Below are 288,358 nucleotides of genomic sequence, written 5' to 3' on the forward strand. Positions count from 1 at the left end.
GTCTCTCCAAGGTTTTAGTAGATTCACATGATATACCTGTTCGGGCTTCCGCCTCCCTGGCTGGTATATCCTGTAATCAACTGGGCCCACCTTCTCCTTAACTTCATAGGGTCCTTGCCACCGGGCCAAGAATTTACTCTCGACAAGAGTACAAGAACTCGGTCCCCCGGGTGAAATGTCCTTACCCGGGCGGTTCGGTTATATACCCGACTCTGGGCCAGTTGTGCCGCTTCCATGTGCTCACGGACGATCGGCAACACGACCCCTATTCGGTCCTGCATTTTTCCTATGTGCTCTATCACACTTTTATGAGGCGTAGGTTGTTGCTCCCATGCTTCCTTAGCGATATCCAGTAGCCCACGGGGATGTCGCCCATATAACAACTCAAAGGGCGAGAACCCCGTGGACGCCTGGGGCACCTCCCGTACCGCAAACAAAACATAGGGCAACAGTAAGTCCCAATCCCTCCCGTCCTTAGCCACGACTCTTTTTAGCATGGACTTCAGGGTCTTATTAAACCGTTCTAATAACCCATCGGTTTGGGGATGGTAGACGGACGTGTGCAGGTGTTTAATATTTAATAGCTTACACAATTCCTTTGTTATTTTGGACATAAAGGTTGTCCCCTGGTCCGTCAGAATCTCCTTTGGTATCCCCACCCGGGCAAACATACTCATGAGCTCTTTAGCTATTACCTTGGCCGACGTATGGCGCAATGCGACCGCCTCCGGATAGCGAGTGGCATAGTCTAACACTACCAGGATGTGTTGGTGACCTCGGGCTGACTTAATAATGGGGCCTACCAGATCCATGGCGATCCTTTCGAAGGGCACCTCTATAATGGGCATAGGTACCAGTGGACTGCGATAGTGAGGTTGGGGGCTAGTCAGCTGACACACTGGACAGGACTGACAGAACCTCCGGACTTCCTCATATATCCCAGGCCAATAGAACCGTTGTAGAATTCGCTCCAGCGTTTTCTTAACCCCCAGATGACCACCCAACACATGCGCATGCGCTAAATCCAAGACCATTCGCCGGTAAGGCTGGGGCACCACCAGTTGTTCCACCACCTCCTGCCTCACCTTGTCTACCCTATATAACAGGTCCTGGTTATAGGCCAGGTGAGGAAATACGGTATCGGCGCCGGGACGCTGGGCAACACCATTAACCACCGACACACCTTCTCTAGCCCGCAATAACGTCGAATCCTGGAGCTGTGCGGTCCCGAAGGTTTCTCGGGGTACCTCCAGATCCAGGATGGACGAACTTTCTACTGTCTCACCCGCCAATACTTCTAGGGGAAACCGGTCAGGGTTACACTCTACCTCCTCTACGGTGACCCCTACAGCTGGGGTCCCTGCCTCGGGGTCCTCGGGCTCGGGACCTGGACATTTTCCTTCCCCATAGGTAGGCAACCCGTTTCTCCACAAAGTCCAGAACAGGGGAAAGTCCCTCCCCAATATTGCGGCATAAGGGAGCCGTCTCCCCACCCCGACGACATGTGGTACCTCCTTTCCACACACTGCCAGGGTAACCTTAGTGGTGGGATACTCCCTGCGATCCCCATGTATACAGACAATGGTAAGGGTTCGCCTTTCTGGGAGTTTTTCCGTTACCAGCGACTCATGGACCAGAGTTACCAGGCTCCCAGAGTCCAGCAGGGCCTGCACGGAGTGTCCATTAACAACGACATCACACACCGGAGGGTTGTCCGCCGCCAGCAGGGGGTCAGCTATATACACCGGTTGGGCATAAAAAGAGGACCGGCGAGCGAACCCGCAGTCCATGGGTTCGGATGCCCTAGGGCAGTTGGATGCCACATGTCCCCAGTCCTGACAATGCCAACATCTGATCCTCGCAGCCTCCCTCCTCCCCAGGGTATTCCTCCCACGGACTGGAGATCCACTCCCCTCCTTATGTGGTGGGATCCCTTTTTCAGGATCCCAGGTCGGCAGCGGGGGCTGACGTGACTTCGGTAGTACCACTGAGTCCCGCCCCAAATCCTGAGTGGCCATATACCTCTCCACCAGGCTAACCAGTTGTTCCAGGTTGCCTGGATCGCCTTGTCCCACCCAGCGCTGTATGGCTCTCGGGAGGGTACGCACGAACCTGTCGACCACGACCCTTTCAACCATCTGAGAAGGGCTCAATATCTCAGGCTGAAGCCATTTTTTTACTAGGTGAAGTAAGTCATAGGCTTGTGACCGGGCGGGTCGGGACTCGGCAAACACCCACTGATACACCCTGTGCGCTCGCACATAGGTGTTTACCCCCAACCTGGCCAACACCTCAGCTTTTAGCCTCTCATAGTCCTTGGCCTCATCGCAGCTGAGGTCAAAATAGGCCTTTTGTGCGTCCCCCACCAGAAAAGGCGCCACCACCTCGGCCCACTGCTCCAACGGCAGCCTCTCTTGCTCCGCGGTTCTTTCGAATACCATCAGGAATGCCTCTATATCATCTCCCGGACCCATTTTCCTCAGGGGAGATCGGACTTTGTCCCTGGCGGTAGACACAGTCGGGGTTGTCGCAGTTAAAACTCCTTGCAGGGATGTTCGCACCGACTCTTGCATGGCTACCAGCTGCTGCATTAGGAGATTGTTCGTCTGCTGCTGTGCACACATAGCCTCCTCATGTCTTTTTTGCTGTAGCTCATTACTTTCCCTCTGAGCCTGCAATGCCTGTTGCTGCTGTACATTACTCTGAATCAGGTGCTTAATGGCCTCCTCCATCTTGTCAGGAACCATAAAACTTGCAGGCCTGATATATGACATGCAGTCCAACACAACTTTTGCCTCAGGCCTGCCTCACTGCAGGAATGCCCGCATCCTCCACCAATTGTGGGGATGTGCTCGTGGTAGGCTACTGTAGCGGCGGCAGTATTGAGGCAATCATAGACAGTCTTTGTGATACACTGTGACTTTATTCACACCAACGGCATAACAGGCAATGTGCAGACCACACAGGTGCATATCCACATAGTGCATAGAACAAAAGTCCTTCCATAGAAAATAAACAGCAGGTTTGAGTCACCTTGTTTTGGACAGACCACAGCAGTTCTGCAGGCTTCTAGGCTACCTGCCTTTGTCTCCCTCAGGCCAGAGCCCCTTTGGCTTGTAGCACCACAGGTCCCAGGGCTATCCTTCAATGTGTGCTGCGCCCAGACTCTCCATCATCAGCACTCACTCTGTGGAAATCTCCAGCACAGCAAGACACACCCCACCCCCATCATCAGCAGGCTGGGTTCTTAAAGGCCCAGCTCCACCAAAAACCTGGGCTGGCCGTGGGGAACAGGCACCCCCCCACTCTTTACCTGTTCCCAGTAAGAACCGGCCCGGACACGCTGCGCCAGCAGCATTCGCCGCTGTAACCGCAATGATCCGGTTCTTACTCCACCGAGGCCAGGACCTCTGGTGGCACGTATTGTCCGTCCATTATTATTCCGGGGACTCTCCTACAATATATACATGCTCCCTGTCACTCCTTTCAGGCTCCTTAGCTCCCGAGTCCCGAGCTGCCTTCATTGAATGTCTGGGTTCCCTTCTGTAAACTTCTGCATGGACGAGACATGTTCGCTGCTGCAACCAATGATGCTCTTAGTGGCAACATCTCAACAAGTGGCCGAGAGCCACAGAGCCGGAACTGAGCAATGGGAAGCAGGTAAGTATAGATATCTTCACAGTTACCGTATTTTTCGCCCTATAAGACGCACCGGCCCATAAGACGCACCTAGGTTTTTGGGGAGGAAAATAAGAAAAAAATTATTTTTAGCTTTTGGTGGGTTTGGAACTAATGGTGGTCTGTGGGTGGCACTATTACTGGGGATCTGTGAAGGACACCGTTATGGGGGGATCTGTGGATGACGGACACTGTTATGGGGGGATCTGTGGATGACGGACACTGTTATGGGGGGATCTGTGGATGACGGACACTGTTATGGGGGGATCTGTGGATGACGGACACTGTTATGGGGGGATCTGTGGATGACGGACACTGTTATGGGGGGATCTGTGGAGAACGGACACTGTTATGGGGGGGGATCTGTGGATGACGGACACTGTTATGGGGGGGATCTGTTGATGACTGACACTGTTATGGGGGGGGGATCTGTGGATGACTGACACACTGTTACAGGGGGGGATCTGTGGATGGCACTGTTATAGGGGGGGATCTGTGGATGGCACTGTTACAGGGGGGGGGATCTGTGGATGGCACTGTTACAGGGGGGGGGGATCTGTGGATGGCACTGTTACAGGGGGTGGAGGATCTGTGGATGGCACTGTTACAGGGGGGGGGGATCTGTGGATGGCACTGTTACAGGGGGGATCTGTGGATGGCACTGTTATATATGTGCCATCCACAGCCCCCCAGCCCAAAACAGTGGCATCCACAGCCCCCCAGCCCATAACAGTGGCATCCACAGACACCCCCCCCCTTAACTGTGCCATCTACAGATCAGCTCACCCACCCGCCGCCCCCGCCTCTGCCGCCCCCAGTGCTAATATTACATGTCTTATTCGATTAAAATGTATTAGATATGCCCCCTCACTCCTATATTGCTAATTGTACCTTACATCCTATTCCTAGCTCCTGTAATGCAGGCCGGGCGGCCGGCGCGTCACTCGCTGACGTCACTTGCCTGCGCCGCCTGCTTCATTCATAAAGTAGGCGGCGCAGGCACGTGACATCAGGGAGTCACGCTGCCGCCCGCCCGTCCTGCATTACAGAAGCTAGGAATAGGATTTAAGGTACAATTAGCAATATAGGAGTGAGGGGGCATATCTAATACATTTTAATCGAATAAGACATTTAATATTAGTATATCGGAGCGGCGGGGCGGGGCTATAGTACATTGATTGCACCGCCCCGCCGCTATTCCCGGCCCCCAGCTCCTCCTCCAGTCCCTCCCCCGGCCCCAGCGTACGCTACATCGCATCCAGCGATGTTAAATTGTCCGCATTCGCCCCATAAGACGCAGGGGCATTTCCCCCCGATTTTTGGGGGGGAAAAAGTGCGTCTTATGGGGCGAAAAATACGGTATCTGTGATGGAACTGACAGTATATAAGTAAAGCTGGGTTCACACTTCTGTTATTTGATCAGTTATTTCCATCAGTTATTGTAAGCCAAAAACCCTAGTGAAGCCTACTCAGAGATAAAGTATAAAGTATAAGATCTGAACCTGTTCTGTGTTTTTGACCTGTACCTAGTTTTGGCTCACAATCACTGATGGAAATAACTGACCAAATAAGCTTAACCTGTCCAGCAAACGGTGCACCCATTGCACTTGTCCTGCAGCAACCCTATTAACTACAGTGGAGCTGCCTACAGTGAACTAGATGCTCCAAAAAATCCGAGACTACCCCTTTAAATTATGTTAGTTTATAGACTTTGATCATTCTTATGACATATTGATGCCTGTAAATAATCAAGATCAGGTAGGTTCTGTTCACACTGGTCACTCTTAACAGGGTTTCAGACATTTTGTAGAGCAAGAAAAGCACACTTGTCAGAAACCTGACATACCATACTCTGGGTAAATGGAGTGTTTCAGGATTTGTCAGTATCTGTTTGTATATGGCTTAGCTGTCATGGCCCTGTTATAAACAGAGTTTGGTAAATTTCAGATACCTTTACCTGTATAACGTCACCTTCATCCAGAACAAAGGACAGTTTTGGATCTTTCTCCACCAGACTTCCATCCTCCAAAATTCCCATAAGGTAGACAGTAACTTGTTGGCCAGGGAGCGGTCTTGAGTCCTCACCACGGCCCCGCCTCAGAATTTTCTTTCTCAACAGTTTGTCTTCTAAAAGACAGAAAAGCATGATAATCTGTGATATATTTTAGAGTAGTTTTGTGCTTATTGTCTTTTATTGTAACTATATCAACACCCAGCTATTTTATAGCTCCTCCCATCAGCTAGTTACATAGACACTCCCCTATCACTTCCCCTAATGCCCACCTAGTTTATAGCTTCTCCCACCCCACTAGTTACATAGACACTCCCCTATCACTACCTCAAACAACCCCAGCTACTTTATAGCTCCTCCCACCAGCTAGTTACATAGACACTCCCCTATCACTACCTCAAACAACCCCAGCTACTTTATAGCTCCTCCCACCAGCTAGTTACATAGACACTCCCCTATCACAACCCCTAACAACTCCCAGCTAGTTCATAGCTCCTCCCACCCCATGGTACTGTATATGATGATGCAAACTGAAAAACTCCAGTAAACCTATTCCCAGTCATTCATACACTATATACTCTTTATACTTACTAACAGGGCCAGAATTTCCATTTGGAACATAAGTCCTTAACTTACTGGTGGCTCTGTGGAAAATGATGGTGTTTCCTTAGGCTCAGAATATTGACTATCTCCTTGGTGCTGAAGTTTTGCCATATTGCAGAGTGTAGGTGTAGGTCATGACTTGATATGAGCTATCCTGGTTTTAAGTTTGGAATGACTGTATGTTGGTCTTCTGATTTATAGTGTGTGTTACATAGCACTTATGGTCATATAGTCCATCATAGGGACCATTTTATAATAACACTATGTATTTGGAAGCGGATTGATAATAAAAACAGTATTACTAATCAGTCCTGTTTTTCATTAAAAAAGTGGAAATCTACGACGTACCTAAAATTTCATAAAGGCTCTATCACGTACCTAAGATTTCATAAAGGCTTATGTTACTTTGTTGACATAGGGACATTTTGTTACAACCTCAGAGATGTTGCAGACTGACAGCCCCTTAGCCAAAATCTCAGAACCCCTGCTCAGTTACTGCAGAATGTCCCCATATCAACACAGGATATTCTGCCTGAAATTGCAGCTATACCTGTGGTTTAGGATTTCATTTATAAAATGCATAATTATATTAGGATTCCACAGACAATCATCAGTCCAGAAGGTGCTTCTCTTCTGAACAGAGAAGAAATTGCTGACTTCTTAGTGGAAAGTGATACTGAGCACAAGTCAATCTTCACAGCTGCAACCATAAGGAGGTAAGACTCCATACTTCTGATTTGTGCGTCATGTTCTGCTGGAACTTCTTGCTGTGAGTGAGAGAGAAGGAGCTGCTCCACTTAAAGGGGTTGTTCACAATTTACTTTTTTGAAACAAATATTCCTCTCCATCCAATAAGACGTGATGGAAATTGAAAACTAAACTTACCTGCTCACCACTGCTCAGTTCTGGCTCTGTGGGTCCTGGTCTGTATTCACTGAGCTTCCAATCTTCACATGCATTGGGTACTGGAAGTGCAGTGACGACAGCCTAAGAGACACGTAGCCAGAACCGAGCGGCATGGAGCAGGTAATTATAGCCCCCATCACAGGTCCCAGTGACAAAACTACTGACAAAATGACGAAACTACTAGAAATGTTATGTTGTGTTTGTTAAATAAAAAAAAGAAGAAAAAACTCAATAAAACAATAGTTAAACCCATATAGACATTCTTCATCAGATTATGTGTTTTACTATATAATTATTGGACAATAGCCCCATGCATACATTATCTGTCTAGTCTGTATGGCAGCCACACATGCTTTGGGAGCATCCATGTGCTTTCTTCATTCGTATTTCCACAAAATGCAGACCATAGACCCATTGAAAAAAATGGGTCCACAAATAAAATGCGGACGACATAGGGACCACAATCGCATTTTGCAGATCCACGATTTGGATACGATTGTGTGCATAAGGCCTAAATGTGAGATCCAAGAAAGTTTAATGGAAATAAAAATGTTGAAAATTGATTCAATTGAAGATACTAAAATACATTATAATGTATCTGGTACATCTTTGGCCAACACCCTTGAAGGGCATGCACACCTTTAGGGGCAAACTTTTTTTTATTATTGCATTGTACTCATTTTGAGTTAAAATATATTTTTTTTTATTGGTCTTTATTAAAAAATATAAAGTCCTTTTTTCTGCACATTGCTGCGATGCTCTAGTAGCAGGCTTTGGATTTTCCGTCAGACCAGGAGCAGACGGACTCCTTATCTCTGATCCCTGACATTATAAACACTCATTATAGATCAGTTCTTATCTTACTGATAAGGATGTGGCCTAAATAAGCGTTTATGACCTCTCCATAATTTAGAGATAAGGTTTATTAGATGACCACATATAGTGAAAGTACCAGTCTCACAGCTTGAAAAACAGTTAACCATTTGTGACAGAACAGCTCAATATCTTTAATAAAGGCCAATTGAAAAAATGATTTTTAGCCAAAAATTAGTAACATGCCAATCATAATTAAATTGCCTCCGAAGGATATACATAGCCTTTGAATGACTTTTTGCACCCATGCAAATGGGTATGGGCCATGTGTACTTTCTTCACGGGTGGCACAGATTTGCCGTGCTAATCCATACAAGGCCAGTAAGTGATCATTATTGGATACCAACATTCTTAGATAAACTGAAATATGTTGATATGGTGATAGGTGCTCTTAAAAAGAGGACCTGTCACCCCTTCTGACATGTCTGTTTCAGTAGGTGACAGAGAGGTGACAGGTTGACACTGCTTTTTACTTTATCTGCAACTGCTATTTTTTGCTTCTTTGTATTTGTTGTTACCCCTCTATTGCACCACAGAACATGATAGTGCTCCTAATTACCATGATGCATAGGGTGTTAGTATTGCAGAAAGCTTATTTCATTAGCCTTGCAAGTCCTACAGTAATACAAGCCATTAGCAAACTGCAGCCTTTCAAGAGGCTCTTGTTTTAGTCAGGCCTACAACAAACATATTAGTGCACCAACAGCAGTTACTAAGTATTGGTGTTGGGACACACATGGTGTGTACACTGTGAATTTTCCGCATCAGAGTTGTTCATTCCTTTTTTATATTTAACCCCTTTCAGCAAAAACTAGTTTCAACCAAATGCCAAACCCCATTTTTCAAATCTGACGTGTCACTTTATCTGGTAATAACTTTCAAACACTTTTACTTATCCAAGCGCTTCTAAGACTGTTTTCTCATGACATATCGTACTTTATGTTAGTGTTGAATTTGAGTTGATATGTTTTACCTTTATGTATAAAAATATCTAAAATTTACTGAAAATTTTGAAAAATGAGCAATTTTCGAGATTTTAATTTCTCTGCTTTTAAGACAAATGGTGATTACTCGCAAAATATTAATTAACATTCCCCATATGTCTACTTCATGTTGGCATCATTTTGTAAATGTCATTTTATTTTTTTAGGATATTAGAAGATTTTGAGTTTTCGGAAGCAATTTTAGAAAAATTTAAAAAATGTTTTTTTAAGGACTGATTCAGTTCTGAAGTGACTTTAAGGGTTTTACATAATAGAAACCACCCAAAAATTATCCCATTTTATAAACTACTCCCCTCAATTTATTCAATCTGATTTTACAAATTTTGTTAACGCTTTAAGTGTTCCACAGTAATTAAAGCAAAATGGAGTTCAAATTGAAAAATTTAGTTTTTTGTGCAGATTTTCAATTTTAATCAAATTTTCCTGTAACACAGAAAGTGTTAAAGGGAGTCTGTTGCCTGTTTTTCACCAATATAACTAAGAGCACTGCCCCACAGACGATTGCATACACATCCCAAAGAGACCTGTGTGCACTTTGTGCCTTTATTCCAGGTCCAGGGGGCGGCTTCAGTTGAGAGGAAGCTGTCTGTGCGGTGCCGCTGCCTGCCACTCCTCTCATGGCGCCCCGCCCCCTAATGACATAATCTCCTTCACTACGAGATCATTTAGAATGTCTTTTAGAAAAGTTTGTCCTGGGATTCGAACTCACGACCTCTACACATCAGAGGAAGGCATTTACCCTCACAGCCATGAAAGCCGTCTAGGCAGTTGTTTTAAAAAAAAAAAAAAAAAATAAGACTTCTAATTATACCTAGTGTACTGATATCTAGTGTACAACCATACACATGACAGCTGCCCACTGTGTATGGATGTAGCAGAGCTGGGTGTGTTGGGGCAGCTGTCATGTGTATGGTTGTACACTAGGTATCAGTACACTAGGTATAAGTAGAAGTCTTATATTTTTTTTTTTAAACAGCTACCTTGACAGCTTTTATGGCTATGAGGGTAAATGCCTTGCCTCTGATGTGTAGAGGTCATGAGTTCGAATCCCAGGACAAACTTTTCTAAAAGTGTTTTTTTTTTTTTTATAAGACTTTTACTGATACCTAGTTTACTGATACCAAGTGTACAACCATACACATGACAGCTGCCCACTGTGTATGGATGTAGCAGAGCTGGGTGTGTTGGGGCAGCTGTCATGTGTATGGTTGTACACTAGGTATCAGTACACTAGGTATAAGTAGAAGTCTTATATTTTTTTTTTTAAACAGCTACCTTGACAGCTTTTATGGCTATGAGGGTAAATGCCTTGCCTCTGATGTGTAGAGGTCATGAGTTCGAATCCCAGGACAAACTTTTCTAAAAGTGTTTTTTTTTTTTATAAGACTTCTACTGATACCTAGTTTACTGATACCAAGTGTACAACCATACACATGACAGCTGCCCACTGTGTATGGATGTAGCAGAGCTGGGTGTGTTGGGGCAGCTGTCATGTGTATGGTTGTACACTAGGTATCAGTACACTAGGTATAAGTAGAAGTCTTAGTTTTTTTTTTTTAAGCAACTACCTCAACAGCTTTTATGGCTGTGAGGGTAAATGCCTTGCCTGTAATGTGTAGAGGTCATGAGTTCGAATCCCAGGACAAACTTTTCTAAAAGTGTTTTTTTTTCTTTTTCTGATACTTCTACTGATACCTTGTGTACTGATACCTAGTGTACAACCATACACATGACAGCTGCCCCAACACACCCAGCTCTGCTACATCCATACACAGTGGGCAAAGTTACCTACAGTAGAAGTCTTATATATTTTTTTTTTTAAGTAGCAAGCTAGACAGCTTTCATAGCTGTGAGGGCATATGCCTTGCTTCTGCTGTGTAGAGGTCATGAGATCGAATCCCAGGACAAACTTTTGTAAAAGTGCTATTTTTTTAATTTATTTTTTAGTCCGCAGCGACACAAATTACAGCATGCTAGATTTTCTGTGCTTTTTTATTTTTTGGAGGGGGGGGGGGGTTGCAGTGGATCTTGGGTGAGTTCCCACACTTTTTTTCCCAGGACTTGACCCCTGAATAAAGGCACAAAATGCATACAGGTAAGCTTGGGATGTGTATGAAATCTTCTATGCGGCAGTGCTCTTAGTTATATTGGTGAAAATTAGGTGACATACTCCCTTTAACAACAAAACAAACCTCAATATTGATTTCCTTGATTCTGCAGTTTACAGAAACACCCCATATGTGGTTGATAATATCTTCATGGGCACATGGCAGGGCTCAATAGGAAAGAAGCGCAATATTGTTTTCTGTACACCAATTGCAGTAAATGACATGCTATCTGGATGTACAGTTACATCCATATGTGGGAAAGGGGTTAATTCAGCGTTAGTAAAAGATGGCGGTTGATTCATCCATTAGGGTGCTTCCACACTTAATTTTTATTATCTCTTTTTATTGGCCCTAAAAACTGTTGTGCAGTTTTTTTTGTACCATTTTTTAGGCATTTTTGCCCATATATTGTGGGAGTTATACTAAGACTGGCATTACAAATGGCGGTCTTATTATAAAGTCCATCAGGGCAGAATGTACCAAATTTATTAAGCGGCACAGGCCTCAATAAATTTGGCATATTCCATGGAGTCTGTGTGCCAGACTTTCAATTCTATGCCAGCTATGAGCTGGCATAGGTTTAAACTATTATTTACGACACCATAAATATCTTGTGGTACTCCACAATTTCTAATGGGTGCTTAGAATAGGGATCCCACCTCAGAAAATAAATCTGAAAATTGCAACAATGCAACATATATACAGAGTTATGTGTTACATTGTACATTAGCTTTCTGAGGCTTCCTGCACACGAACGTGTGCGCCCCATGGCCGTGCTGCGGCCCGAAAATTGCAGGCCGCAATGCACGAACATCGACCATGGGGCAGCCGTAGCGGATCGCGGACCCATTCACTTTAATAGGTCTGCGATCCGCCCGTTCCGCAAAAAGATAGGACATGTTCTATCTTTTTGCGGAACGGAAGAATGGGACAAAACCCACGGAAGCACTTCGTAGTGCTTCCGTTTGGTTCTGTTCTGTGCTTCCGCTACGCATCTCCGGATTTGCTGACCCATTGAAGTGAATGGGTCCGCATCCGTGATGAGGAATGCACGCGGAACGGTGCCCGTGTATTGAGGATCCGCAAATGCGGTTCTCAATATGGCAATGGGACACCTACGGTCGTGTGTAGGAGGCCTTATTCTGTATACTTATGTATATATGTTGTGAAGGTCCTTCTGGACCGAAACATCACGTGTGCAGCCGCATTTAAATACAGTGTTGATTTGCCTTTGAGCTTTTGGAGTGCTACAATTTTCTGATTTAATATTTTGAACATTTTCTGGAGTGAATGATAGTAAATCTGGCGGTCCACAGAAGGCGACACCCCTCCCACTAACCTTCACTCACTTGTCTTGCCACTTTTAAATAGTCACAAATTGTTGTGCAATTATAGCATGCACCATAATTTGTCCCTTGTTGTGTTTTAACAATTACCATTTTTTAATAGTGTTTTTAGTATGCGTTGTGGGTTTTTCTTTGTTTTTGTTTTTTGTAGGAAAGTATTTCCCCCCTGTAATAGCATTTCCCCGGTACAGAAGTATGGGGAAAATACATTGGTATATAAAAAAAAACTCCATGCAAAAACACCATTGAAAAATTCAGCCTACACTGGGACTTGGATGGACTTGGACAATGGATGTCTATGGGACAAAAATGCTGGATAATGCACCTCCGGCCAAAAAATACCACTGCAAAAAATGCTTGTGTGTGCTGTGTTCCCATAGACTTCATGGACCTGGTGTGTTTGACTAAATGGCCTTACAGTGCCCAGACAAAGATAGGCCTTAATGGAATATTAAAATACTTCACAAAGAGGACAAGGACATTTCTCTGTGGAATTGTTTTGAATTATTATAGCTGCATAATCCTTCCTAACTTCTAATTTATGATCAGTATCATAGTGAAAACAAAGTAAAATGTTGCGATACCTGTGATATCTATCCACTGGTGTGAGTAGAAAATATCTTTGAAGCTGTAACCTCTACCTCCCAGGACATCTTCCACTGCTTGAAAGAACTGCATCTCCTCCTCTTGGGGTACATTGTCCTCAATAGTTATGGGAGGCAAAAGAAATTTGACTGTCTTTCCAAAACTAGGTGTCCTTTGCAGAAGCCTTTCATTTTCACTGCATTCATCCGTCTGTGGATCTATCTCTTGCACAAATACTGTGGGTATCTTAACTGTTTTCATTGTCCTGTAGTTCAAGTGATGTGTCCCACATGGTTCCATGTTCTACAGGATCTGGGATCTTCCCAGGCTGGAGGATATCTTGTGACATTACCTATTTCAAATAGTGGTGATGTGATGGTTCAGATGCCCCTACCTCTGCTGTCATAAGCTGTCACATCATCCTTTGCTCTTGACTTGATTTAGATTCCAATTTATGTTTCAATATATATATTTAAAAGAGAAGGAAACACAAGCTCGGAAGCCTGTCCGTCTTCAAACTGAACGCTGAGTCTTCTAAATGTCTGTAATTCTATTAGTGCTATTAACTGAATGATTACCATAAGCCTCTCTACCCTCTCGCTCAGTCTATTTACATTCATGTAAGGACCTTAAGTCTGTTGACTGAGGGCACGCATGAAGCCTTCATGACATTTGTACAGAGAATTAGTTCTGTAGAAGTCCACATCACTGAGCAAACTGACAAATGTATTCTTCATTTGACAACTTTCATAAAACAATCAGATGTGTTGCGTTTGTTTTAAATAATACCCATGCTTTTGCTCCGGCTTACATCTAGGTGGGTAAGGGAAGGGTATTTCTTTATTTTGCTATTAAAAAAAAAATGATGTTTTAACAAGCTAATGTACAAATCACATAGTAAGGTACTTTAATTAGCATCAAGAACGACAACAATCACAGCTATTCAGTAACTAGTTCTGTCGGAAATGTCTTTTTGTAGGCTTACATTTTCTTTCCCCATACTTGATGCATGGGTAGACCTTTTCGGTATGGTCCAAGATTTGTACTATGTGCGTTTTAGATACTGCCTACTACTCCTTCCCATCTCATAGGATGCAGTGACAGAAAGAAACAGCAGCTGCATCCCCTCCTCCTTGTCTGTTTCACTAGAGAAACTCTGAACCTCCTCAGCTTGCAGGATGGGAAAGGGTGCTACAGGCGGGTGAAGGGTAATTAGATATGTTCTTATGTACTTCTGATTTGTAAAACAAAGAGTATGTTTTAATATGCATTTTGGTTTTGGTTTAGAATAAATAGGTATTTGATTTCAACTCCAGGAAAGATGGACGAGTGCCTAAGGCTACACTCACATCTGCACAAGTCATTTCTGACAATAAAAGTTACAGAAGTTCCGAATGTGGCATATGACTGAACCAAATGGAGCTGAACAGACCACTTTGACTGTAATGGGGTCCATTTGGTTTGCGCTCGGTTGTCTGTCTCTTCAGTTGAATAAAAGTCATGCATGCAAGACTTTTTGTCCACTCTTATTGGTTGAATCTGTAATGGAGCCCTTAAACAAGTATTCTCTTCTCCAAAATGGGTAATTGTAAAAGGACATTTTGAGTGTTTGATAGAGGTTTAGTAAACAATTATTTGTTAAAATATGGTTCTTCAGAATCATGAAGAAAGATCATTGTCTATAAAAGAGTCATGGCTAAAACAAATGGTTGTGTTTTACATCAACCTTTTTTTGAGCAACAGTGTATGGTTGGGGGAAGGGGAGATTAATCTGACCTGTCCATCCTGAATACAGGATTTGGGATTAGGCATTTGAACGTTAGAAACCTCCTAATCAGTCAGGTCTAGACAAGTTCTAAACACGGCGAGTGTGCGAGAAGAGAAGCAGAAAATTCCATGTATTATAAAAGCATCAGTAAGATAAAAATCTTCTTGATATTAGCAGAGAACAATTAAAGTTTATTTATTAGCACACATAAAAATGCATCACTGTATCATGGAATCCATATCTACGTTTGAGCAATTTTTTATAAGTAAACAAAGAGAATCAGAAGAAATTACTTCAGAACAGAAAATGAAAAAGTAATTGGACGATAGTAGAGATATGACCCAACGGACAAATTATAAGGAAGCACATAGTATAACATTTCCATGTAAACCTGTAAATGAAAATGTAATTGTAGCGTGAAAGCACGGTTTAAATCAGGAAACTGAAATAAACTGGAATAGAGCAGATTCCATATAAATTGTGAGCAGTAATGTATCATGGGGGAAGGGGTTAATGGGGAACAGAAAGGAAAAATGTGGAAGCATAAGAAAGGAAGAGAGAGAGAAAGACATAGAAACAAAGGGGTGGCTAAAGTTAGGCTAATATAAAAATCTTGCATTGAAAACCTTGTCTTGATTCATCCAGATGGGCCTGCAATGAGATTGAGGGTATTTCCAAATATGAGCTTTAGGCTGTTTGGCTGAGAGTTGTATACAATTAAATGAGTTCTTCAGAAATTCATAAGATTACTGAAAATACTTAAAAATTACTTAAATATATTCCCAAATACCTTTCATTAGTTATAATGGCTCGTTTTGACTGGGGAGCAATAATTAGGGAAAATAAAATGTCCGCTGACCTATTAGTACACACAGAACCAGTTCTAATCACACAGCAGGACAAGTTACTTCACAACACTGAGCTAAAGAGCTGCCTCATCCTCCTCTCCTACTTGTCAGGGATTATGATCCTGAATACAGTTTAATATGATCTTCAGATGAATCTCTGTGGGAATGGAGTTCATGAGAAGACATGAAGTAACATAGTAACATAGTTTATAAGGCCGAAAAAAGACATTTGTCCATCCAGTTCGGCCTGTTATCCTGCAAGTTGATCCAGAGGAAGGCAAAAAAAAAACTGTGAGGTAGAAGCCAATTTTCGCCACTTAAGGGGAAAAAAATCCCTTCCCGACTCCAATCAGGCAATTAGAATTACTCTCTGGATCAACAACCCCTCTCTAGTAACTATAACCTGTAATATTATTACACTACAGAAATACATTCAGGCCCCTCCTGAACTCTTTTAGTGAACTCACCATCACCACCTCCTCAGGCAGAGAGTTCCAAAGTCTCACTGCTCTTACCATAAAGAATCCTCTTCTATGTTTGTGTACAAACCTTCTTTTCTGCAAACACAGAGGATGTCCCCTCGTCACAGTCACAGTCCTGGGGATAAATAGATGATGGAAGAGATCTCTGTACTGTAGAATGTATACAAGCATTGGAAATATTAAAACAAGATAAACAAATTGGTGAAATGATGACAGCTCACCCGAAATTCATATTTAAGAAGGCCCCTAACCTCTCTAACATGGTGGCACCCTCCGCTACAACAAAGACAACACACATAAATAAATGCAGCTTAAAGAAGGGCTTCTTTCCATGTAAACTATGTACAAACTGCAAACTGATGAATAAATTTATAAAAGGACCAACACTAGAAATAAAGGCAAAAGACTCTACCTTCAAACTTAATCACTATATGACCTGCAACACGGCAGGAGTAATATATTATATAAGATGCCCCTGTCAGAAAATTTATGTGGGAAGGACAAAAAGACAACTCAAAATAAGAATTAGAGAACATGTGAGAAACATACATAAAAAATTTGAGGGACATCCACTATCCCGTCACCAGAGGCGTACATAGGAATCACTGGGCCCCATAGCAAAAATCTGAATTGGGCCCCTTAACCCCGCCCACTACCCACCATGGCCCCTCCCACTTCCTGACTTTGCTCCTCCCATGCCACACCCCCATTAAATAAATTTATACATGACCTACAGAAACTGTTAGGGGTTTCCTGGGGGTGACCTGTCACATGGGATATCTGCTGCAGCCTGCAGATCTCCTTATTTGGGGTGCCATGTTAGGCTACTTTCACACTTGCGTTCGGGTCTCCGCTTGTGAGTTCCGTTTGAAGGTTCTCACAAGCGGCACCGAACGGATCCGTCCAGCCCTAATGCATTCTGAGTGGATGCGGATCCGCTCAGAATGCATCAGTATGGCTCCATCTGTCCTCCGCTCCACTCAGCAGGCGGACACCTGAACGCTGCTTGCAGCCTGGCCGTGCGGAGGCAAACGGATCCGTCCAGAGTTACAATGTAAGTCAATGGGGACGGATCCGTTTGAAGTTGACACACTATGGCTCAATTTTCAAACGGAGCCGTCCCCCATTGACTTTCAATGTAAAGTCAAAACGGATCCGTTTGCACTATCATGAACAAAAAAAAAATATGTTTTTTTTTTTTGTTCATGTTAATGCAAACGGATCCGTTCTGAACGGATCTAAGCGTTTGCATTATAGGTGCGGATCCGTCTGTGCAGACACCAGACGGATCCGCTCTGAACGCAAGTGTGAAAGTAGCCTTAAAGGGAATCTGTCACTAGCAATTTACCCCCAATTTTTTTTTCGTGAATCCATGTTTAACAGAGTACCTGTTTTCCATCTGTCTTGTTCTTTTGATTGCGAGTCTTGTAATTTCTTCAAAAAATCGATTCTTATGATATGTAAATGACGCTGTAAGGAGCCCAGAGGGGCGTTATTCTTTCTCCACGGTGCCCAGGAACGCCCCTCTGAAGTGCCGTGCCCGGCTAAGTTTGAAAACTAATAACGCCTCCAAGTTCATCTAAATCGCCTCCCAGAGGCACGGCTAAGTGCCGCTCTGCGGCAAACACCCCGATCCTCCTCTCGCCGGCATCCCAAATCCCGCGCAGGCGTAGTGCCGTCAGTCATCTTATCATAGCGCAGGCAATCGCCGGCACTGCGACTGCGCGGGATTTGGGATGCCAGCGAGAGGAGGATCGGATTTGGGAGGCGATTTAGATGAACTTGGAGGCGTTATTAGTTTTCAAATTTAGCCGGGCACGGCACTTCAGAGGGGCGTTCCTGGGCACCGTGGAGAAAGAATAACGCCCCTCTGGGCTCCTTACAGCGTCATTTACATATCATAAGAATCGATTTTTTGAAGAAATGACAAGACACAGAATAAAAAGAACAAGACAGATGGAAAAAAGGTACTCATGGATCCATGTTTAATAAAGTACCTTTTTTCCATCTGTGTTCTTCTTTTCCATGTCAGTCTTGTCCTTTCTTCTAAAAATCGATTCTTAGGATAAGCAAATGACGCTGTAAGGACTGGAGCCCAGAGGGGCGGTTTTCTTTCTCCACGGTGCCCCTCTGAAGTGCCGTGCCCGCCTAAATATGAAAACTCTAACGCCTCCATGTTTAGCTGAATCGCCTCCCAGAGGCGCGGCTAAGTCCTCAACACCCGCCCCCCCTCCTCAGCGCCGCGGTCTGCAAACACCCGATCCTCCTCTCGTCGGCGTCCCAAATCCCGCGCAGGCGCAGTGCCGGCGATTGCCTGCGCCTGCGCTCTGATAATACGGCTGAGGGCAACAGCTTCAACATCGTCACTGGGCTCGGCGCATGCCCAGTGACGATGTTGAAGCTGTTGCCCTCAGCCGTATTATCAGAGCGCAGGCAATCGCCGGCACTGCGCCTGCGCGGGATTTGGGACGCCGACGAGAGGAGGATCGGGTGTTTGCAGACCACGGCGCTGAGGAGGGGGGCGGGTGTCTAGGGCCTTAGCCGCGCCTCTGGGAGGCGATTCAGCTAAACATGGGGGGGGCCCTGGGGAGAAAAGCAGCCGCATAGCCGGCTACAGGTCATGAGTGGGCGGGGCCTTATCTGCGCTACGGGCCCCCCAGTGCCGCGGGCCCCATAGCAGTGGCGTGGTCTGCCTCTATGGGCGGTACGCCACTGCCCGTCACTACGCACAACACCATGCGAGTAAATTCATGGGATCCACTTTTGGAGGGATTGAAAAGGTACCCATCAACAAGAGAGGTGGCAACTACATAAAGGATATGTCAAGAAAAGAAAGCAAATGGATTTTTAAATTAAACAGTTTGGCCCCATATGGCCTCAACCAAGAAATCGAACTGTTTGCATTTGATTAAAATAGGTGACTGTACAGACGGGGTTAAGTATTCCTGACCTAAATAAACCAGTAGTTGTCATGGGAACAGTAGCCTATTTATTTTCAGGACAGACAAACTCTACCATCCCTGACGAAGGAGCCAGACGGGCTCAGAAACGCGTCGGATTGATTTTGTCCCCTGAAGGCTTCCATACACAGTGCAGTGACGTCACACGCCGAAGTTCCCGGACTTCAACTGGGGTTCCCTCGCGTGAGGTTGAGCCTGAAGTAACCTGGATACCAACTCCCCCGATCTAACAAGGAGAATATTCCTGGACACATCGCCGCTCAAAGAAGGTAATTACTTGGAGCATTACTTCTAATATCGCCTCCCTCATATATGCATCAACCACCTCAAACCCCTAAATGTATCTAAATCTGCGCAGGTCCCTATTCTGATTTATTATTAAATCAGACCTTGATGAGATCTCTGTACTGACCCCTGATATATTTATACACAGTTATTAGATCTCCCCTCAGTCGTTTTTTTTCTAAAGAGAATAACCCTAATTTTGATAATCTTTCAGGGTACTGTAGTCCCCCATTCCAGTTATTACTTTAGCTGCCCCTCTGAACCCTCTGCAGCTCTGCTATGTCTGCCTTGTTCACAGGAGCCCAGAACTGTACACAATACTCCATGTGTGGTCTGACTAGTGATTTGTAAAGTGGTAGGACTATGTTCTCATCACAGGCACTTATACCCCTTTTGATGCAACCCATTATCTTATTGGCCTTGGCAGCAGCTGCCCGATACTGGTTTCTACAGCTTAGTTTGCTGTTCATTAAAATTCCTAGGTCCTTTTCCATATCTGTGTTACCCAGTGTTTTACTATTTAATATGTACAGGTGACTTGCATTATTCCTTCCCATGTGCATGTCACGGAAGGTGTACAGGAAACAAGACAACACAAAATGAATATACAACTCACTGGATCCAAAACTAAGGAACAAAAAGGGAGACCCCTGCATTAGACCTGGCACTCTCCCTGACTGCTCAGCCTATGCGAAAATCCCAATGGTAGATGATCGCATATCCTCGTACCTCGACTGTATAACACCTGAACACCCTATAATAGTGAGGGGACACGACCACCGGCTCCCTACACTAGATACGGAGGGAGTCAGGGTCACCTGGGATCCAGCAAACAGAAAAACACAAATGAATGCACAACACTTATTTTGTAGAAGACTGGGAAGTAGGATCAGCATGCACACACACTCCAGGGAGTAATATAAACTGCAAACTGATGCACTATGGGGAGGAATTTAAAGGGATGCAATCAGTACAACTACATGACAGCTGAGAGATGCTAACGAGACGAGGAACTGAAAGCAAAACAAAGGAAGCTCAAGGAGGAGGTTCTGAAAGGCATCTGTCAGAGCTTCTCAGATGTCTGGTGGTGACAGTACCCCTCCCTCTACGAGTGGACTCCAGACACTCAGAGCCCACCTTCTCAGGATGGGACCTATGGAAAGCCCTGATGAGACGAGTGGCCTTAATGTTCATCACTGGGACCCACATCCTCTCCTCAGGACCATAACCCTTCCAATGAACGAGGTACTGGAGAGAACCGCGGACAACACGAGAATCCACAATCCTAGAGACCTGAAATTCAAGATTACCATCAACCATAATCGGAGGAGGAGGCAATGACGAGGGTACAATGGGTTGGACATAAGGTTTTAATAAGGACTTATGAAAAACATTATGGATCTTCCAAGTCTGAGGAAGATCAAGACGGTAGGCAACAGGATTGATGACAGACAAGATTTTGTAAGGCCCAATAAACTTAGGACCCAACTTCCAGGAGGGAACCTTCAATTTGATATTCTTGGTAGACAACCACACCAGATCACCAACATTCAGGTCCAGACCAGGCACACGTCTCTTATCTGCCACACGCTTAAATCTCTCACTCATGCTCTTTAGATTATCCTGAATATTTTGCCAAATAGATGACAAAGACGAGGAGAATCTGTCCTCATCAGGTAAACCAGAAGACCCCTCTCCCGAGAATGTCCCAAACTGCGGATGAAACCCATATGCACCAAAAAATGGTGACTTATCAGAGGACTCCTGACGACGGTTATTTAAAGCAAACTCAGCAAGGGACAAAAAAGAACACCAATCCTCCTGATTCTCCGCCACAAAACAGCGCAGATATGTCTCCAGATTCTGATTGACGCGCTCTGTCTGGCCATTCGACTGCGGGTGGAAAGCAGAAGAGAATGACAACCGAACCCCCAAGCGAGAACAGAAAGCCTTCCAGAATCTGGAAACAAACTGCGTGCCCCTATCAGAGACTATGTCTGAAGGAATACGATGCAATTTGACAATGTAATTTCATGATTTTCCTATTACATGACGTAAAGTCATGATTTTATTAAAGACACGGAGGCGAGTATTGCATATAACTCTCTTTACTGTTACCATAGCAGCAAAGAAGAACATGTCAATCAAAAGAAAAAACCATAACAACTGACTCCTCCCCTCCATCCCAGTATATATTGTCTCTCCCCTCTGGGATCATCCTCTTTCTTTGAACAGCAAAAAACCGCAGACATCGACGGAAACTTGGACCATCCGTAACCCGATTGATATTCCTGACCCCGAAACGACCAGGAACTCGGAACCACCGAAAAACCTAAACAGCAACAGCGCCAACCGAACTGGAACCATGGATGAAGAAATCAATCAACCTGCAGGATAAAATAAATACGAGGTAAAATCACATGAACATGGCACGAAACCAAGAAAGATGTAGTGCACACATGAACACATCAAAATGGGCAGTAGTATGAACAATAGGACAAGTACAACAATACAGTTGAACATAACCAAAAAACTGGGCGGGAGGGTGGGCAATACTCGCCTCCGTGTCTTTAATAAAATCATGACTTTACGTCATGTAATAGGAAAATCATGAAATTTTATCACAAGACACGGAGGCTCCTATTGCAAGTTTAAAGCTGAGACACGACAGAATGAAAGGCATGTGACTCGGGACGAAAGTAAAATTCCCTAAAGGTGGAGACCCTGGACCAATCCGCCACGCGCAAAACGTCCTCCAGCCGGGCTCCTGAGACCGACATGGACGTAGCGGAAGCACTGCGAACCGAATGCGCCGTGAAGATAGAGGTGTCAATACCCGCCAGACCCAGAATCTCCTTAACCCAACGAGAGAGGGTGACACTAGAAACGGGGGCATAAGGCCTCCGAAAGGAAATAAACAAATTAGGGAAAGAAGGATCCCGCAGGGAAACCGTCCTAGACTCATACTCCTGAAGGCATGCCACCGGGCACAAAAGTGGGGACTGCCGGAACGCTGGGTAAGACACAGAGCGGATGTTCGTTTTGGTGCGCCTAGAAATGTTAAACAAGACCCCATCCGGAGTGAAGGATCGAGCATCGTAATCCAGAGCCCGGACATCCGACACCCGCTTACAAGAAATGAGGCACAAAAGTGTAACCAACTTGGCAGACAAATGTCGCAGAGACAGCTGGTCATTGGGGGACCACGAAAGGAGAAAGGACAAAACCAACCCCACATCCCAAGTGGTAGAAAAGCGAGGTCTGGGAGGACGAGACAAACGAGAACCCTTCAATAAATGGCAGACTAGAGGATGCTGTCCAGCAGGACAACCCTCAAAACCCTCGTGTCGTGACGAGATGGCCGACCTGTACAGATTAATAGTACGGTAGGCTTTGCCCGCATCGAATAAAGGGGATAAGAAAGACAGGACCGACACTACAGGTGCTCGAAAGGGATCCAGATCCCGTTCTCCGCACCAGCGAGCCCAAGAGTCCCAGGCGGCTCGGTAAGCACGTCTGGTCCCTGGAGCCCATGCGTTTTCCAGAAGGAAAACAGTCGTGTTCGAAACTCCCGACAACATGTCGGAGCACCCGAGATCCTGCAAGCGAGAAGACGAAGAAGGCGTGACTGAATGAGGGGGTGGGAGTCCCCCGAGGGGGCCCGCAAAAGATGCGGAAGGTCTGGAAGGAGGAGCGGAGAGTCCACCAGCATATCCAGTACCACTGGGAACCAGGGCTGAGACCGCCACAGAGGTATGATCAAGATCAATTCCGCTCGTTGGCGCTGAACCTGAAGGAGGACCCGAGAAATCAGGGCAAAGGGGGGGAATGCGTACATCAGTGAACCCCCCCACGGTTGGAGGAAGGCGTCTACTGCCTCCGCCAACGGGTCCGGCCGCCAGCTGAAGAACCGGGAGGTCTGGGCGTTCAAGCGGCTCGCGAATAAATCCACCGATGGAGGACCCCAGCGAGACGACAAAGCTAGGAACACCTCCTCGTCTAGCTTCCAGTCGCTGGAATCCGAAAAGTAACGTGAATTCCAATCCGCCACTACGCAATGAAGGTGTTCCGCAACCACCACGATACCCCTGGCGAGGCAGAACTCCCAAAAGTCCTGTGCCAGGTACGTCAGAACTGACGAGCGCGTTCCGCCCATCCCGTTGACATATCTGACTGCGGATACATTGTCCATCCGCAGTCTGATACAAGTCGTGACAGTGCCATTCGCAAAACTGCGAATCGCCAGCGACCCTGCCAGCAACTCTAGGCCATTGATATGAAGACGAGACTCCTCCGGGGACCAAGGACCCCCGGTGGAAATCCCGTTGCAGTGAGCTCCCCAGCCGTGTAAGCTGGTGTCGGACTCGATGATCAGGTCCGGCGAAGGACCCAGCAAAGCCTTGCCATTCCAAACCGATAGATTCTGGATCCACCACCTCAACTCGTCCCTCGTCTCCGTGTCCAACGTGACCAGGTCCGAGTATGTGGATCCCGCCCGAAGATGGTCAATTTTGAGCCTCTGGAGAGCCCGATAGTGCAAGGGTGCAGGGAAAATGGCCTGGATAGAGGATGCCAACAGGCCAATAAGACGCGCCAGGTGTCGCAACGACAACCGCGGTCGAAGAAGAGCGTGGCGCAGCTCTTTGCGAATGGACCGGACCTTGGACAGAGGGAGATGAAGAGACAGGGACACGGAATCCACTCTGAATCCCAGGAACTCCATGGACGTAGCCGGAGTGAGGCAAGACTTCTCGTGGTTTATGATAAAACCCAAGCGGGAAAGGAGGTCGGTGGTCAAGGTGAGGTGAGATCGGAGAAGGGATGGACTGTGCGCCATGATAAGGATATCGTCGAGATAAATTATCATGCGCACCCCTCTGCTGCGGAGCCAAGATACCACCGGTTTCATCACCTTGGTGAAACACCACGGGGCGGACGAAAGACCGAACGGCAGGCAAGTGAACCGCCAAATCTGGTCTCCCCAGAGGAAGCAAAGCAGGTCTCTGGAAGACGGGGCTACCGGTACCGTAAGGTATGCATCTTTGAGGTCCAGTTTGACCATCCAATCGCCGGGTAGTAGCATATCCCTTAAAAGATGGATGCCTTCCATCTTGAAATGCCGGTACTGAACCAGTGAGTTGAGGGCCTTCAGGTTGATAACTGGGCGCATTTGACCGCCCTTTTTCTGAACCAAAAACATGCCACTGACCACCCTGTCGGGGTGAGGTGAGGTGCGCTCTATCGCCCTCTTGTGGACCAACCCCACCAGCTCCCTGTGTAAATGACGCAGAAGGGAACCGGTTAAGTGGATGGAGCGAGGAGTGGGTAGTTGGCTCGGTGAAGCCACCAAGTCTATCGTGAATCCCCTGATGGTCTGGAGTACCCACTGGTCTGAGGTGATCTCGGACCAGGCATTGAAACAGAAACGGAGTCTGCCCCCGACACAACCTGTTGAAGAAAGCACAGGAATCACTGGCTGGGGACTCACCAACTGGACGGCGATAGGACGGGGTCCCGCGGTAATTCCTGGACCGACCCGAAGAGCCCCTGGATGGGAAAAAGGACGGCTGGTGCCTTGGGTCCTGGAGGGAGGATCGATAACTGAAGGAGCCACGTCCCGTTCCGCGGGAGTGGAAATCCGACCGGCCGGACAGACGGCCCCTAGAACTGCCGGCCCTGCTGGAAAAACGGTTGTTGAAAACGAGTTTCATTGACGTTTGGGCCTTGTCTAACGCCGTAAAGGCCCCGACGTATCTGCCCAGTTCCTTAATGAATGAGTCTCCAAATAAGAGACCCTGGGCATTCTTGCCTGCCTCAGACAAGGCTAAATTGGACAGCTTCGGTTCCACCTTCATCAGAATGGCTTTTCGCCGTTCGATGGCCAGAGAGGTGTTCACGTTGCCCGTGATGCAGATGGCCCGTTGGACCCATCCGCCCAATTCAACCGGGTCGACCGGCCTGCCCTCCGACTTAGCGGACTCCGCCATCTCAAAGATCTTGGCGAGGGGCCCCGTGATGTCAAGGAGCTTGTCCTGCACGGCCCGCAAAGCGGAATCCAACCCCTTTTTCGGGTTGAATTTCGTTTTGGTGAGGAATTGGACCATCTTCGGGTCCACCGTAGGCGTCTCACACACTTTATTCAAAATTAGAGGCCGAGGGCATTCTGCCCGTAATTTGTTCCGGGACTCCTTACTCAGAGGAGTACGGATTTTTGCCTCTAAATATTGAGCCACCGGAGTGGTGGGGAGCCATTCCGCAGAGCGGGGATGATGGAGTTCGTCCGGGTTAAACAAAGGAGTACCCAGGGAGTCAACCATGAGGTCGTCTGGGAGAGGCTGGTTTCCCTGTACGGAAACCGCTGGTATGGACGGCCCGGGGGTAGGCGATATATCCAGGGGATCAACCTCAACATCCTGAATTTCATCTAAAGAGTCGTATAGAGACTCATTACGCGCCTCCTCGTTCGATTCTTTCTCAGAATCAGACAGTGGCTCAGGCATAGTCCTGGCCGATTTCCATGCACGAGAGCGTTCTGCCTGTCGTGCGCAGGCTCTTTTCCGCGGGACAACCGCGTGGTCACGTGATGGATTACCATCGGTTCTCAGAGTTCTGGAGGCAGATGGTCTGGCGATATCCACAGCCTGGTCCTGTATGGAGCCAGCGGGTTGTGCACTTAGGGCCTGAGAAATCGACTGAGACAGTGCTGAGGACATAGAGCCCATCGCCGCCATGATTGCGTCAGAAATAGACTGCTGCAGCGCAGTATGTTCTAACCCCTGCGGATCTGCATTGCGGGTGGGGGCATTGGTGGGAACAGGGGGCGTGCTAGGGGCATCCTGCCTGGAAGAGGAACTACGGCGAGACATGATAAGTGGTAGGAGTTAGTCACCCCAGACCACCAGAAGGACAGACCTGTAAAAGAAGGAAAAAACGCTAATGAGGGCCTGCACTCAAGGAAGACAAACTAAAGCGCCGATAAGGGGGCCCAAGCTTACCGAAAATGTAGCAGGTAGATGTCACAGGGACCGGAGTGAGACTGCTGTCGCAATATGAAGAGCGCTGTGAAAAAGCGCGCGTCGCAACCGGAAGGAAGAGGGCGAGAGGCGGGTACTAGGCCCGCGATGTAGGAAACCCTAGAGCCGTGGAAGTCCGAAATCCCGCCTATCTCGGGCGAGCGCTGGGGAAAACTAAGATGGCGGCCGAAATCTCGCGAATCGCGAGACTTCGGCCGCAACGGAGAGCACAGAGGTAAATAGCAGGCACTGGAGACCGGAGACAGGAACGGAGGGAAGGAAATGGGTAAGACCGAGGATAAATAACCGAGTATCGGCAAGTAAGGGGAAAAACAAATGACCCGGCGATACACAAAAGGAGGGGCAATAAATATATATACATAAAATTCAGTAAATTCCCGCAGAACCCAGGTCCCTGGGGAATAAGGTGACCAGGGGATACCTGGGCAAGTAAGCAAAGAGGAGAAAACCCTAAAAGGAAAACTCCAACACACAGAATGATATAGAGCAAAAGGAAACTACTTATCTGCCATGGCAGCAGCAAAGAAAGAGGATGATCCCAGAGGGGAGAGACAATATATACTGGGATGGAGGGGAGGAGTCAGTTGTTATGGTTTTTTCTTTTGATTGACATGTTCTTCTTTGCTGCTATGGTAACAGTAAAGAGAGTTATATGCAATACTCGCCTCCGTGTCTTGTGATAAAATCAATAAATGCCTGCGCCAGCGTCTTAGCATTGGGCAAGCCAGGAAAAGGGATGAAATGCACCATTTTGCTAAAACGGTCCACCACCACCAGAATCACAGTCTTCCCCGAGGAACGAGGCAGGTCCGTAATGAAGTCCATGGACAGATGGGTCCAAGGACGGGAAGGAATGTGTAAGGGAAGGAGAGGACCTGATGGCCGTGAATGAGGGACTTTGGCACGAGCGCAGGTCTCGCAGGCTGCCACAAAACCCTCAACCGACTTACGAAGCGCCGGCCACCAGAATCTCCGAGCGATGAGATCCACTGTGGCTCTTGCCCCCGGGTGCCCAGCAAGGACCGTGGTGTTCCTTAAAAATCTTGTGTCTTAAAGCGAGAGGCACAAACAACCTCCCAGGAGGACAAAGATCAGGAGCCTCTGACTGGGCTGCCTGCACCTCTGCCTCCAATTCAGGAAAAAGAGCAGAGACCACCACACCTTCAGCCAAAATGGGACCCGGGTATTCAAAATTCCCACCTCCCGGAAAACAACGTGACAGGGCATCTGCCTTCACATTCTTAACCCCAGGGGCGGAACGTGACAACAAAATTAAACCTTGAAAAAAGCAAAGACCATCTGGCCTGTCTCGGGTTCAGACGCTTGGCTAACTCCAAGTAGGCTAGATTTTTATGGTCAGTAAACACGGTAATAGGGTGTCTGGCTCCCTCTAGCCAATGGCGCCATTCCTCAAAAGCCAATTTGATGGCCAACAACTCCCTATCTCCCACATCGTAATTTCTCTCTGCGGAGGAGAGTTTCTTCGAGAAAAAGGCACACGGTCGCCATTTGGCAGGAGAGGAACCTTGAGACAAGACCGCACCCACACCCACCTCAGAAGCATCAACCTCAACTATGAAGGGTAGAGAAATATCAGGTTGTACCAAGATGGGAGCGGAAGCAAAACTCTCCTTGATATCAGAAAAGGCCTTACGCGCCTCTACCGACCAGGAAGAAAAATCTACCCCCTTTCTAGTCATATCAGTGAGTGGTTTAACAACAGAGGAATAATTCAAAATAAACTTCCTGTAATAATTGGCAAAGCCCAAAAAACGCATCAGCGCCTTCTGATTCTCAGGAAGTTCCCACTCAAGCACAGCGCGGACCTTCTCGTGGTCCATGTGAAAACCAGAAGCGGAGAGAAGAAACCCCAGAAATTGAATTTCTGGGACCGCAAACACACATTTTTCCAGTTTTGCGTACAATTTATTCTCCCGCAGGATGAGCAAGACCTGACGTAAGTGTTCCTTATGAGTTTTGAAATCAGGAGAAAAAATCAAAATGTCATCCAAATACACTAATACAAATTTCCCCATTAAATGATAAAAAATGCTGTTCACAAAATGCTGAAAAACGGCTGGAGCATTCATCAAACCAAAAGGCATAACCAAATTCTCAAAATGGCCCTCAGGGGTATTGAAGGCCGTCTTCCATTCGTCTCCTTCTCTGACCCTGACCAGGTTGCATGCCCCTCTTAGATCTAATTTGGAAAAAACTTTAGCCCCAACAATCTGGTTAAACAGGTCCGGGATCAGAGGAAGCGGATAAGGGTCACGAATTGTGATACTGTTCAGCTCCCTGAAATCCAGACAAGGTCTTAAAGAACCATCTTTTTTTTTAACAAAGAAAAAAACAGCGGCAATAGGTGACTTCGAGGGTCGTATGTGTCCTTTTCTCAGACTCTCAGAGATATAAGCACGCATAGCGACCCTTTCAGGTTGGGAGAGATTGCATAAACGAGATTTAGGCAGCTTGGCGCCTGGGATGAGATTAATAGGGCAATCGTACTCCCTGTGCGGGGGCGAATCCTGAACTCCGCTCTCAGAGAAGACATCCGAAAATTCTGAGAGAAAAGATGGTACAGTCTTAGTAGAAACCTCAGAAACAGATGTCGTGAGGCAATTCTCTCAGCAAAAGTCACTCCAACCATTTATTTGCCCCGCTTGCCAATCAATGGTGGGGTTATGTTTAGTGAGCCAGGGTAGCCCCAACACTAGAGGAGTAGGCAATCCACTAAGGACGAAACATGAGCATCACTCACAATTAAACGGATATTGTGAACTATGCCCTTTAATGATTTCTGAGAAAGTGGAGCGGAATCAATAGCAAAAACAGGAATATCCTTTCCCAAAGTGCATACCTGGAAACCATGAGTTATCGCAAATTGATTATCAATGAGATTGACAGCTGCTCCACTATCTACAAAAATCTCACAAAAAATGTTCTTGCTCTCTAGCGCCACCCTGGCAGGCAGGACAAAACGGGAACTACAAGCAAACGGAAAACCTTCAATTTCCGCCTCAACCCTGCCAATGTTAACAGATGGAACATTTTTAAAGGATTTTTTCGTTTTTGTTTCTTTATTATTCTCAAAAGACTGTCTGAATCTCCTAGAGGGACAAACATTTGCCAAATGATTTATACCTCCACAACAAAAACAAACCTTCCCATGTGGGCTGAATCTTCTATTGTCAGAGGCAATCAAGCCCAGCTGCATGGGCTCCTGCTCAGAAGGGGTTGACAGCGACTGAGACCCCTGCGCACTGAATGAGACCTCTGCACTGTCCTGGGATTGAGTATGACAGGAAGGAGTGATCTCTCCTCTCTCTCTAAGACGCCTGTCAATACGAACGGCCCGAGACATGGCAGAGTCCAAGGAGGTAGGTCTCTCATGAAAGGCAAATGCATCTTTCAATCCCTCTGAAAGACCATGGCAAAATTGACTTCGGAGTGCAGCATCATTCCAACCAGTATCAGCTGCCCATCTCCAAAATTCTGAGCAGTATATCTCTGCGGATTGTTTACCCTGGCATAACAGACGTAGTCTAGACTCAGCCAAAGCAATACGATCCGGATCATCATATATCTGACCCAGGGCTAAAAAGAATTCATCCACTGAACGGAGGGGCTGTGCCCCCATCGGCAGCGAAAAGGCCCACGACTGAGCGTTACCCCTGAGCAGCGATATAATGATCCCCACCCTCCGTTCCTCATCACCAGAGGAATGGGGAAGAAGGCGAAAATGGAGTTTGCAAGCCTCTCTAAAACGCACAAAATTCTCACTACCCCCGGAGAACGTATCCGGGAGCGAGATCTTAGGCTCAGAACAAACTCCATGAACGCAAGCTGAACCGGTCACTTGAAACTGAGAAAGAGTCTTACGGAGATCTGCTACCTCCAATGAAAGACCCTGGAAGCGTTCAGTCAAAAGTGAAACCGGATCCATGCTTGAGACGGTTTGGGCGGTTTATAACGTCACAGAAGGTGTACAGGAAACAAGACAACACAAAATGAATATACAACTCACTGGATCCAAAACTAAGGAACAAAAAGGGAGACCCCTGCATCAAACCTGGCACTCTCCCTGACTGCTCAGCCTATGCGAAAATCCCAATGGTAGATGATCGCATATCCTCGTACCTCGACTGTATAACACCTGAACACCCTATAATAGTGAGGGGACACGACCACCGGCTCCCTACACTAGATACGGAGGGAGTCAGGGTCACCTGGGATCCAGCAAACAGAAAAACACAAATGAATGCACAACACTTATCTTGTAGAAGACTGGGAAGTAGGATCAGCATGCACACACATTCCAGGAAGTAATATAAACTGCAAACTGATGCACTATGGGGAGGAATTTAAAGGGATGCAATCAGTACAACTACATGACAGCTGAGAGAGGCTAACGAGATGAGGAACTGAAAGCAAAACAAAGGAAGCTCAAGGAGGAGGTTCTGAAAGGCATCTGTCAGAGCTTCTCAGATATCTGGTGGTGACAGTGCATAACCTTACATTTGTCAGTGTTAACCCTCATCTTCCACTTCTCTGCCCAAGCCTCCAATCTATCCAGATCCCTCTGTAGCAGTATACTGTCCTCTTCCGTGTTAATTACCTTACACAGTTTAGTCATCTGCAATAATGGATATTTTACTGTGCAAGCCTTCTACAAGATCATTAATAAATATATTAAAGAGAATAGAGCCCAATACTGACCCCTGAGGTACTCCACTAGTGAAAGTGACCCAATCTGAGTGTGTACCATTAATAACCACCTTCTGTTTTCTATTACTGAGCCAGTTACTTACCCACATACAGACATGTTCCCCCAGTCCAAGCATTCTCATTTTATATACTAACCTTTCATGCAGTACAGTGTCAAATGCTTTGGAGAAGTCCAGATATATGACATCCATTGATTCGCCGCTGTCAAGTCTAGAAGTTACCTCCTCATAGAAACTGATTAAATTAGTTTGACATGACCGATCCCTCATGAAGCCATGCTGATATGGCGTTATTTGCTTATTTTCATTGAGGTACTACAAGATAGCATCACTTAGAAAACCTTGAAACAGTTTACCCAAGAAAGATGTTAAACTTACCAGCCTATAGTTTCCGGTCTACTGTTTTTGGACCCTTTTTGAATATTGGCACCACATTTGCTATGCGCCAATCCTGTGGAACACTCCCTGTCAGTATAGAGTCCTTAAATATCAGAAATAAGGGTCTGGCTATGACATTTCTCAATTCTCTTAAAATACGGGGGTGTATGCCATCTGGACCTGGCCATTTGTCTATTTTAATCTTTTTAAGATGCTGCTGTACGTCTTCCTGGGTCAGACAGGGCACTTTTAACGGGGAATTTACTTTTACATTCTGAATTTCATCTGACAGTTTATTTTCCTCAGTGAATACAGTGGAGAAAAAAATATTTAATAGCTTTGCAACTCCCCCCTCATTACTCTGTAGAATGGCCGACACCTTCAGATTTATAGTGTGCCCTCCATTAATTTCCCTGCTCCGTTCTCGTTGTAGGTGTGGGTCCTAGACGTGGGACCCGCACATATCAGACTGTTGAGGAAGGGTTGAAATATATGCATATACACTCACCTAAACAATTATTAGGAACACCATACTAATACGGTGTTGGACCCCCTTTTGCCTTCAGAACTGCCTAAGGCTACTTTCACACTTGCGCTTGATCGGATCCGTTCTGAACGGATCCGTTCTGAACGGATCCGATCATATTAATGCAGACGGAGGCTCCGTTCAGTACGGATCCGTCTGCATTAATAACTTAGAAAAAATTCTAAGTGTGAAAGCAGCCTGAGCGGATCCGTTCAGACTTTCAATGTAAAGTCAATGGGGGACGGATCCGCTTGAAGATTGAGCCATAGGGTGACATCTTCAAGCGGATCCGTTCCCATTGACTTACATTGTAAGTCTGAACGGATCCGCTCGCCTCCGCACGGCCAGGCGGACAGCTGAACGCTGCAAGCAGCGTTCAGCTGTCCGCCTGTCCGTGCGGAGGCGAGCGGAGCGGAGGCTGAACGCCGCCAGACTGATGCAGTCTGAGCGGATTCGCTCCATTCAGACTGCATCAGGGCTGGACGGAGGCGTTTGGGTCCGCTCGTGAGCTCCTTCAAACGGAGCTCACGAACGGACCCATGAACGCTAGTGTGAAAGTAGCCTTAATTCTACGTGGCATTGATTCAACAAGGTGCTGATAGCATTCTTTAGAAATGTTGGCCCATATTGGTAGGATAGCATCTTGCAGTTGATGGAGATTTGAGGGATGCACATCCAGGGCACAAAGCTCCCTTCCACCACATCCCAAAGATGCTCTATTGGGTTGAGATCTGGTGACTGTGGGGGCCATTTTAGTACAGTGAACTCATTGTCATGTTCAAGAAACCATTTTTCCAGTCTTCAACAGTTCAATTTTGGTGAGCTCGTGCAAATTGTAGCATCTTTTTCCTATTTGTAGTGGAGATGAGTGGTACCCGGTGGGGTCTTCTGCTGTTGTAGCCCATCCGCCTTAAGGTTGTGCGTGTTGTGGCTTCACAAATGCTTTGCTGCATACCTCGGTTGTAACGAGTGGTTATTTCAGTAAACGTTGCTCTTCTATCCGCTTGAATCAGTCGGCCCATTCTCCTCTGACCTCTAGCATCAACAAGGCATTTTCGCCCACAGGACTGCCACATACTGGATGTTTTTCCCTTTTCACACCATTCTTTGTAAACTCTAGAAATGGTTGTGCGTGAAAATCCCAGTAACTGAGCAGATTGTGAAATACTCAGACCGGCCCATCTGGCACCAACAACCATGCCACGCTCAAAACTGCTTAAATCACCTTTCTTTCCCATTCTGAGATTCAGTTTGGAGTTCAGGAGATTGTCTTGACCAGGACCACAACCCTACATGCATTGAAGCAACTGCCATGTGATTGGTTGACTAGATAATCGCATTAATGAGAAATAGAACAGGTGTTCTTAATAATTGTTTAGGTGAGTGTGTATATATATATACAGCACAGACCAAAAGTTTGGACACACCTTCTCATTCAAAGAGTTTTCTTTATTTTCATGACTATGAAAATTGTAGATTCACACTGAAGGCCTCAAAACTATGAATTAACACATGTGGAATTATATACATAACAAAAAAGTGTGGAAAAACTGAAAATATGTCATATTCTAGGTTCTTCAAAGTAGCCACCTTTTGCTTTGATTACTGCTTTGCACTCTCTTGGCATTCTCTTGATGAGTTTTCACTTCACAGGTGTGCCCTGTCAGGTTTAATAAGTGGGATTTCTTGCCTTATAAATGGGGTTGGGACCATCAGTTGCGTTGTGGAGAAGTCAGGTGGATACACAGCTGATAGTCCTACTGAAAAGACTGTTAGAATTTGTATTATGGCAAGAAAAAAGCAGCTAAGTAAAGAAAAAGGAGTGGCCATGATTACTTTAAGAAATGGAGGTCAGTCAGTCCGAAAAATTGGGAAAACTTTGAAAGTGTCCCCAAGTGCAGTCACAAAAACCATCAAGCGCTACAAAGAAACTGGCTCACATGCGGACCGCCCCAGAAAAGAAAGACCAAGAGTCACCTCTGCGGAGGAGGATAAGTTCATCCGAGTCACCAGCCTCAGAAATCGCAGGTTAACAGCAGCTCAGATTAGAGACCAGGTCAATGCCACACAGAGTTCTAGCAGCAGACACATCTCTAGAACAACTGTTAAGAGGAGACTGTGTGAATCAGGCCTTCATGGTAGAATATCTGCTAGGAAACCACTGCTAAGGACAGGCAACAAGCAGAAGAGACTTGTTTGGGCTAAAGAACACAAGGAATGGACATTAGACCAGTGGAAATCTGTGCTTTGGTCTGATGAGTCCAAATTTGAGATCTTTGGTTCCAACCACCGTGTCTTTTTGCGACGCAGGAAAGGTGAACGGATGGACTCTACATGCCTGGTTCCCACCGTGAAGCATGGAGGAGGAGGTGTGATGGTGTGGGGGTGCTTTGCTGGTGACACTGTTGGGGATTTATTCAAAATTGAAGGCATACTGAACCAGCATGGCTACCACAGCATCTTGCAGCGGCATGCTATTCCATCCGGTTTGCGTTTAGTTGGACCATCATTTATTTTTCAACAGGACAATGACCCCAAACACACCTCCAGGCTGTGTAAGGGCTATTTGACCATGAGGGAGAGTGATGGGGTGCTGCGCCAGATGACCTGGCCTCCACAGTCACCGGACCTGAACCCAATCAAGATGGTTTGGGGTGAGCTGAACCACAGAGTGAAGGCAAAAGGGCCAACAAGTGCTAAGCATCTCTGGGAACTCCTTCAAGACTGTTGGAAGACCATTTCAAGTGACTACCTCTTGAAGCTCATCAAAAGAATGTCAAGAGTGTGCAAAGCAGTAATCAAAGCAAGAGGTGGCTACTTTGAAGAACCTAGAATATGACATATTTTGAGTTGTTTCACACTTTTTTGTTATGTATATAATCCCACATGTGTTAATTCATAGTTTTGATGCCTTCAGTGTGAATCTACAATTTTTATAGTCATGAAAATAAAGAAAACTCTTTGAATGAGAAGGTGTGTCCAAACTTTTGGTCTGTACTGTATATATATATATGCAAACCTGTGCATGCATGTATAATATATATGCATGCATTAATAGGCACATTATAGGATGATCTGCGCACATCTGCCCTTGGCATTCCACAGGGGCTCATTGTGGCCCCTGTGGGGAATATGTGCCCCCTAACATATGTGTATATATATATATATATATATATATATATATATATATACCCCTATGTGTCCCCTCATAGCCCAAAATCCTGTCCATATGGTGTATACATGTGTATGGATGTGCCCCAAGCATCCATATACATATATATTATATATGATGTCCCCTTATCCCCTTATAGGAAAAATGTCACCTAAAATCAGAGGTATCAGTGTGAATGTGCCGCAAGCATTCACACTGATGCCATCTGGTTAATTGCATCAGAATGACCGGACAAGAGTATGCTTCAAAGAACTCCGATTCAATAGAATCGGAGTCCTTTGTATCAATTATCTCCAGCGCTGCCGGATAAAATAAATATCTGGCAGCCCCTGCACTGAGAGTGAAGAGCCGAGCCGCCCACCGAAGAAGACCCCTGGACCCTGGAGGGCTGAGTACCTACCCTATCCCACCAACGTAACCCCTACTTGCCCATATCCCCTATCCTACCAACGATTTGCCCGTATCCCCTACACAACCACTACTTGCCCATATCCGCATATTCCCTATCCCACCAACGAACCCCTACTACCCCTACTCCCATATTCCCTATACCGTCCCTGCAGGAGCATCCCTGCTCCCTATTAACCCTTGCTGTACCCCCTGCTGTACAATCCCTGCTGTACAATATATACCCCTATCCCTGCTGTCCTACAATCCCACTGCTCCCCTACTGTGATATTTAACCCTTCATTCATAGGGATAGTGTTAGAGCCAGGTAGGGTGGGCTGCTAATGTGGATGTGTGTGTATTAGTTAGAGTTTGTGGGTGGAATTCGGGGTTGTGTAGTGTAGTTTAGTACTGTATTTTGAGTACTGTATTGTTAGTGCTTTGCGTGCGTTGTGTGCTGTAGGTGTTAATAAATATTGTATGTTATTTGTACCTACTGTGTAACGTGTGGTTATTAGTAGTTCAGTAAGGCGCCTGCAGCTAGTTTAGTGATTAGCGTAAGGCAAAGTGAAAGTGTTATCTTTAATAAAGGTATAAATAGGCGGAGTCATCAGTGGACGGCTCCTCCTATTTATAAATATTAATTATTGATATTTGCATAAATGGCAAAACCCTTTTAAAATGCAGAGAAGCAGAGATATCGGGTCTGTAGTAAATCATGAAGAATAAGAGAAAAAAAGCTCTTTCCATGACATTTTTACAGCCATTTTAGTGCTCAAAAGTTCGGGTCCCCATTGACTTCAATGGGGTTCGGGTTCGGGGTCAAGTTCGTGTCCCGAACCCCAATTTTTTTTTCAAGTTCGGCCAAATCTGCCGAACCCGAACATCCAGGTGTCCTCTAAACTCTACTTGTAACTTCTGAAATGTCTGTTTTAGCAACTACAATACTTGCATTCCCCTTGTAATAACATTTTTGGACCATCTATTCTTTTGTTATGCCATCTCTTTATTATTTCTGCTGGAACTTATAAGGCCCCTTTCACACGGATGAGTATTACACGCAGATGCGATGCGTGAGTTGAACGCATTGCACCCGCACTGAATCCAGACCCATTCATTACTATGGGGCTGTGCACATGAGCGGTGATTTTCTTGCATTACTTGTGCGTTGCGTGAAAATCACAGCATGCTCTATATTGTGTGTTTTCCACGCAATGCAGGCCCCATAGAAGTGAATGGGGCTGCGTGAAAATCGCAAGCATCCGCAAGCAAGTGCGGATGCGGGATGGAGACCCAAACATTATTATTTTCCCTTATAACATGGTTATAAGGGAAAATAATAGCATTCTGAATACAGAATGCATAGTACAATAGCGCTGGAGGGGTTAAAAAAATAAAATAAATTTAACTCACCTTAATCCACTTGAAGCCCGGCTTCTCTTCTGTCTGTCTTCTGTGCTGTGTGCAGGAAAAGGACCTGTGGTGACATCACTCCGGTCATCACATGATCCATCACCATGGTAAAAGATCGTGTGATGGACCATGTGATGCCCGGAGTGATGTCACCACAGGTCCTTTTCCTGCACACAGCACAGAAGACAGACAGAAGAGAAGCCGGGCTTCAAGTGGATTAAGGTGAGTTAAATTTATTTTATTTTTTTAACCCCTCCAGCGCTATTGTACTATGCATTCTGTATTCAGAATGCTATTATTTTCCCTTATAACCATGTTATAAGGGAAAATAATACAATCTACAGAACACCGATCCCAAGCCCTAACTTCTGTGAAGAAGTTCGGGTTTGGGTACCAAACATGCCGATTTTTCTCACGTGCGTGCAAAACGCATTACAATGTTTTGCACTCGCGGGGAAAACGTGCATGTTCCCGCAACGCACCCGCACCTTTTCCCGCAACGCCCGTCTGAAAGAGGCCTAAATGAATTATAAGCAGCTTACAATGAAGGTCCAGATGGGTATAACCAGTTGGAGGTATGTTCCTGCCCGGTTTGACACTGCAATTGTCAGACTGTGCATGGACATTCCCCCTTGGTAATGCAGCCTTCTGCTCCTGTATCGCAGAAGTGCTGGGTCACAACAACTGGGACCTTGCCTTGCGCCTCAAACTCTGCAACCAAGGGCACCTCAATTGTCATCAGACAGGAAGACCCCAGAACTGGAGTGTGCCCCAAAGTGAGGAACAGGTGTGCCCTTCCCATCACTGCACACCAGCCCAGGAAGCTTCAGAACCGTGAGTACAACTACTACTACACCCATTTGGTCACCCACACGCACCTGTGGCCCAGTCGTTACATTAACACCCACTTGGACCTTCATTGCAAACTGTTAGCAATTCATTCATAACTTCTAGCAGGAATAATAAAGGAATGGCGCAACATAGAGTCATAAGAGTAGATGCTCCAGAATAATAATGCAAGCAGTTACTGAAACAGACATGTCAGGAGAGGTGACAGGTCCTCTTTAAGCATTCTACTGTATACAAAACTTCGATTACCTAGCCTTGATTATAATTTTGGTGGTAAGTTCTCATGCTCCTTCTAGTGAGTGCTGCAGACAGACAGAATGTTACAGTATGATTTATATCTTTGTTCACACAGTGGGTTTGGAGGTCTGTATCACAAATATTGAGCTTTGACTGCGATAAAAACATATTAATAAGGCTACTTTTACACTAGCGGCACGGACCTCCGGCAGGCTATTCCGTTGCGTGAACAGCCTGTCGGATCCATCCTGCCGCTAGTGAACGTGTGCCCCTGGACTGCCGCTCCGTCCCTATTGACTATAGGTCAATGCCGGTGGAGGCACGGCAGCGCACGGCAAGAGGCTGCCGGAATAAAACTACGACATGTCCGACATTTATTCCGGTAGCCTCTCACCGTGCGCTGCCGTGCCTCCGCCGGAACTCTGCCCCGCCCCCATTATAATCAGCCGGAGCGGCAGTCCAGGGGCACACGTTCACTAGTGGCAGGACAGATCCGACAGGCTGTTCACCCAACGGAACAGCCTGCCGGAGGTCTGTGCCGCTAGTGTTAAAGTAGCCTAATTTAATCAGGATGGTATTTTGCACCTAAAACTAATGGTGTTAAAAGGTGGTTTCCTAAGCCCAACATTTCCCTATATGATACTATAGCTTCTCTGCCCAGAATATCGCTTTACCTGATGAAGAATGGGTTAACAGGACTAGAAAACTGTAGTCATTAAGAAAAATGCTAGTCATGAGCTGTGTGCTGATTATATTCATCATGGTAAGCCCTGACTGCCGGTCTGCTCACAGTCCTTCCTTGCCTCTGTCTACTGAGTCACTAATATTCAAAGTGACACCTGTTCTAGAAAACCGTCAGGAATGGCTTACGTCTGTGTACACAGCAATGCTCGGTGGTATCCTCCGGGCTGTATGGATTATGTGTAGTTTGACTGCCGGACATACAGACCTTCATTCTGGTTGTGCCAACCTTAGAGAGGTTTTCATCCATTGTAGGTACATAGATAGGTCCAAAGGCATCATTGCTACTTAAAGGGAACCTGTCACCTTCAAAAGTGATATAAAACTGCCAGCATTACCTTATAGCAGCCCCCATCTGTTATTGAACATGTGTGTGAGCCAGAAATTCGATAATCCATACTTGATAAAAACGCTTTTTTAATCTCCATGAGCGCTCTGTTTCCTGTGAGCTTCAAGTGAAGGGGGCAGCGGCCACCTTGCTTCAAATCAAGCAAAGCCCACCTCTTACCCGTCCCCTCTGGACTGTGATTTACATAATTTCTATTCCTTGGGATCGCTCAAGTCTGGCGCCTGCGCTGTGCGCCCCTTGTGACTGCATGATCCTGTCTTTTGGAGGGGACAGGTTCCCTTTAACCATTTGGAAATTTTCTTGTAAAATCCCAAATAAAATCAGTAGCAATTTGTATGATGTTCCAAGTGCTACATTGTAGAAGAATTGCACCCCTGTTTCTTGGTTCTTTAAATTGAAGGGGGTCCCTGAGGTCAGGCTCTCACTGATCATAATACTATGGCCTTTTCTTTCTAGTAATAACATTATTATAAAATCTGAGACACTTAGCCAATATATTTTGATCAAAACTCATCTGTGCCCGCCTACCAAGCACCAAGGTGGTCTCGGGTCAGGCGGGTCCTACGCTAAACCTACCTAAGCTGAGCTTCTATGTTCAGGAGGGCAGACCCCGCACATATGGTGTGCTGCTTCTAGTCACCTCCATGTGCATCAAGCAACCAATGGGAGGAGGAGCAAGCACACCTATATGTAACACCTAATCAAGGCGGTCTATAAAATAGGAAGGGCAAAAGTGCAAAGGAATGCTACTCCCAAGATAAAGTAGGAGCGCATTCACACTTGAAGGTGCCACTCCCTCAAGCATATACTACATAAACAACAAAAAATCACAGAAAAAAACTAAGATAAAAACATCCTGCACGGTATGATATATAAATGTGCGATGTCCCTGGCCATATTATTGAAGAAAATCACAGAAATAAGGTAATAATGCACTTAGTAAAGTAGATGCAAGCATTACATACGGACAAAGTCCTCACTCTGATATGATAATATCTGAGACACATAGCCAATATATTTTGAACAAAACACATCTGTGCCCGCCTACTAAGTGCCAAGGTGGTCTCGGGTCATGCGGGTCCTACGCTAAACCTACCTAAGCCGTTGGGCAATAACATTATTAGTAATAGTACTCCTGCTGTTTAGTTATCTCCTACCTATTAGCAGGGCTGGCCTTAGGTTAGATCAGGGGTTTCAGACCGCACATAGAAAAGAAAATTCCAGTTGATGGGCCATATGCATTTTAAATACGATACAATACACATGAGTCACACTCACCACTCCTGGGAATGACATCAAGAGCTCCCCTAGTGGTGAGAACAGTGAGATGAGAGAGGTCTCACTACTTTTTTTATGGCATTCTAATCAGTTTTCAAATATAAATGTCACATGGCTGGACAACTTCTTAATGCAGACCCCCCGACAAGATATTAAAATGAATACAAACCCCCAAATTCATACACACCACAGATCAGCCCCAAATTCATACTAAACTAGGCCTGTTGCACACAAAGTTTTTTTTTTCCTGTTTATGTTCCGTTTTTTGTGTTCTGAAACCATTCATTTTAATGGATCCGCAAAAAACCAAAACAAAGGTACTCCGTATGCCTTCCGTTTCCGTATTTCCGTTCCATTCAAAGATAGAACATGGTCTATTATTGTCCCCATAAGTATTTTATCCGTATTTCGCGGATCCTTACTGTAGAAATGCTATGCCCAGCCTGTATTGCTCATGTGTTTGGTAATTAATAAGTTACTGTTTCCTTTTCCGATCCGCAAAAAACTGATCAAATACAGAAACCATACGGATATGTTTTGTGCAGTAACGGAACGGAAGAGGACTTAAATCAGAGGAAAAAAAACTCTGATGCGGAACAACGGATCCTTTAAAAATGGACCACAAAACAACAACGGTCGTGTGCATGAGCCCTAAATCCCAAATTTATACAAACCCCAGATCAGCCCAGAAGCTTATATAAACCTCTGATCGGTCCCCAAATTTATACAGACCCCAGATTACACCCCAAATCAGCCCCAAATTCATACAAACCCCAGCTCAGACCCCACATTTATAGAGACCCCAGATTACACCCCAAATCAGCCCCCAGATTAATACAGACCCAAGATCAGACCCAAGATCTGTCCCCTTAAAGGGGTTGTCTCATCATAGACAATGGGGGCATATCGCTAGGATATGCCCCCATTGTCTTATAGGTGCGGGTCCCATCGCTGGGACCCACGCCTATATTAAGAACGGAGCCCTTCAAGGTGGTGGCTGGAGGTGGCATGCGCGGCCCCCGCTCCCATTCATTCCTATGGGGCCGACGGAAATAGCAGATCCAGCGCATGCGCAGTGTACCCTTCTTCACTTGCGGGGGCTCTGTTCTCGATATAGGTGGGGGTCCCGCACATATAAGACAATGGGGGCATATCCTACCGATATGCCCCCATTTTCCATGATGAGACAGCCCATTTAATGTACACCTCATAGCACACAAAAAAAACCACTCACCTCTCCTCTCCTCCCCCAGGCTCCTCCACCACTCTGGCTCTTCAGCACAGCACTGTGTCCTGGCGCCAGCACTGCACTTCATCCTGACGTGGCTCTGTGTCAGGTCGTAGTGAGCGCCTACAAAAACTACATTCTAAAGCTCTACACTTTCAGGACATAGGGCAGCGCTGGCGCCCAGAGACGAGGACTAGGCAGCGATGAGTAATTCTGGTGCAGCACTAGCGGTGCCATAATCACCTCCCGCTGGGCATCCTGTTTTGGAATAATAAGCACTTCCACAATTAAAGCACTCATTAGGTAATAGCCCCCCATCCTTGAGGTATCACAGGATGCAGAAAACTGGTGCGGGGCTGCGCATGCAGGCCATTTGTTAGAAACCCCTGGGTTAGATGGTGACCTGTGTGAAATTTTCTATGATGTCCTTTTTTTCCTCCCATATATTAATAAAGAGGGGGTTGGAAAGTATATTAGGCTCTGTTCTCACCAGAGGTAAACTTTTTTCCCACCAGACATATACAGGGAGTGCAGAATTATTAGGCAAATGAGTGTTTTGACCACATCATCCTCTTTATGCATGTTGTCTTACTCCAAGCTGTATAGGCTCGAAAGCCTACTATCAATTAAGCATATTAGGTGATGTGCATCTCTGTAATGAGAAGGGGTGTGGTCTAATGACATCAACACCCTATATCAGGTGTGCATAATTATTAGGCAACTTCCTTTCCTTTGGCAAAATGGGTCAAAAGAAGGACTTGACAGGCTCAGAAAAGTAAAAAATAGTGAGATATCTTGCAGAGGGATGCAGCACTCTTAAAATTGCAAAGCTTCTGAAACGTGATCATCGAACAATCAAGCGTTTCATTCAAAATAGTCAACAGGGTCGCAAGAAGCGTGTGGAAAAACCAAGGAGCAAAATAACTGCCCATGAACTGAGAAAAGTCAAGCGTGCAGCTGCCAAGATGTCACTTGCCACCAGTTTGGCCATATTTCAGAGCTGCAACATCACTGGAGTGCCCAAAAGCACAAGGTGTGCAATACTCAGAGACACGGCCAAGGTAAGAAAGGCTGAAAGACGACCACCACTGAAAAAGACACACAAGCTGAAACGTCAAGACTGGGCCAAGAAATATCTCAAGACTGATTTTTCTAACGTTTTATGGACTGATGAAATGAGAGTGAGTCTTGATGGGCCAGATGGATGGGCCCGTGGATGGATTGGTAAAGGGCAGAGAGCTCCAGTCCGACTCAGACGCCAAAGATGAGCTTGTGGGGCCTTTTCGGGTTGAGGATGGAGTGAAGCTCAACTCCCAGTCCTACTGCCAGTTTCTGGAAGACACCTTCTTCAAGCAGTGGTACAGGAAGAAGTCTGCATCCTTCAAGAAAAACATGATTTTCATGCAGGACAATGCTCCATCACACGCGTCCAAGTACTCCACAGCGTGGCTGGCAACAAAGGGTATAAAAGAAGAAAATCTAATGACATGGCCTCCTTGTTCACCTGATCTGAACCCCATTGAGAACCTGTGGTCCATCATCAAATGTGAGATTTACAAGGAGGGAAAACAGTACACCTCTCTGAACAGTGTCTGGGAGGCTGTGGTTGCTGCTGCACGCAATGTTGATGGAGAACAGATCAAAACACTGACAGAATCCATGGATGGCAGGCTTTTGAGTGTCCTTGCAAAGAAAGGTGGCTATATTGGTCACTGATTTGTTTTTGTTTTGTTTTTGAATGTCAGAAATGTATATTTGTGAATGTTGAGATGTTATATTGGTTTCACTGGTAAAAATAAATAATTGAAATGGGTATATATTTGTTTTTTGTTAAGTTGCCTAATAATTATGCACAGTAATAGTCACCTGCACACACAGATATCCCCCTAAAATAGCTAAAACTAAAAACAAACTAAAAACTACTTCCAAAAATATTCAGCTTTGATATTAATGAGTTTTTTGGGTTCATTGAGAACATGGTTGTTGTTCAATAATAAAATTAATCCTCAAAAATACAACTCGCCTAATAATTATGCACTCCCTGTAAAGTTAATGTAAATTAACATATTCAACTACATTTCATATAGTTACACAAATCAGTGCATTGACTTTTGTTCTACAGCTGTATTCAGATGGAAACCTGTCTCCCATTTGTCAAATGGACGCCTGTGGCAAGCAATAGTCCTATAGAAACATATGGCTGGACTAAAATGGATTGTCTTGTCTGGCAAGCAAACACATAAATCTGATATAAAACAGTTATATTTATACTTCAAGTAGGCCATGAGGCATTTTTATTTTTTAAATAGGGCACAGGAAATGAAAGCAGACCTGTCACCTGAATATGCTGTCCTATGTAAGGGCAGCATAGTATGCGCACAGTCCCACTGTACTAGAACGGTAAGGTCAGGTTTCCAGATATAGTTTCCAAAGCCAAAATCAGGAGTGGATCCTAAAAGGAGAGAAAGTATAAAGGACGGATACAACGTCTCCTCTTTTTTTAATTCACTCCTGGTTTTGGCTTCCTGAACGTGTGGCTGTACCTTTAGCGAAAACAACACAAACATATTGTGTCATTTGGCTAAGGGCTCGTTCACACGAACGTGTGAAGCCTGTGCCCGTGCGGTCCGCAATGCACGGGCACCGTCCGTAGGGCAGGCGCATGGGGATTGCAGACCCATTCACTTGAATGGGTCCACGAACCTTCCGTTCCGCAAAAAGATAGAGCATGTTCTATCTTTTTGCGGTGCGGAAGCACGGAACGGAACCCCAGAAAGCACTCCGTAGTGCTTCCGTAGTGTTCCGTTCTGTTCTTCCCTTCCGCATCTCCGGATTTGTGGACCCATTGAAATGGCCACGGAACGGTGCCCGTGTATTGCGGATCCGCAAATGCGGTCCGCAATACGGAAACGGGCAGCACACGTTCGTGTGAACGAGCCCTAAGGGTATGTGCACACGTGTAGGATGTGCTGCAGATTTGTGGGTGGAAAATAATCAACATATAACCATACCCAGGGCCGGTGCTATAATAAGGCAGACCAAGCAGCTGCCTTAGGGCGCAGAGACGGGGGGGGGCGGAATACCTTGTATTTTTCGCCCCTGGGTCTAATGGGGCGAATTCTAATGAAGTGCTGTCACGGCCATGGTTATGACCGTGACTCTCTAACCGCATGCGGTTGCCTGCGGTTTCGTGTTGGTTAAAACCACAGGTGAGGGCCGCTGGCGTGTGGCCTAACTTGTGGTTGCCGCGGGCAACTGTTTGTCTCATGTGTATGTGCAGCAGCAGTCTGAGCATGGCTAGGCAGCTTGCTGCAGTTGCATGCGGTCTCACCTGACTCCCTTTTTGTTAGGTGTGTGTGTGGTGTGCACGGTGTATTATGTTTTGTGTGCACTTCCCCTTATATGTGTGTTTTCCCTTCTGTGTGCTGGAAAGGTTAACTTCCTTCCCAGTGTGTGTGATGTCACTGGGTGTGGTTGACCGGTGGGTGTGGCTTTTTGGCCTATATAGCCTGAGTCTCTTGCAGGCTTCAGTAGGTTGCTTCAGCCCTGCTAGCTGGAGCAGCCTCCTGTGTATTTGATCTGCCTGTGAGAGCCACCACTGTGGTCATAAGTTTATGTTCAGTTTGTCTTTGTCTGTGTGATGTTCGGTTTATGCTTTCTTGTATATTTCTGTGCTGCCATGTATCTGGGTTCCGGTGTGTGGATGTATTTGTGGACTTCAGATTTCCTGCACACTGGTCCAGTCAGCAGGGCTGTGACAGGTGGCTGGAACTAGTGCAGCACCTGCCATATACATTGGTTTGCATTTGTGTTCCCCTTTTCCCTACAGCTTGGCCATTGGGACTCCTGATCTTCCCTGTCTTGGAGGAGTGGGTTGTCCTACTCTGTCACCTAGGTCAGGGCCGACTTGAGGGCTTGTAGGGACTTTAGGTTCCGGCGTATGAGCCCTCCTACCATCAAGGTCGGCTCATACTGACAGGAGACAGGGTCAGCGTTAGGGATGCAATAGGAGCTGACCTGCTCCCTAATGCTGTGGTCCTGGCCAAGCAGCGACCGGACATCCTCCAACAACACACGGCTGAGGATTTCCCCCATCCTCAGCCGTGACAAGTGCTTCCATTTTGGAAGCGCTTCATTAGTACTGGAGGACCGTGAAGCGGTGAAGGATCTGTACTCACCGCTTCCTGGTCCTCCGCTCGGCTGTCTGCTGTGCAGGGCTGCGCACCATATGACCTCACTGTGCGCAGCCTTCACAGCTGACAGCCGAGAACCAGGAAGAAGAGAGAGAGCGCTGGTGGTGAGGAGCGGCGGCATCCAGGAGCAGGAGAGGTAAGTTATTTTTTATTTTTTTTATTTGCGCTGATGGCTGACATGGGGGGACATGATTGATGGCTGACATGGGGGCATGATGGCTGACATGGGGGCATGATGGCTGACATGGGGGCATGATGGCTGACATGGGGGGGCTGATCTGAGGCATTGGGGGGCTGATCTGAGGTCTGATTAACATTGGGGGTCTGATTGCTGGTCTGACCTGAGGTACAATGGAAAATCTTTTTTTCTTATTATCCTCCTCTAAAACTTAGGGGCATCTTAAAGGGCGAAAAATACGGTCCTCAAACCAGCGATTAGAGAGAAGATACCAGGACCACACAGAGGAGAAGCCAGCTGCTGCAGACGGGACCAGGGCCAGGTGTAGCTTTGCTTGTGTTGGCAAAAATCCTTGCATCGGCCCCGACCATACCAGTCTAGTAGATGAGATTTTCTCAAATCTCATTCACACACTGCCGGAAAAAATCTAACCAGAAATTGACCTGTGGTGAGGACTGTAAATATGGAAGGAGACCCACACCATAACCTGGTGTTGGTCCTGTGTGTCTCCACACTATGCATGATGGCAGTAGGCGCTCTCCATTCCTCCTGAAAACTTGAATGCATCCATCATTAGTACCAAGGCAGAACCTGCTTTCATGACTGAACACTATTGTTTGCCATCGATGGCCACATCAAAGTATGCGGGAGGGCTGGAGAGCATCTACTGCCATCATGCATGGTGTGAGACGCCATTAGCTACCATGGAGGTTCCCATCTGGTATTCGTGGAGGGAACATTGACAAACCTTCAGTATACCCAGGAGCCCACCCTCTCAGCACAGCCATAGAAAGAAAATAAATAGAGATGAGCAAATTGATTGTACAGAAGTCAAATTAGTTATGAATTTCCCAAAAGACTGTACTATCAGCAAATCCCAATACTTTGTGATTTGTCCAGCAGGAATCTCTGAAAATAGCATTAGCAGCCACCATTTTACAGATAATAGTATTTTAAGATACAATTCATAGGAAATCCAGACAATAATTGTAAAGTATAAAAATAAAACACGAGGTTCATACTGCAAAGTGAATGAATGGCAGAGCTTGGCGTCCCGATGTCTTCAATGCGCACGCGCTAACTAAAGTGCCGACACAAGCGCGGGGACGGACTGCAAGGCTCAGCGATCCCGAAGCAATAGAAGGAGTCCAAACAGTCTGCATGGATAAAGCCACATATGTATCAATCCATCTATTGGTCGACTGTAGAATAAGACGGGTACACCGGGATACTGGTTAGAAACGCAAAGCTCAACATACCCCGTTTAACCATATATGAATCACGCTCCATATTGTCATCAATAGGAAAGTGCAGTATGCAACTATATTGAGACTGAACTTTATATATTAGCTCGAAGTAATAATAGAGATATGCTACATATGAATATACAATATAGAGGCGTATATAACTTTATATACCGCCAACATATAAACTTGGTTCCAAAACTCCGCAATTAGAACTAAAAGAGGGACTGTGACTACAATTAATATATCACTATATATATATATATATATATATATTTTAACATTTTTTATCCTTGTCATATATGAAATGTAATATTTTATTTTTATACGAATTGTATCTTAAAAAAAAAGTTATATTAATTACTTAGAGCCGGCCATTGGTTGAATGATATATTACTGCGGCTAGGTGGTTATAGCAGGCCGCGCTCTATTCTGGTGAGCTCTTCATATAGAGTGTATATATTTTACAGAGTAGGCCATGTTCACATCTCTATTAGAAGCCTTCATCACAAAATGCCAGGCAGGACTTTTTTCTCTGCTAAAAAAAAATGTTCTCCCAAACCGAAACCAAACGGATCCCAATGTGGTCTGTTAGTTTCCATTCATAAGTCAGAGACAGGGGAAGAAAAAAAGAGGGTTAGACACTGGGCCTTCAGGAGTGATGGTCCAGGGGTAACTTCGCAGGGCGCCAAAGGTAGGGCAGACTAGGTATAGTACGATTGTGTATTATATATTTAAAAAATATATCTTAGGAATATATATATTGATCAAAAGATTATGGTACAGAGATAATGGTAAAACAGAAAGGGGCAGGCTGCCGGTGGTCTCAACCCACCCTGATCTCTCAAGGTGGGTGATTGGAAAGGAAACAGTGGGGTTGCGTGAAAGCGCAATAAAAAGGACCACAGGGGGGCGCCAGTACCCTAAAATCTATGGTTATGAATGTGTAAAGCACAACGATAGAGGCTTATTCTTTTGTGTACACTCACCGGATAATGTAGTTGATTGGTATACAATGGGTAAAAAATAGGTTGTTAGTAGTTAGGAAATAAGATAACAGTATTGATAAAATATATAAAATCAACTTATAAGATCCCAATAATGGGTTGTAAAATCAAATCAAAATTTTATCAAAATTTTAGTGACTCACTTCACCCAGGAGGGTAATGTGGGATAAAGCTCAAGACACCCACATCACACCTCCTGCGCCTGGATCGCCAGTAGAATCTCAGAAACGAACAGTGATCACTCTGGAGTCCTATGTTCTTTCTTTCAATCTTTTATTTCAAAGCCAGGGTGGGGGAGTGAGGAGCTCGACGCGTTTCGGGGCCTCTTAATGGGTCCCCTTCATCAGGAGCAAAGATAATAGCAACATGGTAAACATAGGGTTTAAATAGTAATGAGGGAACAAGAAAAGACCGCCAAAAACGGTTTGTAGATTGGTCACTTCCGGTATCTCAGTTTCCATTCATGTCAGTTATTTGCCTAAGGCCTCATGCACACGACCGTTGTGTGCATCCGTGGCCGTTGTGCCGTTTTCCGTTTTTTTTCGCGGACTTATTGACTTTCAATAGGTCCGTGGAAAAATCGGAAAATGCACCGTTTTGCAGCCGCATCCGTGATCCGTGTATCCTGTCCGTCAAAAAAATATGACCTGTCCTATTTTTTTGACGGACAATGGTTCACGGACCCATTCAAGTCAATGGGTCCGTGAAAAAACACGGATGCACACAAGATTGTCCGAAGATCCGTCTGCATAAAAGCTTTTTCAGATCTAAGTTTTCACTTCGTGAAAACTCATATCCGACAGTATATTCTAACACAGAGGCGTTCCCATGGTGATGGGGACGCTTCTAGTTAGAATACACTACAAACTGTGTACAAGACTGCCCCCTGCTGCCTGGCAGCACCCGATCTCTTACAGGGGGCCGTGATCAGCACAATTAACCCCTCAGGTGCTGTACCTGAAGGGGTTAATTGTGCGTATCATAGCCCCCTCTCTCCCCAGTTTAAATTTCATTGGTGGCCAGTGCCGCCCCCCTTCCTCCCTCTATTGGAATAATTAGTTGGTGGCACAGTGTGCACCCCCCCCGGCCCCCCTTCCTCCCTCTATTGTAATAATTTGTTGGTGGCACAGTGTGCGGCCCCCATCGGCCCCCCCTTCCTCCCTCTATTGTAATAATTCGTTGGTGGCACAGTGTGCGCCCCCCATCGGCCCCCCCTTCCTCCCTCTATTGTAATAATTTGTCGGTGGCACAGTGTGCGCCCCCCCCCCTTCCTCCCTCTATTGTAATAATTCGTTGGTGGCACAATGTGCGGCCCCCATCGGCCCCCCCTTCCTCCCTCTATTGTAATAATTTGTTGGTGGCACAGTGTGCGCCCCCCATCGGGCCCCCCCTTCCTCCCTCTATTGTAATAATTCGTTGGTGGCACAGTGTGCGCCCCCCATCTGCTCCCCCTCCCTCTATAGCATTAACAACATTGGTGGCCAGTGTGCGGCCTCCCATCTCCCCCCCCCCCTGATCATTGGTGGCAATGGAGTTCCGATCGGAGTCCCAGTTTAATCGCTGGGGCTCCGATCGGTAACCATGGCAACCAGTCCTGGTTGCCATGGTTACTTAGCAATAGTACAATAGTAGAAGCATCATACTTACCTGCTGGCTGCTGCGATTTCTGTGTCCGGCCGGGAGCTCCACCTACTGGTAAGTGACAGGTCTGTGCGGCGCATTGCTAAATGAACTGTCACTTACCAGTAGGAGGAGCTCCCGGCCGGACACAGACATCGCAGCAGCCAGCAGGTAAGTATGATACTTCTACTATTGTACTATTGCTAAGTAACCATGGCAACCAGGGCTGCAGTAGCGTCCTGGTTGCCATGGTTACCGATCGGAGCCCCAGCGATTAAACTGGGACTCCGATCGGAACTCCGCTGCCACCAATGATCGGGGGGGGGGGGGGGAATGAGAGGCCCCACACTGGCCACCAATGTTGTTAATGCTATAGAGGGAGGGGGGGGCGATTGGGGGCGCACACGGTTCCACCAACAAATTATTACAATAGAGGGAGGAAGGGGGGGCCGATGGGGGGCGCACACTGTGCCACCAACAAATTATTACAATAGAGGGAGGAAGGGGGGGCGATGGGGGGCGCACACTGTGCCACCAACGAATTATTACAATAGAGGGAGGAAGGGGGGGGGCGCACACTGTGCCACCAACCTATTATTACAATAGAGGGAGGGAGGGGTGGGCCGCACTGGCCACCAATGATATTCAAACTGGGGAGGCGGGGGGTCTGCCCCCTGCTGCCTGGCAACCCTGATCTCTTACAGGGGGATATGATAGTACAATTAACCCCTTCAGGTGCGGCACCTGAGGGGTTAATTGTGCTGATCACGGCCCCCTGTAAGAGATCGGGTGCTGCCAGGCAGCAGGGGGCAGTCATGTACACAGTTTGTAGTATATTCTAACTAGAAGCGTCCCCATAACCATGGGAACGCCTCTGTGTTAGAATATACTGTCGGATATGAGTTTTCACGATCTAACTCATATCCGACAGTATATTCTAACATAGAGGCGTTCCCATGGTGATGGGGACGCTTCAAGTTAAAAAATACCATCGGATTGGAGAAAACTCTGATCCGATGGTATAAAAGGGACTCCTGACTTTACATTGAAAGTCAATGGGGACGGATCCGTTTGAAATTGCACCATATTGTGTCTACCTCAAACGGATCCGTCTCCATTGACTTGCATTGTAATTCAGGACAGATCCGTTTGGCTCCGCACGGCCAGGCGGACACCAAAACGACTTTTTTTTCATGTCCGTGGATCCTCCAAAAATCAAGGAAGACCCACGGACGAAAAAACGGTCACGGACCTACGGACCCCGTTTTTGCGGACCGTGAAAAAATACTGTTGTGTGCATGAGGCCTAATCCGGCACTTCTGTTATTTCTGTTTTCTGCTCCTATAACAGTGAATGAAGCCTTAGAAGACAAAGTGGAAGGCGTCTGCCAAAAAAGTCATACATTTTGGACAGTTTTTTTATTTTAAAAAATCTGACAGTGCAGTGTGTTTTTAAGCAGACTAGTTGTTACCACCAGCTGTTTGCCCATAGTCATATACTGTGTGTCACTTTGACATGACTAAGGCTCCATTCACACGTCCGCAATTGCAGACCCATTCATTTTTATGGGGCCACACGATGTGCTGCCCGGATCCGGAAATGCGGATCCACACTTCCGGGTCCGCATTTCAGTTCCCGAAAAAAATAGAACATGTCCTATTCTTGTCTGCAATTGCGGACAAGATTAGGCATATTCTATTATAGTGCCGGCAATGTGCGGTCCTCAAAAGGCGGAACGTACATTGCCGGTGTCCGTGTTTTGCGGATCCGCAAAACACATACAGATGTGTTAATGGACCCTAATGCTGTTTTAGTGTTAATGAGGTTAAATGAGTTGGATCCAGTCCTAGGAGAGGAACTTTTTGGGGCAATTGGTGCACTTTAGTTTCAGAATGAATCTATTCGCTCATCTCTAAAAATAAGACAAGAAGAAAAGAATATGCACAATATATCTGGTGACACTGCATCTAATATCCATCTACAGCTGTATGAGGAGTAATTGGGATGTTTTCTGTAGTGAGGGCTACTCTTTAAAGGGGTTTTCCAAGATTTTAATACTGATGACCTATCCTCTGCATAGGTCATCAGTGTCTGATAGGTGGGGGTTTGGTACCCGGGACTTCCGCCGATAAGCTGTTCAAGAAGGTAGTGGCGCTCGAAGTAGCGCCACAGCCTTCTCACAGCTTTTCCTAGGCTAGTGACGACATGTAGGACACTGTGCTTGTTGAGCACGGAGAAGGCCGTGGCACTCACAGGAGCCTTCTCAAACGGCTGATTGGCGGGGGTCCCAGGTGTCAGACCCCCACCAATCAGATACAGATGACCTTTCCAGAGGATAGGTTCAGTATTTAAAATGTCTGAAAACCATTTTAAGATCAGGTTTAGTGAGAAATGTTTTTATTTTATCATTTGCAATTATACTTAGGTGTATATTAAACACCTAAAGTCACCCCAAACCTTGATTTTCTTGCATTGGGTGGAGATAGTTTTACAGACATGACAAGACAGGCTGGAATGCTGAACTGACAGTATAAGCAGGGTAGGGGTGTGCCTAAAGCTAAGCAGGATGAGGCATCTCACTCATGCAGCAAGGTGGGGGCAGGGCAATTACACATATTAACCACTTCAACCCCGCTAGCTGAAACCCCCTTAATGACCAGGCCACTTTTTACACTTCTGCACTACACTACTTTTACCGTTTATTGCTCGGTCATGCAACTTACCACCCAAATGAATTTTACCTCCTTTTCTTCTCACTAATAGAGCTTTTATTTGGTGGTATTTCATTGCTGCTGACATTTTTACTTTTTTTGTTATTAATCAAAATTTAACGATTTTTTTTGCAAAAAAATGACATTTTTCACTTTCAGTTGTAAAATTTTGCAAAAAAAACCAACATCTATATATACATTTTTCACTAAATTTATTGTTCTACATGTCTTTGATAAAAAAAAAATGTTTGGGTAAAAAAAAAAAAAATGGTTTGGGTAAAAGTTATAGCATTTACAAACTATGGTACAAAAATGTGAATTTCCGCTTCTTGAAGCAGCTCTGACTTTCTGAGCACCTGTCATGTTTCCTGAGGTTCTACAATGCCCAGACAGTACAAACACCCCACAAATGACCCCATTTCGGAAATTAGACACCCTAAGGTATTCGCTGATGGGCATAGTGAGTTCATAGAACTTTTTATTTTTTGTCACAAGTTAGCGGTGATTTTTGATTTTTTGTGGATTTTTTTTTTTCTTACAAAGTCTCATATTCCACTAAGGCCTCCTGCACATGACAGTATTTTTTAACGTCCCGCAAAACGTGGTTCCGTTGTACCGTGATCCGTGTCCGTTTTTTCTTCCGTGGGTCTTCCGTGATTTTTGGAGGATCCACGGACATGAAAAATGAAAAAAAAATCTAAGTCAAGTTTGCCATTGAAATGATAGGAAAAAACGGACACGGATCATGGACATGGATCACGGACACGGATGACAATCTTGTGTGCATCCGTGATTTTCACGGACCCATTGACTTGAATGGGTCCGTGAACCGTTGGCCGTGAAAAAAATAGGACAGGTCATATTTTTTTCACGGCCAGGAAACACGGATCACGGATGCGGCTGCCAAACGGTGCAGTTTCCGATTTTTCCACTGACCCATTGAAAGTCAATGGGACCGCAGAAAAACACGTTAAACGGGACAACGGCCACGGGTGCACACAACGGTCGTGTGCAGGAGGCCTAACTTGTGACAAAAAATAAAAACTTCCATGAACTCACTATGCCCATCACAAAATACCTTGGGATGTCTTCTTTCCAAAATGGGGTCACTTGTGAAGTAGTTATACTGCCCTGGCATTCTAGGGGCCCAGATGTGTGAGAAGAAGTTTGCAATCAAAATCTGTAAAAAATGACCAGTGAAATCCGAAAGGTGCACTTTGGAATGTGTGCCCCTTTGCCCACCTAGGCTGCAAAAAAGTGTCACACATCTGGTATCGCCGTACTCAGGAGAAGTTGGGGAATGTGTTTTGGGGTGTCATTTTACATATACCCATGCTGGGTGAGATTTTTACGGATCCACGGATACATGGATCGGATCCGTAAAACACATACGGACGTCTGAATGGAGCCTTACAGGGGGATGATCAATGACAGGGGGGTGATCAGGGAATCTATATGGGTGATCACCTCCCTGTCATTGATCACCCCCCTGTAAGGCTCCATTAAGACGTCCGTATGTGTTTTGCGGATCCGATCCATGTATCCGTGGATCCGTAAAAATCATACGGACGTCTGAATGGAGCCTTACAGGGGGGTGATCAATGACAGGGGGGTGATCAATGACAGGGGGGTGATCAGGGTGTCTATATGGGTGATCACCCCCCTGTAAGGCTCCATTCAGACGTCCGTATGCGTTTTGCGGATCCGATCCATGTATCCGTGGATCCGTAAAAATCATACGGACGTCTGAATGGAGCCTTACAGGGGGGTGATCAATGACTGGGGTGATCAGGGAGTCTATATGGGTGATCACCCCTCTGTCATTGATCACCCCCCTGTAAGGCTCCATTCAGACGTCCGTATGTGTTTTGCGGATCCGATCCATGTATCCGTGGATCCGTAAAAATCATACGGACGTCTGAATGGAGCCTTACAGGGGGTTGATCAATGACAGGGAAGTGATCAGGAAGTCTATATGCGTGATCACCCCCTTCTCATTGATCACCCCCCTGTAAGGCTCCATTCAGACGTCCGTACGTGTTTTGCGGATCCGATCCATGTATCCGTGGATCCGTAAAAATCATACGGACGTCTGAATGGAGCCTTACAGGGGGGTGATCAATGACAGGGGGGTGATCAATGACAGGGAAGTGATCAGGAAGTCTATATGCGTGATCACCCCCTTGTCATTGATCACCCCCCTGTAAGGCTCCATTCAGACGTCCGTATGTGTTTTGCGGATCCGATCCATGGATGTGTGGATCCGTAAAAATCATACGGACGTCTGAATTGAGCCTTACAGGGGGGTGATCAATGACAGGGGAGTGATCAATGACGGGGGGGGGTGATCAGGGAGTGTATATGAAGTGATCAGGAGTTCATAAGGGGTTAATAAGTGACAGGGGGGAGTGTAGTGTAGTGTAGTTGTGTTTGGTGCTACTTTGCACAGCTACCTGAGTCCTCTGGTGGTCGATCCAAACAAAAGGGACCACCAGAGGACCAGGTAGCAGGTATATTAGACATCTCCAGCCTGCCAGCGAGCGATCGCCGCTGGCAGGCTGGAGATCCACTCGCTTACCTTCAGTTCCTGTGAGCGCGCGCGCCTGTGTGCGCACGTTCACAGGAAATCTCGCGTCTCGCGAGATGACGCGTATATGCGTCGCTGAGCGCAGGGCTGCCACCTCCGGACCGCAGATCTGCGTTAGGCGGTCCGGAGGTGGTTAAAGAGGACCTTTCACCACTCCTGACATGTCTGTTTTAATAGCTTCATGCATTCCCCATGTAATAACAGTTCTGGACTATCTATTGTTATGGCTGTATGTTGTACCATTCTTTTATTATTTCTACTAGAAGTTATGAATGAATTGCTAGCAGTCTGCAGTAAGGGTACAGAGGGGTGTTACCAGTTGGGGGGGTGTACCTGCACAGTCTGAAATGGCAGCACTGATTGGACAGAGTGAGTCTGTGCAGTTACACACCCAACTGGTTACCTCCCCTCTGTACCCTTACTGCAGACTGCTAGCAATTCATTCATAAGTTCGAGTAGAAACAATAGAGAAATTCCACAACATAGAGCCATAAGAATAGATGTTCCAGAATTGGTATTACATGGGGAATGAATGAAGCTATTAGAACAGGCATGTCACAGGGATTGTTCCATAAATATTCAGCAGTTTTAAAACTAGCACCTGAATCTGAATGCATTTGTAATTGCATAAATTTTTTTGCTATTTAATAAAATGTATCTGTATAGCACCACACATTTGTTCTTTTTCTTGTCTGTCCACCTTAATGAAGTGGACGCACATGTTCCATTCTATCCTTCAACTCCTCCTGAGCTGTGATAGGGAGAGAGCTGCAGCAGAAAGGACATGCCCCCCTGAGCTGCCAACTTGATATAAATTTAGCAGAGCAATTGGACCAGTGTGTACATGTGTGGTACAGGGCTGTTTCTAGCTTTGTTAGAAAAAGATTGTCATCAGTGGCATACCTCCAATAGAGGCTCACCGTGCAGCTGCTATGGGGCCGTCAGAAAAAGAGACTTACAGTAAACAAATGCCCCACCCCTTATTACTGTCCAGCTCCAGTATAGTATGCCTATCATCAGTGGACAAAGCTAAAGGACCTGAGATGATGTCATCAAAGGTCCTGTACATCTATTAAAGGAACTGCACAAAGAATGGTGTAGTTACCAGGTTTAATAGTAGTATCTACCAGGACCTGTGATGACATCATCTTCAGCATCACAGGTCCTGTACATCTAGTAAGGGAACTGCACAGAGCATGGTGTAGTTCCCAGGTTAGATAGGAGCATCTGCCAGGACCTGTCATGACATCATCATCATCACAGGTCCTGTACATCTATAAAGGAACTGCACAGAGCAACATCACAGGTCCTGTACATCTATAAAGGAACTGCACAGAGCATCATCACAGGTCCTGTACATCTATAAAGGAACTGCACAGAGCATCATCACAGGTCCTTCGACCTCCAACAGCATGGAGAAGAACTGTAGGATGAGCTCTCCAGTAGAGACTAGAATGGAGTGGTAAGAGGAGATCCTCCTCCTTTCTCTTCATGTGCACCCCATTCCTTATTTTTACTCATATCTCGCCCATACTGTATATATAGTACTGCAAACAATTATAACCAATATTCCCACATGTACAGTACCTCCCACAATACACACAATAACCATAATATATAACTGACCACATAGATCTGTAAACACTGCATCTATTATACCTGCTCTATACTCTATATAAATATATTTATATACACACACATCATGAAAGAAAATAAACCCCAGCACCTCCAAAATATATATAACAAAGGAGCACAGGTGCATACTACCTTGGCTGCAATACAATGTGTAGAACCAGAAGTAGCGGCACGCTGCTTAATGCACAAAGACACAGGTGAACAGTGAATACACATAAGTAGTGTAAATTGCATTACTGCTATACTTACTATATGAAAAGCAGAAGCTCTCTGTGTATATTTTTGGTTAAAATTATGTTGTGCCAACGAAACTAATAGATAGCTTCTAATAGATAGGACCTACTCTAACATATATATATATATATATATATATATATATACAGTACAGACCAAAAGTTTGGACACACCTTCTCATTCAAAGAGTTTTCTTTATTTTCATGACTATGAAAATTGTAGATTCATACTGAAGGCATCAAAACTATGAATTAACACATGTGGAATTATATACATAACAAAAAAGTGTGAAACAACTGAAAATATGTCATATTCTAGGTTCTTCAAAGTAGCCACCTTTTGCTTCGATTACTGCTTTGCACACTCTTGGCATTCTCTTGATGAGCTTCAAGAGGTAGTCACTTGAAATGGTCTTCCAACAGTCTTGAAGGAGTTCCCAGAGATGCTTAGCACTTGTTTGCCCTTTTGCCTTCACTCTGCGGTCCAGCTCACCCCAAACCATCTCGATTGGGTTCAGGTCCGGTGACTGTGGAGGCCAGGTCATCTGGCGCAGCACCCCATCACTCTCCTTCATGGTCAAATAGCCCTTACACAGCCTGGAGGTGTGTTTGGGGTCATTGTCCTGTTGAAAAATAAAATATGGTCCAACTAAACGCAAACCGGATGGAATAGCATGCCGCTGCAAGATGCTGTGGTAGCCATGCTGGTTCAGTATGCCTTCAATTTTGAATAAATCCCCAACAGTGTCACCAGCAAAGCACCCCCACACCATCACACCTCCTCCTCCATGCTTCACGGTGGGAACCAGGCATGTAGAGTCCATCCGTTCACCTTTTCTGCGTCGCACAAAGACATGGTGGTTGGAACCAAAGATCTCAAATTTGGACTCATCAGACCAAAACACAGATTTCCACTGGTCTAATGTCCATTCCTTGTGTTCTTTAGCCCAAACAAGTCTCTTCTGCTTGTTGCCTGTCCTTAGCAGTGGTTTCCTAGCAGATATTCTACCATGAAGGCCTGATTCACACAGTCTCCTCTTAACAGTTGTTCTAGACATGTGTCTGCTGCTAGAACTCTGTGTGGCATTGACCTGGTCTCTAATCTGAGCTGCTGTTAACCTGCGATTTCTGAGGCTGGTGACTCGGATGAACTTATCCTCCACAGCAGAGGTGGCTCTTGGTCTTCCTTTCCTGGGGCGGTCCGCATGTGAGCCAGTTTCTTTGTAGCGCTTGATGGTTTTTGTGACTGCACTTGGGGACACTTTCAAAGTTTTCCCAGTTTTTCGGACTGACTGACCTTCATTTCTTAAAGTAATGATGGCCACTCGTTTTTCTTTACTTAGCAGCTTTTTTCTTGCCATAATACAAATTCTAACAGTCTATTCAGTAGGACTATCAGCTGTGTATCCACCTGACTTCTCCACAACGCAACTGATGGTCCCAACCCCATTTATAAGGCAAGAAATCCCACTTATTAAACCTGACAGGGCACACCTGTGAAGTGAAAACCATTTCAGGCAACTACCTCTCGATGCTCATCAAGAGAATGCCAAGAGTGTGCAAAGCAGTAATCAAAGCAAAAGGTGGCTACTTTGAAGAATCTAGAATATGACATATTTTCAGTTGTTTCACACTTTTTTGTTATGTATATAATTCCACATGTGTTAATTCATAGTTTTGATGCCTTCAGTGTGAATCTACAATTTTCATAGTCATGAAAATAAAGAAAACTCTTTGAATGAGAAGGTGTGTCCAAACTTTTGGTCTGTACTGTATATATATACACCGCATCTATTATACAGCCGTGTACTGAGGTACAAGGTATAATAGATGCAGGGTGTTAAGATATGTCATATATACAGCAGTGTACTGGCAGGTGAGGTACGAGATATAATAGATGCAGTGTGTATAGATATATATTATATATAGCAGTGCACTGATACACGAGGTACGAGGTATAATAGATGCAGGGTGTTAAGATATGTCATATATACAGCAGTGTACTGATATGTGAGGTATGAGCTTTAATTCATACTTCACATATCAGTACATTGCTGTATATACTGGCCAGGAACGGGTAGTAGGAGGGTCTATCAATGGGGGCCCAATTTAGATTTCCTGCACATTTTGTTGAGCTGTTAGTGTCCTCTTATCACTACTAGGAATGACTGCAATGCTTCCCCAGATCATCACATGAGCAGTCGGGGCAGTGTGTGGCTCCACATTAAAGGCAGGATTGAAGCACTTACCACAAGGGATACATACAAAAACCCTGAAGGTTGTGGGATCTCAAACAGAACCTGGATTTGTCACTAAAGATGATATAGTTCCAGTCCACAGAAGTCCACATTTCTTGCTCACAACACCACAGCAAATGAAGGCGACATTGGTTGGCTGCCAATGGCAGGACACTTAAAGGGCACCTTGACATTTGCTTCTAGTAAGAATCTGGAAAAGGTCCAGACTGTGACAGAGTTGCGCAGGGGGCTGACTGGGAAATTAGAGTGGCCTCATGTTGTAGGCGGGTCCAAATTGATAGAAGCGGGACAACAGAAGTAGGCGGGGCCAGCAATGCCTTAGTGCAGGACAAAATACCACCCCAGCAGAACCAAATACCACAGTGCAGCTCAAAATTCTTTTGCCTGTGCCACAATATAAAGCTGTATCATTGTTCTGAGGATGACAGTATCATTGAACTCGGGAGGGCACCTGCGGCCACTGGTCAGGTGCATAGGTGCCTGATGCTCCTACATTAATTATTACTGAGAGCCTCATGTTTTATGTACCTTGCTGACGGTCAAAAGGAGGATTAAGTGGCCTCCCTTGGCAGCGGCCCACCAGGAAATTTCCCTGTAGGGTCTATGGCCAATCCGCCCATGGGGTTGTGTAATGGAGGTGCCACCTGTGTCTAGATGGTAGACATCAAAACTGTAGGAGCTGCTCATGCTCAAAAGATCCTGTCTACAGGTGTCTGTCCATCCGGAACCTCTTCACATTATGTGTGTGTCCTCACATAGTCACTGCTCCCAACACCTCCTAACAGCTCGGTCCGAAGGGCCTAGATGGCAGGCAATTTGTTGAAATGAACTGCTTCTCTCAGTCCAATGATGTGCCCCTCTCAAAAGTATGTTAACTGGGCACAATGTCTTCTAGTGCATCATAGAGGAATGTCTTTCAGTCAATGATCTCTCACCAAGAGGTACAATACCCAAAAGTAGCACCTGAGAGCTTTTTTTTTTATAGATAGGGCAGCAAGGAAAACACTTTTATGCCATCTTGTGGCAAGACACAGCATCTAATAGGACCACACCTGTAATCATTTACATATCTGTCTCAGATATAACGGCATGGCGAGTTTTACAGCAATCCAACATTTCTCCCTGGGTGCGTTTATTTTATTTTTTTGTCAGTGAGTATATAATACACCTAGAAATATCACTGGTGTATGTCTCCTACTTTGCCAGCAGGTGTCTCTGTTTCACATTAATTCTACCTTATTCTATGACAGAGACAATGGAGGAGACCATGTAACTAACTAATTGCTTTATTTCTGTAAAAAAAAACTGCACAGTTATTAGCTATCAGCTATTAGCTTACGCCCCATTCGCATGACTATATATTTAAGTCCGCATTGCGGAACAGTTGTGGGCCCATTCATTTGAAAGGGGCTGTGAAAGATGCGGACTGCACACCATGATGTCAGCATCCGTAATTCTATTCCGTGGCCCCACAAAAAAGATAGAAAAATTCCTATTCTTGTCCGCAATTACAAAATGCAAATGCCCAGTATCTTTGTTTTGCGGTCATCTAAATGAGCCTTTATATACACAGTCAGTGTTCGGTCAGTGATTTCCATCAGTGATTTTGAGCCGTAACCAGGTGCAAGACATAAAACAGAACAGGAGCAGATCTTCCACTTATACCGTATGTCTGTGGAGGCTCCACTCCTGGTTTTGGCTGACAATCACTGATGGAAATCACTGATGAAACACTTGCAGCTACCGTGCCGCAGGGGCAACAAGTGAGCTACGGTGGGCCGATGGGGGTAGTAGTTGTTTTACTCACGGTTAGCAGCGCTCCCTGGGCCGGCATGCAGTGAAGGGAAGGACAGCACCAGTTCCTTCGGAGCACTCTCTGTTTGTTCAGGGAATCCTACCAAATGGTGTTTGAGGTGCCCTTGGTGGAATGGGTTTTTAGGTGCCTTGGAGGCAGGGTCCCTGGTGTTCGTGACGCAAAGGAAGGTGGTAGAAAGCAATGGAACTTTTACTTGATCAGTTATCTCAGGGCAGTCAGTACAGTTCATTTATATAGCACAAGTAATAATCCAAATATTGGCTCAGCCGTAATCTTTGTAACAGGCTTGGCAAATGCAGCTTGCAGAGTTTCCTCTCTACCAGGTGGGAGAGGTTCCTTCTTATATCTGTCTACACTATGTCCACACTCTAGATACCAGCTACTGGATATAATAACTTCTTACTTGTAATTAGCAATCCACAGGGCGGTCTCCCAAACGACAGGCAAAATCCTCTGCTCCATAGTTTGTACAGGTTTCTTTCCTAAACCATGTTCCACAATATCCATAGAGGCATGTGGTAATAGACAACCACGCGGATAGTCGTCCGGTTGTGTCCAGGCGCTTTTAGACTTCTCCTGGTCACTGATGCTTGTGGAGCCCATGAGCTAATGCAGCTTCTATCTCCACTAGACTCTCTATATATCCGTAAGAAACTCTGGTCTGTGCTAGGTAGCTGTAATACTCTTCTCCATTCTCCATCAGCCTGGCCACAGCCAAGGGACTAAAATGGCAGCTACATCCTGGACAAGTGCTGCTTCACACCTCCTTACACATAAACTTACTTCCTGTTCTCTCTAGTCTTGGAAAACCCTCTGATATATATATATATATATATATATATATATATATATATATATAGGAAACGAAAAAAGGACAGCACTCCAAGTAAAAGTGATGATGATTTAATCACCCATGTGCAGGCAACGTTTCAGCTCATACAAGAGCCTTTCTCAACGTTGCCTGCACATGGGTGATTAAATCATCATCACTTTTACTTGGAGTGCTGTCCTTTTTTCGTTTCCTATTGATGGGGTAAGCTGCTACATCCCTGGACATAGCACCCTTTTTTTATTCCGGTGCCGCCATTGCTTTCCTTTTTATATATATATATATATATATATATATATATATGTATAGTGCCAGCACCACCTAGGGGTGAGTAGATGTAATGACACACTCATCTAAAACAGCCTGTTATAAGCGATTTACAGTTTACACAGCGATACATTGATATGACATATACAGAAGTTTGAAGTGCCCATGACCATCACTGAGTGGGACACTGCACACTGACGTGTGAATATGAGTTAAAAGGAGTTGTCTCACTTCAGCAAATAGCATTTATCATGTAGACAAAGTTATTGCAAGGCACTAAATAATGTATTGTGATTGTCCATATTGCCTCCTTTGCTGGCTGGATTCATTTTTCCATCACATTATACACTGCTGGTTTCCATGGTTATGACCACCCTGTAATCCAGCATCAATGGCCGTGCTTGCACACTATTGAAAAGGGTGCTGGACAATGCGCACTCCCACCATCTGTCACCAGAAAGGCCAGTGCTTGTTCATCTACTGTTCAACAACAGCCACCGCTGATGGATTACAGGGTGGTCGTAACCATGGAAACTAGCAGTGTATAATGTGAAGGAAAAATGAATCTAACCAGCAAAGGAGACAATATGGACAATCACAATACATTAGTAAGTGCCTTGTATTAACTGCATCTACATGATAAATGCCATTTGCTGAAGTGAGACAACCCCTTTAAGGCTGTGTTCACATCTCAGCCAGAGGCTCTTTTAGGGGCCCCGCCGTCATGGATTCCATCAATAGTATAGGGCAAAATAGTCCAGCATGCAGGATTATTTTGTCTGATAAAATAGGGGATATGTTGGATAAAGGAGAAGTTGTCTTAATAAGACAACACCTTTAACCAAACTACTTGAAAGACAATCTGTAACTAGCAGTGACGTAGCTATATAAGAGGTGCAGTAGTTATGTCACTGCTGCAAGTTTTTTTCTTCCATAAATCTGCCCTAAATTCATTTTGGTTGCTTTGAAAGGGTTGTCCAGCCTTGAAGCCGGACTTTAACCTGTGGTCCTTAAAGGGATTCTCCAGGAATTAAAAAAATGAAAATACTTATTTTATAATAAATATATTCACAAATACCTTTCATTACTTAGAATGGCTTGTTTTGTCTAGGGAGCAATCATTAGTAGAAATAAAATGGCCGCCGTCCTATCAGTACACACAGAACCTGTCCTAATCACACAGGAGGACAAGTTACTTCACCACAATTAGCCATAGTGCTGCCTCATCCTCCTCTCTGCTTCTGCCCTGAATACAGGTGAATCTCTGTGGGAATGGAGATGATGAGGAGACATGAGAGGAGGGTGAGGTACAGCTAATGAGCAGCAGCACTTGTTTACAGTCTCCATTACCACAGTCTGTCCTGTCCGTCCTCTCTGTACCTCATGTCTTCTCATGAACTAAATTCCCCAGAGATTCAGCTAAAGTTCTTTTCAGCTGTATTCAGGATCCTAATCCCTGACAAGTAGAGATGAGGCAGCTCTTTACCTCAGTGTTGCAACTTGTCCTCATGTGTGATCAGGACAGGTTTTGTGTGAACTAAAGGGACAGCGGCCATTTTGTTTCTCCTAATCATTGCTCCAAAGACAAAACAAGCCATTATAACTAACGAAAGGTATTTGAGAATATATTTATAGTTAAGAAAATGAAAATACTTAAATATTACTTTATTACCGGAGAACCCCTTTAACATAAAACTACCCACTCTCCTGTTAATGGTCCCACAGCTGCTCCATTCCTGGCCACTTCCAGTCCCCTTGGGCCCCAGATGTTTTGACCTAGTGACGCTCTTGGGGACCAGACAGATTGGAACCAATCCACCCTATCCAACAGTATAAGGACAGTATCATTTCTTGTCAATCATATATCAAGACATGGAGCCCTCTCCATTATGTTAGCATGGCCCAGCAGTCTGGACTGTGTATGTCAGTGCAGCTTTAACCCTTGACAGCAGGAGGGTATAGGGGACAGTCAGAAAGTAAAACATAGCATTCTGGACTCCTTATGTGTAGTGCTACTCATGTGTTACTGCAGATAATACCCCAAGATAGTGGCGACAGATTCCCTTTAAGCAAATTGTGACCAGTAAGAGTTAAAATTAAAAAACAAAACACAGGCACCAAAAGTCTATGCACTGTCCACCATATATGGACCATATTGCCTAGGACCTGGCAACCTTGAAAGCAATTCAGAGACTGCCCTGAGATAGATTTGGCTATTAGTTTCTAATATGAGGTTCTTCAACAGGCCACTAGTACTAGAGGACCCCCCTCCCTCCCCAGTTGCGGTCCGCAAAAAAAAATTTGTATGACGTCCGTGTGCATTCCGTATTTTGCAGAACGGAACAGCTGGCCCCTAATAGAACAATACTATCCTTGTCTGTAATGCGGACAATAATAGGACATTTTCTGCTTTTTTGCAGAACGAAAAACACAGACATAAGGAAACGGAATGCACGCGGAGTAACTTCCGTTTTTTTTGTGGACCCATTGAAATTAATGGTTCTGCATACGGTCTGCAGAAAAATGGAACAGACACGGAAAGAGAATACATCTGTGCGCATGATTCCTAAAGCTTCTGTCCTATATATCTTGTTAATGTGTGTGTGAAAATGACCAAATCAGCATTCATAAATTCACTTAATAAATTTTGTATTGAGCGAATCAAAGTCCACGAAGTCGACTTCAATCTGAATTTCAGGGAAAATTTGATTTGTTGCAAAGCCGAATTTCCTTTTTCCCGAAATGGCAGTTGGAGCTTCAACCAATTTGGCGGCGGCCAGCTCTTCGCTCTTAACTGGATGAGGTAAGTATGATTTTATTTTACACTGTAATATTGTCAGATGCTATGAATGTGGCATCTGACGGGTACAAAGATGGGGAGCGGCACCATCGCCACAGCCTCTTCAAACAGCTGATCGGTGGGGGTGCAGGATATCGGTCTCCCGCTGATCAGATGTTGATGACCTATTCTGAGGATAGCTCATCAATATAGAAGACCTGGAAAAGCCCCATGGTAAAGGATAAACATGGAAATCTTATATTATATGTCACACCAACCCAGATCTAAACTCATTATACATATAGTCCAAGAGATTTATAATTAATACAAGAAGGAGTATGTAAGTTGGGCAACCTCTGTGGACTATTATGAAATATGACCTATTAAGCCTGGATTACACATGAACAGTCTATTGTATACAGAAAAGGAATACAGCCCATATCCTTCAGGCCATTGTGAACAGGCGGAACTACCTGAAATTAAAAAAAAATCTGACTGATTGCAAACCAGGTCTCGAGGGTATTCTGTCCACCTGTAAAGCAAGATGAATTTCCCCACCAATAACAGTCCACTTCTTACTAAAATAATCAAACGTGGAAAGTCCATCTCCTCCCATGAGATAATACACTCATTTTCAGAATCTAGAGTGAAAGCACCCTGGATCTGAATACAATGAAATACCCACACCTGTTCAAGAAGCCATAAAACAGTATAGTTTCCAAAATCTAAATAGAAGAAGAGGAAGCCTGTAAATATGTCTAAGTATGCAGGCTGCCATTCCATGAGGACAACCCTCCCTGGTAGACCCATGATGGCTGTTCTTACAATATTCTCAACTTTTGCCCTTGGAATGCTTTCTACAGGTTTGTTGCAAATCATGAATATTTTAATAATATTCCTAAATGCCAATAAGTTGGTTGTCATGCCTCTGACAATATGATCTTCTACATGCCCAGGGTCTTCTCATATATGACAAAGAAAATAGCCTCAATAAGATCATTGGTTGATCAAGCGAAAGAGTGCAAACATTATTTACAGCACAGTGGGTATGTTTGGACCCCCAACGATCAGGAGAACTGGGGTCCCGTTTCACCCTGCCTCTCCATTCATTACCTATAGGACTGCCAGAAATACCGTAACCGAGCTGTACTCTGCTATCTCCAATAATCCCATAGAGAATAAATGGAGCGGCCAGAGAACATCTGCAGCCCGCTGCTCCATCAGGACAGGGTCCCAGTAGTCAAATCCCTAGCGATCAGTTAGTGATCCCCTATCTTGTGGACAGGAGATAACTTTAAAACATGGCACAAATAAAGCTGCACATGGAGACTTAGTGGCAATGCTCTATAGTAAAATAAAATACAAAGAGGTGTCTCCTTGTGAAAGAGAACAAGCTCTATAGCGCCACCTATTGCAAGGGGCTCCATGTGAGTCAATATTTTACTTTTTAAGATGCATTGAAACATGCAAGGGAAAACAGCCAAGCCAGTAGGTGGCACTAGTGAGATGGTTCTCTTTCTTTAGTAGACACCTCTTTGCATATTATTTTTCCATGGAGCATTGCCCCTAAGTCTCTATACACAGCTGATTGTCTATAGGAGAGCCAGTTCTTACCTTACACACAGTGTCCAAGGTATCTCACACGGTCAGCAAGTTTCCTATTTCATACTGATGAGGGGCAAACACCCCAGAACAGTTGCTTATATGGCTTGACTATTTGCCCTTGTCATGTTATCAAGGTTTGTTAAAAAGTCAAACATTGACTCATAGATAGTCCTTTTTCCAATAGGTGGCACTAGTGAGATGGTTCTATTTCTCTGGAAGATCTTTTTTCAGTGAGAAGATACAAAAATAAATTCAGAGTAGCTTATTACAATTAGTATGTAGTGGCAAAACCATATATTGTGAGGGGTGAAAATGATATGGTTTCTTGCCCACCTATTTTGGTTGTCCCCAATCATGAAAGATAGAGAAAATGCAGGACTGGCACTATCCTTCCACTACAAGAAAAGGATAGCACCAGACCTGAATTTTTCTCTGCCTACAGGACTCACAGCGGTGTTTCCTCCGTCAGTGACTTCAGACCACAGTTGCACAGTTGGTGCTGTTTCATTCTTGCACTTCATCAGGTACCCTGGGTCCCAAACAGATTGCTATCCTAGTAATTTATCATTGGAATTGGCCCTTACATACATTAAGGACCCTTCCACACGACCGTATGCCCTCCGAGACATACGGTCCGAGAGCGGGCCATATGTCCCGGAGAGGCATTGATCGTGCGCAGGGGCGTAACTAGAAGTGACTGGGCCCCACAGCAAATATTTGTAAGGGCCCCCCCCAGCGCGCTTCGCATCTCCCTCCTCCTGTGTAAACCCCACTCCTTTGGCACAGTGTAGCGGTATACTGTATATTGTGGGGCACAGTGTAGCGGTATACTGTATATTGTGGGGCACAGTGTAGAGGTGTATATTGTGGGGCACAGTGTAGAGGCATACTGTATATTGTGGGGCACAGTGTAGAGGTATACTGTATATTGTGGGGCACAGTGTAGAGGTGTATATTGTGGGGCACAGTGTAGAGGCATACTGTATATTGTGGGGCACAGTGTAGAGGCATACTGTATATTGTGGGGCACAGTGTAGAGGTATACTGTATATTGTGGGGCACAGTGTAGCGGTATACTGTACATTGTGGGGCACAGTGTAGGCTATATGTGTATAACATAAACATATTACATATGAACACTTACAGTTACTTGGCTTTGCCCTTGGGGATCTCGGACGCCACTTCCACACTTTGGCCGAGGGGCTCGGCGGAGCTGATGTTGTGTTTTATCCTAATGAGAAAGATTTTATAATAAGGATTTGGAGAAGGGGCAGAGGGATAGCAGAGCAAGGAGAGGCTGGTGCTGCTACTAGGGGGCTCATACCATGGGGGAGTAATAAAGCCCACCATAATACCCCCCCAGTAGTAATAATTCTCCTTATAATGTGACAGTGCAAAAATACCCCCTTGTAATGCCCCCAGTTGAGCTAATGTCCCCATAGTGCCCCCATAATGTGCCAGTATAAAATACCCCTATATAGTGCCCCCAGTAAATTCCCCCATAGTGCTCCTCTCCCCCCTTCCTGCTAGTGCCCCCCATAATCTACCAGTATAAAATGCCCCATATATAGTGCCCCGGTAGATGCCCCTCAGTGTCCGGCCTCTGATAGGCTGCCGGCCTAGTGTCCCCCATAATGCCCCCCAATAATGTGCCAGTAAGTGTCCCCATAGATGCCCCCCCATCATGTGCCAGTATCAAGTGCCTCTCCCCCCCCCCACATGTCCCAGTATCATAGTGCCATCTCCCCACATGTGCCAGTATCAAGTGCCTCCCCCCCCCCCCACATGTCCCAGTATCATAGTGCCATCTCCCCACATGTGCCAGTATCAAGTGCCTCTCTCCTTCCCACCCCCATGTGCCAGTATCATAGTGCCAAACCCCCCCATGTGCCAGTATCAAGTGCCTCTCTCTTCCCCCCCATGTCCCATTATCATAGTGCCATCTCCCCCCAAAAAAGTGCCAGTATTAAGTGCCTCCCCCCCATGTGCCAGTATCATAGTGCCAACCCCCCCCCCCACACATGCCAGTATCAAGTGCCTCTCTCCTCCCCCCCATGTCCCAGTATCATAGTGCCAACTGCCATCTCCCCCCCCCCCCCAAAAAAAAAGTGCCAATATCAAGTGCCTCTCTCCCGCCCCCTCCCTATGTGCCAGTATCAGGTGCCTCTCCCCCCCCCATGTCCCAGTATCATAGTGCCATCTCCCCCCCCCCACAAAGAAAGTGCCAGTATCAAGTGCCTCTCTCCCTCCCCACCCCACCCCATATGCCAGTATCAGGTGCCAACCCCTCTCCCCCCCATGTGCCAGTATGAGGTGCCTCTTCCCCCCCCCATGTGCCAGTATCAGGTGCCAACCCCCCCCCCAGGTGCCAGTATCAGGTGCCACTCTCCCCCCCTCCCATATGCCAGTATCAGGTGCCACTCTCCCTCCCCCCCCTTATGCCAGTATCAGGTGCCACTCCCCCCCCCCCTATGCCAGTATCAGGTGCCACTCTCCCTCCCCCCCATGCCAGTATCAGGTGCCACTCTCCCTCCCCCCCCATGCCAGTATCAGGTGCCAACCCCTCTCCCCCCCATGTGCCAGTATCAGGTGCCTCTTCCCATGTGCCAGTATCAGGTGCCAACCCCCCTCCCTCCCCAGGTGCCAGTATCAAGTGCCAACCCCCCTCCCCCCATGTGCCAGTATCAGGTGCCACTGCCAGTATCAGGTGCCACTCCCCCCCCCCCCATGCCAGTATCAGGTGCCAACCCCTCTCCCCCCCATGTGCCAGTATCAGGTGCCTCTTCCCCCCCATGTGCCAGTATCAGGTGCCAACCCCCCTCCCCCCCAGGTGCCAGTATCAGGTGCCAACCCCCCTCCCCCCATGTGCCAGTATCAGGTGCCACTGCCAGTATCAGGTGCCTCCCGCTCCCCCATGGCAGTAACAGTCGGGTATTAAAAAAATAATAATAAACACTTCTACTTACCTCCATGTCAGCGATGCGATGCAGCCTCTTCCTGTGTCCCGCCCTGTATGTCCTTATATGGAGTCAGTGCTTGTATTTCAGAAAAAGCTTCCGCTGGGATTCGAACCCACGACCTTCTGCTTCAGAGGCAAAGCAGCTAACCACTAGACCAGACCAGCTGCCTTGCTCCTCACTGAAAAAAATATGAGACTTCTACTGTTATAGCTGGCTCACATCTATACACATGACAGCTGCTCATATATAGAGATATAGCAGAGCTGAATGTGCTGAGACAGCTGTCATATACAGATATAGCAGTATCTCAGATATATCTCTATATGACAGCTGTTCCAACACACTCAGCACTGCTATATGTCTATATGATAGCTGCTCCAGCAAACCCAGCTCTGCTACATCTATGCATATGACAGCTGCTCAAACACACCCAGCACTGCTATATCTCTATATGACAGCTGTCCCAGCACACTCAGCTCTGCTATATCTCTATATATGACAGCTGCTCCAGCACACCCAGCTCTGCTACATCTATATATCTCTAAGTATTGCTATATAGTAGATAGATATATAGAGATATAGCAGAGCTGAGTGTGCTGGGGCAGCTGTCATGTGTATAGATGTAGCAGAGCTGGCTGTGTTTCGGCAGCTGTCATGTGTATAGATGTAGTAGAGCTGGGTTTGCTGGGACAGTTGTCATCTATAGAGATATAGTAGAGCTGAGTGTGCTGGTGCAGCTGTCATGTGTATAGATGTAGCAGAGCTGGGTGTGTTTTGGCAGCTGTCATGTGTATAGATGTAGTAGAGCTGGGTTTGCTGGGGCAGCTGTCATATATAGAGATATAGCAGAGCTGATTGTGCTGGGACAGCTGTCATATAGAGATATAGCAGTGCTGGGTTTGCTGGGGCAGCTGTCATATAAAGAGATATAGTAGAGCTGAGTGTGTTGGGGGCAGCTGTCATGTGTATAGATGTAGCAGAGCTGGCTGTGTTTCGGCAGCTGTCATGTGTATAGATGTAGTAGAGCTGGGTTTGCTGGGGCAGTTGTCATATATAGAGATATAGTAGAGCTGAGTGTGCTGGTGCAGCTGTCATGTGTATAGATGTAGCAGAGCTGGGTGTGTTGGGGGCAGCTGTCATGTGTATAGATGTAGCAGAGCTGACTGTGTTTTGGCAGCTGTTATGTGTATAGATGTAGTAGAGCTGGGTTTGCTGGGGCAGCTGTCATATATAGAGATATAGCAGAGCTGAGTGTGCAGGGACAGCTGTCATATAGAGATATAGCAGTGCTAGGTGTGTTTGGGCAGCTGTCATGTGTATAGATGTACACTTAGCCAGCTATAACAGTAGAAGTCTCATATTTTTTCAATGAGTTGTAATGCAGCCTTTATGGCTGTGAGGGTAAATGCTTTGCCACTGATACACTGCTAGATTGGAGGTGGTGGGTTCAAATCCCTGACCAGGAGACTTTAGCAGACAGTAAAATTAGATCACACTAGCGGCTGCTGTGAAGGGGCCCTGAACACGATATTTAACTAACTTGAAAATAAAACTGACACACACGCTGCCGGGGCGCCGGGCCCCGAAGCAGCTGCTTCCCCGGTAGTTACGCCACTGATCGTGCGCACAGCATCATAGGTTACTATGATGCTGTGCACATCGGGCTGCCCATGGGACTATTGTCCTGCACTCATATGATCTTATGTCTCGGAGGGCATACGGTCGTGTGCATGAGCCCTAATACTTTGCTAGGGTAGGAACGATTTTGCAGGTAAATTATTTCTGTAGCAGACAAATCCCTCCTAATAAGAGTTAAGCCTTATTAACAGCACAGTGGCTCAGTGGTTAGCACTGGTGACTTGTAGCGCTGGGGTCCTGGGTTTCAGTCCGACCAAGGACAACATCTGCATGGAGTTTGTACATTCTCCCATCGTTGGCGTGTGTGTCCTCCCACACTGCAAAGACATACTGATAGGGACCTTAGATTGTGAGCTGCATTGGGGACAGCCTGATGCTGATGTCTGTAAAGCGCTGTGGAATATGTCAGCGCTATATAAGTGCGTATAATAATTAACGTCTATTTTCCGTCCTAGGAATAATAGTCGGATTCTCATTTATGATCATGGCCGTGTTGCATCCGATTTTGTTCTGTCTCTTTGCTCTCTGCCTCATTCATTTTTCACATGCACTTCTAGGCTAAGAAAGGATTTCCAGAGCATCTCAAAGCCTCAGTCTGTGAAGAAAGTTGGCATCTGTGTGCTGCCCATGTTTTTTATGGACCCATAGGGGCACATTTATTAAGACTGGCGTTTTAGACATCTGTCTTAATAAAGGCCCTGCACTTGCGGAGGATCCGCCGAAGTTAGGAAGAGGCGCAGGCCTCTCCATAACTTCGGTGCATCCAGCGCCAGTTCTAAATGTAAGACAGTCTTACATTTATACCAATTTCTACGCCTAAAACAGGCGTAGAAGATGGTGAATGAGACGGCCTGCCGGCCCCTCCCCTTCCCTGTCCATGCCACACCCACAATTTTAGACCTGCCGTGAGTGAGGCAGAGTCGCGCCGCCATCTGCGCCTCAAATACATTTGGGCGTATTTCAGATTAATAAATTACCCCCTAGACTTTAAAAGGACAAAGTAGCACATAGCACACTTTCGCACCATTGGTCCGCATACAAAATTGAAAAAATACGCCCACTGAATTCAATGGATCTGTATATTACCTCTGGAGAACACGGAGAGCACATATCCATGATTGACTTACATGTAAAAAAAGCCTTTTACTGTTATGGAAATGTTCTCAGGGTTCACCAAGTCTGTATCTCTTTGTGGGGGTTAAAAGGGTTTCCCAGGAGTTTTACACTGATCATCTATCCTCAGGCTAGGTCATCAGTATCTGATTGGTGGGAGTCTGGCACCCGGGACCCCCACCGATCAACTGTGTGAGAAGGCAGCAGGCGCTCCTGTGAGCACGACGGCCTAGGCCATGCGACCAATGAACTTGACGCCACATGACCCAGGCAAAGCTGGAGAAGGCCATGACGCTACTACAAGCGCCGCTGCCTTCTCAAACCACTGATTGGTGGGGTTCTCGGGTGTCAGACCCCCATGATCAAATACTGATGAGATCTCCAGAGGACAGGTCATCAGTGTAAAACTCGGGGAAAACCGGAGTTTACCACATTCCAGGTTGTACACGTACAGGGCTCACCCCTACAGCTACCATTAGACATAATGATAAATAATGATCCCTTGTAACATTTGTTTTTGCATTTATGGTTCCAGCGTGATCTGTTATGATCAATCAAGTGTTTTATTTCACTGAAGACCACCCCCTTAAATCAAATTGGACATACACCAGACTCCTAAATTAATTCAGACCCCACACCAGATCCCCAAATTAATAAGACCCCAGATTAGATCTCAAAAAATGTATTCAGGCACCAGATCCCTAAATCAAGCCTTAGACCAGACACCTAATCCCTAAATTGATGAGACCCCTAAGCAAGACCTCAGACCAGATCCCTCAAAAAAACCTGGACACTTACTTACCTCTCCTCAGCTTCCTGTTATTCTTGCTTCCAGCACACAGGTTCCGACACAGCTTAGTGCTTGGTCCTTGCAGTGTTTCAGCTCACAAAATCCTGACTCTGGCCAACATTGAGACATTACCAGTATATGTGCCACAGCGCTAAGCTTCCTCATGCTAGATGTTGTGTGCCAGGGCCTGATGAGACATGGAGCCCTGGACTATAGGGCCTGGTGGTAGTACCTGCTGACTGCCACTGTGTATTATATATCAGAATGACCCAAAACAAAATCAGGAACCTATTTTCATGCTTCAGTTTTAGGCCTCATGCACTTGACCCGTAGTTTCTGTCCACATCCCATCCATATTTTTTAAATATTGGGTGCACACCTATTTATTTCAGTGGTGCCGCAAAAGATGCGGACAGCACACCATGTCAGTTCCACTGTTCCCTGCAACAACAAAAAACAAACATGTCCTATTCGCGTCCGTATTGCGGACAAAATAGGCATTTCTAAAAGAGGGTAGGACGTAGCGATCTGAAACATGGGAGACGCACATGGCCGGTATCAGTGTCTTGCAGATCTGCAATTTGTGGAGCGCAAAAACGGATATGGCTGTGTGCATGAGGCCTAATGGGAATTTGCTGCGTTAAAAATAAAAAAGAAACTAACAATTTTACATTTTTGGCAGTTTTTGGACATTACTATGAAATATGATATACCATATGTCCCGAGAAGCAAAATGCAAGTTATAGTCATTAACTCAAAAGTGGGCAGATTTATCTCGCAGCAGAATATTGTGCCTGTGGCATCTATAGTTTGCACAAAATTCATGATTTGGTTGTTAAATTCTTATTTTTTATTATTATTTATTATTAAAGCGCCATTCATTCCATAGCGCTGTACATATGAAAAGCGGTGCACATACATAATACAGACAATTGCACTAATCATAAACAAGATGAGTTACAAACCGGTACAGAAGGAGAGAGGGCCCTGCCCGTGAGGGCTTACAATCTACATGGTATGGGAGAAGGACACAGTAGGTGCGGGTTAAGTTGGTCATGGCGGTATAGAGGCAGCAGGGTCACTGGTTGTAGGCTTGTCTGAAGAGGTGGGTTTTCAGGTTTCTTTTGAACGATTCCACTGTAGGTGAGAGTCTGATATGTTGGGGTAGCGAGTTCCAGAGTAGTGGGGGATGCACGGGAGATATGTCTTGGAGTCGATTGTGGGAAGAGGCGATAAGAGGAGAGGCGAGAAGGAGGTCTTGTGAGGATCGGAGATTGCGTGTGGGGGTGTATCGGGAAAGTAGCTCAGAGATGTAGGGAGGGGACAGGTTATGGACGGCCTTGTAATGTATTTGTTAGTACTTTGAAGTGAATTCCGTTGGGCAATGGGGAGCCAGTGAAGGGATTGGCAGAGGGGAGAGGCAGAGGAGTAATAGGGTGAGAGGTGGATTAGTCAGGCAGCAGAGTTGAGGATAGATTGGAGGGGTGCGAGATGGAAGGCCACAGAGGAGGAATGTTGCAGTAGTCTAGGCGGGAGATGATGAGGGCATGTACAAGCATTTTCAGCAGATTCAAAGTTAAGGAAATGTGTCTAAATCTGTCAAATTGTTTAAAAAAGTGGTTGAATGCTCAAAATAAATCCTTATTTGCTACACAAAGCACCACAGCAATTTATACTATCTGAATTTTACACCGCTTTTAATGACCTTGGACTGGTATGTTTTTTTGTGTGCTAAAATATGCGCCAAAAATTGCCTATGACTGTGGCAAAACAAGGTGCAAAATAAACGCAGAAAAAATCTGGCATAAAAGTTGTCTAAAAAACTGTCGTAAATGAAAGAACGTTGTGGCGCATACACGTCATATATTTGGTGCAGCAAGCTGTGCTTCTCATAGTCTGGTGCTAATCAAAGCACGAGCCAGGCGCAGTGACATTGAGAACCAAAACGCTCTGGTGGTTAAGGAGTTAAGAGAAGACTAGGGAAGAGTAGCAGGATTATGAATGGGCAGGTCACACACAGCTAACACAAAGTGACAACCAGAGAACCATATTTCCTCTGAAATGGCATGTCCCTATAATGCATGTGGTGCTGCTGCTTGTAATGTCCCCTCCTTTCTCTGTTATCTCTGCCTCCCTCCTCCGCCCTCCTCACGCCTCCCCTGGGCTGCTCTCTCCAGTTCCCCTGCTTCTGCAGCTGGCTGTCAGTGCTTGCCATGTCTCGGCCTGGGGAAGAGCTGAGTGGGACCCTGTCGTACCGGACTGAGCCCAGGAGAAGCCCCCGGCTGAGCCTCTTCCACCTGAAGCTGACAGACTCTGCCCTCTCCTGCCTGCGGGACTTCCAGAAGGGACAGGTAAGCCCCCGACAAGCAGCTGTCCATACAAAGTGACACTGTGAGGCTCTCCAGCTGCTGTACAACTACACATCCCAGTATGGAAGCTGAATGCTGGGAGTTGTAGTTCCACAGGCAACTAAAGAGTCCCTGGTGACAGACCACTGCATTAATGTATGCCCTTATACATGTGTGGGGTAAGTGCTTTACTTTTGCCACACATCTGCTACCAATATCTCCATACCTAACCCTATTCTCTGTTGGCTGCTGCCCTGGCAATATGTGCGACATATGACTGGACTGGTCATTAATATATACGGTATATTTATGTCATTTTACTGTATGATAAGCAACATTTTATATCTTTATTTTCTCATTTACACCGGTTGATTATGGTCATGGTTGTTGGTATTGGCTCACTGATCACGCCTTGAGCCTTTACCTTCTAGTCTCCATTTTATGTTCTCTTCCAGTACGACTCCCCATCTGGTCTCCACGTTTCCTTTATTTCCATGATGTGCCCTGTGTGCTTTAAAATACAACGCCATCTGCTCTGCCCTACTGAAGGGTTCTTATGCCCTTGATATGTTATCTTTGATATTTGCACTGTACCACCTGTTGGCATATGTTATGTGATATCTACCATTGTGGCACTTGAGGTGCACCTTCCAGCTCTCTGGTGCCCTTTCTATAATTCACCCTCCCTCGTGGCATCAGGAACGTCACTTTGGCAGTTACTATGTAGGGTTTTGCCCCATGTGCCATGTACACCACCCGTCGTCCTAGACTGTGCTAGTGGTGCGTTTAGTCTTGGCTTGTTCATCTGGTGCACCAGTCTATGGTCAGTTTGGGTTAAATTGCAGAATAGAAATGGAAATACTATTGTGCTATATCTGATCATTACCATATTATACACGTTCTATGATATTGTGGAGGTAAGTCCAGCCTTATAACTGACACCCTTCTACCTACCTGTGGCTCAAGAGCTGCTCCATTTAAACTTTTAGGATCTTGCTCCTTCACATGTATCACTTGTGCTAGATTCTGTATTCATCCATACAACTCCCTGGCATGTAACTAGTTAATCCCAGATGATATCTGATTTTCATGAGCGCTGCCTTTCCTGACACCCTTAATCTCATCATATGCCCACTATGCCTTCCAGTCACCTGAATGGCGTATACCGGCAGTCAGCGCAACATTGCGGAGCCGGTGTCACTTCAGATCTTAGGAGACATGTCAAGGAAGCAGCTAGGGCAATTTTCGATGCATTTAACAATCTGACACTTGTGTTTTTCCGAGTTGGTGTGTTTAGTATGCAGTTAGACTTGCCAGGCTATCAGTGCCCCGATGGCAGTCGCCAACCTAGGTTTACGGACATGCTAGTGTGTATGGAGGCCTGAATGTGGGCGCAGCAGATGTATGATCTGCATGAGGTAATCATATACCGTAGGACATAATGACAGTGCTGCTGGTGCGCGCTCTGCATGCCTTCTCGTCTGGTATCTGCACCTGTGCCCGAGCTGCAGATGTTACCGCTACTGAGCGAAGTCTCAGTTTCTGAAATAAGCTTAAAATGGCAACTTTCAGTCTCACAGCATGTAATGAATGTATCTTATTAACTGTTTAACTGCTCAGTTTAGGTGGAAATGGGTAATATATCCCTAAAAAGCCATGGAAGCATGGAAGATAGCATTGCCTGACTACAGTACAATGTCCTTTAGTGTAGATCACTTGAGACTCTGTTCTTCCACGGTTATCACTACTGGGGGGTTATATACATTCAGAGGCATTTCTTGGCTATGTTCACATGCAGAAAAGCAAATCCTCAAAGAAAATCTCAAATTTTGCTGCAGATTTGGTGTCGGTTTTATGCACCTTGACTAACCAGAAATACGCCTAAATTAAAAGGTCCTTTGCGCCACAGTCTACGACTTCTCCCTGCTCACCCCAGGTCTAAAAAAGTGGGCGTGGGAGGGGAAGGCGACGGACCAGTAGTCTCTTTTACCAGTTACTACGCCTGGTTTAGGCATAGAAAAAGGTCTAAATGTAAGACAGCTAGGAATCTATCTTACATTTAGAAGATTCTTAGATTCTAAGATTGTTGAGGCCGGCACCTCTACATAACTCCGGCGGATCCTCCGCCAGATATAGGGGTTATTAAGACTGGCGTCTAAAACGCCGGTCTTAATACATGACCCCTCTTGTTGTCAAATATGCATGTATGTGTAAAGGCTCATTCACTTGCATCTACTTGTATTGTACTTTTCTGTGGTTCGTAATGCTAAATATCCACTGTTCCTAGCTAATGTGCCTGGGCTATACAGAACATGGCTTATATGATATCTAGAGGACACGGCATCATCAGTGCCTACACAGATGGCTTGTAGTTATGGTTTTATGTATTTTCCCTAAATGAGATTTACTAAACTCTTTATGGTGTACTAACAACTCTATAGGGAGAATTTATGTAGATGGCATTTCATATTCTAGCTTTTTTTTAATGGGCTGGATTAAGATGTGCCAAATTTAGGTGCAGGCCTCTTAATAAATGTTGTACATCTTCTGCCATGTAATCTATACTAAGGGTACTTTCACACTAGCGTTATTCTTATCCAGCATTGAGTTCCATCCTATGGGCTCAATACCGGAAAAGAACTGATCAGGCATATCCCCACGCATTCTGAATGGAGAGCAATCCGTTCAGGATGCATCAGGGTGTCTTCAGTTCAGTCATTTTGACTGATCAGGACGGAGATAATACTGCAGCATGCTACGGTTTTATCTCCGGCCAAAAATCTGGAACGCCAGATCCGGCATTTTTTTCCATAGCAATGTATTAGTGCCGGATCCGGCATTCAAAATACCGGAATGCCGGATCCGTGTAAACCAAGTTCCAGCCATGTCTACAGACATACTGTAGCTGCAGACCTTTCAACATGTAGTAGTTCTGAAAATGAATTAAAAGGGCCTACAAAATAAGTTTGAAAGTGTTGAAAATTCAAGTGTAATAGAAAAATTGGGGAAAATGTTCAATTAGAACCAGGCACACTATTAAAGCTTTATACTACAATAAAATTACAAAGGTCCTAAGTAGCCTAGCGGCATATGGTGAATGCTGGCCATACGTATGTTCATTTGCTTCAAATCCCACCAATATTCCAACATTTATCACTTGCCACTGATTGACAGCTTTCTTCTGATGCATGGTAATAGGGAGAAAGCTGTCAATCAATGGGAGGGCAGGAGGAGCCCACATCATAAATGTGGTGAGAGATTCTCTTTACTTATATTTAAATCTATTTTTGGCACATAATATGTCCCTCAGGAGGTCATTAAAAGACCTCTGGGGGACACTGACAGAGTTGATCAAGGGCTCCTTAGACCCTGCCGCTCTGCTCCTGCCCCGAGACACCTGGCGGTCACCGCCGCTCCCTGCTCTTCCCCTGCGCTCCTGCAGCAATCTCCTACTGACACAGGAGAAGGCAGAAGCGGTAATAAACCGCTCCTGTCTTCTCCTCGCGGTCCCTGCTGTGTCTGACAGCCGGGACCCGACCTGCTCCTGCTAGATTGCAGGAGCTTTATATACGTGCTATCTGCATGGGGTATGTGCATATAGGATGTATATATCCATTGGGCAGTCGGGAAGGGGTTAAGGAGAATGTTTGTTCATCAGCAAAAGTATAATTGGATTGTAAAATAAGACACAAATACAATAACTCTACATTTGAATTCATAATGTGAAATAAAGCAATCCTTCAGGGCTTGTTCACACGACCCTATGGCTTTTTCAGTGTTTTGCGGTCCGTTTTTAACGGATACGTTTTTACGCTTTTTGTTTCAGTAGTATTTCCGGTTCCGTTCCGTTTTTCCGTATGGGATATACAGTATACAGTAATTACATAGAAAAAATTGGGCTGAGCATAACATTTTCAATAGATGGTTTTGCAAAAACGGAATGGATATGGAAGACATACGGAGAGCATTCTGTATGTGTTCCATTTTTTTGCGGACCCATTGACTTGAATGGAGCCACAGAACAGGATTGGCGGGCAATAATAGGACATGTTCTATCTTTGAGCAGATAAAAAGATGAAAAGGAGGGCCCCAGGTAAGTGTTCTGTTCTGTTAGTTCCCCAGTTAATGTGAATTTATTTTCAATGTTCTGACCCAATGAAGATTCCTCAACTGTTAGATCATAGGCTGATTTCAAATTATGGGAAGACTATTGTAGCTAATATTGATGTCAAAAGTTACTGTGGAACACCAGCAAAGGGGCTAATAGATTTTCAAGGTTCTCTATATGTTAAAGCGGTTTTCCAAGATTTGTTAAAAAGTTAGGCTAGAGAAGGGGGCTGCCTAAAATAAAGATTACAATGTCCCACTGCTCTAGTGCCGCGGCTCCAGTCTCAGTCGCTCCAGCCCTGCTGGTCCTGCAGCAGTGACGTCATGTCTATCGTTTACATGCTGCCGTCAGTCACTAGCTTCAGCAGTCACGTATGCATGAAGGGCACGTGACCACTGAGGACAGTGATTGGCAGCAGCAATCACGTGAATGATGGATGTGACATCACTGCTGCAGGACCAGCAGGGCTGGAGAAACTGGAGACAGAGCAGTTGCACTGGAGGCGGGCCAGTTAAAGGATTATAAAAATATTAGAAGATCCCCTTTAACATTACAGTACATATATGAAAGCCTATACATCCTATTCTCATGCTAAGTGTACACATATTTATCTATTTTACAGTATGTAGTACATAAAGTTAAATTACAGTATATAATTCTTCAGTCTCCAACTAAAGCGTGAAAACATCGTTTTAGCTACAGATCCCAGTGTTAGTTTACAGTTAAGGTAAAATAAAAATAAAACAAAAATTGCCTAAATTGGGTTTCTGCCCTTGTTCCCCAAGGTGCAAAGTACACGTCTTGTGTAAACATTAAGGGTGCCATAACATGTGATCTTGTTTCCAATTGTTAGATTTCCATGGAAATTATATTGTAAGCCTTCATGGATACAGCCTCTTACTCGTCTGATGCTCAGGAAGTGTATTTATTTCATATTTTTGTTTGTACGTTTTGTTTTTCCATTATATAATTTATCATGAGTATTTCAATCTGAAAGTTAAAAGATGTCTTTCAGCAGTTTTTACAATGCTAAACTGCTGGCAGCACTGGGTAGGGCCTGTGGATGGCAGTACAAACATACTATTTGTAGAGCTTTTATTATCAGGAGCAGTGTGAATATGACTTTTTTTTCTTCCAAATGCTTGTTTTGCAATCGCCAAGCAGGTGGAGCTTCAATGTGAAGTGCTGTATGCACTGACCTGCTTCACAGCCTCTCCTTTCTGCTCTGGGTGAAAGCTGTAGTGGTCTCCTGGTTGGATGCTACAGCTGTCACTCAGAGCAGATGGGCATGACTGTGAAGCAGCTCCCACAACACTTCCTCGGCATTCGAGAGAGAGAGCAGAATTTTGCAGAATAAAACTTCATATTCACATGACTCCTGATGATAGCAGCTCCACAAAAGGCATGTCTGTCCTGCTTTCCACAGCTCCTACCTAGTGTTGTCAGCAGTTGAACATGGACAAATGTGGTGGCAGACTACTTTTAATGGTACTGTAACAGGAATGGTAATAACAGGCTGCACTCCTACAAACATCTGCTTATACCAACAAGAAAAACATTTCAGTTTGCTGGAGATTTGAACAATGGACTGTGTTTTTTTCTATCTATAGTGGCCTACAGTCTTGCATGTCTTCCACTTGACTACCGTTAAGAGGAAATTACAATGATGAGGAACAGATAAGGGTTGTGAGGCCGTTGTAAATGTCAAATTTTAATGTCTATACTGATAACCTAGCAAATATTATTGAACAGTTATATTTCTCTATTTAAACACTGCAAAACAAAAGATGGTCGCCCAAATCGTGGTGCTAAAAATATGCATCCATGGAAGCCAACATTAAAAGGTAAAATGAATGTAAAAGGATTTTCATATAAAAGAGTGTCTCAGGCTCAAAAGAACTGACTTATGGCCCCTCTCTCATTCCTAAATACTTTCACAAGACATTTAACTGTGAATGTGTTATTTGGGCATGTGCACTGGCCAGGAGTGCACTAGAGAAGAATCTAGGCAGGGCAAGATTTGTTTATGCAGAGCCTACCCAGCATTAAAGTATGTGAGCACTATTTATATTTTTGTGATAGGCAGTGAAAACACTGCTATGGATAATATTTAAAGGAGAAAACACAAAAATTATTATAAGGCTTAATAATATAAAATGGAAGGCGACTAGCCCTTTTTATTCACAAGCAACATTTTTTGAAGCCTCTAATCCAGTGATGGCGAACCGTTTAGAGGCCGAGTGCCCAAACTGAAACCCAAAACCCACTTATTTATCGCAAAGTGCCAGGGTGGCAATTTAACCTGAATACTACAGTCCAATATAGTGTATCATTATCATTTAGCTATAATATCCTGCCTACATTCAGTGCGCTGCCTGTGCTGTTCATAGTGCGCCCTGCGCTGATGAATAGACTTTTTCCATAGCACGGTTGCCCACAGAGAAGGCTCTGAGTGCCCCATCTGGCACCCGTGCCTTAGGTTCGCCACCACTGCTCTAATATGTGTATTTGAATCTACTGCTGATAATGCAAACTTGTAGATAGACACATGTTCTCTTGTCTCAGTACATTGTGACTGTGAAACAACCAAGATGCCTTGTAGGTTATTAAATAGGGTGCCAGATGATTGTTGTCAGAAGATGTCCATTCATGCCCATCATTTTCTAGTCATCCAGCCACTGGTAATTAAGCCCTAGCCTCAGCTGTATGCCAAGAAGGTGTTCATTGATTTGGGGCAATCGACATTGAATAGTGCACTGCATGGCAAGAATATGGTGGTTGTAGGATGTGAGTAGGACTTTTCATCCTTCATGAGCTTTTAATATGGCAGCAAGCAAGTAAATATAGCTGTAGGTAGAATAACCTGTAAAGAACTTGCAAATGTTTAGAGAGCCATGCCATTGTTAATGTAATAGAACCAACATGGAGGTAAACAAGTTGCTGGATAGTACATAATACGGCGAACGTGGCAACAATATTGCCACTGTAACCAGGTAGCTTGTTAAACAAACAGAAGAGTGAGAAACCCAGAGAACCAAAATTAAAAATAGGTTGAAAGACAGGAAAGCCTGCCGGAGCATATCACGCATCAGCAAGAAACATGGGAACACCTTTTTGTTTTTCACCTAGCTGTATATAAGTTTACAGGAAGCAGTTGCCACCTAGAGGTGTTTGTATGAACACTTCTTCCCGATAATTGACCTGTGCAAAAAACTTGGCCTGTCACTAGCACATTGCCCCAGTTACACAAGGGATGTGCTGCTGACAATATGCAAAGTGAACGGGGAAGGAACGATCATAATAACCGTTTTGTCCCTTTTTTCACTTTGTATCTGGATGTATGGGAGACCCTTTAAATGAGCATCGATCAGCTCGTATATGGTCAATCGTTATTGGCCCATATAGCAGGACCCTAGGTTCAAGTCAGCACTGTGGTTCAGTGGTTAGTACTGGTGCCTGGCAGCGCTGGGGTCCTGAGCTCAAATCTGAGCAGGGACAACATCTGCATGGAGTTTGTATGTTCTCCCCCTGTCGGCGTGGGTTTAATCCAGTTTCCTTCCACACTAGAAAAAAAATAGGCAAATTGGCTAACTACAACAATTAACCCTAGAGGGTGTTGGGGTTGAGCACCTATATGGCAGCCACTTACTTCTCAGTGAGTCGCCCCAGTCACCATCCCTGTAAGAAAAGTGCATTACAGATGTTTGTTGTCGTCATTCAAGTCATCATCTGTTCCAGAATAACCTAGCTAGCTACGCAGATTGAACAATACTCCAGAATGTGTTGGAGGAACCATGTAGTGCTTTTCTTCTAGGTCTTTATATGGTGTCTGAGTGGTCAGTAACAGTGAGAGCAGCCATCACTACAACATGTCCATGTGCCTTTTTACTAACAGCAATAAAACCAACCAGTCACCAGCTCTTGTGTTCCCAGACACTTATAACCTTAGAGAAATCTGATAAAAGATTCTGAAGGTTATTTACCCATAAAGAGTCTGTCTGTAAAGGACTGTTCTCATATTTATCATGATATTATCAGTTGTGTTTCTACTTAGCAGCCGGCAATTCACATCTTTAGTGGAATGTACTGGATTCAGCATGGGGTTGAATATTTAACTTGCAGCTGATGAGCGGAAGTTGGCGCAGAATGACAGTGTTTATGAGCTAAAAGCCAAATGAGTCGCTACAACAATGGAATTCAGATGCCATATTTTGTGTGCCAACCTCCCAACCCCATCAACAGCTTGCCCACGATGTTGGATCATAATCTAATTATGCAACTATGGAGCATATTTATTAAGAGCAACGTTTTAGACGTCGGTCTTAATTAAACCCTGCAATGGCGGTTGATCCCCCGCGGTTATGTTGAGGCGCTTACTTGCGGTCTTGTACTTCCCATTTCTACTCCTAAAACAGGTGTAGAAAATGGTAAATGAGATGGACCTGCCGGCCTGTCCCCTTCCCCGCCCCCACACCAAGCCCACTTGTTTAGACCTGGCGTGAGCTGGGAAAAGTCGTAGATATACGCCTAAAATAGGCGTATTTCTGTTTAATTGACCCCCTATGTTTTTGACCGACGTAAACAATAGTTATACCATAGTTTTTGATCTGTGCTTTAATCGAACGTCAAAATCAGATAAGGGTATCTGGAATTATAATTATTGATCATAAAAAAGAACTGATAAAATGTTTTTTTTTTTTAAACTGTCTTCTGTATATAAGATATGCAAATTCCTTTTCTTTAAAATGGTTTTAATAACAGTTCTAGAGACATAGACAGTAGGAATACAGAAATAAGATGAACATCCACAGACACGGAAAAATGTCTTCGAGGATGGATGTCCTGAAATAAGCCCGGTATGCATAATATACTGTATGGTGAAACCAAAAAATCTGTTGGATGGGGGCTAGTTTTCGCAAAGAAGTTGGAGAGGTTTTACTGGTAGTCAGAAAGGTCAAGTACATGTGTTTAATCAGGACATGTGTCTCAGATTAGACTCTAAATCCTTTTACTGAAGAATGAGCAAACGCGCTTCAGTTGGATGATTGATCTCCTAAAATCATCATTTCTGAGCAGCAGATAGTGCAGTGTAAACAGGGATCTGCTGCCTAGGAACAAACAATCTGTATGGGGACAAACGGTCACAGTAGCAATTACTTGTCCTCATATGGCCGACATAATTGCTGCTTGTAAATACAGCATCATTTCATCTGACAGTCATAGTAAAAGGACCATTAGGTGCCGTCCGAAAGATACAATCACTTGACGAACCAACCATTGCTGGGCAATTATCGGGAGCAAGTATTTTTACAAATGCTGATCCCTGATAATTGCTCCAACCAAGCAAAATTCAAAGTCAAAGAATTATTCATACTATGGCATAATAATTCCCTAATATCATGTTATTAATCAAGTAGCTTCCTCTTATTGCTGCTACTCATCTTTATACATAGCACTAGCCAATTTGAAGAGCATGCTGCTTGAACCATTCAGCATAGGTATATAAGGGCATTAGACGCGGAGCGTGTTAAAACCCTCATTTGTATCCCTTTCTTCCCAGAAAGCTAGAGGAGCATATATGGCCTATAAGTCTCCTCACACCGATTAAGGTGATTTCTTCCCAAGGAGAGATAGTACCCCCCAAATCCAATATCATAATGCTTCTACAGACCAGCAGGACTTCAGACTCCCAAATACTAGTGGATTGTTATAGGGTATCTTTCATCACTTACCAGTAGGTCTGCAGATTCTGATAGTATTTCCAAATGTGCTGGCAATCTGTAGAGAAAAAGGCATTTTATAATAGGCAAATTACCCTCTAGGTGCAAAGAGGGTGGTGCTGTTGCACCTCGTTGCACCCAGAGGCTCTGCTCCCTGTCAGTTTTGCTGTGCCTCCACTGCTGTGACAGGGCAGGCAGTAAAAACATATGTACGCCTGGCCCTGAACCCTCTCAGGAGTGTGTTCGGCATATGCAAAGTAAAGGGATGAAGACCGCCAGGCAGATGGGCAATCTCCATCCATTTGCTGCGCATGTGCTGAACATGCTCCCAACGAGACTTCAGGGTCAGGTGTGAATATGTTTTTACTGCCTGGCCTGTCTGTCACAGTGGTGGTAGCAGACAGGGAGCAGAGCCTCTGGGTGCAACGAGGTGCAATGGCACTGCCTTCATTGCACCTAGGGGTTAATTTGCATATTATAACAAGTCGGCACATATGGAGATATCAGACTCTTCAGACAAACACTGATATGTGGCGGACGACCATTTTCCCAACTGGTAAGTGATGACAGAGACATAAGGGGGTGAGAAAAGGACCTATATACCATTCTTGCACATGTGGTACTTTGTTGTCTGTGTCGGCCCCTGGTGATTGCTGGAGATAGCTGGTAAATGTTCTGGAAATAGCTCTTGAAAGTATCAATGTGTACACAATGTGAAAATGTCTCTTTTTGCCAATTCACCACGGCCTACTGCAGCTGTCAAGCTTTGTCATCCCTCGAGAAGGTCTGTATACTGTACATGGGGACGGGCTAAGTATACACAAGACTCAAGCTGCCCTTGTAAGTCAGACTGCAGCCATAGTGCTTGCTGTCGCTTTTTGTAGGATTCTTCTGGTCAGGTTGCAGAGAATAAATAAGGTGGTGGCTGGTTTAACAACAGCCCTCCGCCTTCATTCACAGGCCCCTTGCAGTTCCATGGGCGTCTTCTGTATCCCCTGTTATACCATATCTAAGACAAAGCCATCGCTACGTGATTCACCTCTTGTGAAGCTAGATGTGCTTATATTTAGATACAGTAAAACGTCAAATCAGTTGTAATTAAAAATCATGCAGTGAAAGAACTGGTAATTACAGAGTTTCGCTGGCATGGTTGCCTGGCTGATTCACCTTCTTGTACAAACTGCATCTTCCTACCTGCCAATCATTCATGGAGACTGAGCCTTGGATTGCTCAAGAGAGCTTTATGTTGTACTTATAACTGGGCTGCACCTGGACGTCTAGCTAATTATAAAAGCTTTCTTTAATCAGTATTTAAACGTATGGGTATTTGTTAACACCTCTGTTTTCAAACATTACTCTGTAGGGATCAGGAACAGTGGTTGGTGCTAATGTCATCTAACTGGATACTGGAGATGACAGGACATCATTAGACTATTTCAGGTATACAGGCGTGTAAATGCTCCCATACACATTAGTGTATTTGTCAGACAAGTCTGGTGGGAACGGTGATTTCAGGTGACAATCTAATGTGTATGTTGAGCTCCCAACTCTTCCCTGACGGATGCTGTCGGGGGAGAGAAGGAAAAGGAGATTTAATTTTTTGCCCAATCTATTTGTTCTCACATGAGATAAGCTGCCTCCAAAAGTGACTGGCAGCAGCTTTCTCCTCTTTCACCATGGCTGAACCAAACATGTATGTCGGGGGATAGCCATCGACCAAACTATTATTTGGCCGACAGTGATTGACCATGAATGGCCGGCCACCTTTATCACATAAGTGACTAATGGCTGGTTTACACGGCCCAATTGTCTGGCAGATTTTGAAGGATGAACGTTCCAAGAACTAGCCTGAACAATTTTTATGATTAACTTACATTCTTAGAATCATGAATGGCAAATAGAAACATTTATGACATTAATAAATAATTCATTTGAAAAATTATGTGGACAGGCAACAATATTGACTGCTGCTTGAAGTGGCTCGAGCGATTGTTAACAATGTTAAATGCTTCACTAGCCTATTGTCTGTGCCAGTCATGGTACTGGTTGTCCATTCATTTTACAGTTCAATTAATTCTCTAACGGGGTTGTCCAGGCTTTTTCTATTGATGACCTGTCTTCAGGATAGGTCATCAATATTAGATCGGCGAGGTGACGGGTGTCGGACAACCAGCACCCCCGCCGATCAGCTGTATGAAGAGACGGCGCGCTCAGTGCGCACGTGCCGTCTCCCTTCCTGTCCACTGCTGCTGTCCCATAGACATACAGCGGAGAGCAGGAAGAGAGAAGGGAGACGGCATGTGCACACTGTGTGCGCCGTCTCCTCATACAGCTGATCGCCGGGGGTGCCGGGTATCAGACCATCTCCTCCATCATTTCTATTGACCACCCTATCCGTCTCCATGTTCTCCCAATGATCTAAGACTAACATCCTCCATAATCTTAACCTCTCACCCATGTCTCCAAGAGTTTTATGCACAATCCTGAACAAGGAGATTCATTTCCAACATCTTTAGTTTAAAGTGCACCCTAAAAAGAATGAATTGTAGGCAGGCCTATCACATTTCCTTTCTACATTGGTCCTCAGAACCTCATATCTACATTCACTTTTATCCCCATACTCTTGGCATTCAAATGCACTTGATATTGGTGCATACACGGATACTAGCTGTGACTAGCTCATGCATCTCTATGTGCACTACCTTGTTTTATAAGAGATGGCTGGACCATTGTACAAAACCAGTACAGTTTATAGCTTGTATCAGCCCTATTTTCTCATAGATTTTAAGCTCTTTTGAGCAGGGCCCTTGCTCCATGTTAATTAGTTTATAATGTAATGTCTGATTTTGTCTGTACATGCATCCTCTGAATTGAAAGTGCTGTGGAAAATGTGGGTGCTGTATAAATGAAGATTATAGTCATCCTCTTTACCATATAAAGTATAACAACTATATAGAGGTTATTGAGATCATGGACGGTGGAGTCTGTTACTCCCCTTTGTGCTATTAAATAAATATGTCACTTTTGCAACCTTAATTTATTGTTCCAATGTATGTAAAATAACATCATTATGTATATACGGGTGTTATAGTTTCAGTAGTCTGATCCTGTAATCATGTGTTAATCCACCCTTTCTGCCCTCTCTTCTTGCTGTCCCGACAGTAGGTTAACTGCATAGGAGCTGAGTACCCAAACAGTAGTACTGTATGGTTTTTCTTTTTAAACTATGACTGATTTGCAAAGTAACCTTTCAACTATTAAGCTGAAATGTTTTGACTATGCTGGATGTGTACAATTTCTTTATAAGCATCAGTCATTCTAAATTTAGAGACCTACATAACTGACCCAAATAGAGTTTATGCTGCCTCACTATTTAACAATGCTGTCATGCCTCTGTTATTAATGGGAATGTGTCATCAGAAAATGACCTTGTTTAGATCATGTATTTTTATTTTCAATGTCACTATCTATATAAAAAATATATATAAAATCCTGCATTTTCACACTGGTCTTTAAGCCTTATAATAATAGGCATCACTTATTGGTCTGTACAGATCACTTTACTGGAGTTTTATGCTTATTATTACAGATAGGATTAAAGTTACTCCCTATACCTCCTATGTATCATTAACACAGGATCCCTCATTCACAATAAGTGATATCACAGCTTATCTACTGCCTCCTGACCTCTGCACAGGTCACAGAGTATGCCTAGAAAACTCTCCCATAGAAATCAATGAGAAGTCAATGAGGTCCCTTTCTGTCCATTGCTGTAAAACATATCTGTAAAAGAACAGCTCAGGCAAGATGGCAGCCCCCATAATCATGTTGAGGAAACAATAAAAAAAAATCTACCCTCAAAGAATAAAAACAGATTAGAAAACAAAAATATTTGTCGCTATCTGGTTTTAACTGGCAGAAAAAAAATTCACATTCCCTTTAAGGATGAGATGAACTGTGCCTTGTCTTTTATTACATGTTAACAGCTCTGTTCAGTGACTTATGTCTTCTCTTTTGTGAAGGGTTCAGCAGCCTCATTGCCACAGCCTGTGATCACATTCCAGGAAAACCAGGGGGTGAGTAACCTCTCTCACAATACAATGATTAACATGGATATGCTAATGCTAAGATTGAAGTTATATGTGTGTGTCTCAGAAAATCAGTACTGATGAGGAACCATAGGTGTCATATTAACATAACGTATTAACAAATGACACTACAACTTTTGTTTTCTTACTGTAAAAGTATAGCTCCTAGATGGGACAAACCCATGCACTCAGCATATACGCAGATATAATACAAAAATGTATCTTTATTGAAATCGATAAAACAAATAAATAGATGCATAAATTGGAATGGAGAGTGCACACAATACGTCGGGACATCAAGTTATAGCATTGCAAGTAGTGGAAAAGGTGAGATGGAAAAACAAGTATAAATAAATACAAAATCAAACCATGTGGCTCCCCCACCTAGATAAAAAAACATGATTCCCAACATATACACAATACAGACCCGGCTAGTGGCATCTCCTTGAGACCCCCGACACGTGTTTCGCGTCAGCTTCCTCCTTCCTCCATCTTTTTGGACAGGCTCCCAAATAGGCAGTGGCATAAATAGATAAGGGTCCGGTTTTCTAACCAGGACAGAAGGACCTGGTATTTGTTCCCTCTTCTAGACCCTTTTCATGACTTGCCTTCTAATGAAGGCCTTGCAGAGGTTCTCACCAACCAAAAAATAAAGCAGACTTCATGACTCTTCTGATAAAGACCCGACACAGGTTCTCAACCCCAAAAAAATGTAGGGTATGGGGCCAAACAAGTCTCTGTCCCCCTTTCTCCAAGTATTGTCCCGAATTGTTTGTGATTCAGAGAAAGTCAGAGAAAGAGGTACTTTTTCTCATTACGGAGAGTAATGTGTAGTAGTATGCAAAGTACATGTGTGGAGTACTGTAGGCCAGACAATGCCCCTCTGAGTTTCTGGGAATTATATTCAAATTAGCTTTCCAAAGTCTATCTGATGCCAGCAGATGTAAGATGTGCTAATTTTTATATATTTTTCCCGGAAAACCAGAGGAATGTTGCCTAGCCTACAATAGTCAGTTATCGCATATATTAACTGGTCTCCATAATAGAAATAGTACCCACCCAGAGGCCTCCCAAGGCCTCTTCACTAGAAAAGCTGTTCCTATCTGCTTTGCTCTGATAAAGGGCTTTTGTTCTGAAAGAGCAAGTTGCAGATGTGAGTCTGACTTAGGTATTTCCTTAGTTTTGCTACATAAGAATGTTTAAAAGACTGAGCAATGCCTGGAAGGATATGCTGTAGTTGTGAAACACTCAGTTTTTTTCAATCCTTTTGGAAAGAAATCTGAATTACACATGTTTTTCACATGCGGGTGTCTCTTTATTTGTCTAAAACGAATAGCAAAATTTCACGAACCTGAAACCAACCAAATCTCCAAATTTCCGCTCATCTGCTTCTCTAATATTTATGTCCTTCCAAGTATGATTTTATATATTATTGGGCTATTCGGCAAAGCTCTCTGTTACAAAACTTCAGATAGTTGGCCTTTAGAGCCAAACAGGAAACAGTTTATTATGTTACAGTAGGATAGGTTGCAAGTTTATAATACTGTACTAATAAAGGAATAAATATAAAGGCAACAAGACGTACATGACTCATTCTTATGTCTACTGACTTTACAGTCCTACCTAAGACTATTTCCTTGCAAGATATTGCATCTTTATTTGCACCTTCCTTTCAATCTACTACAACCTACATAGTTTTGAGACAGTAGATTAACTCTATGTACTCTGTATAGATGGTTTAAAAAAATACACATTACACATACTGTTGGCTACTCACAATGCATAGAAGAGATCACTGTTTAACATGTCTATAGCACTAAAGTTGGCCATATAGTTTACATTAAAGGGGTTCTCTCAGAGAATTAAAATCTCAGACAAGCCCTAAAGTAAATAAAACCCATGATATACAGTACTCACCCCTTTGTCCACGGCCGTTCTCTGCAGTGCTGGGCCGGTTCTCCTGCCACTATTTGTTTACTAACATCAGCAGTGGCGTACCGGTATACTGCACATGACCACTGCAGCCAATCACTGTCCTCAGTGGCCTGGATTGCAGAGAACAATGATTGGCTGCAGTGGTGACACTCCATACACTTTCACATCACTGCGCATGTCACACTGTCGGTAACATGCAGGGATCCAGCATGTGACTGTTGTAGCCAGTCATTGTCTTCAGCGGTAGACCTCAGAGGGCAAGTGATTGGCTGCAGCAATGATATGCGGTATTGCATGCCACATTATAAACAAATAGCTGCAGGAAGACTGGACCATAGCCACAGTCCTGGAGAAAAGGGTGAGTGTCAGGATCATGACTTAGAATGAGGATGGGAGCTTAAAGGGTGATGATGAACGTGTGGTGACGTCATCACACTGAGCACAGGTCCTTCAGCAGGTCCTTTTCAATCAAGGGAGGAGTGACTGCCGCTGCGTATGCAAGTAGATGAGGTACTTTTTAGAATTTTTTTAATAACCCCTAAAACAGCATATTGTTCTAGTGTACCCGTTTTTTAATGGCCATTAGATGGGTGCACTCCTGTCAAAGTGACATCTAAAAACGGTCCCATTGATTTTACCGGGGTTCATCTGGCCGTGAAAAAAGCCAAAAATAGAAAATGTCCTATTTTTTTATGGCTGTTAAAAAAACGGCCATATGAATAGCCCCATAGACTTTCATTGGTGCTATACATGGCCATTTTTAACTGTTGTGTGCATGTAGCTTAGGAGATTTTGTAATTGCTCTAAAGACTTGTTCAGAAAATGCAAATTTAATAAAAATTTGGATACTATTTTTAAAGCCGGAAAGGAAAGGAAAAGTATTTCAGTTATACTTTTCCTAGTTTTGCTTAAAAAGTAAATGCATTACAAACTGTGGGACCAACACCTCAGGATAGTTGCAGACTAGCGTCAGAACACATTTCCGGACCTCTGCACACTATTGCATTGGCGGAGGTTTGTAAGGCTCCACCTGGCCCCATTCACTACGGGACCGGCGGAGATCCGGACTTATTCCAGCAAATATGCTGCAGCGTGCAGCAGTTTTCTTCCGGCCAGTTCTCGGCATATTTGCTGGAATACGGACGGTTCTCCGGGAGTCCCCATTATAGTGAACAGTCTGCAGGATCTCTGATGCTAGTCTGCAACTAGCCTTAAAGGGGTTGTCTGGTTGGAACAAAAAACACTGCTGAGGCCATTGACTGGCTACCGCTTTCATGTGTGTCAACATAATGTCTTTGCTGCAGCCATGTATACAAAGCCCGATGTGAAGAACCTGAGCAGCGCCGCTGAGTAATACTGCTTTTTTCTTTTTTGATAAATGTCATTTTCCTCCCTAGTCCTTTTTTTTTTTTTTTAAACTGAAACCCCTTTAAAGAGCTCTTTAGGGAATAGCCACTATCTGTATGTTAAAGGGGTTGTCCGGGATTGGGGACATTGGTGTAATAGTACTGGAGTGACATACATAATACATACTGTACATACATGTCCTATCTTTGCCACATATTTCTGAAGCCCAGTTTTCATATAGGAAATTCTTAGCCAGAAGTGACTGTTTTCTTATGCTCTGTGACGTATCGGGTCTCTTGCAGGCGAGCTAAAGCCTCTTCTTCGAGCTGCTCAGGGAGCCCGGTCACCGTCACTGATGGGCGGGCCTTAGCGCTGCTCTAGCCAGTAAAATGGCTAGGGAAGCGCTAAAGCCCGCCCATAACAGCCAGTGACTTCCGCCCAGCAGTATGTTATTGTAAACATAAGAGCCTTTGCCCTGCGCGATTTAGCGCAGGGCAAAGGAGAGCATCGAAGCATGAACTGTTCCGATGCTCAAGTCAGAGGGGCTGGGTGAAAATGGAGGTTTGTCCAGGTTCAGCTCTGAACCCGGACAACCCCTTTAAGGGGGTGTCTACATTATGTAGTGATCGTTATAACCTTTTTTGGGGGCGTATATCTGTTAAAGTACATTTGCAATGTGAGTGAGATGTGACTACATTGTATTTTACTATAGCACTTTAAAAATGGTACTTTGAATGTGTATGCAAAAGTACTCTCAGGAGAAAACGACATTCATACTTTTACAAGATATGTTAACACTGTAAAACTAAAAAATGCATAATCTGTACAATTTGAAAAATGCATTAGTCTATATACACAAACAAGAAAAGGAAGTGTAGAGCGAAGACATTACACGGATCATTGCCTCCATCTGCTATTATCATGGTGGTTTGGTTGTGTGAGCAGTCTGAATTTTGTTAATATATCTCAGATTCAACCAACTCTGGCGACTTCTCAGAACTCCATCTCCTAGAAAGCACCGTCTAAACTTGGAATCCGAGTCTAGGCTGTAGGCCAGCATAATATGGCCACATCATAGCGCCCACATTATGGTCATAACTCCAGCTGTTTAACTGAACAGAGCTCAAGTAGAACGCTATGGTGATCCAAGGTTCAGTTTAGAAGAACCACTTTTTTTTTTCCTTCACTGTCACAGCAAATAGTTTTAATGATGTCCAAAGATGTCATGGTAGGTGGCCAGTGAAGTTCTGTGTGCTGCCAGTTTCTTGGCATTGAATAGTAAGGCCAATTTCTGAATAGTCATAATGGACAGGGCGTCAATATGACGTCTACTCCTCAATCCTGTCCTTTCTAACAGAATTTAAAGTAGGTGTTCACCCTTGGAAACCATTTGACAGTTCTTGTGTTGTTCCTGTGTTCAAGCTTGTATTATAGACCAGAGCTGGATTCACAATTCTGCTGACTTCAGAGCTAACAATTTCCAAGCATTCCTTTCTGGCTATATGTCTGTAGAAGGCTCCCTCTCGGCAACTGAATTCTGGGAAATGTAGCTCAGGGCAATGTCTTTCAATAAGCTTCTCCACTGTACTTTTTTTCTGCTCAATTGAAGAGAAAAGCATGAGGACAAAAAGTGCCAATACATACATTAAACGGTTTGTTTGGTGCTTGAAGAGGTTGTCCGCTTACAGGAGGAAACTCAACAAAACGTTGTGATCTACCTGCAAGTAATGGACCATTATTTGTCTGACAGATCGCACACTGCTGCACTGGTTCTCCCAGTAGGGCTCTGTTTACTCAGCCGCAGCAGTGACATCACATCACTAACATGCCTCTGCTGCAGCCAACCACTGACCAGTACTAAGGCCGGTGATTGGCTACAGTGGTCATCACTGCTACAGCTGGGTAAACAGACTCAACAAACAGACTGCGGGGAGGACTGGAGTGACGGCACAGGATCTGTTGGGTATGCAATATGTATTTTTTTACGACAGGTAGATTGCATTTGCTGTCCAGTTTTCTCCTGAAACAGGACAACCCCTTTAAATATTGGTGACCTATACTCAGAATAGGTCATCATCATGAGATCGGTGGTGGTCCGACTGTGGGTACCTTACCAATCAGCTTTTGGATGGGGCTGTGGTGCTCGGATATGCGCTGCAGCCTCTTCTTTAGCCTGTGACTACACATCCATCGGTCTCGTGGACTTTCTGCAGCTGTGAATGGGCCTGACCTGCTGCAGAGATGCTGTACAATGGACAGAGCTGTGCTTGGTATACTATGAAGAGGCAGATCCCCACCGATCTCATATTGATAACCTATCCTAATTATTGTCCTAGGGCTGTGATAGCTACCCTCCAGCCCTCCAGCTGTGGTAAAACTACGACTCCCAAGATGTACACTTGCTTGGGTGTTCTCAGAACTCCATAGAAATGAATGAAGCATGCTGGGAGTCGTAGTTTTACCACAGCTGGAGTGCTGGAGCCTGGTCATTAGGCCGGTCTTAATAAATGCTTTTTGTCACTAATATCAAGCCTGGTTACAGATGTCCATAGCTGTAACCAGGCTTGGTCACAGCCACGAGTATATATTTCTACGTAAAGGTGGTGGCATTTACAGTGTTTACAGCCTTTTATAGCTTGAGTAATGCCATGTCCAACGCCATTTGAATATCTTGGTTACTGAGTATCTTTATTTACTGACCACAAATATGCATTTCACTGTCATACAGCCATTGTCTCCTGGCTCACAGCATGTAACACACACTGGGGGAATTTTATTCATATCTTTTTATATTTTCTTAAATATATATTTATATATATATATATATATATATATATATATATTATTTATTTATTTTTTATGTACTTTTTAGTCCCTTATAAGACTTTAACATGAGATCCTCTGATTGCTTATTCCATAGACTGCAGCAGTATAATAGCCTTAGATCAGAAACCATGGTTAGGGTTATACAGTGATGAGAGTTCTAGTATCTTTTTAATCTATGGCACGTACCCGCTGAGAAACATGTAGCAAAGTTATTATGTGCACTTACAGTATTGAGACCATTTAACAAGTAAATAATAATAATTGTTTTTGTCGGGTAAATGTAAACTTCAGACTGAAAATGCACAAAGGGAATGTCTTGTATTTAAATTAGATGTCTAAGTCTATATAATAGAAAACATGGTCTAAAAGTAAAACAGTCTTTGTGGCACATACCAATCACAGCACAGTGTGCTAGAAAAAAATAAAGCAGCACTGAGTGGTTGCAACAAAGGCAACGTTTCTTTCTTTCTTTTAGACATTTTCACAAATATATTTTTGGGGGGTTGCAATGTTATAAAATATTGGCAAATAGGCCATTTTTATTTTTTTAAAACATTGTTTAGCACACATGATAAATATTTTTTTCTGACAGAGTGATACCATTTAAGTTTATTTTTTATTGTTTATTTTTAATATGTAAAATTGGGAAAGGGGGTGATTTTTGTTGTGGTATATATATATTATTTACTTATTATGTACTTTTTAGTCCCTTATAAGACTTTAACATGAGATCCTCTGATTGCTTATTCCATAGACTGCAACAGTATAATATTGCAGTCTATTGCACTTTTTCTGGCTGCCTATTAAAGGGTTAGCTCCGTGACAGCAACTTTAAATGGCGGACACGCACATGTATGGGCTGTTTCACACGAGCGGATGCCATGCGTGACATCCGCTGCGTGAATGACAGCCAAGACCAGATGCAGACTGCAGAGGCACGGAGCAGTAACATGACTGATAATGCTCTGTGCCTCTCTGTGACCTCTTTACTAGGAAAACACAGTGACAACTTTATCTCACCGTGATTTCGTAGTAAAGAGGTCACAGAGAGGCACGGAGCATTAACAGTCATGTTACCGCTCCGTGCCTCTGCAGTCTGCATCGGGTCTTGGCACTCTTTCACGGAGCGGATGTCATGCACGGCATCCACTCGTGTGAAACAGCCCTATAACCCTCAGATGCCGCGGTGGCGATTGACTGCAGCATCTGAGGGGTTAAATGAATATGATCAGAGTTATCCATGTGAACCGGTAAGTGACTATGACACTGATCTTTGAGGTGAGTATTGCTTGTTTTATTTTTAATCTCATTATGCCCCTTTTCTAAGAATTTTTATTATCCCTTTAAAGAAAATGTATCATCATAAAAGGACATACCTGCACCAAGCTTTATTTATACACAAGCAGATTTGATAAATCATAAAAATAATAATATTACAGCTTTCACAATGACCGCTGGAGCAATCATGAGAAGCTGATGCTTCCTGATGTCTGTAGCGGATTTGCCAGCTTTACCTTCATAGATTTCATATTCAGGCACGGAATAAGGAAAATCTCATCATCACTAGAGGGTGGGCGAGTTATGGCAGCTCTAACGTACTGCTGGAAGCCAAGATAAGGCAGGATAGCAACACTATACATATAGATAAGGTGTCACGCCCTGGTTTCTGGGGGAGGCAGCTGCAGTCCATCACTTCCTGGAGACTGTAATCATATATGACATTTCCTTGCCCGGTGACCGCCATGCATTTCAGCTGCCATAAAGCAAATACACTGTGCTGTACTGCCTACAACATTTTAAGAGGTTGTGCCAAGTCCTCCCTTATCTACAAGATAGGGGATAAATATTTGATCAGTTGGGGTTCAACAGCTGAGAATGGGGGTCCAGTTCCCCAGTGTGAATGGAGCCAGTAGGTAGGGATTGAGCACTACAACTCCATTTGTTCTCAATGGGAATGCTGGAAATAACCTAGCGGTGTACTCGGCTATCTCTGGCGGCAGCACGCAGGCGCCTGTAAGCCTCCTGCAAGGAAAATGTGAGGACCATGTACACATATTAATCACACATAGAGCAAATATCAAATATAAATGGTGAACGTTTGTTCACTGGGCGCAGTATTCCAGTACTGAGCGCTGGCAGAGGACTGATGTGTCACTTAGCATTCCAGTTTAGTAGGTTCATAAACTTAAATATCACAAACCCGAAATTGTTATTGGCGTTTATTAACTATTGTTTTATGAACATAATTCCTGAGTAGATACCTGCTAGAACATGTACTTTATCAATCATGATCTTAGGCTAGTTTCACTCTAGCGACTCTGCATTCCACTATTGCCGGAAGCTTAAGCGTTTCCGTCTGGCCACATTAACTATAACAAATATTGCAGGTGAAACTCAAAATATTTAAATATTGTGCAAAAGTTCATTTATTTCAGTTATGCAACTAAAAATTAGAACTTTGCGAAAAGGTTCAATATTCTAGGCACAAAGTGTCACACTCTAGTCAGCTAATTAATCCATACCCCCTGAGCAAAGGGGACCTCAAAATTGTGACTTTGGGGTTTTCATAAGCTGGAAGCCATAATCATCCAGATTATAACAAGTAAAGGCTTGCAATATCTCGCTTTGCATGTAATGAGTCTCATATGTTAGTTTCACCTTTTGAGTTGCATTACTGAAATAAATGAACTTTGCACGATATTCTAAGTTTTGGAGTTTCACCTGTACTATTCTTACAGTCACCCTTTCTGACTTGTTTGTTTTAATAAACATTTGCATTTCCCGTGTAATAACAGTCCAGCAGCATTTTTCTCAGAACTCTGCATTGTGCCATTACTCTGTTATTCCTCCCAAAATTAATAAATAAAAATTGGGTGTTACCCTTTTCCTTAGCAGTAGGGTGTTTTCCGACGCTATCAGCACCGATTGGATGGTGTCAGAGTGTGTAGGGACATGAAACATTGAAAAGGAAAATGGTAACAACCAGTTGTCCATTTATTAATACATTTCCTGGAGGAATTATGCAGGGACGGCACATAAAAGAGGTTTCTAGGGGAATGTAGCAATCAGCTGTAATTAACTCTAATGTGCAGCCATACGTCGTTTTGTAATGTACTGTATCTACCCTTTCTGCCCCTGTCGCCTGATCTGGAATGCACTCATGCGACCCTGTCTGGTCTCCTCTCTCCAGCTTCTTCTGTCACATCCATTTGCGCGCAGCTAGGTCTGTTCATTGTGTTCTGGAGCATGAGCTCCCTTTTAATTAGCGTGGGCAGGGAGTAGGAGCGTCCCTCTCATCCTCTTGTATTCCTGTAGTGAAGCAGGACAGATCCTCCACATGGGCAGACACTTTTGTTGAACAGGTACACAACAGGGCATGATCCACCTCTTCCCTCCTCCACTACAGGGCAACAAGAGGATCGGAGGCACATTCCTACCCCCGCCCATACTAATTACATGAGTGTTCAAGTTTCGGATCACAGAACAAAATCAAATAACCTGACTTCTAGCAAATGGACTTGACATAAGAGAAAGTTAGAGAGAAGAGAACAGACACGGTGAATGCGTTCCGGATTGGAAAGCATGCGGTTATTCTGGCATTTCTAAAGCCCCAAAAACACGCCAAATTTTGTGTGTAAGGAGGACCCTTGAAAGGTGCTTCAGCATTGTGATTTCAAGGGGAATACAATGTCAGGAGAACGGACAGGTCCTCCTCGTCTTCATCTCTGACCTTTAAGTTCCTAATTTGTCTTTTATTGACCTAATATTATCCACTGTTCTTATTTTCCTTTCTTTAAATTAAAGGCCAGTTTACATGGAATAATTTTTCAAACCACAGACGAATGATCATTCAAAAAGTCTTATTGAGGATCTCATGGCGTTTCCTGTCACTAGCGGTCAGTGTCATGGTTGCTCATCGCAACATTTACGTCTGGCAACACCACCACCGCCAACTCCAGTTTTCAGATGTGCACAATTAGATTAGATGTGCTCTGGCCTTGTTCTGTCTTGTCATGGAGGCAGATGTATGCATGTGTCGCAGCTGTAAAACTGGAGAAAATCTGTTCTGCACACCAGGGATCAGTTACAAAGGCTTTACGCCAGGTTTTTGCTGTCAAAGAAGTCACAAAGTGTGGTAAAAATGACATTTTTCACAACCATGTTGTGACTTTTTAGATTTTACGTCACTCTCGCTCCTTTGTTAAAAAATGTAGGCAGAGTTTTACAGAAGGGACCGGATCACCACAGCCCAACACTTTACAATACTTGATGCCAGAAGACTGTCGTAAACTATAACTGAAATCTAATCCTGCTCCTAGCTGGGGTAGATTTCAGTTTCTGCCACAAAGACAGCAGGAGATGCACCAAATTTTTACGAGATGTGCCTCTCTCCTATACGGGTTATCCCATGACTAATGTGAAAAAAAAGATATCCGACATCATATAGTACATGACCATCTCTTTCTAACAAAGCTAGAAACAACCTTGAACCTCACTTTGATCCAGAGCTCTCCCCATTCTCTGCTCCAATAGCTTTGCTAGATTTACTTCAAGCTGGCATCACAGGGGGGTTGTCCTGTAGCTGTCATAGTTTCTACTGGAATATATAGCTGGTGGCAGCTGAAGGTCGGAACTGAGCATGTGCGTCCACCTCAACAAGGTGGACAGAGAGATGAGAAAATAACAAACAGAAGGTGGCACTGTACAGATACATTTTATTGAATAAGTCAGCGGCTTAAACTAAAATGTAATTACATGCAATAACAAAAATATTCAGATTTAGGTGCTGGTTTGAAAAATTTTGAATATTTTTCATGGGACAACCCTCAAATAGTTGGATCTTCCTCCAAGTCTGGTATGTTGAAATGCCAATCTTTAATAAATGAGCCCCGCTATCTCAGGAGACTTACTCCTAAGACACTTACAGCTAAGACACTTACACTGTCAGTGTAAAACTGACAGACAGCCCATTAGCCTCACACATGGTACACCTGGGGGCTTTTTTCTAGGTCCCGAGATATTATGGTAACCCATCAGCACCCCACAATCTTTTTGCGAGGGTGCTGATGGGGTGGCAGACTGAACTGCATTCGAATGACTTATCAATTAGATGCTATGATTGCTATTTATCATGGAAGCTCCTGTACCCACAACATCCACGTGGTGTACATTTCCACGCTGTGCACTAACTACAAAGTGCTAGTAAATGGATGGAGAATGGCATCAAGGGGCTAATGAACATTTCTTCACAAGGTGTAAAATTGTCATGTTTTACTAAAGTTAAAACTTTTCAGAAAATGATGGTGAACTCACAATTTGTTGGCATGTTCAATCAATAACAAAGTTATACTTCTACCATATGTTTTTGAAGAAATAACATAGTAACATAGTTTATAGGGCTGAAAAAAGACACCTGTCCATCCAGTTCAGCCTGTAAGTGAATAACCCTAATTTTGATAACCTTTCAAGGTACTGTAGTCCTCGCATTTCAGTTATTACTGTAGTTGCCCACCTCTGAACCCTCTCCAGCTCTGTCTGCCCTGTTCACAGGAGCCCAGAACTGTACACAGTACTCCATGTGTGGTCTGACCAGTGATTTGTAAAGTGGTAGGACTATGTTCTCATCACGGGCATCTATACCCCTTTTGATGCAACCCATTATCTTATTGGCCTTGGCAGCAGCTGCCTGACACTGGTTTCTATAGCTTAGTTTGCTGTTCACTAAAATTCCTAGATCCTTTTCCATGTCAGTGTTACCCATTGTTTTACCATTTAGTATGTACGGGTGACTTTCATTATTCCTTCCCATGTGCATAACTTTACATTTGTCAGTGCTAAACCTCATCTGCCACTTATCTGCCCAAGCCTCCAATCTATCCAGATCCCTCTGTAGTAGTATACTGTCCTCTTCAGTGTTAATTACTTTACACAGTTTAGTGTCATCTGCAAAAATTGATATTTTACTGTGCAAGCCTTCTACAAGATCATTAATAAATATATTGAAGAGAATAGGGCCCAATACTGACCCCTGAGGTACCCCACTAGTGACAGTGACCCAATCTGAGTGTGTACTGTTAATAACCACCCTCTTTTTCCACCAGTCCATAAAACAATTACTAGAATAACAGATTATTTGTATACTGGGAAGAATATTTGTTCTACAGATTCCACAAAATGTTATTTGTCATGTGTAACCACTACCATCAATAACTCATTTATTAACTGGATAGTTTGGTGGCCTATGACCAGATGGAGATCCATCTATGATAAAGACAGAGTTGCAGCTCAATGTACCTTGTGACGCCTGCTACTGACTAAATCTGTCGGTGAAAGCATGTCTCTGGCTAAGGCCTCCTGCACGCGAACGTGTTCGCCTCGTTGCCGTATTGCGGACCGCATTTGCGGATCCGCAATACACGGGTGCCGTTCTATGGGCATTCTGCATCACGGATGCAGACCCATTCACTTCAATGGGTCCGGAGATGCGGAAGGGAAGCACTAAACATGTCCTATCTTTTTGCGGAACGGCAGGATCGCAGACCCATTAAAGTGAATGGGTCCACGATCCGCTGCGGCTGCCCCACGAACTGTGTTTGTGCATTGCGGCTCGCATTTTACGGACTACGGGGCGCAGGAGGCCTAACTTGTAGACTCCCACATTGGCTGCTCCTGCCTCATGACCTCCAACTAGTGAACCACCTTGATGAAACCGACTAACTTGAAGACTCTGTGACCAGTATTTTGGTGATTCTCTGCTGCCAAGGCCAGTTGCAATCTGTCTCCACACCTGCTTCTGTTGCCTGGACTGGTGGGGGAATTTATCAACATCTTTGCACCAGTCGCCCCCAACCCCCACAAAGACTTAAGTTTTGTAATTGGAAACATATTCACTCTTTTTCCATATCCTACTGGGCGCAGTTCCATAGCAGGAAGTAGGGGAGCAGTTTATATGTAAGAGTAGAGAGCCGGTATAAATAGTGGCCGTTGTTACAGAGGACCTGACCGATTTATTGGGTTGCCCATTGTTGTCATATGGACGCTACATTGATTTCAATCAGATCTATGCAATGGTCCATTCATTTAAAGAGGGGAGCATCCATGTTTCTTTTGTTATCATTATAGGACTGTTTTAACAAGAAGAACACCGATATATATATGCTGTATGTAGGTGCTCCTTTGCAAGGTAAATAGATCTACACACTGTTGAACATAATTTCCTGTTTGTAGAATTCAGAACAATCAGGAAGTCAGTTATTTTTGTACTTCATAAATGATTACCTGTAGCGACATTGCTTAACCTTAGGATATGACCACACAGCGCGGTCATGAGCCATTCAACCGTGTGACCAGTTAGGTTACCACTGCCTTTTATTTAACTAATGAAAACCGCAATGTATAGCCAGTCTTCATTGTTAATGGTCATTTGGCACCTTTAACAATGAAGACTGGCTATACAGTGCGGTCTTCATTAGTTAAAGGGGTTGTCCGATTTCAGGGCTGAACCCAGACATAACCCCTTCTTTCCCCATTCAGCCCCTCTGAATTGAGCACTGGAGCATTTCATGCTTTTGTAATGTCCCTGAGTGCCATTACCACTTCTTTTTGGCACCTTGCTACCATCTCCTATGTGCTAATGTATAACATCTAATGTTCCTCTGGTCATCGCCTAATAATGTGCATATTTGTTCCTCAAACTGTTGTGTTCATGCAATTATCTGGTCCACCAGCAGATGGTGGCAGCAATTGGCAGAGATAGTTTCTCTGGAGAGGAACCTTCTGGTTCTTTCCAGACCTCTCTAGCATGGGAGGAGTTCAGTGTTAGAGAGAAGTTAGTAGCATTTTAGCCTTCCCCTCCATGGGAACAGGTTGTGTCTAGCCATCCTCCTTAGGGAGAGGTTGTGTGCTGGCTACCAGACCACTGCCTGCTCTGCTAGGCCCAGAGGCCCTGCCTTTAAAGTCTACATGGTTGCTTGTCCTCTCCTGGGCTTGCATTGCCTTCAGCCAAGCTGAGCTGAAGCTTGAGGTACTCATTGCCAGGGCAAGAAGTTCCTAGGATTATAAGACTACAGCTAACTTAAGTTTCAGCAGAGGAAGAAGAGATTCCTATTTATCCAGCCAAGCATAGCAGAGCTGATATTGTTGTAGAGAAGTATTTGCCTGCCAAAGTTAAGCCAATGCCTGCTGATGACCAAGATATTGTTTGGAAGCTGTTTGGATTACCAATTTATGCCAAGTAAAAGCAACTGTTCAATGTTAATACAAAGTCTGGACTCCATTTATTCTACTCATCCACTATCCAAGTTCACCTACCCCTTTTGCACTGCTCCAGACCACATCACGTCTGGGATCCACGGATATACAGGTAGGAACACCGTGACACGTGTACATAACATCTTCAGGGACTGTAGGCCACCCTGCACCACTCTGGCAATCCAACATTACCATCTACAAAGGGAGCCTTGAGCTTCCGCTGATTGACTGCAGCTGGCATCACGTTTACTTGCTCTATAAGAGGGACATATTTTGTAGAAACCTTCCAAGGGTTAAGGGATACCCCAGGCGTGGCCTAGTGGGCTTGTTGCACTTTCCCTTGCACTGTGCTGTGCAGCTCTGAACCCGGACAACCCCTTTAAATAAAAGGCAGCTGTGTGGTTGTATCCTTAGGCCAAAAATTTAAGATCTAGGAGAATATTGTATACTACGTTGGATTAGATTGGTCACAAACAATAATGCATGACTTGCCTAGAAGGATCAGTAAGGAATGCCAACACATACCCTCATGATCATATGTAGCACACTATATTCCATTGATCAGCACATTGGCGTATCTTATCTTGTAATACTGTACCTACCTGCCCATGTAACAAGCTGTAGTGTCTATGTATACGCTTTCACAACTAGTAGTCACCAATGCCACAGGGGCTGTTCATCGGCACCATGACTTGCTCCAGAACATATTGTAAAAGCTTTGACTTTGCAAAGATAAACTCAGGCAGATTTAATGCTTATGGCTGCATCAGCTTTTTCCTGTTCTGTCTGAACCATCAGTGCTGAGTACAGTCCAAAGTGACCCGGATCTCAGAACCGTTTGGGGGGGTGGGGGGACTTACATGTCTGCTATCCTTCCTCTGTGTGTATTCTGCAGCGGAGTCCTGAATGTGTCTGTCATTGTGTTACTTTGCCAGCGGCTCTCCTGTGTTTTAATGTATTTACATGAGTACGAGAGGGAAAGCATTTCATCACTTCTAATAGTGTGTACCTAAGACTAACATGAGAATCTCTGCCACTTTTATCACGTTAATGTGTTTTCAAAGCTGCTGCAAATGTTTAAACTATTTCTGGCTGTCAGGTTGTTTTAAAAAATATGCAAAAAGTCCTTAAATTAAGTTTTCCACAGCGCTGATCTTAATAAGACAATCTAGACTTTGTTGTACTGCATCATTTTCAACAGCGTGTGAGCAAAGTCGTAAATACCGTAGAGGCAGCCCATTCAGTTGCTATGGGGCCCACAAAAACGGAGGCAAAAGTACCTCCCGTTAGGTCTGCCAGCTAAGTCCTTTACAATTGACGTCTAGTGATGTGTATGTGATGCGTCAACATTTCATATGTATTATCTGTCCATTTTCATTATTTTCTCGTGGATTCAACTTCTCCCTGTTTTGTTTTGTAACTTTTTTATTATCACAATTCATCATAGTTGAGGCCCTGTTTCCTATGGGCTGTGTAGAAATGCACAGGACTTTCTCCATCTTTGCAAAATCATGGCTACATTAGCAAAAAAAAGTGATGAGAAATATCAAGAGGGTCATGCCATCCTTTCATTCAAGAGATGGGAAAGGAACAATAGCTTTAGGCTCTCCTGGCCCGGGATGGTGGGTTGTGATGGCACGAACCATCAAGCAGACCTATTTTATGTTTTTGCTATGTGGACCTGTATGCACTATATTCTCCATTATGTATGTAACTGTTTGAATCAATGCATTCTGATGGTTGCCAGTGCAAGCTGAACCACCATTAACAAGAGTAAATGGCTGCTTGTCAGAGGAGGTGAGAGCTGCATTTATGTTCTCTGGATTGCCCAACAGTAATAACCTACTGAAGGCATAAAAACAAATACAAACTGTCCCTAAAGATCCGAAGGAAAGGATTCACTGTGTGTAAAGCAGAACTTAAAGGGAATGCGTCAACTATCATCTTTTCTGCCAGTTAAAACCACACAGTGACATATATTATTTTGTCATCTGTTTTTATTTTCTGATGGTAAATTTTTTATTCTATTTTCTGAACATGATTAATGGAGTGGCCATCTTGCCCGAGTTGTTAGCAGTATTTAGAGATATGCCTTACAGCAGCCACCATGAGTCATAGACACAATGGACAGGAGGGGACCTCACTGACTTCTATGGGGGAGTTTTCTAGGCATGCTCTGTGACCTGTGCAGAGGTCAGGAGGGAGTAGATAAGCTGTGATATTAGCTATTGTGAAAAGAGGATCGTGTTATCTATATATAGGTGATATCTCTTATTATAATCCTGCCTGTGATAATGAAGATTCTTGGCAGCAGGTCTCTTTTGAGCTATTAGGTTAACAGAGTGGACATGTAATGTGTGTCGGTATGAGAAGCTTTTTCACTTGGCTTTCTCACTGGCATTTATGGGGGCTTTTCAGTTGTCTGAGTTGGTGGCCAATTCTAGGCAGTCAATGGATGGCTTGTCACGTGGGAATGTATAGTTGGCACTGTAGTCAGTTCAATGTCAGGATGGTTCAGCTCTTTCTCCGCTCTAGTTCGAAGCAGTTTTTCAAAAATGTTTGGCAGCTAAGGGTCTGTTGGCTAGCGATTACAGTGCACACTTGGTCTAGAGGCAGCCACAGAGGCAGCGCAGTGTGGTTTAGGTGCGGATATGATTTTGAAAGTAGGCTGTTGGGAGTCAGATCGATTCTGGTTGTATGTTAGACCTCATTGGTTATAAGACTTTGGAGGTCTTCCGTTTAGGGGTAGATAGGATGTGTGTGGATATAACTTTGAACTGGGTATAGCCGGTATACATTTTGTGCTCGTTGTTTTGCAGATCGCGGCCCTTACCTGGTTTGGATTGTCGAACATTCCTATGCCTACTGGGAAGCGGATGTAAGACGGGCAGCCACCAGTTGAATTTTTATAGGGAAGAGGTTTTGGTTGTGATGGATAGGCGTAGGGGTAATGTTGTGGAACTGATTGTTGTCAGAGGTTCAAATTCATGCTGCTTTTGATAGGCCTCCAGACATTTTATTGATTTACTTGGGGGGCAACAATCTGGGAAAAAAGGGCCTCCAGGGAGCTCTCTCAGAGATGACAAGTTATATTTGTTTCCTTTATGGACTTCTTTCCCAGGTACTATTGTGGTATTGTTGGCTATTGTGGCATGACGGGTGTGGAGAAATGCCTATTCGGTGAAGTTGAAGAGCAGAAATTAACAAGGAGATTGGTCATTTTGTTTGGCAAAATGGGGGTTTTGTAGTCAGACACAAACAGTTTGAGGAGGGTTCTGGAGAATTTTTGAGGTGAGATGGCGTACATTTTTTTGCCATCAGATTAGATTTTTATGGTGTCTTGTATTGCAGAAGGGTATTGAAACGGTCATTCCAGTGTGGAGGGATGATAACAAGTGATGTTTGCCTCGCATTCATTGGTGGCAGCGGAAGGGTCCTTGGAGGCATCAGATATGAAGGTAATACATGAGAAATTATTGGAAATAAGGAAAATTCTCCTCCTGATGGTGGTTTTAGGCCCCCAGTTTTTTGCTTCAATTTAGGTACCCTTTGCATTGGCTTCAATTTAAATACTCTTGGGTCATGTGGAAGCAGCCATGGGCAAAAGGTGCTAGTTGTACTGCTAATGTGGTGAAGGAGTAATTTGGAGGGTGTTGGAGTGCCTCCAAGGACTCTCACAAAAGTCGAAACATTCAAAGGTTACTTGGAAAATATTAAATGTTATTGGATTGTGGTTTTGTGATAATAAAAAATGGCTGCTGCGACCTTTTCAAGAAATCAAGTGTCTATGGGTACTTAAAGGGAGTCTGCATAGACACATAGCTGTGCCCATACCCTCCCTCACTGCTTTGCCACTGCATGTTCCTGTCAATAAAAGCAGCTAGAGAGGGGCTGGCCACAGAAAGGAGCAGAGCTTGGGTGCAACAAGATCAATGGTGACACCCTCATTGCACCAAAGGTCTAGTTTGCATATTAAATAAAAGTATTATAACTCGGGAACAAAGTCTCAGATCAACAAAAGAGAAACAGTGTTTTAATCATGTGTCTATGCAAACAATTGAATCAGGAGGTTGTTGGTGACAGATTCCCCTTTATGGGTTAATTGCTATTGGGGAGCTGAGATACGGGTGGTGTGGTGTAAGAATGGTTGGACCAGGAGGGACAGTCTTAAATCCCTCAAGTCATGTTTTTGTAGATACTTGTCTTTTTCTTCATACGTGACTGTACAAGGCTACTTCTGAATGCATAAATGATGCAGGTTTGTTCAAATGCCTTGTCTTGTTCTCTGTCAGAGATGTCAATCTGGGTGATCCATTACAGCAAAAACAGAACTGGTCTTTTTGAGAGGTGCGGTATATAAAAAGGCATGGCTAAATATAATCATTCCTTACAGTTGCCCACTTTACCAAATGACATCTAAGGTATATGGCCACCGGGGACATGCTGGTCAACATGGGACATGCCACCAAGGGGGAAATGTCCACCAAGGTTAGATTAACTTGTAACACAGTAAAAGAGATGCTCACAATAGACTATATCTTGTATAGAATGTACCTTTTTAATACTTATTACAGTGGTTATATGTATTTGGTGTTCTGGTTCTAGTATAGAAAAGCACTAATATATCTAAAGCTACAGTTCCCTATTGACACAGAGCTAAGAACATTTTGTAAACTTCTCTAAAAATCTGCTGTAAAAGAGTTGTCTCACTTCAGTTAATACCAGGCACTTACCAAAGTATTGTGATTGTCCATATTGCTTCCTTTCCTGGCTGGATTCATTTTTCCATTATACACTGTGCATTTCCATGGTTACGTACCACCCTGCAATCCAGCAGCGGTGGCTGTGCTTGCACACTATAGGAAAAAGCACTAGCCTATGATCCCGGCCACCAGAGAGGCCAACATTTTTCCTATAGTGTGCAAGCACGACCACCACTGATGGATTGCAGGGTGGTCATAACCATGGATATGAGCACTGTATAATGGAAAGATGAATCCAGCCAGCAAAAGAAGCAATATGGATTGCTGGTGTTGGGCAGTCAAAGGATTAATATGAATATATCTCATGGTTTCGAAAGGTGAAGAGCTTAAAGTTGTTTTCCCATAATACAAACTTCTGCCCTATTCACAGGATAGGATTATAAGTGTCTGTTCGGTGGGGGTCCAACTGCTGGGACTTTCACCAATCACAGGAACCCCTGAAAGAACAGGGCAGCAGGTTGCGCATGCGCGCTACCACTCCATTCACTCTCTATGGGACTGCTGGAAATAGCAGTGCACTGTACTTGATCAGTGGTGGTCCCAATGTTTGGATCCCCACCATTCAGATACTTATAACCCTAACCTACACAATGTATCACCTATTCACATGATCAGTGATACACACTGGATCAATGGAGGCACCACTACTGGACCCTCACCGATCACTTGTATGGGTGACCCATTGCTCCTCACTAGTATGTCTGAGATGATGGATTTCAGCGTGCATGCTACTGCTCCATACAACCATATAGTCCCGCAGGTGACGACTTTCCAAAGTTTTTTTTCTTAATCTTTAACAGCAAGACATACAATCATCATCTGTCTGTAGGTATCATCATGTAGTCCCATTTCATTTTTAATGAACAATCCACTTGAATGAAATACTTTTACAGAACTGTACTTGTTAATATAATCATCTAATTTAAAGTCCCGTTTGTATTCACTGCTGCTGGAAAAGTAGTACAATTATAACTATTATGTCATGTTCTAGTACATTACAAACTTTCCAGGGAGCATCTGACTGGTTGTATCCACAATTAAGGAAATGATAGGTTTTGCATACGTCATCAGCTTTTGTAGAGTATTTGAATTTGGCAAGAAGGAAGAACGTAGGACTCTGGATCTTAGAAGATAATATAGAGATGGCATCTCAATCTGATTAGGAGAGCTTAAGTTGGGCTACTAAGGCAAGGTTTTCTGCTCCAGTGACACACTATGCTGAAAGTTTACCAACACAATAAGATGATGGCAGACGACCGTGAGAGATAATTACTTCAGGTTAGTTGTTCTCGGTATAAAGCTTGATTAGTAAGGTGAGTGTACATCTTTGGAAAGTGGTGGCTTTATAGGGCCTGCAGGACTCTGGCAGATGAGCAGAGACAGCAACTTAGCAGAAAAGCCACTTAGGAAGCTGAGTGTATTCTGTGTCAAGCATGAGACATTTACTTAGACCGGCATTTCAAGACCCACCATCTACTCCTGTCTACCAGGAATACAAGTTGATGCTTGATTGCTTGTGATAATGCTTAGGACAGTGTAAGAGCCCCAAGCTGGAGACTTGTAGAGGCCTGAATACGGGGATCCTGGGATATGTGGCCGCACTGACATGTTGTACGCTCTGCTTTGGGATTATTCATCTTTTGTCTGCAAGCGTCACTACTACTCATTTGTTTTGTGCCAGGAGATATTGCTTTCAAGGCAAATGGGACTAAATCCCTCAGTGCATAATGCACATACATGTAAAGTAGTCTGACAACCTATATATGGAAATACATTCTAAACCCTAGATTTTGGTGGGGGTTGTTTTTTATTTATTTATTTTTAACTTTTTTCACTGTGTTTTTCAGATTAGAGTTTAGCAAAACAAATTAGTTTAGGCTACAATATGACTAGCCTTTAAAGGAACACTTCCATCAGATAGAAGTATTTTTTTAACTCAATATTCATAGAATTTTTTTAAAATTTTAGAATTTTTATTGATTTTCTTTTTCATTTTAATAGTACTATATCGTACTATTGAAAACTAAAAAAAATATTGTCCTCCTGTAGCAGTCAACACATACGATAAAACTTCCTGTATAAATAGGTAATCCATGGTTAGTTTACAGCTGCTGTAAGCGGAAGGTGCTACTTGAAGGTTAATCCTCATGATAATAGTAGGTGTAGAGTTGGGATGATAGTATGACAGCTCTATTTTTTCTTGATAGGCCTACATAAAGATGGCCACAGAAGTTCATTACACAAATGAATGTGTAATGTGTGATGCTTTAATTCTCTCATCCCCCTACCCTTAGACTTTTATGTTGTGATCACTCTGAATGGGTCCGCCACCGACCTACGAAAAATGCAAATCGGATGCAGACAAAAAATACATTTATGTGCATGAGCCCTAGGTCTGCTGAAGCCCAATACATTGTACACTCACATACAGTAAATCTCTTTAGGGTACCTGCACACAAGCGTAATACAGTACCAGCAAGTTTATGATATTTTACAAATCTCATGTACACTTTGTATTTTGGTTCCTTGCGGCAATCAACCAATTGTGCAGTTTTTTTAAATCTGCAGCGTGTCAATTTTTTGTGTGATTCCGCTCCTTCTGTACTGTAGAGTAGTTTTTCCCATAGACTTCAATGGGGTTTTAACTAACAGAATATGCGCACGAAAATCTGCAAAAAAATTATGGTGCAGATTTCATGTGGATTTTCTGCATACAAATATGCAGGGTTCGTCCACCACCAAGCACTGCTCCCATACAAGTGAATGGGAGTGCTCCTTGCACGTGCGGCACCTGCTCCCATTCATTTCTATAGGGCAGACAGCGGCCCCATTGAAATGAATGGAGGATGGCTGCGCATGCGCGTGCGCCCTCCATTAATTTTCCCGCTCCGTTCTTGTTTCTAGGTGCGGGTCCTAGCGATATGCCCCCATTGTGTGTGATGGGAAAACCCCTTTAATGTGTATAACGTTTTACTTATTTGCTCTGAACAGGTTATAATATCACGGATGCCTGAGTTGCGCTAGAAACAAAGCACAAACTCATAAATTGTGCTGTGTCTCCTAGACGTGGTTGAAGCATCTATGAACATGATTTTGGTTCCTCCAGGGCTGACAGTTCACTGACCGCGATTAATAGCATGAGGGCAGACTGTGCCTGGAGCCCACTAGCCAAGATGCATTGTGTCTGTGGTAGCAAAAGTGTTAAATGGACCAGAGTTTTGTAAATTCCCTGTAGCTTTGACAATACCTATTCTTAAACAAGTGGGGAACAAACTATTATTTCTCTAGACATAATATTACTATTATAATCCTAGATTTATATATAAATTATTGCATCAGAGCATGATAAGCTGGTCACTTAGGGCTCATGCACACAAACTTATTTTCTTTCCGTGTCTGTTTCGTTTTTTTTGCAGACCGTATACGGAACCATTCATTTCAATGGGTCCACAAAAAAAACGGAAGGTACTCCGTATGCATTCCGTTTCCGTATGTCCGTATTTCCATTCTGCAAAAAAATAGAACATGTCCTATTATTGTCCACATTACGGACAAGGATAGTACTGCTCTATTAGGGGCCAGCTGTTCCGTTCTGCAAAATACGGAATGCACACGGACGTCATCCGTACTTTTTGCAGATCCTTTTTTTGCGGACCGAAAATCACATACGGTTGTGTGCAAGAGGCCTTAAGCAGAGGTAAATCCAGTCTATGTGGACAGATATACATACGGTATATAGTTCAACAGTCATGAATTTCTTATGCTGTGAAACCTTTTCTAAAGACTACCTCGGAGCTGTCCCCTCTCCTGACATGTCTCTTTTAGCAACTACTTGCATTCCCCATGTAATAACAATTATGGATCTTGTTGTTCAATTATTTCTACGAGCTTTATGTCTGCAATAGATCCAACTGGGTGTTACCAGTTGGGGTGTGCCATGTGCAGCACTGATTGGATGGTGTCTGTGCAGGGGCACACCCCTAACCAGTAACAACCCGCTGAATTTTTATTACAGACTACTGATAATGAATTCATTAAAGGTGTTTTCCAGGCTTTTGGAGGGGGTTTGACACCCGGCACCCCCGCCGATCAGCTGTATGAAGAGAAGGCACGCGCCTTCCTCGCTGCTGCTATGTCGATGGCAAGCAGGGAGAGAGACAGGAGACGGCATACATGCACCTTCTCTTCATACAGCTGATCGGCAGGGGTGCTGGGTGTGGGACCCCCGCCAATCTGATATTGATTCCCTACCCTGAGGATGGGTCATCAATATTAAGAGCCTGGAAAACCCCTTTAATGTGGATCAGGGGTAGAGGAATGACACAACATAGTTATATGAAAAGATGCTCCATAATTATTCCACGAGGAATGCAAGTAGTAACTAAAGACATGCCAGGAGGTGATAGGACAGACCAACCTTCCTGTGATAAACCAGATATTTTGCCTTGGTGTCCATCTTCTTGAGAAAACCACCTCCCTAGAAGACCACTTTTAAAAGTAAATACAAATGCAAGCTATATGGTGCTGCTATATGGCGCTGCTATATCTCTGTATACTTACCTTGCATGCCTACATCCTGCAGGATAAAACTTACCAGGAAAGGTTAAAGGACCTTACCATGTATAGCTTGGAAGAAAGACGAGACAGAGGGGATATGATAGAAACGTTTAAATACATAAAGGGAATCAACAAGGTAAAAGAGGAAAGAATATTTAAAAGAAGAAAAACTGCTACAAGAGGACATAGTTTTAAATTAGAGGGGCACAGGTTTAAAAGTAATATCAGGGAGTATTACTTTACTGAGAGAGTAGTGGATGCATGGAATAGCCTTCCTGCAGAAGTGGTAGCTGCAAATACAGTGAAGGAGTTTAAGCATGCATGGGATAGGCATAAGGCCATCCTTCATATAAGATAGGGCCAAGGGCTATTCATAGGATTCAGATATATTGGGCAGACTAGATGGGCTAAATGGTTCTTATCTGCCGACACATTCTATGTTTCTATGGAGCCAAGTAGTGGGTGTTTCTAGGAGATGCATGGAGATGCTCTTTTTGTTTTGTATCAACTAATTGGACAAGCAGAATGACTCAGACATTATTATCCTTCTGATTATCTTCCCGTCTATGCCTCATTCACGCGTCAGTGTTCGGTCAGTGATCCCCATTAGTGATTATGAGCCCAAAACAGGAGTGGCTCTAAACAAAGAACAGATCTTTCCCTTATACTTGGATTGTAGGTTATAGTGGCTCACTCCACTTGTCACTGTGGTAATGGTGCTCTGCTGCAAGTGATTCACCTACTCTCTTAATTTAAACAAATATAAAATAATCAGCAGGCACTCACCATCTGAATTTCACATATGTAACACATTTAATATAATAAATGATTAAATAAAATATTATGAATAAAATATTAGAGATAAAATATTATGGATGTTAATACAATATATCTTAAACGTTATACACAGTATACGAAAACAATTAATAACCATATAACCAATTACAAATGAATAAATATCCAATATGATGGAATCAATTCTAAAAGTCGAATAAAAAAAATGTAATAAAAATTTGAAAATCAGAGAAGTATCACCTAGAATTATTTTCATGGGATTTTTTTCTAATAATATTCGAGTGCAATTTCGAATGTCCACTAGGTGTACTTGTCTATTTGTCCTTGTTGACAATCCAATACATTCCAATACAAAGTTCGTTGCAGAGTGTGCACAATTATAGTGTATAGTCGACCAAATTTCGATCGGTCTTTTATCACAAATATCCATGATTTATGCCCTGAAGTGTCTGTTATTCTCAATAGGACACTAAGGCTGTGCAGTTATATCAATGGGTGACTTTCGAATTAATAGTTCGATATATTTTGCATAAGATTTAAATAGTCAATTGTTCTTATAAAATTGGATTGCGCTTACTTTAAGCCACGTGGTAGTAGAAAGATACATTTTAAGAAAAAGACACGTTTTAAGAAAAAGACAAAGTTGTTAATTGTCTTGCATAATTCTTGCTTTTTCGGATCTGTACTTCTTAATCCTGCAGGATGATTTAATAAGTAGTTTGGTTTCTTTAGTCTGCCAGACGCGTTTCGAGGTGACCGCACCTCTTCCTCAGTGGCTTTGGTTATATGGTTATTAATTGTTTTCGTATACTGTGTATTGTATTGTATTAACATCCATAATATTTTATCTATAATATTTTATTCATAATATTTTATTTAATCATTTATTATATTAAATCTGTTACATATGTGAAATTCAGATGGTGAGTGCCTGCTGATTATTTTATATTTTATCTTTCCCTTATACCTTATGTCTGTGGAGGCTCCACTCCTGGTTTGGGCTCACAATCACTGATGGAAATCACTGATCAAACACTGATGTGTGAATAAGGGCTTGTTCACACAAACGTATGGGTTCTGTTGCCGTATTACGGACCACATATGCAGATCCGCAATAAACTGACACCGTTCCGTGTGCATTCCGCATCATGGATGCAGACCCATTCCCTTGAATGGGTCCGCAAAACCGGAGATGCTGAGCGGTGCGGAACGGAAGCACTGAACGGAAACCCACGGAAGCACTATGGAGTGCTTCTGTGGGGTTCAGTTCCGTACTTCCATTCCGCACAAAGATAGAACATGTCCTATCTTTTTGCAGAACGGAGGGATGCGGACCTATTCAAGTTGAATGGGTCTGGATCCGTCTCAGAGGCCTCACGAACGTTCTCCGTGCATTGCGGACCGCAAATTGTGGCCCCAATGCACGGAACGGAAGCCATACGTTCGTGTGAACAAGCCCTAAAGCTTATATTACACTGGCAGATAATCTTGAATAGAGATGGCCAGTTCACAGTGTTGGCCCGCAAACACATGCGATCTGCCATCTTAACTGACAAGTCAGGCGAGGCACAGGTAAGTTGTTACCTGTGCCTGTGCGCGAGCCGGTCTGAAATGAAATGCGGTCTCCGGGAGCAGGCAGTTCCGAGAACGACCCCCGGAAGCCGTTCTCGGAACTGCCTGCTCCCGGAGACTGCATTTCATTTCAGACCGGCTCGCGCACAGGCACAGGTAAGGACTTACCTGTGCCTCGCCGGACTTGTCAGTTAAGATGGCAGATCGCATGTGTTCGCGGGCCAACACTGCAAACTGGCCATCACTGATCTTGAAAGCTCGTTAGTGATGATCTTGCAGTGTAAGGCCTCCTGCATACAACCGTAGGTGTCCCGTTGCCGTATTGCGGACCGCATATGTGGATCTGCAATTCACGGGCACCGTTCCGTGTGCATTCCGCATCACGAATGCGGACCCATTTACTTGAATGGGTCCGCAAATCCGGAGATGCGGATAGGAAGCACGAAATGGAACACTACCGAAGCACTACGGAGTGCTTCCATGAGATTCCGTTCCATACTTCCGTTCCGCACAAAGATAGAACTTGCAATTCAAGTTGAATGGGTCTGGATCCGTCCCAGCGGCCGCACGAAGGTGCATTTTGCTGTCCGCAAATTGCTGTACCCAATGCACAGAACGGAACAAATACGTTTGTGTGCAGGAGGCCTAATACTGCTGCCAATTACACACTCGTTCATTGGGTAATTTGAATCTTTCAACAGGTTTAAAAATCATTGTTTGCCGCTATGTAATCACAATCTGCTGCCTGCAAACAGTGCTTCAGTATGGGGACAAATGATGGCATTAGTGATTGTTCATCCCCATATTGGGGAGAAGATCACTGCATGTAAGAGTAGTGTTCTCCTCCTCTGAAGAGCAGGCGATTGCTAGGAAGGAACGCTTCCTTCCCGATAATCACCTAGATCAGTGATGGTGAAACTTTTAGAGGCCGAGTGCCCAAACTGCAACCCAAAACCCACTTATATTTTGCAAAGTGCCAACACGGCAATTTACCCTGAATACTACAGTGCAATATAGTGTATCATTATCATTTAGCTATAATAGCCTGTCTGCATTCAGTGCGCTGCCTGTGCTGTTCATAGTGCGCCCTGCGCTGATGAATGGCAGGAGAAGTCTAAGGCAAATTGGTACACCATAGATTTTCTCCAGGGTGCGGGACCCCCACAGATGAGATATTGATAACCTATCCTGATAGGTCATCAATATTGTCATGTGACTGTTGTCCCATAATTCCTTGGGGCAGTGAGACGTGTCTTCACATCAGCAGATCATGTCACACTAACCACATCCCATGTTGTTACCAATCAGGCTTCCTATATCCTACGTGCATGTTTTTTGTGGGACAAGTTGTACTTTCTAATGCCACCACGTAATATTGCATACAATGTAGTGTCAAGCTGGAAAAAAGTTCCAAATTGGGTGTAATTGAAAAAAGAATCCACAATTCTACCACACTTTTATGGGTTTTGTTTCTATTGCTTTTCCTACGCGGTAAAACTGACCCGTGAAAAGCATTGGAGCCTCAGCAGGCCCCAGCCTTTCACAGACAACGAACGGCTCCCCCGATCGGCGTGTGGGGGAGCCGTTTCAGGCCCAGAAGCGCAGTGCTTCCAGGTTTTGCGCTCTCAGATGCCGTGGTTACATTTGACCACGGCATCTGAGAGGTTACATGCTTGCGATCTGCATTACCACTGATTGCAGACATCATTCCGGGTGTCTTCTGTATGAAACAGCAGAAACACTGCAGCTATGGCACCAACACCACTCGGGCTATGGGCGCCATCTTTAAAGACCCGACTTCTGTCGGACTATTAAGGTGGCGATAGGGAAGAAGCAACTCAATAGCTAACCATGGCCATTTTCTAACCTACTGTTCAAAACTGGAGTGAGTGGTGCTAAAATGCAAAATGTCACAAAATACAGATAACCCCCCCCAAAAATCAACAAAGCCTATTTGATGACATTTTGAAGCCAGAATTCCGGAGGGCTTTATAAACTATCCCCCTCCCCCTCCATCAATTGTATTTCTATGGATTGTGTAGTTGTGTAGGCTAATGTTGCCATGAAAGCTGACAATTTACAAAAAGTCTGCGTAGTCCCACACTATTTCAGTATTATATTTTATTTTTTCTGCTTTCATCCTCTTTGCCTTATATATGTATTTTTGGACTTGTAGCTGAGCTACAATACGACATCCTATGGATAAGAGCAGCGCTTATTCTTTAAGGAAAATAGGTTGTTTTCTCTAATTTATTTTTACATCATTCTTCTTTATATGTTGTAGATATGAGTATTGAGGTTGTGCCTTACAGTCCTGAGCACTTAAGGCCCCTTTCACACGAGCGAGTTTTCCGCACGGGTGAAATGCGTGATGCGAACGCATTGCGCCCGCACTGAATCCTGACCCATTCATTTCAGGGGGTCTGTGTACATGAGCGTTGTTTTTCACGCATCACTTGTGCATTGCGTGAAAATCGCAGCATGTTCTGTGTTTTTCACGTAACGCTGGGCCCATAGAAATGAATGGGGCTGTGTGAAAAACGCATAGCATCCGCAAGCAAATGCGGATGCAATGCCTTTTTCATTGATGGTTGCTAAGAGATGTTGTTTGTGAACATTCAGTTTTTTATCATGCGCTTGAAAAATGCATCAAAATGCATTTCACCGGCGCGGAAAAACCAGACCACTGAACGCAATCGCCGATAAAACTGACTGAAATTGCTTGCAAAATGGTGCGACCTAATCCCTATCATTCGTATAAAAGGGGCCTTAGAATGGTTGACAAGACTGTAAAAAAAGTTAGTAGTAAATAAGACAAAAAAATAATAAGACTATCTAAAACAGCATTTTTACACCTAAAAACAGGTGCAGACACTCTGTGCCCTATGTGACTGGAGTTTTCCTTTAGTGTTTAGACGCTGTCATTTACATTTGTAATAGGGTTAGGGCTCATGCCCACGAGCGTGCTGGTTCAGTGCCCATATTGCGGACTGTAAACTGCCAGTTCGCAATATACTGGCACTGGCCGTGTGCACTCTGTGGTGCAGATGCAGACCCACACTTGAGTGGGTCCGCAATCCGCAACATACAACTGAAGATAGGACTTCACCTATCTGTTGTGGGGCGTAGGCACGGATCAGAAGCCCACAGAAGCACTACGAAGCTCTCCGGTTGGCTTCCCATCTGTGCCTCCTCATCGTAAAAAGAACATGCTCTATCTTTGGTTGTATGTTGTGGATCGCGGACTCATTCAAGGCAATTGGTCCGCATTTGCAAATGGAGTTCACTCGGCACAGGTCCCACCCTTAGGCCTCCGTTTCCGTTCCGGTTTTTTTGTGTTCTGTATACCGACCGTATATGGAACTATTCATTTCAATGTGTCTGCAAAAAAAAAACGGAAGGTACTCAGTATGCCTTTCGTTTCCGTATTTCCATTTTTCTGTTCCGTTCAAAGATAGAACATGTCCTAATATTGTCCGCATAATGGACAAAGATAGTACTGTTCTATCAGGGTCCAGCTGTTCCGTTCCGCAAAAAACTGAATGCACACGGACGTTAACCATTTTTGCGGACTGCAAAATACTGAAAATGCCATACAGTCGTGTGCAAGAGGCCTTAGTGATAGCAAAGGAAGTTTCTTTTTTTAAACCTGCAGATATTTTTTATTCGCCAGCTAGTTGTTAACCACTGTGAACTACATAACGTAGATGACTTGAATTTTATGGCACCATATAAAATCCATGAACACTTTTGGGTGACGGAATAAAAAAACTTCCTTACGGCATCTGGTTTGTTGAAATGGGCCTATTCGGTGTTTTACATTACACGCTGACAAGTACCTGAGTTTGCAGCCCATGATTTTTCATGCATGTTAGTCCCTCCCAAGGCTCTTATCATTCTAATTGCGATCTCCCTTGCGCCCATCTGTTTACAGATTGAGGGCCCCAGTGAGTTTGTTGCCTAATTGTTGGGTTATCCAGGGCAGCATCTGGATGAGCCCTCAAAGGAGATTCATAGCCGTTTTCAACACTTCAGCACAGCAGGTTCATTTAACCAAGGACTCTTTTCAAGCCAACCCCGACTTCCCACCAAAGGGCAAGGATGTGCTTGATTTACGGCAAAATGTTCCTGCCTTTCACAGTCAAAGCAACTGTTGGAAAAACAACAAAAAACACACATCCGGATTAGGCTATTATTGCACTTTACGGCAGTGTGATCCGGCGAGCAGTTCTGTCGTCGGAACTGCCTGCCGGATCCGCCGATCTGGATGTGACTGAAAGCATTTGTGAGACAGATCCAGATGCGGATCCGTCTCACAAATGCATTGCAAAAACAGATCCGTCTCTCCGCTTGTCATGCGGACAGACGGGTGCGTCTTGTATCTTTTTTCACATTTTTACGGATCCGGCATTCAGGTATTTTGAATGCCGGATCCGGCTCTAATACATTCCTATGGAAAAAATGCTAGATCCGGCATTCAGGCAAGTCTTCAGTTTTTTGGGCCGGAGATAAAACCGTAGAATGCTACGGTTTTCTCTTTTGCCTGATCCGTCAAAAAGACTGAACTGAAGACATCCTGATGCATCCTGAACGGATTACTCTCCATTCAGAATGCATGGGGATAAAACTGATCCGTTCTTTTCTGGTATAGAGCCCCTGTGACGGAACTCTATGCCGGAAAAGAAAAACGTGAGTAGTGTGAAAGTACTATATTAAAATTCATGCATAATGGTTGTTTTGTTATTATTAAACCAATTACTACTTTTCTTCACAATCATCTCCTTGGATCTCACACCGTGTAGCTGGTAATGCTGGCAATTGTTAGGTCCCATGCACACGATCATAGTTTTGGTCTATTTCCGATCCACATTTTTGGCGGATCGGATGCAGACTCATTCATTCTGCATCCACACGTCCAATCCACGCTCCTGCAAAAAAAAAATTAAAAAAAATTTGCATGTCCTATTCTTTTTCGTTTTGGGGAAAAAAATAGGCAGTTCTTACAGAGGTCAGGTCCGCAAAAACTGGCTATTGCAGAGTGCATGATGCCTTAGGGGTCATGCATACGACCGTATGTATTTTGCGGTCTGCAAAAAAACGGTTCCGTCAAAAATACGGATGACGACCGTGTGCATCCCGTATTTTGCGGAACGGAACAGCTGGCCCCTAATAGAACAGTCCTATCCTTGTCCATAATGTGGACAATAATAGGACATGTTCTGTTCTTTTGCAGAATGGAAATACGGACATGCGGAAATGGAATGTCCGTTTTGCTGACCGATTGAAATGAATGGTTTTGAATACGGTCCGAAAAAAAAAACGGAACGGACAAGGAAAGAAAAAAAGAAAATACATTTGTGTGCATTCACATGAACGGAAGGGCTCCCGTGCTGCGGACCGCAAATTGGGATGCTGCATGAGGATCGGAGACCCATTCACTTGAATGGGGTCCGCGATCCGTCTGTTATGCAAAAGGATAGAGCAAGCACTCTGTAGTGCTTCTATAGTGTTCCGTTCCGTGCTTCCTATCCGCACCATTCCGCATCTCCGGATTTGCGGACCCACTCAAGTCAATGAGTCAGAACGGTGCCCGTGTATTGCGGATCCGCATATGTGGTCCTCAATACGATAACGGGACTACGGTGGTTTGAATGAGCCCTTAGGCTGAGGCTAGACCTAAACTTTTTTGTCACATTTGCAAAAAATCCTTGTGAAATTGCTGTCCATAGGAAATGCATTGAGTAGCTTCCAATTCTCTATAAAGTTGTTGCAGCTAACTAGGCATTGCTGGAGCGATTTAAAGGGGTTCTCCAGGCCTTTAATATTGATGACCTATCCTCCAGATAGGTCATCAATATCAGATCGGCGGGGGTCTGACACCCGGGACCCCTGCCGATCAGCTGTATGAGGAGACGGCGCTCGCAGTGGGCATGTGCCGTCTCTCTTCTCTCTTCCTGCTCTGCTGCTGCTTTGCCATAGACATACAGCGGAGAGCAGGAAGAGATAGGTCATCAATATTAAAAGCCCTGACAACCCCTTTAATTTCTAGAGTTTATGCACAAATTTGAAGGTGATTTTATTTTTTTTAACCAAGAGATTATCATGTTATGGAGAAAAAAGTAGCCTGGAAGTTGCTCTGAGATTCCAGCATGTAGCGATTTTAAAATTAGTAATTAGTAATAAAAGTAATTTTATCTCTAGCGATTAAAGGGTTTATCCCTTGACTTATGTAAAAAATCAGATATCATATAGCACATGCCAGTCTGTTTCTTACAAAGCTAGAACCAGCCCTGTACCTCACATGGATCCAGAGATTCGTTGCTCTGCTAGATTTATATCAAGCTTAGAGCTCAAGGGGAGTGTCTTTTCTGCTGCAGCTCAGGGGGCGTGTCTCAGCTCTTCCTATCACAGCTCAGGGGGCGTGTCTCAGCTCTTCCTATCACAGCTCAGGAGGTGTGTCTCAGCTCTCCCTATCACAGCTGAGGAGGCAGTTAAAAGATGAAACTGAGCATGTGCGACCTTCTGAGTAAGCAGGTGGCGCTATACAGATACATTTTATTGAATAAGGTCTCGTTCACACGAAAATGTGCTGCCCGTTGCCGTATTGAGGACCGCATTTGCATATCCACAAAACGCAGGCACGGTTCCATGTGCATTCCGCATGACGGATGCAGACCCATTCACTTCAATGGGTCCGCAAATCCGGAGATGCGGAACGGTGTGGAACAGAAGCACGGAACGGAACACTACGGACGCACTACAGAGTGCTTTCTGGGGTTCCATTCCGTGCCTCCGCACCGCAAAAAGATAGAACTTGCTCTATCTTTTTGCGGAACTGAGGGATCGCGGACCCATTGAAGTGTATGGGTCCATGATCCCCATGCAGCTGGGCCACGGTCGGTGCCCGTGCATTGCGGACCGCCCGTGCATTGTGAACAAGCCCTAACTCAGTGACTATGCTACATTTTTTATTACATGCATGGGTGTGCTGTCTGCATCTGTTGCTCCATTCCGTGGTCCGCTCCAAAAATATAACGTCCTATTCTTGTCCATTTTGCGGACAAGAATAGGCAGTTATATCAATGGCTGTCCGTGCCGTTCCGCAAATTGCGGACCGCAAAACACACAACGGTCATGTGCATGTAGCCTTTTAAATATGTATTATTGTATAAGCCATGGCCAATAATTTACATGAGGTATATAGTCTACTGGCCTTTCTTTATTTTCAAATTGTGTAGAATATACAGTATGTTGAGTAATCTATTTTATTGATGGCCCAGAATAAATCTGTCCCATTAACCCTGTGGTCGGTGTAGCGATACATATATATATACCTCCCCTAAGCCATGCAGTCAACCAATGAAGTCTATCATCTTTTAATACCTTCGGTACTATTTTTTTTTACAATGTGGAAAGAAAATTCCTTTTGCCACATGGAAACCATCAACAGGTCGTAGTTAATGGATCTTGAATTCCTTACATTACATGTAGCACATAAAATGCACTGCTGATTACACATGACCATCCAGACTATTCATATTTGGATGCTGTGGTGGCACAAAAATGAAGCTATGATAGGATCCATCAGCAGAAGCCATTGTGATTTATTAGTCTCCAGATACCAGCAAATCTTTCCTACACTTGGCAAATGAATTCCACATAAAGAGAAAATGCAGATATATTACAAAGATGCTATTGCTAACTATATACCAATAATTCAGAATCACAGCTAGGCGAGAAGTTGGGCCCTAGGTGGGCCTCTCCCTCACCCACAGCAAGAGTAATAATAACGTTTTAGTAGCAGGGATCCATAGTATTTGGCATTAGATTCACTGAATGTTACTGTGCAGTGAGGCTATAATGGAACAGGAGAAGCTGATGACTTTGTCCGCGGAAATAAGTGTATCACTTTTTAAGAGAGGAGTACCAAGATAAGGGGGTCATTTACTAACCAGAAATACATCTATATTAGGCGTATTTTTTTTGTAGAACCTTTGCACCGCAATCTCACGCCAGGTCTAAGACAGTGGGCGTGGAGGGTGCGGGGAAGGGAACGGGCCAGCAGGCCCCTCTCATTTACCATTTTCTACACCTGTTTTAGGCGTAGAAAATGGTCTTAACTGTAAGACAGCTAGGAAGTTGTCTTAAATTTAGAAGCGGCAGTGGATCCACCGAAGTTATGAAGAGACCGACTCCTCTACAGAACTGTGGTGGATCCACCACCAGTGCAGGGCTTTATTAAGACCAGCATCTAAAACGCTGGTTTTAATAAATGTGCCCCTAAATGTTTGCTATAGGTGAATAAAAGTCTAGATTTGTGCATAAAATAATGAGCAATGTTGGAGTTCACTTTAAAGATATAAGTGGATGATGTAATTTCTTTGCTAACAGTATTATATAACCATATAAAAAGTCAATGGGACATAGGCGTAAAATTATCACAAGTCCCCTTTGTTAACCAGCCGTGCGACAATATTTATAATATGCGCAGCCGGTTTTACACCATGTCCGCCAGCTGGGTTGGACGGGGGTGGAGTGTGGGGGTGTCGGGGGCCATGTTGGGTCTCGGACTCCAGCCCTGGCAAATATTCTAACATTTACACAAATATAGGAGAAAAAATAAGCACACCCATGTACAAAGGTGGTGTTTCTGTGAAAAAAGGCAGTTCATTCTCTTCCTAACCTCATACAGCACCTTTAACTCTCTCTTATCCAGTAGCAGTATTTTAATATCTGTTTGGCTGAGATTGCAATGAGAGTCATAGAGTTAAACAAACATACATTTTGCATTTAATAAAATAAAGTGAGCACCTTTAAAGCTGACCATTTCTGGAAGAAATATTAGGTGCTGTACGTCTTCTGCAATTTAACAAGATTATTTTTTTTATAACCAACAGTACATCAAGATTCCTTGTCCCATCTCTGGGTCAGATGACAGAGCTCGGGTCTTTGCCTTCTACCTCTCTAGAGAGATTAAAGATAAACCTCAGTCAAGTTTCGAGTGCATTAGACAGGGCACCTCATGGTGAGAACTACTTTGTTTTTGTTTTTTTACCTTTTCCTGCTTTAGTAAGAATGTTCTATGTGATTTGTGGGAAATACTGAGCATACATCAGGCCTTGGTCTATAGATAAGGCTGTCCATATACTATGCATTATCATGACCAAATAAATGTCATAAATGAGATATGACTGATCAAAGCTGCTCTGTATATATTTACTAAGACTGTTTTTTTATGCCGGTCTTAGATTCCCCCCCAATGCTGCCATAAGATTCAGCTAATTTATGATGAGGAGTGTAAAAACCGGCTGTGTGACTAAATGTTGTCGCATGGTGTCACACTTTGGTGTGGGAGGGAAACACCACACCGAGCATAGGAGGGAAGGGGGTACAGGGAATAAGGCCTGAGAACTAGGGAAGGAAAATGGACACCTAGTGAAAACCCTAACCAAAATCCTGGCTGACTACCAGTATGAACAGACCCCAAAGGTAGGTGAGTTCATACGCAAGAATACTTAGAGTCCTATTAAGCCCTATAGGACCCTGGTACTAATGGCAGGGATGAGACTACCTGTTCCTCCAAAAGGAAGGACGAACAGGAGTCTCCTTCAGGCCTAATACAAACAATAGGGAAATGCAACACACAGAACCCATACAAAATACAAAAGGGAAAGGACAGAATTAAAGGGGTTGTCTCACTTGGAAAATGGTAGTTATGTTCAATATAACCCAATAATAAACAATTTACTAATATACTTCATGCTTCAAAACTACCTCCTCTCCTAGAAAATCCTCATTTTGTAGCCCTTTAGAGCATGCCCATTGTCAGGGGTTACGGCCACCACTGCAATCTAGCAGCGGTGGCCGCGCCTGCTCATTGGGAAGTACAGAGCTGGCAGGTATGGTGGCCGGGATCTCCCTCCTGTCCCAGCCACCTCCTATGTACTGTGTTGAACAGCTCCCGATAATGTCAGAAGCCTTGGAGCTCTTCAACACAAGAAAAAGCAGCTCCAGGCATGGGGGTGAACTACTACATGTTTGGAATCTAGGCTGTCATCTGTGATAGATGACAGCTGTTCGGCCGGCTTTTAACTTTGTAATATAGTGCGCCATTGCACTCTCAGCCAGGGGAGCGAGCACGGCACAGACAAGCTGTAGGCGCTCCCTGTGCCATCAATCAAATAAGGTGTGACGGCCCCAAGAATGAACTGAAAGTGCACAGCTAAAGAGCCAGGCTGTGCTCAAATTGCAAGGTGAGACAACCCCTTTAACTTCAAAGGAGCAATGGAAGCACCAGAAACTGGAAGCACCAGATCAACATGTCAGATCAAACCACGTGTTGCCAGTCTCACCGATCTCCTGCCACCTGTCGCGGGAACGTCCATAACACATGGCTGGTAAAAAAGTCGAAAGCCCCTTAACAAATGAACCCCATAGACTTTGGATATCCCCTTCTTAATCTTGAAGACCCTCAGTTTTTAAGAAGAAAATCCCCTTTTTAAAGGAGCTGTTTTATGAAGACAGATGTAAGACATATTGTAAGTTCTCTTAGAGCTTATTGAAATCATACAGAGGTCTCACCTATTCAGGACCTGACTCTACTAGCCAAAGTGAAGAGCGAAAAACGTCCATCTCTGCAGATCCCTGGTGTCTGGGAATCAACATTCTGTTGATGGGGCCACTTGTGACCACTGCAGCCAATCATTGGCCACACGGATGACACGTGACCCAGTGACATACTGCATGGGTAACATGTCACTGCTGCATCCAGTGATTCGCTGCAGTGGTCACACGCTGTCCCATTGATTACCAGAGACCCGAGACCCAGCGGCATAGAACAGGTAAGTATGAACCCCACTGCGAGTCTGGCCACTCTGAAGGGGTCTGTTAAAAAAGTTAAAGTTGGATAACTCTTTTAAACATTTAAATGTTTTAATTGTTTAATCACATAAAAAGATAAAAGCCAGAAGCCAGATACAGAGCTGCAAATAACTCATGAGCCTTAACCTCTTAGTGACCACCCTGTTTTGGGTTTTATTGACCAAGCTAATTTTAATTTTTTTTTCATTTTTTCATTGCTTCATTCGAAGAGCTATACCTGTTTTATTTTCCTATCGATGTAGTCGTATAAGGGCTTTTTTTTTAGGGACAAGTTGTAGCTTTCAATGACACTATTTTGGTGTTCATTTTTCTGTATACATAAAGTTATAACTTTATTCTGTGGGTCAGTACGATTACAGAAAAAAAAAAAAAATATATATATATATATATATAAAGTTGTTTGGTTGTTTTTTTTTCTACAATTTTGCATGATAAATTAAAAAAATTTCATCACCACATCCCAAGACAAATAACATTTTTATTTTTTGATCTATGGAGCTGCATAACATTTTGTGATTGCTTATTATTTATTTATTTTTTGGGCCATTAAGCAAAAAACAGCAGCTCTGTCTTTTTTTATGTCATTTACCATACGGAATATATTACATGGTAATTGTGTAATGTGGGTAATATGGACACTGCGGTACCAAATATGTGGCAAAAAATGTATTTTTTTAGCATGGAGATTTTTTTTATTTAATAAAACGTTAAGTTTGTTTAACCATTTACTAGTTCCATAAGGGACTTTAGCAGGCGATCTTTTGATTGCTACTATAATACACTGTACTGCTTATGCATTACAGTGTATTATGTTATCAGTGCTATACTGACAGTCACCCGCAGCCTGCTCTAGAGAGATGCAACCTGGTAGGGATACTCTGTAAGTAGGGGCTGGTGGAGCCCCCACCTTTTAAACCACTTAGATGCTGTGGGAACTATTAACCATGGCATTTAAGTGGTTGAACAGCCAGGATTGACTCTTTTGCTGATCGGGCCAGGTACAGCAGGAACCCAACTTTTAAGCATCTGCTTTTAACTGCACAGGGAAATCCTTGGAGTGCTTAGACTAGGCCGCCGTAAAAAGGCCTCTTAGTGACTGTTGTAAAAAGGTATATTGGCGGTCACTAAAGGGTTACAGATACCCATGAACATTAGTCTAAGGTTGATCAAAATGGACGATTTGAACCAAAATTATCATTCATTGGGTACATTTAGCAACAAATGATTGTTTTAGCCACCTGATAACAGATCATCATCACTTGAAACAGAGTTGGACCGTGTCTGGAATTTTCACTCAATAGTTGGACAAAAGAAAGGCTGATGGTGGAGGAAAAAGATCTGTGAAAGGACCTAGCCAGAAAGATCTTTCTCCCAGTGTTATTGAACATGTATGGCCAGTTTGAACAACTGTAACGGCCAGTATGGATTAAAATGTGTATGGCTGCAAACCAATCAGTAGACGATCATTTGTTGAACTACTGTTCAAGCATCAGCCTACGTCTGTGTAATGTGCATGGCCGCCTGTAGGATTGGCAGAATTGTTTGGCATCTGCATTACAGTGCAATGGTGTAGGAGCAAATACGATATTGGTATCCTTGTTTTTTAAGCAGTCTTCCATTTAATGACAGCAATGTTCTTTATTCCATTTCTGCACTGGGGCAATATATGCCTTCATTAGCAGCGCGGCCATGTAACTTTAACCCTTGATCCAACACATTAGAGTGGTGACAATATTGCCCCAGTTTTTTGGAGGTGTTTACAGAAGGTAGTGCCTCATATCATATTTGTGATGTATATTAAGATTAGCATTGTTCTTTAAAATAATTCTTGCTAATTGTTTTTAGTCCTTCTGGCTTGCACAGCTCATGAAGGTCTACTGAGGGCTATTTTATATATATTATAGAGATGCTTAATAGTTCTTCAATGTCTGCCCTAGGAATGGAGAGAAGCAACTGACTTGCATTGGCACTATACAGGATAAGATCACCGTATGTGCTACTGACGAATCCTACCAGTTAACACGTGACCGCATGTCTCAGGTAGAGAAGGAAACATGGAGCAGGACTGCCATTGAGATCAAGCCTGGAGCATCTAATCGAAGTATGTATAGATGACAAGTGCAGTGGGACTGAGAACATTTATTCTTTACTATAATTTCGTTAGGCTAGTTGGAATAGGAATGTTAAAGGGGTATTCCCATCTCCGGCATTGGTGGCATATCTCTAGGATATGCCACCAATGTCAGATAGGGGACCTGCCTTTATCACCAGACCGCCAAAGTGAAGGAGAACACACCTCGCAAGCGCGACCACCCTTCATTTACAGCTATGGGACTTCTAAAAATAGCAGAGCGAATGGAGAATAAATAGAGAGCATGTTGGATGCCCCGTCCTGCAGACAGTAGGTTCCAGAGGTGGGATGAGATGGGTGAAACCCTTTCACCAAAGAAGCAAGTTAGTGCAAGAGATTTCCTACAAGTATTGTAATCTGTTATTTTATGGGTGAACATCTGCAAGATGGGCGATCACTGATAGTAATCACATAGTAAGGTACCAGGCAAGGGACTGTCATGACCTCAGTGTCTGGCCATTGTTCATGACCTAAGATGATCATCTAAGTTCAAGAAAATCCACTGCACTCAAATAGTATGATGCAATTAAAGGGTTCATTTATTGTACATATAATTTCCAAATTTCTGATCCAGATACGGATATAAATAGAATTATCCACAATCAAAGTCATCGGACGTTTCGGTCTACCAGGACCTTCTTCAGCAGTGTTATCTGTTATATGGCAGTAACATAGAACATAGAAACATAGAATGTGTCGGCAGATAAGAACCATTTGGCCCATCTAGTCTGCCCAATGACACTGGGGATGGCTGGGGCCCGTGAGATTGGGGGGCCCGGCCAGGCTGAATGGCCCTGCCCCCTCACTTTTTCATCTTACAAGCCAGCCTACACAGCAGAAGGAAGTTTTACATAGTAGTGCCCACCGTTCGTATTGGCTCCCTGCCTGTAAGCCAGATACAGGTGGCTAATAAACAGGGAGATGCCCAAATGCTGTCTCTGCTTATTAGCCAGTTGAATTTCAGAAGCATCATGTCTGGTCTCAGTGGTGTGTCTCTGGGTCCCGGTGCCATTGCAATGAGGTGACAAGAGGCCCATAGCTCTTGCAGAGAAAAGTTTGGAACTCACCCCCCATAGCAATGACACTGGGGATGGCTGGACCGCCCTGAATATTACACTAACAGTCACTCACACACAAAGTGCACCAGGCCTGCAGCCTCTCCTACTTACTGAGATCGCCAATGTGCTGGTCATTGAGGCAGTCACTGGGCATGGCCGCGGTCGTCACACTGGGGGGTGAGTTCCAAACTTTTCTCTGCAAGAGCTATGGGCCTCTTGTCACCTCATTGCAATGGCAGTGGGACCCAGAGACACACCACTGAGACCAGACATGATGCTGCTGAAATTCAGCTGGCTAATAAGCAGAGACAGCATTGGGGCATCTCCCTGCTTATTAGCCACCTGTATCTGGCTTACAGGCAGGGAGCCAATACAAACGGTGGGCACTACTATGTAAAACTTCCTTCTGCTGTGTAGGCTGGCTTGTAAGATAAGAAAGTGAGGGGGCAGGGCCATTCAGCCTGGCCGGGCCCCCCAATCTCACGGGCCCCATAGCAACTGTGTGGTCTGCTGCCATTGGCAGTACACCACTGTTAACATGATAATGAGTTTTCTAAACCCACCACCTTTAAAAGGGTTATGTCACCTCAGACTTTTATGGCATATCACTGGGATATGCCATGAAAGTCAGATAGCTGTGGGTCCCGACTCTCCAAAAGTGAATAAGATCACACTGCGCATTTCTGGACACCGCTCCTTTCAGTTCTATGGGACTGCTGGAGACAGGTTAGACAGTTCGGCTATATTCGGTGCCCCCTAGAAATTAATGGATGGGTGGCTGCTTATGGCGGCTGCTTTCTGCTCAATTTGGGGGTCCCGTTCTGGATATAGATGTGGGTCCCAGGGGAGTGAACCACACCTTTATGACACTGGCGGCATATCCTTGCGATATGCCACTAGTGTCTAAGATGAGACAACCCATTTTGATTTTGAGTGGCGTAATATAATGCTATGAGGTTTATTGGTTTGACTCTGTTACTAGTAAACTGGTTCTACTGGATATATAGTTGGTTAATAGGGTCACGTAAGGAGACCTGTGTGTCTCTATCTGCAATTCCTGGGGTGAAATGTAATCCTTCCTTCTATTGATCCTTCCTTATTATCCCTCCTTTTACAGAACAATGCTGGTTCTCATAACTTTCTTCACACATGAATACCTTCCATAATACCATACGTTCCAAAGAGACTTTTACTGCACCGTGTACATGCAAACCTATCGATCTACATTCTACGTCTACTGAGGCTGAATTGGCCACTTAATTCTCTGTGGAACTAAAGTATTATTACTGCCCTATGTCTCAATCTTTCTATTTTAGAATCCTTTTCCCCCATTGGTCCAGTGTTAGGCTGCTGGATATATTAACAGACTCCTATTAGAAAAGGGGAGTTTTGTTTACCTCCGTAATCACAGCATTTTTGGCTGTAATCTTTTTCATTTCGGCAGTCCTATACCATTGAAGTAGAAGTGGATCAGCACTCACTAAAGATGCAAAAACAATCTTCACTTTATTGCCATAAGCAAAATATAGGCAGATGTGATGTGTTTAAAGCTGTTTAGCCAAAATGGGGGAACATCTGCTTGTATTATGGCAATAAATGCAATGTGTGATGCCCTAATTGAGTCAGTACAGGGGGTCTCTGGTCACAGTGATTGTTTGACTGAAAATGGTAAGGCTATGATCACTTTTAGGGGCAATTTTTGCATTTTAGTAATTTTGGGTAAAAATTAACTTTATTAACAGTTTCAACAGTTTTTCTATGGCCTTCACTTGCATTTTATCTGTAGACAGGGTTGCTTTATGTTTTACACTGATGGCTCCATATTTGTAGCCCTTTTTCTCTGAACTGCTGACATCCTATAAATACTCATTTAATGAGGACCTGTCACAACAAAATGCAATCTGTCGGCATGTCATAGAGCAGGAGGAGCTGAGCAGATTGATGTATAGTTTTGTGGGAAAAGATATGTGGGTATATTGGTAGGTGGTCCCATGTGCAGTGCGCCCTCCTTCACTTTGAGGGCTCTGTTCTAAAGATAGGTGCGGGTCCGAAAGGTGAGACCTGGACCTATCAGACACTGGGGGAATATCCTAGCGATATGCCCCTAATATCTGAGGTGAAACAACCCCTTTAAGAGTACGGCTACATGTATATACACTTACACAGAGAATGCCATCAATCACTGATAACACCTCCCCGTGTACAACTATCAGTGACTGACAGCTATCTATGTAAACACTCTTACACAGAGAATGCTATCAATCACTGATAACACCTCCCCCTTGTACAGCTATCTATGTATACACTCTTACACAGAGAATGCTATCAATCACTGATAACACCTCCCCTGTGTACAGATATCAGTGACTGACAGCTCTATGTATACACACTTACACAGAGAATGCTATCAATCACTGATAACACCTCCCCTGTGTACAGCTATTAGTGACTGACAGCTATCTATGTATACACTCTTACACAGAGACTGCTATCAATCACTGATAACACCTCCCCCCTTGTACAGCTATTAGTGACTGACAGCTATCTATGTATACAAACTTACACAGAGAATGCTATCAATCACTGATAACACCTCCCCCCTTGTACAGCTATCAGTGACTGACAGCTATCTATGTATACACACTTACACAGAGAATGCAATCACTGATAATACCTCCCCTGTGTACAGTTATCAGTGCCTGACAGCTATCTATGTAAACACTCTTACACAGAGAATGCTATCAATCACTGATAACACCTCCCCCCTTGTACAGCTATTAGTGACTGACAGCTATCTATGTGTACACACTTACACAGAGAATGCTATCAATCACTGATAACACCTCCCCCTTGTACAGCTATCTATGTATACACTCTTACACAGAGAATGCTATCAATCACTGATAACACCTCCCCCTTGTACAGCTATCTATGTATACACTCTTACACAGAGAATGCTATCAATCACTGATAACACCTCCCCCTTGTACAGCTATCTATATATACACTCTTACACAGAGAATGCTATCAATCACTGATAATACCTCCCCCTTGTACAGCTATCAGTGAATGACAGCTATCTATGTATACACACTTACACAGATAATGATATCGTTTTTTTGCGGATAGGATGCGAACCTATTCATTTCAATGGGTCCGCAGAAAATGCGTACAGCCCAACGTGTGCTGTCCGTATCAGTATGTCTGTTCTGTAGGCCCACAAAAAAAAATAGAACATGTCCTATTCTTGTCCGTTTTAGGCATTGTTACAATGGATCCGCCAAAAAAAATAATGGATGGCATACGGATGTCATCCGTTTTTGTTTTTTTGCGGATCGCAAAACACATACGGTCGTGTGCAAGTAGCCTTAACTAAAGGCACATACAGTAGGCAGATGAATATACCCAACATGAAAGCCAAATCTTATACTGGTAAATGAATACGTGATCAATTGTATGGTGACAATGGATGAGGTGGCAATATTACAGGCGTGTTGCGATAGTCGTGTTTGCTACAGGGCAGGGTAGTTGTAGTTCATATGGTATATGGCTGTTTACTGATCCATGAATTCATGTCTTCAACTGATGATTCATTTATGAGTGGGAAAGAAAGACATATGTTTTCCGTACAGTTTGGGTGCCAATATTAGCACAGCCTTCACCTTCTCTGAAGGATTTATTGTCACTCAGTTAAGCTAAAAATTCATACGGTTAGCTTCAGTGGATTAAGTACAAGCTGTGATGAATATAGACACACGTAGGATTTAGCTGCTGATATGAAGGATTTCCTAGAACCTTGTTCTAGGAGCTTAGTTAGAAGCTTTTTAGCAAGTGATGGATGCACGTAATGAAGGCTGAGTGACGCATGCCTCCCACATTTCTTATTATTAAAAAGTCATCCATAGAGCCTCTCATCCTCATATCAAGGACCCACCGGATTTGGAAAACCACACGTAGGAACTGGTGTTTTATCCGTAGTGATGGGTTTCAAAGATGAGGCGAACTGTTCATTAAGCAGAAGAAAAATTCTTAATTCTAGGACTGGTTGAGTAGAAATAATACTACACTTTAGAAAATGGATGCTCAACCTGCGGTCCTCCAGCTGTTGTAAAACTACAACTCCCAGGCTAATAGCAGTAGGCTGTCTAGGAATGCTGGGAGTTGTAGATTTGCAACAGCTGGAAGGCCGCAGGTTGGGCATCCCTGCATTAGAAGATATAAACGAGCTAAGTATAGGCGACCTATATCCATTTTGCAGGATAATCTGACCATGCATCGCTAGTTATTTGCAATGCTGGAGGAGGCCTGCAACTTTTTAGTCTCAGCTTTCATTTGTACATTAAAGGCGGACTGCAACACAGCATGATCTGCTGCTGACAAATGATGTTTTTGGGTGTCACATCGGCAGTGTTTTTACCCAAAGAACGAGTTTTGCTCATTCATTGGATGATTCGTGGCACCATTACACAGGGCAGTGTAGAGAGAGCGTTGGTTCCAAACTATAAGTGAGCTCTGCAGAGACTTGCAGTTTTTTTTTTATCTGAACTTTGAGAAGCAACTCAAATGCAAACTTACCTTAAATCTTGAAAAAATGTGTTGCCTTATTGCCTAATGATGTATTGAGAACCATTTTGACCAGGATTTGACTACTGAAAAGAGTTGATAGCTGATCAATGGTCCTATTCTGTATATAGCAGCAACATTTCAACGCTCTGCAAATGTCCAGACCCAGAGCAAACTGACAGTTGTAATGCAGATGAAATACAGCACTTGTGATATGGAGAATTCAAGCTGAGAACTTCCCTGGAGGACCCATTCTGGTGCAGGGATGGAAGGAGGGACCCTAGCTGTATAGCAGAGTAGGGAAAATCATGAAAAATGTATAACGTTTTCATAAAGTTACCTTGACACTACCCATTTCACATTTAAAAAAATACCTAGACCTTTATAGTTTTTACACCTACAAATGTTTTACTTTTTTATTTAATCTTTTGTATTTTGGGGGTCTTCTGTTCCTTTTTGCATCTGTGTGTAAACTCTCTTTTGTACCTTAATTCAGATGATTTTTCTTTGCATGATAAATATTCTGAAGCCCACAGCATTGCCAGCCTTCACAAAACACATGGGAGGTCATTTATTAACATCCATATGCCATATTTTGATGTAAAAAAAAAAAGGCAAGACCCCTTTTTGTGATTTTTTGTGATAATATTTAGTTGCATTGTTTTTTTTCTGCCAATATTTACATCTTCCTGGAAACAGATGTAAATATTGGCGAAAAATTACTCCAGTCAGGGGTGGAGTCATGATCACTCCAGGTGCACGGAGTGCCGAAGGGGAGTCTAATTTATGGTAAATTAGGTGCATCCTTCAGCAGCACAAGGGGAGTCAAAGCCCGGCATAAAATGCTGTTCTTTCTAAATAACCGCCATGGTGTTAGTGAGGGTGCTGCCACACTTTCAGGCTTTTTGATACAGTTTTTGAAGCCAATATCAGGAGTGGATCTTAAAATGAGAGAAAGTATTAAGGACAGATTCAACTTCTCTTTTTTTGCTTAATCCACTCCTTTTTTTGTCTTCGAAAACTGCATCAAAGAACCTGAACGTGTGGCAGCACCCTTAGGGTTAATAGCCTCTGTCCCTACCATCCTCTGAGGGGCGTTTCACCGGAGCGACATTGGGGGTTTAGCTGAGTGCACCTGCTTTCTGAGAATTGGCTAACAAGCCTCTAGCTAGCGCAGTCTACTCCCACCTCCACTTGCTCACTAATTACTCTTTTCGGGGCCCAATTAGTGTGTTTGCCTTTATCAATATTCTTTTCCTGAATGAATAGCCTAGCAACCTGATATGTATGAAGTGAATAGCTGTGAAAGCAGACATTTCTGCCTTTGAAGTTTACGTATGCCTGGAAAAATATCTTAGAGAAGGGTGATCAGTGTCATTTTCTTTACTTCCATACTGGAGCAGATGTTTTCTCCGAGTCATTTACTCACTATTGGCTGTAAAGGTTTTACAACATCGCCAGTAACCTGAACACTGAGCGTCCTATGGCACATGAGGCTGGAGCTACACCTAGACTTTATGTAGCTTATTGATTTGATCGAGGGACAGCTGCAGTCTACAAAATTGCGTACCACTCAGTTTACTGCGTTGGATTGCAGCTGTAGCTCATTAGTCGGAATCAATAAGGATACGGCCACACAGTCAGGTTTCTTGATGCAGTTTTTGAAGTCAAGATGGATTCAAAAAAGACGAGAGCTATTATCTGTCTTTAATACTTTCTCTCCTTTATGACCCACACCTGATTTTGCTTCCAAAACCGCATAAAAAAATCTGAACACGTGGAAGCACCTTCAGTTTTCTTACAAAAAATCTAGGTGTAGCTCCAGCCTGAAGCCGAGTTTACATGTTGCTTTTGTGCTGCTTTTAGAAAACGCATTGCAAAAAAAAAGCACTTTTTACTACGTTTATTTGCATGTTAAATTAGTGGGGTTCATTGACAAAGACCGGTATAATAAGCCCTCACTTTCCATCCAAAATTAGGCGCATCTTCAGCAGTCTTTGGGGCACATTTACTAAAAGTTTTGCGCCTGTTTTTAGTCTAAAAGATGCTGTTTTGGACGGTCTGAAATTGGGCCTGATTTTGAGGCTTTTGTGCCTTGTTCAACTATTTAGATTTTTTAGACTAATTCAGTTTTCTAACTTTTGCGACCTATTTATGTAGGTGTGCCTTTTTTGACGCAAAAACAATCTAATTTCTATTCCACACCAGGGCTGACATACTTTTCCTCATCTGTTGTCAGTGCTGAAGTGCATTAAAAGTCGCACTTTCCTGGAGACATGCAACTTTTTGCCGCAAAGATGCAACTTTTTTCATGTGCAAATGCATTAGACCAGTTTAACTGAATATGAACCCGTCTAACCGAAAAAGAACCACTAGAGGTCAGACTAATAGCTATACGCCTGGTCTAATTCATCAACGGCTGTGCGACTTTTAACCACTTCAGCCCCGCTAGGTGAAACCCCCTTCATGACCAGGCCACTTTTTACACTTCGGCACTACACTCCTTTCACCGTTTATCGCTCGGTCATGCAACTTACCACCTAAATGAATTTTACCTCCTTTTCTTCTCACTAATGGAGCTTTCATTTGGTGGTATTTTATTGCTGCTGACATTTTTACTTTTTTTGTTATTAATCAAAATATAACGATTTTTTTGCAAAAAAATGACATTTTTCACTTTCAGCTGTGAAATTTTGCAAAAAAAACGACATCCATATATAAATTTTTCGCTAAATTTATAGTTCTACATGTCTTTGATAAAAAAAAAATGTTTGGGCAAAAAAAAAATGGTTTGGGTAAAAGTTATAGCATTTACAAACTATGGTACAAAAATGTGAATTTCCGCTTTTTGAAACAGCTCTGATTTTCTGAGCACCTGTCATGTTTCCTGAGGTTCTACAATGCCCAAACAGTAGAAAAACCCCACAAATGACCCCATTTCGGAAAGTAGACACCCTAAGGTATTCGCTGATGGGCATAGTGAGTTCATAGAACTTTTTATTTTTTGTCACAAGTTAGCGGAAAATGATGATGATTTTTTTTTTTTTCTTACAAAGTCTCATATTCCACTAAATTGCAACAAAAAATAAAAAATTCTAGGAACTCGCCATGCCCCTCACAGAATACCTTGGGGTGTCTTCTTTCCAAAATGGGGTCACTTGTGGCGTAGTTATACTGCCCTGGCAATTTAGGGGCCCAAATGTGTGAGAAGAACTTTGCAATCAAAATGTGTAAGAAATGACCGGTGAAATCCGAAAGGTGCACTTTGGAATATGTGCCCCTTTGCCCACCTTGGCAGCAAAAAAGTGTGACACATCTGGTATCGCCGTACTCAGGAGAAGTTGGGGAATGTGTTTTGGGGTGTCATTTTACATATACCCATGCTGGGTGAGAAAAATATCTTGGTCAAATGCCAACTTTGTATAAAAAAATGGGAAAAGTTGTCGTTTGCCAAGATATTTCTCTCACCCAGCATGGGTATATGTAAAATGACACCCCAAAACACATTCCCCAACTTCTCCTGAGTACGGCGATACCAGATGTGTCACACTTTTTTGCTGCCAAGGTGGGCAAAGGGGCACATATTCCAAAGTGCACCTTTCGGATTTCACCGGTCATTTCTTACACATTTTGATTGCAAAGTTCTTCTCACACATTTGGGCCCCTAAATTGCCAGGGCAGTATAACTACGCCACAAGTGACCCCATTTTGGAAAGAAGACACCCCAAGGTATTCCGTGAGGGGCATGGCGAGTTCCTAGAATTTTTTATTTTTTGTCACAAGTTAGCGGAAAATGATGATTTTTTTTTTTTCTCTTTTTTCCTTACAAAGTCTCATATTCCACTAACTTGCGACAAAAAATAAAAAATTCTAGGAACTCGCCATGCCCCTCACGGAATACCTTGGGGTGTCTTCTTTCCAAAATGGGGTCACTTGTGGCGTAGTTATACTGCCCTGGCAATTTAGGGGCCCATATGTGTGAGAAGTACTTTGCAATCAAAATCTGTAAAAAATGACCGGTGAAATACGAAAGGTGCACTTTGGAATATGCGCCCCTTTGCCCACCTTGGCATCAAAAAAGTGTCACACATCTGGTATCGCCGTACTCAGGAGAAGTTGGGGAATGTGTTTTGGGGTGTCATTTTACATATACCCATGCTGGGTGAGAGAAATATCTTGGCAAACGACAACTTTTCCCATTTTTTTATACAAAGTTGGCATTTGACCAAGATATTTTTCTCACCCAGCATGGGTATATGTAAAATGACACCCCAAAACACATTCCCCAACTTCTCCTGAGTACGGCGATACCAGATGTGTCACACTTTTTTGCTGCCAAGGTGGGCAAAGGGGCACATATTCCAAAGTGCACCTTTCGGATTTCACCGGTCATTTTTTACAGATTTTGATTGCAAAGTACTTCTCACACATATGGGCCCCTAAATTGCCAGGGCAGTATAACTACGCCACAAGTGACCCCATTTTGGAAAGAAGACACCCCAAGGTATTCCGTGAAGGGCACGGCGAGTTCCTAGAATTTTTTATTTTTTGTCACAAGTTAGCGGAAAATGATGATTTTTTTTTTCTTCTCTTTTTTCCTTACAAAGTCTCATATTCCACTAACTTGCGACAAAAAATAAAAAATTCTAGGAACTCGCCATGCCCCTCACGGAATACCTTGGGGTGTCTTCTTTCCAAAATGGGGTCACTTGTGGCGTAGTTATACTGCCCTGGCAATTTAGGGGCCCATATGTGTGAGAAGTACTTTGCAATCAAAATCTGTAAAAAATGACCGGTGAAATACGAAAGGTGCACTTTGGAATATGCGCCCCTTTGCCCACCTTGGCATCAAAAAAGTGTCACACATCTGGTATCGCCGTACTCAGGAGAAGTTGGGGAATGTGTTTTGGGGTGTCATTTTACATATACCCATGCTGGGTGAGAGAAATATCTTGGCAAACGACAACTTTTCCCATTTTTTTATACAAAGTTGGCATTTGACCAAGATATTTTTCTCACCCAGCATGGGTATATGTAAAATGACACCCCAAAACACATTCCCCAACTTCTTCTGAGTACGGCGATACCAGATGTGTCACACTTTTTTGCAGCCTAGATGCGCAAAGGGGCCCAAATTCCTTTTAGGAGGGCATTTTTAGACATTTGGATCCCAGACTTCTTCTCACGCTTTAGGGCCCCTAAAAAGCCAGGGCAGTATAAATACCCCACATGTGACCCCACTTTGGAAAGAAGACACCCCAAGGTATCCAATGAGGGGCCTGGCAAGTTCATAGAATTTTTTTTTTTTTCGCATAAGTTAGCGGAAATTGATTTTTTTTTGTTTTTTCTCACAAAGTCTCACTTTCCGCTAACTTAGGACAAAAATTTCAATCTTTCATGGACTCAATATGCCCCTCAGCAAATACCTTGGGGTGTCTTCTTTCCAAAATGGGGTCAGTTGTGGGGTGTTTGTACTGCCCTGGCATTTGAGGGTCTCCGCAATCATTACATGTATGGCCAGCATTAGGAGTTTCTGCTATTCTCCTTATATTGAGCATACAGGTAATGAGATTTTTTTTTCCGTTCAGCCTCTGGGCTGAAAGAAAAAAATGAACGGCACAGATTTCTTCATTCGCATCGATCAATGTGGATGAAAAAATCTCTGCCAAAAAAAAAAAATGGAGGGGAAAGGCGTCTGCCAGGACATAGGAGCTCCGCCCTACATCCATACCCACTTAGCTCGTATGCCCTGGCAAACCAGATTTCTCCATTCGCATCAATCGATGTGGATGAATAAATCATTGCCGGGATTTTTTTTTTTATATATATATATATATACAAAATGCTTGCCAAAGCATAGGAACGCCGCCTCCTCCTCAGCTCGTATGCCTTGGCAAACGTATCTGTCACTGCAGAGGAGAAAATCCCGTCTTGCAGCGCCGCATACACCGACTTGCGTGTAATCTGACAGCAGCGCAATGCTTCTGTCAGAATGCACATCGGTGCTGCAGCTAGTAGATCGGTTGGTCCACCTGGAAGGTAAAAAGACAAAAAAAAAAAAGAAAAAGAAAAAACCAGGCCACAACGCAATAATTTTATTAACTTTGGAACAGAACATGTAACTTTAACTTTTGGAACTAAACATTAACCTGTTTGCTTACCTGTTTTTTTTTTTTTGTTTGTTTTTTTACCTTTATAGAACAAACCTCTCCTTCCCCATGGGTCAATGTGCAAAGCGCAAATCGCCCAAAGATGTGGCGAAGTGCGTTATGCACTTTGTCCCATGTGAAAGGAGACGTTTGCAGCAGCTGTGAGTGAATGGGCCCTAATAGCCCTGTGTGCCTATCCTGGTGAGATGTGATCCCTATGCTAGGTGTACCTGTGTGTGGTACTTTCGGAAACACTCCCCTAAGCATAGGGCAGGGTGGTCGGGACAGTCAGGACAGAAATAACGGGTGTCACGCCTTATTCCACTCCTGCTACAGACACGACATTTTTTTCGGGGTGGCGGTCGGTTTGAGGTACCAGCAACGACACTGGGGAAGTGTCGCTCGTGTAGACGGCTAACTACACTGGTGGATGGGGCCACGGAACCTCCTGGATACAGGAGGTTCGCGATGATCTCTTCCTGAAATTTGAGGAAGGATCCAGTTCTCCCAGCCTTACTGTAGAGAACAAAACTATTGTACAGAGCCAATTGAATTAAATATACAGACACCTTCTTATACCAGCGTCTGGTGCGTCGAGAAACTAAATACGGAGCCAACATCTGGTCATTGAAGTCGACCCCTCCCATGTGGAGGTTATAGTCGTGGACTGAGAGGGGCTTTTCAATGACACGGGTTGCTCGCTCAATTTGGATTGTCGTGTCTGCGTGAATGGAGGAGAGCATGTAAACGTCACGCTTGTCTCTCCATTTCACCGCGAGCAGTTCTTCGTTACACAGTGCGGCCCTCTGCCCCCTTGCAAGACGGGTGGTAACGAGCCGTTGGGGGAAGCCCGCGCGACTAGTTCGCGCGGTACCACAGGCGCCAATCCGTTCTAGAAACAAATGCCTAAAGAGGGCCACACTTGTGTAAAAATTGTCCACATAAAGATGGTACCCCTTGCCGAATAAGGGTGACACCAAGTCCCAAACTGTCTTCCCACTGCTCCCCAGGTAGTCAGGGCAACCGACCGGCTCCAGGGTCTGATCTTTTCCCTCATAGACCCGAAATTTGTGGGTATAGCCTGTGGCCCTTTCACAGAGCTTATACAATTTGACCCCATACCGGGCGCGCTTGCTTGGGATGTATTGTTTGAAGCCAAGGCGCCCGGTAAAATGTATTAGGGACTCGTCTATGCAGATGTTTTGCTCTGGGGTATAAATATCTGCAAATTTCTGGTTGAAATGGTCTATGAGGGGCCGAATTTTGTGGAGCCGGTCAAAAGCAGGGTGGCCCCTGGGACGGGAGGCGGTGTTGTCGCTAAAGTGCAGGAAACGCAGGATGGTCTCAAATCGTGTCCTGGACATAGCAGCAGAGAACATGGGCAAGTGATGAATTGGGTTCGTGGACCAATATGACCGCAATTCATGTTTTTTTGTCAGGCCCATGTTGAGGAGGAGGCCCAGAAAAGTTTTAAATTCGGAAACTTGGACTGGTTTCCACCGGAAAGGCTGGGCATAAAAGCTTTCCGGGTTAGCGGTGATAAATTGTGTGGCATACCGGTTTGTCTCTGCCACGACTAAGTCTAAAAGCTCCGCAGTCAAGAACAGCTCAAAAAATCCCAGGGCCGAACCGATCTGAGCCGTCTCAACCCGAACTCCAGACTGGGCGGTGAAAGGGAAAACTACGGGTGCGGCTGAAGTTGGGGACTGCCAATCATGGTTTGCCAGCACCTCTGGGATTCTAGGGGCTCTACGGGCACGTCTTTGCGGTGGCTGCGACGGGGTCACTACTGCACGTGCCACCGTACCAGCTTCAACTGCCCTTCTGGTGCTCGCTACTTCACCAGGTTGTACGGCAGTGCTGGTACTAGGTCCAGGAAGGGCTGGGCTGCTGGTGTATGCCTCACCACGTAATCCGACAGCACCAGCCCCACTCTGCTGCTCTTGAAGCGGATCCTGCGCAACCTGCGGTCTAGCGACACGGGGCCGGGTACGCCTGGTGCTATCAGGGACCTCAGCCTCCTCGTCCGAACTTTGGGTCAGAGAGCCACTGCTTTCTACAGGTTCGTATTCTGACCCGCTGGATTCATCAGATGAGGGTTCCCACTCCTCATCCGACTGGGTCAGAAGCCTGTAGGCCTCTTCAGAGGAATACCCCCTGTTTGACATGTGGGCAACTAAATTTAGGGGTATTCCCTGAGACTACCCAAGAAAAAAAAAGCAAGCCTGTCTTACAAAGGGGAGGCTAGCGAAGTACCGGAGGCCGCTGCGGTTGATAAAAAATATCAAAACTGATTTTTTTATCGCCGCAGTGCGTGTAAAGTGAATGTGCAGTGATCAAAAAAAAATAAATTTTTTGTCACTGCGGTGGGGCGGGTGTGGGCGAACGCACGTGTGGGCGACCGATCAGGCCTGATCGGGCAAACACTGCGTTTTGGGTGGAGGGCGAACTAAAGTGACACTAGTACTATTATAGATCTGACCGTGATCAGTTTTGATCACTTTCAGATACTATAAAAGTACAAATGCTGATTAGCGATACGCTAATCAGCGAATAACGGACTGCGGTGCGGTGGGCTGGGCGCTAACTGATCGCTAACTACCTAACCAAGGGACCTAAACTATACCTAAAACCTAACGGTCAATAACAGTGAAAAAAAAAAGTGACAGTTTGCACTGATCACTTTTTTCCTTTCACTAGTGATTGACAGGGGGGGATGACAGGGGTGATCAAAGGGTTAATTGGGGTGATCTGGGGGCTAAATGTGGTGTGGTGGGTACTCACAGTAAAGATGTGCTCCTCTGCTCCTCTGCTGGAACCAACCGACCAAAAGAAGGAGCAGAGGAGCACAGCAGCCATATAACCCCATCATATTTACTAATATGTGGGGTTATATGGCTGCTGATTGGATTTTTTAAAAATCAGCAGCCTGCCAGCCAATGATCGTGGCCGGCAGGCTGCTGACGAAATAGTCTTCTGCGAAATGCCGGCCCGCGATGCGCATGCGCGGGCCGGCTGTGACGTAATCTCGCGTCTCGCGAGAGGACGCGCCGATGCGTCCAGGAGGAACTAAACAACCACCTCCCGGACGCATCGGTGCGTACAGCGGTCGGGAGGTGGTTAATATATACTCGGCAAAAGAATACAGACAAATTAAATGCGCCAGTCTAATTGTATGGCCAATAACAGACAAGCCTGATAAATGTGCCCCTTTGTGCCTGACTGGAGTAGTATTTACTCCTCTTTTACATCTGTTTCCAGGCATAAAAGATATTAAATTTGTTAGGGCCGTGCGGCTCTGGCCCAGCTCATGCCACTCCAAAAATATTGTCGCATGGTAGTAAAAAAAAGTTGCCAAACGGGGTCTTGTGACTTTCTTTACGCCAAAATCTGGCATAGCGCTACTGTCCCTCTGTTGTATGTATATGCCTAAAATGTGTTACTTTTGAAAATAGCTGTAGCTGGAAAGTTAAAAATTGGAAACATTTTTCTACAAAAAGACTAGATAGATAGATTAATAAAGATAGATAGATAAATAAAGATAGATAGATTAATAAATAAAGATAGATAGATAGATTAATAAAGATAGATAGATAAATAAAGATAGATAGATTAATAAATAAAGATAGATAGATAGATTAATAAAGATAGATAGATAAATAAAGATAGATAGATTAATAAAGAGAGATAGATAGATTAATAAATAAAGATAGATAGAGTAATAAAGATAGATTAATAAAGATAGATAGATAGATTACTAAAGATAGATAGATAGATAGATAGATAGATAGATAGAAGAGATAGATTAATAAAGATAGATAGATAAAGAGAGATAGATAGATAGATAGATAGATAGATAAAAGAGATAGATAGATAGATAGATAGATAGATAGATAGATAGATTAATAAAGATAGATAGATAGATAGATCTATGTGTTTTATTTCATGTCACTTACTACAGAAGAGCAGTAGAAGTGAAAGGAGGGACCAGACTGTGAGGAGCAGGTTTGGCTGGTCTGGATAGTTCTCATAAAGAGTAGAATAGACTATAATAGGTCAGGGAAAGCAAGTGCTTGACTGAGTTGTAACATGTAGCAGCTGGTGAAAGTAAAAAAGTGAGAGTATTTGCTGAGGGTGAATTCAAGCAAGGAAACCCATCCTTTTATACATTCAGTCAAGTGCCGTAATGATTAGTGCTGCCAATTAACAAGATTTTATACTGTGGTAATGTGAACAGTGCTGGAAGGTGTGTTGTCCCACTTCAGGTACCTCAGATGGGTGAGACAGATAAAATCCAGAGAGTGGCAGTTGTCTCAGCAAAGCATAGTTTGCTGAGACATTTTTGTATACATTTTCTGGGCTGGGTTTTACTTGGACTGGTAGCTAGGCTTGGTAAAGGGAGTTCCCAGTCCACACCCTTCCAGTATGGGTTTTCCTTTCTACCTGAGGTGATCGCAGGTGAGGCCTGCTGTAATCAGGCTTGCATAAAGTGCCTCAGAGTAGGTCAGTCTGTTTTGTGAAGCAGTGGCTCTGTGTGTGGTCTCAGTCAGGAGGACTGGGAGGCCACAAGGCTTTGAATAGCCTGAGGTTTGGAGGACCTAGCGACACCTAGAGAACGAGGGTTGCACTGGGCGTCTGGAGGACTACTGGGCCACACTCCCCGAAAAGGTACTGGAGTTGCCACAGCCTTGAGGCTGCAGTATTGATGTTGGCTGAGGAAAGCCGCATATGTTGTCCATGTGTGAACTGAGCTCTATGAGTGAGCTAGGGACGTATTGTGTTTAGGTAGTGCCTAGACGGGCAGGAGTTTATTTGTGTTTTAAGTGTTGGCGGTGCGGGAACCTCACCCCACCCAGTCATGTATAACTGGACTATCCTTTATAAGAAAACTGTCAAAATAAATGCACAGTTTGGACATGAAAATCCGTTGGTGAGATATCTGTGAGTGTGACGCCCTGAAAAGAGACGATCCCTTACAATACGTATGGAGAACGTTATGCGTATGGAGAAATGAACAGGAGCATATTCACCTAATATCACACGACTGTATGTATTTTGCGGTCCGCAAAAAACGGATCCACAAAAAGTATGGATGACGTCCGTGTGCATTCTGTATTTTGCAGAACGGAACAGCTGCCCCTAATGGAACAGTCCTACCCTTGTCCGTTATACAGATAATAATAGGACATGTTCTATTATTTTGCAGAACGAAAATACGGAACTGGAATGCACACGGAGTAACTTCCGTTTTTTTGCGGACCCCTTGAAATGAATGATTCCTCATACGGTCCGCAAAACAAACGGAATAGGACACAGAAAGAAAATACATTTGTGTGTGTGAGCCCAAATCCTCAGTGACAGCTGTCCCAGAACAAATTGGAATTAAAGGAATTTTGAAAAAGATCTATTAAGTGCAGTAATACATGTACAGAACACCTGGCGCTGACTGCAGATCAGTCATTTCTATATAGATCCTCTCTCACCCCCATTTCCCGGCTATGCGCTCACAAACGGCTGTGGAATGCATTTCTGCTAAAGTCCTCTCCATTCTCCGTGCACGCACAAGAGTCCTCTCAATACACTCTATGGTTGGTTTGTGGGCGCACAGTAGGGGAATAGGGGTGCAGTATCGACATACATATGAATGATCTGCAGTATTACTGTACTGATTAGCACTTGGTGGAGGTGACAGACTCCCTTTAACGCCTTCACAGAAGATGAAAAAACATTATTACTCATGGGTTCCCTTGACTTCAGTATGGGAACTCAAACCTAAACCTATTACTAAAGATTTTCTATTTTTTTTTTAGGTAAATGTGTCAAGATCTCCAGTAAGAACCATATGGAATCTAGGACAGAGAGCTCCTCACCCACTCATCGCCCTCCAGTATTCTTAACCCCAGCAGCCAAGAAATGCAACCGAGTGAGTGGAGAGCGAAGAACAATTCAAGAGTGGCTCATTCATCTTCTAGCCTTAAAGCCATGCCGGAAACATGACCTCATACAACGCTTAGAAAAATCCAACATGTTTCCCAGAGATCACACAGAGCTGCTGTCTGCACTGGATGAGGTATAAATTTATATCTAAGGTCTATAGTATAGGTAACAATACCTGGACCCTACACAGCTTTACTGTCTATAGGGTCACACTGGTCATTGTAAGGTCTCTTGCAAATTATGTTTAGGAAATCTGCTCTCCTATACGTCTTAAAGGGATTCTCTGATCAGATTGGCGAGGTTCCAGCATCCCTCACCACCACTGATCAGCTGTTCTGCAGTAGCTCTGGCACTGGAGTTGGTGTAGTGGACTGAGCTGGTTACCGCAGCTTTCAATTAACCAGCTGTCCACTACACAATAGATGAGCTGTGTATTTCCGGCAGTAGAGCTACCACAAATTAGCTGATAGGAGGGGGTGCCGGGAAGTGGGACCCGTGCCGATCTTATATTGATCTGATATCCGTAAAATAGGCCATCAACATAAAAAACCCAGAGACCCCCTTTAAGGAATTATTGGGAAGTATTATAGTTCTCCTATCAACTGTGCTTTTTCTATCAAAAATGAAGTATTGGAAAACAGATCTGTAATTGATGTGCACAGATTTTTTTTATAGATGGTGTCACATACATCGAGGGGTAATTTACTAAGCTCGCCATGTCCTTTTTTTAGTGTGACAATATTTTTTGCACAGGCATTTTTACCCCATCCCAGAAGAGGAGTGGTGTGGGCCAGGCTGGGGCTGGGACTTCGCCACTGACAAATTTAGCATCTTTTACACCTGGAAACAGCCATGAAAGCCATAAATAAGCTGAATCTTCTGGCAGTGCTGAGGGGAAACAAGATTGGCATAAAAAGCCAGTCTTTGTAAATGACCCCCATCGTTTTTTTTAGAAAAGTGCTGTGCTTTTTAATGCCATTTTCGAGCCAAAGCCAGAAGAGAATTGGAAAGGAATGAAGAATATAATAAATATAATGCCAGAATTATACTTCCAGCTTTCAATTAAATCACTGCAACAAAAACTGCCACAAAAACTGTCCAAGGGTTTAAATGCAGAAAATCTATGTAGATGTGACCATGGATTATCTAAGTGTGTATTTACAGCAGTTTTACTGCAAGAACCTAAAAAAAAACTTTCAATTTATGTTACTTAGCAGTAGAGATGAGCGAATCGAAGCTGACTAAGTGGAATTCGTTTAGAATTTTCAGGAAAAATTTAATTCGCAGTGAATGCGAATTTCCTTGCGCTTTGTGGTAACGAATCGCAATTTTCCTAAAATGGTGGCTACATGTTTGAGGACTGAGGACATGGGGCAAGGAACTCTGGGAAGGCGGGATCACCAAGACTGACATGCCTGCATGCCTGCATGCAGCCAATCAGCAGCCAGCCAGCCCCGTGATGTCACAGCCGTATAAATACGGTAGCCATTATATACGCATTTCACTTCTGCAGTTATTTGTGGTGAAGCCATATAGGGGGCGTATTTCAGTAACAAAGAAATATATATTATCAGTTCATTGCTGCAGTTATTTCTGGTGAAAGCGTATAGGGGCGTATTTCAGTATTGCAAGAAATATATATATATACTTCACTCTTTAATTTTTTTTTCTGGTCAAAGCGTATAGTGGCCAATTTCAGTCCATTCCATCCGTTCACCTTTTCTGCGTCGCACAAAGACACGGTGGTTGGAACCAAAGATCTCAAATTTGGACTCATCAGACCAAAGCACAGATTTCCACTGGTCTAATGTCCATTCCTTGTGTTCTTTAGCCCAAACAAGTCTCTTCTGCTTGTTGCCTGTCCTTAACAATAGTTTCCTAGCAGATATTCTACCATGAAGGCCTGATTCACAGTCTCCTCTTAACAGTTGTTCTAGAGATGTGCCTGCTGCTAGAACTGTGTGTGGCATTGACCTGGTCTCTAATCTGAGCTGCTGTTAACCTGCGATTTCTGAGGCTGGGGACTCGGATGAACTTATCCTCCGCAGCAGAGGTGACTCTTGGTCTTCCTTTCCTGGGGCGGTCCGCATGTGAGCCAGTTTCTTTGTAGCACTTGATGGTTTTGTGACTGCACCAATTTTTCGGACTGACTGACCTTCATTTCTTAAAGTAATGATGGCCACTCGTTTTTCTTTACTTAGCTGCTTTTTTCTTGCTATAATACAAATTCTAACAGTCTATTCAGTAGGACTATCAGCTGTGTATCCACCTGACTTCTCCACAACGCAACTGATGGTCCCAACCCCATTTATAAGGCAAGAAATCCCACTTATTAAACCTGACAGGGCACACCTATGAAGTGAAAACCATTTCAGGTGACTACCTCTTAAAGCTCATCAAAAGAACGCTGCACTTAAAAGCGGTAAAATCTTTAATTATTTGGGCGGACAAAAAATCTTGTATTCTGCATTAAGCTCTGCACTTATATGCGTTTAATTCTTTTTTGAATTATTTAGGTGGAAATACAAATTTCCACCTCCTCCATTAACTTCCACATCTCTTCATTAGCATCGAACACACTAACTTTACACCCCCCCCCACCCCCCTGCTATGTATGTGTGTGTGTGTGTGTGTGTATATATATATATATATATAGTGCAAGCACCACCTAGGGGCGAATAAAGGTAAATGACACTGCCAGCCTGTTAAAGGGAATTACAGCATGATAACACAATACATTTGATATGACATTTAGCAAGAGTTTAAAGTGCTCACATATAACACATAGTGGGACACTGCATCAAGATGAATCAGGCGTGGATCAGCCATGATTTCCACACACCAATGCCTGATGCATCTGACTAGATCATCCATGGTGCCACACCAACAATTTGACAAAAGAGACCGGTTTCTTCTGGCTACCTGCCTCAGCTACTATTCTGATGCTGTTACCCGCCTGATGCCACACATCTGATGCCAAATGCTCTGTCTTTCACCCACCATTTTCAGCGGGTACTGGTATTGCCACCCACCTCCACAGTATGTCACCTTGCACTCTGTGGCCTCCTGATGCTGTCGCCACCTCCAGACTCTGTCATTGTGCCGCTCTGTGGTCTCCACATGCTTCTGCCACCTCCAGACTCTGTCATTGTGCCGCTCTGTGGTCTCCACATGCTTCTGCCACCTCCAGACTCTGTCATTGTGCCGCTCTGTGGTCTCCACATGCTTCTGCCACCTCCAGACTCTGTCATTGTGCCGCTCTGTGGCCTCCTGATGCTGCCGCCACCTTCAGACTCTGTCATTGTGCCATTCTGTGGCCTTCTCATACTGCTGCCACCTCTAGACCCTGTCATTGGGCCACTCTGTGGTCTCCTCATGCTGCTTTCACCTCACCACTATATCATAGGTCCACTCTGTGGACTTCTCATGCTCTTCCCACCCTTCCCACTTAATGTCTGGGCCACTATTTTGGCTTTCGGTTTGGCTGACATCATCATTTTTTTGACACTTCTTCTGATCTGTCAGAAGGAAGGAAAAACGAGATGCACAACGGATCCTGTCTGTGTAGCAGCTTTAAGGCCTTCATGGTCCTATCAGTATTGGCTTATGATTTGGTAGCCAAAAGCATGGGTGGGTAGAAAACACAGAAGACATGCAAATATTCTATTCACGTGTCATCTCTGTTTTAGACCCACTCCGTTTTTCTTTGCCTTTAGCAATACTGATGGTTTATTGAGCAAATGCTGACCGAGTGAAGGCGGATGCTCTACAGACAGGATCCGTTTTTTCTGAGTAATTGTTCTGACGGATAAGAGAATGGGGAAAATTAATCAGTGAAGTCAACAAAAACTTACTGCTGACACCCTCTCCACTCTGTCCGGGGGGCTCTACTTGTATACAGCATTTAATAGAACAGGTTCTGTAGACATCTATGTGGAATCAGCTGACGAGGGTGTAAAACGGAGTGCGCTCTTCTAGGTGCTAACATTGACCTGTAAGGCTGAGTTCATAGTTATTTGGTCAGTTTTGTCCCTGTGACTGCCCAAATAACTAAAGTGTGCAGTGATTCTAAGAGCGACGCCTGTCATCTGCATGTCATACTGACTCACAGTATTATTTCACTACCAAAGCAGACTCTCTATGAGAGACTTCAAGGCACCGTTTTCTATACCACTATAAAGGCTATCAGCAGCCAGGAAATAGCCGTGTTTTACGTAATTCACCGCAAATTTATTTGGATCGAACCGAATTTTTCCCAACAAATTCGGAGAACCAGCTAATCGAATTTTTGAAAAATTCGCTCATCTCTGCTTAGCAGGTCTGATTACCTGCTTGCTAGTGCTGCATTCCAAATAGGCCGCTATAAGAACAAATACCCCAAAAGTTCCAGGTCATGTTCCATAGCCAATACCACAATCATAAAGCTTCTGGATTTATGTTAATAGGACTATTAGCATAGTTAAATTATGGCATTAGTATGAACCTATAACTTACATGGGAATGTACTTTGCGGGGAAAATGCTAGTTGCAAGATAGAGAGATCTTGCCAATATGCAAATCTGTAGTTGGACAGATACACCCTTCAATTTAAGGATTAACTTGTTCACGACTCCTAAATTAAGAAAAGATAGCGGCTGAAATCATTAATTTTTTTGGAAAGATTGAACTTGAGCGGCTTAATCTAAGCTCAGTGACCTTCTATTCTTCTAAGGCCTCGCTAAGAACGCTTTGGATGAGGATTGAGGTGTAACGTTTCAGGCTTGTGTGACCTGATATATAAATAACAAGGTTGGCTGGATTATAATCGGTTTTATCACAGTCTGCCATTTGAACTTCATTGTTTCACACATCCTCTAGAACAGACATCCTTTCCATACAGATATGTAATTCAAGAGGTTCTACGTTTAATATCATTGCATTTTTCTAAATCCCAGGTAGGATGCTTAAGTCCAAAGGATGGCAAGTACTGCCTGAGAGAGGAGCTCTACAGCCAAGTACAGAAGGACTGGCTGGGGTACACCCCAGAAGAAAGGCAGCACATGACAAGGTATGAGGAGCTGTTTTATCTAACACATTAAGGCCTCTTGCACATGAGCGTGTGCGCCCCGTGGCCGTGCCCCCCCACCGCTGGAGCAGCCGCAGCGGATCGCAGACCCATTCACTTTTTAACGGGTCCGTGATCCGGCCGTTCCGCAAAAAGATAGGACATGTTCTATCTTTTTGCTGGAACGGAAGTACGGGGCGAATGGGTCCGCATCCGTGATGCGGAATGCACACGGAACGGTGCCTGTGTATTGCAGATCCGCAAATGCGGTCCACAATACGGCAACAGAGCGCACACGTTCGTGTGCAATAAGCCTAAGGCCTCATTCACATTTCTGTTTTTCACGGACGTGTGCTATCCGCATTTTCCATGGACAGCATACATATTCATTGATTTAATTGTGTTTGTTTACACATCAGCGGTTTTCCACTGACACAACAGTGTCAGTCTATAGGTCAGAGAAAAACCACTGGCACAGCACAGGCATTCATGTTCTGTCAATTATTTTCACGGACCATTGGAAGGAAATGCTCTGGAAATTAATTATGGTTGATACACGGGGGTCAAAAAACAGAAATGGATATCTTCACTGATGAAACACAGATACATTTTCAGTGGACGTCAAGGGTGGCTTCACACAGGTTTTTAGTAGCATTTATATGCACTCTGCTGCAAAACGGTGCATTTTCCGATTTTCTGAAGGTCAATGGGTCCGCAAAAAAAAACCGGAAAACGGCACAACGGCCACGGATGCACACAACGGTCGTGTGCATGAGGCCTAAAACTGCTGTGGTGTTTTTCAGGCATTCTGGCATCTCTTATCTTTAGGCTACATGCACACGAACGTTGTTTGTTTCCGTGTCCGTTACGTTTTTTTTTTGCGTATAAGATGCAGACCTATTCATTTCAATTGTCCGTTTTAGGCCTGCTGCCATGCACGAGCCCTGACCGTGGGGCAGCCGCAGTGGATCGCGGACCCATTCACTTTAATGGGTCCGCGATCCGGCCGCTCCGCAAAAGGACATGTTCTATCTTTTTGCGGAACGGAAGTACGGGACGAAACCCCACAGAAGCACTCCGTAGTGCTTCTGTAGTGTTTCATTTCGTGCTTTCGTTCTGAACCATTCCGCATCTCCGGATTTGCGGACCCATTGAAGTGAATGGGTCCGCATCCGTGATGCAGAATGCACTCGGAATGGTGCCCATGTATTGCGGATTCGCAAATGCGGTCCGCAATACGGCAACGGGCAGCACACCTTAGGCATTGTTATACTGGATCTGCAAAAAAAAAACTATGGCATACGGATGTCATCCGTTGTTTTTTTTTGGGGCGGATCCGCCATTTGCGGACCGCACAACACATACGGTCGTGTGCATGTAGCCTTATAGGGGAAAAAAAACCCTAAAAAAACAAACACTAAACAACAAATAAAAACTGCGTATGGTATGGAAAAATGGCAACAGTTTCTATTGTGTTTTATTAGTAAACAAAAACACCAGAGCAAAATGCATGGAGTGGCCCTCAGAGAGGTTTCACACATAGTTTTTTATTTTTGCCAGAACACTGTTTTTAGCAGTATTTTTGTGGGCCTTGCTGCAGCCAGATGTTAGCTGTAAGGCCTATTGCACACGACCGTATGGATTTTTCAGTATTTTGCTGTCTGCAAAAAACGGATCCGCTTAAAATACGGATGACGTCTGTGTGCATTCCGTTTTTTGCGGAACGGAACAGCTGGCCCCTAATAGAACAGTACTAATCCTTTGTCGTTATACGGATAATAATAGGACATGTTCTATCTTTGAACAGAACGGAAATACGGAAACGGAATGCATACGGAGTACATTATGGTTTTTTTGGCGGACCCTTTGAAATGAATGGTTCCGTATACGGAACGTAAACGGGAAAAAAAATAAAGTTTGTGTGCATGAGTCCTCAAAAGAAAACTATAAACACACTTTTTGGGCACTTATTTTCACTTGTATTTTTTGGGTTCCATGGCATTCTTTTCAAACCTCATTACACTCTGGTGTGGCATTTTTCAGACATTTCCCATAGACTATTCTATAAGAAATAAAAAGTCGTAAAAATGTTACAGCAGCCATCAGGATAATGGCCTCATTGAGTTTTATAGGAGAGTTCTCTAGACATACTGTGTGACCTGTGCAGCGGTCACTCTATAGGGAGGCAAAGTAGACAAGCTGTTCCATTCACCTATTGTGAACGGTGGGTCATGTGTTATCTATATATATATATATATATATATATATATAGGTGTTATCCCTTATTGTTATCCAGCCTGTGATGATAATGATGAAGAAAAGGGATATGTACAGAACAGGAAGTGTTATACAGTATTATATATATGTGTGTGTATGTATGTGTGTGGTATAATATATATATAATATATAATATATATATATATATATATATATATATATATATATATATATGGCTCGGTGGCCAGAGTGCAAACTGCATGATATTGAGATGTTTTAATATCAGTAGTGACATGAAAAATGTAAAATCAAAATTTTTTTAAACAAATATTTGACGTAAAACCATGATTTAAACAATAGTTCATTTTCTGGTGATACGTTCCCTTAAGCCGAGTAGAAATATAATGGTATATGTACATAATCTATGTGTAACTTTGATCAGTGGGGGTCTGAGTGCTGAGACCCCCCACAATCTCTAGGACGAGGAGAGAGAAGAGCTGGCTTATCATGCTCCCTTTTCTGACAGCAGGAGAGGAAGTGAGACAGACTAAAAAAAAAGAGTTTATGGGCCCTTCTGATTCAGCCTCCTGCATGATATGCCAGCGCCATTCTCTCCTCATTCTAGGGATAACAGGGGTCTTAGGCACTCAGATCCCCACCAATCAAAACTATTGATATGTCTCTATGATATATCAAATGTTTTCTGAACACTCAGAGACCCTTTAAAACTCTTTCTACTCACATATCTGGAGGACATGCTTGCCTTTCTGTGGGTGGGTAGCAGCTCATCAAGCATCTGCATCTCCCAGCAACTGCAATTAGCCCCTTCCCCTTCCAGCTCCGTACCACATGAAGCCAATGATCGGCTGCAGTGATCACGTGGGTATGTAGGCACATCATTGCTATAGCCAGGTAAACAGAGACTAGCAGGGCTGTGGGTGATTTAACCAGTAAGTATTGGTTCTTATGTTATATTATCACAATTCCTAGTTTCATTATGTCAGAAATTTACAGTATCTACATTTTTCTTACTGGCTAGTGGTGGGATCAGTACCATTCAGGAGACACTCACTCTGGGCACTTTGTGAATAGTGCATTTCTGTAATCTTTTATGCCGAAGTATGGCTTCTATTATATTTTCTACCATCACAGTGCTAATAAGTAAATGAGATTTATGGCTTGCTTGTACCTTGACAGCCTCTCCTTCCTCTAGATATAGTCATCATTCTGCAGGCACCACTTTGGCTGTGGCTGATCTATAGTTGTGGTTTCCTTGCAGTCTGGATGACTAGGAAGGGATGGTTGTCACAGGGAGGTTTTACACTTGACTAATTGAGGTCTTAATCTGAAATTATGTTAGTGGATTGCAACTTGTAGCCTTCCATTTGTCATGGAACGTGAAGCTCCATCAATCACAGGAAGGTTAGGGTGAAAGTACAATGTTGCTCAACGTGTCCTCACATCATGCCTGTTAGGAATGCATGCATTGCATTTTTCTTTACTGCAATTATTTAATCAGATCCACCCGTCGTCTAGGCTTTCTTCACCTGGTCTGACAATTGTTTTCTCTTGTTTTACATTGTAGGAAACACCCAAACAATTCTTTATCACAGAATTACCAGACAACTGCTGAGAGAGCAAGAACACACCATGGCCTGTCATCTACTCATCCCGGTGCCCACCATAGGCCTCCTGATGCTGTAAGTTATGGTTCTCTATAAGGGACTCCAGTGTTGGGTGGATCCCTATAGACCTTAACTCTTACCTGATATATTAATTTGATATATTCAATGATATTTAGTTTTTTTCATGTGTCCTTAACGAGGACCTTTTACCAGAATTAAACTTCTAAAGTAACTATACAGGCATGTAGAGCGGCGCCCCAGGACCCCCCTGCACTTACTGTTATACCTGGGCGCCGCTCCGTTCTCCGGTAATTGCCTCCGGTATCTTCACAGTTAGGCTCCACCCAGGGGAACCTGCCGTCGGCTCATTCTCCCATGCTGTAGCACTGGCCAATCACAGCGCTCAGCTCATAGCCTGAGAGAGAAAAAAAGCCTCTTAGGCTATGAGCTGAGCGCTGTGATTGGCCAGCGCTGAAGCATGGGAGAAGGAGGCGCCGGCAGGTTCCCCTGGGTGGAGCCTAACTGTAAAGATACCGGAGGCAATTACGGGAGAACGGAGCGGCGCCCAGGTATAACAGTAAGTGCAGGGGGGTCCCTGGGCGCCGCTCTACATGCCTGTATAGTTACTTTAGAAGTTTAATTCTGGTGAAAGGTCCTCATCTGGGCCATACACACATACATATTGCTATTTCCATTCTTACCTCTGTATTTGTTGTCTATTTATGTAGGAAGGACATACAGATACTTACCATACCGTACAGTGCAGCTGAATCTTATGGCGCCTAATGTCTGCTTATTTATTAACACTTTACTTAGGACAGGATCCTACTGTGGACATCTTTTGGATGCTGTACATCTTATTCCATGAGCACGCTTCAGATCTTTCTAAATCTAAAAGCTTCCTAGGAAGCCATGAGAGAGACATCTCACTCTCTTCCCTGCAGTTGATGGAGATCATGACTCCCACACACTGTTCTTACATAGGCCTTATGCTGTCTGTGTGTGCTCCTACATAACTGCATATACCTAGGTGTCACCTATACCCAGTATATACACCATGATGAGTCAGCTCCATTTCAATTTAAAACAAAAGGGTTGTCGCACCATAATCACTTATTACCTATCGACAGATATTACCTACCAATCACGAGAATGGGGGGGTCGCTGAGTGCCGAGATTGTATGGAGCAATGATCATGCTGTGCACTGCTGCCCCATTCATCTCTAGGGGTTTCTCTTTTCTGTGGGCAGGTTGAATCCTTGTATTCCAAGGGAGATAAGTGACTTGCAAAACACCCAAAAAAGTTTCTATCATAAATATCTCGCATGGAGTTATTCGTATACCACCTACAAATTGCTTAGAAAAAGCTCCCACGCAAAAAACTATTATCATCAATTTCTTTATTAGACATCCATTAAGGTATATCATAAAAGATATACAGGAAGACAGTAGTTCTGGTAGAACCAAAGTATTACTATATATATATATATATATATATATATATATATATATATATATATATATATATCTCTATCCGAGAGAGCTTCAGACCCACCACAGGGACTAGTATTCCCCCCACCTACAACAATAGCAATTCCAGTTGAGTGAGGCCCATATACAATGCACACAGAGCATATATAGCAAACCACAATAGCCAGTACGGCGATGTGAGCCTGTGTGCCACCTCACACAACCAAAATGCAGGGGGGAGAAAAAGAAAGTATTGATGCATATAAAATAGCAGAATCAATTCATTACTGACCCAGGTCTGGAGCAGCCGCCCAACGATTGTTTCGCTTCACGCTTCCTCTTGGGGCATCAGCCTATTCTGACTTGCAGCAGCCTATTCTTCTCTCCCCATTGAGAAACCATGCACGCCTGGCCAAAACTGAGCGTACATGTGTATGGGGAACTTGGGAGAAACACTTCTACGACTGACAGCTATCCATTACATATGGCCAGCAGCAGATTTTTTTCTAAACAAATTTATTATACTCTTTTGTCTACCATTATGCCACTTTGCGATTGGTTTACCTTTTAAGAATTTTTGGCACCAAAATATTGGCGCATTGTTGGACATGTAAAGCCACACCTTTTCTGGTAAGTCCCCCTTGTCTAGCAAGATGCAAAAAGTGCAAGCACATAATTCAAGGCATGCCCAGCATAATTCCATTGCATTTATCTTAGTAACTGTGCCCCATTGTTCTGTCAGTTTCATATGTTGGCTTATGTCTTGACTTTCAGAAACGTCAGGCAGAAGCAGATAACACAGGGCACAAGAGCCATAAAAGAATAAAATCTTCACACCCGGACAGTCATTTACATGAAGGACATTCTACTTCTGTCTCCACTTCACACTCATCAAAAGCTAGACACCATCTGGGTTCTGAAACTGGCAAAAGCGTAGGAGCAGTCCCTGAAAACCACAGTGTTGTGTCTCAACAAAGTCACAAAAAACAGAGAACGCATCGAACATTGGAAAAAAAACACCACAGGGAAACACACAAAAGGGCAACGCCTTGTGATGGGTCAGAAAACGAAAAAGTGAGATTTAGACAGGAGACAAGTCCTGCAACTCATCTGGACAATACATCTGACTGGCACAAAAAGCAGAAGAAAGATCATGAATCCAGTGAAGAGGAAGAGGAGGAAGATGACTGGGAAGAAGAAGCCCTCATGTTGGAAAGATGCCTCACATCTCCTGAAGGTAAGCATGGCCTTGAATTTTCCTCAGCCTGGGGCCGAAAATGTTACTGTGGTATTAGCCTATGACCTCAAATGTTGTGATAACATTATTCTGAGACTTCAAATATCAATGTGCCATTACTCTGAAAGGTCGGTGTGTACTATAAGTCTGAGAACCCCAATACTGAGAGCCTAAGTGCCGGCATAACACTATTCATAGACCACAAATGACCACACAGCTTTACTCTGAATTTTCAAATGTCAGTGAGTGTTCTTATTTTGGGATCCTAAATGGCAGCATGCTATCAGGGTGGGACTGGGGTTTCTTGGGCCCACCAGAGGAAATTATTCTTGAGGCCCAAGCCGTATGTTATCAATAAAGTCTAACAGATTTTGATTCAAAGAAATAGACCCTAATGGCAAGATCTTGGCCCGAAAGGCAGCTACAAACTATTTTTTTCTCCTCGACCTTTGGGGCCCTCTATGGTATAAGAGGCAGGGTCCACCAAAGGATCCTATGGGGGGGGGGGGGCAGTCTGGTGCTGCATACGAATATTCTGAATGCCAAGATGCCATTATTCTGAAATTGCAAGTGCCAGCATATGCAAGCATGACCTGCTCTGTAGTCTTTTCTTCATGGATATCTGCAAGCTGAGACAGAAAGCAGTTAGGCTACATTCACACGACCGGAGTGTTTTTCAGATCCACAAAACACGGATACCGGCCCCTGTGCGTTCCGCAATTTGCAGACCGCACATGGCTGTCACTATTATATAAAATGCCTATTCTTGTCTGCAATTGCGAACAAGAATAGGACATGCTCTATAATTTTTGCGGGGGCACGGAACGGAACTACAGATGCGGACAGCACAAGGTTTGCTGTCCGCATCGCACCTGTTCCGCAAAGTTGCGGAATGGATGGGGAATCATTCGTACGGTCATGAGAATGAGCTCTTCAACAGATATCCTGCAGTCAGTGAATGGTCTCCTTGCTCTGTGCAGGAGCAGAGCTCACAGGCAGACAGCGGGCTTAGTGTTGCATTCACTTTAACAGACCTTCAGACACTGTGAAAGAGTGTGGAAGCTGGAAAACCTCAGCAGCTTCTCACAAAACCTCCCAGCCTCTTCAGCTTACTCATTCCACTCCACCCAATTTTATTTCACCCATTTACCTACTGAGACAGAGCTCAGCAGTGCAGAGAAGTGGTGCAGGACCTGAGTGATGGCACCATGTCGGCGGAGCTCCTGTGGGGAGGGGTGTGTATAAGTTGTTAAATACTAGGAGTTGTAGTTCTTTCCTTCTAACTTACTGTACTGCTCTCTGATAGCCCGTAATAACATGCTAGAAATGCTGGGAGTTGTAGCTCTGTCATATCCCTCTATATGTTAAATACTAGGAGTTGTAGTTCTGTCCTTCTCACTTATTGTAATGCTCTCTGATGCCCCATTACACCATTCTGGATATGCTGGGAGTTGTAGTTCTGTCTTCTTATAACACTCTCCCTATGATGTCTACTAATGCCTTATAATAACAGTCTAGACATGCTGGGAGTTGTAGTTCTTTCCTCTTTAAAAAAAAATAAAAAAGACAATGCATCCAGGCTCTTGATCGCCAGCAGCACCTGTTTTTCTAGCATCTTCAGTGGATGCCACTGTACGCCCTTCGTTGGAAGCGGCTGTTTGACCCATATATCATGCGTATACGTTAAATGTAGAACAATAATGTGATGTGAACACAGCCTTACATCCTGCAGTATTAGCGACTATCACTAGAGAGGAAGATCTGACAGATGGGGAATGTTTCTGTCAGAACAAACATTTTCTCTCGCTGACTGTCGCTGCAAAATGTTGTTTGGGTTATAGCTGTATATGTATTGTTTATATGTCATCTATTACAGCTCTACATGGTGATGACTCAGCTTTGGCACTATTTAAGAGTGAGGAGGGGGATTTATCTTGGTAGATTTAGTATTCTGCAAACTCAACAACTGAATGGTGTCGGCAGCTCTGGATGTGACTGGAGCATAAGACATGATGTTAACAGCAGCAATTTGATTGCAGCTCTGGATGTGACTGAAGCATAAGACATGACGTTGCAGCAGTATTGTGTGTCAGTTCAGGATGTGACTAAAACATAAGCTATGATGTAACAGCAGGATTTTGATTGCGGCTGTAGATATGACTGGAGTATAAGACATGATGCAGTAGCTGCAGCTGTGGATGTGACTGGAGCCTAAGAAATTATGTAACAGCAGGATTTTGACTGCAACTCTCGATGTGGTAGTGCCAGGGGCGTACACAGAAATCATTGGGCCCCATAGCAAGAGTTTAAATTGGGCCCCCTTGCCTGTTCCTAGTCCCTCCCACTATGCGCCCTGGCTCCTCTCACTACCCTCCCTAACTTCTCCCCTGCCCCACCTCATGCAGAAGTATTTTGTTCTACAAAATGGCAGTACTCATGCCGGAACCCAACAGACCCATTAGGGTACTTTCACACTTGCGGCAGGACGGATCCGACAGGCTGTTCACCATGTCGGATCCATCCTGGATCGCCGGACTAAAGTCAGACATGCAGTACCTTTTAGTCCGGCGGCTTTCGCCGTGCACCGCCATGCTGCGCCAGAGCTCCGCCCCCGTTATAGTCAATGGGGACGGATCGGCGGTCCGGCGGCACGGCAAAATAGCCGCAGGACGGATCCGACATGGTAAATAGCCTGTCGGATCCGTCCTGCTGCAAGTGTGAAAGTAGCCTTATAGAGAATGCGATCTGATAGGTCCCGGCGGTGTTCAGCATATATTGAAAAGAATCTGGGGCATTACATGATGTAATACCATCCAACTTTCCTGCTGTCCAGCATGGCAAGCGAGTGCCCCCCTTCCCCATCCTCTGTGTCATGCAGGACAGCTAGGAGACACTGACATTACTCGCTATCCTGCATGACACATGTGCAGAGACAGGAGTCTCTGGGAAAGCTGGGTGACCCCCTCCCCCCTGCCTTTCCATGTTCTTGTTATCTGCATTTATGCCTTGCAGGATAGCAGGAAATCGGAGTGACGTTACACGATGTAATAGCACCCAGCTTTTCTGCTGTCCTGCATGGCACATGTGGAGAGACATGAGAATAGTCTGAGTAACACAGCTCCCACCTCCCCTCATATCTTCTCCTGCCTCTGCACTTGTGCCATACAGGACATCAGGAAAGCTGAGTCACATTACATAATAGCACCCAGCTTTCCTCCTGTTCTGAATGGCATATGTGCAGAGGAATAGCCTGGGAAAGCTGAGTGACCCCCGCCCCCCCCGCACTGTCCTCACCTACAAGCGGTCACTTACTTCATTACTGGTGGGGCAGTGGCAATCCAGAGAGGAATCGGGCATAATGGAGCTAACAGGGTGGAGGCGGAGCTAGCCGACGGGAGGCGGGGCTAGGAGGCGGGGCTAGCAGACGGGAGACAGTTAGGAAGATAGATGGGGGCGGGGACTCTCCTCCACTGCAGGCCCCCCTTCCTCACGGGCCCCATAGCAGCTGCGTGGTCTGCCTATATGGTAGGTACGCCACTGGGTAGTGCAAAAGACATGATTAACCACTTCAGCCCCGCTAGGTGAAACCCCCTTCATGACCAGAGCACTTTTTACACTTCGGCACTACACTACTTTCACCGTTTATCGCTCGGTCATGCAACTTACCACCCAAATGAATTTTACCTCCTTTTCTTCTCACTAATAGAGCTTTCATTTGGTGGTATTTTTACTTTTTTTGTTAATCAAAATGTAACGATTTTTTTGCAAAAAAATGACATTTTTCACTTTCAGCTGTAAAATTTTGCAAAAAAAACGACATCCATATATACATTTTTCGCCAAATTTATTGTTCTACATGTCTTTGATAAAAAAAAAATGTTTGGGCAAAAAAAAAAAATGGTTTGGGTAAAAGTTATAGCATTTACAAACTATGGTACAAAAATGTGAATTTCCGCTTTTTGAAACGGCTCTGATTTTCTGAGCACCTGTCATGATTCCTGAGGTTCTACAATGCCCAAACAGTAGAAAACCCCCACAAATGACCCCATTTCGGAAAGTAGACACCCTAAGGTATTCGCTGATGGGCATAGTGAGTTCATAGAACTTTTTATTTTTTGTCACAAGTTAGCGGAAAATGATGATGGTTTTTTTTTTTTTTTTTTTTCTTACAAAGTCTCATATTCCACTAACTTGCGACAAAAAATAAAAAATTCTAAAAACTTGCCATGCCCCTCACGGAATACCTTGGGGTGTCTTCTTTCCAAAATGGGGTCACTTGTGGGGTAGTTATACTGCCCTGGCAATTTAGGGGCCCAAATGTGTGAGAAGAACTTTGCAATCAAAATGTGTAAAAAATGACCGGTGAAATCCAAAAGGTGCACTTTGGAATATGTGCCCCTTTGCCCACCTTGGCAGCAAAAAAGTGTGACACATCTGGTATCGCCGTACTCAGGAGAAGTTGGGGAATGTGTTTTGGGGTGTCATTTTACATATACCCATGCTGGGTGAGAGAAATATCTTGGCAAAAGACAACTTTTCCCATTTTTTTATACAAAGTTGGCATTTGACCAAGATATTTTTCTCACCCAGCATGGGTATATGTAAAATGACATCCCAAAACACATTCCCCAACTTCTCCTGAGTACGGCGATACCAGATGTGTCACACTTTTTTGCTGCCAAGGTGGGCAAAGGGGCACATATTCCAAAGTGCACATTTCGGATTTTGCAGGGCATTTTTTACACATTTTGATTGCAAAGTTCTTCTCACACATTTGGGCCCCTAAATTGCCAGGGCAGTATAACTACGCCACAAGTGACCCCATTTTGGAAAGAAGACACCCCAAGGTATTCCGTGAGGGGCATGGCGAGTTCCTAGAATTTTTTATTTTTTGTCGCAAGTTAGTGGAATATGAGACTTTGTAAGGAAAAAAGAAAAAAAAAGAAAAATCATCATTTTCCGCTAACTTGTGACAAAAAATAAAAAATTCTAGGAACTCGCCGTGCCCCTCACGGAATACCTTGGGGTGTCTTCTTTCCAAAATGGGGTCACTTGTGGGGCAGTTATACTGCTTTGGCAATTTAGGGGCCCAAATGTGTAAGAAGTACCTTGCAATCAAAATGTGTAAAAAATGGCCTGCGAAATCCGAAAGGTGCCCCTTTGCCCACCTTGGCTGCAAAAAAGTGACACATCTGGTATCGCCGTACTCAGGAGAAGTTGGGCAATGTGTTTTGGGGGGTCATTTTACATATACCCATGCTGGGTGAGAGAAATATCTTGGCAAAAGACAACTTTTCCCATTTTTTTTATACAAAGTTGGCATTTGACCAAGATATTTTTCTCACCCAGCATGGGTATATGTAAAATGACACCCCAAAACACATTCCCCAACTTCTCCTGAGTACGGCGATACCACATGTGTGACACTTTTTTGCAGCCTAGATGCGCAAAGGGGCCCAAATTCCTTTTAGGAGGGCATTTTTAGACATTTGGATCCCAGACTTCTTCTCACACTTTCGGGCCCCTAAAAAGCCAGGGCAGTATAAATACCCCACATGTGACCCCACTTTGGAAAGAAGACACCCCAAGGTATTCAATGAGGGGCCTGGCAAGTTCATAGAATTTTTATTTTTTTTGCATAAGTTAGCGGATATTGATTTTTTTTTTGATTTTTTTTTTTCTCACAAAGTCTCACTTTCCGCTAACTTAGGACAAAAATTTCAATCTTTCATGGACTCAATATGCCCCTCACGGAATACCTTGGGGTGTCTTCTTTCCGAAATGGGGTCACATGTGGGGTATTTATACTGCCCTGGCTTTTTAGGGGCCCTAAAGCGTGAGAAGAAGCCTGGAATATAAATGTCTAAAAATGTTTACGCATTTGGATTCTGTGAGGGGTATGGTGAGTTCATGGGAGATTTTATTTTTTGACACAAGTTAGTGGAATATGAGACTTTGTAAGAAAAAACAAAAACAAACAAAAAATGTCCGCTAACTTGTGCCAAAAAAAATGGCTGAATGGAGCCTTACCAGGGGGGGAGTGATCAATGACAGGGGGGTGATCAATGACAGGGGGGTGATCACCCATATAGACTCCCTGATCACCCCCCTGTCATTGATCACCCCCCCTGTAAGGCTCCATTCAGACGTCCGCATGATTTTTACGGATCCATGGATCGGATCCACAGAACGCATGCGGACGTCTGAATGGAGCCTTACAGGGGGGTTATCAATGACAGGGGGTAATCAGGGTGATCACCCCCCTGTCACTGATCACCCCCCCTGTAAGGCTCCATTCAGACATCCGCATGATTTTTTACGGATCCATGGATACATGTATCGGATCCACAGAACGCATGCGGACGTCTGAATGGAGCCTTACAGGGGGGTTATCAATGACAGGGGGTGATCAGGGTAATCACCCCCCTGTCACTGATCACCCCCCCTGTAAGGCTCCATTCAGACATCCGCATGATTTTTTACGGATCCATGGATACATGGATCGGATCCACAGAACGCATGCGGACGTCTGAATGGAGCCTTACAGGGGGGTTATCAATGACAGGGGGTGATCAGGGTAATCAGGGTGATCACCCCCCTGTCACTGATCACCCCCCCTGTAAGGCTCCATTCAGACATCCGCATGATTTTTTACGGATCCATGGATACATGTATCGGATCCACAGAACGCATGCGGACGTCTGAATGGAGCCTTACAGGGGGGTTATCAATGACAGGGGGGTGATCAGGGAGTGTATATGGGTGATCACCCGCCTGTCATTGATCACCCCCCTGTAAGGCTCCATTCAGACGTCCGTATGCTTTTTGCGGATCCGATCCATGTATCCGTGGATCCGTAAAAATCATACGGACGTCTGAACGGAGCCTGACAGGGCGGTGATCAATGACAGGGCGGTGATCAATGACAGGGGGGTGATCAGGGAGTTTATATGGGGTGATCATGGGTGATCAGGGGTTTATAAGGGGGTTAATAAGTGACGGGGGGGGGGGGTGTAGTGTAGTGTGGTGTTTGGTGCGACTGTACTGACCTACCTGAGTCCTCTGGTGGTCGATCCTAACAAAAGGGACCACCAGAGGACCAGGTAGGAGGTATATTAGACGCTGTTATGAAAACAGCGTCTAATATACCTGTTAGGGGTTAAAAAATTCGGATCTCCAGCCTGCCAGCGAGCGATCGCCGCTGGCAGGCTGGAGATCCACTCGCTTACCTTCCGTTCCTGTGAGCGCGCGCGCCTGTGTGCGCGCGTTCACAGGAAATCTCGCGTCTCGCGAGATGACGCATATATGCGTGACTGTGCGCCAGCCTGCCACCTCCGGAACGCACATGTGCGTTAGGCGGTCCGGAGGTGGTTAAACAGCACTATTACTAAGGGCTCATGCACACTAACGTATTTTTTTTCCGTGTCCGTTACATATTTTTTTTGCGGACCATATGCAGAACCATTCATTTCAATGGGTTTGCAAAAAAAAAACGGAAGTTACTCCGTCTGCCTTCCGTTTCCACATTACGGACAAGGATAGGACTGTTCTATTAGGGGCCAGCTTAGTTTGAGACTGAAATAGAATAGTGGCACAATTTTGGCACAAAATATTGCATACTAGGCCACATCCATTTCCTGGTAAGCTACACCGTTTTTCGGGTAAGCAATACCCCCTTATTTCGTTAGGTTTCACTAAACCAAATTGCACCACATTTTGGTGTAGTTAACGCCATAGTCTACGTGCACTCACATTAGTAAATGTCTATTTCTGTGTAATGCAGAATATACTGTGACTAATAAGAGCCAATATAAAGATGGAGACGGTTAACAGTGCAAACATAGAGCTTTTCCTGTATGACATGGTTTGGCTAATCGGTTTTCAGGTGACTCATTCGAATTGATTGAGTTACATCTGACTCATCTCTGGTTAGGCATGAATATCAAACATAAGAACAATACAAGAATATGCCAATCCTCCTAGCTAAATGGTAAAATGATATATATTGTTAAATGAATGGCCATTGGGTGCCCTGCTATAAAAAATACCACCATGGGTTTGCAGAATTCACATGATTATACTGTAAATCTCCTGTATGAGCTCTGGACATAATAGTTAGCAGAAACGAAGCCGGCCAGCCTTAGGGGTGTGTGACCAGTGTGCTCACATGTCACTACTGAGGGTGGCACCACTGAACTTGGTGGTCTGGCCTTGAACCCGCTGATTCCACCCTTGTGTGTTCAGCTGCTGTACAATACCTAGTGTCACTTGGAGACTTATGGTAATGTGATTTAAAGGGGTTGTCTCACTTGAGCAAATGGCATTTATCATGTAGACCGAGTTAATACCAGGTACTTACTAATGTATTGTGATTGTCCATATTGACTCCTTTGCTGACTTGATCCATTTTTCCATCACATTATATACTTCTTGTTCCCATGGTTATGACCACCCTGCAATCCAGCAGCGGTGGTTGTGCTTGCACACTATAGAAAAAGGCTCAGGCCTCTCTGGTGGCCGGGACCATAGGAGAGCACATAGGCCAGCGCTTTTTCCTATAGTGTGCAAGCACAGCCACCACTGTTGGATTGTAGGGTGGTTGTAACCATGGAAATGAACAGTGTATAATGTGATGAAAACATGAATCCAGCCAGCATAGGAGGCAATATGGATAATCACAATACATTAGTAAGGGCCAGTTGCTGAAGTGAGACAACCCTTTTAATCCCTGTATAATTGTATTATTTGGGCACTATATGGTAAATCACAGGGGGGCATCAATAGAAAGTACCACATATAACACCAGTAGTGATGGCCAGTTAGCCGTGTTCGCACGGGCTGCCATATTAAATAACAAGTCCGGCGAGGCACAGGTAAGTCCTTACCTGTGCCTGCGCCGAGAGCCGGTCTGAAACAAATGCGGTCACCGGGAGAAGGCAGTTCCAAGAACAGCCACCAGGGGCCTTCATCGGGCTGTTCTCGGAACTGCCTGCTCCCGGTGACCGCATTTGTTTCAGACCGGCTCGCGCCGCAGGCACAGGTAAGGGCTTACCTGTGCCTCGCCGGACTTGTGATTTAAGATGGCAGCCCGCATGTGTTCGCCGGCGAACACTGCGAACTGGCCATCACTGAACACCAATCAACCTAAGGCCAGCCCTGATCACAGGGATCCCTCAGGAATGACCCAAGTAGGTAATGCTGGATTATCTGTTACTGATACAGCATAACAATCGAGCAATTGCTTATATAGAAAATATAATTAATGGTAATTTACTATATCATTTGAATTCACTTTCTTCATTCTTCACCCACAAGCTATGGGCTGCATTTACAGGAGTCTATCATCTGCTAATGCGCGTCCAATATAGAGGAGGCAGGGCTGGATATCAAAAGTCACATACCCTCCATTTCTGAAATGGTGTTTTTCAGTAATATGATTGTGTTACGGGATTGCTACATAAGCAACTGGCGACTATGCACGGTAAACTGTAACTCCATGGTTATAGACCAGCACATGTATACACGCACATAAGGACAGGTGCATGTGTTGTGTTTGCACTGCCTGACCCTCTACAGTAACGTGGAGGACATCTGTCTTTTTTAGTTATTTACGTAGAGATAAAACCAGTTACAATGAAAAGAACAGTGAATCAGAAAAAACGTAAGAGTGTATGATGGGTGGGTAAACACAAGCTGTTCATGCAGCAGCAGTCCTTACATGCATCCAGTTCAGCCTGTGTGGTTACATTTTAAAATGGCAAGGACGAGGGGGTATGCATTTCAGCCAGCTATTGTATCTTGCGGTGAGCCCTGCTATTGTGGTTGCATGTAAAGTCTTGGACTTGGGCCGCACACCTGTAGTACGCTTTGTTCCAAAGCAAATATGAGCTGATGGTTACACGATAATAATGTGCATGTTGTTTCATGGCGTCTAAAAAAACGTCATCAGTGTTAATCCAAGAGCAAGCAGGTATTAGGGATGAAGAAATTAACTCTTTAGAGATGAAAGGGAAGCATTTTGATTCAGTGGAGGCTGAGGCAGAATGATCACAGACAGACCCATTCTGACACTGAACCGATTTGACTTGTGGCTACTCCTGATCAATGCGGTAATCAGGCAGGGGTCAGGACAGGTGGGGCAGGGTCAATACGGTTATCAGACTAAGGTCAGGCACAGGAGGTCAGAACACACCATTGCAGGAACTAGACAAGCTAGGAAACTTATTGCTCAGGCACTCTTCCATAGGGTAGATGGTGCCATATATGCTCCAGTGAATGCTGCCATTAGGCTGGGGACAGATTACCTTGTGCAGGCAGGACCTTTAACAGCCATGAAGAGGCAGGGGGCCACAAGTGTGACAGATCCATCCGAGTGATTGGGGCAGAGCTGCAATACCAAGCACAGTGCTATCAAATGACAGCGCTGAGCAAAGAGGCTGCGGCGCTTACTGGAACGTCGCGGTCTCCTCAAACAGCTTATTGGCTAGGGTGCCAGGAGTCGGACCCCCACCAATCTCATATATTGATGACCTATCCTGAGAATAGGCCATCAATATATAAATCCCAGGGAACCCTTTTACCTTATGCTATCTGTAGTGTTACGTAGGACTGCAAAAATACCCAGGAGACATTGGCTCCTAAACTGAAAAATTTAGGAGCCAAATTAAATTTTTAGTTGCCAAATTTAAAATATATACCATATTTTTCGCTTTATAAGATGCACCTGAATGTAAGACACACCCAAGGTTTAGAGGAGGAAAATAATAAAAAATAAATATTTTCAACCAAAAGGTGGGCTAAAACATGTGCAGTACATGGGTGCATACTTATGGATGAAGGGGGTTATAGTCATAATATAAACACTGTCTAGTGTACCGTAATTCACCTCCGGAGCCGTCACAGTAAGGGAGGGAGGTGTGGTGCGGAGGACAGCACAGCGTCAGTGCTGCTAAGCAACAGCAGACTGAACGCTCACACATCCTACTAAACATGCGTGCTTGGCGGCATTTAGCTTCAATGACCGCCGCCCTCCCCACACTTCCTACTAGAGGGCGCCGCCTCACATTATTAACACTGGAGGTGAGTCTCTAGATAACAGCCTGCAACGTGACGGCCATATTTCTGGGCACGTTCGCTTTATAAGACGCATCCCTATTTTGGGGGGAAAAAGTGCTTCTTATAAAGCGAAATATACAGTAAATTATAATTTAAAAAAAACTTGGAGGAGAAGATGAGACGCAGCTCACAGTAGTGAGACAGCTCTACATATAATAGAATACAGCACCACGTATCTCTTACTTCCAGTGACATCTCCTGTCATGTAGATCTTCTCTTCTCCTCCGTTTGCCCCAGAACGCCAGTGACTAATTCTTTCAGCCGCATCTTGTCTCTACAGAGTTTGTTACACAGACATGTTAGATTTCTCATAATTGGGGTCATTTATTAAACTGGTGTAAAGTACAACTGGCTTACCTGCCCATAGCAACTAATCAGATTCCACTTTCATTTTCAAAAGGAGCTGTCTAAAATTAAAAGTGGAATCTGGTTGCTATGGGCAACTAAGCCAGTTCTATGTTACACCAGTTTGATAAATGACCCCCAAATGTCCCTATAGTGTCTACAGTAATTATAATGTCCCCTAGAGTGCCTCCAGTAATAATAACATCCTATATTGTGCTCCAGGTGATAATGTCTGTATAGTGTCCCCTAATATGTCCTTGTAATAGAAATGCCCCCTATAGTTCCTACCCAATAGCAACATCTCTCACACTACCCCCATATAGTAGTTTGCCCCCACAGTATTAATTTCTCCACACTGCACCCACTAGTATTAATTAAGTTTGGGTCAGCGTTGGGGCCCCCCAGTGATGCCGGGCCTGAGGCTACAGACCCAAACACCCCAATTATAATCCACCACTGGTGGCCACCCTACGTACAGGATAGGGTACGGTAAAATGTACATAAAAGTAATTTGCTGAGTTATAAATGCTCCACATTATAGGCCCAGAGCCTGAGGCTGTGGTAATCTGATTTCTTCCAATTCTGTGGCAGCAGATCAATCACCACACATGTACACACATATTTACCAGATATAAAGCTTGATGGTCATATGGACTGATGGCCCCACACTGAAATTGAATTCTTGATGGAAACCCAGACAGGACCAAACAGTGGTGTGACCGGACATAACAAGAAAATCGCAGTGTTAGCTCCCTGTCCCAGCCTGGACATGCCACATATAGACAAGCAGCTCTACAATGAGAAGGCCCCAGCCTCCTGGACCCCTGTAAGTCAGACATAGAGATACTGAAGTAACTGCAATCACTGGTTTGGAGAGGGCTTTCTAGTAATGGTGTAGCATGCCGGTGCTCCCTATGGAGGATGCGCGCGTAAGTGTACTAGTGATAAGGTTCCGAGGATAGTAGTACTCAAGGTTTTATTGTCCCTTGGGGCCGGCAGTGCAGTGGATGGAAAGACAGCACGAAATCCTCCGGGGCACTCTCTGTTGCAGGGAACACCAGTCAGATGTTGCTTGAGGTGCCCTTGATGGTAATTGGTGTAAGGTGCTTTTGCGGCTGGGCCCCTGGTTCGTGACACCAGCACCATTAGGTGCAAATGTTGGTGGTAGTAGTTGAAATTATGATATAGAATAAGGGAGACTAGCGCTATTAACAAACTCCCAGTTCTTTACTGAAGCTGTTCCACAGATCATCAAGGTATGCAGCAGCCATTTACATAAATGCAGCTTTCATCAGTGATTCACATTAGTTCCCAGAAGTTGCATTAGAAATCGTCCTCTATAACAATCAGTCCTTTCTCTCTCTCTTGTTTCTCCAGGCTGGAGGGATGAACTATCTCTGCTGTCCAGTATAATCCTATACTTTGGTATCCTCCTCCTCTAGAAATACTATACTCTGACAAATGGCCTTTTTGTCTTTAATTATGGTGGCTGGCTTGTAGCTTGAGATCTCTCCACCTAATGTAAAGGAGTCTGGAGTCTAATAAATGACAGTTACCTTCTTTTGTCAATATCCTCATCCCCTCTCTGGGTTGCCTGGAGATACTGTGATCTTTTCCCTTCTATGGGCTGGTACATAAAACTAAGTATGGAGATTGTATAACTCTCCACAATGGCTGCTGAGGTTCAGCTTGTCCTTCAGACATCATCACACACTGACCTTCTTCTTCCTGCACTGTGCACACACTGAGTGTAGGGCAGAGTTAGCCCTGGGAGGCTTGTTAGAACCTCCCCTCCCCCATTAAGTAGTGTGTTTCAGGAAACTGCATCAGGCACTAGGATTCATGTACTATAGATATACTATATATCCATATAAATGCATCCTGTATGCTGCACAATTAGTAACCTTGTTTTTTACTCCTAGAAAAAGAAGAACCCTCAGGGTCAGTGTCATCCTCTGAAGAAGTCGCTGACTATTTCAGGTACACTAATAACATAATTAGTATGTAAATCATGTATTTTAAACGTATTTGCCTTATTTATTGGAGTTTGGACATTTGTCAACCAATTTTTTCAATAGGAGCTTTGCACCACAGATTCAATAGCTTTCTGCGATAAATGCCAGATTTCGGCTGGACAAATACTGCTGCATAACAGTGTTAATTGTCCGGCCGAAAGCTGACATTTTTCGGCAGAAAGACGTTGGATCCCATTATAGTAAAAAGGGATCTGGTGGTGCCTGGCGATGTGACGCTGTACATATGAAAAGGGGTGTACATGCATAATACAAAAACACTTACAATAAGCATGAACAGAAGCAGAGAGTACAATCTACAAGGTATGGGAGAAGGACACAGTAGCATAGACACTGCTTATACAGTGGTATAGTGGCAGCAGGGTTACTGTAGAGTGTAGGCTTGTCTGTAGAGGTAGGTTTTCAGGTTGCTTTTGAAGGCTTTCCCTGTAGTGGACAGTGGAATATGTTGGGGTAGAGAGTTTCCGTCACAGACTTTCCCTTGACAGGTGGCAGGAGATCGGTGAGACTGGCAACACATGGTTTGATCTGACATATTTTCTATTTGGATCAAATGACTGTCTGTGTCGTTTCTGGTGATTGCCACACCTTCTTTCTCCAGGTGTGGCTATTATGGTCATTTAACCTTCTCTATTTATTGTTTCTCCCACTATGCTATGCGGTTTATAGCTTCAGTTTAAGTTGTGGTAGCTGGTGTGTGGATCTCGGCTGAGTTCCTGGTGCTGCCATAGCCACTTGAAGTTAAGTGTTTTCTTTCCCTTTTGTATTTTGTTTCGGTTATTTTATGTGTTGCATTTCCCTGTCATTTGTATTAAGGCCTGAGGGAGACTCCTGTTCGTCCTTCCTTTTCGAAGGAACAGGTTGTCTTAGTCCTGACATTAGTAACCATGGTCCTATAGGGTAAGTTAGGACATTAGGTATTCCTGTGTATGAACTCACCTACCTCTGGGGTCTGTTCATACTGATAGGTAGTCAGGGTTTTACTAGGGGGTGTCTATCTCCTTTCCATAGTTTCCAGGCCTTATTCCCTCAATCCTTTCCCTCCTATGTTTGGTGTGGTGTTTTCCTCCCACACCCGAACGTGACAGTTCCAGAGTATGGGGGATGCACAGGAGAAATCTTGGAGACTTTTGTGGGAAGAGGTGATAAGAGGAAAGTAGAGAAGGAGGTCTTTTGAGGATCGGAGATTGCGTGTGGAAAGGTACCGGTGATCAGGTCACAGATGTATGGAGGTTGTGGATGGCTTTGTAGGTCATATTTAATGTTTTGTACTAGATTTTCTGGACAATGCAGAGCCAAGGAAGGGACTGGCAGAGAGGAGAGGCAGAGGAGTAATTGGAGAGAGGTGGGTTATGGTGGACTGGAGGGGTGCCAGGTTGTTAGATGGGAGGCCACAACCCTCCTTTGTTGTAGACTAATTTTAACAGTGTCTAAACCAGGGGTGTGCGGCTTTAATACTCGTCTGTGAAGGAGATACATGCATAATGTGACGTGAGAAACATCTCGTAATTTAGTACCTTCGTCTGTGAGGAATAAGATGTACTAATGTTTTATTATTTTAATTACCATAATTAATAGCCACAATTCTGAGAACAGGTACATTGTTATATGTTCTACTGCAACAATTGAAGTAAATGATCATATTATACTTCAATATATTTTATGTACATGTGCAGCTGGTATTATTCATTCACGTAGACAAAACACATGCACAGTGGTGCAGCATAAGGGCGCCTGCACATGGTGCAGATTTACATGTTAGCATTGAAGTCTGTGGGGAAAACTGCTATACAGAAGGTGCGGAATCGTATAACTAATTGACATGCTGTGGAAAAAAGAAAGGGATACAAGATTCTTCTTGCTAGTGCTATATTAAGAAGCTGGGTTTCCGCATGAAAATCCGCATGTAATCCGCATCATGTGCAGGTGGCCTAATAGATGTAATAAAGATTAATGAAAAGTTTGAAAATAAAATACAATATGTTCATTTTCAATACTGTATCCACAAAAAATGACCAAGTAAAATATTGCGGTGGTTAAAGCCTCCGTACAGCATGCATAATGTCCCTTGCCGATTCTGTTCGTTAACATTGCTAGGAGACCCCCTTGGCTGGTGACAGAAGTAATTTTCAAGGTTAAGTACAGTAGGTATTAGAAGATAATTCTCTTGGCGCAAGGGAGAGCCAGAGAAGTTTAACTCCTTTCATGCTGAAAAGCCATCCAGATGGGGCATTGTCATGTATCGTGAAGATCTATAGAGGCCAGTAGTACACCGGTAGGTTTGGGCTTTCATTCAGGCCATGTTCACATCTCTGGCACAACCTCCAGTAGTTTGTTTTCCGGCAGAGGAGCAGACTATCGGAGTTTACTGTATCCGGCATAGCTGGATACCACTGCACACGGCCAGATCCCCATTGACTATAAAGGGATCCAGCGGCTTTTTCGGCATAAATGCTGGCTTTTGATTTGACAAAGTAGTATTAGTTCAGCCAAAAGTCGTCATTTATGCTGGAAAGCCGTAGAATCCCATTATAGTCAATAAGGAACCAGCTGTGCCCAGTGGTATCCGGCTATGCCGGTTACGGTAACTCTGGTAGTCTGTTTCTCTGCCATAACTTACTATCGGAGTTATGTGCCAGAGACATAAACCTACCCTTTTCTACCTTAAATGTTTTGGATTTTCTTTGAAAGAATCAATCTGAATGGTTGCTAGGCTAAGCCAGATTTCCTTTACATCAGTTTTGATTAATTTCCCCTATTAACTAATAAGAAGCGGATAGATAGGAGGACAGTGACACAAAAGCAGTTCCATGTAAATGTCAAACAGCTACATCCAGTCTGGCCTTTTTCTACCCACAGACCTCAGCAATAACAAAAGTCAACAAAAACCACAACCACAGTGTTTAGTGATACTTTTTTGATGCAGTGTAATTTAGGACTCGAGCCTTAATGGAGGTAATGCATTTGCATCAGTTTCTTAGCCTGATTTACATTTCAAATGCATTTCTACTGCCATTTGTACTGTCACAATTTGAGATAATCTACATAGCAGGCGTACTTATCCAATCAGAGTGACTCTTCGAGAGCGCTTCCTCACTTAGATTTTATTTATAGTTTTTTGTCTTGTGAAAAACAACATGGAATTCCTGTGTTTTTCAGTCACACGCTACACCCAGAGTATGCTGGGATTTAAAGAGGACATTTCACCGGTCCGGACATTATCATATAACTAGCGGGTAGTGTAGGGCATAGTGAAGTGCTGTTACAGCGCTTACTATGTTTTCTGTGCAGCGCTCCGTTCCCCCGCTGTGCCCCCCGTACTGGTTTCCCGTCTGGTATGTAAATCCATACCATCAGTACAAGGAGGAGGGGATGACTGTGTTTCTCAATGGGCATCTCCTTCTCCCTGGCTGTAACGCGGTCCAATCACAGCGGAGGGCATCACAGCCAGGGAGAAGGTGAGCTGCAGGGGTACGGGGCCCCATTCTCATGATTGGTGGTGGTTCCAGTGGTAGCACACCCACCAATCTTATAGTTATCCCCTATCCTGTATGTGGGGGATAATGTAATGTCACCAGAATACCCCTTTAAGTCTCATTGATGTGTCACAAGAGTCACATCTCTACGCCAGGCAACCACATTGCATTGGCGCCAAATATATTATTACTGTTCGCCATTTCATTAATATCATAAATTAGACTTAGACTTAAAACTGACACCAAAACCATTGCGAATGATAAATTCCCCAATAATTTGTTTAATAAATTATCAAGTCAAAGAGGCGGTGCCAATAATAACACATGGTGCACTCTGCGGTCTTACTAAGCCCTCAAACTGGTGTTAAAATGGAGAGATTAGCCAACATGTCCTACATGAGGACATGTCTGAGCCCGAGCACCGCGCCAAGGTTTCTCAAGTAGCTCGGGACCTAACGCTAAACCTACCTGGGCCATGTGGGCAATACCAGGAGCCAGTGGGCGAATTACAGGAGCGCAAGGTCCGACTCAAAGCAATCTCCCAGTAAGCTCCAGCATGTGACCATGCATACAATGGGAGGAGGCAGAGAGCTCTGAGCCGCACCCAAGACTGGCTGATATAGCCCGGGCCTCACATGTGCACCAGAATGCTGCCTGTGGATGGAAATAAAGGCACATTCAGACTAGGAGTTTCTACACCTTCAAAAGATTCAAATAACAAGCTACAAATTGGCATGGTATTAAAAAGCAGGAAGTGCTCAACCACACATGCAGTGGCGCATCTATACCGGGGGGGCAGATCCTGCACTTGTGGTCCGCTGCTAATGACGATCCCCAGCAAAAATGCATACAGTGGAGGATGCCTGCAGCGGACCACAAGTACCACAATGGACATCCTACACAGGATAGCAAATGTGTGGATGTGATAAACAGTATGAATAATATAACAAAAACAAAGACAGGTGCACTCTGTGGTCTTACTAACCCTCGTACTGGTACTGCCCCCCTGGTATAGATGCACCACTGCATGTGGGGTTGAGCACTTCCTGCTTTTTAATACCACGCCAATTTGTAGTTGGTATTCTAATTATTATGGTATTGTCCAAACTTGTGTGAATTGAGGCATGCATAGCTATAACCGTAAGCATTTGTATAGTGAATATTGTATTTATATTCCAGTCTTAAATGTGTGTATTTTTTTTGCATTCTTTTATTAGTCTTGACATGTGTTAGTCATTTCATAGTGTACTTAGCATCCTCATTTCTATGCTGTGTGCCAAATAAAAGAAATACAGCTGCAGGCTTAAAATTCTTAAAAATTCTTATCTTATTATATATGCAGTGTGACATTACACTGTGTTCCAAATTATTATGCAAATTATATTTTTCTCTGATTTTCCTAAATGGCAGTCAGTATAATTTTCAAGTCATCAACCGTTAGACTATAAAATAAATATTATTGAACAAACCTCCCAATGATAACAATATTTTTTTCACAAATTTAAAAACTCAAACTGTTCTAAATTATTATGCACAACAGCGTTTCAAAACATTTAATAGGTTGTAAAGAACTGAAAATGGTCATTTGTTGAATTTGCTGAAATCAAAAGCTATTTCAATCAAAAACATCTGAACAGACCAAGTTACACGTTAACATTTGTCCCCTTCTTTGATACCACTTTCACAGTTCTTGCATCCATTGAACTTTTGAGTTTTTTGAGAGTTTCTGCTTGAATTTATTTGCAGGATGTCAGAATAGCCTCCCAGAGCTGCTGTTTTGATGTGAACTGCCTCCCACCCTCATAGATCTTTTGCTTGAGGATACTCCAAAGCTTCTCAATAGGGTTTAGGTCAGGAGAAGATGGTGGCCACACCATGAGTTTCTCTCCTTTTTATGCCCATAGCAGCCAATGACTCGGTGCATGATGGTGCATTGTCGTGCACAGGGGTGCACCTAGCACATTACATTCAGAGAGCTACAAAACACACAGGGTAATACAGCGCCACAGACCTCTTACAAAATAATGACTCCAACCCTATTGTTGCCCAACAGCATGCTGCCAAATAAAAATAAACTCAAATACCTACCTCCATTCTGCTGTCAGCGATGCAGTGCAAGACACAGAACTCTTCTAGTCTCTGCCCTGAGCTCTATGTAGCCCGGCTCAGGCAGTGTGATAATGATGACACTGGACTCTGATAGGCTACAGGAACTAGGACTAAAGCCTATTAGAGGAAACGGTGGGCCAGGGAGACATCATGCCCGTGCCCCGTCGCGGCATTCAACTGTATTGCTGTCCTGAGTACATCGATGATGTTGAATATGTAGAGATGAGCGTTTCTATTGCCCATGGCCCTTCTGCTGCCCCGCTTTTACCCCTACCTGGTACTGCCTGAGGCAATCGCCTCACCTCATTGGTGGTGCACCTCTGGTCTTGCATGAAGATGAATTGGCCTCTGAAGGCACGGTTCTCATTTTTACCATGGAAGAAAGTGATCAGTGAGAAACTATATATTTTGCCAAGGTCATTTTCACGCCTCTAAGGACCCTAAAGGGGCCTATAAGCTCTCTCCCCATGATTCCAGCTTGAAATATGACTGTGCCACCTCTTTGCTGACTTCGCAGCCTTGTTGGGACCTGGTGGCCATTCATCCAGCCATCCACTACTCTATTTATCTGGACCATCCAGGATTGCACAGCACTAGGGATGAGCAGACCCGTGGATGTTCGGGTTTGCCGGGTTTGGCCGAACTTCAGGTTTGGGACCCAAACTTGACCCGAACTCAAACTCATTGAAGTCAATGGGGACCTGAACTTTGGTGCACTAAAATGGCTGTAAAATAGTCATAGTAAAGGCTAGAGGGCTGCAAAAAGAAGCAAAATGGGGGTAAAAGCAGGACAGTTGCCCTGCAAACAAATGTGGATAGGGAAATTACTTAAAATAACATAGAATAAAAAAAAAAAAAAAGAATAATAATCTTGAACTAGGGGGTGGAGGTCAAAGTGTAGTGGGAGGTTGAGGAGGCAGTGGGTGTGGCAGTGTAGGTGGAAGCGGCGGTGGGGTTTTTTGTTGTTTTTATCCTTTATTTTTTTTATAAATTTGGGAAGACCCCAAAACATTGGGAAATAGAAAAGAGAATGCAAAGAGAAAGTGCGCTGGAGTATAACAATGGCTGGGTGTGGCCGGTGAACTTGTCTACTCAGCACAAGGGATTGGACAAGTCCTCTGGGATCAATGCCTGGTTAATTTTAATGAACGTGAGCTTGTCCACGTTGGCTGTGGACAGGCGGCTGCGCTTGTCTGTGATTACCCCCCCTGCCGTGCTAAACACACGTTCGGACAATACACTTGTTAAATGGCAAGCTCAGCCATGTGCCCAATTTGGAGACCCAGAAGTTAAATGGGGCAGACCTATCAGTCAGTACATGTAGGCATGTGCACACATACTGTTCCACCATGTTACTGAAATGCTGCCTTCTGCTAAGACGTTTTATATCAGCTGGTGGTGCTGGTCACTGTGCTGACAAAGCTTTTCCACATTTCGGCCACGCTAACCCTCCCTTCTGAGGTGCTGGCGGTGCCCCAGCTGCGTTGGCGACTTCTTCCTCCTCTTCCTCTGCCTTCGTCTTGTGCTTCCACTGTGCCCCCGCTGTCAGGTGTGGATTGTGTATTGATCACGGGACTCTATCTTGTACTGACTGGTTTTGGGTGCGCGTCTCGGTGCGTTGCTCCACCTCTTGGAACAGGTAAGTATTTAGACAGCACTCCTTGCTCCACCTCTTGGAACAGGTAAGTATTTAGACAGCACTCCGATATTGATTAATGATTTTTATTAGCCGGACATAGTGGTCCTTTTTAGAACTGAAGCAACGTTTCGGGCCAAAAGCATGCCCTTCATCAGGCTGGTTACGTGCTCATAGGGGTGAATGCCGGCCATTCACCCCTATGAGCACGTAACCAGCCTGATGAAGGGCATGCTTTTGGCCCGAAACGCTGCTTCAGTTCTAAAAAGGACCACTATGTCCCGCTGCCAGGTGTGAATGCCTTCAGCAGTGCGTCTACCAGTGTGCGCTTGTACTCGTGCATCTTCCGATCACGCTCACGACACCATGTTGTCCTTGTAGCAGGGATCCAGCAGGGTGGCCACCCAGTAATCAGCACTAGTTAGAATGTGGGCGACTCAGCGGTCGTTGTGCAGGCACTGCAGCAGGTAGTCACTCATGTGTGCCAGGCTACCGAGAGGCAACAACAAACTGTTCTCTGTGGGAGGCGTATCGTCTGTGTCCTCTGTATCCCCCCAGTTACGCTCCATTGATGCCCATAAGCTGCTTTGGGTGCCACCCTGCTGTGAACACGGTTTCTCTTCCTCATCATGTGCAAGGTGGAGTTCCAACTTGTGGGAACGTTGCATATGAGGCGGTGAGCGGGAAGGCCGAAGTTACACTGCAGCACAGACAGGCGAGCAGCAGCAGGGTGAGAACGCCGAAAATGCGCACATATCGGCAGGGTGGCCACCCAGTAATCAGCACTGGTTAGAATGTGGGCAACTCGGTGGTTGTTGCGCAGGCACTGCAGCATGTAGTCGCTCATGTGTGCCAGGCTGCCCAGAGGCAACGACAAGCTGTCCTCTGTGGGAGGTGTATCGCCTATGTCCTCTGTATCCTCCCAGCCACGCTCCATTGATGCCCATAAGCTGCTTTGGGTGCCACCCTGCTGTGAACACAGTTCCTCCTCATCATCATCCTCCAGAACTGTGTCCTGGCTGGACAGTTGTGTACCTGCCCTCTGTTGGTGCAGGAACCCTCCCTCCGAGCCACTTGTGAATGACTTGCCTGATAACCGTGGAAATGATCCCTCTTCCTCCTCCTATTCCTCCTGTGCCACATCATCTTCCATCATCGCCCAAAGTGTTTTTTCAAGGAGACATAGAAGTAGAATAGTAACGCTGAGGACTGCGTCATCGGCACTGGCCATGTTGGTGTAGTACTCGTGCAACACGACACACGCGTCCCGCACACTCGGTGGTGAAGTGATGCTGTTCCGCAGTGCGATTCACCCGTGCGTGCTGCAGCTGAAACTCCACTATCGCCTGCTGCTGCTCGCACAGTCTGGCCAGCATGTGCAAGGTGGAGTTCCACCTTGTGGGTACGTCACATATGAGGCGGTGAGCGGGAAGGCCAAATTTACGCTGCAGCGCAGACAGGCGAGCAGCAGCAGGGTGAGAACACCAAAAGCGCGCACAGACAGCCTGCACTTTCTGCAGCAGCTCTGACATATCGGGACAATTTTTCAAGAACATCTGCAGCACCAAATTCAGCACATGCACCAGGCAAGAGATGTGCTTCAAACTGGCTACCCCCAGAGCTGCTACGAGATTTCGCCCGTTATCGCGCACCACCAGGCCAGGCTTGAGGCTCAGCAGCACCAAAATTTTATCGGTTTGTTGTTCCATGCCTGTCCACAGCTCCTGCGCGGTGTGGCGTTTTTCCCCCAAACAGATGAGTTTCAAAACTGCCTGCTGTCGTTTTCCCCTAGCTGTGCTGAAGTTGGTGGTGAAGGTGTTATGCTGACCGGATGAGGAGGCGGTAGAGGAGGAAGCAGAGTAGGAAGAGGAGGCAATGAGAAATGTACTGCAATCCTTGGTAGGACATGCGCCAAACTGCTATCCGCCTCAGGCCCAGCCGTCACTGCATTTACCCAGTGTGCAGTTAGGGAGATATAACGCCCCTGCCTGTGCTTACTGGTCCACGTATCGTTAGTTATGTGGACCTTGCCACAGATCGCGTTGCGCAGTGCACACCTGATTTTGTCCACCACTTGGTTGTGCAGGGCAGGGATGGCTTGCCTGGAAAAGTAGTGGTGGCTGGGAACCACGTACTGTGGGACAGCCACCGCCATAAGGTTTTTAAAAGTCTGTCTCCACCAGACGGAATGACAGCATTTCAACGGCCAGGAATTTTAAAATGCTTGCATTGAGGGCCAGGGATCGCGGGTGGGTAGGGGGGTACTTCCTCTTTCTCCCCAGTGTTTGGGGGATGGACAGCTGAACGTTTCCATGGGACAGTGTGGACATGCTGGGTGACTGTGATGGTGTTGCTGCCACATCCTCTGTTTGCGGGTGGCAGGTGCCACTGTAACTTCAGAGGGGGAGGAAGAGGCAGAGACCGCAGCAGAAGAGGGAGCAAGAGGAGCCTGAGATCTTTTTTGTTTTTTCAGGTGTGTACTCCACTGCAGCTCGTGCTTTGCATTTGGATGCCTGATCATGCAGGTTGTGCTCAGGTTTAGAACATTTATGCCTTGCTTCAGGCTCTGATTTCACAATGTGCGTCTTGTCGTCAGCACATTGTCTGAAGAACTGCCACGCCAGGGAACTCCTTGGAGCTGGCTTTGGTGTGCTCGGTCCCTAGGTGCCGTGGGCAGTAGCAAGGATACTGGCTAGGGCTCGGCCATTCTGCTTTTGCACCCTGCTTCCTCTTTTGCTGTGTGACCACCACCTCTTTCTCCAAACTGCACACGTCATTTGCATGACCTTGATTCCATGTGGGGTCTAGGACTTCATCATCCTCCACATCTTCCACCCACTCTTCACCCCTGCCCTCCTTGCTGGTCTGCACACTGCAGAAAGTCGCAGCAGTTGGCACCTGTGTTTCGTCATCATCATCAGAGACATGCTGCGGTGGTCTTCCCATGACCACATCCTGAAACATAAGTGGTTGGGCATCAATGCACTCAATCTCTTCCACTTCTGGGGCAGGGCTAGGTGGATGGCCCACGGAAACCCCACCAGCAGAGTCATCAAAAAGCTGCATGACTTGGGGCTCAGACTACTTGGCTGATTTGCAAGGGGGTGAGTTGAAAGACTGATGGCCATGGGCTGCAAGTGCGGTTTCAGCAGGGGAACGGGTGGGAAACAATGTAAAGGAACTGGAGGCGCTGTCAGCCATCCAATCTACTACCGCCTCTACTTGTTTTGGCCTCACCATTCGTACACTGATATTCGGGCCTACAAAATGATGCTGAACGTCCTGTCGCCTACGTGCATGTAGCTGGCACAGATCGACCACGTCCTCTCCCTGCAACAGGAGCTCCACCAGCAGCACCACGACCCACCGAACTAACAGACAGATTAACTATATTAATTTCCCTGTCACGTATGCAGTGCAGGTGTACCTAACACCAAAAATGGGAATATGTCACCCACTGAACTAACAGTCAGATTTACTATATTAATTTCCCTGTCACATATGCAGTGCACATGAGTCTTACACCAAAAATGGGTATTTGTCACCGGCCAAACTAACAGTTTAGATTAATTATATTAATTTCCCTGTCACGTATAAAGTGCATGTGTATCTTACACCAAAAATGGGAATATATCACCCACCGAACTAGCAGACGGATTAACTGTAACTGTCAGCAGAGGAAGAGACCGTAGAGCAGGACTCAAGTACAGTGCAGCAGACAAGGAGGCTGAAGTAGAAACCGGCTTTATTAAAAGAGAACTCTAACTGCCGGAGAAGCAGATTTACAATATGAACAGCTTGGGAATTCACAATAAAGATAATGTAAATTTGCATAAAGAACACAAATGAATCACAAACACAAGTACAGACAATAGCAGGCTACTCTCTTCTAGGTAGTCCTATCTGTCCCCACTACCCGGGGTGCACCTCTACGGTGCACTAAACTAAATCCTATTCCACTATGCCCTAGCTCAGGTTAGCATCAGTGCACTCACAGTTCGGTGTCCGCACATGCAGGCAGGTACAGTCTGGGTCCCGATCTGGTTGCTTGCTTCAGCGTGGCTCAGCTCTGGCCTCTCTTTGTAGTCTCTGTAACTCTGGTTAGAGATAATCAGCAGCTCTGGACGTGTAATCAGGCAGGGCCTGGAATTCACTCACAGTTACTGGTAAGTGCCTCACACTACAGCAGTCTCTCTTCTACACCAGGACACATCAGCTCAGTCAGAGAGCAAACACACTCTAATGTCCCAGATACTGTGTCAGCAGGCAGGGAGCAATCACTCTAATCTTCCCTGTGGATCTCCCTCTCAGTGCACAGCGTCCTTCTTCCTGTGTACTCAGACACCTTCACCCCAGGCTCTCTGCTCAGCCCGGGAAAAACACTTAACTCCTTGTCCTCTGGAAACAACTCCTCACACTGTCCTACTCAGCCACAGTGGCCTCTGGTGGCTGGAGGGAAACATGACAGTCTGCTATATATATATCTGTTGGAAATGTTGCTGGATGATCAGGGCTGCCTCTTACATAACTATATTAATTTCCCTGTACATATGCAGTGCACGTGTATCTCACACCAAAAATGGGTATATGCTACCGGCTAAACTAACAGACGGATTAACTATTATATTTTTGTGGCAGGGTTACAAAAATGGTGCACAAAAAATCGCTATAGGTTACCCACAGAATTAACTGCCAGATTTATTATATTTCTGTGTCAGACGTGCAAAGCTGGTGTATCGCACCCACAAACAATCATGATAGGTCCCCCACAAAACAAATAGCCAGATTCCTAACACTCTCGCTCACTTCAGCTGCCTGCTTCCTGTCCCTGCACTACTCAGAGCTGATGGGCGGTGCTACACATGATCCAGCTTATATAGAGGCTGGGTCACATGATGCACCGGCCAATCACAGCCATGCCATTACTAGGCATGGCTGTGATGGCTTCTAAGTGCCCTCAGCTTAAAAGCTTTATTAAATACCTGAACACTGAAGTCGAACCCAAACTTTTACGGCAGCTTTACAGTTCGGGTTCGCTCAAGACTACACAGCGCTCATCGGTAAACAAGACTGTTTGAAAATTAGTCTTCCTGTGTGTCTGGGTCAACGGCAATATTTCTGCTTGTGAGCACTGGTTAGGGGTGGCCGAATAGTAGGTTTATGCACTGCAAGCCTCTGGAGGATCCTACTGTATTCCTACACCTTGAGGTTCGCGGGACTCTAGAGGCACCAGCAGCTTAAAAAACCTGTTTCTGCTTTGTAATGGCATTTTAGTAGCTGCTGTCTAAATCCGATGAATTTGTCTGACAGAAACGTATATCGTTACGCCTTTATCTGCACGATCTCGTCTGTGCTGTGAATCAGCCACAAATCTCTTCACAGTACGATGATGCTTACGCTTTCATGAAATAGCTAATGTTTTCATACCTTGTCCAAGACATTGCACTATTTGATGCTTTTTGGCAGCTGAGAGGTTATTTTTCTTTCCCATATTGCTTGAAACCTGTGGTCTGCATAATAATGTGCAACGTCCTTCTTAAGTAGTTTCTCTTTGAGATTGATTTCAGTGATCCAAAGAGCCCTGAGACACAATACCATCCATGAGTTTAATTGAAAAACATAAAATTACATATTTGACACTTAAAGGGGCTTTGCCATCTCAGACAATGGAGGCATATCGCTAGGATATCCCCCGATTGTCTGATAGGTGAGGGTCCCATACAGTGTGAACGGAGGGTTTTCTCCGCATGTGCAGCTGCCCTCCATTCATTTTTATGGGGCCAGCGAAAATAGCTGATTCCGTTTGCCCCATAGAAATGAATGGGAGCAGGGGCTGCGCGTGCGCGGTGCACTCCCGTTCACTTCTATGGGAGCAGCGCTTGGTTGTGGACGGACCCTGGGAAATCCGGGGTCCTCTATCCACAACTCTCCCCGCTTCGTTCTCGTTGCAGGTGCGGGTCCCAGAGGTGGGACCTGCACCTATCAGACAATGGAGGCATATTCTAGCGATATGCCCCTATTGTCTGAGATGGGAACACCCCTTTAAATCCAATTTGCATAATAATTTGGAACTCAGGGTATTAGGCATAGCATCAGACTGAAGTCCCTTGGGCCACCAGTCGAAATGATCTGAGGGCCCACCCTCTGTGTATGTGTATGTATGTGTGTGTATGTATATATATATATATATATATATATATATATATATATATATATATATATATATATATATATATATATATATATATATATATGGTCTTAAGGGCCTTGTTTTATTAGGCCCCATTACTATCAGAGATTGTGCCCACCAGAGGATCCTCTGGTACTCTGCTGGGCCAGTCTGACCCTGCATAGCTTCCTAGATACAGCCACAGTGCTGAACATGACCTCCCCGAGTGTGAACTGCGGCACCTAGTTCTAGAATATCAGGACAAAGTTTCCACCTAGTGGACAGTTTGGGTGACACACCCTACATGTTCTTTTATCTGTGTTATGTATGGAAAATCAGGAGAATTGTTCATAAAAAAGAACAGACTTATTAAAATGGAAACATTACTTGATAACTATATATAATAGGCTAAATTTCCTCTTTTTTGTAATGTGCAGTAAATACACCACAATTACATCACAAGATCAGCGGAAATTGTACGAAGACGACTTTGCCTCTGATTACACAGAATATCTCGAGCTGCACGCCAAGATTGCTAAAGTGCTGGAGAGGTTCGTGCAGCTTGGCTCTAGAATGAAGAAGTATCGGCAAGGAACAGTGGAGCACAAGGTTGGGATGCAATATCTTACATAAAGTGGTCCGAATTATGCAAATTGTATTAATAGACACCTTCAGTCTCGCCCCAAATGGTTGAGTTATCAAAATTTAACATCATGACCAAAAATACTTTTTTAGGCTATCTGTGTTTTTGCTGGATCTGTCATGGATCAGTGAAAACACTTCCGTTAGGATAATACAAATGAATGGATCCTTTATGAACGGAACCGGTTGTATTGTCTCTAAAATAGCCATGACAGATCCGGCACTGAAACCATTGTAAGTCAATGGGGGGCGGATCCGTTTTCTTTTTCTGTCCGAGAAAACTGATCCGGCACCGTAGACTTACATCATGTTTCATGACGGATCCGTCTTGTTCCTCATCCCATGACACACTCAAACGCTGCTTGCTACGCTTTTGTGTACATCATCGGAATGCAAAAAAACGGAACGGAAGGCATTCTGGTGCATTATGTTCAGTTCAGCTTTGTCCCCATTGACAATGAATGGTGACAAAACTGAAGCGTTTTTCTCCCGTACTGAGATCCTATGACGGATCTCAATAGTGGAAAAGAAAAAGTGCAGGTGTGATAGTTGCCTTATTTGCTTTTTTATGAACACAGAAAAAAAGAGAAACCTTTAGAGAAATTATTTGGGTTATAGTATCCCTAAAGAGCACCCGTCAGCAGGATCAACCATATTAATCCAGACATAATGCCTGGGAGTTAATCCTGCTGATTAAAATGATACCTTTCTTGTAAAGATCGGTTACGGTGTTCCTCAGAAAAAAGCGTTTTATTCGTTATGCAAGTGAGGGGTTCAGTGCATAGAGGGGCGGAGCCAACACTCAAAAGCTGAGGGGCACAGAGGAGCTAAGCCCCGCCCCTCAGTGCACTGACGCCCACACTTGCATAAAGAATAAACCTATAGAGAGGCGTAAATGTAATCAGCAGGACCAATTCTACCAGGTAGTTTGTCTGGTTTAATAAGGGTCAATCCTGCTGACAGATACTCTTTACATATAAATTGATGCATCTGCTAGTAACGGGAGCATGTTTACATGGTATATATTTTTTACGTGTATTTGATGCAAAATCTATAGTCTGACCTTCAGATTTCTGCCAGGGATTTGTAGTTTGGAATGCTACGGATCTAACCGCACATTAGCCCCATTCATGTCTCTTCTTGATGCAGAGTGCAAATCCACACGGAAAAGATCTGCAGCCGTATGAACAGCAATCACTGCACCTCCAACCCGTACTCACAGCATCATACTGACCAGGGGCGTAGCTATAGGGGGTGCAGAGGTAGCAGTCGCTACCGGGCCCAGGAGCCTGAGGGGGCCCAAAGACCCTTGGGCCACATAAGAAGACACCAGTATTATAGAAGGTGCATGGAGGGAAGGGGTTAGGTCAAGAATTTGACATGGGAGGAGTGCTGTTTAAATTTTTGCCTCAGGGAGAACGAAGGCTTTGTGCTCCCCTGCTCCTGGCCACAAAGCACTGAGGGAAGGGGGGGCCTTCAGCTATGCCCCTGATAATGACTTATAATGCTGCGAGCTCCTGCCTGACCGCAGGTCTTTTGTACTGCACTCATGGTATTATGTGTGTACAGGGCAGTAGACCTACGGTCAGGCAGGAGCTCACGGCATTATGTGTGTACAGGGCAGTAGACCTATGGTCAGGCAGGAGCTCACGGCATTATGTGTGTACAGGGCAGTAGACCTGCAGTCAGGAGCTCACGGCATTATGTGTGTACAGGGCAGTAGACCTATGGTCAGGCAGGAGCTCACGGCATTATGTGTGTACAGGGCAGTAGACCTATGGTCAGGCAGGAGCTCACGGCATTATGTGTGTACAGGGCAGTAGACCTATGGTCAGGCAGGAGCTCACGGCATTATGTGTGTACAGGGCAGTAGACCTATGGTCAGGCAGGAGCTCACGGCATTATGTGTGTACAGGGCAGTAGACCTATGGTCAGGCAGGAGCTCACGGCATTATGTGTGTACAGGGCAGTAGACCTGCGGTCAGGCAGGAGCTCACGGCATTATGTGTACAGGGCAGTAGACCTATGGTCAGGCAGGAGCTCACGGCATTATATGTGTACAGGGCAGTAGACCTATGGTCAGGCAGGAGCTCATGGCATTATGTGTGTACAGGGCAGTAGACCTATGGTCAGGCAGGAGCTCACGGCATTATGTGTACAGGGCAGTAGACCTATGGTCAGGCAGGAGCTCATGGCATTATAAGTCATTATGATGCTGTGAGTTCAGTCAGAGGAGCAGTGTTTGGTCCAGGAAATGCAGCTATCACACCAAGAGCGTTTCCCAGACTCAACACGCACGTGTTAAATTAGCCTGAAGAGAGGGGAAGTACATAGATAAGATTCTACCTCTCGTAATTTCTACCAAATTTGTCAAACCTTGCACATTGTTTGATAACATTGGTGAAAACACTTTTGTTTAGACATGCTTTTCCAGTATTTTTTTTTTACACCACCTCAGTGCAGTTTTTTTGTGTGCAGTTGGTAAATCTGGTGAACACCTAAATAACATGGGTAACCTCTCCCACTTTCCAAATGGCGGTGGTGAGAGCAGTGTAAAAAGTTGCTAAATGTTTGCGCAAACATGGTGCGTGCCAGATATGATAAATCCCCGCTAGGTGTGAAAGCAACCTAATAAACAGTACTTTACTTATCCTTTCCTAATCCTAAAATCAGTATGTATTATAACCCAGAGCTGTAATCACAATGCTGCCATATTTTGAAATTAAATCTCTCAGAAATGGTAGAGTCTCTGTAGGGGTACAGCCACACGGTCAGGTTTTCTGATGCAGCTTTGGAAGCCAAAACCAGAAGTGAATAAAAAAAGAAGAGAAGTCGTATCTTTTATGATCCACTTCTGATTTTGGCTAACAAAACTGCATGTAGAAACCTGACCGTGTGGTTGTACCCTAAAGAGAAAGCTTGGAAATGTGGGTGTAGTCTTTACAGCAGGCAAGGTAGAGGAGCACAGTATTGACCGTAGCAATGCATATATTAAAACAGTATTCTGGGACTCATCAACCCACCTTAAAGGGAACCTGTCAGCGGCAAAAGCCACGCCAAACCGCCAGCAGTACCTTCAAGTAGCCGGCAGTGTGTTTCTAATGATGATTTTCTTCCTGCAGTCAGATGCGGTAAAAGCAGTAAAAAACGCTCTTTTATCCCCTGGGTGCGCTATTTTCCAGTCAGGCTTGAAGTCACGGTAACCGCGCCCCCTTCCCCGCCCCTTCGCTTGACATCTGGCTGGCTTTGCCGAACAGCCGGCTGTCAGTCACAGGAGAAGGGGCAGGGAAGGGGGAGCGGTTACCGTGACTTCAAGCCTGACTGGAAAATAGCGCACCCAGGGGATAAAAGAGCGTTTTTTACTGCTTTTACCGCATCTGACTGCAGGAAGAAAATCATCATTACAAACACACTGCCGGCTACTTGAAGGTACTGCTGGCGGTTGGGGGTTGTTTCTGCTGCTGACAGGTTCCCTTTAAAGGGGTTTTCTCACTTCAGCAAATAGCATTATCATGTAGAGAAAGTTAATACAAGGCACTTTACTAATGTATTAGAAATGTCCATATTACCTCCTTTACTGGCTGGATTCATTTTTCTATCACATTATACACTGCTCGTTTCCAGAGATTACAACCAGATATGAGGTGGTCGGGGCGGGAGTTGCTGGGGATGCATGCCTATGTGCAGTCCTACGGTCCTGGCCACTAGAGAGGCCTGCACTTTTTGCCTATATAGTGTGCCACCACTGCCACCTGATTGCAGGGTGGTCGTAACCCCTGGATATAAAGTGTACAATGCAATGGCAAATGGATCAAGCCAGCAAAGGACAATATGGACAATCACAATACATTAGTAAGTGCCTTGTATTAACTTTCTCTACATGATGAAGGCCACTTGCTGAAGTGAGACAACCGCAGAACAACTAATCTTAACTTGACTGCAGAAGAAAGATGTCACTATACCTAATAACTCATGGATTCCCGCTGTGAAACCTGATCACACGAAGCAACTCTCTTAGGAAATCCAACATCCACCAATGTCGCGTCCATCAGTCTGACTATCTGCATTCTTGTCTGGTCTATGGACAGACACATCTTTCGCTGCCCAGGAATATTCGATGCATTGCTTCATTTATTGTTGTGTATATCTGTTCATAGAAAAACACTCTAAAATATCATAACCTTCTCTTTCAGGTGGTTGAAAATAAAATTCTATCAGAATATAAGAAGTTCAAGAAGGTACTTATACTTACAGATTCGCTTGACAGTCTGCCTTATTTTGGTACTGGCCAGGGCCAGCAGACAGCATCTTTCCAGGGCAGTGCATTAATGGGTTACTTTGCTGCCTGTTGCAGCACAGCAAGGCGTAAAGTAGCCAGTGTTAATACCCCTGCGCTGGAGGTGGATCCTGCCCAAGTTATATAGAGCTGCCGGGGTCTACTTAACTTTGGTGCCTCCACCACCGGTCCAAACCTAGGCCAGCTTGCTGACGTAGAAAATGATTAATAAGATGGGCCTGACGGCCCACCCTCTACCCTGCCCATGCCAAGCCCCCTTTTTTAGGGGATGAGCGAGGAGAGGTCACAGATTGTGTACGCCAAAAATTGGCAAGACCCCCTTTATTCATAGAAATCAAAATAGTTTCTGACAAATACATACAACTACTAGTTTCAAGCTTAATGCTAAATGTTATATCATCATATAGGACATGACAGTGTCTTTCTAACAAAGCTAGAACCAGCCCTGTACCTCACATGGATCCAGAGATCTCCTCATTCATTGTTCTGCTAGATTTATATCAAGCTGACAGCTCAGGGGGCGTGCACTTTCTCTGGGACATATCCCTTCTGCTGCACCTGGCGGCAGTGGAGAATGGAACTGAGCATGTATGGAAACCTCAGGGAACTGAACAGAGAATAAAATAAAAAAAAGTACAAACAGCAGGTGGCGCTATACAGATAGATTTCAGTGAATAACAGTGGCTATACTAAATTTGTAATTACAAAAGTATTCCGATCCAGGTGCTGGTTTAAAAAATATAGAATATTTTTTGTGGGACAACCCTTTTAATGTGACATTTTTTTGGGGGGGGGACATCCATGCTGGGACCAACACAGATCACTAGAGTAGTGACCAGTGGTGGCCCCAAGAATCAGATAACTCTTATGCCTTATTCACACATCAGTGTTTGGTCAGTGATTTCCATCAGTGATTTTGAGCCAAAACTGGGATTGGGTCTGAACACAGAACATGTGTAGATCTTTCCCTTACACCTTATGTCTGTGGAGGCTCCAATCCTGGTTTTTGGTCACTGATGGAAACCAGTGACCAAACACTGATGTGTGAATAAGATATTAGGCCTCATGCACGCGGCCGTTGTTTTGGTCCGCATCCGAGCCGCAGTTTTGGCGGCTCAGGTGCGGACCCATTCACTTCAGTGGGGCCACAAAAGATGCGGACAGCACTCTGTGTGCTGTCCGCATCCGTTGCTCCGTTCTGTGGCCCCGTAAAAAATATATAACCTGTCCTAATCTTGTCTGCGTTTTGTGGACAAGAATAGGCAGTTATATTAATGGCTTTCCGTGCTGTTCCGCAAATTGCAGAAAGGCACACGGACGCCATCCGTGTTTTGCGGCTCCGCGGTTTGTGGACCTCAAAACACACAACGGTCGTGTGCATGAGGCCTAAGGTATTATCCTGTGGACAGGTGATAAAAGTGATTGGTGGAATTTTTTTCTGTTTGTGATTTAGTTTCTTCATTTTTGACATATTTAGAGTACATTTACACGACCGTATGTGTTTTGCGGTCCGCAAATTGAAGATCAGCAAAACACTGATACTGGCCATGTGCGTTCCACATGTTGCCAGCCCTGTGACAGAAATGCCTATTCTTGTCCGCAATTGCGGGAAAGAACATGTTCTATCTTTTTTGCGGGGCCAAGGAACGGAAGTATGGATGCGGACAGCACATGATGAGCTGTCTGCATCTTTTGCGGCCATGCTGTCAAAATTGCGTAACGGACCCATAAATACAGTCTAGTAAATGGACCCTTATACCACTTTTGTCCTCACATACCAAGGTGGGTTAGGGATAGACTGCAATATTTAGGCCTCATGCACACAACTATATTTTCGGTCCGTATCCGATCAGCATTTTTTATGGATCCATTTATTTTATTGTGGCCATATGTCCAAACTGGCTCCGCAAAAAAAGATAGAACATGTCCTATTCTTGCCCGTTTTGTGGATAAGAATAGTGCATTTCTACAGGAGTTAAAAAAAATGGCGGCATGCACTTGCTGGTATCCATGTTTTGAGTACCACAAAACACATATGATAGTGTCCATGAGGCCTCATACACAGTATTTTATGGGAGTACAAGTTAAAATCTGCTTGTTTGTATCCTGGCAAGTACTTGAAGAACTAAAACTTACCTATGAATGTTTCTTCCCCCAGACATATCCCAGCTACAGGGAAGAGAAAATACGTTGTGAATACTTGCATCACAAACTCTCTCACATAAAGCACCTGATTCTGGAGTATGAAAAGAATACACCAACTTAGGCCTCATGCACACGACCGTTGTGTGCATCCGTGGCCGTTGTGCCGTTTTCCGTTTTTTTTCACGGACCCATTGACTTTCAATGGGTCCGTGGAAAAATCGGAAAATGCACCGTTTGGCAGCCGCATCCGTGAGCCGTGTTTCCTGGCCGTGAAAAAAATATGACCTGTCCTATTTTTTTCACGGCCAACGGTTCACGGACCCATTCAAGTCAATGGGTCCGTGAAAGAACACGGATGCACACAAGATTGGCATCCGTGTCCGTGATCCGTGGCCGTAGGTTAGTTTCATACAGACGGATCCGAAGATCCGTCTGCATAAAAGCTTTTTCAGAGCTGAGTTTTCACTTCGTGAAAACTCAGATCCGACAGTATATTCTAACACAGAGGCGTTCCCATGGTGATGGGACGCTTCTAGTTAGAATACACTACAAACTGTGTACAAGACTGCCCCCTGCTGCCTGGCAGCACCCGATCTCTTACAGGGGGATATGATAGTACAATTAACCCCATCATATCCCCCTGTAAGAGATCAGGGCTGCCAGGCAGCAGGGGGCAGACCCCCCCCCCTCCCCAGTTTGAATATCATTGTGCGGCCCCCCCCCTCCCCTGTTGTTAACTGTTGGTGGCACAGTGCGCGCACCCCCCCTCCCTCCCTCCCTCTATTGTTTTAATACATTGGGGCCAGTGTGCGCGCGCCCCCCAACCCCCCCTCCCTCCCTCTATTGTTTTAATACATTGGGGCCAGTGTGCGCGCGCCCCCCCAACCCCCCCTCCCTCCCTCTATTGTTTTAATACATTGGGGCCAGTGTGCGCGCGCCCCCCCAACCCCCCCTCCCTCCCTCTATTGTTTTAATACATTGGGGCCAGTGTGCGCACCCCCCCCAACCCCCCCCCCCCCCTCCCTCCCTCTATTGTAATCATCATCGGTGGCAGCGGAGTAAAAGATTTTCATACTTACCTGGCTGCTGGCTGCTGCGATGTCTGCGTCCGGCCGGGAGCTCCTCCTACTGGTAAGTGACAGGTCTGTGCGGCGCATTGCTGTCACTTACCAGTAGGAGGAGCTCCCGGCCGGACGCAGACATCGCAGCAGCCAGCAGCCAGGTAAGTATGAAAATCTTCTACTCCGCTGCCACCGATGATGATTACAATGGGGGGAGGGAGGGGGGTGGGGGGGTGCGCACACTGGCCCCAATGTATTAAAACAATAGAGGGAGGGAGGGGGGTTGGGGGGGCGCGCGCACACTGGCCCCAATGTATTAAAACAAGAGAGGGAGGGAGGGGGGGTTGGGGGGCGCGCGCACACTGGCCCCAATGTATTAAAACAATAGAGGGAGAGAGGGAGGGAGGGAGGGGGGTGCGCACACTGGCCACCAACGAGTTAACAACAGGGGAGGGGGGGCCCACTGGCCACCAATGAGTTAAAAACAGGGGGGGGTCTGCCCCCAGCTGCCGGGCAGCACCGGCCAGGCAGCAGGGGGCAGTCATGTACACAGTTTTTTTGTATATTCTAACCTGAAGCGTCTCCATCACCATGGGAACGCCTCTGTGTTAGAATATACTGTCGGAAATGAGTTTCACGATGTAGCTCATATCCGACAGTATATTCTAACATAGAGGCGTTCCCATGGTGATGGGGACGCTACAAGTTAAAATATACCATCGGATTGGAGAAAACTCCAATCCGATGGTATAACAGAACTCCAGACTTTACATTGAAAGTCAATGGGGACGGATCCGTTTGAAATGGCACCATATTGTGTCAACATCAAACGGATCCGTCCCCATTGACTTGCATTGTAATTCAGGACGGATCCGTTTGGCTCCGCACGGCCAGGCGGACACCAAAATGACTTTTTTTTCATGTCCGTGGATCCTCCAAAAATCAAGGAAGACCCACGGACGAAAAAACGGTCACGGATCACGGACCCACGGACCCCGTTTTTGCGGGCCGTGAAAAAAAAACTGTCGTGTGCATGAGGCCTTAGCCAGACGTCTTTACATCGGATCCGTACCATGAGACGACGGGCAGTCTATCAGCACAGTGGATCTGGAAAAGGACTTCTCAGCAAAACAAGCAAATTACGGAGGGAAACAAAAGTGCCATCCACCTACTGTATGATAGATACTATAGTAAATAGCCTTGGTGCACCACACACTGCCTTAAGGAGGACGCAGCACTATAGGATGTACAACATAAGACGTGTCCGCTTTTTTGGTGGCCAGTTGACATGCCAAGATCAAGCTTGAATAAGTGCAAAGCAGAAAGAAACCACTTGGGATACGTAAAAATGTAGAAATCACTGTACGGTGTAATGATTTATTGGGAAGGATTGCGCAGTATATAAAAGGCCTAATCCTGGAACACAAGAAAGAATTCATGCACTATGCTGTTGGTGTGGACATGACCAAAATGGGGCCAGGCAGTACATAGCACTTACGGACCATAGCCTTTACCAAGCAAAATAAAACTGCATTTCTTTGTCCATTTGTTTCTTTATTGAGCATTGAGGTTTAAGCCCGTTTGTGTTCATTCTACCATTCTGCCGACTCTCATAAACACTACTGTGAGGATGCAGCACATAGGGCCTCATTTATCAAAACTAACAGTACAACTATCTCAGGGGGAGTTCACATCACTGTTATTTTGATCCATCAGAAATAACGGATCTCTGATGGAAATGACTCAAACAGATGCCAAATATGCATAACTGATGTATAGGATCAATTTATTTTCAGATCACAATGGAAAATTAAGTGATGTGAACTCCCCCTTAGTTGCCCAATCAGAGCTCAGCCTTAATTACCTAAAGGGCTCTGAAAAATGTAAAGCTGAGGTCTGATTGGTTGCTGTGGGCAACTAAGGCCCATAGGTTTGCATTTAGTTTTCTTTGCCTCAAATGCCTCAAAAACACCTGAGTTAGTCAGCGTTTATTAAGGGGGTTTTGCCCATATAGTTTAACGACTTTTTTTAAAGAGGTTTTCCAAGATTTTTTATTTTTTTTACTGTATAGGTCATCAGTATTTGATCGTGGGGGGGTCTGACACCCAGGAACCCCACCAGGGCCGGTGCAAGGATTTTTGTCAACACAAGCGAATCTACATTTTGGCCCCCCATCATTTCACATTTCTGCCCCTCATGATTCATGTCCATTTCTTGCCCCCCATCATTTCACATTTCTGCCCCTCATGATTCATGTCCATTTCTTGCCCCTCTCCATGTGCTAATATTATAGTGCCATCCTCTCCCCCTGCCCCCTAATGTGCCAGTATCAAGTGCCTCTCTCCTCCCCCCTCCATGTGCCAGTATTATGGCGCCCATAGCAAACCCTACCTCCCTACCCCGTGGCAGTAAAGTAACAGTCCGGTATAAAAAAATAAAAAAACACTTTCATACTTACCTCCATGTCAGAGATGCGATGCAGGCCTCTTCCTCTTCCTGTGTTCCCACGAGCCTCTAGTGTTGAAGATTTGGTGTCTTTCAGAAAAGTTTATGATGGGATTCGAACCCATGACCTTCTGTATCAGAAGCAAAGCACTTAACCACACAGCTATGAGAGCTGTATAGCCAGCTGCTTAAAAAAAAAAAAAAATATATATATATTTAAATATTTATGACTTTGATACTCTGCACCCTTGACTTTGATACCTAGTGTACAACCATACACATGACAGTTGCCCAACACACCCAGCTCTGCTACATGCATACACAGTGTGCTGGGGCAGCTGAAAGACATACTAAATGAGATTTAAATACACCAGGGTCTCGTAGCTCAGAGTGTGTGTTGCTGCGGCTGCTGCCTCAGCCTGTCAGCTGCATGCCGCTCTGTGACAGACAGTGAGGGCTGGGGGCGGACGGCTCAGTTAATTGTTTTCCGCTCCGGCGCCGCCCCCCCCCTTCTCTGCGCCCTCAAGCAGCCGCTTGGGCTGCCTTATGATAGAGCCGGCCCTGCCCACCAATCAGCTGTTTGAAAAGGCAGCGGCACTCGCAGTAGTGCCGCTGCCTTCTCTCTGCTTTTCCTAGGCCATGTGACGACGTGTTCATTGGTCACGTGGCCTAGGAGCAGCCCAGCCACATAGAAGTGAATAGAGCTGAGCTGCAATACCAAGCACAGCCGCTATACGATGTAGAACACCGCTGCCTTCTCAACAGCTGATCGGCGGGGATCTCGGGTGTCGGACCCCCACCAATCAGATACTGATGAACTATCAAGAGGAATCTGGGAAAACCCTTTAAGTAGGAAAGTATGTTTCCCCCGGTAATGACAATGACTCTGCAGAGCAGTATTGGTACAAAAAACACACTCAAAAATGCCACTAAAAAAATGCAACATGTATGAAAAAACCCTACAAAAACTAAAAAAAACTAACAAACACCAGTCATTCTCCTTGGCAAAAGTTCTCCTAGGGAAACATTAGGGCAATGCACATAGGGAAAAGTATAGAAAATGGCTGTCCTCCAAAAGGAAGACAGTCTCTCAGGAACCACCTATAGATGACTACCATGTAAGTCAATGCCTCACCCTAGTAACATAGTTTATAAGGTTAAAAAAAAGATGTCTGTCCATCCAGTTCAGCCGGTTATCCTGCAAGGCATGGGTTATCCACAAAACCCACACACAATCTTGCTCAATACGCTTCTGCATCTCAGAACAGGCCTTCATTTAGTACAATTACATTTTGTGGAATTATTGTACTTAACACTGGTGATCTAAAACCAGGCTCGGACTGGCCCACCGGGGAGCTGGTGAATCCCTCAGTGGGCCCCTGATCTATGCAGTAAAGGAGTCTTTATGAGGGCTTCTCTCTGCCCAAGGAAGCGCTGCCATTGTATTCCCCTGCCCCACCCCCTCTTGCTCCAGTTCCCATAAGTATCAGCAGTGGCAGGATGGCATTACAACTTGCCACTTGCATCCTGTGTAGTTGCAGCAGTAAAGCACATCCTCTCCAGTCACGCCCCGCATCCTGTTAGCTCGCAGCTTCTCTCTGCTGGACGGCTTCCTTACACCTGTTGCCTGCCCGCTCACATCCTGGAGCTCTCTGGCTCTGCAGAGCTGGGCTGTGTGAAGCAAGTGATGGAGGCATCTGTGTGCCACAGTCTGAAAGGCAGGCAGACACTTGCACTTAGGCCTCTTTCACACAAACGTGTGCGCTCCGTGACCGTATTGCGGACCACATTTGCGGATCTGCACAACATGGGCGCCGTGCTGTGGGCATTCCGCATCACGGAAGCGGACTTATTCACTTGAATGGGTCGGCAAATCCGGAGATGCGGAATAGTGCGGAACGGAACCCTACGCAGCACGGCCACGGGGCGCACACTTTTGTGTGCAAGAGGCCTTAGTGTGCACTTCTCTCTCACTGACAGTGACACAGTGAGGAGGAGACTGAGCAAATAAGAAATCTGCAAGCAAGAGGAGAAAGTGTGAGCATTTCCCCAGGCCAGTTCCACAAAAAAACGGTGTGACTCTCACAAGTAGCTACAGCTCCCAGCATGTTCTGGGAGCTGCAGACCTTCAAGACCTGCTGGTAGTTTAGTTTACCTTAAAGGGGTTGTCCAGGCTTTTTCTAATGATAACTTATCCTCAGGATAGGTCATCAATATCAGATCAGCGGGGCTACAACATCCCGCACCCCCACGATCAGCTGTATGAGGAGATGGCATCTGCAGTGTGCACGTGCCGTCTCTCTTCCTGCTGCTGCTATGTCTTTGGGGTAGCAGCAGTGGACAGGAAGAGAGAAGGGAGACGGCACGTGCACACTGCGCGCGCCATCTCCCCATACAGTTGATCAGTCCGACACCCAGCACCGCCACCAATCGGATATTGATGACGTATCCTGAAAATAGGTCATCAATAGAAAAAGCCCGGGGAACCCCTTTAATGCAAACTAACATTTCAATAATGCAGTCATAGCAGTTGTGTCCGCACCATCACTTGCTGGTGCTAGCTATTTCATATTCTGCACTAGAAGTGGTGTCCCCCATAGTGCCAGTGCACAGCCAAGCCAAGATGCAGCCACTCAGTGACCAATAATCTGACGTCCACCAACTATCAGTAAGAAAGTACCCCAGTCCGACACTGTCTATAACTTTGTCTCTTTGGTTTTATATTATTCTTCAAATTTACATTGCTGCAGTAAATCATATTTTACATTAAAAGTCAGCATTAGGTTATAGTTTCTAAATTTAAGTTTGAATGAGACATGATAACCCAAGGGCAGTCGTCTAGGGTACTTAGGAACTTTTCTTAAAATCATTATGCATGCCAGAATCAGAACCTGAGGAAGATAAAAACCATCAGTGAGGGATGAGGTAGAGATGTGGTCACATAATTACTTGCAAATTTACGGACAGGGACCTAAGTTTTACCTATACCATGGGATTCCTTCCTCTTTCTTCTATTGGGGAAAGTTATTCCAGAATACAATTGACCGAATCCAGTCAATATTTTGGGTCTACATGGGTCTCCCCTATATTGCTCACCTGTATGTGTCCTTAGGACTCGTGCATATATCAAAACCACTATGGTTTCCTACTGCAGCATCTGGTGGAACATGGTACAAGTTTTTTCTTTCTACCTTTCAGACAATGTATGAATCAGAACAGAACAGGACTACCAACAAATTAAATATAGAGAGGGACCTAAACTAAAGGAGTACTCCAGTACTGCATATTTATCTTACAACAGAAGACCCATGTTCTACTTAGACATAGATATTACTCTGTGATATAGGGCAAAATGCTTTTTTCCCAGTAACTTCAAGGACACAAGGGCAAATCCCTAATAAGGCTGAAGGCCAAACACAGAGGCAGTGGGCCAGGACACAGAAGCTGTAGACCAAATCTTAGAAGTACAAGGCCCAACTCAGAAAATGTTCTCATCAAGGTTTCAGTCTCATTGTTGAACACCGGACACACCAAAAATGACAAGCCTCCATTGGTATGGTCCCATATAAAGGTCTTTGGTTGACTCCTACAGGTATAGGTTAACTATTAGCAGCAAAGGGAAGACATCTATAGTACAGTAGGATACAAAATTTAACCTCAAGCATAACACAAGAATTTTGGAATATGTACATGCTCCATACATACCAAACACGAGAAGGAAGTTCCACATCATGTACCACCACAAACACCGGCTGGAGTTTGGAATAAAGCCCAGAAATTGACTAGAACCTTGAACCTGACTGCATAGACTCCCCCTGGAGAGCCGCAGAAGGACTAGTGGGGTAAGGAAGACCACTCTTAAAAGAGTATGGCGATCCTAAGTAGAATTTCATGAAGAGGATAGGCAGCTACTTAGCTTTACCAGCTTCCTCTGCTTTACCCCGTCATACTTTTATTCCGGCGGGCTCTCGGCATGCGCTACCGTGCTGCCGCTGGAACCCCGCCCCGCCCCCATTATAGTCAATGGGGCCAGAGCGGTAGTCCAGGGGCACACGTTCACTAGCAGCAGGACGGATCCGACAGGCTGTTCACCCGCCGGAACAGCCTGCCAGAGTCCTTTGCCCCTAGTGTGAAAGTACCCTAAGCCGTACGCTCCATAGAGTTGGGCTTTATGGCAGAGTGGCCAGAAGAAAGCCATTACTTTCAGCTAAAAACAAAAAGGCACGTTGTGAGTTTGCAAAAAGACATGTGGGAGACTCCCAAAATGTTCGGAGGAACATGCTCTGGTCTGATGAGACTAAAATTAAACTTTTCGGCCATCAAAGAAAATGCTATGTCTGACGCATCACCCAAAGAACACCATCCCCACAGTGAAACGTGGCAGTGGCAGCATCATGCCGGGGGGATGTTTTTCAGCAGCCGGATCTGGGAAACTGGTCAGAGTTGAGGGAAAGATGGATGGTACTAAATACTGGGATATTCTTGACCAAAACCTGTACCACTCTGTGCATGATTTGAGGCTAGGACGGAGGTTCACCTTCCAGCCGGACAATGACCCCAAACACACTGCTAAAGCTACATGAGTGGTTTAAGGGGAAACATGTAAATGTGTTAGAACGGCCTAGTCACAGCCCAGATCTCAATCCAATAGAACATCTGTGGTCAGACTTAGGCCCCTTTCACACGGGCAAGTTTTCCGCGCGGGTGCGATACGTGAGTTGAACACATTGCACTCGCACTGAATCCTGACCCATTCATTTCTATGGGGCTGTTCACATGAGCGGTGATTTTCACGCATCACTTATGCGTTGCGTGAAAATCGCAGCATGCTCCTCTTTGAGCGTTGCGGTGCGATAATCCACGCAATGCAGGCCCCATAGAAGTGAATGGGGTTGCGTGAAAATCGCAAGCATCCGCAAGCAAGTGCAGATGCGGTGCGATTTTCACGCATGGGTTCTAGATGACAGTCTATTCACTGTATTATTTTCCCTTATAACATGGTTAAAAGGGAAAATAATAGCATTCTGAATACAGAATGCATAGTATAATAGTGCTGGAAGGGTTAAAAAAAATAAAAAAGTTAACTCACCTTATCCTCTTGATCGCGTAGATCCCGGTCTGTTCTTTACTAGCTTTGGGCTAAATGACCTGTGGTGATGTCAAATCACATGCTCCATCACCATGGTGATGGACCATGTGATTGGAGCATGTGATCTGACATCACCACAGGTCATTTAGCCCAAAGCTAAAGAACAGACCGGCATCTACGCTAACAAGAGGAGAAGGTGAGTTAACTTTTTTATTATTTTTAACCCTTCCAGCGCTATTATACTATGTATTCTGTAGTCAGAATGCTATTATTTTCCCTTATGACCATGTTATAAGGGAAAATAATACAATCTTCAGAACATCAATCCCAAGCCCGAACTTCTGTGAAGAAGTTCGGGTTTGGGTACCAAACATGTGCAATTTGTCTCACGCGAGTGCAAAACGCATTACAATGTTTTGCACTCGCGCAGAAAAATCGTGCACTTTCCCGCAACGCACCCGCCTCTTATCCGGGCAAAAAACATGACGCCCGTGTGAAAGAGGCCTTAAAGATTGCTGTTCACAAGCGCAAACCATCCAACTTGAAGGAGCTGGAGCAGTTTTGCAAGGAGGAATGGGCAAAAATCCCAGTGGTAAGATGTGGCAAGCTCATAGACTTATCCAGGGCTGTGATTACCGCCAAAGGTGGCTCTACAAAGTATTGACTTTAGGGGGGTGAATAGTTATGCACATTGACGTTTTCTGTTATTTTGTCCTATTTGTTGTTTGCTTCACAATAAAATAAAAAACAATGTTCTGTAAATTAAATGATGCAAATCCTCAAACAATCCATGTTAATTCCAGGTTGTGAGGCACCAAAACACGCAAAAAAGTCAAGGGGGGGAATACTTTTACTTTTGTAAGTTCCTTAGTCCTTGAAATTCTCGCAAAATTACAAAACTCAAAGAAACCCCAAGTTAACCATGCGTTTTTTTTTTTTTTTTGCTGCAACAGTTAATTCAGCACTCCCCTTCCTATAGATAAACCAGAAGACATGAAGTGGTTGTAAAAAATGTCCTACCTTCATTGTATTATGAACAGAATTGTAATGGCTCATGTATGCATTACATATAAGCAACCTGTGTGTCAGATAGGTACCTACCCCAATAACAATGGTTAGGTAGTATACAGTATGTGCATGTTTCTGCCAAGGCCAAGTTGTACCTTCTGATCAGGAGTGTCACTGTTGTATAGACCAAAAAAATCGAAAAGGGGGCATGTGCCTTCATGTATGATGTTTAAACCATCATTCTCTAACCCAATGAATAAATTACAGTTGCGGAGTGTATGGAGCTCTCAGCGTTGTAAAAGTGAGGCACTGTGATGGCCCGCACCATCGTTTGCAGGTGCCATCTGTATTATATAGCTGGCACCCTGCTCTCACAGCCAGTATTGGAGTTAACTAGGATCCTGGCAGTTTAAGCCCTTAGATGTTGCGGTCAGTGCTGACCACTGCATCGAAGGCTGGTTTCACACGGCGTTGCGGGAAAAGGTGTGGGTGCGTTGCAGGAACATGCACGATTTTTCCACGCAAGTGCAAAACATTGTAATGCGCTTTGCACGCGCGTGAGAAAAATCGGCATGTTTGGTACCCAAATCCAAACTTCTTCACAGAAGTTCGGGCTTGGGATCGGTGTTCTGTAGATTGTATTATTTTCTATTATAACATGGTTATAAGGGAAAATAATAGCATTCTGAATACAGAATGCATAGCAAAATGGCGCTGGAGGGGTTAAAAAAAAAAAAAATGTAACTCACCTTAATCCACTTGCTCGCGTAGCCGGCATCTCTTCTGTCTCTTTCTTTGCTGATTGCACTCTAAGGACCTGTGGTGACGTCACTCCGGTCATCACATGATCTTTTACCATGGTGATGGATCATGTGATGACCGGAGTGACGTCACCACAGGTCCTTTGACTGCAATCAGCAAAGACAGAAAAGATGCCGGCTGCGCAAGCAAGTGGATTAAGGGGAGTTAAATATATATATCTTTTTTTTAACCCCTCCAGCCCTATTGTACTATGCATTCTGTATTCAGAATGCTATTATTTTCCCTTATAAGTTATAAGGGAAAATAAAATGATCGGGTCTCCATCCTGATCGTCTCCTAGCAACCGTGCGTGAAAATCGCACTGCATCCGCACTTGCTTGCGATTTCCAAGCAGCCCAATTCACTTCTATGGGGCCTGCGTTGCATGGAAAACGCACAATATAGAACATGCTGCGATTTTCACGCAACGCACAAGTGATGCGTGAAAATCACTGCTCATGTGAACAGCCCCATAGAAATGAATGGGTCAGGATTCTGTGCGGGTGCAATGCGTTCAACTCACGCATGGCGCCCGTATGAAAGGGGCCTAAGTAGTTAGAGATCGGGAGGGCGCTCCCTTTTTCACCTAATCAGTCCTCCTGAGATGGGATTTTGGGGTGCTAAGGAGTTGATATGGCAGTCAGGGAGAAGTTTCCCCTCCCTCTAAGCCTAGTTAAGCACCAGCATTAGTTTTCTTGATGCTGCTTGAGTGTTAGGCTATAGTGCGCCTCTGTTTTGTACCCTCACATTGAGTCTTCGCGGCTTCTTGCTTTTTTGTGCTCTTGGTTTAATTATGTTTATAGATGGCCAACCACGAATCTGAAAACTCCAGAAGATTCTCCAACAGAAGTGGGAAAGCTTCTTCTAAAAGACGACATCAAGAATGTTCTAATTGTGATGAGCCCCTTTCAGACAACTGTGAAGATAGATTATGTTGAGCCTATAGCCAAATGGTCAGCTCCAGTACAGCTTTGCTTTATTAAAACAAATGAAGCCTTACGCGTGAGATTACAATCTATCATTCGCAAGTTTTATCCTGTTGCTCTCCTAGTTTGGTTGGAAGTACCCAGAGAGAAGCACCTTTGGATAGACGGAGTGATGTCATCTACTTCAGAAGAGGAGAAGGAAGCCTTTTTGTCAGTAGACAAAATCCACAAGTTAATTTGTGCCATTTGATCAGAGAGGTCTAATCTGCTTCAGAAAGGCTCAGAAGAAACCTAAAACCTTTGCCATATATAAAAACGCTAGAGGCTTTAAGGACTGGGAACCGTAAAGCACCTAAAAGAGCTCAGGTGTTGAGCAAACGCTTTGAGATGCTGCTTCTGCTCGAGTGCAGGTTAAAGGGTTTCATGTCACCAGATTTAACCCTATTAAGCTAGCTGACATTAGCACATCGCTAATGTCAGCTAAACCTAACTAGCCTATTCCTACTTTTATCTATGCCCCCGTTACTCCAGAAATCTAACTTTTATAATATGCTAATTAGCCTCTATAAGCAGGGGGGGGGGCGTTGTTCCTGCTCCTAGAGGCTCTGTTCTCCCACCTTTGTCAGCCTCCATCCAAGTCCTGAATTGACACAGCCAGGCAGAGCTCGCATCTGTCTGCCAGCCCTGTGACTCTGGTGAAATCTCACGCCTGTTCAGTATTTGGCGTAGGCACGGTGAGGAAGCTGGCAGTCTGCGAGCGTCTTTCCCTAGCCTAGAGGCCATTTAGCATATTATAAAGTTATATTTCTTGCGTAACGGAGGCATAGATAAAAGTAGGAAAAGGCTAGTTAGGTTTGGCTGACATTAGCACATCGCTAATGTCAGCTAGCTTAATAGGGTTAAATCGGGTGACAAATCCTTTAAGGATTGGGACTCCTCCCAAAGTGGATGTGGTGGTGGCTAAGAAAGATGAAGCTAGTCTGAAAGATCCCCTGGTTGTTCAGCTTTTAGAAAATCGTATGCCTCGTTCACACGTCAGTGATTTCCATCAGTGATTTTAAGCCAAAAACCAGGTGTGGCTCTAAAACGCAGAACAGGTGCAGATCTTTCCCTTATATAATTATATAATATTGTCTGTGTAGCTCCACTCCTGGTTTTGGCACACAATCACTGACCAGAACACTGCCGTGTGAATGAGGATTTAGTCTGCTTCAGCCCAGGCCAAGGTATCGGTTGAGGAGTCCAGAAATGCCCTTTGTTCTCCTTGAAAATAAATTCTACAGAGGTCTGGTGGTAGAGCACAGCGGTAAGGTGCAACAGCCTCTAGTAGAGATCCCCCAACCTGTAGCTCATCTAATGTGTGGCTCCCACACTTGCTTGGATGATCAGATTCCCGCTTGGCCATGCTGTTGCAGGACCCCTCCCCCTTTACAGACCTGACATACAGCCTTCTGTGTGCGGAGCCGCTTTAGGCCTCATTCACACATACCTGGACACAGACCGTGGTCGTGAAAATCCACGTGTGAATGAGGCCTAAGGCTGTTTTTGTTGGCCCCACCACCTGTCTTCTGCTTGCTCCATTGTGTAGCTGGCCAGACAGCCATTCCTGCAGAATCCTGTGCTGTCTGTCACATGGACCTGGTCTCCCATCTCCAGGCTCCTGCTGGTGGACTGCGCAATGACCTGGGTGAGGAGTGGGACCTAGGCTCAGGGTTGGTTGGAGGTTGATATTTTACCAGACCTGGGCCGATTATATACTGGGCTGAGCTTGGTATAATTCATTTTTAGTAACTATTAAGATCAGCAAGAGTAGATTACTCATGTATGGACTGAGCAAGATCTGGGCTGACAATATGCCCAGCAAGGCAGATTTCTATTGGATCACTCTTGTAGGTCCAACAGTGGGCCATCCATATAATTCCCTGCAAATACAACTTCAACCTAATTACCACTACATACATAGTGATCCATGAAAATGTCCATGAAGCGCACAATGTAAGTCAATGGGGACGGATCCGTTTTTCACTGACAATAGAAAACAGATGCGTCCTCCATTGACTTTCAATGGTGTTCAAGAGAGATCCGTCTTGGCTATGTTAAAGATAATACAAATAGATCCGTTCTGAACGGATGCAGACAGCTGTGTATTATCTGAACGGATCCGTCCATGACAGATCCGCACAAAGCGCTGAGCTGTGAAAGTAGTCTAAGAACTACAAACACAATATCAATAAGGTCACAAAGTTGGACTGTCTTGACCTCAGATGCCTGGGCAAACAGGATGAGCTCAGGATCTCTGCCCGAGATCTCAAGGTAATTTGAACCCTCAGGAGATGACTCATTCAACAGAGTTGAGGGCAGCCTTCAAAACCCTGGTGCATTTCCAGTCCTCTTCTAGAGGGATGGCCATAACTGTGCAGTCGGACAATGCAGTGACTGTCCGTAACCTGTGCAGGCAAGGAGGCACCAGATCACCACAACTGTTGAGGCGATCCAGGTACAGACATGTGGGGAGGCCAATTTGTCAGATCTGATTGTGGTACACATATGGAGGGGGGGTTTAAAATATATCTATAATGAATTAAGCCATCAGCAAGCCCAAAGTGGGTTTGGCTCCCCTGCTTTACTGTCACAATCCAAAAGTCCTCATGTTTACAGTCAATTGACAGGCCAATATTAATGCAGTTGGGTCTCTGGTTATCAAAACTTTGATGCAGTCCAGAAGGTCTGCAACATCAAAAGCATACATTAGAGCCGTCAGACGTTGTACTGAACAAGTGCCGATAGACAAGCTATAGTCAATGAGCGCTCGCTTCTGGCCAGATTATCTGCCTGTGTAAGTGGGCTTTATGCAGACACGCACTAATAGTTCCCCACTCCTCCCGTAGATAGCAAGTTCCTTTTCAACTGTGAAATAGCAGGATAAATTGAGTGACACATGTAAGGTGGGGGAAGGGTGTTTATTGTCAAATCAGGTTCAAATGTACAAAACAAGTAAAATAAAAAAGGTAACAAAACAAATACCATCCAATTTCAGATCCCTACCCCCACCCTGTCCCTCCCAACCTAGATGGAAAAGTGGTGCCCCCAGACAAACCACAGATATTCATAGGTCCTTGGATCTTTCCAGCAGTGCATCTAAGAAGTAATCTCTATACAACTGTCAAATTCCTTTCAAGAAAGCTTTGCTTCAGTGTCCACATGTTGGGTCCCCATTAAATCCCAGTAACGTCAGGATGACAATCCCAACCTGCAGAAGTGCTTTGTCAAGAGCTCCTTTACAATTCTTCTTTCTTCTTCTTTTTGGGTTTTTCGTCATCTTTAACAACTGGAGGGTTTGTAGCCTCCTTCTTCAAGTAGCTGAGGAAGTCACTAACCTCCCTGCCACCCTACAATCAGAAAAAAACAGTTGTGAGTAAGGCTGGTAGAATGAGGCGAGAAAGACCAAAAGCAAAATCCTAACAAAAACGTAACTTGTATTGTCGCAGCCCATCGGTGGGTGGCAACAGGAGAGGTTGGATTCTAACAGCTTACGTCATGGAGACAGATGGCACCACTGTGTCTGGTGGTTGCTTATCCATATTTCACATCTGAATAAAACACTCAAATGATTCAAGCAAGCGTGGTTATGTAGAAGTGGCGGGGACACCATTTCATATCCAAGAGCTGCTTGAGCCTTGGTCACATTTCAGTGTCAGTAATGACATCCCTGTCAAAAGTCAGTGTTTCATCCAGGAAAATATCAGCATTTAAGCCTCATGCACATGACTGTGGTTTGGGTCTGCATCCAAGCTGCAGACTCCTGCACATCCGTTCCGTGGCCCCACAAACACCCCCCCCCCCCAAAAAAAAAAAACACGCGAACATGTCCTATTATCGTCCGTATTGCGGAAGAGGATAGGACTGCTGTATTGAGGGCCAGATAATCCGTAAGATGCAGAATGTGCATGGCCGACCACAAAACATACATGTCAAGTCCATTTTTTTGCCCTACATGTGTCATCTGCATGCCATGTGCTCTGCTCGGCTGAAAATTGGTTTCCAGGGCATATCCAGAACACTGATGCCATGCGTGTTCTGTCAGTGGTTTTTCACAGACCCTCAGACTTCAATGGGCATGTTTGGTCAGCATCATGGACAAAAATAGTGCATGGTGAGTGGAAAACCACTGATGTGCGAGCACACATTAAAATCGGTGATTCACTGAAGTGGGAACGAGGCCTTACACAACTATTGTGTGTGCCTGGAAGCAGATTAGGAATGTAAAGTGTCATTCATAAAACTTGCTAGTTGAGCAATGTTAGAGTTAACTCACCTCGTATCTCTTTGGACTTTGCTTACTTCCAGCTGGTGAAAAGTAAATTGTGGGGAACCTGCAAAATACACAAACTTCTTTAACAGCTCAAAAAAAAAAAAAAAATTAAACCCACCCCAGCTGTAGACTATGCTGTAATATATCGTAGTACATCGTATCATAGCACAAGTGGATTTATTGCTCTAAGACTGTACTGGAGATTAGGAGGAGTGTTGGAATACTTTTATTTAACAGGGTTTTATTAGCATCAGGATATCTCCAATATTTACCCTTGATCCTGTAGATGCTTAACTGTTCATTGTACTATGAACGACCCATGGGGCGCAAAAAAGAACAAAACATTCAGGCATATACTACATACCCTCTGACTTCATAGCTGGAAGGCACATCATTAGCAGTGGCATCCATCTTGGCAATAACAATGTTTGGATCATTTGCCAGCTATATAACAGGAATATAAGGTTAGTTTGAAGGCAGAAAGTAGTTCAAAATCTGTCAAGTCTTCAGACATCTCAGGGCAAGGCCAGACATGGATTTCAGATGTGGATTCTGCAAATTCCAGTATAATACATATGTATAGGGTTCTGAAAACCCAATGAAGATGGAGCAGAAATACAAGCATGAAGCAGATTTTCATTCCGTACTGAAATACATATCAGGGCTCCAGATGCGACTCAAAATTGCTAAATGGCAAACAGACTTTGTAGTCTTGTCGCCATTTGCGCCTAGACCCTCCGCTGCTTTTTACATTAAACTGGCATGGCACGCGCTGCTGTCAGCACGCTCCATGTTCTTCTGAACAGCACAGGGGAGAAGGAGGCAGTCCCTCCCCTGTGCACCGCTGCCACCAATGGGCTGATAGAAGCGAGGAGGAGGGGCTGTGGCCACTGTGCCACCAATGAATATCGTTTATGCTTAATACAAACGCAGGCTGCGCTGCGGGTGCCGACCATATCCCATACCCGGCACCCAGCCTCTATGACTGCTCGCTGCTATTAACCCCTTAGGTGCAGCACCTGAGGGGTTAATAGTGCGCGGATCACAGCGTGCAGTCAGAGGCTGGGTGCCGGGTATGGGATATGGCCGGCACCCGCAGCGCAGCCTGCGTTTGTATTAAGCATAGACGATATTCATTAGTGCCACAGTGTGGCCTTAAACACCCCCCGCCCAAGTATTATAATCATTGGCGGCAGTTCCGATCGGAGCCCCAGCAGTGAAAGCCTGGGGCTCCGATTAGTTACCATGGAAGCCAGGACGCTACTGAAGCCCTAGCTGCCATAGTCAGCTCCCTGCTGCTGTGTGTGCAAAGCAGCAGGGACAGTGTAAGATCCTATTCACCTTAAAGTAGGTACCTAGGAAATGCCCACAAGATGTAACAAAAAAAAAAATATATATAAACCCTTAAGCATACCTTCTCTCCAAGTTCCTTGTATTTGGGTTCCAGATTTTTGCAGTGTCCACACCATGGAGCATAGAACTCAATGAGAACATCCTTGCTGTCATCGTTTACAATTTCATCAAAGTTTTCAGCTACAACCACCTAAGAAAGGAAGAAACCCACAGAAAAGGTCAAATATTCCAATGTTACAACTTCCTTTTGTGGTGCAATTTTTCATTACATGCACCAAGGGTACTTCTTGTAGTTTTGGCCTCATAACTTGCATTAGAAAGGAAAGTGTCGAAGCACCCAAGGTGGTAAGGGGAAAGGAGTGCCTTCCCAAATAAGACTCAGAACTACTTGTCTTAGCAAGCAGTATAAGTGAAAATAATAAATCTAAAAAAGTACTCTATTAGGGGAGGTTAGGAAGTCTGCCACGTTCATCGTATGGGTGGTTTTACCTTGACTGGGCCATCGTTGTTCTGAGGAGTAGGCTCAGACTTTAGGTATTTCTTCAGTTTGCCATCAAAGTAATCTTGCAGGAATCGCTCTAGTGCCTTTCCATCACGGCTAATAGAAAAGAATTAGAAAACAGGGATCATCCAATGTATTCTTATGGGTGCAGATGCTGTCCACACAGACAAATCATGGCCTGCTGGCAAGTAATGCTTTACCAGGCTTTGGCCAAGGAGCTACATCAGTATAGTAGACCTACTTACGTGAACTCCTCCTGCATTACATATTTATCTCCTTTGGCAGTTTTAATTCCAACAACAGGAACGTCTCCAGCACTGGCATCCAAACCAAACTCCGTGACTTCATGAGCAAAAGACTTCCGGTTGGCAACGGCAAAACTGAGTTTTTGACCAGCATCAAGGAACTTCTTTGCCACCATCATTACTCTGAAATGGAGTCAAGTTTCAAGGTCACAAGAGCGATCTGCTAGAAACATTACCATATATATCCTGTACACTGAAATCCTAAATAACGGCAAATAACTTTGTTTTAAATCAGAAGATTGTGGATATAAAAAAAATATATATATATAAAAATCTAAAACCAAAACTAAAAAGAAACTGTAGATCACCTATTCCTCCAGTAGTTGGAGCCCTTGGGATTCTTCTCATAGTCCACATCATAGTAGGCCACAAGTAGATCCTTTCCTTGGATTAATTCTCTGTTGTCCTCAGTCAGGTGGGGGCAGATGCCAAAACTAAAAAGGAATAGAAGAATCAGATTTTGCAGTAGATGCAGTTAACAGAATCGTTCTCAAACTACTTGTCAGTCTGCAGGACTTTCTGCAAATCTTATATAGAGGTGAATTTCTTTCTGAAGGTTTCCTTTTATTGTTTGGCTAAGGGATGGTACCAAGAGCTGTAGGTTTGCGGGAGTTGGATTGATTGAAAGTTAAGGGGTTAAAGGAGTTTCCAGGGCTCCCTTATTGATGTCCTATACGAAGGATAGACAATCAGTATCACATTGGCAGGGGTCTTACTTCCAGCTGTCTCAGCTGCTTTCACAAACACCATCGCTGGAACTACAAAGATCTATCCACCGCGTAGTGGCTTGAATGGGAGCAGCGCTGCAATAATCAGACCACTACACAGTGGACGGAGAACCCCCTTAAGACATTTAGGCTCAGCAGTGGATAACTAATGAGTACAGCCGGTTTAATAGCAAGACTAGGATTAGAAGGGCATTATTACCGATTTTAGATTTATATACTGCTCAGTTTCAATATAAAACAAAAAAAGGGTAAAAGGAAGTAGGATAATAAGGAGAAATGACTAGGCAGTACTTCCATTTACTGTCCTGTGTGCACGTCACACCACCCCCCCTGCCCCCCAAACTTCACTGGTGGCAACCAAGATTAAAAGGGTTGTCTCACTTCAGTAAGTGGCATTTATCATGTAGAGAATATTAATACAAGGCACTTACTAATGTATTGTGATTATCCATATAAGGGTACTTTCACACTTGCGTTTTTCTTTTCCGGCATAGAGTTCCGTCACAGGGGCTCTATACCGGAAAATAACTGATCAGGCATATCCCCATGCATTCTGAATGGAGAGTAATCCATTCAGTTTGCATCAGGATGTCTTCAGTTCAGTCGTTTTGACTGATCAGGCAAAAGAGAAAACCGTAGCATGCTACGGTTTTATCTCCGGCGAAAAAAACTGAAGACTTGCCTGAATGCCGGATCCAGCATTTTTTCCAATAGGAATGTATTAGTGCCGAATGCGGCATTCAAAATACCGGAATGCCGGATCCGTTTTTCCGGTCTGCGCATGCGCAGACCTTTAAAAATGAAAAAAAAAAAAAAAAAAAAAAAAAAATATACGGATCCGTTTTGCCTGATGACACCGGAAAAACGGATCCGGTATTGCAATGCATTTTTCTGACTGATCAGGATCCTGATCAGTCTGAAAAATGCCTGATCAGTCAGAAAAAATGACATCCGTTTGCATACAATTTGCCTGATCAGGCAGTCAGTTCAGGCAACGGAACTGCCTGCCGGAATCAAGCAACGCAAGTGTGAAAGTACCCTTACTTCCTTTGCTGGCTGGATTCATTTTTCCATCATATTATGCACTGTTAAGGACCATCAGTGGTGGCCATGCTTGCACACTATAGGAGAAAGTCAGCCTCTCTGGTAGCCGGGACCATGGGAGCTCACATAGGCTAGTGCTTTTTCCTATATTGTGCAAGCACGGCCACCACTGCTGGATTGCACAAGAACCCCCCTCCCTCAGTACAAGCCCCACAAGAACCCCCCTCCCTCAGTACAAGCCTCAAATCAAGGGTTAAACATCTGGGATAGGAGCTCTCCAATCATGATCACTGCTGCCAGGTGCCAGCTGTATTACACAGTTGGCACATATGGAGCAGGCTAAGCACCTGAGCCCGGTTCATACATTTACAGTAAACCAGTGACATAGTTACGTTTTGGTGCATGTAAGCTTTAATTGGAGTCAATTTTGGGAGACTGGCACTCAAATCTCACGTCAATTTCTGAACCAAATGAAAACTACTCACATTTCATCCTGGATGAACTTCTTTATTTTGTGGCTGGTGATCTTCTCATCGGCAGGGAAGGAGACAGAACTGTCCTCAAACTTGTTTGCAAGACGTGTTGGACGGAATAGAACAACCCCCCTTGAACAAAATTAAAGGAAAAGTCTTCAGACAAGATCCCCAGGACGGCTGATCCCGCATACCATGCCTGTCACCTCTACAGGACATTACTTACTCGCCATTAGAATCATGTTTATCCACTAGTTCTGTTTCATCTGTGTGCGCAAAGCGGTATTTCTCCCTTAGGGTGTTGGCTGCCTTCAGAAATTCAGAATGGGTTGTGCCATACAGATCACGGAAGAAGCCTGTATTGAGGGGGAGCGCGGGAAAAGTATAAATGCCGGTCTTCCACAACAAGTGCAAAATATTATATCAGCGAAGCAATGCCTTGTGAAGTTCCCTCATGACACTCACCAACCACAGATGCATCAACGTCACCAATGAATTTTTCAAATTCTTCAACAGATCGCAGATCCACAGATGCAGGACCGGCCTGTGTCTTCATTGTTTTGACAATTCCGTCTTAAAAATAAAAGATTAACATTGCCGTACTCTGAAACCACAACACTCAGAATTTAATACGAAAGCTCAAACAAAGGCCAAGATCACCACTAATGGAAGGCTGTCACACCCACATAGTTTCATTAGTTGTGATCAGGGCTGTGGAGTCAATTTTGGGTACCTGGAGTCTGAGTCGGCAAAAATGAACCGACTCCTACTAAACTTAAAATGGAATAAAAAATAAAAAAAGCAAGTTTAAATGTCCCAATTCACAAAAAGTTAATGCAAAACGAACACGTTAAGTGACCGTGAAGAAGCATGCGTTTCATATGCTTCACTATATGGCACGCAACGCACAGTTAAGGAGCGGCAATACTTATACTTTCCATTGTGTTGTGTTCCGCTGTTACAGGGAACGCAACGCCCATGGTTAACCTAGCCTCTCACTGATAACTGATCAAGGAAATGTGTTTTTTGCAGGACTAGAGACACTTGTATAAGTGATGGGAATGGATAGTCAATAGTTCAAGACTGAAGCTGTAAACCATTTGAAAAACTGCTGTCATTCAGCTAAGGCTATAAACTTGTAAACTCAGATTGTTAGCTTCAACTCTAAACATGACTATGGGATTCTACTGGGGAAATCATGTTTTACAATAAATGCCCCTTCCCCTGCCCCTTCCTGGATCCTCCCACTGCCCAATCTTCAGCAGAAGATCAGCACACAAAGGAGAAGGCAGCAGCTTCTGCCCAACTACCTCTCTGCTATAAGAGCTTAGAAGAACTTGGTGGAACAGCTGTGTTTCTTTCCTTCAAGGAATGTATAAAATACATTTGCATATTAAATAGAGTCGTCGGAGTTGGAAATACCAAAAACTGAGGATGAGGAGCATTTGTCTACCGACTCCACAGCCCTGGTTGCGATCACTGCAGTTGCATGGCCAATGATTGCAGTGTTCATGGTCAATGTCACCATGTAACCCTAGCCTTAAAGGTGTTGTCCACTTTATTTGTAGCCTATCCGCAGGCCTCAGTGCATCAACTAAGGCCAGCTAGCTCCTGACCAGCAGCAGATAGAACATTTGGTTGCTTCGTACCATCGGAAGCGTTATTCTATAATGAAGAGGCCAAACCATTATGGCTGGAGCCGTGTACAGCAGGCATCGAGTTGGTGGTTTACTTGGACCAGAATGTTAAATATAAAAAGCACTAAACATCTCCACCACACCACAGCCGTTCCAATGTTGCTCTGGTGACGCACCATCGCCAGAACTGCCTGCTGGATCCGGCAATCTGTATGCAAACGGCTGCCATTTGTAGACTGATCCAGTATTTATCTTTTTCACATTATTAAAGGTCTGCGCATGCGCAGACCGCAAAACCGGATCCGTTTCCCGGAACACTTGGGGCCGAATCCGGCATTAATGCATTTCAATGAAAAATAATGTCGGATCCGGCATTCCTGCAAGTGTTCCGGAATTTTGGACAGAGAAAATACTGCAGCATGCTGCGCTATTTTCTCAGGCCCAATACCGCAAGAGTGACTGAACTGAAGACATCCTGATGTATACTGAACAGATTGCTCTCCATTCAGAATGCATTAGGATAAAACTGATCAGTTTTTTTTCCCGGTATTGAGCCCCTAGGACGGAACTCAATAGTGGAAAAGTTTAACGCAAGTGTGAAAGTACCCTTAGGCTAGTTTAAAATCTCTGGCACTTTGGCTGTGCTGCGAATCAGTCAGACGCAATCTGCAGCAGGTTTCTGTCAGGCCGATTCTCGGCATATTTGGCAGATTGCGGCCAGATCTTCGCTGGAACCCATTATAGTTAATGGGGCGGGTGCGCATTCAGTTTGCATCCAGCAGTGCCAGATCTGGAGAATTCTGGCAGGCTGTTCTCTGTCCTGCCTGAGATGTGAAACAAGCCTAAGCAGTTACAAGCTCCTGGGTTACTTTGTGAACTATGGATTAAAGTGTTCACCCATTTTCACCTTTCTGCAATTACCAGTGCCCTTCTTTTGTAGGGTACACAAGTGTCATATAGGCCCTGACCAGAAGTGGGGCACACAACCAATCTCTTCGGCCTAAGGAGTGCTGCATCGCTTTCTCTTTAGAGAGATGCATGCCGGAAAATATTACTACAGAATAATGTAGAGGCTTTTTATTACGGCGTGTCACGTTTACCACTGTTAGAGCTCAGAGGGGCTGGCCTAGTCCTCGGAGCACTGCTTCTCTTCCACAGGCCAGGCATCCTCACTACTCCAATGACTGGCCCATAAATCTTAGCCATGCGCCGGGAGCAGAACTGAGTGGGGACAGCTGCACGAGAGCTCTATTGCCCATGAGCAGATAGTACTGCCGCTGGTCATGGGAGCAGTTATCCCTGGACTTAAGTCATCTTAATACACAAGAGTTCATCTTACCAGCATTCCTAGGGCCATCATAAGCACCAGACTCTTCTCCGTTTCTGAAGATCTTAAGAGTAGGGTAGCCACTGACTCCAAATTTGTTGCAAATGTTAGAGTTTGCAGTACAGTCAACCTGATGACAATATATTAAGTCACTTTAATAAGGCAAAACCTGGTGAATGGATTGGTACAAGCAAGTAAGAGAAATAAAAGACAGCGGTTGTTCTTGGACACCCCACAATAAATAAATCTCTCATGGTGATTTGGTCAATCACACTACATAAGGTATACCAGGGATGCCCAACCTGCAACCCTCCAACTTCCATCATGCCTGAAAGCCTATAGCCACCATGGCATGCTGGGAGTTGTGGTTTTGCAACAGCTGGAGGACCGGTATACCAAAGCTAGTACAGCAATTTAGCTCTGAAACTAGGTCTCCGTATGCAACTAAGCATGTGGCCGTGCCCGGCATTCAGCTATTATCACCCAGAAAAGCCACCACTGTCCGGATGCAATTCACCACCAGACACCCCCGCTAACAGATCACACCACGCGTTTCCTCCCACACTCCAAAGACAAACTGATAGGGACCTTAGATTGTGAGCCCCATTGGGGACAGTTGGATGGTAATGTCTGTAAAGCGCTGCAGAATATGTCATCACTATATAAATGCAAAACAACAATTTATCTGCCGGACTTTGGCGAGGTGTTTGCAACAAGTTCTTTCAACTGACTAAGAAAAACAACAACCTGGGATAAAGGGAATAATATTACCTTAGCCAGAGCAACCGTTCCTTTCAGCTTGGTGGCAGCAGTCTCAAATTCGGGTGCAAGCTTCTTACAGTGTCCGCACCTAGAGAGGAACAGAAAAGTCACTGAGACCCCATCAGACACACAGTCTCCATATTGTCATATTACAGCACGATGATTTATAGAGACAAGCAGCTACACACACCACTTATTACTTCCTTCTTCCACTGGACGACATGTACTGTACTCTATAAAGAGGTTCTTAAATGGGTTCTTCCGATTTTAGAAATGTATGACATATCCTCGGGCTGGGGCATCGATATCAGATGGGTGGGGGCCTGACACCCCCACTGATTATTTTAATGGGAGCCCTGGAGCACTCTATTCCTGCCGTTTCCAGCATCATCCACTGTTTTGTTCTCAGTGACTGCCGAAGTCAGCTGGTGGGTGAGAGTGCTGGATGTCGGACCCCCACAGCCCTCATACTGATGACCTATTTGGAATGTGGAGAACCCCTTTAAGCACCAGTGCATATAAAACCCAGTGCCCAGAATATTAAATTATCCACCCAAGACACTGCAAACCTGTCCAACTGATAGTGGACAAGAAGCCGGCCCTAGGACCTTTATATGGCCACACCCGACACTTTACAGTAAGGAGGACACGGTATACAACATCCAATGGCTTCGGCTGGCCATACATATTCAACTGCTGCCCGCCAACCACATCGACTGACGAGACCGGACAACCATCCAATGTGTATAGAGACCCGACTCTCCTCAGATGGCAGCAGAAGTTAGAAGAGAAGGATCAGGCAGTTCCAACATGCCCGGTTCTCTGGGAGCTATCCATCCTGGCAGTGGCTTTCTCCCCTCTTCCCATTCAGAAGACATACATGCTTGGTATATAGACCCCATAGACTAGAATGGGATCTGCCCACTTACCGATATCCGTAAGCTGGCATTTCACCGGAAAGCAGCAGGATCCCACTATAGTCCAGGGCAGGGATCAGCAACCTTTGGCACTGCAGCTGTTCTGAAACTACAACTCCCAGAATGCTCCATTAATTTCTGTGGCAGTTAGCCTACTTTACACTAGAGTTTGAGTTTTCCGGTATTGAGTTCCATCATAGGGGCTCAATACCGGAAAAAAAAAAAAAACAGGGACAAAACTAAACTGAATGCTCCAAAATGCATTCCATTCCCATATCGGAGAGCAAACCGCAGCATGCTGTATTTTGCTTTCCGTCCTGGGATGCAGAGCAAGATGGATCCGTCATGACCCCCAATGCAAGTCAATGGGGACGGATCCGTTTTCTCTGACACAATGGAAAACTGATCTGTCCTCCATTGACTTTCAGTGGTGTTCATGATGGATCAGTCTTGGCTAATGTTAATGATAATACAACCGGATCCGTTCATAACAGATGCAGATGGTTGTATTATCAGTAACAGGAAGCGTTTTTTGCTAAACCCTGCTGGATCCAGCAAAAACGCTGGTGTGAAAGTAGCCTTAGAGGAACAGCCAAGTATGTCGCATGCTGGGAGTTGTAGTTTTGCAGCAGCTGGAGTGGCGATGGTTGTCGATCCCTGGTCTAGAGGGTCTGGCGGTGCCGGATCAAGAGAACTGCAGCAGGCGGTTGTTTGCTGGCTCCTGATGCTGCCAATGTGAACACTAAGTGTAAATGTTTAAGTAGGATTTCACTTTCAACAGTGATACAGATCACTGCACATATACAGCTGTGCTTAAAGGGAACCTGTCCACATGAAATGCAATGCAGTCAGCATATTATAGAGCAGGAAGAGCTGAGCTGATGGACGGATCCGTTTTCTATTGTGTCAGTGAAAACTGATCTGTCCCTATTGACTTACACTGTGTCAGAACAGATCCGTTTGGCTCAGTTTTGGTGTCCGCCTCCAAAGCGGAATGAAGACGAAACGGAGCCAAACTGATGCATTCTGAGCGGATCCTTTTCCACTCAGAATACATTAGGGCAAAACTGATCCACTTTAGACCGCTTGTGAGAGCCCTGAACGGATCTCACAAACGGAAAGGCCAGTGTGAAAGCAGCTTTGGCCTCATCCACACACCATCATTTTAGTACCATTCCAATCTGCATTTCTGGCGGATTGCACTTGAACCCATTCATTGCCATGGATTTGCAAAAAACATGGATAACGAACTGATGTCATCCATGGGCAGTCCCACAAATTATATAACATGTCCTATTGTCCGTTTTGCGTCCAAGTGGCAGTTCTAGTGAAGGTGAGAAGGCTCCGGCCTGTATTTTACAGATCTGCGGACATCAAAATGGACAGTCATGTGTATGAGGCCCAGCTCCTCCTGCTATCTGCAGACTGCGTCCACAATGTGACAGGTTCACTTGAAAAACAAAAACTAAAAAACTAATGGGGAAAGGTAAAAAAAAAAAACTAAATATCCAGGAGGGAGAACCCTTCGTGTAGTTGGGATTGCAGGGAGGACGTGCTGGCTGGTGTGCTCACAGTGATGCGAGTATAAGTGAGGACAGTCATGCTGCACAGGAGGAGGAAATCCTTGAAGACATCGCATACATGAGGGCAGCCTCATACTGTCAGCCAATCAAAAGCAGCCACCAAGTTCCCAACAGCCAATCAGCTGCAGACACCACAGCAAGAGCACACCCACCCCCAGAAGCAGAACAAGGGAGGATGGGAATAGTAGTCCACAAAGTGACATCACTGGCTGTGCAGGACAGAGAGTAGCCCCCTGGAGGACTACAAGTCCCTACAGCATCCGACTGACAAAGCAACCAGGACTAAAAGTGAAAGAAAGCAGCGCAGAACAGACACTGCTACATCATTCCTCACCTCCCTCCATGTACACACAGGACATGGAGGAGATGTGAGCACCTCTACCTGCGCAGAACAGACACTGCTACATCAATCCTTACCTCCCTCCATGGACACACAGGACATGGAGGAGATGTGAGCACCTCTACTTGAGCAGAACAGACACTGCTACATCAATCCTTACCTCCCTCTATAGACACACAGGACATGGAGATGTGAGCACCTCTACCTGCACAGAACAGACACTACTACATCAATCCTCACCTCCCTCTATGGACACACAGGACATGGAGGAGATGTGAGCACCTCTACCTGCGCAGAACAGACACTGCTACATCAATCCTCACCTCCCTCTATGGACACACAGGACATGGAGATGTGAGCACCTCTACCTGCACAGAACAGACACTGCTACATCAATCCTCACCTCCCTCTATGGACACACAGGACATGGAGATGTGAGCACCTCTACCTGCACAGAACAGACACTACTACATCAATCCTCACCTCCCTCTATGGACACACAGGACATGGAGATGTGAGCACCTGTACCTGCGCAGAACAGACACTGCTACATCAATCCTCACCTCCCTCTATGGACACACAGGACATGGAGGAGATGTGAGCACCTCTACCTGCGCAGAACAGACACTGCTACATCAATCCTTACCTCCCTCCATGGACACACAGGACATGGAGGAGATGTGAGCACCACTAGCCACCCACTATACAAGGTGTACACTATAGCTGTAATATAGGAGGTGCCCCTCCCAGAGCACAGGCATCCCCTGCACCCCCGGCAGAGAGTCCCTCATCAGACACTATTCACACTGGGAGTGGACTACACATAGGTGACAAGCTATCATCAGCCACTTCAGAGCTGAACTCCCTCCATGGGATCACTGGCTGGATAACAGCGCTATTTCTAGAAGAGGAGTGTGTCCCCGTGCACCGCAGCGTTACTGCGCCCACACAGGCACGCTCCCCACTGCGGTACCGCGCCGGGAACACTGCCACTCACCATGGGGCAAAGAACTCGACCAGGATGATCTGATACTGGGAGATGCTGCTTTCAAAGTCGTCGTCCGTGAATTCCAAGACGTCGGAGGCCCATGCGGTGCTGGCAGCAGCGCCCAGAAGGACCAGGAGGAGGAGGCTGCGCGTCATGTCGGTGTCGGTGCGGAGCTCTCAGCAGCACTGCCTGACCTGAACTACAGGGGAAGCCGGGGAGCGAAAGGGAGAAAAACCTGCCGGAAGTAACCGCGGCTGGACCTGGAGCCGGAGTGTGGCATCCGCTCATTGGCTGTCGCGCGTTGGCGTCATCGGGCGGAGGCGTGGACCTGGCCGTAGAACGCGGCTGGGCGTGGCTACTGAAATCTATCGAACTAGAAGGTGTGGTGGTGCAGGGGCGGGAAAGCGTGTCGGCCACTAGGGGGTGACGCTGGCAGGTCACGTGTTCAGATAGGCCAGAATGATCATGGCAGGCAGCGAACAGGAAATCCGTGATAGCCTGCATGTGTAGTTACACCTGAGCTTAAAGGAGAAGTCCGGTCACCACTGGTCTCTATGAAGCAGTCCTTTGGTACTGCGGAGAGATTTCTGGTGCTGGGAAGTAGGCATACATTGCTGTGTACACAGAAGGGAGGCTCACCAGCTCAAAATGCAGGTCCATCTCCAAGCTTAACCTCATGTAGTGGGAGAGTAGGCATACATTGCTGTGTAAAATGAGGAAAATAAATAGTCTCTCAAAATGTTACTTATCGGCGCTGCAGATCCACCGGCTCAAGTTCACATAAAGTTCAATAAAGTAATGGTGGTCGCGCTGCCCTCCAGTAAATAGACTACGCCCATCTCACTTTTACCTTATGTACCACACCCGCTCTAGAGGTAGCGAGTTGTACATTTTTCATTTTTTTGTCCTCTCTGGTGCGGTTCATGCAGGCAATATAGAAACCGCACGAGGTGAACTGGTTTTTCTTTTTTCACTGGTTTGGTAGAGATAAAGCTGTGTAGTGCAGAAGCCATCATTTCTAAAAGATACAGGAACAGTTCTGGATACGGAATTTTGGACCAGTCACTAATAATATTTGGCTGGCCACAGTCGATGTATGTTCGTTATATACGGTGATTCCAAAAGATCCAGGCTTAAAAACAGTGGAAGAGGGGGGTTGTCCATGACACAGCCGTAGGCCGATTTTATTCTTGATTGTTTCAATTTTAGTTTGAGAAGAAATTATTTTTGGTTTGATGATGTATATTATCTTCAATTAACTGGAACAGGCGATGGGGCGAAATGCGTACCCAGTTTCGCAAATTTGTATATGGCGTCATGGGAGAAAGAAACCATTGACCCCCTCCTCAAGCAGAATAATGTAGAACTAGAAAAGCTACAATTTCTGGGGAAATTGTGTGAAGTGTTCTTGCCTCCACCAGTAGCTTACAACTAAAGTGGGCGGAGTAACTGGGTGGAGTGGCTTGAGTAACTGTTGTGTGGTTGGATTGGCTGGAGTAACTGTGGAAAGGTTGCACCTAAAAGTCGGGGTGGTTGCACCTAAGGGTCGGGGTGGGTGCACCTAATCGTTGGGGTGGTTGCACCTAAGGGTCGGAGTGGGTGCACCTAAGGGTCGGGGTGGGTGCACCTAAAAGTTGGGGTGGTTGCACCTAAGGGTCGGGTGGGTGCACCTAATCGTTGGGGTGGGTGCACCTAATGACTAGGGTGAGTGCACCTAAGGGTCGGAGTGGGTGCACCTAAGGGTCGGACCCCATGACTAAGTGACCCAAGTTTGGTGACTTTAGTTTCAAATCTGTGCGACTGGGAGCAATTTGAAAATTTTCCCTGTCAAAGTCAATGGGAAAAAACGTGGATTGCTTAGCCGTGGACATTTTTAGTGGCAGCAGGGATAGCTGAACGTTTTGATATAAGATTTGTGTAGGTGGCCTGAAAATGAGGGAGTGGTGGCAGTTTAGAAATCATGTCCTGATTTTTCAGCTTTTGCCAGCTCCCACTCTAGCTTTGCCATTCATTCCTATGGGACAACTTTCGCCACAAGAACCACGATATTCTGTGAACCATTCGGCGAAATGTTCCACAAAGTAATTGCAATCCGATCGGGAACAATCTGCACGTTTTGGTAAATTTTTGTCTATGTAGTGTAAAAACTGTGGGAGGAGTTAGGGTGGCAAATTTGGCTATAATAATAAGAATAAGAACTAGAAAAGGTACAATTTCTGGGGAAATTGTGTGATGTGTTCTTGCCTCCACCAGTAGCTTACAACTGGAGTGGGCGGAGTAACTGGGTGGATTGTAGACTCCGCCCACTTTTATAAATTTTGACCTTTGTCTCACACTGACCCACCCTGCCGAGTTTGGGTGTGGCTTAAATACTGTGAGAATGTCAGCTGTTTAAATGTTTCTTATTGAAGTCAATAGGGAAAATCTGATTGGTTGTTTGTGGCTCCGCCCACTTTTTAGCGTCCCCAAAATGAGATATACATTGGCACAGTCCTCCAGTGACCAACTGTGCCAAGTTTCAGAACCCTGCCATTAACAGTCTAAGAGCAGCGGCAGTTTGAATTTTTCCCATTTAAACAAATGGCTGAAATTTGATTGGCCGTTGTAGACTCCGCCCACTTTTTTTGTAAATTTTTGAATCCAGTCACCCAATGACCTACGGTGCCAAGTTTGGGTATTCTGGCTTAAATACTGTGAGAATAAAAGCAATTTAAAGGTTTCTCATTGAAGTCAATAGGGAAAATCTGATTTGTTGTTGTTGGCTCCGCCCACTTTTTAAATTTTTGAATCCAAAGTAATCTATCACCTGATTTCAGAGATTTGAAGCCCCTGACATCAATCATGGCAGCATTTTTCAATTTTCAGAATTATTTTTTTTTCCATATTGAAATCAATGAAAGAAATCTGATTGGTTGTTTTTGGCCCCGCCCACTTTTCAAAATTTTAATCCTAAATTGTCCAACTGTACCAAGTTTGGGGAGCCTGCCATTAACAGTCTAAGAGAAGCGGCAGTTTGAATTTTTCCCATTTAAACAAATGGCTGAAATTTGATTGGCCGTTGTAGACCCCGCCCACTTTTTAAAAAATGTTGACCCCAGTCACCCAATGACCTATGGTGCCAAGTTTGGGTATTCTGTCTTAAATACTGTGAGAATGACAGCAATTTAAAGGTTTCTCATTGAAGTCAATAGGGAAAATCTGATTTGTTGTTGTTGGCTCCGCCCACTTTTTTAATTTTTGAATCCAAAGTAATCTATCACCTGATTTCAGAGATTTGAAGCCCCTGACATCAATCATGGCAGCATTTTTCAATTTTCTGAAATTTTTTTTTTCCATATTGAAATCAATGAAAGAAATCTGATTGGTTGTTTTTGGCCCCGCCCACTTTTCAAAATTTTAATCCTAATCCTAAATTGTCCAACTGTACCACGTTTGGGAAACCTGCCATTAACAGTCTAAGAGCAGCGGCAGTTTGAATTTTTCCCATTTAAACAAATGGCTGAAATTTGATTGGCCGTTGTAGACTCCGCCCACTTTTTCATTATTTTTTGAATCCAGTCACCCAATGACCTACGGTGCCAAGTTTGGGTATTCTGGCTTAAATACTGTGAGAATGACAGCAATTTAAAGGTTTCTTATTGAAGTCAATAGGGAAAATCTGATTGGTTGTTTGTAGCTCCGCCCACTTTTTAATGTCCCCAAAATGTGACAGAAATTTCCAGGTTGACCCCATGACTGAGTGACCCAAGTTTGGTGAGTTTCACTCCGAAGCTGTATGAGTGACAAACATTTGCATTTTTCCAATAAAACTCTATGGGAGAAAAAAAGAGGTTTTCGGGGGCCCGCCCCAGGGGCCCGGAGGGTGGGATCGGTTAACAAAGCACAAGCAAGATACTCGGGTATGTGCCGACCAAGAGTGCAAAGTTCGGTATTTATACTCCTAAATCTGTGGGAGGAGTAGCAATTTGAACGTCTCATTGTAGTCAATGGGGAGAATTTGATTGGTTCTGTGTGGCCCCGCCCAAATTTTCGGGTCTCCGAAATGTGCTAACAAATTGCGCGTTGACCCCATGACTAAGTGACCCAAGTTTGGTGACTTTAGTTTAAAATCTGTGCGACTGGGAGCGATTTGAAAATTTTCCCTGTCAAAGTCAATGGGAAAAACTTGGATTTTGGGGGCCCTGTCCCAGGGGCCCGGAGGGTGGGATCGGGTAACAAAGCACAAGCAAGGTACTCGGGTGGGTGCCGACCAAGTCTGCAAAGTTTGAAATTTGTACTCCTAAAAATGTGGGAGGAGTAGCGATTTGAAGGTCTCATTATAGTCAATGGGGAGATTTTGATTGGTTCTGTGTGGCCCCGCCTACATTTTGGGGTCCCCGAAATGTGCCAAAAATTTTCGGGTTGAGCCCATGACTAAGTGACCCAAGTTTGGTGACTTTAGCCTCAAAGCCTGGCGAGTGGGAGCGATTTGAAAATTTACCCTGTCAAAGTCTATGGGAAAAAAGGGGGCTTCCGGGGCCCGCCACGGGGGCCCCGGGGGTGGGATCGCTCCACAAAGTAATAGCAATCCGATCGGGCACAATCTGCACGTTTTGGTAAATTTTTGTCTATGTAGTGTAAAAACTGTGGGAGGAGTTAGGGTGGCAAATTTGGCTATAATAAGAATAAGAATATATATGTGAGATAACATTATGTGGTCTTGCTATGCAAGAACACATAATAAGAGCTTACAACTGGAGTGGGCGGAGTAACTGGGTGGAGTGTAGACTCCGCCAACTTTTGTACATTTTGACCTTTGTCTCAAACTGACCCACCCTGCCGAGTTTGGGTGCTGTGGCTTAAATTCTGTGAGAATGACAGCTGTTTAAAGGTTTCTTATTGAAGTCAAAAGGAAAAATCTGATTGGTTGTTTTTGGCCCCGCCCACTTTTCTGAATTTTAATCCTAATCCTAAATTGTCCAACTGTACCAAGTTTGGGGATCCTGCCATTAACAGTGTAAGATCAGCGGCAGTTTTAAATTTCCCCATTGAAATAAATGGCTGAAATTTGATTGGCCGTTGTAGACTCCGCCCACTTTTTCATTATTTTTTGAATCCAGTCACCCAATGACCTACGGTGCCTAGTTTGGGTATTCTGGCTTAAATACTGTGAGAATGCCAGCAATTTAAAAGTTTCTCATTGAAGTCAATAGGGAAAATCTGATTTGTTGTTGTTGGCTCCGCCCACTTTTTAAATTTTTGAATCCAAAGTAATCTATCACCTGATTTCAGCGATTTGAAGCCCCTGACATCAATCATGGCAGCATTTTTCAATTTTCTGAATTTTTTTTTTTCCATATTGAAATCAATGAAAGAAATCTGATTGGTTGTTTTTGGCCCCGCCCACTTTTCAAAATGTTAATCCTAATCCTAAATTGTCCAACTGTACCAAGTTTGGGAAACCTGCCATTAACAGTCTAAGAGCAGCGGCAGTTTGAATTTTTCCCATTTAAACAAATGGCTGAAATTTGATTGGCCGTTGTAGACTCCGCCCACTTTTTCATTATTTTTTGAATCCAGTCACCCAATGACCTACGGTGCCAAGTTTGGGTATTCTGGCTTAAATACTGTGAGAATGACAGCAATTTAAAGGTTTCTTATTGAAGTCAATAGGGAAAATCTGATTGGTTGTTTGTAGCTCCGCCCACTTTTTAATGTCCCCAAAATGTGACAGAAATTTTCAGGTTGACCCCATGACTGAGTGACCCAAGTTTGGTGAGTTTCACTCCGAAGCTGTATGAGTGACAAACATTTGCATTTTTCCAATAAAACTCTATGGGAGAAAAAAAGAGGTTTTCGGGGGCCCGCCCCAGGGGCCCGGAGGGTGGGATCGGTTAACAAAGCACAAGCAAGATACTCGGGTATGTGCCGACCAAGAGTGCAAAGTTCGGTATTTATACTCCTAAATCTGTGGGAGGAGTAGCAATTTGAACGTCTCATTGTAGTCAATGGGGAGAATTTGATTGGTTCTGTGTGGCCCCGCCCACATTTTCGGGTCTCCGAAATGTGCTAACAAATTGCGCGTTGACCCCATGACTAAGTGACCCAAGTTTGGTGACTTTAGTTTAAAATCTGTGCGACTGGGAGCGATTTGAAAATTGTCCCTGTCAAAGTCAATGGGAAAAACATGGATTTTGGGGGCCCTGTCCCAGGGGCCCGGAGGGTGGGATCGGGTAACAAAGCAAAAGCAAGGTACTCGGGTAAGTGCCGACCAAGTCTGCAAAGTCTGGAATTTGTACTCCTAAAAATGTGGGAGGAGTAGCAATTTGAAGTTCTCATTAAAGTCAATAGGGAGATTTTGATTGGTTCTGTATGGCCCCGCCCACTTTTTGGGGTCCCCGAAATGTGCCCAAAATTTTCGGGTTGACTCCATGACTAAGTGACCCAAGTTTGGTGACTTTAGCGTCAAAGCCTGGCGAGTGGGAGCGATTTGAAAATTTACCCTGTCAAAGTCTATGGGAAAAAAGGGGGCTTCCGGGGCTCGCCACGGGGGCCCCGGGGGTGGGATCGCTCCACAAAGTAATAGCAATCCGATCGGGTACAATCTGCACGTTTTGGTAAATTTTTGTCTATGTAGTGTAAAAACTGTGGGAGGAGTTAGGGTGGCAAATTTGGCTATAATAATAATAATATATATGTGAGATAATAGTATGTGGTCTTGCTATGCAAGAACACATAACTAGAAAAGGTACAATTTCTGGGGAAATTGTGTGATGTGTTCTTGCCTCCATCAGTAGCTTACAACTGGAGTGGGCGGAGTAACTGGGTGGAGTGTAGACTCCGCCCACTTTTATAAATTTTGACCTTTGTCTCACACTGACCCACCCTGCCGAGTTTGGGTGCTGTGGGTTAAATACTGTGAGAATGACAACTGTTTAAAGGTTTCTTATTGAAGTCAATAGGGAAAATCTGATTGGTTGTTTGTGGCTCCGCCCACTTGTTAGCGTCCCCAAAATGAGATATACATTAGCACAGTCCTCCAATGACCAATTGTGCCAAGTTTCGGAACCCTGCCATTAACAGTCTAAGAGCAGCGGCAGTTTGAATTTTTCCCATTTAAACAAATGGCTGAAATTTGATTGGCCGTTGTAGACCCCACCCACTTTTTTATTTTTTTTGACCCCAGTCACCCAATGACCTACGGTGCCAAGTTTGGGTATTCTGGGTTAAATATTGTGAGAATGATAGCAATTTAAAGGTTTATCATTGAAGTCAATAGGGAAAATCTGATTTGTTGTTGTTGGCTCCGCCCACTTTTTCAATTTTTGAAGCCAAAGTAATCTATGACCTGATTTCTGAGATTTGAAGCCCCTGACATCAAAAATGGCAGCATTTTTCAATTTTCTGCATTTTTTAATTTTCCCATTGAAATCAAAGAAATCTGATTGGTTGTTTTTGGCCCCGCCCACTTTTCTGAATTTTAATCCTAATCCTAAATTGTCCAACTGTACCAAGTTTGGGGATCCTGCCATTAACAGTCTAAGAGCAGCGACAGTTTTACATTTTCCCATTAAAACATATAGCTGAAATTTGATTGGCCGTTGTAGACTCCGCCCACTTTAAAACATTTGAATTCTAGTCACCTATTAACCGAATATATTAAGTTTAGCAACCCTGCCATTAACAATGTTGAAATGGCAGCAATTTAAAATTTTCGCATTGAAGACAATAGGGAAAATCTGATTGGTTGTTTGTAGCTCCGCCCACTTTTTAATGTCCCCAAAATGTGACAGAAACTTTCAGGTTGACCCCATGACTAAGTGACCCAAGTTTGGTGAGTTTCACTCCGAAGCTGTATGAGTGACAAACGTTTGCATTTTTCCAATAAAACTCTATGGGAGAAAAAAATAGGTTTTCGGGGGCCCGCCCCAGGGGCCCGGAGGGTGGGATCGGTTAACAAAGCACAAGCAAGATCCTCGGGTATGTGCCGACCAAGAGTGCAAAGTTCGGTATTGATACTCCTAAATCTGTGGGAGGAGTAGCAATTTGAACGTCTCATTGTAGTCAATGGGGAGAATTTGATTGGTTCTGTATGGCCCCGCCCACATTTTCGGGTCTCCGAAATGTTCTAACAAATTGCGCGTTGACCCCATGACTAAGTGACCCAAGTTTGGTGACTTTAGTTTAAAATCTGTGCGACTGGGAGCGATTTGAAAATTGTTCCTGTCAAAGTCAATGGGAAAAACTTGGATTTTGGGGGCCCTGTCCCAGGGGCCCGGAGGGTGGGATCGGGTAACAAAGCAAAAGCAAGGTACTCGGGTGGGTGCCGACCAAGTCTGCAAAGTTTGAAAATTTGTACTCCTAAAAATGTGGGAGGAGTAGCATTTTGAACGTCTCATTACAGTCAATGGGGAGATTTTGATTGGTTCTGTGTGGCCCCGCCTACATTTTGGGGTCCCCGAAATGTGCCAAAAATTTTCGGGTTGACCCCATGACTAAGTGACCCAAGTTTGGTGACTTTAGCGTCAAAGCCTGGCGAGTGGGAGCGATTTGAAAATGTACCCTGTCAAAGTCTATGGGAAAAAAGGGGGCTTCCGGGGCCAGCCACGGGGGCCCCGGGGGTGGGATCGCTCCACAAAGTAATAGCAATCCGATCGGGAACAATCTGCACGTTTTGGTAAATTTTTGTCTATGTAGTGTAAAAACTGTGGGAGGAGTTAGGGTGGCAAATTTGGCTATAATAATAAGAATAAGAACTAGAAAAGGTACAATTTCTGGGGAAATTGTGTGATGTGTTCTTGCCTCCACCAGTAGCTTACAACTGGAGTGGGCGGAGTAACTGGGTGGAGTGTAGACTCCGCCCACTTTTATAAATTTTGACCTTTGTCTCACACTGACCCACCCTGCCGAGTTTGGGTGCTGTGAGAATGACAGCTGTTTAAAGGTTTCTTATTGAAGTCAATAGGGAAAATCTGATTGGTTGTTTGTGGCTCCGCCCACTTTTTAGCATCCCCAAAATGAGATATACATTGGCACAGTCCTCCAGTGACCAACTGTGCCAAGTTTCGGAACCCTGCCATTAACAGTCTAAGAGCAGCGGCAGTTTGAATTTTTCCCATTTAAACAAATGGCTGAAATTTGATTGGCCGTTGTAGACCCCGCCCACTTTTTAATTTTTTTTTGACCCCAGTCACCCAATGACCTACGGTGCCAAGTTTGGGTATTCTGACTTAAATATTGTGAGAATGACAGCAATTTAAAGGTTTCTCATTGAAGTCAATAGGGAAAATCTGATTTGTTGTTGTTGGCTCCGCCCACTTTTTAAATTTTTGAATCCAAATTAATCTATCACCTGATTTCAGAGATTTGAAGCCCCTGACATCAATCATGGAAGCATTTTTCAATTTTCTGCATTTTTTTTTTTCCACATTGAAATCAATGAAAGAAATCTGATTGGTTGTTTTTGGCCCCGCCCACTTTTCAAAATTTTAATCCTAATCCTAAATTGTCCAACTGTACCAAGTTTGGGGAACCTGCCATTAACAGTCTAAGAGCAGCGGCAGTTTGAATTTTTCCCATTTAAACAAATGGCTGAAATTTGATTGGCCGTTGTAGACTCCGCCCACTTTTTTATAAATTTTTGAATCCAGTCACCCAATGACCTACGGTGCCAAGTTTCAGAACCCTGCCATTAACAGTCTAAGAGCAGCGGCAGTTTGAATTTTTCCCATTTAAACAAATGGATGAAATTTGATTGGCCGTTGTAGACCCCACCCACTTTTTAAATTTTTTGACCCCAGTCACCCAATGACCTACGGTGCCAAGTTTGGGTATTCTGGCTTTAATATTGTGAGAATGACAACAATTTAAAGGTTTATCATTGAAGTCAATAGGAAAAATCTGATTTGTCGTTGTTGGCTCCGCCCACTTTTTAAATTTTTGAAGCCAAATTAATCTATCACCTGATTTCAGAGATTTGAAGCCCCTGACATCAATAATGGCAGCATTTTTCAATTTTCTGCATTTTTCAATTTTCCCATTGAAATCAATCAAAGAAATCTGATTGGTTGTTTTTGGCCCCGCCCACTTTTCAGAATTTTAATCCTAATCCTAAATTGTCCAACTGTACCAAGTTTGGGGATCCTGCCATTAACAGTCTAAGAGCAGCGGCAGTTTGAATTTTTCCCATTAAAACATATAGCTGAAATTTGATTGGCCGTTGTAGACTCCTCCCACTTTTAAACATTTGAATTCTAGTCCCCCTATTAACCGAATATATTAAGTTTAACAACCCTGCCATTAACAATGTTGAAATGGCAGCAATTTAAAAATTTCTCATTGAAGACAATGGGGAAAATCTGATTGGTTGTTTGTAGCTCCGCCCACTTTTTAATGTCCCCAAAATGTGACAGGAATTTTCAGGTTGACCCCATGACTAAGTGACCCAAGTTTGGTGAGTTTCACTCCGAAGCTGTATGAGTGACAAACATTTGCATTTTTCCAATAAAACTCTATGGCAGAAAAAAAGAGGTTTTCGGGGGCCCGCCCCAGGGGCCCGGAGGGTGGGATCGGTTAACAAAGCACAAGCAAGATCCTCGGGTATGTGCCGACCAAGAGTGCAAAGTTCGGTATTGATACTCCTAAATCTGTGGGAGGAGTAGCAATTTGAACGTCTCATTGTAGTCAATGGGGAGAATTTGATTGGTTCTGTGTGGCCCCGCCCACTTTTTCGGGTCTCCGAAATGTTCTAACAAATTGCGCGTTGACCCCATGACTAAGTGACCCAAGTTTGGTGACTTTAGTTTCAAATCTGTGTGACTGGGAGAGATTTGAAAATTTTCCCTGTCAAAGTCAATGGGAAAAACATGGATTTTGGGGGCCCTTTCCCAGGGGCCCGGAGGGTGGGATCGGGTAACAAAGCACATGCAAGGTACTCGGGTGGGTGCCGACCAAGTCTGCAAAGTTTGGAATTTGTACTCCTAAAAATGTGGGAGGAGTAGCAATTTGAAAGTCTCATTATAGTCAATGGGGAAATTTTGATTGGTTCTGTGTGGCCCCGCCCACTTTTTGGGGTCCCCGAAATGTGCCCAAAATTTTCGGGTTGACTCCATGACTAAGTGACCCAAGTTTGGTGACTTTAGCGTCAAAGCCTGGCGAGTGGGAGCGATTTGAAAATTTACCCTGTCAAAGTCTATGGGAAAAAAGGGGGCTTCCGGGGCCCGCCACGGGGGCCCCGGGGGTGGGATCGCTCCACAAAGTAATAGCAATCCGATCGGGAACAATCTGCACGTTTTGGTAAATTTTTGTCTATGTAGTGTAAAAACTGTGGGAGGAGTTAGGGTGGCAAATTTGGCTATAATAAGAATAAGAAGAACTAGAAAAGGTACAATTTCTGGGGAAATTGTGTGATGTGTTCTTGCCTCCACCAGTAGCTTACAACTGGAGTGGGCGGAGTAACTGGGTGGAGTGTAGACTCCGCCCACTTTTATAAATTTTGACCTTTGTCTCACACTGACCCACCCTGCCGAGTTTGGGTGCTGTGAGAATGACAGCTGTTTAAAGGTTTCTTATTGAAGTCAATAGGGAAAATCTGATTGGTTGTTTGTGGCTCCGCCCACTTTTTAGCATCCCCAAAATGAGATATACATTGGCACAGTCCTCCAGTGACCAACTGTGCCAAGTTTCGGGAACCCTGCCATTAACAGTCTAAGAGCAGCGGCAGTTTGAATTTTTCCCATTTAAACAAATGGCTGAAATTTGATTGGCCGTTGTAGACCCCGCCCACTTTTTAATTTTTTTTGACCCCAGTCACCCAATGACCTACGGTGCCTAGTTTGGGTATTCTGGCTTAAATACTGTGAGAATGACAGCAATTTAAAAGTTTCTCATTGAAGTCAATAGGGAAAATCTGATTGGTGGTTTGTAGCTCCGCCCACTTTTTAATGTCCCCCAAAATGTGACAGAAATTTTCAGGTTGACCCCATGACTAAGTGACCCAAGTTTGGTGACTTTAGTTTAAAATCTGTGCGACTGGGAGAGATTTGAAAATTGTCCCTGTCAAAGTCAATGGGAAAAACGTGGATTTTGGGGGCCCTGTCCCAGGGGCCCGGAGGGTGGGATCGGGTAACAAAGCACAAGCAAGGTACTCGGGTGGGTGCCGACCAAGTCTGCAAAGTTTGGAATTTGTACTCCTAAAAATGTGGGAGGAGTAGCGATTTGAAGGTCTCATTATAGTCAATGGGGAGATTTTGATTGGTTCTGTGTGGCCCCGCCTACATTTTGGGGTCCCCGAAATGTGCCAAAAATTTTCGGGTTGAGCCCATGACTAAGTGACCCAAGTTTGGTGACTTTAGCCTCAAAGCCTGGCGAGTGGGAGCGATTTGAAAATTTACCCTGTCAAAGTCTATGGGAAAAAAGGGGGCTTCCGGGGCCCGCCACGGGGGCCCCGGGGGTGGGATCGCTCCACAAAGTAATAGCAATCCGATCGGGCACAATCTGCACGTTTTGGTAAATTTTTGTCTATGTAGTGTAAAAACTGTGGGAGGAGTTAGGGTGGCAAATTTGGCTATAATAATAATAATATATATGTGAGATAATAGTATGTGGTCTTGCTATGCAAGAACACATAACTAGAAAAGGTACAATTTCTGGGGAAATTGTGTGAAGTGTTCTTGCCTCCACCAGTAGCTTACAACTGGAGTGGGCGTTTCTGAAGAAACCACAAGATGTTGGCTTGAAATCTGATTGGCTGTTGGTGGCTCCACCCACTTTTTTTAATTTTAATCCCATTCCTCCAGTGACCAACTGCGCCAAGTTTGAAGACTGTGCCAATCAAAGTCTAAGAGCAGCGGCAGTTTGAATTTTTCCCATTTAAACACATGGCTGAAATTGATTGGCCGTTGTAGACTCCGCCCACTTTTAAAAATGTTGACCTTTGTCTCACACTGACCCACCCTGCCGAGTTTGGGTGCTGTGGCTTAAATACTGTGAGAATGACAGCTGTTTAAAGGTTTCTTATTGAAGTCAATAGGGAAAATCTGATTGGTTGTTTGTGGTTCCGCCCACTTTTTAGCGTCCCCAAAATGAGATATACATTGGCACAGTCCTCCAGTGACCAACTCTGCCAAGTTTCAGAACCCTGCCATTAACAGTCTAAGAGCAGCGGCAGTTTGAATTTTCCCCATTTAAACAAATGGCTGAAATTTGATTGGCCGTTGTAGACCCCGCCCACATTAAACCATTTGAATTCTAGTCACCTATTAACCGAATATATTAAGTTTAGCAACCCTGCCATTAACAATGTTGAAATGGCAGCAATTTAAAATGTTCTCATTGAAGTCAATAGGGAAAATCTGATTGGTTGTTTGTAGCTCCGCCCACTTTTTAATGTCCTCAAAATGTGACAGAAATTTTCAGGTTGACCCCATGACTAAGTGACCCAAGTTTGGTGAGTTTCACTCCGAAGCTGTACGAGTGACAAACGTTTGCATTTTTCCAATAAAACTCTATGGGAGAAAAAAAGAGGTTTTCGGGGGCCCGTCCCAGGGGCCCGGAGGGTGGGATCGGTTAACAAAGCACAAGCAAGATCCTCGGGTATGTGCCGACCAAGAGTGCAAAGTTCGGTATTGATACTCCTAAATCTGTGGGAGGAGTCGCAATTTGAACGTCTCATTGTAGTCAATGGGGAGAATTTGATTGGTTCTGTGTGGCCCCGCCCACATTTTCGGGTCTCCGAAATGTTCTAACAAATTGCGCGTTGACCCCATGACTAAGTGACCCAAGTTTGGTGACTTTAGTTTAAAATCTGTGCAACTGGGAGCGATTTGAATATTTTCCCTGTCAAAGTCAATGGGAAAAACGTGGATTGCTTAGCCGTGGACATTTTTAGTGGCAGCAGGGATAGCTGAACGTTTTGATATAAGATTTGTGTAGGTGGCCTGAAAATGAGGGAGTGGTGGCAGTTTAGAAATCATGTCCTGATATTTCAGCTTTTGCCAGCTCCCACTCTAGCTTTGCCATTCATTCCTATGGGACAACTTTCGCCACAAGAACCACCATATTCCGTGAACCATTCGGCGAAACGTTCCACAAAGTAATAGCAATCCGATCGGGAACAATCTGCACGTTTTGGTAAATTTTTGTCTATGTAGTGTGACTGTGGGAGGAGTTAGGGTGGCAAATTTGGCTATAATAATAAGAATAATATATATGTGAGATAACATTATGTGGTCTTGCTATGCACGAACACCTAATTATTGCTGTGGAAGCGATTTATGGATGATTGCCTTATCGTGTGGGACGGGGAGCATTCATTTCCTAGATTTGACCATTTTCATTGAAGGGAATTCTATGAAAACCAAAAGTTTTTTTAAACCTACTGATGTGAATGGCTATATAGACATGGACAGTTGTCATCATGCCCCCTGGAAAAACAATATCCCAAAAGGGCAATTTATCCGAATTCGGAGAAACTGCACTGATCTTGGTGACTATAGAGAGCAGAGTCAAAACATCCAGAATAGATTTGAGGAGAAAGGTTACGATCGTAACCAACTTGAAAAATAAAGAAAGAAGTGGAAATGTGGGATAAAAATAAGAAAAGTGCTACAAAAGAGTCGATGGACTTTAGATTTGCATTTATTACCCAGTTAAGGCCTCTTTCACGCTTGCGTTGTCCGGATCCGGCGTGTACTCCACTTGCCGGAATTACACGCCGGATCCGGAAAAACGCAAGTGAACTGAAAGCATTTGAAGACGGATCCGTATTCAAAATGCTTTCAGTGTTACTATGGCAACCAGGACGCTATTAAAGTCCTGGTTGCCATAGTAGTAGTGGGGAGCGGGGGAGCGGTATACTTACCGTCCGTGCGGCTCCCGGGGCGCTCCAGAATGACGTCAGAGCGCCCCATGCGCATGGATGACGTGCCATGCGATCACGTGATCCATGCGCGTGGGGTGCCCCGGGAGCCGCACGGACGGTAAGTATGCTGCTCCCCCGCTCCCCACTACACTTTACCATGGCTGCCAGGACTTTAGCGTCCTGGCAGCCATGGTAACCATTCAGAAAAAGCTAAACGTCGGATCCGGCAATGCGCCGAAACGACGTTTAGCTTAAGGCCGGATCCGGATCAATGCCTTTCAATGGGCATTCATTCCGAATCCAGCCTTGCGGCAAGTCTTAAGGATTTTTGGCCGGAGCAAAAAGCGCAGCATGCTGCGGTATTTTCTCCGGCCAAAAAACGTTCCGGTCCTGAACTGAAGACATCCTGATGCATCCTGAACGGATTTATCTCCATTCAGAATGCATTAGGATAAAACTGATCAGGATTCTTCCGGCATAGAGCCCCGACGACGGAACTCTATGCCGGAAGACAATAACGCAGATGTGAAAGAGCCCTTAACACACTTGTGGGCCCTTTAAAAAATTCTCTGCACAAGAATTGGTATACATTAAAAAATGACCCTGTACTAGGGCAGGTTCTTCCTGATCGACCATCTGTTATTTATCGCAGAGCATTGAATATACGAGACACCTTGGTCCACAGCTTTATCTGTACCAAACCAGTGGAAAAAGAAAGAGACCAGTTCACATGGTGCGGTTTCTATATTGCCTGCAGGAACTGCACCAGAGAAGATGAAAAATGTACAACTCGCTACCTCTAGAGCGGGTGTGGTACACAGTGCAGTTTCCAGGTAAAATTTCTCTCAGGGCGAGTGTAAAAAAAAAACTCGACAGGCTCAGAAAAGTCAAAAATAGTGAGATATCTTGCATAGGGATGCAGCACTCTTAAAATTGCAAAGCTTCTGAAGCGTGATCATCGAACAATCAAGCGTTTCATTCAAAATAGTCAACAGGGTCGCAAGAAGCGTGTGGAAAAACCAAGGCGCAAAATAACTGCCCATGAATTGAGAAAAGTCAAGCGTGCAGCTGCCAAGATGCCACTTGCCACCAGTTTGGCCATATTTCAGAGCTGCAACATCACTGGAGTGCCCAAAAGCACAAGGTGTGCAATACTCAGAGACATGGCCAAGGTAAGAAAGGCTGAAAGACGACCACCACTGAACAAGACACACAAGCTGAAACGTCAAGACTGGGCCAAGAAATATCTCAAGACTGATTTTTCTAAGGTTTTATGGACTGATGAAATGAGAGTGAGTCTTGATGGGCCAGATGGATGGGCCCGTGGCTGGATTGGTAAAGGGCAGAGAGCTCCAGTCCGACTCAGATGCCAGCAAGGTGGAGGTGGAGTACTGGTTTGGGCTGGCATCATCAAAGATGAGCTTGTGGGGCCTTTTCGGGTTGAGGATGGAGTCAAGCTCAACTCCCAGTCCTACTGCCAGTTTCTGGAAGACACCTTCTTCAAGCAGTGGTACAGGAAGAAGTCTGCATCCTTCAAGAAAAACATGATTTTCATGCAGGACAATGCTCCATCACACGCGTCCAAGTACTCCACAGCGTGGCTGGCAAGAAAGGGTATAAAAGAAGAAAATCTAATGACATGGCCTCCTTGTTCACCTGATCTGAACCCCATTGAGAACCTGTGGTCCATCATCAAATGTGAGATTTACAAGGAGGGAAAACAGTACACCTCTCTGAACAGTGTCTGGGAGGCTGTGGTTGCTGCTGCACGCAATGTTGATGGTGAACATATCAAAACACTGACAGAATCCATGGATGGCAGGCTTTTGAGTGTCCTTGCAAAGAAAGGTGGCTATATTGGTCACTGATTTGTTTTTGTTTTGTTTTTGAATGTCAGAAATGTATATTTGTGAATGTTGAGATGTTATATTGGTTTCACTGGTAAAAATAAATAATTGAAATGGGTATATATTTGTTTTTTGTTAAGTTGCCTAATAATTATGCACAGTAATAGTCACCTGCACACACAGATATCCCCCTAAAATAGCTAAAACTAAAAACAAACTAAAAACTACTTCCAAAAATATTCAGCTTTGATATTAATGAGTTTTTTGGGTTCATTGAGAACATGGTTGTTGTTCAATAATAAAATTAATCCTCAAAAATACAACTTGCCTAATAATTCTGCACTCCCTGTATAACATAAACATATTTCATTTGAAAACTTACAGTTACTTGGCCCTTGGGGATCTCGGACACCACTTCCACACTTTGGCCGGGGGCTCGGCGGAGCTGATGTGTTTTATCCTAATCAGAAAGATTTCATAATAAGGATTAAGGGGCAGAGGGATAGCAGAGCAGGGAGAGGCTGGAGCTGCTACTAGGGGGGTCATACCATGGGGGAGTAATAAAGCCCACCATAATGCCCCCCCAGTAGTAATAATTCTCCTTATAATGTGCAAAACATACCCCCTTGTAATGCCCCCAGTTGAGCTAATGTTCCCATAATGTGCCAATATAAAATACCCCTTCTCAGTGCCCCCGTAGATGACCCCATAGTGCTCCTCTCCCCCTTCCCCATAGTACCCACCATAATGTGTCACAGTATAAAATGCCCCTATACAGAGCCCCCATATAAAATACCCCTTCTTTTTAGCCACTGTAGATGTCCCTATAGTGCCACCCAATAAATGCCCCCCAATCATGTACCAGTAAGATGTGCACCCATATCATGTGCCAGTAAGATGTGCCCCCATAGATGCCCCCCAATCATGTGCCAGTAATAAGAGCCCCCCCACCATCATGTGCCAGTAGCATGAGTGCCCCCCCATCATGTGCCAGTAGCCCCCCTATCATGTGCCAGTAGCCCCCCTATCAAGTGCCAGTAGCCCTCCTATCAAGTGCCAGTAGCCCCCCTTATGTGCCAGTAGCCTATCATGTGCCAGTAGCCCCCCTTATGTGCCAGTAGCCCCCCTTATGTGCCAGTAGCCCAACTTATGTCTGTGCCAGCAGCCCGCCTTATCTGCCAGTAGCCCCCCTTATGTGCCAGTAGCCCCCCTTATGTGCCAGTAGCCAGTATCCCCCCTTATGTGCCAGCAGCCCCCCTTATGTCTGTGCCAGCAGCCCCTCTTATGTCTGTGCCAGAAGCCCCCCTTATGTGCCAGCAGCCCCCCTTATGTGCCAGTAGCCAGTATCCCCCCTTATGTGCCAGTAGCTCCCCTTATGTCTGTGCCAGCCCAGCAGCCCCCCTTATGTGCCAGGATTGTCATTTTTACATATAAAAAAAAATAAAATAAACTTATACTTACCTTCTCCAGGATGCGATGCAGGCCTCTTCCGGCCTGTGTCCTTCGCTGGCTCAGGCGGCGCGATGACGTAATCGCGCCGCCTGCATCGGCCTCTGATAGGCTGCAGGCCTAGCGCTGGCAGCCTATCAGAGGAACAGGGAGGGGACACACCCGAGGACGGCGATACAGATGAGATGACTTTGGAGATGAGTGAGCGCTTCCACAATGTGTCCTGCTGTGCCCTGCCGGCGCCCCCCTTCTGACAGCGCCCCGGGTGGCTACCCGGCCCGCCCGCCCAGAGAAACGGCCTTGGTGGTACATAAGGTAAAAGGTGAGATGTCATGTGAAAAATGGGAGTAGTCTATTTACTGGAGGACCCGAGTGGGCTCCAGTATGTAGGTAGGACCCTCCGTAAACTCAAAACACGAATACAGGAGCACATTGGCAATATCAAAGAAGGATTGGAAAATCATAGTGTCCCGCTCCACTTCAAATTACATCATAACAAAAACCCGATAGGTTTGAAATTCATGGAATTAGAAAAAGTCAGTTCGAACTGGCGGGGTGGGGGGATACAGTATTTGAGATAAATCATAAAGAAGTGAAGTGGATATTTAAAATGGACACTTTGAAACTGGGCGGGCTGAATATCGATTTCGATCTTAAGCCCTGCTTGGTTGAATAAGTAAAGCTTGTGGACCGTCTCCTGTATATTCGCTCTGTCAAAGATGGCTTCGATAGACATTCGATTTAATATGTATTAATGAAACAGAAGGTTCAATGTGATATTTTGATTGGGTGGACAGGTGTAGGATTCAATTGGATGAAAATCGACAAATGATCTGATTGTGTGGACAGGTGACCTTTGTATGAATGAAAAGAGGTGTACACCTCGATATCATGTGACTAGAGTAACCGGAGTTGTAGAATTTCATTGGATGAAAGTGACCATGTGATCGGAGGAAGAGTCATATGACTGCTGGTGGTTACCTCACTGTGGACGGCTATGGGTTTGTGGAGCTTAGATCCGCTGTTTCTAGGTGGAGTTCAGCAGGACCACGCCTCAGTTCTCCTCTCCTTACCAATGCTCCATATGCAAGTGTTGGCAGAAGCTGCATGACAATATTGGTGCTTGTTTTGGCAGCATATACTTCAAGATTGGTAAGTAAACCATGCATGTGTTTAACCAGCTGGATTGCCTCAACAGTTCTAGTTACTTTAAAGGGAACCTGTCACCGGGATTTTGTGTATAGAGCTGAGGACATGGGTTGCTAGATGGCCGCTAGCTCATCTGCAATACCCAGTCCCCATAGCTCTGTGTGCTTTTCTTGTGTAAAAAAAAAACGATTTGATACATATGCAAATTACCCTGAGATGAGTCCTGTACGTGAGATGAGTCAGGGACGGGACTTATCTCAGGTTAATTTGCATATGGATCAAATCAGTCTTTTTTACACAATAAAAGCACACAGAGCTATGGGGACTGGGTATTGTGGATGTGCTAGAGGCCATCTAGCAACCCATGTCCTCAGCTCTATACCCAAAATCCAGGTGACAGGTTCCCTTTAATTCAAAAGCTGTGTGTGGATCTAAATGGGAACTCAGGTTTTAGTAGCATCACCTGTTTCTTTAAAGAGGACCTTTCACCTGGAAAAACATTGTGAGCTAAGTATCCTGATATATACAGCGGCGCCCAGGGATCTCACTGCACTTACTATTATCCCTGGGCACCGCTCCGTTCTCCCGTTATGTCCTCCGGTATGTTTGGGGGCTTGGTTATAGTAGGCGGAGACTTAGGGACTTGGTTATAGTAGGCGGAGTCTGCCCTTGTTCTGCTCAGCGTCTCCTCCTCCTAGGCTGTAGCGCTGGCCAATCGCAGCGCACAGCTCACAGCCTGGGAGGTTTTTTTCTCCCAGGCTGTGAGCTCTGCGCTGCGATTGGCCGGCACTACAGCAGAACAAGCGCAGACTCCGCCTTCTATAACTTACTGAGCGAAGATACCGGAGGACATAACGGGAGAACGGAGCGGCGCCCGGGGATAATAGTAAGTGCAGTGAGATCCCTGGGAGCCGCTGTATATGTCAGGATACTTAGTTCACAATGTTTTTCCAGGTGAAAGGTCCTCTTTAATGAGGGCTGGCTGTGGATTTAACATTTTTTAAGGCGGCATTCAATTGACAAGGTTGCAGACTTAAATCTTTCAGGTCTAGCAACCTGGCTTAGTTATGTCTAACTTGATTCTTTTATCTATAAAAATGTATACTGAGTTGGCTTCTCACATGGCCCCTGTACTTCATGGTGTGCCTGGCGTGCCACCCCATGGCCTTTGCGCCTGGTGTGCCGCCCCATGGCCTCTGCGCCTGGCGGGCTGCTTTTGTGTCTGTGCATGGCCGGCTGACACTTGCCTCCGGGCGGTGGCCCGGCTAACACTTGCCTCCGGGCGGTGGCCCGGCTAACACTTGCCTCCGGGCGGTGGCCCAGCTAACACTTGCCTCCGGGCGGTGGCCTGCTCCTTAAACGGTACACAAGACTCTGCAAATATAAAAGCGTATAAAAGTTTCCTGAGACTGAAGAAAATGGCTGGCACGGCAGAACATTAAAAATGGTTTTATGTGCAGTAAGAGTGCTCCAATATATCCCCGATTGCGCAAATCGGCACTAACGATGCAAATATTTTGTCCCAATACGTGAAACTTCACATTTTAGCAGGTCTGCATGTATGTATGGACAGCAGAACCTATCACACTGCATATATATATATATATATATATATATATGTGTAAAAGCTATCTAACTATAGTAGTGTGGAAAGCACAGAGCACAGCAATAACACTGCTCTCTCTCTCAGAACTTTAAAAAAACTGCAGAAAATGGCTGCTGGGGAGGTTCTTATATAGTAAGGGGTAGGCAGCTTTCCTATTGGTTGCTAGGGATGTTGCTAAGCTCAGACAAAGACATTTCAGCCTTCTCATTGGCCCACGATTCGAATATTCGTGATCAACACTAGTCCTAAGGTGAAGACCTCGGGTAAGGACCCATTGTGACAGAAAGATTAGGGGAAGCCTAGTGGAGAGGAGTGGTAGTTCAATCTATGGACTCTACTAGCATTTAGTGAATGGACTAGCCTACAGTGCCTATCCACGATCTACAGTTTAGCGCAAAGCTGTTTTTGGAGCCACATTCCTCCATGGTCAATGTGGACAATATTCTGGGAAATTTAGAGATCCTACCCAGACCTGTTATAATGGGAGGCAGCACCATCTTGTATGGATTAGAGCTATCCCTTCTATGTCAATAAATTGGTATATCTACCTCAAGACAAGTGATTTTCAGTAATGTCAACTTGTGCCCAACTAAACTCTTCTCTTCTTCTATCTATTTGCACCTAAGGGCGCTGATGTCATGAACATAAGGAACCCTGCCTTCATTGGACCTTATACCCATAGCCTCAAGGGCACCGCTGTCACCAGTGGGAGGGAGACTCCCCTCACTGCATGCCAACCTAGAGAGCTACAAAACGGCAATCAAGACTGTGCATTCCAGTGTCCACATTCACATTTGCTGCCATGCTCACACATATAATCTGCGGCTATGTACCCTGCACGGGTCCTGTATCCTCTTGCCACTCCTCAGTCCTTGTGTCTCCGGGCTAGTGCCATGTAAAGATCTTGTGAAACCCTGCCTCTGACCTTGAAGCTATGTGGGCAGGTGGGTTCTTGGTTGGCCTGGTTTCATCTGGAGGGTTCTTTCTCCTTTCTTCTCCCTTGAGTTCATACCAACACCTCCTGGTACTGGGTTCCAAGCTTGTCCTGGACTGGTGTGAAGTTAATAGTACAGTTTCGTTTACCTCATCGTTGATGTCCATGCTGCCGTGTGCCAGTGCTGTCAGCTTGGCTCGGTTCTTACAGATACCTTATAGACATTCCGGATTTAGTTGTTTATCATATTATAACAATTAAGCTCTTGGGAATGAACTACAATGGGGGTTTACAGTAAATCTTTACTTGGTGCACTGGTTTTATATATTTTATCTGGTTTTAGAGCGGGTCGCTTTTACGGAATGGTACTTACCATATAGACTAGGCTTAGAGGTAAAGAGCATCCTTTTTTATGTCCGATGTCTAATAAGACGATTTATTCTTCCTCTAATTAAAGGGGTTGTCTCATCATGGAAAATGGGGGCATATCTCTAGGATATGCCCCATTGTCTAATAGGTGTGGGTCCCACCACTGGGACCCGCACCTATATCGAGAACGGAGCCCTGCAAGGTGGTGGCTGGAGGACTCCGATCCAGCCACCACCAAGCCGGCTCCCCATACAAGTGAAATGGAGCGTACCGCATCTGTACGGCCCGCACCCATTAATTTCTATGGGGCTGACGGAAATGGCCGAGTCAGCGGTCGGCTATTTTGGCCGGCCACATAGAAAATGAATGAAGGGCGGCTGCACATGCGCAGTGCGCCCTCCTTCACTTTCGGGGCTCTGTTCTCGATATAGGTGCGGCCCGCACCTATAAGACAATGGGGGCATATTCTAGCAATATGTCCCCATTGTCTACGATGAGACAACCCCTTTAAGTCTATAAGCAGATGTAGGTCTGTTGATCAAGGATGCAGATAAAGAGACATTTCACAGTTACGACTGGATTCACAAATTCTGTCATTAAGATTTAGTTCTCTGGCAGAATCAAAAAGTTTCTGTCTCAAGTTTTTTCCTGATTCTATGAAATGGTATTTTCAGCTAATGATAAATATCTGAGATATGTTGTCCTTAGACCCCCCCCCCCCTATTATAATTTGGTACGTCTCCTGTTGTGCTGTCATGAGGGATGAGCTGGAAAATCGGAATTAGACTTACCAGTAATTCGGTTTCCAGAGATCCCCTCATGACAGCACCCGTACATTCCCTCCCTTACTAACTACTATGTAAATATTGCATATAAGATTTTCTTATGATTTTAATAAATCGGTTGCATCCATCCTGGTGTAGTAATCTGGACAAACACTGGTGGGTGGAGGTGGGAGGGACCTTTAACCTCTTTGTTTCCTGTCCCAAGAAGGTCAAAGGGTAACCACCTCCTGTTGTGCTGTCATGAGGGAATCTCTGGAAACCGAATTACCAGTAAATCTTAATTCTTATTTTTTAGGCTGGCTTATCACATCCCCCTAATCTAGCTCCCTCTCCCCCCTTCAGCTTTAACCTCAGAACCCTATCCCCTTGTCCTGCAGTATCCCTCGCACCCTAATGCACTTGAGATCTGTGCATGCACATTTACTGGCTGGTGGCTGGCCCCTGCAGCTTGTGTTATAATACATGGCTGGATCATTGTACAGAATAAGCTTTACCTTTTGTATCACACATATTAGATAGTAAGCTCTTGTGAGCAGGACCCTCACTCCTCTTGTTTGAATTGATGAGTTTATTATATAATGTCTGATTTTGTAGTTCTGTGGACTATGTTGGCGCTATGTAAATACAGATGATTATTATGAAAATGATTATGACTAGTTTTTCAGCATATGTTGAGTTATTTTACTTTATGCCAGAATATGGGTGCATTTAGACTCGTCAGCAGCAGTGCGTGTGTTATGTATGTGTATATATATATATGTATATATATATATATATATATACACAGACCAAAAGTTTGGACACACCTTCTCATTCAAAGTGTTTCTTTATTTTCATGACTATGAAAATTGTAGATTCACACTGAAGGCATCAAAACTATGAATTAACACATGTGGAATTATATACATAACAAAAAAGTGTGAAACAACTGAAAATATATCATATTCTAGGTTCTTCAAAGTAGCCACCTTTTGCTTTGATTACTGCTTTGCACACTCTTGGCATTCTCTTGATGAGCTTCAAGAGGTAGTCACCTGAAATGGTCTTCCAACAGTCTTGAAAGAGTTCCCAGAGATGCTTAGCACTTGTTGGCCCTTTTGCCTTCACTCTGCGGTCCAGCTCACCCCAAACCATCTTGATTGGGTTCAGGTCCGGTGACTGTGGAGGCCAGGTCATCTGGCGCAGCACCCCATCACTCTCCTTCATGGTCAAATAGCCCTTACACAGCCTGGAGGTGTGTTTGGGGTCATTGTCCTGTTGAAAAATAAATGATGGTCCAACTAAACGCAAACCGGATGGAATAGCATGCCGCTGCAAGATGCTGGGGTAGCCATGCTGGTTCAGTATGCCTTCAATTTTGAATAAATCCCCAACAGTGTCACCAGCAAAGCACCCCCACACCATCACACCTCCTCCTCCATGCTTCACGGTGGGAACCAGGCATGTAGAGTCCATCCGTTCACCTTTTCTGCGTCGCACAAAGACACGGTGGTTGGAACCAAAGATCTCAAAATTGGACTCATCAGACCAAAGCACAGATTTCCACTGGTCTAATGTCCATTCCTTGTATTCTTTAGCCCAAACAAGTCTCTTCTGCTTGTTGCCTGTCCTTAGCAGTGGTTTCCTAGCAGATATTCTACCATGAAGGCCTGATTCACACAGTCTCCTCTTAACAGTTGTTCTAGAGATGTGTCAGCGGCTAGAAGTCTGTGTGGCATTGACCTGGTCTCTAATCTGAGCTGCTGTTAACCTGCGATTTCTGAGGCTGGTGACTCAGAGGAACTTATCCTCCGCAGCAGAGGTGACTCTTGGTCTTCCTTTCCTGGGGCGGTCCGCATGTGAGCCAGTTTCTTTGTAGCGCTTGATGGTTTTTGTGACTGCACTTGGGGACACTTTCAAAGTTTTCCCAATTTTTCGGACTGACTAACCTTCATTTCTTAAAGTAATGATGGCCACTTGCTTTTCTTTACTTAGCTGCTTTTTTCCTGCCATATTACAAATTCTAACAGTCTATTCCGTAGGACTATCAGCTGTGTATCCACCTGACTTCTCCACAATGCAACTGATGGTCCCAACCCCATTTATAAGGCAAGAAATCCCACTTATTAACCGCCTCCGGACCGCCTAACGCAGGATCGCAGTCCGGAGGCGGCTGTCTCAGGCAGAGTCACGCGTCTACACGTCATATTGCGAGACTTCCTGTGAACACGCACACACAGGCGCGCGCGTTCACAGGATCGGCAGGTAAGCGAGTGGATCTACAGCCTGCCAGCCGCGGTCATTCGCTGGCAGGCTGTAGATGCAACTTTTTTAACCCCTAACAGGTACTGTATATTAGATGCTGTTTTGATAACAGCGTCTAATATACCTGCTACCTGGTCCTCTGGTGGTCCCTTTTGCTTGGATCGACCACCAGAGGACACAGGCATCTCTGTAATAAGTAGCACCAAGCACCACACTACACTACAACCCCCCTGTCACTTATTAACCCCTGATCACCCCATATAGACTCCCCGATCACCCCCTGTAAGGCTCCATTCAGACGTCCGTATGTGTTTTGCGGATCCACGGATCGGATCCGGAAAACACATACGGACGTCTGAATGGAGCCTTACAGGGGGGTGATCAGGGAGTCTATATGGGATGATCACCCCCCTGTAAGGCGCTTATTCAGATGTCCGTATGTGTTTTACGGATCCACGGATCGGATCCGCAAAACACATACGGACGTCTGAATGGAGCCTTACAGGGGGGTGATCAATGACAGGGGGGTGATCACCCTATATACACTCCCTGATCACCTCCCCCGTCATTGATCACCCCCCTGTAAGGCTCCATTCAGAGGTCCGTATGTGTTTTGCGGATTCACAGATCCATGGATCGGATCCGCAAAACACATACGGACATCTAAATGGAGCCTTACAGGGGGGTGATCAATGACAGGGTGGTGATCACCCCATACAGACTCCCTGATCACCCCCCTGTAAGGCTCCATTTAGACATTTTTTGGGCACAAGTTTTTTTTACTTACAAAGTCTCATATTCCACCCCAAGGTATTCGCTGAGGGGCAAATTGAGTCCATGAAAGATTGAACTTTTTGTCCCAAGTTAGCGGAAAGGGAGACTTTGTGAGAAAAAAATTAAATAATTAATCAATTTCCGCTAACTTGTGCCCAAAAGAAAAAATCTTCTATGAACTCGCCATGCCCCTCATTGAATACCTTGGGGTGTCTTCTTTCCAAAATGGGGTCACATGTGGGGTATTTAAACTGCCCTGGCATTTTAGGGGCCCTAAAGCTACTTCTCACGCATTAGGGCCCCTAAAATGCCAGGGCAGTATAACTACCCCACAAGTGACCCCATTTTGGAAAGAAGACACTCAGAGATATTCCGTGAGGGGCATGGCGAGTTCCTAGAATTTTTTTATTTTTTGTCACAAGTTAGTGGAAAATGATGATTTTTTATTTTTCTTACAAAGTCTCATATTCCACTAACTTGTGACAAAAAATAAAAAATTCTAGGAACTCGCCATGCCCCTCACAGAATACCTTGGGGTGTCTTCTTTCCAAAATGGGGTCACTTGTGGGGTAGTTATACTGCCCTGGCATTTTAGGGGCCCTAATGCGTGAGAAGTAGTTTGAAATCAAAATGTGCAAAAAATGCCCTGTGAAATCCTAAAGGTGCTCTTTGGAATGTGGCCCCCTTTGCCCACCTAGGCTGCAAAAAAGTGTCACATGTGGTATCGCCGTACTCAGGAGAAATGTGTTTTGGAGTGTCATTTTACATATACCCATGCTGGGTGAGATAAATATCTTGGCAAAAGACAACTTTTCCCATTTTTCTATACAAAGTTGGCATTTGACCGAGATATTTATCTCACCCAGCATGGGTATATGTAAAATGACACCCCAAAACACATTGCCCAACTTCTCTTCCTGAGTACGGCGATACCACATGTGTGACACTTTTTTGCAGCCTAGGTGGGCAAAGGGGCTCACATTCCAAAGAGCACCTTTAGGATTTCACAGGGCATTTTTTACACATTTTGATTTTAAACTACTTCTCACACATTAGGGCCCCTAAAATGCCAGGGCATTATAACTACCCTACAAATGACTTCATTTTGGAAAGAAGACACCCCAAGGTATTTCGTGATGGGCATAGTGAGTTCATGGAAGTTTTTATTTTTTGTCATAAGTTAGTGGAATATGAGACTTTGTAAGGAAAAATATATAAATAAATCATCATTTTCCGCTAACTTGTGACAAAAAATAAAAACTTCCATGAACTCACTATGCCCATCAGCGAATACCTTAGGGTGTCTACTTTCCGAAATGGGGTCATTTGTGGGTTTTTTCTACTGTCTGGGCATTGTAGAACCTCAGGAAACATGACAGGTGCTCAGAAAGTCAGAGCTGCTTCAAAAAGCGGAAATTCAAATTTTTTACCAGTTTGTAAACGCTATAACTTTTACCCAAACCATTTTTTTTTTTACCCAAACATTTTATTTTTTATCAAAGACATGTAGAACAATAAATTTAGAGAGAGATTTATATATTGATGTCGTTTTTTTGGAAAATTTTACAACTGAAAGTGAAAAATGTCATTTTTTTGCAAAAATTTCGGTAAATTTCGATTAATAACAAAAAAAGTTAAAATGTCAGCAGCAATGAAATACCACCAAATGAAAGCTCTATTAGTGAGAAGAAAAGGAGGTAAAATTAATTTGGGTGGTAAGTTGCATGACCGAGCAATAAACGGTGAAAGTAGTGTAGTGCAGAAGTGTAAAAAGTGGTCTGGTCATTAAGGGTGTTTAAGCTAGGGGAGCTGAGGTGGTTAAACCTGAGAGGGCACACCTGTGAAGGGAAAACCATTTCAGGTGACTACCACTTGAAGCTCATCAAGAAAATGCCAAGAGTGTGCAAAGCAGTAATCAAAGCAAAAGGTGGCTACTTTGAAGAACCTAGAATATGATATATTTTCAGTTGTTTCACACTTTTTTGTTATGTATATAATTCCACATGTGTTAATTCATAGTTTTGATGCCTTCAGTGTGAATCTACAATTTTCATAGTCATGAAAATAAAGAAAACTCTTTGAATGAGAAGGTGTGTCCAAACTTTTGGTCTGTACTGTATATATATAGGATTATAAAGTATATTACACTACAGGCACACAAAACACAAACAAAAACACTTGCTTATATAGCACCGACGTATTCCACGGCACTGTAGATATATACAAGTATGTTATGTGTATATATAATGTGTAACATGTCAGGGTCGGCATTCCCAGCAGATTTGATAGGAAGAACAGCACTGCTTGCAGCACTTTTCCTGTCAGGATGACAGAACCTGACAGACCCAATTCTCAGTCAATGGGCTGCATTCAAAGACCCATAATATTTGGGGTATATTTAATTTTAACATTCACCATACAGGATAAATAATGCATTCATTTTATTGTATAGATCATTATAGACATGGTGATACTCATTGTGTACAGATTTGTTTTCTTTTTCTTTTAAAAATAAAGGTGTTTCCAGAAAAATTTAATTATATATTTTTTGTAACAATTTTAGTCTTTTTTTTTTTTATTCTAAGTCTCAGTAGGGGACTTGAACCAAGCCATTGTTAGGCCTCAAGCTGCTATGGCACTTTGCCTGCAGTCGAATTACGTGGCAGAAGTGGGGGGGAAGGGGTTTGAGAAATGGAGCCTCCCCTTTCTCTTTAGGCACTTAGCTGCCACGGACAGCATTGACCGCTGCATTTGAGGGGTCAAAATGACCAGGATCAGAGTTTTCTCCAATTCCAGCCATTAGAGCGGGTGCCAGCTGTGTAATACAGACGGCACCTGCAAGTAATCGCTCCATCATGGCTAATTTAATAGTACATTAGTGACCTTTAAAGGGGCATTCTCGCTGTAATAAGTTATCCCTTAACATTACATCAGTGCAGTGAGTGTTTTTTTCTTCATAAATGAATCCTTTGCGGTCATAAACGAATTACTTCTGAGTATATCATAGGTGCTTGTGTTATTAATGATGTAACATTACAGTCTAAGTAGATCTGGCACTAAGTCCAGTATACCTTGTGTTATGTGCCAGCTCCTAATTCCCACTAGTCACCAGCAAGCACAAACAATGAAATACAACTTTGTTTCCTGCCATAGAAACCTTAAAGAGGACCTGTCACCACAAAATGCAGGCTGCATGTTATAGAGCAGGAGGAGCTCTGCAGATTGATGTATAGTTTTATGGGAAAGATTCAGCAAAACCTGTAATTTATAGATTAACATCTCTGTTATTTCGGATTTCATGGTTCACAGGGGAGGTTTTATCAGTGACTAACAGCTATCTCCGTCACAGAGAATGCTATCAATCACTGATAACACCTCCCCTGTGTACAGCTATCAGTGACTGACAGCTATCTATGTATATACACTTACACCGAGAATGATATCAATCACTGATAATACCTCCCCTGTGTACAGCTATCAGTGACTGACAGCTATCTATGTATACACACTTACACAGAGAATTATATCAATCACTGATAACACCTCCCCTGTGTACAGCTATCAGTGACTGCCAGCTATCTATGAATACACACTTACACAGAGAATGCAATCACTGATAATACCTCCCCTGTGTACAGTTATCGGTGACTGACAGCTATCTATGTATACACACTTACACAGAGAATGCTATCAATCACTGATAACACCTCCCCTGTGTACAGCTATCAGTGACTGCCAGCTATCTATGAATACACACTTACACAGAGAATGCAATCACTGATAATACCTCCCCTGTGTACAGTTATCGGTGACTGACAGCTATCTATGTATACACACTTACACAGAGAATGCTATCAATCACTGATAACACCTCCCCTGTGTACAGCTATCAGTGACTGCCAGCTATCTATGAATACACACTTACACAGAGAATGCAATCACTGATAATACCTCCCCTGTGTACAGTTATCGGTGACTGACAGCTATCTATGTATACACACTTACACAGAGAATGCTATCAATCACTGATAACACCTCCCCTGTGTACAGCTATCAGTGACTGCCAGCTATCTATGAATACACACTTACACAGAGAATGCAATCACTGATAATACCTCCCCTGTGTACAGTTATCAGTGACTGACAGCTATGTATACACACTTACACAGAGAATGCCATCAATCACTGATAACACCTCCCCTGTGTACAACTATCAGTGACTGCCAGCTATCTATGTATACACACTTACACAGAGAATGCCATCAATCACTGATAACACCTCCCCTGTGTACAACTATCAGTGACTGACAGCTATCTATGTATACACACTTACACAGAGAATGCTATCAATCACTGATAATACCTCCCCTGTGTACAGATATCAGTGACTGACAGCTATCTATGTATACACACTTACACAGAGAATGCTATCAATCACTGATAACACCACCCCTGTGTACAGCTATCAGTGACTGATAGCTATCTATGTGTACACACTAAGGGCTCATGCACACAACTGTATGCCCTCCGAGACTTTCGGTCCGTGAGCAGGCCATATGTCCCGAAGCGGCATACATCGTGCGCACAGGAGTACACAGCATTACAATGATGCTGTGCACCATCAGGCCGCCCGCGGGACTATTGCCCCGCACTCATAAGATCTTATAAGTGCGGGACAATGGCCCTGTGGGAGGCCCGACGTGCACAGCTCCTGGACATATGGCCCACATATCTCGGAGAGCATACTGTCGTGTGCATGAGCCCTTACACAGGTAGTCAGCTATTTATGTATACGCACTTACACAGAGAATGCTATGACTAGGGATGAGCGAACTCGAACTGTATAGTTCGGGTTCGTACCGAATTTTGGGGTGTCCGTGACACGGACCCGAACCCGGACATTTTCGTAAAAGTCCGGGTTCGGGTTCGGTGTTCGTCGCTTTCTTGGCGCTTTTGTGACGCTTTCTTGGCGCTTTTTGAAAGGCTGCAAAGCAGCCAATCAACAAGCGTCATACTACTTGCCCCAAGAGGCCGTCACAGCCATGCCTACTATTGGCATGGCTGTGATTGGCCAGAGCACCATGTGACCCAGCCTCTATTTAAGCTGGAGTCACATAGCGCCGCCCGTCACTCTGCTCTGATTAGCGTAGGGAGAGGTTGCGGATGCGACAGTAGGGCGAGATTAGGCAGATTAACTCCTCCAAAGGACTTCACTTGATTAATCGATCGATCTGCAGCTGTGCATCATTGAGCTGCTGAAATTCAAATGCTCACTCACTGTTTTTAGGCTGCCCAGACCGTTTGTCAGTCACTTTTTTCTGGGGTGATCAGCGGCCATTTTGTGTCTTGTGCGGTGCTGCGACCAAGTGCATCCAAGCTGCGACCAAGTGCATTTAACCCTCAATGGTGTGGTTGTTTTTTGGCTAAAGCCTACATCAGGGTGAAGCTGTCACACCAAGTGCATTTAACCAGCAATAGTCTGTTCATTTTTTGGCCATATACTAAATCAGGGGCAAGCTGCGCCTGTCACCAAGTGCATTTAACCCTCAATGGTGTGGTTGTTTTTTGGCTAAAGCCTACATCAGGGTGAAGCTGTCACACCAAGTGCATTTAACCAGCAATAGTCTGTTTATTTTTTGGCCATATACTACATCAGGGGCAAGCTGCGCCCGTCACCAAGTGCATTTAACCCTCAGTAGTGTGGTTGGTCAAGCTGTGACACCAAGTGCATTTAACCAGCAATAGTCTGTTCATTTTTTGGCCATATACTACATCAGGGGCAAGCTGCGCCAGTCACCAAGTGCATTTAACCAGCAATAGTCTGTTCATTTTTTGGCCATATACTACATCAGGGGCAAGCTGCGCCCGTCACCAAGTGCATTTAACCAGCAATAGTGTGGTTATTTTTTGGCCATATCCCAGTCTAATTCTGTCACTAAATCCATACCGGTCACCCAGCGCCTAAATACTAGGCCTCAAATTTATATCCCGCTAAATCTCTCGTTACCGCTGTCCTGTTGTGGCTGGGAAAGTTATTTAGTGTCCGTCAAAGCACATTTTTTGTTCTGGGTTGAAGTACAATTCCCAATTTAGCAATTTCATAATTTAGTGGTTCCTGCTATATCAGAGCTATTTGAAATCTATCCCTAAAAGGGTATATAATATTCAAGGTGCACATAGGGTCATTCAGAATAACTTCACACACACCCGCTACTGTGCATTTCCAAGTCTAATTCTGTCACTAAACCCATACCTGTCACCCAGCGCCTAAATACTAGGCCTCAAATTTATATCCCGCTAAATCTCTCGTTACCGCTGTCCTGTTGTGGCTGGGAAAGTTATTTAGTGTCCGTCAAAGCACATTTTTTGTTCTGGGTTGAAATACAATTCCCAATTTAGCAATTTCATAATTTAGTGGTTTCTGCTATATCAGAGCTATTTGAAATCTATCCCTAAAAGGGTATATAATATTCAAGGTGCACATAGGGTCATTCAGAATAACTTCACACACACGCTACTGTGCATTTCCAAGTCTAATTCTGTCACTAAACCCATACCTGTCACTCAGCGCCTAAATACTAGGCCTCAAATTTATATCCCGCTAAATCTCTCGTTACCGCTGTCCTGTTGTGGCTGGGAAAGTTATTTAGTGTCCGTCAAAGCACATTTTTTGTTCTGGGTTGAAATACAATTCCCAATTTAGCAATTTAAAAATTTAGTGGTTTCTGCTGTATCAGAGCTATTTGAAATCTATCCCTAAAAGGGTATATAATATTCAAGGTGCACATAGGGTCATTCAGAATAACTTCACACACACGCTACTGTGCATTTCCAAGTCTAATTCTGTTAGTAAATACATACCGGTCACCCAGCACCTAAATACTAGGCCTCAAATTTATATCCCGCTGAATTTGAATACAATACATTGGGCCAAATAATATTTTTGTTGTTGTGGTGAACCATAACAATGAGAAAAACATCTAGTAAGGGACGCGGACGTGGACATGGTCGTGGTGGTGTTAGTGGACCCTCTGGTGCTGGGAGAGGACGTGGCCGTTCTGCCACATCCACACGTCCTAGTGTACCAACTACCTCAGGTCCCAGTAGCCGCCAGAATTTACAGCGATATATGGTGGGGCCCAATGCCGTTCTAAGGATGGTAAGGCCTGAGCAGGTACAGGCATTAGTCAATTGGGTGGCCGACAGTGGATCCAGCACGTTCACATTATCTCCCACCCAGTCTTCTGCAGAAAGCGCACAGATGGCGCCTGAAAACCAACCCCATCAGTCTGTCACATCACCCCCATGCATACCAGGGAAACTGTCTCAGCCTCAAGTTATGCAGCAGTCTCTTATGCTGTTTGAAGACTCCGCTGGCAGGGTTTTCCAAGGGCATCCACCTAGCCCTTCCCCAGCGGTGAAAGATATAGAATGCACTGACGCACAACCACTTATGTTTCCTGATGATGAGGACATGGGAATACCACCTCAGCATGTCTCTGATGATGACGAAACACAGGTGCCAACTGCTGCGTCTTTCTGCAGTGTGCAGACTGAACAGGAGGTCAGGGATCAAGACTGGGTGGAAGACGATGCAGGGGATGATGAGGTCCTAGACCCCACATGGAATGAAGGTCGTGCCACTGACTTTCACAGTTCGGAGGAAGAGGCAGTGGTGAGACCGAGCCAACAGCGTAGCAAAAGAGGGAGCAGTGGGCAAAAGCAGAACACCCGCCGCCAAGAGACTCCGCCTGCTACTGCCCGCCGCCATCTGGGACCGAGCACCCCAAAGGCAGCTTCAAGGAGTTCCCTGGCATGGCACTTCTTCAAACAATGTGCTGACGACAAGACCCGAGTGGTTTGCACGCTGTGCCATCAGAGCCTTAAGCGAGGCATTAACGTTCTGAACCTGAGCACAACCTGCATGACCAGGCACCTGCATGCAAAGCATGAACTGCAGTGGAGTAAACACCTTAAAACCAAGGAAGTCACTCAGGCTCCCCCTGCTACCTCTTCTGCTGCTGCCGCCTCGGCCTCTTCTGCTGCTGCCGCCTCGGCCTCTTCCTCCGCCTCTGGAGGAACGTTGGCACCTGCCGCCCAGCAAACAGGGGATGTACCACCAACACCACCACCACCACCTCCGTCACCAAGCGTCTCAACCATGTCACATGGCAGCGTTCAGCTCTCCATCTCACAAACATTTGAGAGAAAGCGTAAATTCCCACCTAGCCACCCTCGATCCCTGGCCCTGAATGCCAGCATTTCTAAACTACTGGCCTATGAAATGCTGTCATTTAGGCTGGTGGACACAGACAGCTTCAAACAGCTCATGTCGCTTGCTGTCCCACAGTATGTTGTTCCCAGCCGCCACTACTTCTCCAAGAGAGCCGTGCCTTCCCTGCACAACCAAGTATCCGATAAAATCAAGTGTGCACTGCGCAACGCCATCTGTGGCAAGGTCCACCTAACCACAGATACGTGGACCAGTAAGCACGGCCAGGGACGCTATATCTCCCTAACTGCACACTGGGTAAATGTAGTGGCAGCTGGGCCCCAGGCGGAGAGCTGTTTGGCGCACGTCCTTCCGCCGCCAAGGATCGCAGGGCAACATTCTTTGCCTCCTGTTGCCACCTCCTCCTTCTCGGCTTCCTCCTCCTCTTCTTCCACCTGCTCATCCAGTCAGCCACACACCTTCACCACCAACTTCAGCACAGCCCGGGGTAAACGTCAGCAGGCCATTCTGAAACTCATATGTTTGGGGGACAGGCCCCACACCGCACAGGAGTTGTGGCGGGGTATAGAACAACAGACCGACGAGTGGTTGCTGCCGGTGAGCCTCAAGCCCGGCCTGGTGGTGTGCGATAATGGGCGAAATCTCGTTGCAGCTCTGGGACTAGCCAATTTGACGCACATCCCTTGCTTGGCGCATGTGCTGAATTTGGTGGTGCAGAAGTTCATTCACAACTACCCCGACATGTCAGAGCTGCTGCATAAAGTGCGGGCCGTCTGTTCGCGCTTCCGGCGTTCACATCCTGCTGCTGCTCGCCTGTCTGCGCTACAGCGTAACTTCGGCCTTCCCGCTCACCGCCTCATATGCGACGTGCCCACCAGGTGGAACTCCACCTTGCACATGCTGGACAGACTGTGCGAGCAGCAGCAGGCCATAGTGGAGTTTCAGCTGCAGCACGCACGGGTCAGTCGCACTGCGGAACAGCACCACTTCACCACCAATGACTGGGCCTCCATGCGAGACCTGTGTGCCCTGTTGCGCTGTTTCGAGTACTCCACCAACATGGCCAGTGGCGATGACGCCGTTATCAGCGTTACAATACCACTTCTATGTCTCCTTGAGAAAACACTTAGGGCGATGATGCAAGAGGAGGTGGCCCAGGAGGAGGAGGAGGAGGAGGAGGAGGAGGAAGAGGGGTCATTTTTAGCACTTTCAGGCCAGTCTCTTCGAAGTGACTCAGAGGGAGGTTTTTGGCAACAGCAGAGGCCAGGTACAAATGTGGCCAGACAGGGCCCACTACTGGAGGACGAGGAGGACGAGGATGAGGAGGAGGTGGAGGAGGATGAGGATGAAGCATGGTCACAGCGGGGTGGCACCCAACGCAGCTCGGGTCCATCACTGGTGCGTGGCTGGGGGGAAAGGCAGGACGATGACGATACGCCTCCCACAGAGGACAGCTTGTCCTTACCCCTGGGCAGCCTGGCACACATGAGCGACTACATGCTGCAGTGCCTGCGCAACGACAGCAGAGTTGCCCACATTTTAACCTGTGCGGACTACTGGGTTGCCACCCTGCTGGATCCACGCTACAAAGACAATGTGCCCACCTTACTTCCTGCACTGGAGCGTGATAGGAAGATGCGCGAGTACAAGCGCACATTGGTAGACGCGCTACTGAGAGCATTCCCAAATGTCAGAGGGGAACAAGTGGAAGCCCAAGGCCAAGGCAGAGGAGGAGCAAGAGGTCGCCAAGGCAGCTGTGTCACGGCCAGCTCCTCTGAGGGCAGGGTTAGCATGGCAGAGATGTGGAAAACTTTTGTCAACACGCCACAGCTAACTGCACCACCACCTGATACGCAACGTGTTAGCAGGAGGCAACATTTTACTAACATGGTGGAACAGTACGTGTGCACACCCCTCCACGTACTGACTGATGGTTCGGCCCCATTCAACTTCTGGGTCTCTAAATTGTCCACGTGGCCAGAGCTAGCCTTTTATGCCTTGGAGGTGCTGGCCTGCCCGGCGGCCAGCGTTTTGTCTGAACGTGTATTCAGCACGGCAGGGGGCGTCATTACAGACAAACGCAGCCGCCTGTCTACAGCCAATGTGGACAAGCTGACGTTCATAAAAATGAACCAGGCATGGATCCCACAGGATCTGTCCGTCCCTTGTCCAGATTAGACATTAACTACCTCCCCTTAACCATATATTATTGGACTCCAGGGCACTTCCTCATTCAATCCTATTTTTTTTTCATTTTACCATTATATTGCGAGGCTACCCAAAGTTGAATGAACCTCTCCTGTGTCTGGGTGCCGGGGCCTAAATATATGCCAATGGACTGTTCCAATGTTGGGTGACGTGAAGCCTGATTCTCTGCTATGACATGCAGAATGATTCTCTGCTGACATGAAGCCAGATTGTCTGTTACGGGACCTCTCTCCTCTGCCTGTGTGTGTGCTGGGCCTAAATATATGCCAATGGACTGTTGCAGTGGTGGCTGACGTGAAGCCTCATTCTCTGCTATGACATGCAGACTAATTCTCTGCTGACATGAAGACAGATTCTCTGTTACGGGACCTCTCTCCTCTGCCTGTGTGTGTGCTGGGCCTAAATATATGCCAATGGACTGTTGCAGTGGTGGCTGACGTGAAGCCTCATTCTCTGCTATGACATGCAGACTGATTCTCTGCTGACATGAAGCCAGATTGTCTGTTACGGGACCTCTCTCCTCTGCCTGTGTGTGTGCTGGGCCTAAATATATGCCAATGGACTGTTGCAGTGGTGGCTGACGTGAAGCCTCATTCTCTGCTATGACATGCAGACTGATTCTCTGCTGACATGAAGACAGATTCTCTGTTACGGGACCTCTCTCCTCTGCCTGTGTGTGTGCTGGGCCTAAATATATGCCAATGGACTGTTGCAGTGGTGGCTGACGTGAAGCCTCATTCTCTGCTATGACATGCAGACTGATTCTCTGCTGACATGAAGCCAGATTCTCTGTTACGGGACCTCTCTCCTCTGCCTGTGTGTGTGCTGGGCCTAAATATATGCCAATGGACTGTTGCAGTGGTGGCTGACGTGAAGCCTCATTCTCTGCTATGACATGCAGACTGATTCTCTGCTGACATGAAGCCAGATTCTCTGTTACGGGACCTCTCTCCTCTGCCTGTGTGTGTGCTGGGCCTAAATATATGCCAATGGACTGTTGCAGTGGTGGCTGACGTGAAGCCTCATTCTCTGCTATGACATGCAGACTAATTCTCTGCTGACATGAAGACAGATTCTCTGTTACGGGACCTCTCTCCTCTGCCTGTGTGTGTGCTGGGCCTAAATTTATGACAATGGACTGTTACAGTGGTGGCTGACGTGAAGCCTGATTCTCTGCTATGACATGCAGACTGATTCTCTGCTGACATGAAGACAGATTCTCTGTTACGGGACCTCTCTCCTCTGCCTGGGTGCTGGGCCTAAATATATGCCAATGGACTGTTGCAGTGGTGGCTGACGTGAAGCCTCATTCTCTGCTATGACATGCAGACTGATTCTCTGCTGACATGAAGACAGATTCTCTGTTACGGGACCTCCCTCCTCTGCCTGGGTGCTGGGCCTAAATATATGCCAATGGACTGTTGCAGTGGTGGGTGACATGAAGCCTCATTCTCTGCTATGACATGCAGACTGATTCTCTGCTGACATGAAGCCAGATTGTCTGTTACGGGACCTCTCTCCTCTGCCTGTGTGTGTGCTGGGCCTAAATATATGCCAATGGACTGTTGCAGTGGTGGCTGACGTGAAGCCTCATTCTCTGCTATGACATGCAGACTAATTCTCTGCTGACATGAAGACAGATTCTCTGTTACGGGACCTCTCTCCTCTGCCTGTGTGTGTGCTGGGCCTAAATATATGCCAATGGACTGTTGCAGTGGTGCCTGACGTGAAGCCTCATTCTCTGCTATGACATGCAGACTGATTCTCTGCTGACATGAAGCCAGATTGTCTGTTACGGGACCTCTCTCCTCTGCCTGTGTGTGTGCTGGGCCTAAATATATGCCAATGGACTGTTGCAGTGGTGGCTGACGTGAAGCCTCATTCTCTGCTATGACATGCAGACTAATTCTCTGCTGACATGAAGACAGATTCTCTGTTACGGGACCTCTCTCCTCTGCCTGTGTGTGTGCTGGGCCTAAATATATGCCAATGGACTGTTGCAGTGGTGGCTGACGTGAAGCCTCATTCTCTGCTATGACATGCAGACTAATTCTCTGCTGACATGAAGACAGATTCTCTGTTACGGGACCTCTCTCCTCTGCCTGTGTGTGTGCTGGGCCTAAATATATGCCAATGGACTGTTGCAGTGGTGGCTGACGTGAAGCCTCATTCTCTGCTATGACATGCAGACTGATTCTCTACTGACATGAAGCCAGATTGTCTGTTACGGGACCTCTCTCCTCTGCCTGTGTGTGTGCTGGGCCTAAATATATGCCAATGGACTGTTGCAGTGGTGGCTGACGTGAAGCCTCATTCTCTGCTATGACATGCAGACTAATTCTCTGCTGACATGAAGACAGATTCTCTGTTACGGGACCTCTCTCCTCTGCCTGTGTGTGTGCTGGGCCTAAATATATGCCAATGGACTGTTGCAGTGGTGGCTGACGTGAAGCCTGATTCTCTGCTATGACATGCAGACTGATTCTCTGCTGACTTGAAGACAGATTCTCTGTTACGGGACCTCCCTCCTCTGCCTGGGTGCTGGGCCTAAATATATGCCAATGGACTGTTGCAGTGGTGGCTGACGTGAAGCCTCATTCTCTGCTATGAAATGCAGACTGATTCTCTGCTGACATGAAGCCAGATTGTCTGTTACGGGACCTCTCTCCTCTGCCTGTGTGTGTGCTGGGCCTAAATATCTGAGAATGGACTGTTCCAGTGGTGGGTGACGGGAAGCCAGATTCTCTGCTATGGGACCTCTCTCCAATTGATTTTGGTTAATTTTTATTTATTTAATTTTTATTTTAATTCATTTCCCTATCCACATTTGTTTGCAGGGGATTTACCTACATGTTGCTGCCTTTTGCAGCCCTCTAGCTCTTTCCTGGGCTGTTTTACAGCCTTTTTAGTGCCGAAAAGTTCGGGTCCCCATTGACTTCAATGGGGTTCGGGTTCGGGACGAAGTTCGGATCGGGTTCGGATCCCGAACCCGAACATTTCCGGGATGTTCGGCCGAACTTCTCAAACCCGAACATCCAGGTGTTCGCTCAACTCTAGCTATGACCCATACAACATTAATAACACCAAGGGTACCCCAACTATCATCAGGCAGGAGCCCTAACATTAGGGTGTGCCACGAGGGAAGAAAGGGTACAGGCTCTGATCACTGCCCTGGCCGTAGGAAGTATCAGTGTGCAGATTACCGCTTTGAATAATTATCGCAGCCAGAGCCACTACTACTCCTGTCCTCTGCTCTGCTTGCCTGGGGTTTGTGGAATACCTCCCCTGTGAAACTTATATAACCTGTAACTCATTTGAGAGAACATGGTTAGTACATGTCCGCAGAGTTATACCATTGCAATCCCAAGACATCTCAGCAGAGTCTGCTCTGTGGAGGAACCGGTCCCTTATATTGACTTCCAATTGGTAAAGGTGCTTTTGCAGTGATTGTCAGAGGTTGGAAGGATTTCCCAACACATACCTTTCATAAATGCCACTGTACGTGGCACTGGCATCCATTGCCCATAGGCTTCCCTGTTGAAAAAATAATAATAATTATACCATGTTTTTTATGTCATGCCTCTCTATGGAGCATCCCAGCAAAAAGGGTATCCCACTTATAACAGCATAGTGAAGGCCAAACCCTCTTTTAATCTCTTTTGGGTAAATGAGGCCTATGGATACATTTAAAATGCAGTGTGAAAGCATTCTGCCACTGTTCACTCCAAATTTTGGGCCTAGGTCAGATGTATACACGTATACCAAAAATATATGCATATACTGTAATGTGCTGATAAGTTTCTATTGTCCAGACATATGCCAAAAAGACACATTTTTATTGATTTACATCTGAATGCCCTTTTTTTGGGCACTGAGAAGAATAGCCTGCAAAACGTTTCAGAGCCCAAAAAGTGTATGATAATGAAAGTTCATGGCAGACTGATCCAAATGTATGTGCGTGTGTTTGCCTACATTTATTATACACAGTATACATTTAGGTCTGAAAAAAGCAAAAAAAAATGACGAAAGAGTATACAAGCTGAAAAGCAGTCGCATCCTTTTCCTTTCTGTACAGTATATGTTTTAATTGAAAGGGGTTGTCTGAGTTACATAAAAATTCAGGCAGCTCACCGCCAGTGGCTGTAGCAGTAACATTGCGCGCCGGGGATGTCGCCACTGCAGCCAGGGACACAAACATCACAAGAAGACGCAAGGAAGAAAAGGCGCGAGTATTGATTCTTTTGCTGTCCTAACCATTGGTGACAGTTTTATAAATATCATGAAATTATCTGAAATAGTGAGATTCAGTTGTTCTTATCTGTTCTGTCTGTAAAGATAATTATTCGGAGGAACTGAATGATGATAAAACCACGTCTGTGCTCTCAGAACAGCGATAACTGAACTTTCTACTTTCACACTAGCGTTTTTGTTGGATCCGGCAGGGTTCAGCAAAAACGCTTCCGTTACTGATAATACAACCATCTGCATCCGTAACCTACCCAAGACGGATCAGTCATGAACTCCAATAAAAGTCAATGGGGGACGGATCAGTTTTCTATTGTGTCAGATAAAACGGATCTGTCCCCATTGACTTGCATTGTGGGTCAGGCCGTATCAGTTTTGCTCCGCATTCCATGACAGAAAGAGAACCGCAGCAAGCTGTGGTTTGTTCTCCGGTATGGTAACGCAATGCATTTTGGAGCATTCCGTTCTGTTCAGACAATGAATGGGGACAAAATTGAAGCATTTTTTTCCGGTATTGAGACCATATGACAGATCTCAATACCGGAAAATATTAACACTAGTGTGAAAGTAGCCTAACTCGTCAGACAAGAAGTGTGACTGAGGCTGTTTTTATAAGACATATAGCTAAGTTATAGCTGGCTGAGCACCAGTATATTTTCAGGTGAGCTCCCTATATTTATTGAGGCTGGTGTTATGTCTATAGCATATGTATAAAGTAACATTAAAGGGGTTATCCCATGACTAATGTAAGAAAATGTAAATCAGACATCACATAGTACATGGCAATCCTTCTAAGGGTACTTTCACACTTGCGGCAGGACGGATCCGACAGGCTGTTCACCATGTCGGATCCGACCTGCGGCTATTTCGCCGTGCCGCCGGACCACCGCTCCGTCCCCATTGACTATAATGGGGGTGGAGCTCCGGCGCAGCACGGCGGTGCATGGCGAAAGCCGCCGGACTAAAAAGCCCTGCATGTCCGACTTTTTAGTCCGGCGGCTTTCGCCGTGCACCGCCGTACTGCGCCGGAGCTCCGCCCTGTCCCCATTATAGTTAATGGGGATGGAGCGGCGGTCCGGCAGCACGGCGAAATAGCCGCAGGACGGATCCGACATGGTGAACAGCCTGTCGGATCCGTCCTGCCGCAAGTGTGAAAGTACCCTAACAAAGTTAGACCGCACATGGATCCAGAGATCTCCCCATTCATTGCTCTGCTAGATTTATATCAAGTTGGCAGCTCAAGGGGAGTGTCTTTTCTGCTGCAGCTCAGGGGGCGTGTCTCAGCTCTCCCTATCACAGCTCAGGAGGTGTGTCTCAGCTCTCCCTATCACAGCTCAGGAGATGTGCCTCAGCTCTCCCTATAACAGTTCAGATGTGTCTCAGCTCTCCCTATCACAGCTCAGGGGGCGTGTCTCAGCTCTCCCTATCACAGCTCAGGAGGCATGTCTCAGCTCTCCCTATAACAGTTCAGGAGATGTGTCTCAGCTCTCCCTATAACAGTTCAGGAGATGTGTCTCAGCTATCCCTATCACAGCTCAGGGGGCGTGTCTCAGCTCTCCCTATCACAGCTCAGGAGGCGTGTCTCAGCTCTCCCTATAACAGTTCAGGAGATGTGTCTCAGCTCTCCCTATCACAGCTCAGGGGGCGTGTCTCAGCTCTCCCTATTACAGCTCAGGGGGCGTGTCTCAGCTCTCCCTATCACAGCTCAGGAGATGTGTCTCAGCTCTCCCTATAACAGTTCAGAAGATGTGTCTCAGCTCTCCCTATCACAGCTCAGGGGGCGTGTCTCAGCTCTCCCTATCACAGCTCAGGAGGTGTGTCTCAGCTCTCCCTATCACAGCTCAGGAGATGTGTCTCAGCTCTCCCTATAACAGTTCAGGAGATGTGTCTCAGCTCTCCCTATCACAGCTCAGGGGGCGTGTCTCAGCTCTCCCTATCACAGCTCAGGGGGCGTGTCTCAGCTCTCCCTATCACAGCTCAGGAGGCGTGTCTCAGCTCTCCCTATAACAGTTCAGGAGATGTGTCTCAGCTCTCCCTATCACAGCTCAGGGGGCGTGTCTCAGCTCTCCCTATCACAGCTCAGGAGGCGTGTCTCAGCTCTCCCTATAACAGTTCAGGAGATGTGTCTCAGCTCTCCCTATCACAGCTCAGGGGGCGTGTCTCAGCTCTCCCTATTACAGCTCAGGGGGCGTGTCTCAGCTCTCCCTATCACAGCTCAGGAGATGTGTCTCAGTTCTCCCTATAACAGTTCAGGAGATGTGTCTCAGCTCTCCCTATCACAGCTCAGGGGGCGTGTCTCAGCTCTCCCTATCACAGCTCAGGGGGCGTGTCTCAGCTCTCCCTATCACAGCTCAGGGGGTGTGTCTCAGCTCTCCCTATCACAGCTCAGGGGGCGTGTCTCAGCTCTCCCTATCACAGCTCAGGAGATGTGTCTCAGCTCTCCCTATCACAGCTCAGGAGATGTGTCTCAGCTCTCCCTATCACAGCTCAGGAGATGTGTCTCAGCTCTCCCTATCACAGCTCAGGGGGCGTGTCTCAGCTCTCCCTATCACAGCTCAGGGGGCGTGTCTCAGCTCTCCCTATCACAGCTCAGGGGGCGTGTCTCAGCTCTCCCTATCACAGCTCAGGAGGCGTGTCTCAGCTCTCCCTATAACAGTTCAGGAGACTACCAAAGGGTAGTCAGAATAGCCAAGTCAGAACCAAACGGGAGTCACAGTACCAAATCACGAGGTCAAAACAAATAGCAATCCAATATGCACAGAACGGAACCAGGAGAACAGCAAAGGAGTAAAAGCAATAGCTGGCAAGGGTGTATTGCTAGCAGGATATTTTAAATAGTGTGCCGAGTACCTGGATCAGAACCTGATAGGTCCAGGGACTCGGCGCCCCATTGGACAAGAACCCAGTAGCCCAGACATAGGCAGGCTGAGTAGTCACTCAGTCTGCATCATAGCCCACACACCTAAAGCAAATAAAAACATTTAGGTAAAACAGAGTGAACGTGGCCTGGGGGCAGTGGAGCCAGAAACCAGCGGCTGGGACCAGGTAAAGTATGAAGCCCACCATGGGTCAACCGCTTGCTGAGGTCTTTTTAAAGAGGACCTGCCACCACAAAATGCAATGCAATGTGAAAGCACCATGTTACAGAGCAAGGAGGAGCTGAGCAGATTGATATATAGTTTTATGGGAAACAATTCAGTAAAACCTTTAATTTATACATAATACATTTGCTTTCTCCACCTCCTGTGCACAGCGATCAGTACAAGGGGGAGGAGTTATCAGTAATTGATACATTCTCTGCATAGAGAGAAAACTGCGAGTCACTGATGACTCCTCCTCCTTGTACCGATAGCTGTTCATAGGAGGTGGGCAAAGCAAAGATATAAATGTATGAATTACAGGTTTTACTAAATCCTTTCCCACAAAAATATTTATCAATCCGCTCAGTTCCTGCTGCTATATAACATGGTAAATTCAGATTGCATTGCATTTTGTGGTGACAGGTTCTCTTTAGGCTACTTTCACACTAGCGTTCGGCTGTCCGCTCGTGAGCTCCGTTTGAAGGGGCTCACGAGCGGACCCGAACGCTTCCGTCCAGCCCTGATGCAGTCTGAATGGATGCGGATCCGCTCAGACTGCATCAGTCTGGCGGCGTTCAGCCTCCGCTCCACTCGCCTCCGCACGGACAGGCGGACAGCTGAACGCTGCTTGCAGCGTTCGGGTGTCCGCCTGGCCGTGCGGATCCGTCCAGACTTACAATGTAAGTCAATGGGGACGGATCCGTTTGAAGATGCCACAATATGGCTCAATCTTCAAGCGGATCCGTCCCCCATTGACTTTACATTGAAAGTCTGGACGGATCCGTCCGAGGCTATTTAGCTTTTATATGCCAAAATAATGCAGACGGATCCGTTCTGAACGGAGCCTCCGTCTGCATTATTATGATCGGATCCGTTCAGAACGGATCCGATCGAACGCTAGTGTGAAAGTAGCCTTAAAGGGTTTCTGTCGCTAGAATTTTCACTATTAAACTGGCTGACATTAGCGATGTGCTAATGTCAGCTGCACCTAACTCTGCTATTCTTGTGATTATTCATGCCCCCGTTACTACAGAATTCTTACTTTTATAATATTCAAATGAGCCTCTAGGAACAGGGCGGGGGGAGGCGATGCTCCTGCTCCTAGAGGCTCCGTTCTCTCACCTCATTACACGCCCTCCAAGTCTTCATTGACAGGGCCAGGCAGCGTATGATTAGGTGGGAGAACAGAGCCTCTAGGAGCAGGAGCATCGCCCCCCCCCCCCCCCCCCCCCCCTTCGCTCCTAGAGGCTAATTGGCATATTATAAAAGTAAGAATTCTGCAGTAAAGGGGGCATGAATAATCAAAAGAATAGCAGAGTTAGGTGCAGCTGACATTAGCACATCGCTAATGTCAGCCAGTTTAATAGTGAAAATTCTAGTGACAAAAAACCCTTTCAGTCCTGGATAACCCCTTTTAAGTGGAGCGGTCACCTCTCCTGACTTGTCAGTTTTAATAACTACTTGCATTTCCCATGTAATAACAATTCTAGGGCATTTATTATAATGACCCTATGTTGTATCATTCCTGTATTATTCCTGCTAGAAGTTTAGAAACAAATTGCCAGCAGTCTGCAGTAAAGGTACCGCTGGGTGTCACCAGTAGTGGGTGTGTCTGACTTTGTCCAATCAGTTGCTGGTGTCAGACTGTTCAGGGACACCCCCCCAACTTGTAACACCTATCTGTACTCTTACTGCAAACTGCTAACATTTCATTCATATCTTCTAGTGGCACTAGTGTGAAAGTAGCCTAAAACTGGCACTTTGCACAAACCTAAAGCCTGTATTATACCTGCCGATTTATTGGCAGATAATGACTGCTCATTAGCAATCATCTGGCAGTGTAGTACTGCCGCCGACTGTCAGATAAATGCTCAATCGGGCAATCCAAATCTTTTGACATGTAAAAAAAGTATTGTTTGCAGGCAGCAGAGTGTGCTGTCTAATAAGGATCTGCCGCCGGCAAACCACTATACAGCATGGTGACGAGCAATGGCATAGTGATCACTCTGCACAATCCTGTGGAGGAAATTGCTGCATGCAATAGCAGCGGTCTCCTCCGCTAGCGAACAGGCGATTGCCAGGAAGGAACGCTTCACTTCCCTTCCGTCTGCCACATGGGCTGTGTAATACAGCCTTTAAACGCTTCAAAACAATATCAAACAGCTTCCCACTGATTTTTGGGAAATACATGCCCTAGTGCAGATGAACATGTATTTTTATGCAGCTATTTTCTTTACTGCTTCAGAAGTGGCAGGTTGCTTTCTCTGTTGAAGGCTAAAATACAGATGAGTAGGAGGCATATCTGGAATGTGTTTGGCAGTGTTTATGTGGCTACACCACCAAAAATGACCTGTTTTCAGCTGCTGATTACATGACTGATCTGCCACTGATTTTTATGCTTTGTTTTTTGAGGTGTAAACATAGCCACACTCCTATAATGGCTTATGACCAGGGCCATCTTTACCGCGGGGCAAAAGGGGCAGCTGCCCCGGGCCCAGTTGCTCCTGGGGGGCCCAAGCAGCACTCGGTGACCAACAAGACTTTTTAGCCTTAGCTGCCGAATATTGTGGCGGGGCATGGTAGCTGTGCGCTGCGCACAGGGCCGGCCTTTGGGGTGTGCGCCGGCCATCTAACAGCACAGAGTCACGGTCCGGATTATAGAAAGAGACTGAGTGAGGAGGGGGCAGGGCCCGCGGCTGCTCTGCGCTCCGCTCTGCTGTCTGGCCTGCCTGTCTCTTTAACAGAGCAGACTAGTGGCTGCTGGAGCGTGATGCAGCTGCCGCACAGGCAGAGAGAAGAAGGAGGCGGAGCGAGCCCGAGCGCCAGCCAGCAGCCACAACAGACACAGCCTGGGCCAGCCAAGCAACTAAGCAAGTTCCAGTTCCACCATTACAAGTCAGAACAGAACTTACAGGTATTTGGTAGTACAAAGTACAATTTTGTACAAAGATAACAACTGGATGGATCCCATTTGCCACTGGCCCATGATGGAGTTGAAGAAATTTGCCATGGGGGGGGGCTCATAGAGGACAGGGGGACAGTGTGTGCTTTCCTGCTACTACATCAACCCCCCCCCCCCCCCCCAGGGATGATTGGTGGCTATGTGCACACTCCGCATCATCCAACCCCTAATGCCCCCCAAAATGCCCGGTGGTATGACAGGCAGGAGGGGCGATGTGTATGCGGGCCCTTGTGCTGCACTCACTCAGCTGTGCTCACATACATATCTTGCCCTGTGCCCACTCTGCTAAAGCCTGGCATAGCCCAGCTATGCCCTGCTTCTTTACCAAAGCAGACAGGCAGGAGCCGTGTGGTGATCATATTTATTGTATGTATGTGTGTGTGTCCGTCCCTGTGTGTGTGTGACTGTCCGTCCCTGTGTGTGTGTGTGACTGTCCGTCCCTGTGTGTGTGTGTGTGACTGTCCGTCCCTGTGTGTGTGTGTGTGTGTGACTGTCCGTCCCTGTGTGTGTGACTGTCCGTCCCTGTGTGTGTGTGTGTGTGTGACTGTCCGTCCCTGTGTGTGTGACTGTCCGTCCCTGTGTGTGTGTGTGTGTGTGACTGTCCGTCCCTGTGTGTGTGACTGTCCGTCCCTGTGTGTGTGACTGTCCGTCCCTGTGTGTGTGTGTGTGTGACTGTCCGTCCCTGTGTGTGTGACTGTACGTCCCTGTGTGTGCGCGACTGTCCGTCCGTGTGTGTGTGTGCGACTGTCCGTCCCTGTGTGTGTGCGCGACTGTCCGTCCGTGTGTGTGTGCGCGACTGTCCGTCCCTGTGTGTGTGCGCGACTGTCCGTCCCTGTGTGTGTGTGTCTCTCCCTGTGTGTATCACCATGCCCACAGTGTTCCTATGTCTTGACGCAGCTGCTTCAGAACGTTCTGTGCGGGGCAAGAAGAAGAGGATGGAAGAGGGGGCAGCGCCAGCATGGAGTCCGTGCAATAGACACAGGGAGGAACACTAAGGACGAAGGTAACACTTCCACATGATCTACACTAGTGTTATCTGTGGTTTTACATAGGACTGCAGGTAACACTACCACAAGGTTAGTTCGCACTAGGCGCCTGAACACCTAAGGCCGGCCCTGGCTGCGCACCCCAGCGCCCCCCGCCCCCACATCCGGCGCTTTCCCTCAATATGACTGCAGGAGCGTGACCGAAAGTCACGTGACTGTCAGAGCTTCTGGTGTGCAGAGCAACGGCTCTCAGCTAGAAGAGGAGGAAGATGGCGTCAGCGGCTGCCAAGCAGATAGCGGTGGAGCAGGTGCCTCATCCCTTGTACATATAGATATATATACTGTATGGAGACCAACCCCGCCGCCCCCGCTCATTTCCCGAGGCTCCGCCCTGTAAACAGTTTGTGTGTGTCAGTCACATGTCTGATGTCTCACCCTGCAGCTTTATAATCTCCTGTGTCATACAATAGAATGAACTGTAATCAGTAACGTCATATAGAGGGATGACGTCACTGATGTAATATGCCTCTTATATGTGGAGAGCGGTGATGTCACAGATGTAATATATCACCTATATGTGGACAGCGGTGATGTCACTGATGTAATATATTACTTATAAGTGATATATTACATCAGTGACATCACCGCTGTCCACATAAGTAATATATTACATCAGTGACATCACCACTCTCCACATATAAGTAATATATTACATCAGTGACATCACCGCTGTCCACATAAGTAATATATTACATCAGTGACATCACCGCTGTCCACATAAGTAATATATTACATCAGTGACATCACCGCTGTCCACATAAGTAATATATTACATCAGTGACATCACCGCTGTCCACATAAGTAATATATTACATCAGTGACATCACCGCTGTCCACATAAGTAATATATTACATCAGTGACATCACTGCTGTCCACATATACCGGTAAATAATATATTACATCAGTGACATCACCACTCTCCACATATAAGTAATATATTACATCAGTGACATCACCGCTGTCCACATAAGTAATATATTACATCAGTGACATCACCGCTGTCCACATAAGTAATATATTACATCAGTGACATCACTGCTGTCCACATATACCGGTAAGTAATATATTACATCAGTGACATCACCGCTCTCCACATATACGTGGAGAGCGGTGATGTCACTGATGTAATATATCGCCTATATGTGGAGAGCGGTGATGTCACTGATGTAATATATCGCCTATATGTGGAGAGCGGTGATGTCACTGATGTAATATATCGCCTATATGTGGAGAGCGGTGATGTCACTGATGTAATATATCGCCTATATGTGGACAGCGGTGATGTCACTGATGTAATATATCATTATATGTGGAGAGTGTTCATGTCACTGATGCAATACAGCGCTCCAGATGGCGACCAAAATGGTCGCCAATGCGCCTTAAAATTTGCAGATGGCGACAAGACTTGTCATAGGCTACAGGCCTGTGGTCTATTTGGTAGTGAAATCCCAGCGCAGGCAGGCGTGATGATGTCATCACGCCCGCCTGTGCCAGGACGTGGTGAGGTGTGCGCGTCTGCGTTGCACCATCCCTCGCCGTACCAGCAGCTAGTGAGTGCCAGTGAAAGGACACAGGTGAGTATAAGATTTTCGCTTTTTTTTTTAGGGTGTGGGAAGGCGGGATCCAGGGGGCCCAAGTAAATTTTTGCCCAGGGTCCAATCAATATTAAAGACGGCCCTGCTTATGACAGACTCATCTGCTGATCACATAACCTCAAAGGGGTTGGCCACTCTCTGGCTACTTGTGACCAATGTGCACATATAATAATATAGCCTTTGTTAAGATTCTGTGCAGTTTTCTATATTTCCTAAGCCATATCCCCTGTTTTGCCATGTCTTTTGTGCTGTCCACACAAAGGTCTTGTGCATAAAATGGCTGCTGATGGAGGATCATGTGACCAAGCAAATCAAGAAAGAAAACTGCAAAGAAACTACATTTCTTTAGTAGGGAATCAGGGATGGCATATAATATTTTCTTAGATATTAAGGCGGAACAGAAAATCTATTTGCCATTTGGACAGAAAACGTACAATCTGTGCCACAATAAATAGTAAGTTCCTGATTAAGATTATAAGATTTAGTGGAACACATCCAAGAACTTAGAAAGAAGGCAAATTCACTGCGGGTTCATGCACAGGTTGTTTACCCTTCTTATGCTCTGCCTGTCAGGATTCAGAATGATGCCAGGGCTACCTAAGGCTGGATGACATCTGTTTAGTGGCACTGGAGGCTAGCCATCAGTGATGAGAAGGTTTTCGCGTACAAGCTAAGGACAGGCTGCAATATGCAGGATTCATTGTTTGTGGATTGGAACATGTCCATGTGTTTACATTACACAGGTGGCAGGTAGAGGGGGTTGGAACCATCCAGTAACATGGCATTAAAGGATTAACAGAAAGAGTCCCTCAGGGCTACTCAAACCTACCTCCATAATTGAACTTACTAGTGAAAAGAAGATACAACACAAATATGTACTGTAAAATAATCCTGGACACTAGAACTCCCATCACTTTGATAGTGGAGCACATTGCACCCTACTGTCTGTCCCCCTCCCCCAAAGCATTATTAGAAGTACTCCCCTCCCCCTGTTCTGCCACCGTGTGCCCACAAAGCTCTGCTCTAATACATTGAGAAGACTTCTGCGCTCATCCTTATAATTGAGAGGACTCCTGAGCATAAACTCAGAAGTCCTGACAATGTAATATAGCAGCGCTCTGCAGGCGCACAGCAGGTGAATGGTGAGTGAACATTAAATTCAGACTCAGCAGGAGCAGTACCTGTACTACTACTCCTAATAACTCTTCAGGGAGGTGACAGCTTCTTTAAAGGGGTTGTCTCACTTCAGAAAATAACATGTATTATGTAGAGGAAGTTAATACAAGCCACTTACTAATGTATTGTGATTGTCCATATTGCCTCCACATTATACACTGCACGTTTCCATGGTTACGATCACCCGGCAAACCATCAGCTGGTGGTCATGCTTGCACACTATAGGAAATAACACCAACCTCTTTGGTGGTTGGGACCGTTGGAACACACATAGGCTAGTGCTTTTTCCTGTAGTGTGCAGGCACAACCACCGCTGATGGATTGCAGGGCGGTTTTAACCATGGAAACTGAGCAGCGTATAATGTGATGGAAAATTTAATCCAGCCAGAAAAGGAGGCAATATGGACAATCACAATACATTAGTAAGTGGCTTGTATAAACTTTGCTAATTTCTGAAGTGAGACAATCCCTTTAAGGGTATGCCCACATGAGGTGTAAACACTGCGGGCAGCACATCTTTTACAGCACCGGTGATTGTAAGAAATCTCATCCATTGCAAAAACAATTTTCAGTGTCAACTAACCTGCTGTGCAGAATATAAATCTGCAGTGAGATTTACTTCACAGATTTCACTTTTTGTCATAGAGAGGGTAAAATCTGCAACAAATTAGCAGCAGAAATCTCTGTAAATTCCGTAGAGGACCTTTCGCTGTCATACCCTAAAAGTGTTAATGCAAATGACAAGTCAGGGGTTGATGCTTTGGCTACTTAGAGGCCAGGGGGTGCAAAAACCTCCCTACCACAGGCGACAGACAATTTAGGCTCAGCCGCAGCATAGTCTACGCGGTTCTCCAGGGGATTCCCTGCTGAAATCCTTCAAAATTCCCTTCTGACTACAGAACTGATTAGCTAGGCTAGTATTTTTACAATAATATTCCCCATTAGTCAGGTACAAATACAAAATGTTTTTATCCACAGAACAGACATGAATTTAACAATAGGCTTCCTGGGAGATTCTGGTCCATAGCTCCTGATAGCCTCTTACATTTGTGCTAGAAATGTGCAGTTCCACTACATCAACTCTGCTGTGTTAGATAGAGACCCGGTGAAGCATTGTCGTAAGGCATGGTGGATATATGGATTCATGTGTTTTAATTCTACATACAGTGCATTCAGAAAGTCTTCAGAGTTCAGATCCTTTCACTTGTTTCACATTTTATGTTTCGCCTTGTGCTAAAATATAAACAATTCCAGTTTTTCCCCATCTTTCTGCAGTCAATACCCCATAATGACAAAGTTAAAGCAGAATGGTAGAAAACTTTGCTAATTTATTGGAAAGGAAAAACTAAAATCTTGCATTGACATTCAGATATTCAGACTTTTTACTCAGAACTAATGAAACACCTTTGGCAGCAATTACAACCTCCAGTCTTCTTGGTTATGATGCCACAAGGTTTGCAACTGGATTTGGGGATTTTCTGCCATTCTTCTCTGCAGACCCTCTCAAGATAACTCAGGCTTAAAGAGGACCTTTCACCTGGATATCCTTAATCTAATTATTATCCTAGCCAGGGAGAAGGAGCTACAATTCTCGTATAACCTAGTCTAGTATAACCTAGTCGCCTCATTAACATATGCGCCAAAAGATACAGAGACCACAGCTCACGAACAGGGGGTTCTTTAGAAGATATACAAAGTGCCAAGGCATCAGTGGGGGGCGCACTATAAGGTAGGATAATAATTAGATTAAGGATATCCAGGTGAAAGGTCCTCTTTAATGTGGCCTGTCGATGGACAGCTATTTTCAGGTCTCTCCAGAGATGTTAAATTGGGTTCAAGTCAGGGATGTGGCTGGGCCACTCAAGGATATTTTCAGAGTTGTCTCTAAGTCACTCCTCTGTTGTCTTGGCTGTGGGTTTAGGGTCACTGTCTTGGTGGAAGGTGAACCTTCAGCCCAATCTGAGGTCCAAATCACACTGGATCAGGTTTTCATTAAAGGGGTTGTCCCACGAAAAATATTCTACAGTTTTCAAACCAGCACCTGGATCTGAATACTTTTGTAACTGCATATAATTAAAAATTTAGCATAGCCACTGAGTTATTTAATAAAATGTATATGTATAGCACCACCTGCTGTTTGTTCTTTTTCTTATTTATTTGACGAGCTCACTGAGAAGGCCGCACATGCTCAGATTCATCTTTCAACTGCCTCCTAAGCTGTGATAGGGAGAGCTGAGACACGCCCCCTGAGCTGTGATAGGGGGAGATGAGACACACACCCTGAGCTGTGATAGGGGGAGATGAGACACGCCTCCTGAGCTGCAGAAGAGACCCTCCCCTTGAGCTGTCAGCTTGATATAATTTTAGCAGAGCAATGATTGGGACGATCTCTGGTTCCATGTGAGGTACATGTAATATAGGAGGTCTGATTTTCATCTTTTACATTAGTCGTGTCATAACCCTTGAAAACAAATAATAATGCACTAACACAGGGATGGGTAAACTGCGGCTCTCCAGCTGTTGTAAAACTACAAATCCCATTATGCCCAGTCTGAATATAGCTATCAGCCTACGGCAGGGCATGATGGGATTTGTAGTTTTACAACAGCTGCCCCCGCCAAGGTGGTCTCAGTCAGGCAGGTCCTATGCTAAACCTACCTATGACGTTGGGCATCTATGTTGAGGAGGAGCAAGCTCAGCTGTTAGCTCAGATTTTATTATATCAGAATGAGGGCTTAGTCCATATATAATGCTTGCATCTATTGTGTTAGTGCATTATTATTTGTTTTCTGTGATTTTTATTTTCCATAAATGCAGCCATGGACATCCACATATTCATTTATCATATCATGCAGGATGTTTTTATATTTGTTTTTTTTATCTTTTTTTCTGTGATTTTTGTTTAGTATGTCATAACCCCTTTAAGATTATCTCTATACTTTGCTCCATTCAGCTTTCCCTCAAAATGTGAAAAAAGTGAAAGGGTCTAAAGTATTTCTGAATGCATTGTATATATTCATATAGGTCACATTCACCAGTGTAGTACATGGGCCGTGGCTGACACAGGTGCTGTACCTGTTCATATATGGTAAGGCTGCCAGTAGAAACATACCTGAAATGATAATAAACAATAATTATTTTTTTCCCTGAAGACCTGAATTGATGTGCACCATATGTGTAACCATAAAGGATCTGAAAAAAAAAATATATAATGTATAGTATGTATGTTACAAAAAAAATACTGCTGTCTTAACAATTCCTATGTGATTGTTCTCCTGAGAGAACCTTCTCGGCTAAGAATAGTCATGGACTTGACAGATGTCATGTTCACTCTGATCTCTTAGGAGGAATCGTGTCTCATGACCATCAACTGGTAGATTAAAAGAAAACATTTGTCATGCAGAGAAAACAACATTTCCATTTCTTCATATTTACTGCAGTCTTAGATTTTATGGCAGCGCCATCAAAGACATTTGTCTGACGCTACTTTCACACGCGATCCAACAGAGAATCTTAATACCGGAAAAAAAAAACATTTCCGTTTAGTCCTTACACATTCTGAATGGAAAGAGATCCATTCAGGATGTCTTCCGTTCCATCAGCATTCTGTTTTGTGACTGGACACAAAACCGCTTCAAGCTGCGGCTTTGTGTCCGGTCATAAAAACGGATCCGTCGCTGAAAACAATGTAAGTCAATGGTGACAGATCAGTTTTTTTCCCCGTTTTAAATGGATGCATCCTGATGTGCAAAATCAAAACAGATCCGTTTATTTTGGCAGAGGATCTCAATACCGGAATTAACAACGCAAGTGTGAAAGTAGCCTTGATATTGCTCTGAAGATAGTTACTTACATGACTAATTTTAAATGGGAAAAACTAAGTGGCGCATTTATTAAGACCGGTGTTTTAGAAAAGCCCCTGCGCTGGCGGTGGATCTGCCAAAGTTATGAAGAGGCGCCGGCCTCTACATAACTTCAGTGGATCCACCTCCGCTCCTAAATGTAAGCCAGCTCCCTTGCGGTGTTACATTTAGACCATTTTCTGTGCCTTCCCAACCCACACCCACTTTTTTAGACCTGGCGTGAGCTGGGTGAAGTCACAGATTGCGGGGCAAAGGACCAGGACCATGTTCCTGGCTTAGTGTCTAATCCCAGAGCTTGGCGGGGTATTGAAGTCTGTGGCTCAGACATGGCAGCTGGTGACTGCCTATGTATCCTACCTCAGTTTGCTACTTTGTGTTTTGTACCTTAGCTCTAGACCTGCTCATTAACCCTCTGGGTACTGACCATGGCTTTTTTGCTGTATTAACCCCTCATCCTCTAAATTGGCTTCTTCTGATTCTCCTGGTATTCTGAATGTGGCTAGTTTCTGGATTAACCCCTCATCTACTGGTTGGGCCTATCCGTCTCTACTGGTTCTGACCCTGCTTGTCTACTACTCTTTTTACCCCGGTCATTCTGGTAGGTATCCTTCTAGTGAGCTTGCACAAGTTTTCTGCTACCTTACACCACAGACTTAAAGGGGTTGTCCGGGTTCAGAGCTGAACCCGGACATACCTCCATTTTCACCCTGGCAGCCCCTCCGACAGGCGCATCGGAGCAGTTCCTGCTCTGATGCTCTCCTTTCCCCTACGCTAAATCGCACAGGGCAAAGGCATTTTTTGGAGATCTGGTGGCGTACAGGGGCTCTCCATGGGGCTGCCAGGAAGCCCGGTGACGTCTCCGGCACTGATGGGCGGGATTTAGTGCTGCCCTAGCCAGTAAAACGGCTAGGGTAGCTCTAAAGCCCGCCCATCAGAGCCGGTGACGTCACCGAACACACTGCCGGGCGGAAGTTTCCGCCTTGCAGTGTGTTATTAAAAACAAAAGAGCCTGTGCCCTGCGCGATCTAGCGCAGGGCAAGGGAGCGCATCGGAGCATGAGATGCTCCGATGCTGGCCTCAGGGGGGCTGCCTGGGTAAAAATAAGGGTATGTCTGGGTTCAGCTCTGAACCCGGACAACCCCTTTAACTTGGATCCCCAGCAGCCAAATCCATCTTGCCTTGCAGTAAAGAAGTTAGGGGTAGACTGAGCATTGTACCAACCAGATTGGTTAAGGAAGACTTAACAGTTTCTGAGTTTGCTGGCTGTGGTTCTGGATGGTGAACGTAAAAATAAAAACAAGTTATATTCCAATCTCTGATTTCCAGAAAAAATGCAGTATTTATTTCAGGATCCTGATCCGTCTGACAAATGCCATCAGTTTGCATACGTTTTGACGGATGCGGCAGGCAGTTCCAGCGACGGAACTGCCTGCCAGAATCCTCTGCCCTAAGTGTGAAAGTACCCTTAGTTGCTGAGTGCCCTAGGTGGGCAAGGAGAGCAGGACACACATAATTTTTGTGGAGTTTTATTATCAGGAGTAGTGTGAATATGAACTTTTATTCTGGTGGAGATGGAGCTTCACTCTGCACTAAGCTATTTCCCAGCCCCTCTGATTTTATGGCAGTTGCGGCAACCTCCTTGTTGGACACCACATCTTAAAACAAAAGTACGTATAAAAAATAGCTGTCGACCAAATGCTGGATCAGCACAAACAGTTACATCTTCTGACTAACAGAAATGCTGCTTTAGCAACTCCGCATTAATTCTTTAGAAGAGAGAGCCAGATCTGTCACTTCAGCATCCTTATCTAATCAAAACAACAGAGCTTGGCAAGAAACCTGACTCTATAGACGGCACAGACTTGAATACTGTATTTGTGAAACAAGTATTTATGATTGCCTCACTGTTCTGTGTTAATGTGCCATGTCCATAGTTAGTGCAGCATTGATTTTCTAGCCCAGTATTGCCCAATATCCATTTATTAGGTATGTATTATATTATGTTCACAAATTTACTAAATATTTTACAGCAGCGTATACTGTTTCGCCAAAAGGCACAAATGATAATTTGACACATTAGTGCTGGATTTTATGAATTTTCCCACTCAACAAATTTGAAAAGTGGAAAGAAAAATGAGCAGGCTTTTCAAAGAGATGTAGATATAGTCAAATTTACTAAAGGAATGTAGATTTAGTCAAGTTAATTAAAGGGGCTATCCAACACAGCTTTAAAACAGCTTTTTTTTTTTTTTTTTTTACTTGCGTATCTGAAGGACTTTCTTCCTGTGCTGTGGGTATGCAGCAGTTCATCAATCTCCAGGATGTAATGTAATTAGTACTTTTTCTTAAATTTTTCCTCTTCTGCATAGGAAATAACCCCAGAGATCTATATGGTATGTAATGCTTTCCCACAATATTCTTCTCTACTGTCTAGAGCAGGCATCCTCAAACTGCGGCCCTCCAGCTGTTGTAAAACTACAACTCCCAACATGCCCGAACAGCCTACAGGTATCAGCCTACAGCAGGGCATTGTGGGAGTTGTAGTTTTACAACAGCTGGAGGGCCGCAGTTTGAGGATGCCTGGTCTAGAGAGATATATAGCTATATATTTAGAAGTAAGGATGAATGAATAAAAGTTGTCTTGGCCTCTTCACCATGAGATTACTACACTAGCCCTTTAAGAGATGGAGGCGGAGCGCACACGTGCCGTATGGGCAATGAGAAGCAATGCTGGCAAGATGCAGACTGTGGCCGCCAGGACTGCCATGCAGTAAGAGGGAGATGCCGGAGGGACCGACTGAGGGAGCAGAGTGGGTGAGCAAGGCAGTGGACACCAGAGGAGTAGCTAGGCTTTTCTGCACCTGGGGCGGCAAGGTCTCAGATCTGTCATAAGGCAGGGGCGTAGCTATAGGCTCATGGGCCCTGGTGCAAGAGTTCAGTTTGGGCCCACCTTCCCTGAGGTAAAAATTTAAACGGCACCCCCCCCATGCCAAATTCTCAACGTAACCCATTCCCTCCAGTCCTGCTCTTAAAGGGGTTGTCCTCTTTTTACTACTGATGACCTATTCTCAAGATAGGTCATCAATATCAGACCGGCGGGCATCTCCCGGCATCCCCACCGATCAGCTGTTTTAAGAGAGGGCAGCGCTCATATGGGAGCTGCTTTCTCTGTTCTGTTCACCTGCTCGGCGTAGCATTTGCAGTGATGAGCAGGTAAACAGAGCAGAGAAGGCAGCGCTCATACGAAAAAAAAGCAGACCACCCCTTTAAAGACATACTTGGAAAACATTACATACAGCGCTATAGAACATACAGGGTCATACAGCCCCACATATGTACCTCTTACTTCCAGTGACTTCTCTTCTCTGCTGTAGATATTCTCTTTTCTTATCTTCTTTCAGACTAGACCGCCATGATAATTTATTTTAGCCGCGTCTTGTCTCTGCAGAGTTTAACAAACAGACATTTTACTTCCCTACTTTTCTGACCCCCCAATACTATACTGCAGAAAGAGTCCCCCTGAAAACACTGGTACCACACAGATAGTGTGCCAGTATAAAAAATACCCCCTTACCTTTCAGATCAAACCCCAGATGAGACCCCCCTTCCCCCACAGCTCAGACCAGACCTCTGTCAGACCCCATATCAGACCTGCATGTCAGACCCGGCTCCAATATAAGACCTCAGATAAGACCCCCGGTTAAACCTCCAGACCTCCATATAAGACCCCTATTAGACCTCCAGACCCCCAATTGGACCCCCATTGGACCTCTAGGCCCCCAATTGGACCCCCATTAGACCTCTAGGCCCATAAATCGGACCCCCATTAGACCTCCAGACCCCAATCAGAGCCCTATTAGACTTCCAGACCCCCATTAGACCCCCGGTCAGACCCTTTAGACCCTCAATCAGACCCCCAATCAGACCCTTCAGGCCCCAAATCAAGACCCTTCAGATCCCTAATCAAACCCCCAATCAGACCCCAGATCAGACTATAAAATAAATAAACAAACTTACCTCTCCTTGTCAGGCTGTCTTCCCAGCTCTCATCTCTTCCCAGGGCCCGCGTTGCTGTCACCTGACCTCCTGCAGCGTCAGGTCAGAGTACGCTGTGTATGTTCAGATGCTGCAGGCGGCCCTAGGAAGAGCAAGCAGGAGACTGCAGACTAGTGAGCGCTGCACTGCATCTTATTAAGGGGCCCAGCCGCAACTGTGACCCCTATAGTTACACCACTGTCATAGGGTACACAGCGGTAATCTAGGAAATTTCCTCTAAGTGTTACTACAGAGTAGTAATGCCCACATTGTCACCCCTCACAGTAATTATGCCCATCTTTGTGGCCCCTTCACAAAAGTTATGTTTTCCTTGTGGCCCCTCACTGTAGTTATGTCCACCTTTGTGCCCGTCATAGTAGTTATGGCCATCTTTATGCCCCTCACTGTAGCTATGCCAGATTAGGTGCCCCCTCAAAGTGGTTATGCCAGATTAGGTGCCCCCTCACAGTAGTTATGCCAGATTAGGTGCCCCCTCACAGTAGTTATGCCAGATTAGGTGCCCCCTCACAGTAGTTATGCCAGATTAGGTGCCCCTTCAATAAAGTTATGCCCCATTTGGCCCTCAGTGTCCTCTCCAGACTGCAGCTACATTGAAGGAAAAAAATAAATAAAAATACTTTCCTGTTTCCCTGAGAACACGCTCCCGCACACATTGCGCTGTTGGCTGTGTCGGAGGCCGATTCCCAGGCTTACAGCGCTCCTCCCACAGCCAGCAGCGTGATGTGCGGCCTGAGGGAGGGGCGCCGGTCCGGATCTCAGAAGAACAGGGAGCAGAGGACTCCCTGCTTCATTATGGAAACGAACTGCCTGGCAGTGACAAGAACTGCTGGGCAGGTGCCCCCCCCCCCAGGCCTCACATGCCCACCTGACCCCCCTTGCTACGCCCATGGTGGACCCAGACCGCCACCATAATATATGTTTCCTGTTGTGCCAGATTGTGAGCTATGAGTAAGAACGCATGTAGCATTCGAAACACACAAACAGTCCCTATGTTTCTGCCTCCTGGTATGTCTTGTGGATTTTAACATGTTTGGTCAATGCCTTTGATCCTGGCTGGGCTGCTGTTTTATGTGGCTACTGAGCTGGTGTCAAGTGGAATCCATGTGGAGGATGTACAGTGTGGCCCATGGAGGAGAGCTGGGATTTGTTATGTCATGTACATAAAAAAAGATAAGGGCCCTGATTTATCAAGGCCAGTGTGTGTTATGCCGACCTTTATAGGGCACTGCTGGAGGCGGTATGTAATTCATGACAAGGTGCAGGCCTCTTCATAAATTACCTGCCTCCTCCGACTCTGTGTGCCATAATGAAATCTGCCACAGAGAGCGGCGTAAAATGCAGATTGCGACTAGAAAAGTTGCAAATGCATTAAAAAGTTGCAAATCCGGTGGATATGTGACTTTTCTAAGACAAAAGAGGCCTAAAGGGAATAATGAATTTCCCCCAACATTTTTATTGTTTGTATATTGTTATAATACTTTATTTGAAATGCTCTATTTGCTGCATAGTAACTACTTTCAGAAAAAAGCCTGAAAACTTTGCATATTTGGTTGCAAATCTACATAGATTTGATCTTCTGTTAGATGAATTTTAATAGAGAATATATCATTTGGTGAAAACCATTCCAACACTCAGTCAGCCTAGTCAACGGCCAGGCTGTGTTACCGCACATGCAGACTCCAGTTCTCTCTGCTCCAGTACTCTCCACAAGTGCTTACCCTGACCCAAGGACCTTCCAATATGGTCATGTGTTCAAAAGGTCCTGATGCAAGTTCACGTTGCCATAGCATTACACAGTTTGGACACTAGGTGGCAGCATAGCAATGGATATAACAAACCATACACTTATTAGACTCTATGACATGGGTGCACATTATAGTAAAACATACTTGCAAACCCTGAAATAGATAATGTCTGCAAATTTAAAGACACGGTAACATATAAACCAACTTTACCCATAACAGCTTCTGGGGGTCTCTCCATAACTTGCTACACATGCACATGCAAACACATGCTACAGTTTTCTTTACACGGACAATTGCCTATTGACTTTAATGGATCAGTGTTCCACATGGAAATGTATTTGTCTGAATGAGCCCTTAGAGTGCTATGAGATACACCAGTTGAAGTAAATGTGGCCATGGTGTACTTGAAGTTTGCTGCAGATTTCACTAACTCTATTGTGATAGATGAAACAAGCTGTAAAACCCACATGTGCATTTGCTGCAGAATGTAGGGGTTCACTGCAGACCCAGATTTACTAATCCTATATATATGGCATTTAGACTTGCACCATGTTTATTACAGGGGCTCAGGCTGGATGATTAACGTGGTGCAGGGATGGACACTGTTGTCTAGCTGTAGGCCAACTATTGGTTGGCTTCCTTTGAGACAGAATTTTACACCACTGCAGAATTGTGCACAAAACATTGCATCTTCATAAACTTTGCACGTCTTTCAAGCAAGTTGGTAAAAAAGTGTAGAAACCTTAATTCCACCTGTTTGCGCCACTGTTTAAACCGATTCTAGACGCCGACACATTAGTAAATCTGGGCACTGTTTGCAGCATGTGGATCCAGTTATAGGATTTTAAATCCTGGAGACCAGCATAATGTGTGTTAGGGGGTTGTGTGGGACAACATCGCTCCTCAAGTCTATATGAAGAGTAGAAATATTGAAACAGCGTAAAACAATCATCAGTTTGGACTTAATAAATATAAAATGAGAACTTTGTCTACATTGCTGGTATTATTTGGCAAGGACAGAGTGAGGAGAGACTCAGAGACCGTAGTGGCATTAGAAGACAAGGAGGGTTTGTTTTCCAGACCTGAACAGCTGTCACCATGTAACTCTATACGCATAATGACTGCCTTTCTGAGATAGTGGCCGTTTGTGATTTAGGCACAAGAGCGACTAATAGCGAAAATGTCAGCCTGACATTAGTGATCCATTACCAGAAATATAAAAATATAGTTGTAGATCATAGCAAGCAGACTATGTGTATATATCAAGCCAGTTATCAGCAAGATTATATTACAGAATTGCATAAATAACAACTCCCTTATCTATTGATGGGTCATTTGAATAACCGCGATGAAGGGGTTTTCCAGGATTTTGATCCTCTTTAACCCCTTAAGGACCGGGTCATTTTTTACCTTAAGGACCAGACTTTATGTGGTGATGACTTTAAAACGCTTTTACTTATCCAGGCCATTCTGAGATTGTTTTCTTGTCACGTATTGTACTTCATGACAGTGGTAAATTTGAATTAAAATATTTCATTTTTATTCAGAAAAAAAAACAAATTTACCAAACATTTTGAAAAATTCACAACTTTCCAAATTTCAATTTCCCTGCTTTTAAAACAGATAGTGACACCTCATATAATAGTTATTACTTTATGTTTCCCATATGTCTACTTTATGTTTGGATCATTTTGTGAATGCCATTTTATTTTTTGGGGACGTTAGAAGGCTAAGTTTAGAAGCAAATCTTGAAATTTTTCAGAAAATTTCCCAAACCCACTTTTTAAGAATCAGTTCAGGTCTAAAGTCACTTTGTCAGGCTTACATAATAGAAACCACCCAAAAATGACCCAATTTTAGAAACTACACCCCTCAAGGTATTAAAAATTGATTTTTAGAAACGTTGTTAACCCTTTAGGTGTTCCACAAGAATTAATGGAAAATGGAGATGAAATTTCAGAATTTTCCTTTTTTGGCAGACTTTCCATTTTAATAATTTTTTTTCCGCTAACAAAGCAAAAGTTAACAGCCAAACAAAACTCAATATTTATTGCCCTGATTCTGTAGTTTACAGAAACACCCCATATGTGGTCGTAAACTGCTGTATGGCCACATGGCAGGGCGCAGAAGGAAAGGAATGCCATATGGTTTTTGAAAGGCAGATTTTGATGGACTGTTTTTTTGACACCATATCCCATTTAAAGCCACCCTGATGCACCCCTAGAGAAGAAACTCCAAAAAAGTTACCCCATTTTAGAAACCACACCCCTCAAGATATTAAAAAATGATTTTACAAACGTTGTTAACCCTTTAGGTGTTAAAAATTTATGATAAATGGATATGAAATTTCAGATTTTCACTTTTTGGGCAGATTTTCCATTGTAATCATTTTTTGTTTCTGCTAACAAAGCAAGGATTAACAGCCAAACTACTCAATATTTATTGTCCCGATTCTGTAGTTTACAGAAACACCCCATATGAGGTCGTAAACTGCTGAACGGGCACACAGCAGGGCGCAGAAGGAAAGGAACTCAATATGGTTTTTGGAGGGCAGATTTCACTGGGATAATTTTAACTTGCCATTTTGCACCCCTAGAGTAGAAACTACAACAAAAGTTACCCTGTTTTGGAAACTACGGGATAAGGTGGCAGTTTTGTTGGTACAATTTTAGGATACAGATGATTTTTGCTGGCTCTATATTACACTTTTTGTGAGGCAAGGTAACCAAAAAATTGCTGTTTTGGCACTTTTCATTTACAACGTTCATCTGACAACTTATATTATGAGCTAATTTTATAGAGCATTCAAATTGTGATTATGTGGCTCAAGGTACATTATGCGGTCACTGAATAACAATTTTACTGTAGCCCACTGGAGTACAGGCCCCAAAAATTAGGCATTCACCGTACAGAAAAGATCAAGTGATTATGTGGATAACAATTTTACTGTAGGTACAGGCCCCAAACATTAGGCATTCACCTGACAGAAAAGGCCTTTTATGCCGCTGTATTTACATAAGACAGGGACAATTCTTTGTTCTGGGTGGTGGCGGATATGTGTGTGGGCTGGCATGAGGAAATTCAATTAAACGTGGTCGTCACAGGTGTTGAATTCCTCCGAAATCCATGCCTCATTCATTTTTAGAAATGTGAGGTAGTCCACACTGTCATGAGTTAGGCGAGTGCGCTTATCGGTCACGATCCCCCCCTGCTGCGCTGAACGTCCTTTCAGACAGGACACTCGACGAGGGGCAAGCATAGAGTTCCATGGCAAACTGTGCCAGCTCTGGCCACAGGTCAAGCCTGCATACCGAGTAGTCAAGGGGTTCCTTGCTTCTCAGAGCAACTACATCGGCATTCCCTAAGGCTGGATCCGAAGGGCGGCTCTCGATGGGTTGGCTGCAAGAATGATTTTATATCCAAAGTGACCAACACATTTTCAAACCACCCTCTTCTTGCAGGCGCGGTAGGATTGGTACCCACAACTGTTTCTCTGTGGGTGGAAATTCCTCTGCCAGCGCCCGCAACAGCAGAATGCAGCATCTCTCGCTGCAAGGCCTGGAAATGCTGCATTCTGACAGCCCTCTGTGATGCTGGTAACATGTCTGCCATTTTGTGTTTGTACCGGGGGTCTAAGTACGTTGCCACCCAGTACTGGTCCTTGCCCCTTATGCTTTTTATATGGGGGTCTCTCTTCAAACACTGGAGCATGAAGGACCCCATTTGCACTAAATTGGTGGCGCATCCTGGCTCCTGCTCATCGCCCAGGAGAATGTCGTCCTAGGTCTCCTCCCCCCCATCCACGGACAACACCAGGGATCCCCGAAAAGTTTAAAGCCTGCTCTTCTCGCACCTCCTCCTTCCCCCAGGCACCATCCTCCTCTGACTCCTGCTGACTTGTCTCAGATGGAGTAGCTCCTCCCCCCAGAAATTCATTCAGCATTGCAACTTCCTCATCTTCCAGCTCCTGCTTCTCGACGGCTTGATGACACAACGCAATGCACGCTTCATAAAGAAGGCGTAAGGCACGATGTTACTGATGGCGCCCTGGCTGTGACTGACCAGTTTGGTGATCTCATCAAATGGCAGCAGAAGTCTGCATGCGTCGCTCATGAGCAGCCACTGGGCGGTGAAAAGAAACCAAGCTCCCCAGAACCTGTCCTGCTGCAGAGTTCGTACAGGTAGTCGTTAACGGCACGTTTCTGCAGGAGCAGCCTATCAAGCATATACAAGGTGGAGTTCCAACGCGTCGGGCTGTCACAAATCAGACGTCTGACGGGCAAGTGGTGTCGGTGCTCAATGTCAGCAAGGCGAGGCATGGCCATGTAAGATCTTCTAAAATGGCCAGAGATTTTCCTGGCCTGCCGCAAGACGTCCTGGACCTGAGGTATTTGGCAACGAATTGCTGCACAATTAAGTTCAGCACGTGTGCCATGCAACGGCACGTGTGTCATTTTGCCCTGTTTCAGCGCGCTCAGCAGATTGGCACCGTTGGCGCACACCACTTTACTAACTGTCAAATTGAGCGGTGTTGGGCTACTTTCACACCTGCGTTAGGTGCGGATCCGTCTGGTATCTGCACAGATGGATCCGCATCTATAAATGCAAACGATGGTATCCGTTCAGTACGGATCCGTCTGCATACACTTAGTCAACAAAAAAGTCTAAGTGTAAGTCAAACGGATCCGTCCTGACTTTACATTGAAAGTCAATGTGGGGCGGATCCGTTTACAACTGCGCCAATGTAAATGGATCCGTCCCCATTGACTTACATTGTAAGTCAGGACGGATCCGTTTGGCTCCACACAGCGTTTTGGTGTCCGCCTCCAGAGCAGAATGAAGGCAGAACGGAGCCAAACTGATGCATTCTGATCCGTTTGGGGCTGCTTGTGAGAGTCTTGAAACGGATCTCACAGGCGGACCCTGAAACGGCAGTGTAAAAGTAGCCTTAGCAACTTATCAACCTGTGACCGTAGAGCTGAAAGCAGTGCAGGACCGGTGTGGCTCTTGGCTTCCAGGCACAACAGCCGCAGCACAGCATGGCAATGTCTTACCTGGCACGTCGAATAGGTTCTGGGGAGCTTGGGGGGTGCAGCGGAGGAGGCGGTAGCAGTGGAAAAGGAGGAGTCAGCCGAGGAGGAGATGGCAGATGGAGTAGGAGGAGGAGAAGAAGAGGCAGGCCTACATGCAATCCGTGGTGGTAACACCAAATCCACACGGGTGCCACGGGTTGCATGCTTGACAGCCATCAGAAGGTTCACCCAGTGGGCAGTAAAAGTTATGTACCTTCCCTGCCCGTGTTTGCTCGACCACGTGTCTGTGGTCAGATGTATCTTGGCACCAACACTGTGTGCCAGAGATACATTCACTTGCCGCTGAACCTGGCCATATAGCTCTGGGGTGCCCTTCTGGGAGAAATACTTCTTTACGGGGACCTTCCATTGCGGTGTGCCCATGGCCACCAGTTTATATGGCAGTAGTTGGCGGACTAGCAGTTCTATTAAGCCAGCGGGCAGCCGTTGGGCAAGAGGGTTATCTGGCGTCATCAACTTTTTACGTTTGAACATTTGGGCCACGGAAGCCTGCCTTTTGCCAGATGAACGCGACGACGGCACGGTGGAGTGGAGGACAAATGGGAGGAGAGAGGAGAAGAAGAGGAGGCAGGACATGGAGCGCCGGGAGTGTTGCTCACACTGGGCTCGGTGATGGGAGGCCAGGTGCCTTCTTAAGGCGGTCGTCCCTAGGCGAGTGTTAGGCTGCTCTGTCTCTCTCTCTGAACTCCCCTCCTCTTCCTCTCTTGTGGGCACCCACGCTACATCCATCGACACGTCATCATCGTCACCTTCACCACCACTAATATTAGAGATCTTGGAGTAGGCAGCAACAGCAGGGACCTCCGTCCTTGGGCTGATCTGGGTACCGCTGGGTGGTGGCCGTTGCTACCTCCTCTTCCTCATCCGATGTCAAGAATGGCTGCGCATCGGTAAGTTCTGGGAATGGATGGGAAAATAATTCCTCTGACTTGAGTGGAGGGGCTATGGTGGTGGTGTCTTTGGGCCACTCAACCAACTCTGGTGCGTCCTTTGACATAATCACATGCACCTTCTCCAACTTCCCACTTAGGCTACGGCCTGGTGCATCTGACCACCCCTACCACCCCTGCGGAATGGCCTGCCTCTTCCTCTGCCTGTCATTATCAAAATGACCCTGTGACAAAGTCCCTATTAAAGAGCAGTATTTGTGGAAGCAGGTATATTGCAGGCCTCAATCAATATTTGGTGGAAGCCAGTATATCAATCCCCTCGATCAGTATTTTGTGGAAACAGGTATATAGAACCCCTTAATGAGTATTTGCTGGAAGCTGGTATATCAAACCCCCTTAATAAATATTTGGTGGAAGCCGGTGTATCACACCCCTTAATCAATATTTTGTGGAAGCAGGTATATCGCACCCCTTAATCATTTTTTTGGGAGGCAAGAGGTATATCACACCAGTTCCAATTAGTTATTCCAATAGCGTTTGTCCCTCTATCTTGCTGCGATATCTCAGCAGAACCGCACACAACTGCTGCACAATAATATACTTTCTATGTTAGAAGGTATATTATATCACACCCCTCAGTATGTCACAACTATACCAGTCCTTAAAAGGACTTTTGTGGCTCTATTAGCTAGCGTTTGGTGTCCCTAAGGGCTGTTTCACACGAGTGGATGCCGTGCGTGACATCCGCTCCGTGAATGACAGCCAAGACCCGATGCGGACAGCAGAGGCACAGAGCATTAACATGATTGATAATGCTCCGTGCCTCTCTGTGACCTCTTTACTACGAAATCACAATGACAACTTTATCTCGCTGTGATTTCGTAGTAAAGAGATCACAGAGAGGCACGGAGCATTATCAATCATGTTAATGCTCCGTGCCTCTGCAGTCTGCATCGGGTCTTGGCTGTCATTCACGAAGCGGATGTCACGCACGGCATCCGCTCGTGTGAAACAGCCCTAACAGTCTGTCCCTGCTCCACACAGCAACCTCTCCCTACACTGGCAAAAATCAGAATTTAAAATTGCTGCCAGATCGGGTTTATTTATAAGGTAGTGGGTGTTTCCATGTGCTGAAATGTCTCAATTGGTTGTCCTGACCCACCTGATGGATGTGTCATGGGTCAAAATTCTGCGCAATGCAAAAAAAATATGGTGCGTGCCAATATCACCATATGTTCGCATGTTCAGCAAATCACAAACGAGCAAAGTTTGCAGCAAAATGACCACTGGGGCGAACCGCAAGGCCATTTCTAGTGGGGAGTTGTGTTCACGTTAAACGTCCATAGTGGGTGTTGATGGTATTTGAGCAAAATGGATGTTAGTACCTTGGTCATAATCCTGGAGGTAACCATGTTCACAGAAGAGTGTGGAAAATTTCCTTGGGCATTCGAACCCTACATCCATAACTGCCCATAGCCACCCTCAATAGACATAGCTGATGGGCAGTGTGACAGGTCTTCTCTCCGCACTAATATAATTGGTATTTGTCTGACATCTGTGGGAATCTGATTTCTGTGACTGTAATATCTCGCGTCTATGACATGACTCGCAGTTTGGTCGCATAAATTACAGTGTCAAAATCCGAGGCTGAACTCTGCTTCCTGCCTCAGTAATGAAGCCGAGTTCAGCTTCAGGTGTTGAATACCTCTGTGTGGACAAAAGAAAAGACGTCTCAAACAAGGGTGAATACCTTTTGAAATATAGAAAATGCTGAATATTAACAAAGGCTATATTAATAAGTGTCAGTCAACTTACAAACACATTGGTCAGCAGTAGCCAGAAAACGGCCTTCACCTTTAAGGACAAGAATGACCTTTGGGGCCTGCAGTTATGGCATTTTCAGAAGGAATGAGACTGATACAAAGATAACGTATGACTGAAGCACCTTTGTGACAACTGCTAAGAAGAATACTGGTCAGTGATTTCTCTCTCGAGCTATGCTGCCCCCTATGGTTCTAATGAGTGAATAGGGACCAGATTGCTGTATCCAAACCTGATTCTTTTAAAAACTGTCTTACTGTAAAATGTATGGCCTCTGTGGAGGTCTTTCCGAAGTTTCAGCAAATATTACAAGACTTACTTCCCGCCTCTATCACGTGTGACTTTGTTTATTCGCATAAATTATTGTATTAAAATATGAAGCCGAACTTGGCTTTGTTAGGGTCCATTCACACGTCCTTATGAATGGGTCCGGATGGATGCGGACCCATTCATTTTCAATAGGGCCGCGAAACGGAAGCGCAGATGTGGACAGCACACAGTGTGCTGTCCGCATTCGCACTTCTGTTACGCAGCCCTGCAAAAAAAATAGAACATGTCCTATTCTTGTCCGCAGACACAGACAAGAAAAGGCATTTCTATTGGGGTGCTGGCCATGTGCGGTCCGGTGTTTTGCGGATCCGCAATTTGAGGACCGCAAAACACTTGCAGACGTCTGAATGGATCCTTAATGAGGAATAAAGCGGAGTTCGGCTTTGTATTTTCATAGAGTAATTAATGACGAAGTAAGTCTCGCCATATTTGCTGAAACTTCGGAAAGATCTCCATTGAAATATGAAGCTAAACTTGGCTTTGTTAGGGTCCATTCACACGTCCGTATGAATGGGTCTGGATTGATGCGGACCCATTCATTTTCAATAGGGCCGTGAAACGGAAGCGCAGATGCAGACAACACACAGTGG

At 44.9% G+C, this 288,358-nt stretch overlaps 2 protein-coding genes across 3 annotated transcripts; one reads left to right on the forward strand and one right to left on the reverse strand.

Annotated features, from left to right (window-relative positions):
- The first annotated feature begins 75,433 nt into the window (after positions 1-75,433).
- Positions 75,434-194,431, forward strand: ELL3 (elongation factor for RNA polymerase II 3). Of its 2 annotated transcripts, XM_044283243.1 has the most exons (13): positions 75,434-75,590; positions 89,438-89,491; positions 124,446-124,573; positions 128,367-128,530; positions 146,141-146,400; positions 151,202-151,314; positions 155,114-155,228; positions 157,398-157,860; positions 171,243-171,300; positions 185,181-185,352; positions 189,579-189,623; positions 191,841-191,948; positions 193,934-194,431. In XM_044283243.1, exons 1-12 carry the CDS (start codon positions 75,453-75,455, stop codon positions 191,946-191,948), a joined length of 1,818 nt encoding a protein of 605 aa, XP_044139178.1. In that variant the 5' UTR covers positions 75,434-75,452; the 3' UTR covers positions 193,934-194,431. The 2 variants fall into 2 exon arrangements, with proteins under 2 accessions (XP_044139178.1, XP_044139179.1); XM_044283244.1 differs by lacking the exons at positions 124,446-124,573; positions 128,367-128,530 and adding an exon at positions 102,734-102,794.
- Positions 194,432-206,098: 11,667 nt separating this feature from the next.
- PDIA3 (protein disulfide isomerase family A member 3) lies at positions 206,099-219,676 on the reverse strand. Its single transcript, XM_044279546.1, has 13 exons — positions 219,438-219,676; positions 215,610-215,688; positions 214,851-214,968; positions 212,340-212,447; positions 212,101-212,230; positions 211,887-212,006; positions 209,938-210,063; positions 209,570-209,752; positions 209,312-209,420; positions 208,884-209,012; positions 207,834-207,913; positions 207,473-207,530; positions 206,099-206,546 (listed from the first exon to the last, which is right to left on the reverse strand). The coding sequence occupies exons 1-13, from the start codon at positions 219,581-219,583 to the stop codon at positions 206,436-206,438; spliced, it is 1,497 nt and encodes a 498-aa protein (XP_044135481.1). The 5' UTR covers positions 219,584-219,676; the 3' UTR covers positions 206,099-206,435.
- Positions 219,677-288,358: the final 68,682 nt, after the last annotated feature.

This window comes from Bufo gargarizans, chromosome 2 (genome assembly GCF_014858855.1).
Source record: "Bufo gargarizans isolate SCDJY-AF-19 chromosome 2, ASM1485885v1, whole genome shotgun sequence".
Classification (NCBI taxonomy): Eukaryota; Metazoa; Chordata; class Amphibia; order Anura; family Bufonidae; genus Bufo; species Bufo gargarizans.

Coding starts and splice junctions, on each gene's coding strand:
- ELL3 (XM_044283243.1), top strand. CDS start 75,453: ATGTCTCGGCCTGGGGAAGAGCTGAGTGGGACCCTGTCGTACCGGACT. Junction 124,574..128,366: donor ATTAGACAGGGCACCTCATG/GTGAGAACTACT, acceptor TGTCTGCCCTAG/GAATGGAGAGAAGCAACTGA. Junction 157,861..171,242: donor ATGCCTCACATCTCCTGAAG/GTAAGCATGGCC, acceptor TTTTACTCCTAG/AAAAAGAAGAACCCTCAGGG.
- PDIA3 (XM_044279546.1), bottom strand. CDS start 219,583: ATGACGCGCAGCCTCCTCCTCCTGGTCCTTCTGGGCGCTGCTGCCAGC. Junction 215,689..219,437: donor GTCGAGTTCTTTGCCCCATG/GTGAGTGGCAGT, acceptor GTTCCTCTCTAG/GTGCGGACACTGTAAGAAGC. Junction 212,231..212,339: donor CGTTGATGCATCTGTGGTTG/GTGAGTGTCATG, acceptor CCCTCAATACAG/GCTTCTTCCGTGATCTGTAT.